General features: G+C 40.6%; 4 protein-coding genes and 3 long non-coding RNA genes across 28 annotated transcripts; 4 read left to right on the top strand and 3 right to left on the bottom strand.

Annotated features, from left to right (window-relative positions):
• Positions 1 to 89076: 89076 nt before the first annotated feature.
• BMS1 (BMS1 ribosome biogenesis factor) lies at positions 89077 to 127353 on the bottom strand. 3 transcript variants are annotated; one of them, XM_005670994.4, is made up of 23 exons: positions 127294 to 127353; positions 125513 to 125721; positions 124580 to 124770; positions 123182 to 123261; positions 120440 to 120628; positions 119383 to 119525; positions 118531 to 118652; positions 118033 to 118226; positions 116857 to 116996; positions 113856 to 114610; positions 113547 to 113648; positions 112512 to 112669; positions 106969 to 107050; positions 100083 to 100156; positions 99049 to 99225; positions 96297 to 96485; positions 96028 to 96208; positions 95529 to 95587; positions 94657 to 94779; positions 93608 to 93755; positions 92824 to 92999; positions 90126 to 90287; positions 89077 to 89604 (listed from the first exon to the last, which is right to left on the bottom strand). In XM_005670994.4, exons 2-23 carry the CDS (start codon positions 125686 to 125688, stop codon positions 89374 to 89376), a joined length of 3852 nt encoding a protein of 1283 aa, XP_005671051.3. In that variant the 5' UTR covers positions 125689 to 125721; positions 127294 to 127353; the 3' UTR covers positions 89077 to 89373. The 3 variants fall into 3 exon arrangements, 1 of the variants encoding a protein (XP_005671051.3); XR_014827933.1 differs by lacking the exons at positions 89077 to 89604; positions 90126 to 90287; positions 92824 to 92999; ... (6 more) ...; positions 100083 to 100156; positions 106969 to 107050 and adding an exon at positions 108547 to 109463 and having other exon boundaries at positions 110186 to 112669; XR_014827934.1 differs by lacking the exons at positions 89077 to 89604; positions 90126 to 90287; positions 92824 to 92999; ... (6 more) ...; positions 100083 to 100156; positions 106969 to 107050 and adding an exon at positions 108547 to 109463 and having other exon boundaries at positions 110230 to 112669.
• Positions 127294 to 167226, bottom strand: ZNF248 (zinc finger protein 248). 9 transcript variants are annotated; one of them, XM_005670987.4, is made up of 7 exons: positions 167140 to 167226; positions 166231 to 166294; positions 165398 to 165499; positions 165260 to 165301; positions 159276 to 159402; positions 158905 to 159000; positions 149674 to 152658 (listed from the first exon to the last, which is right to left on the bottom strand). In XM_005670987.4, the coding sequence occupies exons 4-7, from the start codon at positions 165272 to 165274 to the stop codon at positions 151154 to 151156; spliced, it is 1743 nt and encodes a 580-aa protein (XP_005671044.3). In that variant the 5' UTR covers positions 165275 to 165301; positions 165398 to 165499; positions 166231 to 166294; positions 167140 to 167226; the 3' UTR covers positions 149674 to 151153. The 9 variants fall into 9 exon arrangements, with proteins under 9 accessions (XP_084853114.1, XP_005671044.3, XP_084853110.1 ...); XM_084996984.1 differs by having other exon boundaries at positions 149674 to 152655; XM_084996988.1 differs by lacking the exons at positions 149674 to 152658; positions 167140 to 167226 and adding an exon at positions 127294 to 127369 and having other exon boundaries at positions 166231 to 166654.
• Positions 127471 to 144922, top strand: LOC146396822 (uncharacterized). Of its 2 annotated transcripts, none has more exons than XR_014827954.1 (3): positions 127471 to 127757; positions 128183 to 128339; positions 141837 to 144922. It is a non-coding gene; the product is annotated as an uncharacterized LOC146396822 (long non-coding RNA). The 2 variants fall into 2 exon arrangements; XR_014827953.1 differs by lacking the exon at positions 141837 to 144922 and adding an exon at positions 128499 to 128803.
• A 17776-nt stretch (positions 167227 to 185002) lies between the features above and the next one.
• LOC100738050 (uncharacterized) lies at positions 185003 to 214519 on the top strand. Its single transcript, XM_005671004.4, is given in 8 exon segments — positions 185003 to 185104; positions 186489 to 186660; positions 188000 to 188110; positions 188213 to 188271; positions 199000 to 199126; positions 199387 to 199482; positions 212315 to 214428; positions 214431 to 214519. Coding segments are annotated over 6 exon segments (2502 nt in total). The 5' UTR covers positions 185003 to 185104; positions 186489 to 186660; positions 188000 to 188031; the 3' UTR covers positions 214458 to 214519.
• Positions 214520 to 217027: 2508 nt separating this feature from the next.
• On the top strand, positions 217028 to 258248 carry LOC146396820 (uncharacterized). Its single transcript, XR_014827960.1, has 2 exons — positions 217028 to 217106; positions 253348 to 258248. It is a non-coding gene; the product is annotated as an uncharacterized LOC146396820 (long non-coding RNA).
• LOC146396821 (uncharacterized) lies at positions 229316 to 248932 on the top strand. The gene is made up of 2 exons (XR_014827961.1): positions 229316 to 229370; positions 243812 to 248932. It is a non-coding gene; the product is annotated as an uncharacterized LOC146396821 (long non-coding RNA).
• On the bottom strand, positions 244859 to 274903 carry ZNF25 (zinc finger protein 25). Of its 11 annotated transcripts, none has more exons than XM_084997009.1 (7): positions 274760 to 274903; positions 272338 to 272450; positions 268961 to 269033; positions 250987 to 251113; positions 250588 to 250683; positions 248166 to 248229; positions 244859 to 247692 (listed from the first exon to the last, which is right to left on the bottom strand). In XM_084997009.1, the coding sequence occupies exons 4-7, from the start codon at positions 251018 to 251020 to the stop codon at positions 246645 to 246647; spliced, it is 1242 nt and encodes a 413-aa protein (XP_084853135.1). In that variant the 5' UTR covers positions 251021 to 251113; positions 268961 to 269033; positions 272338 to 272450; positions 274760 to 274903; the 3' UTR covers positions 244859 to 246644. The 11 variants fall into 11 exon arrangements, with proteins under 11 accessions (XP_084853135.1, XP_020928036.1, XP_020928037.1 ...); XM_021072377.2 differs by having other exon boundaries at positions 268968 to 269033; XM_021072378.2 differs by having other exon boundaries at positions 268968 to 269033; positions 274198 to 274876.
• Positions 274904 to 288358: the final 13455 nt, after the last annotated feature.

The following is a 288358-nucleotide window of genomic DNA, read 5'->3' as shown; positions in this document are numbered from 1 at the left end:
ACGCTCAGCTCCAGGGCACAGATGTCAGGAAATCTCAGGGGGCTTTTCAAATCACTCAGGCTCAGCCCAGGGCAGCTTGGAGGGAGGCTGGCACCCCTGCAGGAGAAGCAGCCCTCCCTTCCCTTCCAACGGCCCCTCAGACCTGGATCCACCCTGTGGGGAGATCCAGCAGCCATTGCAGGCTGCCCAGGGGGGTGTGCCTGGGGCCCAGCCCCCTCTGCCTGGGGTGTCCACACCACCCCCAGGCACTCAGAACCCAGAGAAGATGGGGGGTTGGGCCCTCCGTGGATCAGCTCTCTCTCTCTCCATTGCTTGTTCAGGAGAGGGGCTGAGACTTGGGCAGCGTTTCAGGAAAGCCCTGAGGGAGGCCGATGAGAGGGCTATGGATTTTGGAAACCAGAGATGACAGAGCCTGAAGGCAGAGTCACAGTGAGGTTGCTTCCCCTGAACCTGGGGATAGGACCTGCCCTGGAGGGACAATTCCAAACAGCCGAGACCCTCAGAACAGACTGCCTGGAGAGCCAGTCCCTCCTTGACAACATGCCCTAAGCCTCTCCACAGGGCTCTGAGGGCATTTCTGGGGCCCCAGCAGGCCCACCAGAGCTGCAGGCCCTCATTTGCTCCCCACTGCTGGCCCCACCCTTTGCCTTGGCTACTGCCTGCTGAGGGGCTACCTGTGGAAGCTCCTTAGCTGTCTGGGCCTGGGGTGGAGGAAGGCCCTCACTGGTGGGCTCCAAAGTGGAGTCCCTCTGAACAGTCCACCGGTCACTGCCTCTAGCCTCCTCTCTCCAGGGGCCCCAGCAGGCCTCTCTCCCTCTCCCACCTGCTCTGCCATGAGCCAAGAACTGTCACCCCACACTTCTTGATGCTGAAAGTCCCCATGAACATAAATGTATTCTGTGTGTGTGTGTGTGTGTGTGTATGAGTGTGAGAGAGACAGAGACAGACAGAGAGTCACGGTCTTGGTGGCCAACTCCCACTCTTAGAGGGGCAGGGGAGAGTGTGGGGGTGAGAACAAGAAAGAGGAGTCCCCATGCAAACTGCAGACTCCCCCCACCTCCCTGCCGCTCCCAGCCAGCCCACCCGCTGTTCATCCTGCCCTGGTCTGTGTGCATCCGTGCAGGAGACTCCGAGAAATCAGGGGGTGATCTGGAATGGTAGTGAATCCTGACTCCCTGCTGCCTGCCCCTCTGCTCCATCCCAGAAGAAGGCACCCACCTTTCAAGCAGATACTCAAGGTGGTAGTGAGTCCACCGGATGGTGTAAGAGGCTTGTCTAGTGGGGTGTAGGGACTCAGGACACCCCACGGTGTCAGAACCAGTGGTACCACCCACAGTTGACAGGACATTCCATCCCATTCTGGCCCTACCTGGACCAAGCCAGCCTTGAACCCGGCACCAGCTTGGAGATTGTCACACGGCTGGGTTTCAGCCTCTACTTGTCCCTGCTGGGGTATCTTTGGGCAGTTGTCACACAGAGCCCTGACCCTCTGGTCCTGTCAGGCATGCTGGGATCCTAAGTTGGAAGCTCCTGCTGGGCCCCAGCTCTCTTAATACAAGAGACAGGACAAGAGTTCCTGTTGTGGTGCAGCATAAATGAATCCGACTAGGAACCATGAGGTTGCAGGTTTGATCCCTGGCCTTGCTCAGTGGGTTAAGGATCCAGCATTGCCGCCAGCTGTGGTGTTGGTTGCAGACATGGCTCAGATCTGGTTTTGCTGTGGCTGTGGTGTAGGCTGGCAGCTGTAGCTCCGATTAGACCCCTAGCCTGGGAACATCCATATGCCACGGGTGCAGCCCTAAAAAGACAGAAAGACCAAAAAAAAAAAAAAAAAGAGGGAGAGACAGGACAGGACAAACATTTCCCTTCAAGGAAACTGACCCCTTACAATGAGGAGACCCAGCTGTCAGCAACTCAGCATGACATGGGACTGTGGTGGGCAACCTCCTGAGGGCCTCCAGGTCAGCACCAAGGGAGCCCTGCCCATGGGTTAGTCTCCCCCAGATGGGCTAAGAAGTATCTAATCAAGTCGCCAGGCCTACCTTCAAGTTTATAGGCAATACAGGGGCCAGAGGAACAAGTTCAATGACATTGTAAGGAAACACAGGCAGATCCTGGACGTGGACCTTCCATGAGACAACGGGCCTGGATTCTTCAACAGGCAACATTGTGAAAACAGCTGCTCTCACCTAAAAAAAACCACAGGGGTGTAATTAAATGGCAATGTGGTCCCAGAATTGGACATTTTTTCTTTTCTCTCTTTTTAGGGCTATACATGCAGCATATGGAAATTCCCAGGCTAGAGGTCGAATTGAAGCTGCAGCTGCTGGCCTATGCCACAGCCACAGCAACAATGTATCTGAGCTGCAACCTATGCCACAGGCTGCAGCAACATTGGATCCTTAACCTACTGAGTGAGGCCAGGGAATCAAACCTGCATCCTCACGGACACTATGTTGGGTTCTTAACCTGCTGAGCCACAATGGGAACTTCCAATTTGGACTTAGTGTGTGTGTGTGTGTGTGTGTGTGTGTGTGTGTGTGTGTGTTTAAGGCCATACTGGAGGCATACGGAGGTTCTCAGGCTAGGGGTAGAATCGGAGCTACAGCTGCTGGCCTACACTCCAGCACAGCTACGCCAGATCTGGGGCTGCATCTGTAACCTACATCATAGCTCACAGCAATGCTGGATCCTTAACCCACTGAGCAAGGCCAGGGATTGAACCTGCATCCTCATGGATGCTAGTCAGATTTGATTCCACTGAGCCATGATGGGAACTCCCCCAATTCGGACTTTTTAAAGAAAATAAAATCTTGGGTCGATTTGGGAAATCTGAATATGGAATGGAGATTGCAGGATATTTTTGAGTCATTCTTAATTTTCTAAGGTATCATATTGGAATATAGGGAAATGTTCTCACTTTTGTGTGATGCAGGGTGAGATGTTTAGGGGTGAAGGGTCATGATATTTGCAACTTAATTTCAATTCATTTACTAAAATTATCTGTGCATCTGTGTCTAGGTGTGTGCGTATGTGTGCAGGGAGAGAAAGGGAGGGAAGGGGAGAGGAAAAGCCAACATGGCAAAACGTTAGCAATTTTAACAATTGCTAAGTCTAGGCATGCCTGTACTAGCCTTTCAACTCTCCCAATTTCTGTGTTTGAAATTTTTCCTAATAAAACGTGAGGTACAAAAGTGTCCGTGTGGGCCAGCCCCACCCGTCACAAAGCTCTCCAAGGACACATGCCTCTGGCCACTGTTCCTGAGAGGGCCTTCTCTTTCCAGCTAGAGCCACATGGCCCTGCTTGTTTGCTCTTTTCTCACTTCCCCACCTGCCACAGTGGGCCTGCCAGGCCTGCTCTGGGCAGCAGGTGACTTTGGCCTCAAAGTCCCATGCTGCTGTTCCCTGCCTGGAGCCCTCCTACCCAACCCTCACTCTACCCTTGTAAGCATCACTGCACCAGGGAGCCTTTCTTGGCTGCCAGGCAGTAGACCTATGGCAGGGTCTTGTCCCTTATCATTTGATGTCCCCTTTGTCAACCCAGAGTGACTGGGTTGATCTCTTTCAGACTAGGACCTGATGATGAGAGACCATTGATGGCAGCTACCAAGTCCGCTAGAGACTAGAGGTGCTGTGGGGGGTGGGGTGGGGGGCGGCAGGGGCCAACACCAGCCATGGAGCCATTCCTTCTCGATAGCTTCTGTCGTTTCCCCAGACCAGTGTGACTGCACTGACCTGGGTCAGGCTTGGCCTGGACATGACAGTGTTCCTTGGGCATCACTTGTTTCCCATCCTGGGACATGTCCTTTCCTTGCTGCTCTTAAGACCAGGCCTAGCCCATTTGGGTCACACTGTAGTGAAGCTGCCTGGGTGTTCCTGCAACCAGCAAAGCCCAGTTCCTCTAGTGTCTGGACACACCCACCTAGATCGGCCCCTCCTTCCTTCCTTGCCAGGCGGGTCTCCCTGGCTCTGCGGAGGTGAAAGCTGGGCCTGGGGCCCCTGGCCCTTTCCCTGCAAAGAACCTGGGAGGGCCCAAGAGCGGCTCCATGTGACAGAGCATCCTATTGAAGGATATTTTTCATTTGGCACAAATTAAATATGTTCTGAAAAGAAGTCAATAGAACTGAATTTGATAATGTCCAGTCCTACCTAATGGGGAATGTAGCAATTTTCTGATAAAAGAATGAACGTTCCAGAGCCTGACACCAGGTCCCCAGCCTGTGTGTGGTCTGCTGCAGGGCCCATGAACCCCAGCCCACCCCTCCCCAGGTCCATCCAGCCTGAGCCCTGAGAGTGCTGAGCCCCTGGGTCCTCCCAGCTCTTCAGGGTCAGCGTTCACCCAGGCTCAAGGCACATTTGCAGTGCGTCAGCTTTCCTGGTCTTCCCTTTGGCCAAGGGGAAAGTGTGGCTTCCAGACGGCACAGAAGGTGAGAGGTGCAGCACTGGGGCAGCAGGAGGCAGGCAGCCAGGACCCAGACCTCTGAGCACAAGCTTCCTGGTTTCCTGGTGAGCCAGAAAGGTGCCCTCGAACCCTGTCTTCCTTGAGGGCAAGGTGAGGGAACCCCAGCTTATAATCACCCCAAGAGACCTCCCTGAGCCCCTGTCTCCCCTTTACTGCTTCTCTGGGTTTTTCAGGAGGGTTGGCTGAGGTGAGCTGTCCCCTAGATGAGAGTTTCCACCAGGGGTAAGGTTGGACCACAGCAAGTTCTTATTGCAGGATCCCCCAAAGGGCCCAACCAGAACTGTGGGCCCTGCAGAGAGCAGGGTGAGAGCTACTGGGGGCATGGAGAGCCCACCTCACCATCCATATCACAGCAGAGCAGACAAGAGTGTGCAGCCTATGATCCAAAGCCCCATGACCACCCACCCAGCTGCCCCTGGAAGGGACCCCAGGCCTGAGTCACCCTGGGCCACCTCTTCCCTTGGGACACACTTGGAGCTGAGCCCAACCTTGGGCCTGCAGAAACAGAGAAAGACTGCCATATGACCGGCTCTGACCCTGAGTCTAGAGCTCTCTCTGCACAGGTTGCTGACAGGTCCAGAAGTGACCATGGGGTCAAGGAAAGGCTGACCCTTGGCTCCAGGCCCTGACAGAAGGGAAGAGGCCATACTATGCTGGGCCTCGCATTGGGGCCAGTCTTCCTTTCTGGAGGAGAGAAGCACTGGGTTGAAGGCTGGGTGGCAAGGGCCACACTAACAGTAGGGGCCCAGGTTGCCAAGGAAGGAGAAGTGGGCTCCCTGGGTGACCCAGCAGTTGTTGAAGGAGGAGAATCTACAAGACAGGTGGTAGGAAAGCAGGACCCCACACCGAGAAAGGTACCTGGTGAGGACCCACTGAACCAGCAGAGAGACTGCTTACCACCACCCCCAAGAGGCAGCACCCCAAGTGTCCCTGGGGTACAGCCCCAGAAGCAGCTTCCCCAGCTTGGGCATCTGTGACTGGCAGGTTGGCCCTGAAAAAACCAGGACTGTGCTAGTGACTGTGTGGGAGAGGTGGCGGGGTCGGCAGGAGCCTAAGCCAGTCCCCTTCCCACCCTGACTCTAGCTCCCCCAAGAGCACAAGTGACAATGCCAGGGAATCAGTATCTTGTCCTTATCACCATCACCAACTTGCCCAAGAGAGAGACCCTTGCTCAAGCTATTAGTTTTGCCCTTGGAATGTGCCCAGAGAGAGAAGACTTTTCTTCCTGGAGATCCTTCTAGCAGGCAGACATGGGGTTCATGTGAGAAATGGGAATTGCTCTGAGGGCTCCATGCCCCTCTATGCTGCCTGTGTGTTCCCCTACTGGACGTCGATCCCCATAGGCATGAGCCTGCATCGGGCAGAGTCAAGGGGACTTTCCCTGCTGCTTTGATTCATGGTCAAGGGCCAGCAAACTGCAACCCACAGGCCTTGTCCAGGGGGCTATCAGATAAAGATATTTAGTTAAACAGGTAACTGAATTCTCAATTGTTTGTACATTGTGGCTTCTTTGATTTGAGTAACTTGTGACAGAGACCTCATGGCCCACAAAGCTGAAAATATTTATCACCTGCCCTTCAAGGAAAAGGGCCCCATGGATTAGAAGCACACACTATGACAGGCTTAAAAGCCTTATGGCATCTGGTCCAACTGCCAATTTGCAGAAAATACCTAGGGCAGAGGAAGATGTCATACACCAACATGGGGGTGCAACTAGCCAAACGCAGATGGAGGGCTCTCTAGGCAAACATTTCTTCAATGAATATTACTAGAGAATAAAAATGGGGTGACATAACAACGATAGATTAAAAGAGTAGGCCTTCTTTTTGCATCTGGTTTAAATAAACTGCAAAAAGAACTGTGGGGGACAACTGGAAATTTGAACACTGATTAGACATCTGATGAAAATAAGAAATGATGGTTAATTGCTCAGATGTGATAACAGCACTGTGGTTTTGTTTAAAAAGTACCTATCTTTTGAGAGAAGATACCTACTGCAATGTCTAGAGATGAAATGATATGTTGGATTGGCTTTCAAAATAACAAAAAGGGGAAATAGTTGAGGTGCAGAAAGGGCAGGGAGGACCATGTTGGCGGTTTGGGGGCCAGATGTAGGGGTACGTGATACAATTCTGTTTTTGTTTATACATATTTGGGATCCTCCATAATAAAGAGTTAAAATAAAGTGAAACAAGACAGACCCCAAAAGGATGGTGAGATGTTCCTCAGCATCCTCTGGCAGCAGTTTCTCCAACCTATTCACGATCCTGGGGCAGTCTTCTCATCCACACTCCAAGGCATGGGGAATTGACTAGCACCAAACATGGTCCAGGGGCCACCCTTTCTCAGCAGGGAAACTGCACATCAGCCTAGACCACAGAGGGCTGGAGTCTGACCTCCAGGTAGGAACAGAGCACAAGCCCGACAGCCTTCCTGGAGTCAGAGGCCAGCCAGTCAGCAGCTGTTGTTTCCTGACAAAGAGGAGGAGGAAAAGTGGGTGGTTGAGGCACAAGAAAGAAATTAGACATGAATAAAGAGAAATAGCCACAGAGGCTAAAAGAGCCTATTTCCCTATAGGCTCATGAAAAGATGCTCAACATCGCTAATTATTAGAGAAATGCAAATCAAAACGACAATGAGGGACCACCTCACACCAGTCAGGATGGCCATCATTAAAAAGTACAAATAACAGATGCTGGAGAGCTGGAGAGGATGTGGAGAAAAAGGAACCCTCCTATACTGTTGGTAGGGAATGTAAGTTGGTGTAGCCACTATGAAGAATAGCCTGGAGGTTCCTCAAAAAACTAAAAATAGAGTGGCCATATGACCCAGAAATCCCACTGCTGGGTGTATATCCAGACAAAACTATAATTTGAAAAGATAGGAACCCTATGTTCACTGCAGCACTATTCACAAGAGCCAAGACATGGAAACAACCTAAATGTCCACTGACAGAGGAATTGGATTAAGAATATATATATATATATGACTTTTTCTCAGCCATAAAAAAGAATGAAATAATGCCATTTATAGCAACATGAATGGACTTAGAGATTATCATCAAGTGAAGTAAGTCAGAAAGAGAAAGGCAAAAACCATATGATGTCACTTATATGTGGAATCTAAAATATGACACAAATGAACTTATTCACAAAACAGAAGCAGACTCACAGACATAAATAACAGACTTGCAGGAGCTCCCACTATGGCACAGTGTGTTAATGATCTGGTGTTGTAATGATCTGTGGCGTAGGTTGCTGCTCTGGCTTGAATTTGATCCCTGGACCAAGAACTTTAATATGCCATGAGGGTGGCCAAAAAAGAAAAAAAAAAGGAACAGATTTGTGGTTGCCAGGGGGAGCTTATGGGGGAAAGATGGACTGAGAGTTTAGGGTTAACAGATACAAGCTGCTACATATAGAATAGATAAACAACAAGGCCCTACTGTATGGCATAGGGAACTATATTCAAGACTTGAGATAAGCCATAATGGAAAAGAATATACTACATATACACACACACACACACATATATAACAATCGCTTTGCTATATAGCAGTAATTAACACAATGAACAATACTTCAATAAAAACAAATAAATGAGCCAGCTTTAAAAATTGCTATGCAAATAAATTTAAATACCTAGATGAAAGGAATGATTTTTTAGGAGTATATAAATGATCAAAATTAATTCTTTTTTTTTTTTTTTTTTTTTTTTGTCTTTTTGCCATTTCTTGGGCCGCTCCCGTGGCATATGGAGGTTCCCAGGCTAGGGGTCAAATCAGAGCTGTAGCCACCGGCCCACGCCACAGCCACAGCAATGCGAGATCCAAGCCACGTCTGCAACCTACACCACAGCTCACGGCAATGCTGGATCCTTAACCCACTGAGCAAGGCCAGGGATCGAACCCGCAACCTCATGGTTCCTAGTTGGATTCCTTAACCACTGAGCCACGATGGGAACTCCCAAAATTAATTCTTGAAGACTGGAAAACATAAGCCCTAATAAATGCTACAAAGGCGTTGAACACAATTCAACAGCCATCAAGCTTAGAAGACCGGCATGGGGATACATGCAAACAGGCACCAACCTAAAAGCCAACAGAATCAGAGATTTATGACCACTGAAGAGGGTGAGGCCAGGACAAAGCCAGTCAAGAGAGAGAAATAGGACACAGGAGAAGGAAGGGGGCAGAATGATCGTGAATGCAGATATATGGTTGGCTCTCAATAAACCCAAAAGAATTGGTCAAAAGTAGAATTCTATAAAGTTGCTAATAACTAATAATATACATATATCAGGGGCTTTCCAGCAAGAAAATAAAGACATAATGGAATAAAACATTCCATACACAAAAGCAATTCTTAGAGAAAAATATCTAGAAATAATCTTAACCGTAAATGTATGGGACCTACATGAAGAAAGCTTTGAACTGCTACTGAAAGACAGAAAAAGGCTTGTACTAGAACAGTAAAATCCTTGCTACAATGACAGTAATTAGGAGAGATTGATCTGGTACAAGAAATTTACAGAATAAGGTCCAAAATTAGGTTAAAATGTACAGAAATTTAGTAGCTGAGAGGATGGCATTATAGCAATGGGGGCAACAATGGACCATTCAATAAATAATAATGTGACAACAGATTAGCCATTTGGGAAAAATAAAGCTATGTTTTAGATAGAATAAAGTTATTTTACTCTAACTGAATATTAGGTATAAAAGAAAGTTAAAAATAAAACATAAAACCATAAAATTGCTAGAAGTAAATGTAATTTTTTTTAAAAAAATTAAAGACCTTTTTAAGCAATGCCCAAGAAAATTGATTTTAAAGTGATTGATACATTGGTTTTAAATAAAAAATTTTAAATGTTGATATGATAAACAAACAAATGGGGGAAAATATTTGCAACACATTGGACAGCCAAGGGGTCCAATCTAAGTTGGCCAAGGGCACTCACACACCACCTGGGAAAAGACAGCTTAATAGAAACATGGGCAAAAAGATTAAAAAGCATCCAACTTCACTCGTAACTAAGTGAATGTAAAATAGAATGAGATTCTCTTTTCATTCAAAAGCATTGATTATCTGTGTTGTTGAAAGAGAGATAAATTGATATAGTCTTTTTCAAGAGCAATTTGGCAAAGATTCCTTTAAAAACTTATTTCCACATATACTTTGGCCCAGATGGATTTTGGGGAGGGAGCACGTGGTGTGCTACCAGAATATTATCCTAAGAACACACTTGCAAAATTTGCCGAGTGAAATTTGTATGATTGAAATGTCCTGAAGTGTTGTCTGCAGGGGCCAACCACTGAAACAGCCTGGATGTCCACCAGTGGGAAACTGCTTAGCTGTAGTCCACGGATCTGAGCGTGATTGATCTACTACAAGGCTTTTAGAAAGGAGTTACTTTTGCATCGTGATTCAGAAGCTTATATAGTGGGATGCTGACTGTGTAGATGCTGGCTGTGCATAAATTTTTTTCTGAAAATTTGCACAATAAATGGTTAACAGCAATTCCTCTGGGAGGGAGGGATGGTTAGGAATGGACTTTTAATTTTAATTCCCCAATTCAGTATTGTTTAAAATTGATCATGTGCAGGTACTACTTTTAATACAAACTAAACTGAAACAACAATGAAAACATACGGACAAAGCAAAACAAAGCAATAAAAAATCCATTAATTCACCAGAGGATGCCAAAGGTATGGACTTATTTATCCTCAAAAGTCTATGAGTAAGAAATCATTTCAAGAGCTTCCAGGCAGTGGTGCTGGTCCAGAGATGAGTGAGTGCACTCTAGCAGTGAGCCCCGGCCCCAAAGGTGCTTGGGGTGCCCTGAGGGTGCTGGATCTTGACCCTGTGAGTGGGAAGGATGGTTTGGTCCGCTCACTGGCCTGTCTCCTAAGAGGGTTACATCACACGTTTCCCTACAGAAAATGCCTCAGAAGTTCAGTGAGATTGAATGAGACCCAGGAAAACATGATTACAACTCAAATGATTGATAAAACACACATTAAGAAGTTAACATGCATTCCAATGCCTCATCCTTAACAGGTCATAAATGTCTCGCATCTTTGAACCTCTGCTGGACTTCATACTCCTGGTGCCCTTGGTAGGACAGTTGTTGATACTCAGCCTCTGTTCACTGGTGCCAAACAGGAATGCAGAGACAGGGTTTTGGATGAAGGAGAAAAAAAATAGTTTTCATTGCTTGGCCAGGCAAAGGAGGCCACAGCAGGCTAATGCCTTAAAGACTGTGCCCTACTTTGGGGAAGAATTGTTGGGGGGAAGAGGCAGGTTATAGTCTAAACGAGAGAAAAAGGGTTTCAGTAAGAATCAGGGTTGGGGCAGACCGTGCTTTCTCTTGGGGAATCTTAGTCATCAAAGCTGGTGTCAGGAGATCTCGGCATGATCCTGGTGGTGGTCTTCTGGGTTACTGCCTAGAATAACAGTATTTGCAAAAAGGGCATGTTGATCAGAGATTAGAACAAACTAGGAAAACTCCTGAAAAACATCATGTGCTAATAATCTTTAATCCACAGGCAATTGTGCTCAGGGTGCCTGGTCTTTAGCTTAGAGGTGATAGTATTTAGGGTGCAATCAAATGAGGGAGAAGCACAAAGAAGGGCTCCAAGCTCTTTGACTTAAAGTATTCATTTCTAAAAGAAGCATAAGGAATATCACTTCTCTCTTAGGTGTAGAAGACGCCTACATCATTACGTGTATCCCTTGAGAGAGAACCAGGACCCTACCCAAGGCTGTACTATTGCTCCTTGACTGTTCCTCCCTGGTCTCCGCATCCCGTCCCCCTCCCTTCCCTGATCAGCAACCATCTGAACTTGCCTCTTGGAACTCAGGGAAGGTCCTGGAGGCTGAATGAGACCCATTTCCTCAAAACAAGAAATGGGAGACACAGAAAGGCTTTTGTGCCCCAGAGCCCCTCAGGGCCCTGCTCAGTTACAGACCCTTGCTCTTCATGGCCTCCAGGCTGGGTAGGCAGGAGTCTGACTTGATGGTCTCCATAACGGCCTCCAGCTCTGAGATGCCAGGGTCTCTGGGTCCAAGATTTGAGCTCAGTGAAGGAGCCTATCCAGGTTGGGTGTTGAGAGACACAGGGGGGTTGGGATGCGGCCGTTTGGGATGCAGCCTTGGGCTTGAACCCCACAGGGGAAGCCAGAAGCCCTCTCGCCCAGGCCTTCCCTTCTCAGGACTGACTAGAGCCCGAGCCTTCCCATCCCCCTCCCCAGCCCAGCAGCACCCACCCCCTTAGTTATTTCCACCAACCCCTCCAACTGGCCTGGAGCAGCGCTGCTCAGAGCACAGCACCTTGCTGAGATGAGGACAAGAGCTGTGGACAGGACTGTGTGGGGGCAGTGTGCTTCCTGTGCCCGCAGATGGCATGACAAATCCCCTTTCCTCCCCAGGCACACAAGCCTGAGCCTGAGCCCGCGCCTGACAGAAGGGTACTTGTGGGGAGGAGGCCAGGCTGGTGGCAGCGTGGCCCTGGAAACTGCTGAGGCGGGGGTGGCCCCAGCCTGACTCCTGGGCGATGCTGGGGCTAAGCGGAAGCTGACATGTTAATGCGGGCGTGCTGGGCTGCAGAAGCGAGGCCTTCATTCGATTTGGAAGCGCCTCTCTGGGCCCAGGCCTCTGGTTTGGCTCCTATTGAATTAGTCGGCTCAACAGAGCAGGAAGGAGCTGTTCACCTAATTGCACTTGATGGATCTCTTCGTCTTGTTCAGATGCCAGACGCAAGATAGATGCCCCCTCTCTGCATCTGAGCCCCAAGCTGGTGCTTTGGGGTCAGCAAGTGCCTGCTGCGCACACCACCTCCCCCAGCTTCAGCGGAGGGGCTACCCCCACCCCCGGGAGGAGCGCCCTGGGCAGGGACTACCAAGGACGGGAGGGAAGCTTGGTCCCAGCAGCGTCTGGGGGAGGTGACAACAAAGGCAGACCCGCGGGCGTGCCATTGACTCCAACTCCGAGGGGTTAAGGGCTCCTTGTCTGGGTAATTGTCTCCCCTTTAATTACAGCGACTGAAAGTGCCTCCTAATTTACTTTAGGACCCTCAGATGACATCTTAAGAAGGATCACATCCGCTCCCCAGCATGGGCCCTGGGAAGACAGCGCTGGCCTCCGTGACCATTCAAAGACCACAGCTTCTGCTCCCGGCTTCCTTCTGGGCTGCATCTGCTCCCTGCTCATCCCCTCCACCCACCCCGCCCACTGTAGCTTTGGTGCCGCTGTAAGTGGGAAACAGAACAGATAACAGGAGGGGAGACTGGTTCCCTCCCTTAAGAGACCTCAGCCCCTGACACGGCCAGGAGCTAAGGGGCCCGATCCCCAGAGGCACGGCCCAGATTGCTATGGGGCCATCACCTAGCAGCTCTGTAATGCCCTACGTGACAAGTTCTCTTTGTTTGGAACAAATTCTGTTGAGCACTGGGAATATCTGCCAGGCCTGGGAGAAGAAAGGAAACCATGTCTGAGGGCCTTACTCAGCCAGCAGAGGTCAGCCACTCAGCTTCTCTGTCTCTCAGGAAGGAGCAAATGAGGGGCCTAATCACAGCTTGGGGGTCCGCAAGTGCCAGGCCTCGGCCACTGCAGGGCCTGCGGGGTGTCCCCTGGGCGTTTCTCGGCTTTACTGTCTCCCTTCTCCACAGGAGACCCAGGGCGTTGCACTCAGCCTGGCAAATGCCAACTGTGGACAGAAGGAGTTTTCATAGCAAGCACTGGTACATCCAATACCTAGTGAGAAAATGGGGGTGCTTCCCAACCCATAGTACCCTGAAACGCATCCCAGAGCAATTTTAAGTTCTAAAGGTAACAAAGAAACCATAAAAAGCCAAATGGTGAGCATGGGGAAGACCCTTCCAGTTATAAAAACACAGCCAAAATTACTACAAAAATGAAATACTCATTGCACATCAAAATTTAAAAGTAAAAAAACCCTAATATCCAAAGCTCCCAGCAGATTTCAAAAGCAATAAACACTGCTCTTGAGGCGGGGGGGCAGGGAGGGGAGTTGTCACATGAACGATAACCAAAGGATTGTTTGTTGTCTTATTGTATAAAGATCTCTTAGAATTTAATAAGAAGATGGTGAACATGAGCTGGGAAAAAAAGCTCCTAAGGAGACGGGACGGCCAGCAACCCACAGAGCCTGGCTCACACAGCAAGGTGATTTTTCTTTTCCTTTTTTTTTTTTTTTTTTTGCAAGCTGCTAATTTGTACTTTGTCTTCTGTTTTGCCTTCTCAGCAACTGGGAAGATCCCAGTGGGCAGCCACTCTGGTAAGAGCCTAATACCCAGAATGGATGATACTGAGTGTCGTGGGAGGGGTAGGCAGAGAGAGCATGTGAGAAGCAGAAAGAGGTCAGGGGCTTCTCAGAGGCTGGAAGGAGTGCAAGAGTCTGGCTGCTGCACCAGCAGAAGGATCCAGAGCTCTGCTCCTGCTTGAAGGAGATGGGCCCTGAAGCTGGGGTGAGGGGGTCTATGGCCAAGGTGGGGAAGGAGTAGCAAAGATTGCAAACCTGAAGGATCCGTACACACTAGGACGCTGGGCATTTCAGTGCTAACCAGTGCAGAAGGGCCAATGAGAGGAGCAGTAGTCAAGGATGGTAGAAGGGGCAAAGTTTTTAAATACATTGTTTCCTCTGCAGTCTTTGATATTTTGTAAATTTTCTCCAATGAGAATGTAATTATTTCATAATGTAAAATCAATGTTATTTTTAAGTTAATCATAGAATCAAACTGTAGGAGCAGAAAGGTTTGTTGAGGATCTGCTCAGGGCAGGACACATGCTCTGAGATGAGATGCCTCAGTCTTCCCAGTCCATTACAATGGGTGTATAATCTCTACTTTCAGAAGAGGAAAGTCTGAGAGCTGAAATGACCAAACCAAGGACCAGGCTGAGGGGCCACAGAGCTGTCTTTCCTATCCCTGGCGCCTCAGTTATCTTTGATTTGCAAACAAAAATACCTGAAGGTCACAAAAGTATAGAACTGAATGCTTACAATAGCAAAGGGGGAAAGTCAAAAGAAAGAAGGAAAGAAAGAAAGAGAAAGAAAGGAAGAAAGAAAGCAAAAGAACAGAGGAAATCTCAGGCTGACAATCCAAATAACTGCCAAGAAACACACAAAAAAGAGCAAAACAACCCAGGGCAAGCAGAATGAAGGAAACAATAAAGATAAGGGCAGAACTCAATGAAACGGATGACAGGAAAACAATAAAGAAAAACAATGAAAACTCTGGCTCTTAGAAAAAAATAAATCTCTGGCAAGACTGAAAAGATAAAATAGAAAAGACACAAATCATTAATATCAGGAATGAAACAGATACCATTACAGACACTGCAGCCATTGGAAGGATAAGAAGGAAATACTGTAATTTACACCCATAAACTTGATAACACAGAAGAAATGGACCAATTCCTCAAAAAACACAAACTATCAAAACTCAACCAATATGAGATACATATGCTGAATAGTCCTATAGTAGTTTTTGTTGTTTGTCCTTTTTCAGGCTGCACCTGCGGCATATGTAAGTTCCGTTGCTGGGGTTGAATCGAAGCTACAGCTGCCAGCTTACATCACAGCCTCAGCAAAACGGGATCTAAGCCACATCTGCCTACGCCACAGCTCATGGCAATGCCAGATCCTTAACCCACTGAGTGAGGCCAGGGGTCCAACCCGCAGCATCATGGACACTAGTCAGGTTCGTTACCACTGAGCCACAATGGGAACTTCCTCCTATAGTGGTTTTTAAAAATGAATTTGAAATTTAATGGAGTTCACTTTGTAGCTCAGCAGATTAAGGACCTAACATTGTCTCTGTGAGGATGCAGGTTTGATCCCTGGTCTCGCTCAATGGGTTAAGGATCCAGTGTTGCCACAAGCTTCAGGTAGGTCCCAGAAGTGGCTCAGATCTGGTGTTGCTGTGGTTGTGGTGTAGGCCAGTAGCTGCAGCTCCGATTCGACCCCAAGTCTGGGAACCTCCATATGCTGCAGGTGCAGCCATAAAATGAAAAAAAAAAAAAAAGTCTTTGAGCAGATGTATATTTTAACAAGGTCCAGATGGGTGATTAGTATTTGGGGAAGTGGGGGGTAGCAGGGAGATGGCCAGAGGTGGCAGGTCAGCTTTACTGTAGAGGTGACCACAGGATTAGATGTGGGGTGCGAGGGAAGGGTTCCTGCATCTAAGGGAAGGTGGCGTCAGGCAGGTTTGGGGAGACCTGGATGGAGGTCAGGGTTCACAAGCCCTAGATGCCTATCTGACCTTGAGGTGGAGGGATGGGAGGCTATTGGGCCAGGCAGCGTGTAGAGTGTTTAGAGTCAAGGGACAGGAGTGAGTGTGGAGTGAGATGAGGAGAGGGCTGGGGAGCGTGGGGGCCAGGGGCGGGGGGCCTGGAATGCAGCCCAGGACAGTGTCCGGCCATGGGACTGAAGTGCTGAGTTACTGCAAGGTGAGGCCAAGTGCTGACTCCAGCTTAGCAACCTGATGGGCAGCACGAAGCAAGTCTTTTTTTCTTCTTCTTCTTCTTCTTTCTGGTCTTTTTAGGGCCCTGCCAGCAGCATATGGAAGTTCCCAGGCTAGGCGTCAAATTGGAGCTGCAGCTGCTGGCCTACACTACAGCCACAGCAACTCCAGATCTGAGTCACATCTGTGACCTACACCACAGTTCAGGGCAATGCCAGATCCTTAACCCACTGAGTGAGGCCAGGGATGCAACCTGCATCCTCATGGATACTAGTTGAGTTCTTAACCCCCTGAGCCACAATGGGAACTCGGAGGGATGTCTTAAAGATGGGGAAATAGCAGTATATTCGGACCTGATGGGAACAGCCAAGGTAGAGTGGAAAACAACCAGGACACAGCCATGAGGGAGGTGACTGGAATCAGCCTCGAATGAGGGAGAGGGAAACGTCCTCGGAGCCGGTCGGGAAATCAGAGTATCTGGTCCTCAAGAAGTTCTGGAGGATGCAAGTGTCCCTGCAGCACCTGCCCTTTTTACAGGTGCAGCTCCAATAAGAAAAAAGAAAAAGAAAATTTAAAGGAAATCTCCAGGCCTTCATGGTTTCACTGGAAAATTCTTCCACACATTTATGAATAACTAATGCCAATTTTATGCAGTTTTTTCCAGAAAATAGAAGAGGAGAGTATATTTTACAATTCATTTTATGAAGCCAGTATTAGCCTGATACCAAAGCCAGACAAAGATAGTACATAAAAGGAAAACTAAAGACCAATATCTCTCACGAATTTCAACACAAAAACCCTCAAGAAAATATCAGCAAATCAAATTAAGCAATCTATCAAAGGAATTTTACACCATGACTAGCTGGGATTTATTCCAAGTATGTGAAGCTGGTTCAAAGAAAGTTGTGGTATAATATACAACATCAACACTCGAAAAATTGATCTCATTTCTATGGACTAATGATGAACCAGTGAAAAACGAGACCATTTAGGAGTTCCTGCTGTGGCAGAGCAGGTTAAGGATCTGGTGCTGTCTCCGTGACGGTACGGGTTCAATCCTCGGGCTGTGCAGTAGGTTAAGGATCTGGCATTGCTGCAGTTGTGGCATAGGTTGCAGCTGCAGCTCATATTCAATCCCGGGCCCAGGAACTTCCATAAGGCACAGATGTGGGAAAATAAAACAAAATTTAAAGAATTATACAGGACTCAGCATAACAAGGCCAGTTCTTCTCAAATTGATGTACAGGCTGATCAAAATGCTAGCAAGATGTTTTTGTAGACACAGACAAGCATATTCTAAAAAGGCACAGACCCCAGAATAGCAAAAAGCAACCTTAAAAAGGAAGAATCAAGAGGAACCACTCTGCCTGATATTAAAGCTTATTAATCAAGATAGTGTGGTATCAGCAGAGAGGTAGACACATCGTAGATCAGAAGTACCCAGAAATAGATCCAAATATGCCTAAGTGATCTTTGACAAAAGATACAATAGCAATTCAGTGGAGGAAGGATGGACTTTCCACAAGTGGTTCTGGAGCAGTTGTAAAGACAAACTTAAGGAATCTTGATCTAAATCTTACACCTCATACAAAAATTAACTCAAAATGGGCCATGGGTATAGATGTAAAACTATGAAACTTGTAGAAAAAAATAGGATAAAAATTTTAGAATCTAAGACTAGCCAGAGTTCTTAGGTTTGACAACAAATAATTGCATTTCCTTAAAATTAAAATCCTTTGCTCTGTGAGAGATCCTGTTAAGTGGATGAAAAGACAAACTATAGACTGGGAGAAGATTTTTGTAAACTGCATATGCGATGAAGCCTTTTAGTATCTAGAATAAATAAAGAACTCTCAAGACTCAATAGCAAAAAAACCAAAAACAAAATCAAAACAAAACCCTAGAATAATCCAATTATAAAAAGGGCAAAAGAGCAGACATTTCACATAAAAGTCTATACAGATGGCAAACAAATGCATGAAAACAGGCTTACCATTATTAGCCATTAGGGAAATGCAAATTAAAACCGCAATGAGATAATCACTAGATACCTATCAAAATGGCTAAATAAAAAATAGTGACAACATCAAATGCTAGTGACTATGCAGAGAAACTAGATCATGTGTATATTGCTGGTGGGAATAGAAAGTGGAAAAGCCATTCTGGAAAAGAGTTTGTCAATTTCTTATAAATAAACAATAAATATGCAATTACCCTATAATCCAGCAATTGCACTCCTAGGCATTTATCTCAGAGAAATTAATACTTATATTCAGATACAAATCTGTACATAAAAGTTTATAGCAGCTTTTTCATAATAACCTAAATTTGGGAACAGCTCAGATGTTCCTCAGTAGGTGAATAGTTGAACAAACTGCATTACAATGGAGTATTATCAAGTACTTTCAATTTATATTTAAAAGAAATCAACTATTGATACCCACAATAACTTGGATGGCTCTCCAGGGAAAGAGTGGGGAAAAAAAATGCCAAAAGTTTCATAATGTAATGATTCCATTCATGTAGCACTTGTGAAAGGACAAACTTGTAAAAATGGAGACCTGATTAGTGGTTGCCAGGGGTTAAGGAAGAATGGGGATGGGAGGGAAGTAGGGTGGTTGTAAAAGACAGGAGGAGGGATCCTGATGGAGATGGAAATGTTCTGTCTCAATGTCAGTATCCTGGTTTGATATTGTGTTAGAGTTTTGCAGGATGTCAGGGAACAGGGGATTTCTCTGTAGCATTTCTTTTTTTCTTTTCTTTTCTTTTTTTTTTTTTTTTTTTTTTTTTTTGGCTTTTATAGGGCTGCACCCGCAGCATATGGAGGTTCCCAGGCTAGGGGTCTAATTGGAGCTGTAGCTGCCAGCCTACACCAGAGCCACAGCAACGCGGAATCCGAGCCGCATCTGTGACCTACACCACAGCTCACGGCAACGCCAGATCCTTAACCCACTGAGCAAGGCCAGGGATCAAACCAGTGACCTCATGGTTCCTAGTCAGATTCGTTAACCACTGAGCCATGACAGGAACTCCTATAATAATATTTTTAAATGCAGAAAATAAAAATATATGATTACACAGAAAACCAAATAAATAGACAGTCATCGAAATAGTTAAAAGCAGATCTGTATCATAGTAATCCGTGGGCTTTCTTATTGATTGAAATAATGAGATCTGTGGCTAGGTCTAATAGTAACTGCCACCTTTTTGAAGCACTTTGAGGCATAAACGACACTTTAAACATCTGTAACTTTATTGAAAAACATGATGTCCTTTGGTGCCAACCCATCACTTCTGCTTCTACTGTTGCAGTTTGTTGTCTAAATGCAAAATTCCCATTAGATAGATACACCCAAAGAGGTGATGTTTTTCCCATTAAAGTTCAAGGGACTCCTGAATTCCAAAGCTTGAGCAGAAGGGTAGCAGGGAGTGGCCATGTCACTCCCTGCTTATGTGGCTGGAGTCTGGGAGAAGGGTGGGCTGGAGAAGCCCCTCCTTGAGGACACATGAGGGCCAACTCCCTCTGGAGCCCTGGACACTCACTGGAAGCTGTGAAGGCCAGGCACCTGGCCTCTGATTGGGCACCACCTCTTGCCCTAATGAGTAGCTTAGCACCTCTATTTCCTCAACCCTAAAATGAGGATGAAGGCCAGGGTCTAATTGCCATGGTTTGGTTGTGGGGGTCAAAGGAGCTAAAAGTCAGCAGGCCCATACTAAACACTCAGCATATCAGTGCTCTTATTTTCAGTACAACGTCTCTTCGAATCTTCCAGACTGAGGAGGTCCGTGGTCTCTTCTGCAGCTAGGGAAACCAGAAAGCAGATGTCCTGTTACAGGCAGAGAGGCCACCTGGGCTCAGAGCCTTGAGCTTCTTCCCTGTGGTCAATGGCTTGGCATTCCCAGGGTGAAAGCTCACAGAAAAGCTGCTGCTGAAACCATGGCCTGGCCGGGTGGGTGGCCTCTGAGTTGGCTGTGGCAATGGACAGCCCTCCTGTGAGCTCAGTATGACCTGGGACCATTTTCTTCTACATCCACCTGTGGCTAGCGCATCACCAAAACCTGAGGACCCCACCCAAAGGTGTCCTGAGCCCCTCTATCCTTCTGGCTGGACAACTGCCCCAGCTGGGAGGTGCTGCTCCAGACCTGGTTGACTGACCCCTCTGGGTCTCATGGCTTCCACTTCAGTCCACTATCCAGGCTAATCTTTAACCCACCCTGCTCCTGGGTGTGCAGAGGCTCTTCAAGGGGACAGATGGGAGCCAGTGTGGGCTGAGGCTTCCTCCAGGTCTTCTGGGCCTGGCCCCAGTGTCTCAGGAGAGCTGCACTGGGGTCCAGGTGGCTGGGGCTGCGGCTGTCTTGCCAGCCTCATAGGCCATGTGAGAATCTGACTGCTACTCTGAAGGGGGAGCCATGCAGGGACAGAGGAAGGCTGGCTCTCATCCTACAGCTCACTCTGGCTGTGAGGCATGAAGAGTCATGGGAACTGAAGACCTTTGCTCTGGCAGGCAGTGAGTGCTCAGAAATGTTTGCCACGGTGGTCATGGCCGCTTTGTGTGAGAAGGCTGAGGCATGTCCTGGCACCCTGGGCCGAGGGACAGCAGGCAGGGTGCCCTGAGGGAGAAGAGCCCTTTCCTGCCAGGGGGTCTGTGCTAAGAGAGGGATGCCCATTAATGGAGCCCGAGCAGGCACCTCACCAGGAGGATCTCCAGGCAGGAGGCTGCAGCCCCAAGATGTCACTGCTCTCTAGGTCTCTGAGCCTGAGAGTCAGCACACTCAGCACACCCGGCCACCTGCTGTCCTCAGGAAACCCCTGCCCGAGGATGATGCATTGGCCTAGCACACCCTCGGCACTCCTCCCCATCTCTCGGGGACTCTGGTCCCCTTCCTGATGAAGCAGCTGGAGCTACCGCCCCCTCACCCACACCCTTCCCACTCGCTCAGTCCCAGCCCCCTCAGGAGAAGAGACACAGAGGTCCTGACAGTGAGCCCAGAGTGAGGAGCAAGGAAGGGAGGGCAGATAAGGCAGGGAACCCAGCTGTGAGCAGGGATATTGAGCACGGGATGAGGGCTCACAGGGAGACACTGAGCCTCCGCGGGGCCACTGCCCATGAATGGGCACCATGTCGGACTGGGAGCACAGGAGGCCAGGCTGGGGGAGGCCCTTGCTCAGGCCTGGGCACACCCACTCGGGTTGGTGGGGTGGCAGCCAGGCTTTCCGTCCCAGTGTGAAGCAGGGTCTGGTTGCAGGCTCCTGGGCTGATCCAGTGCTGAACAATAAATCAGGCCAACAGATACTGGGTTCAGGCATAAAGATATGATGTGAACTGGCCTCCTCCCCCAGCTCCAGTGGAGCCCATGGCCAAGCTGACACTGGAGGCTGAGCCAAGGTGGGGCCTAGGTGGTAGGCACAGGGGGTGAGAGTCACAGGTGCCTGAGCTGCCGAGGGAGCTGGAGAACACCTCCCCCAGCCTTTTGTTCCCCAAGGTCACGCGGGCAGCAAGAACAGGGCAGGACATGCTTAGGGCTCTCTGAGACTCCAGACTCAGTGCTCTGAGCTGGTCTGTCTTCCTTTGAGAGGGGCATGGCTCTGTTGGGGGAGGGGGCTGAGTCAGGGTCTGCTCTGAGGCACCCAGGCAGCAGCTCTGGAAATGTCACCCTTGGAGCACAGACCACCTCTGAGAGTCTAAATTGGGAAAACAATATGTGGTTTCAATAGATCATCAGGACGATCTTTGTAAACAATCACAAAGCTAATACTGCATAAACAGAAAGACATTCTAAAAAGAGGCTTGGGAGGCCCCTGGGATGGGAGCCTTAGTTGTGTGGCTGAGTCTTTGCCTCTGTGGGTCTTGTCTCTTCCGTGTGTAGGGCTGGCTGAGCCCCAAGGACAGCTGAGTGTACTTTGGAGACAGCCAACAGCTATTAGCCCTGAGAAAATTCTAACAGTTGCTTCTTGGAGTATCTTCTGCAGGAGGGGCCAGTGGGCAGGTGGTCAAGAGTGGCTGTTTTCCCAGTAAGTGAGGTGCAGAGGGGGCAGGGGTGAAGGGGCTATGGATGCCTCACTGGCCATTTCTGGGCTGGTTCTGCAAGGCCTTCACCATCACCTGAGCTCATCTGCTCCTCTGATGCCTGTGGGTGAAGTAAGTGTGTCTGCTTCTGCTCCTGGCTCCCTGTCCTGGATCCTTAGAACTAGAAGGCAGCACCCTGCTAGTGTGATTTCATCAAGGCTTATATAAAGTGCTGCCCTAGGGAAGGAAGGAGGCTCCCACTCTGACAGCTGGATAGAAGCCTCTAGCAGGGTGCTTGGTGCCAGGCACAAGCTGCCTACATAGGTGAGGAAGGTCCTGGCCTGAGAAGCTCCCATCCTGACAACAAACCAATGTGAGCTCAGAAGGATCCAGTCGCTGACCTGACCATCTTGCCCCTGCCATGAACAGTAATCTGGATGGCTCACAAGCCCAGATGTCTGCTGGAAACCTCATTCCTTGGCCAGTGTAGTACTGAGGCTCAGAGGAGCCCAGGAGGATCTGGGCCACCTCTGATTCTGTGTTAGCAGCCCTTAATCATGGTCTTGGCATATGACACAGGCACAGCTGGTTCAGAGTGGAACACTCACAGCTGAGCCCTGCTGCCCTCTGTCATTCCAGCAGCAACCCCACAGATGTGCTGCAGAGGAGTGGGGGCACAGTGGATCCCATTGCATAGGATCCACAAGCCTCCTAAAATTGTATCCAACAGAAACTGTCCATTATGTTTGGATATATATGTCTTTATCTAGCTTTCATCAATCCTTTTTTTCCCCCTGCTTTTTATGGCTGCTCTAGTAGCATATGGAAATTCCCAGGCTAGGGGTCAAATCTGAGCTACAGCTGCCAGCCTATACCACATCCACAGCAACATGGGATCCTAGCCATGTCTGCGACCTACACCACAGCTCACAGCAACACTGCATCCCTACCTCACTGAGCAAAGCCAGGGATCAAACCTGCATCCTCAGATTTGTTTCTGCTGTACCGCAAGAGAAACTCCCTAACTTTCATCAATTCTCAAAGAAGCTCATGACTCAAACAAGGTCAGAACTGGAGTCTAGGACACAGAGGGCTCCAGAAATCCTGGCCCTGCACAGGCTGTAAGCACATGTTACAGGTGGAGTTGAGTAGAGGGCATGGGGGCAGGAAGGAAGAGATGTCACTTTCCTCTGTGGATAAGACAGATCTCTCAATCTTTCAAAATCTTAGAGATAAAATCTTTTATTGTATAATTTTGAAATTACACAACTTGGAAACTTAAGAATTTGTCAATTTAGAAACGTTTTGATAATATGGTTGGCTGGGTACCTAGATCAGGTCTTCCACTGAAAACAACTCAAAACCTGGACAAAATATAAAAATAATCATCTAAACTGTGTGAAAGAGTTTAGCCCACAAAACAAAAATCTCAAGTCAAAACATTTAGGCAATATGGAAATCTAGAAAGACAAGCCAAGATCCACTGCCATTATTTGGGCCAAGGGAATTTGCCAAACAAGGTTAACTTGAACTTTGAGTTTTACAACTTCCTGGTCAGCAGTGGATGGAAGTCAAAGCCCACAACTAGCTCGGATTTCTACAGGAGGTCTCCATAAAGATGAGATCCTAATGAGCTATATACTCCCAAGTCAGGAATGTTAGACTGTTAAAGCAAACTGACTCATCTAGGAAGAACTTTTCTCCAAATAGAGTCAATTGCCTAGTTTAATACAACCATCTGCATGCTCAGATATCTCTTTTTTAAAAAAAATTAAACAGCTTTATTGAGATAAAATTGATGTACAGTAAACTGCATATACTTAATGTGTACAATTTGATGTTTTGATAGATGTGTACATTCATGACACTATCATCACAGTCAAGATAATGGACTCATCCATTGGTGCTTCCCTCCCTCCAGCCCCTGCCTCATATTGCATCTAAGAAACCACTGCCTAATCCAAGAACACGAAAAATCATGATCAGATTTCTAAGATCTTAATAGTTATCTTTTACATTTAGATCTTTGATCCCCTTTGAATTCACTTTTACACATGGTGTGAAGTAGGGTTCCATCTTCATTTGCCTGCATGTGGATATCCTTTTCTACCAGTGTCATTGTTGAACACTAATCTTGCCCTATTGAATTGACTTAGCACCTCTGTCAAGATATCTATCAATCATCAGTACAATAAAAGGATATTGCACTTGTCAACATATATTCACTCAATATATAAGCACCTAAATACATAAAACAAATACTAACATACATAAAGGGAGAAACTGATGGGGATACAATAACAATAGACTTTAATACCCCACTCACATCCATGGACATAAAATCAATAAGGCAACAGAGATATTAAATGATGCAATTGAACAATTAGACTTATTTATAGTTTCAGGTCATTACATCCAAAAAAAACCCAGAATATACCTTCTTTTCAAGGGCATGTGGAACATTCTCTAGGACTGACCACATACTAGGGCACAAAACAAATTTTAACAAATTTAAGAGGATAGAAATTATTTCAAGCATCTTTTCTGATCATGATGGCATGAAACTAGAAATCAACCACAGAAATAGAAATGACAAAAAACTGACTACATGGAAACTAAACAGCATCCTACTAAAAAGCCAATGAGCCAATGATGAAATCAAAGAGGAAATTTAAAAATATCTTGAGACAAATGACAATGAAAACACAACCATAAATGTCCCTCAACAGATGATTGGATTAGGAAGATGTGGTATATATACACAATGGAATACTACTCAGCCATAAAAAAGAACAAAATAATGCCATTTGCAGCAACATGGATGGAACTAGAGAATCTCATACTGAGTGCAATAAGCCAGAAAGACAAAGACAATACCATATGATATCACTTATAACTGGAATCTAATATCCAGCACAAATGAACATCTCCTCAGAAAAGAAAATCATGGACTTGGAGAAGAGACTTGTGGCTGCCTGATGGGAGGGGGAGGTTGTGGGAGGGATCAGGAGCTTGGGCTTATCAGACACAACTTAGAATAGATTTACAAGGAGATCCTGCTGAATAGCATTGAGAACTTTGTCTAGATACTCATGTTGCAACAGAACAAAGGGTGGGGAAAAAAATGTAATTGTAATGTATACATGTAAGGAAACTTGATCCCCTTGCTGTACAGTGGGAAAATAAAACATAAAAAAATAAATAATAAAAAAAAACACAACCATACAGGAGTTCCCATCATGGCACAGTGGATAATGAATCTGACTAGGAACCATGAGGTTGTGGGTTTGATCCCCAGCCTTGCTCAGTGGGTTAAGGATCTGGCGTTGCCATGAGCTGTGGTGTAGGTCAAAGATGCGGCTTGGATCCTGTGTTGTTGTGGCTCTCGTGTAGGCCAGTGGCTGCAGCTCCAATTAGACCCCTAGCCTGGGAATCCCCAAATGCCGCAGGAGCAGCCCTAGAAAAGGCAAAAAGACAAAAAACAAAACAAAACAAAACAAAACACAAAGTCTATGGGATGCAGCAAAATCAGTTCTTAGAGGAAAGTTCATAGTGATACAGGCCTTCCTCAAAAAAAAAAAAAAAAAAAAAAAGAAAGAAAGAAAGAAAGAAAAAAAGAAAGAAAGAAAAATCTCAAATAAACAGCCTAACCTGCTACCTCAATGAATTAGAAAAAGAAGAAAAAAAAAAACCTAAAGTCAGCAGAAGGAAGGAAATAATAAGATCAGAGAGGTTTTAAATACAACAGAGATTAAAAAACAGTAGAAAAAAAATCACCAAAGCCAAGAGTTAGTTCCTTGAAAGAATAAACAAAATTGAAAACTCTCTGGTCAGGCTCACCCACAAGAAAAGAGAGAGGACCCAAATAAACAAAATAAGATATGAAAAAGGAGAAATAACAACTGATACCACAGAGATATATTTAAAAAAAACCATAACAGAATACTATAAACAATTATATGCCAACAAATTTGACAACCTAGAAGAAATGGACAAATTTCTAGAAACATACAGCCATCAAAACTGAATCAAGAGGAAAAAGTTTTTTGTTTGTTTTTTCGTCTTTTTAGGGCTGCACCAATGGCATATGGAAGCTTCTGGGCTAGGGGTTGAATTGGAGATGCAGCTGCCAGCCTATGCCACAGCCACAGCAATGCCAGATCTGAGCTGCGTCTGTTACCGATACCACAGCTCACGGCAATGTCATATCCTTAACCCACTGAGCGAGGCCAGGGATTGAACCTGCATCCTCATGGATACTAATTGGGTTTGTTTACACTGTGTCACCATGGGAACTCTTGAAATAGATAATTTGAACAAATTGATCACTATAAGTGAAATAGAATCTGTAATTAAAAAAAAAAAAAACTCCTGGAGTTCCTGTTATAGCTCAATGGTAATGAACCCGACTAGTATCCATGAGGACAAGGGTTTGATCCTTGGCCTCACTCAGTAGGTTAAGGATCCTGCATTGCTGTGAGCTGTGGTGTAGGTCACAGACATGGCTCAGATCCTGCATTGCTGTGGCTGTGGTGTAGGCTGGCAGATATAGCTCTGACTCAACCCCTAGCCTGGGAACTTCCATATGCCACAGGTGCAGCCCTAAAAAAATAAAATAAAATAAAATAAAATACTTAGGAAGAAACCTGACCAAGGAAGTAAAACACTTATATCCTAAAAAATATAAAACATCACCAAAAGAAATTGAAGATGACTCAAAGAAATGGAAATATATCCCAGGCTCTTAGGCTGGAAGAATTAATATTGTTAAATGGCCATACTGCCCAAAGCAATCTACAAATTTAATGTGATACCTATCAAATTATCTGTGATGTTTTTCACAGAACTAGAAGAAACAATCCTAAAATTCATATGGAACCATAAAAGACTCAGGATTGCTAAAGTAATATTGAAGAAAAAGAACAAAGTAAGAAGCATAACTCTCCCAGACTTCAGACAATACTGCAAAGCCACAGTAATCAAAAAAACATGGTACAGGCACAAAAACAGATATATGGATCAATGGAAGAGAATAGAAAGCCCAGAAATAAACTCGCACACTTACAGTTAATTTATCTTCATCAAAGGAGGCAAGAACATACAATGGAGAAAAGACTGAATCTTCAGGAAGAGGTGTTGGAAAGTTGGATAGCTGCATGTAAATAAATGAAGTTACAACACACTCTCATACCATACAGAAAAATTCACCCAAAATGGCTTAAATCTTAAATATAAGACATGACACTATAAAACTCCCAGAAGAGAACACAGGTAAAACATTCTCTAAAGTAAATTGTACCAATGTTTTTTAGATCAGTCTCCCAAGGCAATAAAAATAAAAACAAAAGTAAACAAATGGTACCTAATCAAGATTATAAGCTTTGATAAAGCAAAGGAGGAGTTCCTGTTGTGCTGTAGCAGAAACTAATCCAACTAAGAACCATGAGGTTGCAGGTTCAATCCCTGGACTCGCTCAGTGGGTTAAGGATCTGGCATTGCCATGAGCTTTTAATTTTGCTGCCATAAACGAAATGAAAAGACAAACTACAGAAAATATTTGCAAATGATGTGACCAACAAAGACTTAATTTTGAAAATAACACAAACAGTTCATACAACTCAACAGCAAAATAAATAAATGAATAAATAAATAAATAAATAAATAAGGCAGAAAACCTAAACAGATATTTCTCCAAAGAAGACATACATAAGGTCAACAGACATATGAAAAGATGCTCAACATCACTAATTATTAGAGAAATGCAAATCACTACAATGCAAAAAAAGTACAATGAGGTATCACCTCACATCTGTCAGAATGCCTATCATTAAAATGTCTATAAATAACAAATGCTGAAGACAGGTGTGGAGAAAAGGGAATATTCTTACACTGTTGGTGGGACTGTAACTTGGTGCAACCACTATGGAAAACAGTATGGAGGGTCCTCAGAAAACTAAAAATAGAATTGCCATATGATCCAGCAATCCCACTCCTGCATATATATCCAGATGAAACCATAATTCAAAAAGATATATGCACCCGTCTGTTCATAGCAGCACTATACACAGCAGCCAAGACATGGAAACAACCTAAATGCCCATCGACAGAAGAAAGGATACAGAAGATATGGTACATCCATACAATGGAATACAAGTCATCCATAAAAAAGAATGAAATAATTCTATTTGCAGTAATATGGATGCAACTAGAGATCATCATACTAAGTGAAGTTAAGTCAGAAAGAGAAAGACAAATACCCTATGATATCACTTATATGTGGAATCTAAAATATGGCACAAATGGGAGTTCCCGTCGTGGCGCAGTGGTTAACGAATCCGACTAGGAACCATGAGGTTGCAGGTTCGATCCCTGCCCTTGCTCAGTGGGTTAATGATCCGGCGTTGCCGTGAGCTGTGGTGTAGGTTGCAGACGCAGCTTGGATCCTGCATTGCTGTGGCTCTGGCGTAGGCCGGTGGCTACAGCTCCGATTTGACCCCTAGCCTGGGAACCTCCATATGCCGCGGGAGCGGCCCAAGAAATAGCAAAAAAAAAAAAAAAAAAAAAAAAAAAGACAAAAAAAAATAAAATAAAATATGGCACAAATGAGCCTATCTAAAAAACGGAAACAGACTCACAGTCATAGAGAACAGATGTGGATGCCAAGGAGGAAAGAGGAAGGCGTGGGATGGCCTGGGAGTTTGAGGTTAGCAGATGCAAACTGTTATATTTAGAATGGATAAGCAATGGGGACCTACTGTATAGCACAGGGAACTATATCCAATCTCTTGGGATAGACCATGATGGAAAATAATATTACAAAGAATATATATATTGGAGTTCCTGTTGTGGAGCAGCGGAAACAAATCTGACCAGGAGCTATGAGGTTGCGGGTTCAATTCCTGGCCTCGCTTAGTGTGTTCAGGATCTGGCATTGCTGTGAGCTGCAGTATAGGTTGCAGACACGGCTTGGATCTGACGTTGCTGTGGCTGTGGTGTAGGCTGGCAGCTACTGCTGTGATTAGACCCCTAGCCTGGGAACCTCCATATGCCGTGGGTGTGGCCCTCAAAAACACAAAAGACAAACAAAACAAAACAAAACCACATATATATATATATATATATATATATATATATATATATATATATATATGGGTCACTTTGCTGTACAATAGAAATTGGTAAAACATTATAAACTAAAATTTTATTTTATTTATTATTATTTTTATTATTCAATGAATTTATCACATCTGTAGTTGTATAATGATCACCACAATCCAATTTCACAGGATTTCCATCCCACAACCCAAGCACATTCCCCCCGCCCCAAAACTGTCTCCTTCGGAGACCATAAGTTTTTCAATGTCTGTGAGTCAGTATCTGTTCTGCAAAGAAATTCAATCTGTCCTTTTTTCAGATTCCACATGTCAGTGAAAGCATTTGATGTTGGTGTCTTATTGTGTGGCTGACTTCACTTAGCATGATAGTTTCTAGGTCCATCCATGTTGGTCCATTTCGTTCCTTTTAATGGCAGAGTAATACTCCATTGTGTATATGTACCACATCTTCTGGATCCACTCCTCTGTCGATGGACATTTAGGTTGTTTCCATGTCTTGGCTATTGCAAAGAGTGCGTCAATGAACATCGGAGTACATGTGTCTTTTCGAGTCGTGGTTTTCTCTGGGTAGATGTCCAGGAGTGGGATTGCTGGATCAAATGGTAGTTCTATGTTTAGTTTTCTGAGGAATCTCCGTACTGCTTTCCACAGTGGTTGCACCAATTTACAATCCCACTAACAGTGTCATAGGGTTCCTTTTTATCCACATCCTATCCAGCACTTCTTGTTTGTAGACTTTTGGATGATGGCCATTCTGGCTGGTGTAAGGTGGTACGTCAGAGTGGTTTAGATTTGCATCTCTCTAATAATGAGTGATGTTGAACATCTTTTCATGTGTTTCTCGGCCATCTGTATGTCTTCTTTGGAGAACTGCCTGTTTAGACCTTCTGCCCATTTTTTGATGGGGTTGTTTTTTTGTTTTGTTTTTGTTTTTTTGTTTTTTTTTTGGTATGGAGCTGCAGAAGTTGTTTATAAATTCTGGAGATTAATCCCTTGTCAGTCGATTCACTTGCAAAGATTTTCTCCCATTCTGTGGGTTGTCTTTTTGTGTTGTTTGGGGTTTCCTTTGCTGTGCAGAAACTTTTAAGTTTGATTAGGTCCCATTTGTTTATTTTTGTTTTTATTGTCATTACTCTAAGAGGTGGATCTGAGAAGATGTTGCTGTCATTTATGTCAGAGAGTGTTTGGCCTATGTTTCCCTCTAAGAGTTTTATAGTATCTGGTCTTATATCTAGGTCTTTAATCCATTTGGAGTTTATTTTTGTGTATGGTGTTAGGGAGTGTTCTAATTTCATTCTTTTCCATGTGGCTGTCCAGTTTTCCCAGCACCACTTATTGAACAAGCTGTCCTTTCTCCATTGTATAGTCTTGCCTCCATTGTCATAGATGAGTTGGCTGTAGGTGCATGGGTTGAATTCTGGGCTTTCTATCCTGTTCCACAGATCTATATGTCTGTCTTTGTGCCAGTACCATGCAGTTTTGATGACTGTTACTTTGTAGTATAGTCTGAAGTCAGGGCGCCTGATTCTTCCAGCTCCATTTTTCTTTTTCAAGACATCTTTGACTATTCTGGGCCTTTTGTGCTTCCAAAGAAACTTTAAAATATTTTGTTCGAGATCTGTGAAAAATGTCCTTGGTCATTTGATAGGGATTGCATTGAATCTGTAGATTGCCTTAGGTAGTATAGTCATTTTGATATTAACTCTTCCAATCCACGAGCATGGTATATCTTTCCATCTATTTGTGTCATCTTTGATTTCTTTCATCAGTGGCTTGTAGTTTTCAGAGTACAGGTCTTTTGTTTCTTTAGGTAGATTTACTCCCAGGTATTTTATTCTTTTGGATGTGATGGTAAACGGGATTGTTTCCCTAATTTCTCTTTCTGATCTTTCATTGTTCGTGTATAGACATGCTGTCGATTTCTGTGTATTAACTTTGTATCCTGTGACTTCGCCAAATTCATGGATGAGCTCTAACAGTTTTCTGGTAAAGTCTTTAGGATTCTCTAGGTATAGTATCATGTCATCTGCAAATAGGGATAGTTTTACTTCTTCCTTTCCAGTTTGGATTCCTTTTATTTCTTTTACTTCTCTGATTGCTGTGGCTAGGACTTCCAGAAATATGTTGAAGACTAGTGACGAGAGCGGACATCCTTGTCTTGTTCCTGATCTCAGCGGGAATTCTTTCAGCTTTTCACCATTGAGAATGCTGTTTGCTGTGGGTTTGTCATATATGGCCTTTATTATGTTGAGATAGGTTCCCGCTATTAAAGTATAATTTTTTAAAAAAGGAGTATTCAATAGGGAAATTCAGGGAGAAAGTCAAGGGAATGGGAGAGAAAAAGATACTGAGAAAAAAAATGTATGAAAGCTAAATTCTCTATTTTATACACTTATAAAGGTTGAGAAAATCTCAAACCAATAATAAATTGAAATAACATGATGTATGGTAAATTGCAATCTAAGATGGACACCAACAAGAGATAGACAAATATAAAGAGGGACAAAAGAGATGACAAGCCCTCCAGAGAGGAACTAGAATGTCAAATCTAGAATGTCATGGCCTGAGGTACCACTCAGTATGTAAAAGTAACTCCAGCCCACATAGTTAGAAAAGCTATTCTTAAAAAAAAAAAAAAGAATTCATTCACAAAAAAAGTATTGTTCAGCCATGCCCTTGGCCTTCCCTCCATGGCATGCTTCCTAACAGTGAAACTCCTAATTTTAACATCATTCGCAAACTGGGTAGGCTGATAATTTTCCAACTCATTGAGCCCTCATTCTTTTTTGCCTATCAGTTCTTTCCTCAATTTCTCTCTCTCTGCTTTCACATTTTACTATAAGCAGCAATAAAAGAAAAAAAAAAAAGCTACGCTCTTCACACTTTGCTTGGAAATCTCCTCAGCTAAACATTCAAGATCATTGCTTACAAGTTCAGCTTTCCATATACTATGAAACAAAATTCAGCTAAATTTCCTGACCCTAAATAACAAGGATTGCTTTTCTTCCAGTTTCCAAATGTTCCTCATTTCCTTCCAAGCTTTTACCAGAAATTCCTTTAATGTTCATCTTTCTACCAATGTTCTTTTTATGATAATATATGGATTCTTTAAGATAATGCAGGCTTTCTGTACATGAATGGGCAGAACCTTTAACATCCACAATTTTACCAACTGTATGTTCAAAGCAATCTTGGATTTTTTAAAATCATGCTTCTCACAATTCTTCCAGCCCTACCTATTACCAATTCCAAAGCCATTTGCACACATTTAGGTATTTTTTACAGCAGCCCCCCACTTCCCAGTGCCAAAATATGTATTAGCTTATTGCAGCTGCTATAACAAAACACCACAAATTCAGTGGCTTAAAACAACAGAAATTTACTTTTCATGAACGTCCTTATGGTGCTATTCTGGAAGTGGAGCCCTATACGTTTTTGTTCCCCTTTTCCTTTTTTCCTGTTTTCCTTTTGCATAAATCGAGTATTTGTTATGATTTCCATTTTATTTCCTTTTTAGCCTCATTAGCCATAATTCTGTTTTGTTATCTTACTGCCTGTTGTAATGTTTACAGTATATATCTTGATCGGGTCACAGTCTAGCCCTTCAAGTGCTAACGGCCCAACCATCTGTATTTAACAAATCCTCCAAAGGTGTTATGATTTCATTCACTGCCCTAGAGACAGTGGAGTCTCCAGCTGCATCACTGAAGAGCTGATTTACTCAAGTAATGACTAGACAGCCATTATTTACAAAAACCTACCAAACCCAGATGTTGTACATATACTGCCTGTTTTTTTTTTTTGGGGGGGGGGGTTATTTTTTAATGGCTGCACTTGTACCATATGGAAGTTCCCAGGCTAGGTATTCAATCCAGGCTGCAGCTGTGGCAACATAAGGTCTTTTAACCCACTGCACGGGGCCAGGGATTGAACACTTGCCTCCACAGTGACTAGAGCTGCTGTGGTCAGATTCTTAAGTCACTGCACCACAGCAGGAACTCCTCACTGCCTTTTTTTATCTACAAACACCCTGAGCAGTGGGCAATGACACCCCTTTTCACAGATGAAGAAACCAAGGCTCAGTGGCTATAATCCACCTCCTTGAAGTCCCTCACTGCCCAAAGGCAGCACCTACATCCAAGCCCAGGCGGATGTGACTCCTGGGAAGGCCAAGTTCTGCTTCCATTTTACCCTATCACCCCGGACTTAAGAGAGACTAAGGGCTGGCGGGGCACGTACGAGGAGCCCCCACCTGTTCTGTTCATGCAGGAACCCCCATAGCACCCACAGACTGGCTCGGGAGAAGGCAGTACCCACACTGGCTATGCCTTCACCTCTCTGTGTGATCTGTAGGGGCCTGGCGTGTGCTCAGTTGCTCCACTCAGCCAAAGGAGGAAGTGGAGACACAAACGGCTGGCCGCCTATCCAGGGGTCACACAGAGGGCACACAGGGCTCAGCAGGCCCCGGCAGCTGGAGGCCCACATTCAAGGAGACTATAAGGGAGGAAGAGTCAGTTCCTGACCACCCCTCCCACCAAGGGAGACACGCGTGCGTACCATAGGAGTGTGGGTTTGTGCACTGAAGCCTGGAAAACACACAAGGTCAGAGTGTCCCTGCTTTTGCTTGTCCCCACCAACCACTAGACCTGCAGCCAACTGTCCGAGTTCCAGGTACCTGGGGACCTGGGTTTAGGGGATCTTGGGATAAGCCCAGTCCTCCGGTACCAGCCACGCCCTCCCTCCTGTCAGGCTTGATCCTCTGCACAGGTCAGCAGGGACTTCTGCCCCTTTCACCTGTCCTGCTGCCCACACTTGTGTCTCTGACCTATGAAATCACACCCAGTTCAGCTTGGGTCCTTTTCGGGTCTCCTCGGATGGCTCACACAGGGTGAGGAAGCCCTTTCACATGGTCCCACATCATGCAGGCTGTGTCTCCTCATGGGGCCATCATGGCTTCCCTGGAGTCAGGCTGTCTGTGAGTCCCGTCTGCAAGTGAGATGTGGGGCTCAGTGGGCCCTGGAGGTGCAGGGACAGACTGGATGATCCCAGCTCACCTGCCCCAGAGGAAAACAGTGCCTGGCCAGCTTGCCACCTCTGGATTCTACACTCCCCAGAAAACTGAGTCACGGCTTGGGGCGGCCCAAACAGGAGGTGTCCCTGGGCAACGGCAGAGGGGCTATTTTTAGGTTCTGTTGTGTTTTTCATAAGAAAATATTTTTAGACCAAATTCATCCTGAGTGGCAACATGTAGCTTCAAGCTAATTATGCAATTAATCAGCAGGAGTGGGATAGTGTGGGTGAGCAAGTGGGAAGCGTGCAATGCCATTCCACCCACCGGGACACAGGCAGGAAGGCCACGGCCACTGAGAGCAGGGACCACACTGAGTCCAAGGCCTCTGCCATCTCCTTCCCTGAGTCCAACCCAGCCCTAACTGACTGAGCATTCCTATCCAGGGCCTGGAGCTGCTTCTCCACCACTGCAGCTTCCCTGAAAGACAGAGAAAGGTACCCTTGGGATGGAGAGGGCTGCCCTTCTCCTGGGAGGTAAGATACCAGCCAAGACAGCTCTTCAAGAGTCACATGTCTGGGAGCAAACTTGCTCAGGGAACCCCATGGGGCTGTGGGGGCAGGGGTACAGCATACAGCCATGTAGGTCATGCCCCAAGCCAGGGTGCTCACAGGGAGATGGGGGCGGAAAGCCCACCAGGCCCACAGCCCACCCAGATTCAGGGCTGCCTCCTCTTCTTAATTCACACAAAGCCTCCGTAAGAGTCAGGACAGTTCAAAGCTGTTCCCTGTCAGTCCCGCTGAGTGAATGTGTGGGTGACTGAGCTGCGGGTAGCGAGCCTTTCCTCTGCTGGATTCCAGGGGGAGCCAAGCCACAGGCAGACATGTCTCTGCTCTGAGGGACAGCAGCAGGTTCTGTCCCAGTGACCACAGCAAGGGTGAGCCCTCTGACCAGCTTTGGATGTCACACTGAGAGATGCCTGCTGCTGTCCCTCTGCTGTGACTGCCACATGGCCTCTGCACTCAGACCCCGAAGTTTCTGCCATGAGGCCAGAGATTGCAGTGGGTAATTGCATCATTTCTATCTTCTCCTTTTGCTCCCTTTTCAAAAGGTCTGCATTAAGAGTGCCTCACTCAGCCATCAGGGCATTGGTGTCTGGGACAGAGATGGTGAAACTGGCTAGGAGACATATCCTGTCTCCCCAGATGGGGCGGAAGGCCCCCCCTCCCCAGGTGCTCTGATTGTTTCGTGGAGCTGAGGAAAGCAGCTTCTTCCACTGTGCTGGGTCGGGCTGCACCACATGGCCACAGTCTCCCAGATAGTCCCAGAGCCTCCTCCCTTGCCTTTTGCCCCTTGCTGGTGCCACTCAGGCCGACAAACCCCCCAGCTTTTGCCCTGATCAACTGCTAGCTTGTACTGAAGCCTGTCCCAGACCCCAGCCCACCCCGGAGACACTGCCTAAGGCCTGAGCCGTGTGGTGCACCCTTCATCCAAGCTACCATGTGTCTGCAGAGACACCTGTCCCCTCCCCAGACTGAGCACCTAAGAAGCCTGTGTGGACAGGGAACTGATTTCCCCTGGTGCCACTGTCGCTGGCTCCAAGGGCTCCTCCCGGCTCCCCTCCAGGGTTGCTAACCCCTCGCCCAGCCTGAGCTGGGTTCTGCTCCCCACATGCTGCAGGAGGTAGGCAAGCCTGCCACTCACCACCCACGGTGCTATAGCAGCAGGGCCCCCAGCCTGACCCGAAATAGCTTGCCTGGGAAACCAGAGCGTGACAAGGACAACGCAGCCCAGCTGTTGGGAAAGCAGCAGCCTCACCTCCTCCCCACCTGCTCCACTTCAGCTCGAGCTCCATTTCCCTGGAGGCAGCTCTGCCAACTGCCTCAGCCCACCAGGTGGGCTCACGAGTATCTGCCGCCCTCACCCCTCCCTCAGGCGTGAAGCTTATACCCCTGGGAGATGAGCAGCAGGAGAAGGGTGACAAATCTCTTTGGGGAGAAGACAGGACAGCAGATGAGAGGTGTCAAGGAATTTTGGAAGATGGAAAATCTGGAGGATGAGTGGTACCTGACTTCACAGAGTGGAAAAAGCTGAACCTTAGCTACTGCCAAGGGGTGGGGGTGGGGGAGGCATTACTAAGTGAGAGGCCAGTGAGCCTGGCTACCCAGGAGGTGGGGGCCCTGGGTGGCAAGGGGGGACGTGAACTGGCTGTCATCTCCTCCAGTTTTCCTCTCCCTTGTACCCCTCCATATCGGCCTGGGAACACACCATGCAGAGGCCCACCTAGGGTCTTGGTGCTTTCTGTTCCTTCTGCCTGGATAAGCTCTCCCTCTGGAAACCTGCTGAGCTCACCCACACCTCTCAGGCCTCGAGTGTCTCTTCCTCAGCCAGCCCTGAGAAGACAGGAGCCCTCCCTGGAGCTGGCCCCCGTCAGTGGTCAGCAAGGCTCTGTGGAGAGTCCAGGGAGGGTATAAAAGTTGCTGGGATGAATAAGACCCAGGGTCAGCAGCATTTGTCTAAACTCTTACTTCATTCCTGGCACTGATTTACTTCTGTATCTCAGCTTTTAATATTACCTAAAAGAAATAACCGTGCAGATATTAAATTCTACTTCAATTTTTAAATACTGTGTTCTTTATCCTTATGTTTGTTTAAAGGCTAAGTGCAAACACTGTTCCCTTTTTAGCACCTATACCATTTTATATTTCACCATCTGTTTCACACACACATACACAAACACTGCGCTGATCTGAGGGTTGGCAATTCTCAGTAGTCCTGTTTCCTAAACTCTTTGAGAAGGACTGTTACACAGTGAACTTTGTGTCTTCAACACTTGATCAAAGCAACTTCTAAAGAGCCAAATATTTGAGCGCTGATCTTGGGGTTGACCCAGTTAAAAAAAAAAAAAAAGAAAGAAAGAAAAGAAAAGAAAAGAAAAAAGAAAACAAACAAGTAAACAAAAATACTAGTAAACTGAATCCAACAGTACCTTAAAATGATCATCCACCATGATCAGGTTGGGATTTATCCCAGGGATGCAAGGATTTTTCAATTTCTGCAAATCAATATGTGTGATATACCACATTAATAAATTGAAGAATAAAAACCATATGATCAGCTCAATAGATGCAGGAAAAGCTTTTGATAAAATTCAACATCCATATACGATAAAAAAAAAAAACTCTCCAGAAATGGGCTTAGAGGGGTCCTACCTCAACCTAATAAAGACCATACATGACCAACCACAGTGAAAAGCTGAAAGCATTTCCTCTGAGATCAGGAACAAGATAAGGATGTCCAATCTTGCCACTATTTTTTTTTTTTTTTTGGCTGCACCCACAGCATACCGAAGTTCCCCGGGCCAGGGATCAAACCTGTGCCACAGTAGTGACTTGAGTCACGGCAGTGACAATGCCAGGTCTAAACCCGCTGGGGAACTCCTGCCACTTTTATTCAACACAGTTTTGGAAGTCCTAGCCACAGCAATCAGAGAAGAAAAAGAAATAAAAGGAACCCAAATTGTAAAAGAAGTAAAATTATTTACATATGACACAATGCTATACCTATAAAATCCTAAAGATGCTCCCAGTAAACCACTAGAGCACAACAATGAATTTGATAAAGTTGGAGGATACAAAATTAATTCACAGGAATCCATTACGTTTCTATGTGCTAAGAATAAAAGATCAGAAAGAGAAATTAAGGAAACAATCCCATTTACCATCACATCAAAAAGAATAAAATACATAGGATAAACCCATCTAAGGAGGCAAAAGACCTGTACTCTGTAAACAAATAAGATGCTGATTAAAGAAATTGAAGATGACACAAACAGGTAGAAAGATATACTATGTTCTTTCATTAAAAGAATCAATATTGTTAAAATGACAATACTACTCAAGGCAATCTACAGATTCAATGCAATCCCTATTAAATTACCAATGACATTTTTTACAGAACTAGAATAGAAATATTTAAAATTTGTATGGAAACTCAGAATCAGATTGACTAGGAAGAGAAGGAGCTGACATCAATGTAGGCTGCTTCCCCACAAGGCTTTGTACCAAGAATGTTTCTTTCCATTTTTCCTTCCCTCTCGGACCATTTTTTTTTCTTAATTCTTACACCAGAAAGGGCTTTATCATTCTTTTGCTCACCCTTTGCTTTCCCCTGGCCTGGAAAGATAATGTTATTATTCACATAACTCAGGCCACTATAACGAAAGGTAGTCCAACTTCAGCCAGCCGTTGGATTTGCTACGATGCTGAGGACCCTATAGTTTTGCCCATCACAAACTTCTAGTTGATTTCTGATACCTCTGTTTCTCCCAAACAAGAGGTAAACACTTCACGGAGTTCCCATTGTGGCTCAGTGGTTAACCAATCTGACCAGGAACCATGAGGTTGCGTGTTCAATCCCTTGCCTTGCTCAGTTGGGTAAGGATCCGATCCAGCATTGCCATGAGCTGTGGTGTAGGTTGCAGACGTGGCTCAGATCCTGCATTGCTGTGGCTGTGGTATAGGCTGGCAGCTACAGCTCTGATTAGACCCCTAGCCTGGAAACCTCCATATGCTGCAGGTGTGGCCCTAGAAAAGACAAAAAGACACCCCCCCCCCAAAAAAAAGAGGGAGAGAGAGATAAGCACTTCTGGGGAAGTGGAGACACAGTTACATGAAATACATAGGTCAGCTAGCTTAACGGTATCACTCAAGGTCAGCAGTTTATGTATGTAGGAGACTTAGCTTCCTCCACTGCCTTTTAAAAAAACTTGAGATGCCTCCTATGTACATTTTTTTTTTTTTTTGGCTGTACCTGTGGCACGTGGGATTTCCCAGGCCAGCGATTGAACTCAAATCACAGTTCGCTGTAGTAACATTAAATCCTTAACCCACTGTGCCACAGGTGGAAGTCCTATTCATTATTCTTGATATTTTAGGAAAGCTACAATGTAAACTGGAAAATAAAATATGCATCTATGCCATAATATCCAAGAAGCATTTTAATCCAAGCTCCACTAAAAATCCTGACAAGAAGAGACATTGCATGATTTTAGAAAAATAAAAAAAAAATGAAAGTCAATAGGAAAAAAATCCTGAATGTCAAATTATCACCAAAAGGTGGTGATGCTAGTGAAACTGCTTCTTGACCTAAACATGGAAGTTACAACAGGATTGACAGTACTCAACACTCAAGGAAATATCTGACACAGAGAACTACTTTTGTATTGTGGGCTTCGGTGGGCAAGGACTAGTACGCATTTTGAATACAGAGATGCTAACATAGTACTTGGAATAACAGTAGCTGCTCAAAAAGTATTTGTTATATTGGCATGGTCCTTTTATAATTAATGTAGTAAATTCTTGGCAGTTCATCTCTTACACAATATTTTGTACTTAGGTTATTATCTATGAGCATTTTGCACCCCATCCCCTAATCCTCAGTAGCACTTAAAACTAGAAAAATATTCAACTCTCCCACCTTCAATGCAAAGGATTGCATTTGTTTTGTTCAGTGCTGTGTCCTCAGTACCTAGGACAGTGCCTGGCACATAGGAGGTACCAATAAACATTCTTTTCATGACTGGATAAATGAATAGAAAACTATTTGATTCAGCTGTAAAAAAATATTTACTTTGCCTTATGTTAAAAAGAAAATATTAGTTTAAGAAGACATGAGATAATGCTATTGGAAGTGGAGGTGAAGGTGGGGGAGGGGATGTAAACAGAACCACACTCTCAGTTTCCTTGGAAGTCCATCATTTAGTTAACACCTAAATGGAAAAGTCAAGAAATGGCAATGTAAGCATTTTTCTTACATGACAGTAAATGCCAGATGGAAGCCAAAAGATCTGAATGAGATGCTGCTGGGGGTGGGGAGTATTAGGGCAAGGGGTGCCATTTTTCTTTATAAACCTTGTATTAGGTTTAAATGTTTTGAACAATGTATACAGATTGGTTGGATGATGTTTAAAAGTTAATGAATCAAAGATGACCTTGTTAGGATGCTTTATAAGATGTCATTAAATTCACAGATTGGTTTAATATTGTTAAATCTAGGCAACTTTATTTCGGTACTTTCTTTTTATTATTAAACTCTTTATTTTGAAATAGAGATTCACATGCAGTTCTAATAAATAATACAGAGAGATTTTGTGTACTTTTTACCTAGTTTCTTCTGATGATAACATCTTGCAAAACTATATTATGATGTCACAACCAGCATATTGACAGATAGAGTGGGGACACAGAACATTTCCATCACCGCAAGGATCCCTCATGTTGCCCTTTTATTGCTGCATTCTTCCCCCCCAAGGAGAAGAATTCTCTGGCCCCTAACCCCACCCCATCCTTAACCCCTAGGAAACACAAATCTATTCTTCATGTAGGTAATTTTGTCATTTTAAGAATGTTATATATATAGAATCATAAATTATTTGACTTTGGCTTTGGGTCTTTTTCCCTTATCATAATTCTCTGGAGATTCATTCAGGTTAATGCATGGATCAGTAGTTTGTTTCTTGTTAATGCTGAATAATATTCTATGGTATGAATCTGCCATAGTTTGTTTAACCAGTCACTCACTGAATATCTTTCAGCTACTACAAAAAAGCTATTATGTATCTTCTTATATGGATTTTTGTGTAAACATAAGCTTTCATTTCTCAGATATAAATGCCCAGGAATGAGGTTTCTGGGTCACTGGTAGTTGCATGTTTAGTTTTTATAGAAACTGCCAAACAGTTTCTCAGAATGGTATTACCATTTAACATTCTCTTTTTTTTTTTTTTTTTTTTTTTTTTTTTGGTCTTTTGTCTTTTTTTTTGTGATTGTTGTTGTTGTTGTTGCTATTTCTTGGGCCGCTCCCGCGGCATATGGAGGTTCCCAGGCTAGGGGTTGAATCAGAGCTGTAGCCACCGGCCTACGCCAGAGGCACAGCAACGCAGGATCCGAGCCGCGTCTGCAACCTACACCACAGCTCACGGCAACGCCGGATCCTTAACCCACTGAGCAAGGGCAGGGACCGAACCCGCAACCTCATGGTTCCTAGTCGGATTCGTTAACCACTGCGCCACGACGGGAACTCCCCATTTAACATTCTCACTAGCAGTGTACGAGTGATCCAGTTTCCCTGCATCCTTACCAGTCTTTGGTATTGTCACTATTTTTATTTTAGGCATTCTGATAGATGTGTAGTGGTTTTAATTTACATTTCTCTGATGGCCAAAGATGTGGAACATCTTTTCATGTGCTTATTTGCCATCTCTTTGGTGAGATCTCTCATGCCTTTTGTCCATTTTCTAATCAGGTTATTTTTGCTTTGTTGCCTTTTGATTTTTCTTTGTATATTTTAGACTTTTCCTTTGTCAGATATGTGGTTTACAAATATATTCTCCAGTCTATAGCTTGCCTTTTCATCCTCTTAATAGATTCTTCTGCACAGCAAAAGTTCTTAATTTTGAAAAGTCCAATTTTATCAACTTTTTAAAAATGGATTATATTTTTGGTGTTAAGTCTAAGAACACTGCCTAATCCTAGATCCTGCAAATTTTTTATTTTTTTTCCAAAAGCTTTATAGTGCTAAGTTTTACATTTAAGTCTATCATCTTTTTTAAGTTAATTTCTTTTTCAGCTGTGAGGTTGACGGTGGGGTTTGTGAGGGTTTTGCCAATGAACATCTGATTTCTCCAGCACTATTTGTTGAACAATCTATCTACTTCCACTGAATTTCTTTTGTACCTTTGTCAAAATCAGTTAGCTTTTTTGTGGGGGTTTACCTCTGGGTTCTGCACTCTGTTCCATTCACCTAAGTAACCAGCCAATAACACAGTCCTGATTACTGGGCAGTATTTTAAGTATCTGTATCTTGAATCTTGAAATCACATGGACTAATTCTTCCTTCTCTATTCTTCTTTCTCAAAATTGCTTTGGTTATTCTAGTTCCTTTGCATGTCCAGTTTCAGAATGATCTCAATTGGAGAAGAATTGATAGCTTTACCATGTTGAGTCTTCCAACCCACAAACGTAGTATGTATCTCCCTTTATTTAGATCTTCTTTGATTTCTTTCATCAGTGTTTGGTAGTTTTCAGCATTCAAATAGAGTAGATGTTTTGTTTGATTTATAACTATTTATTTTAGTGATTGTAAGTAATGTATTTTTTCCAGTTTTATAGAGGCATAATTGACAAGATTTATTTAAAGTATACAATATGATTATTTGATATAGGTATACACTGTGAAATAATTACCACAATTAACACATCTGTTGCCACACAGTTACCTTTTTTTGTGTGTATGTGGTAAGAAAGCTTAAAAATCTACTCTCAGCAAATTTAAAGTATATAATGCAGTGTTGTTAACTATAGTTAACTCACCCCAAAACTTATTCATCTTATAACTGGAAGTTTGTATCCTTTGACCACTTCCTCCTGTTGCCTAAACCCAAGCCCTTGGAAATCACTATTCCACTCTTTACTTCTCTGAGTGTGATTCTTTTTTAATTCCACAAATTGGTGAGATCATACAGTATTTGTCTTTGTCTGGCTTATTTCACTTAGCATAATATCCTCCAGATTTATCGATGTTGTTGCAAGTGGAGGATTTCCTTCTTTTTTATGGATAATTATATATAACATTTTCTTTGTCTATCCACAACACTTAGGTTGCTTCCTTATCTTGGCTATTGTGAGTAATGCTGCCACAACATGGGAGTAGAGATATCTCTTTAAGATACTGATTTCATTCCCTTCAGATATATACCCAGAAGTGGGACTGCTGAATCATACAGTAGGTCTGTCATAAATTTAATTTCAGTATTCTTGTGCCTTTGCTGGTGTATAGAAATACATTGATTTTTGTATTTATCTTTTATCCTGTTAACTTATTAAACTCACTCATTAGTATTAAGAGGGTTTGGGGCATTTCTGCATATTTTTTAGTATTGTCTGTATAGACAATCATGTCACCTGCAAACAGGGACAGTGCTATTTCTCCTTTCTCAGGCTGAGTGACTTTTATTTCCTTTTCTTACCTTATTGTACTATCTAGAACCTTCAGTACAATGTTCTGGCAAGAGTAGGCAATCTTGCCTTTTCCCTAATCTCAGGGGGATAAAGTATATAGTCTTTCCTCATTAAATATAATGTTAACTGTGCTTAAATTTTGGATCTTCCAGAAACAAAATATATTTTAAATTACCTAAGAGGGTAATTCCTTTCTCCTAAACCCTTGGGAAGGCACATTCTCAAGATTAAAATGTACTTGTTAGTGAAATTAATGGTATGCAACTATTTAATTATTAGTAAACAATATATATAAAATGAATATTTATTCAATTGATGTGTTAATACAAAAATCCCAGAGAGAGAGAGACAAAAGGAATAAGAATAATGGAAACAATGTACAAGATTATTGCTACTATTAATTAGCATATTACTTTGAGAACTTAATGCAGTTTGTGCTGACTGTGGATCTGGATGAGGTCTCTCTTTGCAGCTAGGAACAGTCCTCATAAGTGAGAAGAAACGCCTAGTAAGTAAAGCATAGCACCAAAAAAAGTATAATGTTCATTGTAGGTTTTCTCTAGATGTTCTTTAATGAGTTGAGGAAGTTCCCTTTTTTATAGCCATACCCATGACATATGGAAGTCCCCAGGCCGGGGGTTGAATCCAAGTTGCAGCTGAGACCCACATAGCTGCAGCAATGCCAGATCCTTTAGCCCACTGCACAGTGTCAGGGATTGAACCTACACCTCCATAGCGACCCGAACTGCACCATAGTGGGAACTCTGAGGAAGTTCCTTTACGTTGTTCTTTTTTCTGAGAATTTTATCATGAATGAGTGTCGAATTTTTATAAAATTTTTGTCGTCAAATACATACAATCTAAAATTTACCATTTCAAGCTTTTTAAAGTGTACCTTCCGTGTCGTACAGTGTACATTCACGATACCATTTTGCAGAGAGGGAAACAGAGGACTAGGGAGGGAGACCTTGTCCAAGGCCTCCTGGCGGGGGGGCAGAGGGGGAGAGTGGAGCTCTGCCCTCCACTACACCAGCACTCACACAGGTATATGAGCTCCCCCAGGAGGGGCCAGTCCCCAAGTCTGCCAGGGGTGAGGCTGGCAAGGATTTGCCCTGGGGCAGGCCAAGGGGCAAAAGAGAAGCAGAAACAACCTTCCAGTCCCCTATTTAAAAGCCTCTTCTAGCTTCCTGTCTCCAGGAGAAAGTCTTACCTCCTCAGGCTGCATCTAGGGTCCTTCAGCTTGACTCTTTTAAAAACATCAGCCAGGTCAACCCTTGCTCCAAACCCTAAAGTCCTGCACTTAGAATGGAACCCAAGCTCCACCTGCATCCTCGGTAATGAACAGTGCCCAAATGAGGCATGCTGTAGATACATTGACCTATCACATGTCATGGATAGATGGAGGGACAGATAGGTAAAGAAAGACACTCTGGTGAAGGGCTTATGGTTAAAGGTTTATTGATTATTATTTCGAAGCTTATGGTTAGTATTTGAAATTTCATATCTGTTACTATCTTGCCATCTATCAAACACACTTAAAAAGGGTAGATCCAACATGAAACCTTCCACACTGTGAAGGGGGAAGAGATATGCTGTTGTGTATGTGTGTGTGAGAGCGAGGGAGACAGAGATAGAGACAGAGAGACAGAAGGAGAGAGACAGAGGCTGAGAGAGTACTGATCAGGGGCTGGGGGCACAGTCTGCCAGGGCCAGACTACTGGTCCCCTAGGACCTGCCCCTGGATGCACTCAGCCTGGTGCTGCCCACATCCAACACTTTCAACTCAGCCAAGGGGAAGGTGGGGGTGGGAAAGTGTCACTTCTCATTTCCTTTGACCAGCTCAAGAAGAAACAGAGCTCGGTATTCTGAGAGCCTCATAATTAAATGAATTAAAATGTTTTCCTTCACGGTGACTTTGCCAACTCCCGTCCACCTCTCCCTGGCCCTGTTCCCAGCAAGGGGATAGAGCTTGGGAGGACGCAGAATGACATGCTGTATGCTTCCAGAGCAATTAACTTGTGCATCGTCATTTTGGGGAGAGATTTATGGCTGGCTCTTGGAGCATTCCAGCCTAGACCTCTGTAGCCCAGATTTGTCTGCTGGGGAAGTTCCTGGAAGCAGAGCCTTAATATTAATTCCAATTACAGTCAGATGAGAGCCCATTCATAAGGATTGCCTTCGATAGGCTCCTCTCCTGCCACTCTGGCCTGACCTTGAGCTACCATTGCTGTCACTAGCCTTTGAGAGGGAGGAAACCACCCTGGGCACTGCTCAGGGTTCCCGGCAAGCTGAGAAGGCAGGCTATGGGGGTGCTGGGCTTTAAGGGGGAGAGCTGAGGATGCATGAGGAGGAAGAGTGTGAAGGACATCACATATCAGCATCTTTAGTTTGGGGACAGTCCCCAGTGCCCTCCCTAGATTCTTCTGGAAGGTTGGCAGTGCAGAGGCACTGCCTGGGCTCTGAGCTTTCTCAGGCCCTGGGACCACCTTTTGACCAGGTTTCTGAAGTAGACCCTCTAGTCCCAGAGCAGGGACCCAAGTCCTTGGTGGACCTAGGATTCACTGCAGCCACAATAAAGGGTCCCAGGTTGGGCAATGGGGACAGCCTACTGTCTGACTTCCAGTGCCTGCTTGCTGAGCTGCCCCTGAGGGGTCCTGGGTGAGTAGGGCTGTTGGTGACTGACACACACTCATTATCACATCTGAAGATGGATGTTCCTCATGGCATCAAGACCCCAAGGACTAAATATAAACTCAAGGAAGCAATTACCCGAGTATTGATTATGGATTAGGCTAATGACATTACTAATTACATCTAAAGATGTGTATCCATTGCACCAGACTGTTAATGGCTTGCATGAGGTATTAAGGTTGCTAACTGGGAAAAACAGCAGGTTTATCACCAGCTATAATTACAGGGTCCCTGGAGAAAGAACATGGCCAAGGCATGCAGCCATCCTTTCTATGAACCCATCTTTCCAAGGACCCCCTTGGTGGAGGCCTCAAGAGCCACGTCCGCCATCCAAGACTGGAGTGAGTGCCCTGGGCAGCCAGTGAGTTGTGAACTGTGGCATGGGGCCCTCCTCCCTTGCAACTGTGGTGGCTCATAAGAGCAGGGTCTCAGCCCCTTCCTCTAGGACAGGAAAGTGGAGGATGCTTTGGGCTCCTCCAGCTATGGGATTTTCTAATGCTTTCTTTCTCTCTCTGCTGGGAGCACTTGTTCCCTTTCCCATCTCCACGCCTACCTATGCCTTACTTGCCTTTGGTTTCTACTTAGAGTCCTGGAAGCCTCCCCTGTGTTCCCCTGACTGGACCAAGCCCCTCTCTCAGCTCTCAGAGGGGCCCTCCTGAGTCCATCTTCTTCTCCCCTGAGCATCTGCTCAGTCTGAACAAATCTGATTGGATAAGAGTTAGGGGACCAGGTATAGTTCTAGTTATTTATGTGTTTAGGTTTTTAACAATGTCTGGGCATTCTATATACTTTGAGTATTATAGGATCCTACTTTTGAATAAAATCTTTTCCTCATTATATTTTCTTTTAAGTTATTTGTTTTAATTACTCAAAGACTACATGAATACATTTTTCATTAAAAATTCAGACCTTGTAGTCAGTCTCCCAAACCAATAGAAAGAAAGGCAAAAATAAACAAATTGGACCTAATCAAACTTATAAGCTTTTGCACAGCAAAGGAAACCATAAACGAAATGAAAGGACAACCTATGGACTGGGAGAAAATATTTGCAAATGATGCAGCTGATGAGGGCTGAATTTTTAAAATATCAAAACATATCATGCAACTCAATAACAAAAAAACACAAACAACCCAATCAAAAAAATGGGCAGAAGACCTAAATAGACATTTCCCCAAAGACAACACACAGATAGCCGACAGGCACATAAAAAGATGCTCATCATCACTAATTATTAGAGAAATGCAAATCAAAACTAAAACGAAGTACCATCTCACACCAGGCATTAAAAAGTCTACAAATAAAAAATGCTGGAGAGGGTGTGGGGAAAAGGGAACCCTCCTGCCCTGTTGGTGGGAATGTAAACTGGTACAGCCACTGTGGAAAACAGTATGGAGGTTCCTCAAAAAACCAAATATAGAACTACCATATGATCCAGCAATCCCACTCCTGGGCATATATCCAGATAAAACTATAATTGAAAAAGATACATGCCCTCCCATGTTTATAGTAGCACTATTCACAATAGCCAAGACATGAAAACAACCTAAATGTCCATCAATAGATGAACAGATAGACACACACACACACACACACACAATGGAATACTACTAAGCCATAAAATGAAATAATATCATTTGCAGCAACATGGGTGGACCTAGAGATTATCATACTAAGTAAGTCAGAAAGAAATTTACTTATATTACATATAATATCACTTACCTCTAAAATATGACACAAATGAACAGAAACAGACTTATAGACATAGAAAAGAAACTTATGGTTACCAAAAGGGAATGGGATAGAGGAGGGATAAATTAGGAGTTTGGGGTAAGCAGATAAAAACTACTACATATAAAACAGAGGAACAGAGTTCTCGTTATGGCACAGGGGAAATGAGTCCAACTAGGAACCATGAGGTTGCAGGTTCGATCCCTGGCCTTGCTCAGTGGGTTAAGGATCCAGCATTGCTGTGAGCTGTGGTGTATGCTGGCAGCTGTAGCTCTGATTCAACCCCTAGCCTGAGAACCTCCATATGCCGTGGGTGTGGCCCTAACAAGCAAATAAATAAATTAATTAATTAAATAAAATAGAGGAAAAACAAGGTCCTACTGTATAGCACAGGGAAATATATTCAACAACCTGTAATAAACTATTAAACCATGATGGAGAAGAATATGAAATGTATATTGCTGTACACTAGAAACTAACACAACACTATACATTAACTATACTTTAATGTAAAAAAAAAATACAGGAACCTGTATGGATACACACACACACACACACACACACGCACAAAACCAAACCCTCAGATCTTATAGGTAAAGTTAGATCCCCTCTTTGCCACTATTTACAACTCCAGAGGGGGCACAGGTGTAGGTTGGTATGGATGTTTCCAGATCATTTGTGTGTCTGTGGACACACATTTGTACCTACAGAAATAAATGATGTTTTGCATGGTGGGTGGGTGTGCCTGTTGCATGGGTTTCTTGTCCCACATGCAGAACCAGACCAGAACAAAAAAGATGTGAGGACAATCTATCCTCACCACAGATTTTTTTTTTCACCGTGTTGATAAAGAACGAGAAATGATAGCACTGGACTATCATTAAAAATATTGTGGGACTTCCCCTTTTAGCTCACCAAGTTATAAACCCAACTAGTATCCATGAGGATGTGAGTTTGATCCCTGGCCTCACTCAGTGGGTTAAGGATCCGGCATTGCCATGAGTTGTGGTGTAAGTCGCAGACACAGTTCAGATCTGGCGTTGCTGTGGCTGTGGTTTAGGCCAGTAGGTGCAGCTCTGATTTAAGCCCTAGCCTGGGAACTTCCATACGGCACAGGGCAGCCCTAAAAAGCAAAAATAATAATAATAATAATAATAGTGTGGATGGTGACATAGTCCCAATTGATGAAACTAATTCAGGGATCACTACACAGCACTGCCAATAGTTAGCATTTCCCCCCTGCTGGAACACACACTGGAGTATTGGGGTACTGAGATCACAGGCTCCTGATTCTCCCTCCTTCTTCCCCCACTGCGGTTCTGCCCACTATAGGCCAGGACCCAAATCTTACTCTTCCCCGCAGTGGCGCCTAAATCGGCCTGATGTATGCAGTAGATGCTCAATGAATGCCTGTCAAGGACATGGAATGACTCCAAGGAGAGCCATGGGAGAACAAGCAGGCCCCAGCCAGTGGCACCAGTCAAGACGCTGGCACAGCCGAACAGGGACATCTGATAGAGGAGAGTCTATTTATAAAGGTGGAGGAGGGCAGAGAGCAGTAACCTCTTGAGGTGTGAAGGGATAAGGACAAGGTGTGGCCATCACCTTGGAGATGGGGTTTGATAGAAGCCAGACACTTGGTAGAGGGTGCCACTACCTGCGGCAACCTGATGGTGGAGGAATTGGGAGAAGAAATGCTCCCAGGTCACTCTCTGCTACCTGCTGGTGCCTCCTGATGTCTAAGTCCAGCAGGAGCCAGAGGCCAAGGAGCCTCAGGGGGACAGAGGTACAGGGGCAACATGTGTCACTTCTTTCCTTAGAGCCACCCATGGTGTGAGAGGAGGAGGGGGAAGGCTCTGTCCTTGACCACCCAACTGGCCTACAGCCCAAGTCTGAATGACATCAGGATCTCCAGGGTTCTCTACCTTTTCCCTCAAGGCTGCCCAGCAGCAGTGGGGGATGGAAGCATACCTGGGCATTTGGCCAAGTGCAAGAGGGTGGGGAAACTGAAGCATACTCCTGTCCCTCTATAGCTAGTGACATTAGTCGGTGACATCCCAGGCTTGTCCTGCAGGTGGAGGGCGCCAAAAGTTCAAATAACTCACTGGGGAGGTGGGGTGAGGGATGGCGTCAACAGTAGAGGCTCTGCCAGGAACCCTCCTGCTGGTTTTGAAGGGGCCTCAGCAGAGGACAAGGCCTCATGCAGCTGTCTGAGGTTGTGACCCCAGCACTGAGCTCAGGGTCTGTGAACAGCTGGGCTGCTTCTGAGTGTGTGTGGAGTGACTGTGCCGAGGGGAGAGGCCAGGCCCCTGCATGTGGGGCTGCTTGGAAACTGCAGGTAAAGGGCATCCAGCTTTCAAGAGGTGCATCCTTTCAGCAGAAAGGCTGTGGAGACACTTCCCTTTCTCAGAGGAGGAGGACCCCACCCCACCTCCTGTCCTGTTTGGGCTGGAGATCAGCCCCCTCCTGTCTCCTGTAGCCCTGGCACCTCCCCTCCACCTGCAGGCCATTCTCCTCCTCTGCTGTCTCCAGCCTCTCCCCTCCACGCCACCTTCCACACAGGAGTCTCCAGAACAAAAGTCCAGACTCCACTCTGGAGCTATCCTTGCTCCCTCTGCCTCAGAATAAAGCACAGAGCTGGCCTAAGGGAGGGGAGGAGACTGCTGGCATACCAGGGGGCTTGAGTATGCAGTGTGTCCTGTCATGTTGAGACGGTGGGGCTGAGGCCGGGGAAGCTGAGGTGGTGGCCTCATAGCCCTGAGTGTCCCACCAGCCTTCGCACCTTGCCTCACTGCACTCCCTTCACTGTTTCTTCTTGTCCTTTCTGTCCCCTCCAGCTGCCAACCGCATCCTGCTATTTAGTAAAGTATGGTCCTATGGCCCTATCTCCCTTCACAGTCAAGGCATCCCCCACTTTCTCAAGGCCCCTCCTGAGATGTCACCATGGCCCCTACTTCCCTCTGACTGGCCACCTCTCTGCTTCCTGCAGAAAGAGGCCAGTGACCAGAGTGGCACTGATCCCTGAGGAAGGTTCCCGCAGGAACTGACTGCAGATGGTGCCCAGCTGTGCTCAAGCCCTGCATGTGGTTCTGAGCAGAAACTTTCATCTACAACCAACAGCTCTGGATGAGCAAGCAGAGGAGGCATTGCTAGGCTGGGTGGGGACTGAGTGCCAACATCTCTCTACACAGGGACACAAAGGCCCCAGGACAGCTTGTGGACATGGACTGCAACTATGCCCAGTATATTGTGAACAGTAACAAGGGCAGGACGAGTGCAAAGACCAGGAGGGAGGGCGCTTGTGTGAGTGGTTACAGGCTTCATTATGATGGTGCAAGCGCTCTCCTCTCAGCTGCCCCTGTAGGACCCGCCCCTCCCTTAAAGGACCCGCCCCACTGGCCTGGTCCTCTCACCCCCACAAGCCCCGCACTCCCCACCTCACTAACCTAGCTCTTGCCTGGGTGATGAAGAATTGGCAGGCTATGGAGGGGGTTAGAAAGACCAAAATCCTGGATGCTGAGAAGCAGTGAGGAAAGGACGAGGGGTGTAGGGCCAGGGGTGAGTTTGGGGCTAGAAGGGAGGACAGGAGATCAGAGAATGAAAGCAGGGCCTATGCCAGGAGCCCTTTTATCCATTTCGAGAGAAATTATCAAGATTAGGATATAGCTGGCCACTATTTGCCAAGGTGAAGGGGCCTGAGGACTGCGGGGAGCTGTTTCTCCCTTTTGCGAAAGGCGAGCCATGACTAGAAAGAAAGGAAACAGCAGGGATGGGGCCTCAGCCAGGACTGCCCAGCCGGTACTCAACAGGAAGGAGCTTCCAGGCCTTCTGTATCCCATTACCTTACTCTGAAATACTCTGGTCCACCAATGGAGAGGAACCACAGTGGCCAGCTGTCACCCCAGGGAGGACCCCACCCTGCCCACTAGCCATCCACCTCCACAGCATCCCCAGGAACAGGCTCTGAGCTCTTCCCCATGTCACACCCTCCCACCCTCTAGTAGCCCTGGAATGACCACCCCTGGGAGCAGCAGTTCACAGGATTATGTTCTATGAATGAGTGACTCACAAAGTCCTTCCATCATGTACATGGGAAAAGGCTGCACCCCGCCTCCCCTTTGCTCACTGTCCACATTTCTTCTTGATTTTTAATGCAGACTCACCAGATAAAAGGCTGAGAGGTTCTGCAGCAAATGAACATTTAACTGGAGGTCATGAAGTATTTCCTACATTTATTTGATCACTAAGTCCTTTCTCATCTAACACATTTTTGAAGAGCACTAACTAAAGTGCAGATCTGATCATGTCTTCAACACTCGAGTGTCTCCTTGGACCTGACCTTTCAGCCCCAGACGGGTACCCTGTTGGCCTTCGTCCTTCCTGCCTTGCCTCCACGACACAGGTCCTTTGCCTCACTTGTTCCCCAGGCCATCCCGAGCCCGGGCCTGACCTCTCAGCCCTGGTTCATCTCCCTCTACACCCTTCACACAGGCCCATGGCCTGGCGTCCATGCACTCTTTAAGCAGCACATGTTTCATGCCTCCTTTGCCCTTGTTCCAGCCCTTCTCCAGCCCAGAGTGCCCGCTCCCATCTCTTCCTCATTCCATTCAATTCTAACTCATCAACGAAGTTGCAAATGCTGGCCTCCATGAAGCCTTCCTTGATCTCAGTCAGGATCACTCGCTCTAGATGGGTAATGTTTTTTTTTTTTTTTTTTTTATCCTCTTCTAGCCTTCAGCTGAGTGTTTGCCACATCCCTTGGAGAATCATCCTTGAGGGAGAATTCCAGAATTGGTTCGACTCTATAACCCCAATTCCATCCCCAGGATCTTGCCCAAGACTATTCTTAGTAATATTTCTGTCAGTCCATCAGTGTTGTTGGCATCATTTCTCCATTTCTCCCTTTTGCCTCTGGGAAGAGCCCCAAGAGGCCACGGGTTCCTTTCACAGGAGCACCAGGATTATGGTGTACTCATGTGCAAGCAGAGAGGAGTCATGTATATAAGAATAATGAATGTTGCTGATTAAGCCCAGGGGCTCCTTAGAACCATGCATTTAATAAAGTTTGGAGTCAGCTCTAGATGAGCCATCACTTAAGGCACCCATGAGACTGTACCAGTGTCAGTAGAGGGCTTGAGGGTCAGCACAGTGTGCTCCGTGACAGGTGGTGAGAAATGCAGATGGGAAGGAGATAAAAGACAATAAAATAAAGGAGTCTGAAAAGGACAGAGGAATCCTGATGTGTCCTCTGGTATTCAGACATTTTGGGGACATACAGGAGAGTGCTGGGACAATACAGCATGCCCTTTCCCAATGTCTTTCTGATGGTGCTACTCTGGCCAAGGTCAGTGGGGTGAACTGCGCTGCCTTGAGAAAGACTTTAGGGCAGGGCCAGGTCCCTACAGTGAGTGGCAAGGACAAGCAGGGCTAGTGCTGAAAGTGGTGCAGATCCCTTACAGCCCCATGGGCTAATGTGGGCTACATGGGAGCATCTGCCAACTGCAGGGAAGAAGTGCATTCGAGAAGTGTTGGAGGAGGTGAGGGCAGAGGAGGGTGGGCAGGGCTCTGCCTCCACCCACTCCCCACTCTAAGCACTGGTCACAGACCCCCAATGGTCCTGCAAGTAGAGCTGTGTGTGTGGAGGTGCACCTTTCTGAAAATGAGCTTCTGAGCCCAGAGATCATCCCAGGCCTTGCTCCTCAGTGTGTGTCTTTAAAGCAGCCACATCATCGGTACCATGAACTCACCCAGCTCAGCCCTTCCAGACCAGGATCTGCATTTCCCCAGGAGCTCTGGGGGATTTGGGGCAAAGGTGTGAGAAGGGCCCACCTCAGGTGCTGTTTGGCCAATGTGACCTCCACATTCATCTGACGGGCTCCTTGAGATGCAAACCCATCTTAAGTATTTGGTTCTCTGCATTCCACCCAAACCACCATATATGTTGGCTTGAAACCTAGAGAAGTCGGTGCTCAACAAGGAAAAAAACAAAGTGAATGAAATATGGTAACAGAGATCAGGACTCTCTTAGGGTCTTAAAAACTGTGGTCACACCGATGGTGAGAAACCATGATCAGCTATTTGCACTGGCATCTCTACCGTAGGTCACTTGCCATTAGAACCAGAGCTGGACAGGAACCCAGGGCCCTCTTCTCTCAACTGGAGGAGACAGCAAGGCTTGGTTTACCCCTCCACCAGTGAGTGAAAATCTTGCTTGTTTCAGAGGCTTTGGAGAACATCGCCTGCCCATGTGACTGCATGCTCAGAGCTGCCAGCTACTGTCATGGTCCCATTATGCATGTTGGGATTCTGACCGGAAGAGTCACACTCCAGAGAGGCAGCTGTTCTCATCCGCAGGTGGAGTATCTGCCTGACGTCACTGGAGCTGGAGGCTGACAGTCCCCTGGACAGCCAGGGATGAGGGCGGTGGCCTTCCAACAGAGCCACCTGCCACAGCCTGACAGATTGACGCAAGGAAGGTGGAAACGGTCTGTTCCTGGCCTTGTCCGACCAGTGGAGGAGAATTGAGAAATGTGTCTGGCATTGGTGCCGCAGAAGAATACATAAACAGCCAACTCGCTTACTGGAAAAGAAATGAGCTAATATGCCAAGCCAGCCTGAATCTTAATGGGCAGGCCATGCAGTGGAGTGGGAAGGCCAGCAAAGGCCTGGTCTGTGCCCAGGATTGGGGGTGCTGAGTGCCTTCTACCTCAAGCCCTGCCCCAGGAACAGCAGAGCCCCTTAGAAAGGAGCAATGGTTCTGAACATGACTGTCTTTAGGCCAGGAGTCAACCTGGAAGGGTGAAACGTACCCAAGAAAAAATGAGGCTTAAAATGAGAGTGGTCAGCAGGAGCCCAGGCCGTGGTGACCCAGCCCACCTGCTACCCTTTGGGCAGGAATGAGCCAAGAAAGTTCTGATGACAATGAAGCCCACCTATGTACTTTGTGAAGAAGGCCTATCACTCTTTTTTCCTCTTTATACCAATAATATACATTATTCAAAAATAAATAAGCAAAAAAGAGATGGAAACCCACACGCAGACACAGAGGATGAGTGAACACTTCACCGTGGCCACTTAGACCTCTGTGTTTCTGACGAGCTCCTAGGTGATGCAGAGGCTGCTGGGCCAGGGACACACTTCAAGCAGCAAGGTTCTGCAGGAAGTTTTGAAAAATGCCTGAACATACATTTTTGTTCTAAAAATTTTCCATAGAGTACATACTATTTGTAACAAGACTCAATTACAACTTATTGTGACTCCTTTTCCATATCGAAAATATACTTCAATAATACATTTTAACGGCTATACAGAATTCCATCGTACATAAGTTCCAGAATTTATTTAACCAATCTCTTACTGTTGGAGGCATGGGTTGCTTCAACCTTTTTTTCCTATTATAAATAGCACTTGTGACTAAACCTTATTATGCATCCTAAATGATTTCTTTAGAATTTCAATAAGTAAAGACATGCATACACTTGAGGTCTTACATGAAGGTTACTAAACCACCTTCGAAAAAAGTTTACCAACAAGCATAGCCTTCAGCAGTATACTAATCACTCCCATTCAAAACAATTCTCAGAGTTCCCATCATGGTGCAGGGGAAACAAATCCAACTAGGAACCATGAGGTTGTGGGTTCGATCCCTGGCCTCACTCAGTGGGTTAAGGATCTGGTGTTGCTGTGAGCTGTGGTGTAGGTCACAGACGCAGCTCAGATCTTGCATTGCTGTGGCTGTGGTGTAGGCCAGCAGCTACATCTCCAATTGGACCCTAGCTTGGGAACCTCCATATGCCGTGGGTGTGGACCTAAAAAGACAAAAAATAAATTAATTAATTAAATAAAATCAAAGAATTATCCAGTGAAGTAGAAATCAAATGATATTCCCAGGTTCCTGTCTCTGCTTTTGTTATGTCAGGAAAGTCATATCATTTCCTAATGGGAAAACACAGGCTCTCACTCCCTCATTTAATCCACATTTACTCACCACCTCCTATGAGGTGAGGCATTGTGATAGGCACCAGAAAGGCACAAACCAATGCAGTCACCATCCAGAAAAGAACAGAGACCCCATAAAAAATGGTCTGTTTTTAAAAAAAAAATTTTTTTTGCTCTTTTTAGGGCCATGTCCATGGCATATGGAAGTTCCCAGGCTAGGGATAGAATCAGAGCTGCAGCTGCTGGCCTAAACCACAGTCACAGCAATGCCAGAGCAATGTCTACCACAGCAGCATCTTCAACCTTCACTGCAGCTCACGGCAACACCAGATCCTTAACTTACTGAGCAAGGCCAGGGATCGAAACTACATCCCCATGGACCCTAGTTGGTTTCATTGCTACAAGGCCATAACGGGAACTCCTGTTTTCCTACTTTTTTTCCAAATACTCTAAGATCTCAAGAAGTTTACTTCCTCCGAAGGACCTACTGAGACTCTCTATTTGTTGCCTTAGATTTGCTGACAAGCAGGGCAGTGACCCACACACAGTCTCCATCCCAAGAAACCAGCCCAGTGGCTCGCCTATCCATTTTCTGCTCCTGCCGAACCTAGTTAGTGCCCCTCCCAAGAGTCCATCTCAGTCCTCTCCTGTCTCCACCATGCAGACCTTCTGCTCCTCTGATATCCTACATGCTCAGTTGGTGCATGTCACTGAGGTACCAGGCTGTGCTGGGACTGAGGGAGGAAGCTGTGCAAGGTGATAGGAGGCTGCTAGGGAGAGGGCTGGAGTGCCCAGAGCCATGTCCATCAGTTCTAGGGGACCTGGTGTGCATGGTGCTGATCCCAAATGCCTCAGGACCCAAAATGCACTTAGCATGCATGGGCTGAGTCATCCTGTGCCACCTTGGATGCTGCACCAGTTCCCCTACCTGAGCGCCCTCAGGGCTGTGTAAGCTGGGGAGGGCTCTTGCTGAGCTCTCTGAAAAGGAAAAACTGTACTGCCAAGGGAGGTGGCAATCCAGGTAAAGGCCATGAATTTAGGCCTGGAGTATGACAGGCACAAAGGGACACCCAGAAGTGGTCAGCCTTAGAAATGCCCTTAGATAAGGTCCCACCAAGAGGACTTGTCCCTGACATAGAGGGGAAAGGAGAGCAAGATGTCTAAGGTGAGGGACATTTCCCCTTGGGTATTAAAGGGGATAGAAAAAGCCAGTTTGGGGAGTTCCCATTATGGCTCTGTGGTAATGAACCTGACTAGTATCCTTGAGGACATGGATTTGATCCCTGGCCTCACTCAGTGGGTTAAAGATCTGGCATTGCTGTGGCTGTGGTGTAGGCTGGTAGCTCTAGCTCCAATTCAACCCCTAGCCTGAGAACTTCTGTATGCCACAGGTATAGCCCTAAAAAGAAAAAAAAAAAAAAAAGTAGAAAGACATTCTCAGATAAAGGAAAACAGATAATTTGTCACCTCCAGATATACCATTAAAAACTGGCTAGGAATTCCCATCATGGCTCAGTGGTTAATGAACCCGACTAGTATCCATGAGGACACAGGTTCGATCCCTGGCCTTGCTCAGTGGGTTAAGGATCCAACATTGCCCATGAGCTGTGGTGTAGATCGAAGACACAGCTCAGATCCCAAGTTGCTGTGGCTGTGGTGTAGACCAGCAACTGTAGCTCTGATTTGACCCCTATCCTGGGAAGCTCCATATGCTATGGGTGAGGCCCTAAAAAGACAAAAGACAAAAAAATATTGGCTAAAAGATGATGTTAAAATATGAAAGAAATTATTGAAAAAAGGAATCATGGAACATCAGGAAGGAAGAAAAACAGAAAAAAAAAAAAAAAAAAAAAAAAAAAAGAAAAAAAAAAAAGGAGTTCCCGTCGTGGCGCAGTGGTTAACGAATCCGACTAGGAACCATGAGGTTGCGGGTTCGGTCCCTGCCCTTGCTCAGTGGGTTAACGATCCGGCGTTGCCGTGAGCTGTGGTGTAGGTTGCAGACACGGCTCGGATCCCACGTTGCTGTGGCTCTGGCGTAGGCCAGTAGCTACAGCTCCGATTAGACCCCTAGCCTGGGAACCTCCATATGCCGCGGGAGCGGTCCAAGAAATAGCAAAAAAGACAAAAAAAAAAAAAAAAAAAAAAAAAAAGAAAAAAAAACAGAATAATCAGAAATATACAAAAAACAGACTATGCTTTTTCTCATGAGTTTTATAAATCATATTTAATGACTGAAATAAAAATTATAGCATTATCTGATGCTCAACTACAGTATATAAAATTAGAGAAGGTAAATGGACCTAAATGGAAGAAAGGTTTCCATATTTCACTTTAAGTGGTAAAACACTGATACCAGTACTCTGTAATAAGTCACACGTGTATATTGTGATATATAGAGCAACCAAAACCATTTCTTTTCACTATACAAAGAAATACATTCAAAAGCACTATAAATAGATGAAAATGAAATACTAAAAATTACACAAGTAACCAACAGGAAGACAATAAAGTAGAGACAGGAATGAGAACCAGAGAAAACAAACAGAAAACAAATAATAAAATGGCAAGCTTAAGCTTTAACATATCTATGATTACCTTAAATGTAAATGGTCTAAATACGCAAACACAGAGAGAGATAGAAGGAGTAGATACAAAAATAAAAACCCACAGTTCAACTATCTACTATTTAAAACACATACACACCTCACTTCAAATTCAATGACATAGGTAGACTGAAAATAAAGTGATAGAAAAAAATGTACCATATGAACATTAGTTTTAAAAAGCAAGAATAACTATGTTATCCAATTAAGTAAACTTCAGAGCAAAGATAATTACTAGAAAGAAAAGAGATGTCACATAATGAAAAAAGAATCAATCCACAAGGAAGTCATAAAAATTCTAAATATATATGCACCAAAGTCAATGCCTCAAAATACATGAAGTGAAAACTGATAGAGCTGAAAGGAAAAACAAAATATCAACAATTATAGGTGAGGATTTCAATACCTCCCTCTCAGCAACTGTTAGAACTACTAGACAGAAATCATTAAGGATACAGATATGAATAACAGAGTCAACCAATAGTATCTAACTGATAGTAATAGAATGCTCTATCCAACAACAGCAGAATATACCTGTTTTCAAACACCCATGGAGTAGTCACCAAACATACCATGTCCAGGGCCTCAAAACAAACCACAACAAATCTAAAACAACAGATATCATACAGATTATTTTCTCTGACCATAATATAATCAAACTAGAAATCAATAACATAAAAACAATAAGGGGGGAGGGGGAGGGAGTGGGATGGATTGGGAGCTTGGGGTTAATGGATGAAAACTATTGCTTTTGGAATGGATTAGCGATGAGATCCTGCTGTGTAGAGCTGAGAACTATGTCTAGTCACTTATGACGGAGCATGATAATGGGAGAAAAAATAATGTATACATGTATGTGTAACTGAGTCACCATGATGTACAGCAGAAAAAAAATTGTATTGGGGAAATAACAATAAATAAATAAATAAATAAAGTTAAGGGGAAAAAAAAACAATAAGGAAATCTCTAAACATATGCAAGTTAACCAACCCAATTCTAAATAACCCATGGTCAAAGTTGAAATCCCAAAGGAAATTTTTAAAAATGTATGAATGTGAATGAAAGTAAAAATACAATATGTCAAAAATGTGAGATGCCACTAAAGCAGTCTAGAAGGGAAACTAATAGAGAAATGGCCTCAAAATCAATAATCTTAGAATCTAGTAAAGGAAGAGCAAGATAAACCTAAAGCAAAGCAGAAAATATAAGAGCAGAAATCAAAGAAATTTAAAACAGAAAAGCAATGAATAAATTGATAAAATAAAAATCTGATACTTCAAAAACATCAAAAAAAAAAAAACTCTAGTAAGACTGACATGGATAAAAAGAGAGAATACACAGATCACCAATATCAGAAAGAAAACAGGGAATTCACAGAAGATACTTCAGCCATTAAAAGGTATTATGTAAGTCCACAAATAACAAGTGCTGGAGGGGTTGTGGAGAAAAGGGAACCCTCCTGCACTGCTGGTGGGAATGTAAACTGGTACAGCCACTATGGAGAACAGTTTGGCAATACCTTAGAAATCTATACATAGAACTTCCATATGGCCCCGCAATCCCACTCTTGGGCATATATCCGGACAAAACTCTACTTAAAAGAGACACATGCACCCTCATGTTCATTGCAGCAATATTCACGATATCTAGGACATGGAAACAACCCAAATGTCCATCAACAGATTGGATTAGGATGATGTGGTACATACACACAATGGAATACTACCCAGCCATAAAAAAGAACAAAATAATGCCATTTGCAGCAACATGGATGGAACTAGAGACACTCATACTGACTGAAATGAGTCAGAAAGACAAAGACAAATACCATATTATACCACTTATAACTGGAATCTAAAATACAGCACAAATGAACATCTCCTCAGAAAAGAAAATCATGGACTTGGAGAATAGACTTGTGGCTGCCTGATGGGAGAGGGAGGGAGTGGGAGGGATTGGGAGCTTGGGGTTATCAGATATAACTTAGAATAGATTTACAAGGAGATCCTGCTGACAACTTAGAATAGATTTGCAAGGAGATCCTGCTGAGTAGTGTTGAGAACTATGTCTAGATACTCATATTGCAACAGAACAAAGGATGGGAGGAAAAAATGTATACATGTAAGGATAACTTGATCCCCTTGCTGTACAGTGGGGAAAAAAAAAAGGTATTATGGAGTTCCCTGATGGCTCATTGGGTTAAGGATTGGCATGGTCAGGGCTGTGGCTTGGGTTTGATCCCTGGCCTGGGAACTTCAGCATGCTACAGGTGTGACCAAAAAAAAAAAAAAAAAAAAATACTATGACCAACTTTAGGCTCATAAATTCAACAATTTAGAAAAAATGAGTCAAAGAAGAAGTTTTGATGTAAAATTTTAAAAATACATAGAATTGCGTGAAGAAAAAATATTCCATATCAAAATATGTGAGATGAACCTAAGCAGTACTAAAGGGAAACTTATAGCACTAAATGCTTATATTAAAGTGGAGAAAAGCCTCATTTTGCAAATGAATGAAAACAAAAACTGCCAAAACCCAAAAAAGATGAAACGTGTAATTTGTATCCTACAACAAATAACAAAATTGAGCTTTAAATTTGTAATTTTAAATATCCTGAATAAGAAATCTCCAGGCCCTGACAGTCTCACTGAAGAATTCTCCTAAATATTTAAAATAGGAATAACACAATTTTATACAATATCGTCAAAAAAATACAAGAACCAGTTTTCAAATCATTTTATGAGGCCAGTACTACCATATAAAACCAGATAAAACCAGTATACAGAAAGAAAACTGTAGACTAATAGCTATCATAAATTTAGACACAAAATTCCTCAACTGATTTTTAGCAGATCAAGTCTAGCAACATTAGCAAGTGGGATTTATTCCAAGTATGCAACGTCATCAATTACACCGACAAATTAAAGAAGGAAAATAACATGATCTTATCAGGTGATGCAGGAAAAGCATTTGATAAAACCCAACATCCATCCATTAAAAACAAAATCCCCAAACTCTCATCACATTAGGAATGGAGAGGAATTACTTCAACTTGATAAAGAACATCTTTATCATACACAACTAAAATCACACTTAATGGTGAAAGATTCTTTTCCTTAATATATCCACTCTCACCACTCTTATTTAACACTAGAAGCACTAGCTATTGCAATGAGGAAAGAAAAAGAAATAAAGGCATACCAATTGGAAAAAGAGATAAACTGTCCCTATCTGCAGATCATATGATTGTCTACATCGAAAATCCCAAGAAACCTACCAAAAAAAAAAAAAAAATCAAGAACTAAGGAATGAGTTTAGCAATAACTAATATCCTTTATCTCAGGATATAAGATCAATGCACAAAAAGTAATTGTACTTCTATATACTAACAATGAACAAGTGGAAAATGAATTTCAAAATGCAATACCATTTATAATTGCTCCAAAGAAATACTTAAGCAGAAGTTCCCGTCGTGGCTCAGTGGTTAACGAATCCGACTAGGAACCATGAGGTTGCGGGTTCAGTCCCTGCCCTTGCTCAGTGGGTCAACGATCCGGCGTTGCCGTGAGCTGTGGTGTAGGTTGCAGACGCGGCTCGGATCCCGCGTTGCTGTGGCTCTGGTATAGGCCAGCGGCTACAGCTCCGATTAGACCCCTAGCCTGGGAACCTCCATATGCCACAGAAGCGACCCAAAGAAATAGCAAAAAAAAAAAAAAAAAAGAAAAGAAAAAGAAAAAAAAAAAGAAAGAAAAAAAAGAAATACTTAAGCATAGACTTAACAAAATATGTACAGGATCTATACGCTAAAAATTACAAAATATTGATGGAAAAATCAAAGAACACCTAAATAAATGTGAAGACATTACTGTGTTCATGGACTGAAAGACTCACCATTGTAAAGATGTCATTTCTCCCCAGATTGATTTATAGGTTTAATGCAATTCCTATCAAATTCTCAGCAAGATTTTTTATAGGCATAAACAAGCTTATTCTAAAATTTACATGGAAAGACATAGGTCTCAGAACATCTAAAATAATCTTGACGAACAAAAATAAAGTAGGAAGAATCACTTTACCTGATACTAAAATTTTACTCTATATGCAGTAATTACAGCTGTGTGGTATTGGTGGATGGACAGCCACATAAATCAATGGCACAGAATTGGGAACCCAGAAGCAGACTGACAAATATAATCAACTTACTCTTTGACAAAGGTACAAGAGCAATTCAAGAAGGAAGAATCACTTTTTCAACAAATGGTGCTGGTGTAACTGGATATCCATAGTAAAAATTAATCTCCATTGAAAAATGAAGTTTTACAAAAATTAACTCAAAATGGATCCTGGACTCAAAAGTAAAATGAACACCTATAAAAATTTTAGGAAAAAATAAAGGAGAAAATCTCCATGGTCTATGGTGAGGCAAAGATTTTAGACTTTGCACAAAAACACAATTGATAAATTGGACCTTATCAAAATAGAAAAATTCTTGCTCCGTGAAACAAGTTAGAACTAAAACATTAGAGAAAGGTTCCCTGGTGGCTCGGCAGGTTAAGGATCTGCCACTGTCACTGCTGTGGCTCCAGTTGCTGCTGTGGCTTGGGTTCAAGCCCTGACCCCAGAACTCCTGCATGCTGTGGGCATGGCCAATAAATAAAATAAAATAAAATTTAAATTAAATTAAATATTAGAGAAGAATAATAGTAAAATGGTGTGCAAGACAGTGATCTGAGATACTTCTTGAGAAGAGGTTCTTAATATTCATTAACTTTAGCCTTTTAATTAGAAAAACAAGTTAAAATACAAAGAAAAAGAAATAAAATTGCTTTTATTTGTAAATGCTATAATGGTGTACACAGAAAGCCCAAAAGAACCCACAGATAAATTGTTAAATGAATAAATGATTTTAGCAAAGTTGCTAGTTAAAAGATCAATATAGAAGTGACAGTTGCATTGTTATATATCTGTAACAAACATCACATACAAAATTTTAAAAAAATCAAATACATAGGAATAGGGAATTCCATGGTAGCCTAATGGTTAAGGACTGGGCTCTGTCATTGCTGTAGTGTAGGTTCAACCCCTGGCCTAGGAATTTACACATGCTGCTAGTGCAGAGCGAAAAAAAAAAATACACACACACACACACACACACACACACACACACAAAAGGAATAAATCTAACTGAATGTGTGCTGAAGCCCTATACAGAAACACAGCACTTACGTAACTGGAGGGATATAGTATTTCCTTAGATTGGAGGATTTAATACAGCAACGATGTTAATCACCCCCACACTGATCTACAGATTCAATGCAATCAATTGCATCCAAAATCCCACTAGGGTTTTTAGAGGGATTTGACAAACTAATTCTAAAAATATTTAGAATGGAAATGAAATGGCCCCCAGATAGCTAAAATGTGCTTTCAGAAGACAAAAAAAGATGAGGCGACTTGTTTACCAAATATCAGTGAAAATCATACGGTCTTGGTACAAGGATAGACAAAAAGATTAGAGGAACAGAAGAGAGAGGCCAGAGACAGACCCATGCACCCACAGGCACTTGATTTATTTGCCTTTGTAGCCAGAGAACAAAGGATGGGGTTTCCAATAAATGACCCTGGGACAGCTAGATATACAGATGGGAAAAAAAAACAATGCTTTACTCCTACTTCATATCATACATAAAAATCAATTTTAGGTGTATTGAAGATAATATAGGAGAATGACTTGGGAGGTGGGGAAAAACCTCTTAAACAGGATACTAAAAGCACTAACCATAAAGAAATATTGCTAAGTGTTGGACTATATTAAAATTAAAAATGTCTGTTCATCAAAAGATACCACTAAGAGAGTGAAAAAGTAACCCATGAACTGGGAGAATATATTTACAATACATATAAACAAACAAATTACTTTTATTCTCTCTATATAACCTACTGATCAATAAAGAAAAGAAAGGCAAATCAAAAGAAAAACAGCCTAGAAAATCGAACACAGAATTCATAAAAAGGATATGCCAGCATTTAGTATACACATGCATAACTGCTCAATCTTATCAGTAGTCAGGGATATGCAAATTCACACCTTTCAAGCCACCATTACACATTCAAGGAAATGGTTAAAATTTAAAAGACTGACAATATCAAGTGTTGGCAAGACTGTGGAGAACACAGCAGGTACTCACACACTACTATTTTTGTACAATATTTTGGAAAACAGATGGCATCATTGACTAAAGTTTAATATAAACACATCCTATAATCCAGAAATGTCACTCTTAGATATATTCCCAAAATAAATATGTGGTCATGTTTTTCAAGAATCTTGTACTAGAATGGTCACAGCAGCGTTATTCATAATAACCAAAGATTGAAGACAAGCCAAAGGTTTACCAACATTAGAATGGCTTGATCATGATAGACTCATTCCATAAATTATTACACAACAGTGAAAATAAATAAATTACAGCCTCAGGCAATAATGTGAATGAATCTCACAGGCAAAATTCCGAGTGTAAAAAGTGAGGTATATGATAGTTCATACTGTATGACATTTTTAACACGACATTGATGAAAATAATACATATCAAATCCTGAGGAATGCCCCTGAAGAGTACTTCCAACCCTAGATTTATAATCTTTAATGTTATCTATCTCTAAAAAAATAGAGTCCAAATGAGGAGGTTAATAAAAATAAAAAATAATAAGAGAGTTCTCTTGTGGTGGAGCAGGTTAAGGATCTGTCTCTGCTCACTGCTGTGGCATGGGTTTGATCCCTGACATGAGAATTTCCACCTGCCATGAGTATGGCCAAAACAAAGAATAAATCTCTAGATGAGAAGAAGGAAATAATCAAGATGAGAATGAGCATTAATGAAATAGAAACTAAAGATAAAAAGAAAGGATCAACCAAATGGCAAAGGTAGTACTTTGAATTTACTAATAAAAATAAACAAACCGCTAGAACAAATTACCTAAAGAATGAAAAGAGAAAATATTAGCCTATAGGAACTCAAGGGAATATAATTTTATTTTTATTTTTTTGGCCACACCCAAAGCATGTGGAAGTTCCTGGGCCAGGAATCAAACCTGAGCCACAGAAGCAACCCAAGCCATTGCAGGGACAATGCCAGATCCATAACCCATTGTGCCACAAGGGAACTCCCAAGAGGATATAATTTTAAATATAACAGAAAAATATTTAAAGATAACTATAGGGAGTTCCCTGGTGACTCAGCTGGTTAAGGATCCAGCTTGTCACATCACTGCTGTGGCTCGGGTCACTGTTGTGGCACAGGTTTGATCCCTGGCCCAGGAACCCCCACATGCTGTGGGAAAGGCCAAGAAAAGAAAGATAACTATAATCATTATTATGCCAATGCATTTGAAAACATTTACAAAATGGACAAAAACTTGAAGAAACAAAAATTTTTAGTCTCACGAAAAGATAGAAAATAGGAATATACCTCAAACATTGAGGATTCAAAAATCTACTCAGGGGAGTTCCTGTCATGGCACAGTGGTTAACAAATCTGACTAGGAACCATGAGGTTGCGGGTTTGATCCCTGGCCTCACTCGGTGGGTTAAGGATCCAGCGTTGCTTTGAGCTGTGGTGTAGATCGCAGGTGCGGCTCAGATCTGGTGTTGCTGTGGCTGTGGCGTAGGCCGGCGGCTACAGCTCTGATTCAACCCCTAGCCTGGGAACCTCCATATGCCCTGGGTTTGGCCCTAGAAAAGGCAAAAAAAAAAATCTAGTCAGGACCAACAAAAACAAAATCAGATCCAGAGAGCCACACAGCTGTATTCATCCGATGCTTTCTGACATAATCTCCTCTCAGTTTGTGGACAAGGGGACTGTGCCTCCACTTGCACTAGAAGACAGACCTAACCATAATGCCCAGGGTCTCCCTGGGCAGAGGCCCCCAGCTGGACCTCCTCCTCCAGCACTCTTGGCTTTGTTTCTCATATTGCAAACTCATATTCCTGCCACCAAGGGAGGTAGTGAGGCAACCATTCACCCACTTGGGGAACCACCAGCCACACCCAATATCTCCACTGTCTCATACTGCTCTCCCTATGAAGCGGCAAATTAGCAAATCTGAAGGACATCCTTTCATCCGTTGTCCTCTCGTTGGCTCTGATGGCCACCTCATTCAGCCCCTTCTCCCCTCTTGCTGTCCATGTCCCCTGACTCCATCCACCGGGACACCTGGCTCTCCCCTCCACTGCCCCCCAGCTGCCCTCAGCCTCAGCCCTTCTCGCTCTGGGCACTCCCAGGGTCTCTGGACCTTCAGTGTCCAACTCACTAGGAACCTTCCAATCACAGTGACCCCAGCCTAGGCTCCTGCACTTCTGTCTCAACTAATCAAGAACACCTTCTGTTCCATGGATCCAGCACAGAGCTGGTCAGGGCCCCTGAAGGAGCAGATGCCATTTATCTACCTCTGGACACCCAAGCTTAAGTGGTGACCTTGGGCAGGCCTTTGCCTCTTCCCAACACCTGTTGGGTCCCCAAGTCCTTGATCTCACCTGCTCCATGCCTCCCCGTCCCCCACTGCAGCCATCTTAAGGGACTTTGATGCCTGGCCTTGATCACCAGAAGCCTCCTGGCTGACCTCTGCCTCCCCCACCCATTGTCCTTGGGTACAGCCTCAGGACTTTTCAGAAGTCCAATCTGACCCAATGGGCCCCCTGGATCAAACTTATCCATGGCTCCACACTATGCAAGAGTCCAGTTTAAGCTCCTGGGCAAGTCTGTCACCCTCTGAGCCTGGCCTGCTTTCCTGGCCTCTCCTCTTACACCCACACCCTGCCTTCTGGCAGGAGGACCAACCATCCCAGTTAGGTACCGGATGGAGTGCATTTCTGGCCCATGGAACTTTTGTTGCTAAAACCAGGGAAGTCTCAGTCAGAGTGACAAGCTGTTCACCCTGTGCCTGTCATTGTCCCTGCCTCCTGGTCTTGTGCTGGCTGTTTCCCCCACCTGGATCACCCTCTTCCCCTCAAGACCAGCTCATCCCACTCCAGGACGCACTCAGGGGAGCCTGCTGTCCCCCACCCCATCCCCTTCCCTGTGGGGCGGGGCTCCTGTGTGCTCCCACTGTCCTGAGAACTTGATGCCTTATCCTGTAGGCTCTGGCTCCCAGGAGAAGGGACCATAGTTTATAACACTGCATCCCCCATCCAGTTAGTGCCTGCGGGCATGGGGAGGCATTTGCTTACGGCTTAATAAGCATGAAAGATGGATTTGGTGTGTCTTTGACCTCAGCCCTTGGCCTCTCATGAGGGAAGCAGAAGCATGGAGAACCTGGTAAAGCTCAGGGCCTGATTCTCATGACTCACATCCACCTACGGAGAGGGGGACGTGGCAAGAGGGGCTCCACAGATGCCCCCTGGAGGCAGTTCTTAGGCTGGGCTGTGAATGCAACTGCCGCCCCCCAGAACCCGGGAAAGAGTGAGGCTCAGGGAGGGGCCCTGATGCCTTAAGGGTCAGCCCTGAGTCCCTGGGTGTGGAACAGATGCACAGAGCCTTTGGAAACTCAGCTCTAGGAGGGAGGTGTAGGTGGCATAGGAGGGACCAGGGTGACCCCAGATTCCGCTGTCCTCTGACATGAGGCTGCCTCCAGAATCCTGAAGGATTCGGGGCTTCTGTTCCTGCCATGGCCCCAGTCACCACTGTTTCTGGCTGCTCCAGGGTCACTTCCAGCTGTTACCACTTAAGCAGGGACAAGGGCGGAGAAAGCAGGTGAAAGAGCTGCCCCATGAACTTCTGAGGGGTGATTGTGGGCCAGGATCAGACCAGTTCCCAGGCGATGGCCACCAAAGTGGCTGAAGGGGCCACCACGCTGGCAGTGGGGACTCTCAGACTCACATTGGCTAGGGCCACAGATGGCTTACCAGGCCCTTGGGGCTTGCCTGGGGCTAGGCAGGCTGCAGGTAACACTGTGGGAGGACCAGTTGAAGGAGCATGGGTGGGCCCTAGGAGGCTGGCCATGAAGCATGATGCTATCATGTGGAGAGGAAGATAGAAGGGGATCCAGGGAGGACAAGCTGGAGCAGGATGCTTCAGGCCCTCAGAGTCCTGCAAACTTGCCCTGCCCTGGGCAGTCTGCCTCAGTGCCTCCAAAAACGAATACAGGGAACTACTGGCTCCTGGGTGGGGCTGGCAGCTCTATAAGCCCCCTGCTGCTCCACAGGCCTCCTGGGCTTCTTTGGCCTTTCCTCCTGGCCCCTCACCCTGGGAGGCAGGCGGTGTCCCCAGTGGGCCCTCCTTGTACCCTGAGCAGGGGCATGCCCTTCCCCCCACACTCCCATCCCCATCGTAGCCCTTCTGCTACCTGCACAGTCCCCAACCTCTGCACCTCTCCTTTGCCAGTTCACAACCCTTCTCCCCCAAGAACCCCAGCCCCACGAGGACAGAGAGGTAGCTGACCAACACCTGGATCCCTAGACCAGGATCCAGCACAGAGGGTGCTCAGTAGGTGTTCGTTGGATGAACAAATATATTTTCCTACTTAATTCCAATAGGGCTATCCCATCTGTTTTGTTTGTTTTTCATAACTGGCTGGGGGGTTCTGATCACCTTCCTATCTGTAGTACTCAGGGTTCTCCTGAGGAGTAGAACCAATGGGAGGTATGTATAATAGGAGCCTGATTATGAGGAGCTGGCTCCTATGACTACAAAGACTAAGAAGCCCTGGGATCTGCAAGCTGGAGATGCAGGAAAGCCAGTGGTGATTCCAGTCTGTATCCAAGGCCTAAGACACGGAGAGCTGATGGTGTAAGCCCTAGTCCAAGGACAGAAGAAAACCAATGTCCCAGCTCAATCTGCAGGCAGGAAAGGAACAAAGCCTCCCTCCACTTTTTGCTCTATGCAGGCTTCAACTGATTATACAAGGCCCACCCATGTGGGAAGAGCAATCTGCTTTACTCGGTCTACCAGTTAAAATCTTAATCTCTTCCATAAACACACTCATAGGCCTACCCAGGAATGATGTTTAATTTGAGTGCCCCACGGCCCAGTCCAGTTGACACATAAAATAGGCCTCCACAATATCTTACTTCTCCATATCTCATACTCCTGCCTGGTCAAGTGTCCCAGTGAACTGTCTGTCCTGTTGAGAGAGGCTGTCAGAACTTCAGGCACATTGTCAACCAAAAGGACCCCCCTCCACCAACTAAATGCCAGTCACAGATTATACAGGCTCATGTGGCCCTAGGAGGACAGTGCTGAGAGGGTAGGTTGCACAACTCACTAGCACAGAGCTGCAATTTGAACCCTGGTCCAGCCCGCTTAAGGCCAAAGCTCCCAACCACTGGTCCACTGACTCTCAAGGGGCATGCCAGCCTGGGGCTTCCCTGGTCACCTGATGACACCAGGGTAGGTGCTTCAGAGCCCTGCATGTGACAGAAGTGATATACATCCAAGGGACTCTAACCCACCTCTTGAAATCCAGTAGCTAGTGGCTTTTATATACATATAAATATTTATATATATATGTATATATATACACACACACATATATATACACACACACACACACACCTTTATTTATTAATGAATTTGTGGCAACTTACAAATAACACAAACATAGGAAAACTGAACATCACAGCTAGACAATGGCTGTGTTTGTGTGTGTGAGTGTTTATATAACCATATCACACAAACGTCGATTTGTTCGCACATGTAGGCACATGTGTGTGTTTCATCCACACACCCACACAGGTCTGCCTAGTCTTCTAGAAATGGAGCAGGCACAGCCTTCTGACCATCAGCCTCTGACTCGCCTTGCATTTGGAAAATGTATTTGATGGGAAGGTCCAGGAAAAGAAAATGGCAGTACGAGGCTTCAATGATTTCTTAAGGACATGTTGCTAAATGATTTAATCCCTTCCTGAGACACTGCCCATGAATTGATGACCTCTGCTTTTCCTTTCTCCAGTCTGATGAGCAATGGCTTTTCTGACAGGCCAGTAAATTTCCCCCATTGCTTCTGTTAAGGAAATTTTTTTAAAAGATGATGAGGGGGAAGTGCTTTACTGCCAAGCACTCTGCACCCTGCCCCCTTTCTTCTCAGAGCATAAAGCTACAGTGGAAGGAAGGACAAGCCGGTGGCCGTGCTCCCAGGATGAGCCAAGTCCCGTTAAATTGAAACAAATGAAGGCGACTTCCAGATGGTGACTCACACACAAAGGAGGCAGGAGACAAGGGGACGGCTGGCTGCCTTCCGGAACTGCACCCAGGCTCGGCAGTGAGGCCAGAAAGGAGCACCTCCCAGCCTCTCATCCACCCAGAGCACCCTGAACCCCACATTCACATCTGAAGGGGTGGAGGAGGTCCCAGGGGGACCAGAAGGGAACCTCACTCTCCTGCCAGAGCCTGTCATTCCAACAATCACATTAATCTGACAACCATCTACCATGTCTCAATGTGGGCCAGCCTGTGCCAGGGACACCTCTACCAGGAAGTCCTCCAAGATGCAAGCCAAGGAAGTCTGTGCCAAGGCCTGGAGATCAGCAGTCCATGAGGGAAGGCTTGTGGGGAGGGGACAGGGCATGATCCGTGAGACTGACCTTGGCCAACGCACCCCAAGGGGAGGGTGCAATGGGCAGGAGGCTGAGATGGTGGGTGCCAGGGTCTAGGGAAGGGACGAGCTAGGAGGGGTCTTGCTCAGAGCCTGTGACTCAGCCCCTCCCTCCCTGTCTCTGTACAAAACCCTTCAAGGGAGTAGTGCTCCCACCCCATCTGTAGGGAATCCTCCAGGGCTCACCCAGTGCAAATCAGGGTAGAGGGCCACGCCGGACTGCAGTGGGACCTCCCTTCTCAGGTGTGGGTGAGTTCTACTGTAGCTGCCCTCCCAGAGCTGTCAGGAGCTAACCCACCTGGTCCTTCAGATCCTAGGATGACGCTCTGTGTCCCCAACCCTTGGCCAGGGGCTGACTTGCCCTCTGGGGCCTGAGAGGGAATAAAGCATGATGCAGTGTCCAGGCCTCCATTCCACAAGACTTGGCCCCTGAGACCAGACAGGCTCAACTGGCCTCCCAATCCAGGGTGGGAAACTGAAATAGGACAGGGACAATCCCCTTTCACAGGCAAAATCAGGGCCATGATTCAAGGAGCAAACAATCTGAATCTCTAAGAAAAAAAGTACAATTAGAAGGAAAACAAACTGAAAATATTTCTATCAAATATAACTAGTTTTGTAATACATAAAAAATTCCCTCAAATTTTAATGAATTCAGCAAGTCCTTGATGGATAAAGGCACGATGGGTCTGAAACAGATAGTTTACAAGAATGAAACACAAATAGCAAAAGAAAAGATGAGAACAGAAACTAGAGCAGATGTCCAACCACAGAGCAAAGAAATTCTGATCGAGAGCGATACCAAGTTAATGTCTTGGAGTTCCCACTGTGGTGCAACAGGATCAGTGGTGTCTCTGCAGTGCCAGAATACAAGTTCAATCCCTGGCCCAGCACACTGGGTTAAGGAGCCAGTGTTGCCACAGCTGTGGTATAGATCGCAGCTGAGGCTCGGATATGATCCCTGACCCAGGAACTCTACATGCCATGGGGTGGCCAATAAAGGAAAAAAAAAAATGATGTCTTAATGCCAAACCCAGCAGTGACACGTCTGAGGTTCAGGGGCAAGCATCTGGGGTGATGGGCCAGTTACTGGACTGGCTGACCCGACATATTACATACATTCAAATGCTTCTCCTCTAGTGCTCTAATTCTACTTTACATTCAAAACCTTCAGGCTGACCCGACATATTACATACATTCAAATGCTCCTCCTCTAGTGCTCTAATTCTACTTTAGGGTGATTACCCTGTGGAAATGATTTAAGAGAAGGGAAAAACTCTGTGCACTAACAGTCTCACTGTCTTCATCAGGGGAAAAGAAAATAGGGACAATCTACCTCCAGCAAGCGGTAGGAAGGCCACTGCCAGGCATGAGCTCATGTCAAGCCCAAGGCTTCTCTTTCTGGCACAAGGTTAGTGAGCAAAGCACAACACAGACGTGCCTCCTGTCACCTCCGGTACAGCCAAGAACTAAAAGCAGTGACAACTGATAAGGGGCAGAGTGAGGGTTATTCACGCTCACTTGCAACGCTCTGTGGATGTCTAGTGTCCATGTCATATGACATGCCATAAAGGTGTGTGCTTCTTGACACCTGCTCCCTGGTAGCCAATCCTAAGGCCATCTGTCCCACTCCTTCCCAGTCCACAAGCTACACCCATCCTGCGCAGAGAATCCTTCAAGGACACAATCACTGCCAATCACTATTTATGACCGACCTCCTTCCAAAAAAGATGTCCCACAATCAGCAATAATGGGAGAAAATGTACAAAAGTTGAGCCAACAGGCTGATTCAATAAAGAGAGAGACCAGGTGCTCTATCAGAAAACCAGGCCAGGGAAAGTATGTCTGGAGTAAAGCATAAAACTCGGCATTGAGGAGTTCCTGTTGTGGCTCAGTGGTTAACGAATCCGACTAGGAACCATGAGGTTGCGGGTTCAGTCCCTGCCCTTGCTCAGTGGGTTAAGGATCCGGCATTGCCGTGAGCTGTGGTGTAGGTTGCAGACTCGGCTCGGATCCTGTGTTGCGGTGGCTCTGGTGTAGGCCGGCGGCCACAGCTCTGATTGGACCCCTAGCCTGGGAACCTCCATATGCCACAGGAGCGGCCCAAGAAATGGCAAAAAGATAAACAAACAAACAAAACTTGGCATTGAGCTTCCTGGAAGCCAAGGTAAAAAGGGAAACAGGATATATTATAATCCTCATTATCCAGAACAAGCATCCATAATCACTTATTGGGAAAAGTCAGTGTTTCCCCAGCCCACTCCATAAGACCCATTACTGTGGGTTTGCTCATTTAAAGGGCCTAAAAATACCCATGGGTCTCCAGTGGTTTCCTGGCTAACATAGGGATGTTCTCCATGTGACCTGTCCTTACCCCAGTCTCATCAAAATGCCTTGTTAAGGTCTGGTTCTCTGACATATTTCTTTCTTTCTTTCTTTCTTTTTTTTTTTTTTTTTTTTTTTTTTTTGTCTTTTTAGGGCTGCACCTATGGAGGTTCCCAAACTAGGGGTCAAATTGGAGCTGTGGCCACTGGCCACAGCCACAGCCACAGCAACGCCAGATCTGAGCCACATCTGCAACCTACACCTCAGCTCCCTGCAATGCTGGATCCTTAACCCACTGAGCAAGGCCAGGGATCAAACCCACAACCTCATGGTTCCTAGTCAAATTCATTTCCTCAGCACCATGACAGGAACTCCCTGACACATTTCTGTGGGAACACCGTCATGTAATCAGGATAGGTCCCTTACTTTCTGGATTAATCCAAAAGTGAATAGTGACAGAAATGAGGGGCAGTCTTGGCCACCAACCCTAGTTCCCTGACACAGCCTTGTTTTTCCTTCTGTGATAGGTAGTAAATGACAGACCAGAAAGTAGTGCTTGGGCTCCTGGGCCAGGAGGTGAGGGGATACCTGCCTCTCAGGGTAACTGGTCCCTTCTGGGGCACAGAAAATCTTGCTGCCATGTGGCCCAGAGGACTCAGGCAGCAACAGGAAGGAGGGGCTGCCAGCCCTCCAAGCTTTCCCCCAAGGTCTCAGCAAGCAATGGCTGGTAGGTCATAGGGATCCAGCTCTTCTAAGGAAGTCGACCCCGCCCCACACTGATACCCCTTTCCTCTCACAGCACAGCCTTACAGAGGGAGGGGCAGGGGCCTGAACAGACTTGGCTTCAATCCCAGCCCCACTTCTGGGTCAGCACTGTCATCAGGGGCGGGTCACCTGGATGGGTCACGGAACCTCCTGGAGCCCTGTTTCCTCCTGTGCCACCAGGGGCGTGATGGAGCATAACCTGCGAGATTGTTTTAGGGAATCAATGCTCTGTAAAGCTCCTGGCACTTCGTTGGCTCTCAACACGTGGTAAGGGTATTTCTTCTAAGTGCCTAGGTTCCATTCTGAGCCACAGAGTGAGCAATCACCCCATTGCTTGTTTCAGGCCCTGGGCTCACAGAAGCATTAAGCAGGAAAGGGAGAGAAGACACAAGAGGACCGGAATGGAACTTGGGAGGTGGACAGGTTCATGGAGGGAATTAATGACAATGTGGCCGAGTCATCACCCACCTCACCACAATCACCTCCATGTCCAAGGCCCCACCACTTCTCTGTCCAACTGGCAGCTACTCTGTATGATCGGATAGCAGGGCTGTGGAATAGCCTGAAGCCAGTGTGATTCGTCTGGGGACCTTCAGCCCATATGCAGATCCAGGCTCTAAGGAAGCCCCAGGGGATGGCTAACATCGCTCAGCAGCTCCTTCCCAACAGCTCCACTGGCAAAAGCCACAGAGTGCTGCCAGAGAGTGCAAGGAGCGAGGCAGCCAGGCCAGAGGGAATTCCACTCGCTCACAGAGAGGATCATGTAGGACGGGCCCTGGAGCCGTGCCCTGGCCGCTGTGATGCTCCCAGTGAAGTGGTTCTTCACTCCCCACAGAACCCCCTCCCGCACAATCCTCACCTTCAATCTCTAGGCCCTGCCTGGCTGGGAAAACTCAGCCCCTCAACTCAGCCCCGGACCCTGAGCACCACCCCACCCCTGTCCTGCCCCACACCCTCCCTGCTCCCCCAGCTGCAACTCATACTCATCCCCAGAGGCCTGTCCCCACATCCTCAGATGGCATGATACCAAGGTGCCTGAGGTCAGTCCTGGGTGCAGAAGTTGGGGGTGCAGGGAAACCAAGGAGCAAGGTCACCCCAGCACCCCCATATCTACTTCCTGGAACATTTCACCCCATCTCCCCTCTCATCCAGACTCCCAATATCTGTGAGGACACACTCTGGACAATCCTGGGGAGAGAACCCAGGGGAATTAACACAACACTTTGATTCTGATTACAGCTTATTACCATAATGGAGAGAATTTTTGGCCTCTCCCCAACTTCCCTCTCTTCTTAAAATCTTCAATTACAAGCCTAACCTTGATGGAAAATGGCCATTGTCTGGAATCTTCTCCAAAGTACTGATTCCTCATTGCTGAGTGCTTTTTTTTTTTTTCTAAACAGATAAAGACTCTCAGTGATTCTGAATAAAATCAGAGCCAAGGACCTCAAAGCACTGAAGGAGAGCGGCCACAAGACACTCTGGCGAGGCCTCCCCCATGGCTGCCCCACCCCCTGCAATGGGCACTGATGTGGGTGGTGGAGGGTCTCTGGGGCCCGTCCAGCCTGGAGAGAAGCCGTGAGCCCAGGAGCAGCGCGGTCATCCAGGGAGCCAGGCCCGGCTGCCAGCAAAACAGCTGAAGTCTTGAGGAAACTTCCTGATTGCATTAACTAGGTGGCACCACCAGGATATAATCAAATCTCCCTGGAGGATGTGGCTTCCAGAAGGGCTACTGCACACACGTGGCAGATTTGAGGCAACCAGGGCCCGACAGTGCAGGAGGGAAGTCCGGTGCTGGGGACCCAGGGCCACCCCACCTGGGATCAAGGAGAGTACGGAGCCAGCAAGCAGTGCCGGTTGCCAAGTCCCACGAAGCAGCCTTTCCCAGTGGTCATGTGTGTAGACACTTGGGATGCAAAAGCCCAGTTACCTGTTCAGCGGCCCAACATCATAGGCCCTCCAAGTTTTATAGGTAAGGAGGGCTGCCTAGAAAACCTGTGTGCTGCAGAGGGTATGCATCTGAGTCACCCCTTCTATCAGGGCCTCCTGCTCAGGGCAATGAGCTCTGGACTCTCTTTGCAGCTCTTCCAGCTCCCCCATCCCAGCTCCAGCCTGCCGGCACCTCAGTGGGACAGGACCAATCACACCTGCTTCTCAGGACTATTGTGAAAACCTGGCACAAAGATTGTATGATGTAGGGCTGTGGGTGTAAGCCTCGGAGCTCCGGGGCTGAGGCCAACTGTGGTGCTGCCACCTAGTGGTTAAGAGACCTTGGCCGATCTACTTAACCTCCCTGGGGTCAGAATCCTCATCCGTGAAATGGGGATAGGATTGTCTTGAGGTCTGAAATAACAGAATGCATGTAAAGACCTAAACACAGAGCCCAGAGAAAGCACCCAGTATATGACAGTGGCTGTTGCTGACTGTTATTAAAAAGAGAAAACAAGACCATTTCCACTGGAGTTAGTGGCTGGGGCTGGGATGAAAAGGGATGGGGAGATGATCTCAAGTCTACTTCTTCATTTTGCAGTTTCAGCACCACAGTAGGACACAATTCCTACTAACCCAATCCCAGAAGATAAAGGCATACACCCAAGGCCAACATCCTATAACGATGCTTCCTATTTTCTTCTCTAAGAACACTTATTATAAAAGTTCCCAGGGCAAAGCCTCCTCCACTGTTGGTGGGAATGTAAGTTGGTATGGCCAATATGGAAAACAGTTATAAAGGTTCCTCAGAAAACTAAATATAGAACTACCATATGATCCAGCAATCCCATCCTGGGCATAAACCCAGACAAACTCTCAAAAAGATACATGTACCCATGAGTTAATGCAGCACTATTCACAATAGGCAAGATATGGAAACAACCTAAAAGTCCCTCGACAGAGGAATGGATTAAGAAGATGTGATACATACATGCAGTGGAATACTACTCAGCCATAAAAAGGAACAAAAATGCCATTTGTAGCAACATGAATGCAACTAGAGAGTCTCATAGTAAGTGAAGTAAGCCAAAAGGAGAAAGACAAAAGCCATAGGACATCACTTATATGTGGAATCTAAAATATGGCACAAATGAACCTATCTACAAAACAGAAACAGACACAGATATAGAGAACAGACTTATGGATGCCAGGGGGGAATGGGGAGGGAGTGGGATGGACTGGAGTTTGGGGTTAGTAGATGCAAACTATTACATTTAGCATGGATAAGCAATAAAGTCCTACTGTATAACACAGGGAACTATACCTGATCTCTTGGGACAGAGATGGAAGATAATATAAGAAAGTGAATGTATATATGGGTCACTTTGCTGTACAGCAGAAATCAGCAGAACATTATGAATCAAATATATTTTCATTAAAAAAAAAGAGAAAAAAAAACCAAAGTTCCCAGGGAAGGTAACTCCACATTCCTATGTCCTGACTATGGGGAGAAAGTACATATGAGAATTTCTGGACATAGATTTGTTGGACAAATGCACAAATGCAGGGAGGAAGGAACACACCTAGAGATCAGGACACAGACCTACCGATGTGCACAGGGGCAGCACATCGTGGGCCTCCGTACCCAGCAGGACTCCTAGCTCCCGTCCTGGGCCAGCCTCGTCCCGCCCTCTGTCCCCCTTCACCCCTCCTGTGGCCTCCTGCCCTGGGGCTCCCGCCCTTCCCTGACACCCACAGCTTCCTGTGTCTGCTCCCAAGATCCTGGAGCCTCATCCTGAATGCATGTCCACCTCAGCAGTTCTGGGAGAGGGCACATGTCCTGCTTGCCTGTGCACAGCAGCGAGGGCTCAGCTCTTGAGCCTGAGTGCAGATCCAGCTCCGCCATGTGGCCTCTCTGTGCCGCTGTCTCCTTGTCCTTCTGTGAGTCCTGGACTCACTGAGGAGCCTGGGCTTGGCACACACACACTGGCTGGGTAGCTGCACTTGACACGAGAGGCCTGGCATTCACTCAGCACCCAGGGAATGTGTGGTGACTAAGGAGCACCTTGTTTCTTCAAAGAGGAAAGGAAGAAAAGAGGACCAGAGATGGCTGAGATGGGGACTTGAGTGTGGCCCTGAAGGATGGACAAGCAGGCAGGGGAGGGTACAATTCAAGGTTTGGAGACAAGAGGGCATAGGGGTGTGTGTATACATACGTGTGTGTGCATGTGTGCCCACACGCATGCATGCAATTGTGCGGGAAGAGGGCTCAGAGTGCACTGTGAGTCTCATAGAACAAGATCTCTCCAGGACGCCATGCCAGGCCCTGGGGAGACCTCGACAGCAAAATGCACACAGCGGTCCACCTTCCCAGAGCTGAGAAGCCTAGTCAGCTCTGTACCTCAGGGGAGCCCAGGGTGCTGAGGGGCTTATGGGGCCCCCCTGGATGGACCCAAGGAGACTCCTGGTAGTGTCTCTGTTAAATGGGAAGGTAAGTGGGCACAGGGAAAAGGGCTGGGCTGGGGGAAAACCAGATGGAAACAGGGATGCCCTTGATCTGGTTACTAAACCTCTGTACACTCCAGAGCCTCACCAGTAAATGGGGTGACCAACTCTGCTTCTAGAACGAGGGCTGAGAGGAATTCCAGCAGAGCACCTGAAACTGGGCTCAGTGCATGGAAAGTTCTCCATTAATTCTGGCTGTGATAATGAGGATGGAGATAGCAATGCAGGGCAGAGCATGGTCCATCCTAGAAGGTCCACACCAGGAAGCCACAGGGAAGCCCAGAGGCAGAACCCTTACACCATGAAGAGCTGAATGCTGATGACAATCAGAATGTCGAGCCACGGGGGCAGGTCTCAGCAACACCAATATCAGGACTAAGAAGCATTGTAAGAGAGAGATCTAAGTATTAAAATTAAGTGGTTAGGAGTTCCTGTTGTGGCTCAGTGGTTAATGAACCTGCCTCGTATCCATGAGGACGTGGGTTCGATCCCTGTCCTCGCTCATTGGGTTGAGGATCTGGCATTGCTGTGGCTGTGGTGTAGGCCGGCGGCTACAGCTCCAATTCAACCCCTAGCCTGGGAATCTTCATATGCTGTGGGCACAGCCCTAAAAAGACAAAAAACTAACAAATAAATAAATTTTTAAAATGAAGTGGATAAGTCAAGATTACTTAGAGGTGTACCCTTCCATGATTATAACCACAGAAAAATATTCAGGCTTGGGGAAAAAAAAAAAGCATAGAAGAGTCTAAGAAATTTCAGGACATGGCCTCGGGAGTTGAGAATTTTCTTTTTCCCAAACCTGCAGCAGCAGGTGCTGCTTGTACCCAGGATGGTCTTGGAGGTCCCTTGATTTCAAATGCTGTGTCTCACCTAGCATTTCTCTTACCTGACTCAGAGAGCCTGCAGGTATGAGGCATCCAGACCTCAGAGAATATCTGGGTGGGGACAGTGGCAGGAGAAGCCCCCAACCAGCTGTCTGCGTGTTCTGAGGGGTCCTCAGAGGCCTGAAGGCAGCATTTCACCCAGCCCTGCCCCTCTCCACTCCCTCACCCCTGCTTCCTGGGACCATCCCCAAATTAACCACCTGCTCACAAGCCTTTTAAGTTTTCCCTCTTTTTCTACGTTTAAAGATTTCATCTATCTGGAATTTATTTTACATCATAGTGTAAGGAGTGGCTTTATGCTTTTTCAGTGGACCAACTAGTTGTCCCAACCATGCTTGTTGAATAACCCATCTCTCTCCAACTTCAGTGGTCCCTTGAAATGGCAACGTCATTGCCTTAAGCCCGCTCATCCACACTCCATGGCCTCATTCTAGGGTTTCTCTTCTGACTCTTGAGCACAGTCCACTAAGTAGCCTCCTTCTCAAAGGTCAGCCTCAGCCCAGGTGCCAAGATTCCCTCCCGGCAGCCTGTGCATTTCTCAGTGCCTCTTATTTTCATTCCCTCCTCCAACTGCTCCCTCTATCTTCTCAGTCACACTCTCTCCGCCTCCCCTGAAGCCTGGGACTGCCTTGCTCCAGCCCGCAGCACTGCTCTTTTCTTACTATAAGTCTTTCTTCCCCAAACACAACCCCCATGATGCATCTGAAACATGGCTTCTCTCCTGGGCACCAAATGCCTGGTGCCAACTGCCTTCTTGGCATCTCCTCTTGACTTCTCAAACTCCAACCCACGTGCAAGCACATACACTCACAGACACATCCATGAAAACACACACATGTGTGCACATTCATGCGCGCGCACACACACACACACACACACACACACACACACACACACGGTTATGCTAAAAAATCTATTTTATGTAGAAGAACCTCTGGCTCAAAGATATGTCCAAAGTCACACAACTACTGAGTGGCAGAACTCAGGTCTCTATACTTTGAGCTCAACTCTAGGTGTTTTTTAACAGCAGATTTACAAAAATACAGAGTTCCAAATATTGGCGAAATAAAATGAGACACGCTTTGCAGTCAGCCCAGTGCCTGGACGTTAAATAAGCTCTAAATAAGCTCAAACCGTCGTGATTAATAAGGATTATTCTCACTGTCAGCGGTAGACAGGATCACCCTTCCCTCGCAGTCAGGCGGAGGCCCGCCTGCCGTCCCTCTACATTTGCTTGTCTATGGCGCCCCCTCCTGGCCTCTGCGTGTAGCTCCCCGGGATGAAGGCGGCGAGCGGAGCCCAAGGACAGCCTGAGCTCTCTTACCCCTAAGACGTCGAAACCTGTCCACGTCGGAAACGGTCCTCCTCCTCCTCTCCCCAAGTCGTGAGAGGAAGAAAGTCGCCCGCTCTTCTGGGAGCTGGGGGCGTCCTCCATCTGAACACAAAAACGCGCACTTTCACTTACGGACACGCGGCGCACTCTGACCTTCTCGCACGCACGCACGCACGCTCACACGCACGCACACCTGTGCACTCAAACTCTTTCACCTGTGTGGCCCCATTCACTAACAGGAAGGCACACAGTATCAAGGCTATGATGACCGCGTGGGTTTATATTACAAACGGGAAAAGCGAGGCCTCAGAAGACAATACACTGTGTTCAGTCCAGTTCCATAGGGTTTGTTGCCCCGGCAGCAGGGCCAAATGTTAGGGCGGCAGGAAACATGACACTCTGGTCCATTCCTGAGCCCCACAGGCTGGCTGCAGTCGTGGAGGACCCTGGAGAACCCTGCGGCCTCCGTCAGTCACAGTTGAGCACCTTGTCCAGCACCTTCACATCCAGGGGAGGAAGCAGGTGTCTCCATAAACATGCAGTGAAGTGTTAGGACAGATCAGATGGGCAGTAAAGTGCTAGAAGAGATCTGGATGGACGCCTGTGTGGAGCCCACGGGGAACCAGAATGCCAGTGGTCAGGGGCTGGTAGAGGTCACTCTAGACCTGAGCTCGAACAACAAATGCCATTGGTAGTCGAGGAACAATAGGACACAGTGCGTGCACACGCAGGGGTGCTGAGGCTTGGGTGGGAGGAAAAGTACTGGGATAAACAAGATGGTAAACTAAGCTCCTTTCTGGCAATCCCCATCCCTATGGAGGCACCCAGGGAGGGTAGCAGCTACAGTCACTGACACTGGGCCAGGCCCCTCTTAACAGCTCTGTCAGTTGTTATGCCCCCCACCCCAGCCAAGCTTTAAATACTAGGATTCCCATTTTACAGTTAAGGACTGAGGCACAAGAAAGTTTAGTAACCTGCTTAAGGCCATGTGACTTAATGGCCGAGGCAGGATTTGAAACAGGCAGAGTAGCTCCAAAATCCATGACTTTTTTTTCAATTGGAATAAAATATACATAACATAAAACATACCATTTGAACCATTTTTAAGTGTCCTGTTTAGTGGTATTAAGTACAGTCACAGTGTTGTGCAAATATCACCACCATCCATCTCCAGAACTTTTTCACCTTCCCAGACTGAAACTCTAAAAGCATGAAACAATTCCCCATTCTCATTCCCCAAGGCCCTGGCAACCACTGTCCTATTTTCTGTCCCTTTGAATTTGCTTTTTTTCTAGGTGCCTCATATAAGTGGAATCAAACAGTATTTGCCCTTTTGTGTCTGGCTTATTTTACTAAATGTAATCTCGTCAAGGTTCATCCATTTTATAGCATATGTTGGAATTTTCTTCCTTTTTTAAGGCTAAATAATATTCTGTTACATGGATACACCACATTCGTTTAATCCATTTATCCACTGTTGGACAATTAGGTTGCTTCTAATTTGGGGCTATTGGGAATAAAGCTGCTGTGACTACGAGTTTGCAGATATCTGCTCAAGTCCCTGCTTTCAGAAAGTCCACATTATCCCTGCTAGAACCACCATGCTGGAGTTGGCTCTCATAAGCCTCAGAGAGATGTGAATCAGTTTGGGAGAGCAGAGGAGGAACCCCACCAGAGAAGAGATGGGGCTTTCTAGACACCTTGGTGTCAGAGCAGCAGCACCCCCAGGAGGCCTCCTGGAACTATCACAGGAGCCTGTGTTCCTCTCCCTCCCTGCTAGGACCACCTCCACACTGTGAGGAGCTCAGGCCAGGTGGGAGAGCAATAAGATCCATCACAAAGAAAGGACGTAGACAGTGTTTCAGTTGCAATAGCAGAGGTAGGACCCCCCCCCCAACCCAGGTGAAATGCACCCCACCCTGCAACTCCCACAGACAATGCTCACTGGGCTCTGAGACAAGGGAGTGCTTAACCGGCAAGACACAACGAGAGCAAATGAAAAGGTGCCAGTCCTGGACCACAGGCACCTGTCCTCTCCCCACTCCACCCCTTCAGCCTAAGCAGAGAAACATCTTGATGCATTAAAAAATGCACTAGCTCCAGAGCTTTCAGCAGACAAAGCAAATGAGGCTATTACAAAACAGAAGAACAGATCAGAATCTAACTCACTTTTCCAGAAAGATTTGCACCCAACAGAGAACATATGTTCTTGTCAAGCTCCTGCAGAGCATTTGGAAAGGTTGATGGGTGAGCAAGGGGACCTCAGCACCTTTCACAGATCACATTCTTTCACCAGGACAACTAGAAGCAGTGAGAAGGTAATGTTAAAATGCATGTTGGAAACAAAATTAATTTCCGGGTGGGAACTCTAAAATGTTAGGATCTGAATAGCAATAAGGTATTCATATAAAAATTATGGAATTCAACAAAATTGGGGTTTAGGGGGAAATCTATATCCTCAAACAAATTTGTAATAAATAGGACAAAACAGGAAAAAAGAGAAAGGCAACTTGGGTTTAGGAGAAAATAAAAGATAAAATAAAAAACTCTTTAGAAACAGACTACAGACTGTCTCTGACTTACAATCGTTCAACTGAATGATTTTTTAACTTTATGACAGTGTGAAAATGATATGCATCTTGTAGAAAAGTACTTTAGATTTTGAATTTTGCTCTTTTCCTGGGCTGGTGAAACGCAGTATGACACTCTCTGTCGTGCTGGGCAACAGCACCCAGTCAGCCATGTGAGCACAAGGGTAAACAATTGATAACTTACAACCTAGACAACCATTCTGTTTTTACTTTCAGTACAGAACTCATTATATGAGTAATTTATTCATCTCTTTATTATAAAATAGCCTTTGTGTTAGATGATTATGCCCTACTGTAGACTAAATGTTCTGAGCATGTTTAAGGTAGGCTAGGCTAAGCTATGATGTTTGGGAGGTTAGATGTATTAAATGCACTGTTGACTTATGATATTTTCAACTTAGAATGAGTTTTTCAGGATGTGACACCATCGTAAGTTGAGTAAGACCTGTACAATAAGACCATGACCTATCAAAACCTGTGCATATGGCCAAAGAAGGGGCTTTTTTATAGCCTTAAATAGATATATGCCCATATGCTTAGGGAGTTCCCATCATGGCTCAGTGGAAACAAATCCGACTAGTATTCATGAGGACTCGGATTTGATACCTGGCCTCACTCAGTGGGTTAAGGATCCGGTGTTGCCATGAGCTATGGTGTAGTTCACAAACGTGGCTCAGGTTCCGAGTTACTGTGGCTGTGGTGGAGGCCCGGCAGCTACAGCTCAGATTCAACCCCTAGCCTGGGAACCTCCATATGCTGCAGGTACAGCCCTAGAAAGAAAAAAAAAAAAAAGATATATGTACATATACTTAAATATAAGAAAGATGTAACTGAGCTTTTTTGAAAAAAAGGAATAAGAATAAACTTGTTTAATTTTAACACAATAATAAAAGTAGACTTTATAAATATAACCCCAAATGAGTTCTTTGAAAAGACCATTAAAATAACAAAACTTTGGAAAATCAAGGAAAAGTAAAGTGGGAAAAAGTACAAAGTTAAAAACGTGAGATTAAAAAAAAAGTGATATGGGGAGTTTCTGTTGTGCCTCAGTGGAAATGAGCCTGAATAGTATCCATGAGGATGCAGGTTTGATCTCTGGCCCTGTGGGTTAAGTATCCGGTGTTGCCATGAGCTGTGGTGTAGGTCACAGATGCAGCTCGGATCCTGTGTTGCTGTGGCTGTGGCATAGGCCCGCAGCCACAGCTCTGATTTGATCCCTAGCCTGGGAACTTCCAGATTTTTAGGGGATGTGGCCCTTAAAAGAAAATGTGTCATATTAGGGAAAAAATTTATAATATTTATAAACAACCACAGAAATTATACCCAGAATATATAAGGAGGTTTTACAAAATCAGTATGGCGAAAAACCTAACAGAAATATGAAAAAAGAATATGCACAAATTATAGAAGATATGAAAATGGCCAATAAACACTTGAAAAGATGGTAAAGCCCTCAGTTATTTAATAAAAATGCAAATTTAAACAATAATGACATAGTCCTCGTACCCACCAGACTGGCCAAAATTAAAAGCATTGAACACATGCATCACTGGCAGGAATCGGAAATGGGAAAATTCTGGGGTGTTTTTTTTTTTTTTTTCAGATATTTCCTCTTATCTGTTGATCTTTTCCTCTCCTTCTGGCACTCAGATAAATATGAGCGCTTTCCCTTCTCACCTCCATCCCCCCTTAATTCCCCATCTCCTTAGACCCCTCCTCATCTTCTAAAAGTGCCCCCGACCAGATCCTCATTCACTCTTTTGTTCTTCTGCCCTTTATCTTCCCTATCGAGTTCATCATTTTGGCACTTACATTGTTCATACCCATTATCCCCAGCTGGTTCTTCTTCATAACCGCCTCATCTAGCCTCATCTTTCCAATATCCTCCTGAGGCTATTTATTATGCACATGTAAAATGCCTTTCCTGCCTTGTCTATTTATCTGCTCCCTCTGGTGTTCAGTTTGTGGTCTTCTCCTCTCGGAGTTTACCCTTCTCACGTGTCTCATCTGGGCCACTCACTTTCCCTGACGAAGGTCAGCCACCTTAGCTGGTCAGGTACCCTGGGTGGGTGGGGGAAGGAGCAGGGAGCCTTAGCCCCAGGCAGCGCCTTCCTGGTAAGTTAAGGGAAAGTGGGCAGGGCGCTTCTCCAGGCAAAGTGTAGGGTGAGGTTACCTGGCTCAGTGTCCCTTTTGGCTCATCCTCATAGGTCTACTCTGGCCTCAAGGAACTTCCCTGTCCTTTCAGCACTGGCGCTCTCTCCAGGGGCTGTCAACCTGCATTGTAATTGACTGTCCCCTGGGACAGGGAGGTGCTAAACCACTGTGGCATTGCCAGGATGCCTGTGTCTGTTACTGGATCTGTTCCTCATGAGAGCAGTGTGGGTGCCAGGGCGGTGTGTGTAGGAGAGGAGCTGGTCCAGCCTGGCCCTGGGTAGGCTAAGCGGCCACTTCCACTCTGGAATGTGCTTCCCCTCCCCTCCCCACCCCACCCCACTGGGCTCTGCTTCCCTGGGGATTTCTCGTGGGTTTTCAACTTCACTGAGCTCTATCTGTAATTATTCCTTTTGTGGCACCTCCAAGGTTTGGGTTCATAGACTAGAGCCAGGAGCCCATATTAATTAAGCACCTTATTAGGAACAAAAAGCGAAATTTCAAAACAAAAATCACACCAGATATTTCCATGGATGAAGAAAATAGATACATGCAGACATTGCCTGCATGAATATTACACCCTTCCCAGGGGCGTTGTGGCAACATCTTCTAAACACCTGAGAGACTGAGCATGAAATGTCATGGGGGCATCCCATGACAAGACAGTGTAGACTCACCTGTTTCTGCTCCTTCCCCCTACATGTGACTAAATGTGCTGGAAATAATCTGACAGACAATTGTCAAAGGAATATGTAAGGTGGAAAGAGGAAGGCAGAGTGGCTGGGAAGAAGGGGACTTGAGGAATGACACTGCACTGAGTTTTATTTCATCTTCCATTGTCTTAATTCCTTTGGGCTGCTGTAACAAAAATACCATACACTGAGTGGCTTAGACAACAGAAATTTCTTTCGTACTGTTCTGGAGGCTAAGTCCAAGTTCAAGGCACTGGCAGAAGGTACGGGGAGAGAAGAAGAGAGACTAGGCAAAGAGATCTTAGACTTGACACCAAAAGTATAGTACATAAAAGGAAAAAAGGATAAATTGCACCATATTCCATCAAAATTAAATTTTTTTCATTTTGCAAAAGATCCTGTTAAGATAATGAAAAGACAAAAAAAAAAAAAAAAGGAAAGAAAGAAAAGACAAATAACGGATAGGATAAAATGTTGTCAAATCACATACCTAACAAAGAATTTATGAAGAGCTCTCTGAAGTCAACATTAAGTAAACAAAATTGAAAATGTGCAAGAGATTTGAATAGATATTTGACCAAAGAGAATATATAGATGGCAAATAAACACCTGAAAGGATGGGCAATATCATTAATCATTAGGGAAGTGAGAATCAGAAACACAATGAATTATAACTACACACCTACTAGAATGGCTTAAAAAAAAAAAAGTGTTACCAAATGTTCATGTTCATACATTGCTGGAGAGAATGTAAAATGATACAGCCTCTGGAAAAGTTTGGCAGTTCCTTTTAGAACTAAAAATAGGCTTACAATTTGACCCAGAAAATGCAATCTTGGGCATTTACACTGGAGAAATGAAAGTTATTTTTACACAGAATCTTACACATGTATGTTCATAGCAGCTTTGTTTTAGCCCCAAACTTGAAACTACTTAAATGTCCTTCAATGGTGAATGCTCAACAAACTAGATATTATGGAATACTACCTAGCATGAAAAAGGAAGAGACTATTGTCACTTGCAACAGTTTGGATGAACTCAAGGAAACTATGCTGAATGAAATAAGCTGATTTTAAAAGGACACGTACTATATGATTCCATAAAGTTGTGAAATAACACAATCATAGAGATGGAAAACAAATAATTGGGAGGGGATGGGGCAGGGTGAGGGGAACGAGGCTCTGAAGCGGTAGCATGAGGAAGCTGTGTAGAGGTGGTGCTGTGATGTATCCTAATTGTGTTGGAAGGTACAATAAACTACACATGATAATATTGCACAGAGTAACACACACAAACACACACACAAATGAATACATGACTAACTCATGAAATCTGAATAGGTTATGTGGGTTTTACTAAGGTCAATTTCCTGATTTTGGTTTTCTATTACAGTTCTGCCAGATGTTCACATTGGCGGAAGCTGGGTAAATGGCACAAGAAACCTCCCTGTACATGTTTTGGCAATTTCCTGTGAATCTATAATTATTTCAAAATGAAGCTTTTTTTTTTTTTCCCCCCTTTAGGGCCTCACCTGTGGCATATGGAAGTTCCCAGGCTAGGGGTCAAATTGGAGCTACAGCTGCCAGCCTACACCACAGCCATAGCAATGCATGATCCAAGCTGCATCTGCAACCTACACCACAGCTTACAGCAATGCCAAATCCTCAAACCCACATCCTCATGGATACTACTTGCGTTCATAACCTGCTAAGCCACAACGGGAACTCCCTCCTAACTTGTAATTCTAATTCACTTCTGCTGTAACCACCTGCCTTTTTTTCTAAATCCTACCCCTTGTAACCCCAATGCTACTGGTTGCCACATCAATTATTCATTCCTAAACTCATCCCAGCCTGTTTCTTCAATCTTGCCTTCTCCATTGACTCTTTACAAATAGTCATGGGCAGCCTATTCCATTGAAAACAAAACAAAACAAAAACCCCATAACTTGATATACAGCTGCCAGCCTACACCACAGCCGCAGCAACTGGGGATCTGAGCCATATATGTGACCTACGTGGCAATGCTGGATCCTTAACCCACTGAGTGAGGTCAGGGATCAAAACCGTATCCTCAGAGACACAGTGTTGTCCCTAATCTGTTGAGCCACAATGGGAACTCCCTACTTGAGGCCTTTAAAATCAAATAACAGCAGGAGATTTGGAACAGGACACCATGATTCAAAGTAACACTGAGCTGGTGATGAGTTTCACCATTTTCATTTCCCAGTATCTCACTGTTATCCTTACTCTAGGCAGCCTGAACTTGGAGGCGGGTGGAAGTTCAGAGAGCACCCAGGTTCTGACTGAGAAGTAAAGTGTCTCCTAACACCCAGAGAGGGTGCAAGAAATTCCCCTCTTCTCTAGTTCATTTTCTCCTGCCTCAGCCCCCTGCAGCCCACAAGCATACCCTTTTCTGCTAGATGGAGCATGATCCGAGTAGGGTGGATTTGGGTTTTTTTTAAATGATTGTTTTCTTACTCTTGACTCTTCTACCCCGTAATGGTAAGGAAAATGCAGCATCTTGTCTAAAAAAGGAGAGCCCAGGGGACTGAAAAGTACCAGGAAACTATGGAGTGGAAGGAGTTCTGAATCGAGACCTCCAAAAGTTGTTAATGTGCTCTAAGACACGGGGAAAGACAGGCTACCCTCTTTGTTTACGTCAGTCACGTGACTGGCTTCTGTGCACTGGACCTGCTCAGCTTTCGGTCAAGTGACCATGTCAGCAGGATCATTCGGGTTATCTTGGGTGCTGGTCTGCGCATGTGGGTTGGATGAGGTGATGTTGTGTGAGGTGTATGAAAATACTGAACTAATGGAAAGAATGCTGGACCTGGCTGTGTTTCATCTTGATCCCTTCTCCTAGATGATTCTACCCACTGCGAGGGAGGTGTTGATGTCTTTCAGGAGTGTATTTAAGGCCCAGAAAGTTTTATCAATTCAAGCTTCAGAGAGTATTCCTAACCACCTCCCTGGTCTAAAGCATAAAAACAGTATCTAGTGTTAACTAGCTATTATACTAACAGGCAAAACATGTGAAATAAGATATAAAATGTCCATTAGGGTCAATGATCAAAGAACATAACATATAATAGACAAAACCCCAAAAATAACTATATACATTTCTCCAAAATTTTACCTTAAAGCCAAGGATTCAAGTTAATATTTTTCCCCCTTTTGGAAGGCTCATCATGAAGGTGGTAGAATAAGTAATTATCAAACAATCAACACTAATGAAAACTACTAAGCCAAAATTAACAAGAAAATATTTTAATGATATTTTTGTAGCACAAAATTAAACTGAGAGAGGAATGTGAGAGAATCTAGAAAACCATAAATTATATTGCTTTATTTGACATAACCTAGATGCTGAGGAGGAACAGGTGTCCTATCAACAGTCTCCATTTCTCTCCTCAAAGGCACAGTCTGGGTTCTACAGTCAACAAAGAGGTCATATTTGGGCTCCAGTTCCGTCCTGTTATTTACAAGTACTACAATATATGAAACCATTCATCACTGCAGACTCAAATGACAGTCTATCTGTCTGGAGCTCACATCGACTGCTCCCCAGACCCCTTCAGACTGGACTTCTGATTTCTTTTTTCCTTCTGACCCTGAATTCGGAAGAGTTTCTTCCTGAGATCCTTCTGTCGCTTCAGTTTCTCTTCTTCCTCCTTCTGCTTCACTTTGAAGTGTTCTTTGTTGTGTAGATGCCGTTGCTCCTTGGCCTTCTTCATCTTCTGACTATGCACTGTACTCAGAGCATCCAGCAGCGCAAGGATCTGACAAGGGTAAAACCCAGTGAGCATCAGAATATTCTCACAGTTATAGCATGCTTTCCATCTAAGTTTCAGGAGGCCTAAACACCACAGCTGACTGCATCAAAACTAGGACCAATTCATGATCCAAATGAATATCAACCTAGTGAAAATTTATTCCGAACTAGGAAGTTATAATTTGCATGGAAATACAAATAGGAGCATATTTACTTGGCAAAATACTTAAATAATGGCCTTGACCACAAAACCATCTTTGTTACTCTGGGTACTATGTACAGCTAAGAGTGATTTGCCAGCTGTGTGCCTATTATTCCCCATTAAAACGTATAAGGCAGAACATGACTAAACAAAAGGGAAATGGACTCTGGCCTTTCTTCTAACTTCAGATCTAGTGCCTTGAATAAGTCTGGCCTTTATCTTTTCCTGATGAAAAATGAGAATGCAGTAGAAATGCCAAGTGTATTACTGAAAACATTATTTTCACTTCTAAAAGCAATGTGCTGGAAGCCATCCCTTGACAGTACCTTCCTTTCATGAGGCTCCCGTATGACGGCTGGTCTCAGTCTGTCCTTTGGAGTCTTGCCTGCCTTTGCTTGGGTCTTGGGCTTGCTCTTAAATGGCAGGGCCTTCTGCAAAGCTTTTGGAATATGCAGTGAATTAAAATGTTTCTTTTGCCTTATAATTGGCTGGAAAAGAAAAAGAAAAAGAAAACAAAGACTGTGAAATATCTAAATTATCATCTAGTGCATTAAAACTCACATAAAATCTTCTCAATGGATTGATTTTTCCACAAGATTAGTAACATCAGAGTTTCCAATAGATCATCATCAGAAATGAGGACTCAGTCATTCATCAAATATAAATTGCCTTGATGAGCATGCATAGATAGCCACAGCCAAAACAAAGGAATATAAAGAATATACATATTTACAATTCTTCCAAGAAATCAACTGTGCACATTTCTGTAGTATGGACAATGGGGTCTCAACAGAGCAGATGAAAAGATCCAAAATTTCTACTAATGGAAAATGAAGGCCTTATGTTGGGGGACTGAAATGGTTTTTTTCTAGCCTAATCTAGCTTTTCATCTTGACTATCAACCTCTCTGGATTTAAGGACATGGTTCTTTCTCCAGGCAGCAACCAAAGTGTCCCCATCCCTGATTCTCATTAAGAAGTTTAACTTCATTCTATTTTTAGTAGAAGGCTAGCTGAGAAAAAGATTTAAATGACAAATGAATGCAAAACTCCTCTACATTCAGTTTTCAAGCTAACCAAATTCTATGCTTAATTGAGATGACCAAAATTTTTAACTGTCTCAGAAGCAGTTCAAAGTTTTGCCCTAAACCTTTTCCAAGGTTGACAACTATATAAATATTTCTTCTATACCCTTAAATTTATTGTTAAAGACATCACCCTCTCAATATTCTCTGTTTAAGAAACTTTTGAAAGAACTCAGAGAAATCTCTTTTTCAAAAAAAGAGTAAGCACCACATACTAGACAATAGGTACTCTGTCCTGAAGTATACAGTGTGTGTGTGTGTGTGTGTGTGTGTATTTTGGTGTTCTTGTCTTTTTAGGGCTGTACCTACGGCATGTGCAGGTTCCCAGGCTAGAGGTCAACTCAGAGCTATAGCCACTGGCCTACACCACAGCTCACGCAATGCCAGATCCTTAACCCACAGAGCGAGGCCAGGAATCGAACCCATGTCATCATGGATGCTAGTTGGGTTCACTAACCGTTGAGCCATGATGGGAACTCCAAAGTATATTTTAAGAGAAATTCATGGCAATATGATCCAAATTTTATTAACTGCTTTACAGAAAAACTAATTCGTGGAAAACTTCCATTTCTAGCAGAATGGAAGACTGAAACCCTGAACTACCCTCTTATTACAAAACAATTAAATCTTCTGCATTAACAAATCTTTTCAAATGCATTGTTAAGCTGTGAATGAAATAATGGAAGTTCTCAGAGGCCAAAATCTGAATGAAAATGATATTTGAGACAGGAACAGAGAACTTAAAAAAGACTAGGAGTTCCTGCTGTGGCACAGTGAGTTAAGGATCTGGTGTTGCTGCAGCTGTGGTGAGGAACTCTGTCACTCAGTCACTCAGAGTTGGTCTCTGGCCCAGGAAATCTCCACATGTCACAGATGGGCCCGAAAAAAAGGAGAAAAAAATACTAGGAGTGCCTGGCGGTTCAGCAGGTTAAGGATCACAGCAGTGGTGTCACTGCTGTGGTTCTGGTTACTGCAATGGGGCGGATACAATCCCTGGCCCAGGAACTTGTACATGCTGCAGATGCAGCCAAAAAAAAACCCCCCACCGATGAGGCCAACTACTGGAAACGATGTGGAACAGCTAGAAAACTAATAAGCTGTTGGAGCCTAACCTGGTATGAGCTCTGAATACTACAACCATCACACACTGCTGTTGAACACATGTACCCTGGCAATCCCACCCACAAGGATCTACATAACAGAAGTGTGTGCACATGTATGCCAAACAAGTTGCATATAACTGTTCAGGGCAGCTCTCATGATAGCCTAAACCTGGAAATACTGTCCCTTGATGGATAAACTGACACTGTCATACAATGAAATTCTACTCAACAATAACAAAAAATAAATGTCTGCTATATACTAGAACATGAATGAATCTCATAATACTGAAGGAAAGAAATCAGGCAAAATACTATATATTTTATAAAACTCAAAAAAAGGTGGAAGGAATTTACACGTCAGGAACTAAGATGATGGCTGGTTTGAAATGGAGGTGGGATAGTGAGTGACTGACTGGGAGAGGTCACAAGAGGGCTTCTTTTGTGCTAGTAATTCTCTTGCTTGATCCAGGTGATGGCAACTTTTATGTACTAAAATTCATTGAGTTGTATATACTTTTGATTTGTGTGTGAATTTCTGTATGTTAACATTTCAATAAAAAGCTTATTAAAACTTTCAAGAAAACACATACTTCCACATTGTTTCAATAAGAATTAGCACATTAATGTTTTTAAAAGTAATATGTGTATATGGTACAAAAAAAATAGTCTGAGGTGAAGACCACCACTTTTCCTGTGTTCCTTCCAAAATAGTCTACGAATATACGACATGTTTATTCAAATTTAATGTTAGACTTTCTACTTGAAAATTCAAACCATGAGAATATTACAGCATATCTTCTGGATGACACTATCTATAGAGCACATGTGTGACTATACCTTATACAGAGAATCTTTGTTGGGTTTTAGTTTGATGCCATGGACAAGCCGGAGTTGACCAGTTGTCCGCATTCCTGACCAGGTGTCTTTCTCACCAACTGGTTTCAACAAAGATGTTACAGGGTTATAGAAGGCTGGAACGGAGACAGGATACCAAGTTCTCATGAAGACAATATCTGGAAAGAGAAGAAATTTACATTAACACTTTCTTCCCTCCCACCCCTTTTAAGGCCACATCTGCAGCATATGGAAGTTCCCAGGCTAGGGGTTGAATTGGAGCTGTAGCTGCCGGCCTATGCCACAGCCCTAGCAACTCGGGTGCAGTTTTCGGCAACGCCGTATCCTTAACCCACTGAGCAAGGCCAGGCGTCAAACCCACATCCCTATGGATACTAATTGGGTTCTTAACCCACTCAGCCACAATGGGAGCTCCATATTAACATTTTCAAAAGATTCATATTCATCTCAGTAAATAAGAGAACAAAATACTGACCCCAAACTTCTCCAGCTAGATGCAAAGTATTTGAAGAGAGACTTTGCCCAGTGAACTACTCTTTCATTGGGTGTGTCAATCATATCCACACCCATAAAACTTTCACTGGGTGAATCACATGGCTCTAGACACAGCATGACTTGGCATAATACCCAAGATGCTCCAACTAGGGAGAGCTATAGCTGACTCCTGTTTCTAAAGACTTAAAACTGCCACCTGTACTTCATACTGGCTAGAAGCCAATAGTGAATGGTAACACAACGTTAAAAACACACCACAAAGGATATTTACCACTCATCAGCAATTTATCCTCAAAGGTGGCCCGGAAAGCTCCTTCTGGAGCCCTGAGTGCCTTCTTGATCTGTCCCCTTATTCCACTGACAGTTCGAATCACAGCACCTTCAAATTTGGCCACTTCCAAGGCAGAATTAAACATTCCCTATAAGTATATATATAAAAGAAAACAAATATACATACAAAGTTAGATATTTTACCTCTCAGTTCATAAATATATCCTTGGTTAAAAAACAAAAAAAATAATTCATTGGAATTACTAGGTCAAAAGGAATACAATTCTATTTTCCCTCAAATAAAATATTAATCAAGATTCTATTGTAGGCACTAACATGCTCATCACTACCTTTGTAGAAAAGAAGATCAAAAAGATATTTATTGGACTGAAGTGGCCCCGATGGCCTTTGCCATCATCTCACAAAGCTGGACTACAGCTCTTATCCTATTACTTAGGTGTACACACTCAGAAAATAAAGAGAGCTGGATAAATGCTGATGGTAGTATTCCCTTATAAGAACATTTCGTGATCGATCATCTTAACTCTGTGTTTTTAATGGAAACATCCCCTGCTAAAGAAATTTTCAGTAGGTGTTGCCCAAACTACCCTTCTATGATATACTGCATTAACAGAGTGTCCATTTCTCTGTACCCTTGCCAACAAGTACTTCTGCAAATTGCTTTGTCTATTTTTCTAATGATCTGTTTGAAAATGCTATGATTTTCCCCTCTCTTAATACAAACCGAAAAGGTAGGAAACAAAACCCAGTGAATAGGATTACATATTTTCAATATTAGCTCTGCAACAGCCTCATATGGGAGTAAAAAGTAATAGCCTCAATCACCAAATATCTCTATTTTACTTCACCTAAAGATTTCTGAACATATTAAGTAACACAGAGACTAATATATAGAAGTAAACTAAAAATATCAAAGACTAAGATTATGAAAGATTTCAAGCACTTTTCAGACTTATCTCTTAGACCTATATTAGAATTCATTACTCCTTTAACAACATATTAAATACGTGAATACACAGATATACAGACCTTAATGAATGAAGTGTTCTTGAAAATTTTATATGGAAAGCCAGTTAGCTTTAATTTCTTCACAATTTTTATAGATTTATCCAGATCAAGGACAACTCCTGTGGCAGCTATCCGGAAATCAGGCTAAAAAGGAATCCCCAAAATCTGATACAGGAATACTATCAGCAGGAGAAAAACTTATTTCTCTCTAATGCAATAAATTACCAAAGTGCATTTCACTTACAATCACATAAGAAAAATGAGAATATCTGAACATGCAAAACAGTATTTTAACAAAATCTATTTGATAGTATAATACTGTAATACTATTATACTATACTACTGTCTGAGGGTGATTTCATAGTAACACAGTTTCACAATGATGCATGAATGAAAAGGAATATGAAAATCTGGTTACAATGTTTGAGAAATTAAATTTTAGACATTCAGGGTGGATTCCAATTGCTCATTATTCAGTTTTCTGTTAAATGGAGCCAATAAAACCTGCTCTGATTGGTCAAATGAAGACTGTGTGAACATACTTTGCTAAACCAGCATTACTGGTGGTAGTCTTATGTCTAGTAGTACCTGATGTATATACCACAACTTAGCAGAGTGCTAAGCTCATAGTGAGCACTGCTAAAATATTTTTAGCATGTCCATAAAAACATAAAAATACAGAAATGTCATCAGTACCATTAAAATTCTTTTACTTCCTTCTTCTCCACTCCCATACTTTACTTAAAAAGACGTACGAATATTGAAAGCAAAGAGAAGTTTACTACAAATACTAAAAATGAGTAATTTTCAACTTAAAGTTTCAGGTACATATTCCATATTCAAGACATATTTCTGAAACTCAGTCTATAAAATAAAACATCCAAGATAGTTACCATTATGCCACTGACAGACTGTATTGCCAAGAACCCAGTACCCTGTGGAGTGATAGGACCTTAAAGAAAAAAAAAAAAAAAAAAAAGAAAGAAATACATTGAACCATACATTCTGGATTCCATTTTATATATAGACTCCAATCCAAAAAAGAAAAATCTTATGAACTGGGATTTCATAAAAGGAAAAAAGCAAAACTATAATGATAAAAGCTTAAAAGGTTTAGGAGTTCCTGTCGTGGCTCAGCGGTAAGGAACCCGACTAGTATCCATAAGATGCAGTTTTGACCCCTGGCCCTGCTCAGTGGGTTAGGGATCTGGTTGCCGTGAGCTGCAGTGTAGGTTGACTGTTACAGCTCTGATTTGACCCCTAACCTGGGAACTTCCGTATGCCACAGGTATAGCTCTAAAAAGACCAAAAAAAAAAGAAAGAAAGAAAGAAAGAAAGAAAAGAAGAGCCTTAAATTAACCTACGAGCAAGTTTATTCTAATTCCTTTTTACCCCAAAAGGTTGCTCCACAATGCATGTGCTGTGGGGTGTATTTCAGAAGCCTCTGTCTTCCATTGTGGTCTTCAATATAATAAAGCGGGATAGTCTGGAACCGCCTCCACCCAACAGAAAAAATGATTGGATCTCGGGACTTGAGGATTTTTTTATACCAACGATGTTTCTTCAGACGCATCTGAGGGGAAAGGGATCTCAGTAAGATTACTGGTGCCAAGTACGTCCAAAGAACCTCAATTATTAAGCACGCAGCAAAGGGCACCTACCTGTACATATCCAACATTGCCTTCACTATTGCCCAAACCACCCAAAATAATTGGGTAATGGGGGTCAAAGTTAAGCACGAATTCACAGGGTACATTTTCTATCTCAATTCGAACATACATCCCAGGTCGAAAACCCTCATACTGAACTCTGGCTTCATCATCTTGATCTTCAAATTCCGCCCGATTAATCTATATATAAAAGGGGGAAAAATTAAAAACCCATAATGCTGTTGTCATCAATAAATATAAGATTACCATTTTCAAAAAAGAGCAATTTCTAAACAGAGGAACCATGTATAGAACCCATATTCAGTCTTTTATCACAGCTCTGCACTGTTTAATATGGTAGGCCAACATGGCTATTTAAATTGAAATTTATTAAAATTAAATGTAATTGTAACAATTCAGCCTCTCAGTCACATCAGCCACACTTCAGGTGGTCAGTATCAACATGCTGGCTAGTGGACAAGGTATAGGACAGCAGAGATACATACTTCCACTATCACAGGAAGTTCAACTGGGCAGCTGTTATAGATTATCCATGCCTCTATTTAATGCCAAACTTTACTTGCATACTAGATCATCCACTCTTGTTGGCCTTTATACCAACAAATCTTGCCTGTTATTTCTCTCATCTTAAAATCTTTTGATTCTACTTCCTCTCACTATTGCCTCATTCCTCTGCTTATCTTTGAAGCAAAATGCCAGAGAAGTCTTCTATCATCTGGCTCCAGTTACTCTGCTCCTATTCTCTTAAATACCCTAAAATTGGACCTTAACCAACGCTCCACTGAGATGCTTGCCAAAGTCACTACAGGCCTCCACATTCCTAATCCAGTGGTCCATTCTGTCTTCACTGCAATTATCAGCAGGATTTGAAACTATCACTTCCTTCTACAGTGGTTTCCAGCAGAGCTAGTGTTTTCTTGGATTTCCTCTATCTCATGAGCACTGCTCAGTCCCTACTCCTTCTTCCTCCTCTCTGCCCAGCCTGTTGGAGCATCCAGTGTCAGTCCTGGTCCTCTCCTCTCCTGTCTCTACACTCACTCTCCAGGTCATTCCATTCACCTCATAGCTGTAAATAGCATCCAGATGTTGAGGACTCCATATTTAGGTCCCTGGCCCCAACAGCTCTCCAGAACTCCTCACTGACCACTTGACACGTCTCTTGTCTGAAAGATACCTCAAACCTAAAAGATCCAGGAGTTCCAGTTGTGGCTCAGTGGTAATGAACCAGACTAGTATCCATGAGGACATGGCCCCGCTCATTGGGTTAAGGATCCAGTGTTGCCATGAGCGGTGGTATAGGTTGCAAACACGGCTCAGATCCAGCATTGCTGTGGCTGTGCTCTGCAGCTCTGGCAGCTGCAGCTCTGATCAGATCCCTAGCCTAGGAACTTTTGTATGCTGTGTGTTCGGCCCTAAAAAAAAAAAACACCAAAAAAAGCAAAAAAAAAAAAAAAAACCACCAAAAAACCCCTAACAGATCCAAACTTCATCTTTCCAGATAGACTGACATCAATGAAAGGCTTTCCCATCTCATTTATAACAACCCAATCCTTCCAGTAAGCCATCCTTAGTTCCCCTCTCACATTCAATTCACCAAGTAATCCTATTTATCTTCTTTTTAAATGCAGTATATCCAGAATTTGACTCTTTCTTCTCACCACTACAACACCCCCACCCCCTCCTCAGTGTAAGTCACCTTTATCTTACTGAACTCTTACCAGGGTAACCCTTTCAAAGGTAAGCAGATCATGCATGTCTCTCCTCAACTCAACATGACCCCCCTCCTCCTCCCCACTCATTCAGAGTAAAAAATTCAAAGTTCTGTACAATGCCCACAAGGTTCTAGGTGAGTTTAAACTGCAAATGGCCCAAAGCAAAGACTTCAGAACCAAACTTACATTTCCTAGTTGCTTCTATCAAAGGTCAGTACACACCTGGAGTCACTAAGTTAATGATTGACCAGCAGATACTTCTTAGATTAGATGAAGGCCTAGGGTGAGCAAACCCTGTCAACTGCATTTCCACAAATCATACACTTAATTTGCATAAGACATATTAAGATATGCTCCAGCTTACAGGGCTTCTTGGTGGACCCATTTGTCAAAGCACAACTCAAACACTCGCCATCAAACTGTGTACACATCTTTGTGTTTCCTTCAGAGTGAGTTCATCAACACATACAGATGCTCAGCATCCCCAGACAGCAGGGCCAGACATCTCCCTTTCAGCATTCAACAGGCTCCCTCTACCTCTGCATCTGACCTCACCTTCAAAGTATCCTCTGAACTCTGACCAAAGTGAGTTTTCAGAAAACCTTCTCCAGAGCACTGGTATGTGCATAAGCCACATAGGCCAAGAATCACATGTCCATTCAAATTATTCAGTGAGGGTTTCAGGAAGCAATAATAAGAATACTAAGGCAATGCATGCATGCATGGAAAACACACTTTCTCAGATCACTACACTGTTAGACCCTCAAAAATGGTGGCTGCGTCTCAGCCATTTCTGCTTCCTTAATATTTAATGCTTGGTACAAAATAGACACTAGTATTTTTCTGGTGAATGTCTGACTGAAGAAACAACTGGATGAGTGCATGAATAAACACACCCATCTGCATCTCGCTCTAGGAAACCAAACAAGAGGCCCAGAAGCAGATCAGGGAGCAGAGATATAAACAGTTATGTATTCACACCACATTACAGCTTGGAGATGAGGCTGACGACAAGAACTGAGTTTCCTCACCTGTGCTTGTTTCTGCATTTCTCCTTTAAGATCATCAAAGTATGTGCTTTCTCCTTCATCATACTCTGCATCAAACATCTCCTTCAATTTTCTCTTTTTATCTAAATGCTTTTTTTTGGCACTTTCCTCTGCGCTGGGGTCAACTTCTTCTTTAACTTCTTCCTCTACATCTTCAACCTTAGATTTTCCGAAGAGAAAATTTTGTAAAAATTTGTGGATACCTTTTTTTAAACATTAAGGCAGGTTTTAAAAGTTCTATTTGGATTGAGCTGCAATAATCTTAGTTATGATCATCATGAAAGCAAAACAGCCCTTAGCTCTAAATTATATGTATTGCAACAAGAGACATTTATTTAGACATCTGCATTACAATTAACTGCCATTCCTTAATATGGCTGGGAATACCAAACATGAATAAAGATAACAGCAAGTGTCCCCAACCCAGATAATGTTCTAAAGAAATATTAGGGTGAACAGAGAATTCTTTTTTTTTTTTTTTTAAATGGCACTTAAATTTAAGAAGAGGAGAATGACAGCAAAACTAAATGACTAGAAACCACTGTGGCACAATGGGTTAAGAATCAACTGTAGCAGCTTGGGTTACTGTGGAGGCACATGTTTGATCCTTGGCCCAGGCTCAGTGGGTTAAAGGATCCAGCACTCCTGCAGCTGTGCCATAGGTCATAGCTGTGGCTCAGATTCAATGCCTGGCCCAAAAACTTCCATATGCCATGGGCGTGGCCATAAAAAAATAAAAATTTAAAAAATTAAACTAAATGACCAAAATTCCCAGTGTCTGAAGAATCATAACAAGTAGAGGTAGAAGGTATTACCCCCAAAATCAAGAACAACAAATAAACCAATAGCTTTTGATCTGTCCTCACCCTCTTTATTTTTAGGAAGGAATTCATCTAGTCTGTAATCTCCATAGATAACCAGTAAGATTTGCATTTCTCAATATGGGGCCTTTTGCAAAACATACTGACCACAGATCAAAGACAAGTGGCTGAGAGCCAGCCACAGTCACGTCATACCTCAGCATCCGGGTCTGATTTTCCCTTGTGCACGTCCCCTGTTTCCAGGTCTTCAAAGTCACCATAGAGCTCCTCTGGGAAAAGAATATCCAAACGACGCCTCTGTAAGTAGGGCCTGCCTGTGACACTCCAGTACCACCCAGAACCAGGTAGACTGTGTGCTCTGCATCTCAAACTCATTTTTACTGTTCTTAATGCAATGCACCCCTGAAGAATCTTCCAATACACAGGCTTCTTTTTCTTGTTACATTGTCAGTATTTCATCACCTGTTTATTAGGTTTTAAGTAAATGAAGCCAATCCACTTTTCTACACTTCAAAATTCCACTTAGCCAAGAGCTATATATATAGGTGATGCACATTCTGTAGCAGAGATGCCCACAGAGGTGGCATGCATAGCGCTTTAGATGAGTCATCAAACTAACGGTTCAAAGAATGACTTGAGAAGCCGTGGCATGATAACAGCACATGTGAAAAAGAATCTCAATAGTAAGATTAACACAGCACAACCATGTGACATACCTGAGTAAAATCTTAGATTACCAAAAATACAGCATTTAAAGTAATACTGGTGTCCAAAACAATGCCAAGCCCATAAGAAGGGATCATTTATTTGTTTTTAGAGCTCTAAGTTTTGTATCCTATCCTTAAAAGACACAGACAAGATAAAACTCCTTTGGGAAGCAACATTTAGAAGGGTATCAAAAGGTATGCTGTGGTGCAGTTTCTGCTGTGGTGCTGTGGATTAAGAATCCAAGCAAAAGAGATGCCCCCAGAATAAGCAAACTACCCCATAAGCCAAGATAACTTTCCCTGACCTAGGCACACCAGGTGGCACAGCCGAGAGAAGCTCCTCTGTTTCCTGACACAGTACCAGCAGGGGCCAACAGCACCAGATAAACCAAGCAGACCAGAACAGTGCCACAAAGGCTCTGAAATTGTCATTGGAACCACAGCCCTTGAAGTGGACCAGTACCTGTACACTAAACCTAAATAGGAAGAGTGCATGTTAAAATTCTAAAATTACATAGGACCCAGGGTCTCCAAACAAAATATGTGGATACAACAGAAAAGCACCTGTCATGCCTAGAACCAGGAAAATCACTGTTTGAATGTGTAAAGACTGAAAACAACACTGAAATCCATCAGATGTTGGAACTACCTGACTAGTACCTTAAAGTAACCATTATAAATAAAATTACAAAAGGAAAAAAAAATTCTTCAACAAGCAACTACAAATCTTACAGCAACAACCAAAAAAATTGAAAACCTCAGGAAACTTGAGGCCACATAAAGAATTCATTCAGTCTGAACTGAATGAAAAAACAAAACAAAACAGCCTAAAAAGAAATGAACAGAGCCTCAAGGACCCATAGGATAGACACAAAAAAACAAATATCTGTTTTGTTTCTGAGACTCTGTCATCAGTCTCACAAGTTTGTGGTTAAAAGAAATAATGACTAAAGATTCTCAAATTTGGTGAAAAACATTAATTTGCAGGTTCAAGAAGCTGAGAAAATCTCACAATAAACCCCCCAAAATTCACACCAATTAAACTTCTGAAAACTACAAACAAAAAATACCTTGAAAGTAGCCATAAAGAGATGGCAGAATACCTATAGAGGCACACAAATTACAATGACAGCCTATGAAATCACAGACGCCAGCAGGAAATGGCATATTTTTCATTTTAAAATTTTTTGGGAGTTCCTGTCATGGCTCAGTGGTTAACGAACTCGACTAGTATCCATGAAGATGCGGGTTTGATCCCTGACCTTGCTCAGTGAGTTAAGGATCTGGCACTGCTGTGAGCTGTGGTGTAGATTGCAGATCCAGCTCGGATCCTGTGTTGCTGTGGCTGTGGCGTAGGCCAGCAGCTGTAGCTATGATTCGACCCCTAGCCTGAGAACCTCCATATGCCACATGTGCGGCCCTTAAAAAAAAAAAGACAAAAAAAAAAAAAAAAAAGGCATTTTAATCAGTTGTGAAAAGAACAAATAGTATTGGAAAGAACTTGGCAGCCATGTAGAAAAAAATATCTATGCCTCCCACTCCCACTAAAATAAGTAGTAGAAGGGAGTTCCCGTTGCGGCTCAGTGGTTAATGACCAGTATCCATGAGGATGCAGGTTTGATCCCTGCCCTCACTCAGTGGGTGAAGAATCCAGTACTGCTGTGAGCTGTGGTGTAGGTCACAGACGTGGCTCAAATCTGGCATTGCTGTGGCTGTGCTGTAGGCCAGCAGCTGCAGCTCCGGTCCGACCGCTAGCCTGGGAAATTCCATATGCCATAGGTGCAGCCCTAAAAAGAAAAAAGAAAAAAGAAATAAAATAAGTAGTAGATACATCAGTGATTAGAATGTAAAAGAAAAATGGGAATCAGGCAGTACAAAAAAAAAACAAAAGTTTTTTTTCTCTCTCTTTTTTTTTTTCACAAAAGACCTTTTTAAGACAAATCCCAAAAGGCATTTAAGGCAAAACTAATAAATCTAACCTCATTAAAAAAATTCACAGAAAACAAAAAGACAACTTACAGAATGGGAGAAAATAGTTTCAAACGATGAAACAGACAAGGGCTTAATCTCTAGAATATATAAACAACTTATACAACCCAACAGCAAAAAAGCCAATCAACCAATGGAAAAATGGGCAAAAGACCTGAATAGACATTTCTCCAAAGAAGATATACAGATGGCCAACAAACACATGAAAAAATGCTCAACATCGCTGATTATAAGAGAAATGCAAATCAAAACTACCATGAGATACCACCTCACACCAGTCAGAATGGCCATCATTAATAAGTCCACAAATAACAAGTGCTGGAGGGGTTGTGGAGAAAAGGGAACCCTCCTGCACTGCTGGTGGGAATGTAAACTGGTACAGCCACTATGGAGAACAGTTTGGAGATACCTTAGAAATCTATACATAGAACTTCCATTTGACCTCGCAATCCCACTCTTGGGCATATATCCGGACAAAACTCTACTTAAAAGAGACACATGCACCTGCATGTTCATTGCAGCTCTATTCACAATAGCCAAGACATGGAAACAACCCAAATGTCCATCAACAGAATGGATTCGGAAGATGTGGTATATATACACAATGGAATACTACTCAGCCATAAAAAAGGAATGACATAATGCCATTTGCAGCAACATGGATGGAACTAGAGACTCTCATACTGACTGAAATGAGTCAGAAAGACAAAGACAAATACCATATGATAACTTATAACTGGAATCTAAAATACAGCACAAATGAACATCTCCACAGAAAAGAAAATCATGGACTTGGGGAATAGACTTGTGGCTGCCTGATGGGAGGGGGAGGGAGTGGGAGGGATGGGGAGCTTGGGGTTATCAGATACAACTTGGAACAGATTTACAAGGAGATCCTGCTGAGTAGCATTGAGAACTATGTCTAGATACTCATATTGCAACAGAACAAAGGGTGGGAAAAAAATGTATACATGTAAGAGTAACTTGATCCCCATGCTGTACAGCAGGGAAAAAAAAAGACGTCAAAAAAAATTCACATAAAAGAATCATAAAGTTAAAATACAAGTATTAAAATAAGTGAGTAAATGTGGCTGGCACCTCATATCACAAATGGCTAATTTCTCTAATATATCAAAAATGAAAAAAATATCAACAATAACCCAATAGAAAAACAGGTAAAGCATATGCAAAGACAGGATGGAAGGAAATACAAATGGCCCCTTAACACACAGAAAGGTGCTCAAATTGACAGAGATCCAAGATTTTGTTAGCAATTTGTTCATTAATTGTGACCAATGTACTGTCTGTATGTAACATGATCATAACAGGGCAAACTGAGTGTGAAGTTTATGGGAACTCTGCACTATATTTGCAACTTCCCTCTAAATCTAAATGATTATAACCTTCTTTTAAAAAATTAGGCAAAAGACTTAAATGTATACCTCACAAAGGAAGATACTAAATTGGCCAACATGCACATGAAAAGATAACAATGTCATCATCAACAATGTCATCAATTAAAGCCATAATGATACTATTTCATACCCACTAGAGCATGAGCTGAAATTGTCCTCCCCTGCTGGAGAGACAGGATGATCCTCCCACCCAAAACTGGGTTTAGATATTGAGCCAGACAACACACACATGAATCAAAAGTATATGGAATGATTCATAATTCACACTGTGAGATTTTTAAGGGAGAGTAGGGCAGACTTCCAAGCTAATTGAAACACAGTTTGGGAGAGAAGGGAGGGAAGGGAGAATAGCATGGGTTGTTAAGGCTGGTTAGGAGGTGGGGCTTCGATGAAGGCATGAGGGTATGTGATTTGAACTTTCTTCTGGTGCCAAAAGAGGAGCACTTGTTTTTTTTTTTTTTTTATCAGCTTGCTCAGATGTAGGATATAAAGGTGGACAGGAATGGGGCTTAAGAGCTGTCATCAGTCAAATATTAAAAATGAAGTGAGACTATATAAGTTTCTTACAAAGTTGGGTGTCCATCTACCCACCCCATAGCTCTTATCATTCTACTCCAAGGTGTTACCAAGGAGAAATGGAAACCAAATTCCACAAAAAAGACCTATACATGAATGTTCAGAGCAGCCTTAATTGTAATAGTCAAAAACTGGAAACGACCTAAATGGCCATCAAGAGAGAAAAATGGATAAACAACTGTGGCATATCTGTGCAACAGACTACTCAGCAATAAGAAGAAACAAACTATTATACAAATTAATCTCAAAAACAGTATGTTAAGTAAAAGAATCTACAGATAGAAGACAGGGTGTTTTATCATGCAATTCTAATCTACATTGAGAGAAAGCAGATCATTGGTTGTGCTGGGCTGCTGTGATGGTAGGAGTAGGAACTTACTGCAAAGGACCATGAGGGTGCATTCTATGGTGACAGAGATACTTTATGTCCTGATTGTAATGGCAGTACATGAGCATATATAATTGTCCAAACTAGCCAAACTATATTCTCAAAACAAGTATATTTAATTGTATGTAAAATATATCTCAACAAGGTTTATTAAAAAGTGAAAATATTATATTGAGAAAAAGAACACAGACACTAAAGAATATATACTGTCAGACTACTTTTCTATGAAGTCCAAGGCCAGGCAAAATAAATCTAGTGATAGAAATCCAAAAGTGGCTGCCTGGGGTAGGGCTTGGAGCTGACTGCAAAGGGCACAAACATTTTGGGGGTGATGGAAATGTTCTTATTCTTATTTTGGATAACAGATATAGTTGCATATAATTGTCAAAATATATCAAGTTGATGGAATTCCCACTGTGGCACAGTGGAAAACTGTGGAGGCCCAGTGCAGTGGGTTAAAGAATTGGCACTGCTGCGGCTGTGGTATAGGTCTCAGCTGCAGCTTGGATTCAGTCCCTGGCCCAGCCATAAAATTAAAGAAAAATATGTATGTATGTATGTGTGTATACATGTGTGTATGTGTGTGCATAAAGTTGAACATTAAACTATACTTTAATTTCTTTAAATGCTTTCCTTAAAAACAAACCCCCAAAATTTCCTTTTCTAATCCTACAACCGACAAACAGAAGTAAAAGGAAAAATCAAACCTCATTAATTTTTTGTTGTTGTTGTTGGCACCTGAGGCACATGGAAGTTCCTATGCCAGGGATTGAATCCAAACCACAGATGCGACCTATGCCACAGCCGCAGCAATGACAGACTTAACCCACTACATCAGGCCTGAGATTGGAATCTGGGCCTCAGCAGCAACCCAAGCTGCTCTAGAGACATAACCCACTGTACCAGAGAGAGAACTCCCAAAGCTTCATTAATTTTTTTAACCAGTAGAATGAAAAATAAATTCAGGAGTTCCCGTCATGGCTCAGTGGAAACGAATCAGGCCTGAGATTGGAATCTGGGCCTCAGCAGCAACCCAAGCTGCTCTAGAGACTTAACCCACTGTACCAGAGAGAGAACTCCCAAAGCTTCATTAATTTTTTTAACCAGTAGAATGAAAAATAAATTCAGGAGTTCCCGTCATGGCTCAGTGGAAACGAATCTGACTAGTATCCATGAGGAGGCAGGTTTGAACTCTGGCCTCACTCAGTGAGTTAAGGATCCAGCATTGCCACGAGCTGTGGTGTAGATCACAGATGCAGCTTGGATCTGGAGTTGCAGTGGCTGTGGCGTAGGCCAGAGGCTGCAGCTCCAATTTGACCCCTAGCCTGGGAAACTCCATATGCCACAGGTGCGGCCCAAAAAAACCCCAAAAAATTAAAAATGAAAAATAAATAAATAAATAAATAAATTCAAAAGTTATGGATCTAACAAAATAGGTAACTTGCAAATCTATCTAAAAAAGAAAAAGAAAAAAAGGGACAATGCTAGAAATGAGAAAGTGCAAATAACAGATGAGAGCTTTATTCTATTATAAATTCAAAATTTCAGTGAAAAAGTCAAAAATATTATGAAGAATGGCCACGAAAATGTTAAAACATAAACACAAAAACTATAACCACCACTGTAAGAAAACCAAAGTTCTGACCAATGATCATAGTAGAGACTGAAAAAGTTTCTTAGGAAGCCTTTACATATACATGCGTATCTGCCAAAAAGGCTTAACTAAATCTAATCATGGCACCTAAACAAGAATTACTTTCTATTTTTAATAAATGCATACATTTTATGGAAAGCTTCCCAATCTTCTTCAACACCCATATCTAATAAGTCAATTAATCTGAAGGAGAAAACAAGATCGTTATGAAAGGAGGAACTATAATTTAATTCCTAAGAGAGTTCCCGAAAGCATTTCACAACTGAACTAATATTTTTGGCTTGACCATTAAAGATATGGAAGAAAATAAGATAGAAATAAAACAGTCTGAAAAATACAGCTCTTTACTTACCATCTTCTGCTAAGATCTTGGCTGCATCTTTATCCTCTTCCCACTTCCCAGTCACAAAGCAATCTCTGATACTGTTCATAACCTTATACAGAAAAGTCAGTGCTTAGTTGACAGGCTCCCATCATTCAACAAATAACTGCTTTTAGAAGTAGTAGGTAACAACTGGTCTTCAAATACTTTTCAAAACAGTTCTGTGGATAGTTTCATTCCAAGTGAGCCTATGAAATAACTTTATCTTTGATGTAGACAATATAACAACAGAGATAAAAACATAAGTATCACAACATTAACCATGGATAGGGAAAATACTGTTAGCCCACTGATTTTTACTTATAAACAGGTATTTACTAATTCGTTAAACCAGATGTATCTTGGCTGTCTGAAAACTTAATTTCTCTAGCCAATGATAATACTCTGACAAAGATAAAATGTCTTGTATAAGCACAATAGTGCAGAGGCCTGATGAGGCTCCCAGTCCTAGATCTGTCAGATCATCCAGTGTATACATGCAGTGGGTGTTCTCAAATACACACTAAAACTTGTACAAGACTTTGTTTCAGAATGTTTTCCAGGGAACCTGACCTAAAACAGCACACATCACTCACTGCTAAAGCCTCAAAAACACATATAAAAATCTTCACATAGGTCCTGGCTTTCAATTACATTTTGATCATGATTCATATTTTTCATACATGATTTCACTCTCAAAAGTAGCCTTGAAGCTAGCATGATTACACTGGATACAAAAGTAAATTTGCTCATTTACTCACTCCTTCATGCCTATAATCCTTCACTAAATATTTACTGTACATCTACTCTATGCCAAGAAGCTTCACAGCACTGAATGGCAAATTGTTTCAAGAAGATCCTTGTTTTCATGAAGTTTAACAATTGACTTAAGGGAACTAGGGACCAGATAAGTTTTTAAAAATAGACCCTCTGTGACAGAAACACTCAAATTTAGAAGGGAACTAATAAAGGGCATCCATTAAAAACCCAAAGCTAACATCATACCTCATGGTGAAAGACTGAGAGCTTTCCCCCTAAGATCAGGAATAAGACAAGGATGTCTTCTCTCACCATTTCTATTCAACATTGTAATGAACACTCTAGTCAGTTATTAGGTAAGAAACTGAAATAAAAGGCATCCAATTTAGTAAGAAAAACCATTTCTTTTTTTTTTTTTTTTTTGTCTTTTGTCTTTTTGTTGTTGTTGTTGTTGCTATTTCTTGGGCCGCTCCCGCGGCATATGGGAGGTTCCCAGGCTAGGGGTCGAATCGGAGCTGTAGCCACTAGCCTACGCCAGAGCCACAGCAACGCGGGATCCGAGCCGCGTCTGCAACCTACACCACAGCTCACGGCAACGCCGGATCGTTAACCCACTAAGCAAGGGCAGGGACCGAACCCGCAACCTCATGGTTCCTAGTCGGATTCGTTAACCACTGCGCCACGACGGGAACTCCAGAAAAACCATTTCTATTCACAGGTGATATGATCTTGTACATAGAAAATCCTAAGAAATCTACTGAAAAAGTATCAGGATAAATGAGTTCAGCAAGGTTGCAAGATACTAGATCAACAGACAACAATAAATTTATTTCTATACACTAGCAATGAACAATCCAAAAATTAAGTTCAGAAAACAACTCCTTTTAATAGCATCAAAAAGGATACAATACTAGGAATAAATCCAACAAAAGAAGTGCAAAGCTTATGCTCTTATAACTACAAAACATTCTTGAAAGAGAGGTCCTAAGTAAATGCAAACAGATTAGAAGACTTGGTATCATTAAGATATCAATCAATACTACCCAAAATTCAGATACAATGCAATTTCTATCAGAATCCCAGTTGGTTTCTTTGTAGAAATGGAAAAGTAGATTTTAAAATAAAGAAAATCCAAGGGATCCAGAAAAGACAAATCTTTAAAAAGAACAAAGTTAGGGGATACACACTTCTTGATTTCAAAACTTACTACAAAGCAGTCATAATCAAAATATTATGGTACTAGCATAAAGATAAATGGAATCAATGGAATATAATTTAAGAGTCCATAAATAAACTCATATATCTATGGTCAAGTGATTTTCACCCAGGGTGCCAAGACAAGACACTGGGGGAAAGAACAGACTTTTCAACAAATGGTGCTAGAACAACAACTGGATATCCACATGCAAAAGAATGAAGTTTATCTCATCTCACATTAAATACAAAAATTTAACTCAAAATGTTTCAAAAATCTAAATATAAGAGCTAAACTATAAAACTCTCACACAAAACCATAAATCTTCGTGATTTTAGATTTGGCAATGGTTTCTTGGATTTGATACTAAATACACAAATGACAACAAAAATATAGAGAAATTGGACTTAATCAAAATAATTTATTTATTCATTCATTTATTTATTTTGCCTTTTAGGGCCACACCCATGGCATATGGAGGTTCCCAGGCTAGGGGTCTAATTGGAGCTGTAGCTGCTAGCCTACACCACAGCTCACGGCAACGCCAGATCCTTAACCCACTGAGCAAGGCCAGGGTTTGAACACGCAACCTCATGGTTCCTAGTCAGATTTGTTTCCACTATACCATGATGGGAACTCCAAGGACCTAATCAAAATTTAAAACTTTGTGCTTCAAAGGGCACAGAAAAGATAGCCTAAAGAATGGGAAAAAAAATACCTGCAAACCATATGTCTGATAACAGATTTGGATTCAAATATAAAAACAACTTACGCTCAATGACAAAAAGACAAATAACCCAATTTTTTAAATAAGCAAACAATATGAATAGGGATTTCTTCAAATAATGTATACAAATGGCCAAAAGGCATATGAAACGATGGCTAACATCATTAGCCATCAAGGAAAAAGGCAAGTCAAAATTACAATGAGATTATTATTTCACACATCCTAGAATGGTTGTAACAATAAAAAAAACAACAACAAAAATAGGCAATAACAAGTTTTGGTGATGTTACTCCAATGTAGAGAAATCAGACACTATATACACTGCTGGTTGGAATGCAAAATGGTGTATTCACTTTTGAAAGTGAAAAAGGAGAACACATAAAGAAAAAAATAGGAGTTCCCGTCGTGGCGCAGTGGTCAACCAATCCGACTAGGAACCATGAGGTTGCGGGTTCGGTCCCTGCCCTTGCTCAGTGGGTTAACGATCCAGTGTTGCCGTGAGCTGTGGTGTAGGTTGCAGACGCGGCTCCGATCCCGTGTTGCTGTGGCTCTGGTGTAGGCTAGTGGCTACAGCTCCGATTCGACTCCTAGCCTGGGAACCTCCCGTATGCCACGGGAGCGGCCCAAGAAATAGCAAAAAGACAAAAAAAAAAAAGAAAAAAAGAAAAAGAAAAAAACAACTGTTTTCAGCAATCATACTAACAGAAGCATGTAATGCTATTCTGACACCTCTGTGTATAACTAGTATAAAATAAATGAGTACTTAGACACTTCTAATTTAATCATCTTCTGGTTCAAATAAGGATTAACTCTTCAGTGGAAAAACAGATATATAAACTGTAAGACAAAAAGGTTAAGGAAAAACTCCATAGTCCTGAATCTAAATTGAAAATGTATATATGAATTCCTCCAGCTCTGGTCAATGAAAAGACTTTAAAAAAGTGACCAACCCATAGCGATGAGTATTCCTAGGCCTAGACTGTGATTCTGAAATACCATTTTGTACTAAGAAAAATCAGGACTACGGCTCCTTCTACATCTGGCATCAGAAATGTACAAGATGATGCTGGAACATCCTATCATATCAGATAGCAACAAAGCAATCAAGGACCACCAGAATCATGTCAAAAGAACTCAATAGCCAATCTGAAGAGACTCCCACTAGCCACAGATGAGATACATATGATCATCAGTAAGGATAACAAGTACAGTGGAAGGAAACACATCAACTATATTTAAATCCATCAGTTAAAAAAAAAAAAAAAAAAAGTCACCTTTGAGAATCATTCACAAAACTGATAAAAAGAATCAAGCATTTATACTGCTTCTATGGAACTGAGCAACTAAACAGTAGGTGAGAAGTTGTTTCTCTTGATAGAATGAACTATTCCAGCTAATAAGTACAGAGAAATTTGAAATACCACAATTTTACATCCTTACTAAATTAATTAATTGAGGCATTGAGCATCAATAGCTAACATCACAGGTGATTTTATGTGTCTCCTAATGAAAAAAACACTGCTACCTAGCAAGCAGTCTTGCCAAAAATTAAAAAAACAACCCCCCCCCCCAAAAAACCTAAATCTAATCAAACTTCTATATATGTGCTGTCCAAAGGGGAGCTACAAGCACATGGCTATTTAAATTCTAATTAATTAAAGTTAAATAAAACAAAATCAAAATTTTAGTTCTGTCTCGCAACATTTAAAGTGCTCGATAGCCATAAAAGACTGTTTATTATGAATCATCTCCATCATCACAGGCAACTCTATTGGTATTGCTCTGTACCAATTTATAGGAAATATAGAGAGGAGTGGAGTCTGACAAACTGCACATGGGGATGCAACACAACCCAGGAAATCCAGAATGTGAGAAGCTCAATACATCAAGTACTTGGTTTCTTCAACAAGTGAAAAGATAAGGGAGAAAAAAAAGAAAGAGATGGGTGGAGGTGAATACTATAGATTAAGAGATTTGAAAGGCATAGAGAAAAACAACAACAGCCTGGTAAAGCTAAACTTTGGTGTTTATTGACGCATACTTAGAAGATGAAATTATAAGGAAAAGAAGGAAATGATGGTGGTTCCTTCTGCAGGGAGAAGACTCTCACCGGGGTGGACACATGGTGGTCACAGAGACACTCACCATTAATCTATTAAGTTAAACAAAATATTTCTATGTGGGTTTCTCTAACCTGTATTAAATTTGACCCCAAAAATGGTTACATAAAATCTCACTATGTGCTACCCAGTGAATTAAAATAGATAATATGACAGTGATTGGGCCTCCCTGAGGATGACATTTCAGGTAAACTGAATGATCAAAAGAAGCCAGCCTTGGGAAGATCAGAAGAACATTCCAGAAGAAAAAACATAAGGTAAGAGATTAAACCTGGCAAATTTGAAAACTGAATGAATCCTCCAGTGTGACTAGAAAATGATGAGCAGAGGAAGAAAATTTACCAGTGTCATGGATTTCTGTTTGCTTAACAATAGTAGAAATTATATATGTTAACTCAGGGACACAAGGTATCTCCCAATTATAAAACATCGAATATCTCAAATGTATGAAAACTTATGTGCAATGCTTCAAAATAAAGATTAACAATACCATTTACACTAAGAGTTGAACATTCTCCTTTTCTCCACATCATATGTACATGGTCTGACTAAGCTCATAACATATCACTGCTTAGGATGCATTAAACATTCACTCCAATATGTGGAGAATTGTCCTGTTATGTTATAAAAATAAGAAGCTAATAACCAGTAGGCAATATTGAAATCACATAATCTCCTTTTAGAACAATTACCTCTCTCATAAGTCAAATATACTATTCATATTCAGCCTTACCTCCTCTAAATCCCAATCATGGGGTGCCTCCACATGAAATCTGGAGCAGTCCAAAGAGTCAGCCTTGTGCTTACACTCTCTGGCAGGCTGGCTGACATGAAACAACCCTCCAAGCTCTTCTCCGGTATCACCATCTTCTTCTTCATTATCCTCTGTCACTAGAGACCACCATGATGGAAAAGTGAGATCAAATCTACCCACTCTAGGACTGAGGAACTGTTTGCAGTAGGAATGGTTGTGCATGAGCACATCAGCCACAGACACAGACAGGTCAGGGAACTACTACTCAACATGACTGGTGGACTTGTGCCCTCCTGCAAGGCAGCAGCCAAGTGTCCATTGAGAAGGGAGAATACTGGGGGCTGGGGCAGAGCACAGACATTGAAACAGATCTTCCAATGATCATAAAGAGCTTCTCTTGAAGAGTGCTGAGTCTAATCACTAAGAGTACTTAGACAAAACCTGAATGGAAATCAGTAAACACCAATGCCCGACTGAATACTCCTAGCTCATATATACTCCTTGGCCTTGTTCTAATCATATAGTAAATACGGGCCAGTATATTAGGTTCAGCACTTTATTTTTTGCATTAATCATTCAAGCTCTCTCCAAAAAGAACACATAGACACACTTAACAAAATATAAAATCAGAGACGGACAAAAGGAAAAAACAGAATGAGTTATAAGGAGCACTCATTCTCAGAAAGGAAAAAACACTCCTACAAGCAGAATTATTTTTCTGGTACAAAATTCTACAAAAAAATTCTCATGAAGGACTTTCTATAGGGGGTACAAAATGACATAATGGAGAGTATTCACATCAAAAGTTTTATGACAAAGCCATAAATCTACTTCATATGACTGATTTAAGTCCTCATGAACTGATGATTAAAAACATCTGCCAAATATAAACTGTGATAGCAGGGACTGTCTTATGGATGTCGGAAGTACCACCCAAATCCTCCAACCAATTTCCTCATCCCCTTTTCAGAAAATAGTCTAAGTGTTTCTAGATCTAAACCAGAGCTCTTTTACCTGTCCCATAAATGAGCTTTCGAAGGTTTGGAGTTGCCTGTTGCTGCCTCAGAAAGGCCTCAGCTGCCTTCCTGGAAAGGTCTTCCTTCCACTTGAGGGCACCTGAAGGACCAACAACACCACCAGTTAAGTCTGTTCATCTGTCCTCTCTGCTTCAGGCTTATTCATCCTAAAATCCTTTTATGAGGTGTAATATTTGAACAGTTTATAAAATCGCCAAAACAGCAGGATCCCAAATGTAAACATTCTACTTGTAGAACATTTTCAATGCCACATTTATAATGGCAGTTAAATTAAATTTAAGCGTACCTGAAGTTTCTGTGGAATAATTATTTTCTTCCTTGTAATCTTCTTCCTCTTTGAGTAAGTCTTCTATATCACTGGTCTCATCAACTAGGTTCTCTGACCCTAATTTCTGACCACTGACCACTTGAGAAGGCTTTGGAAACTTTTTCCTAATAACCTCTTCATTTTCTGAATCCTCCTCTCTACTGAGAGAGGAGTTTTCTTCAGATTCGTCTTCAGATGCAAATGCCTCTTCAGCTGTGCAATGACCCGAATCTGATGTAGTAAGGGTTGCCTTTTTCACTGTCAAAGACTTCTCCAAATTCAGCCTATTGCTCAAATCATTAGTTTCTAAGAGTCCTGGCTTACTACCTTTTCTAACAGCCTTAGATTCTAAAATATCCTCCTCTTCTTCTGCAGTGGAATCCTCTTCTTCACTGCTTTCATCAGCTTCCTCTGCTTCTTCTTCCACTGAGCTCCTCTCAAGGTCATCATCACTATCGGCAAATGCTGGCAAATCTACCTCAATATCTTCCTCCATCTCAAGTTTTTGCCGTTTGATACCTTTACCAGGCACATATTGTTTATCAGTCATTTCAGCATCTTCCTCTTCTTCTTCATCATCACTAGAGCTATTTTCCAATTTGTCACTTTCAGACATTTCTTCATCATCATCATCACTATCTCCAGATTCATCCTCTTCATCCCCAAAAATGGCTTTCCGACGCACTCGACCAGTTTTCAAATCCATTTGCTTTTCCTCTTTTGGCATCCACACCCTATATTACCAAGAAAATGCAAAGTAATTTGATTTGTACAATAATTGGCTAATCCAGAAATGGCAAGTCAATAAATGTGAAAAGTAATAGAGAATAATGTCAAGGAAAGATTTTAAATAACATAGCATTGAAAGGAACAATTTAATAAATACTGATTCCCTAATACCACTATTCAGAAAAAACTTACAAAGAGAATAAAGAAATAATCTTTTTAAAAAATCTAATTTTAGAAAGAAACTGCTTAAATGGAAGTGAAGGTTTAATAGATATTTTAGAAGACCCATCATTTCCAAGCTTGAAACAGATAACCCTCAGAAAAATGGTTGACTCCAGGTCCAAGACAGTGAAAGTAGGCATTGAAAAGAATAATGACAAGAATGGGATAATAACAAATGAAATTTTTTAAAAAAAAAGTCCATCAGTCAACAGTGACACTAAAATAGAGGGGTGGAAGTGAAAACTCTTTGTTAAAGAATGCCAGCTAACAAATTGTGAAGGAATATCAGATTAAGAATATTGCCATTTTGAAATCACAAAGGCAATACTTGAGTTCCTGTTGTGGCTCAGCAGTAACAAACCTGACCAGTATCCATGAGGATGCGGGTTCGATCCCTGGCCTGGCACAGTGGGTTAAGGATCTGGCACTGCCATGAGCTGTGGTATAGGTCACAGACACAGCTTGAATTCTGAGTTGCTGTGGCTGAAGGCCAGCAGCTGTAACTCCGATTCGACCCCTAGCCTAGAAACTTCCATATGCCACAGGTGTGGCCCTAAAAAGAAAAAAAAGAAAAAAAAATATTTTAAAGGCAAAACTTGATAAAGAAGAATCACCAATATGCCAAAACTAAGGGGAAAAAAAAAAAAAACAAACTATCAAGGTATTTAATGCAGTAGTATTATAATAAAACTGAAAAAAATACAATTAGAAAAATACTGAAAACAGTACTAAAAGAGAATGGAAATTGTGAGCATTTCCTTTTTCTACACAGAAAAAGGAAATGCAAGAAATAGAAAATGCTCACAATATAGATATAAAAATTTTGGAGTTCCCGTCGTGGCGCAGTGGTTAACGAATCCGACTAGGAACCATGAGGTCGCGGGTTCGGTCCCTGCCCTTGCTCAGTGGGTTAACGATCCGGCGTTGCCGTGAGCTGTGGTGTAGGTTGCAGACGCGGCTCGGATCACGCGTTGCTGTGGCTCTGGCGTAGGCCAGTGGCTACAGCTCCGATTCGACCCCTAGCCTGGGAACCTCCATATGCCGCGGAAGTGGCCCAAGAGATAGCAACAACAACAACAACAACAAAAAGACAAAAGACAAAAAAAAAAAAAAAAAAAAAAATTTTACATGTATTATGACTGTAACTAGGTTAGAGTATCCATGTACAAGGATGATTAGAGGAATATTCAAAAATGAAAAGTTATTAACACTGATCATAATAACAGGGATCTTTTAGTGACATTTCTTATCTGCCAGGCATCATGCTAAATACTTTATATGCAGTATTGTATTTAATCATCAGAACTCCTGTCTTAGGAAATTAAGGCCTAGAGAGAGTGATTTCCCTGAGCTATTAGGTCTATTACACTTAATTACCATGCTATACCATCTGCTAGTTAAAGGGCAGCAGATAAATTTTTCCAAAAATTTTTCCTTGTGTTTGTATAGACTTATAATAAATTACAAACTAGATAACGCAATCATTTTCAAAATAATTTTTACTGGAAGTTGTAAATAACTACAATAAAACCAAAACACCCACTATGTATAGGTATACAACCTCCAAACTCAGACTGAAGATAATTCACACAAGCCAGAGATTAGTAGACATCACAGGAAATATTACAACACACTCTAAGTAAAAACTATAGAGACAAAATATGTGGCTTCCAGACAGCCACCTAAACAAGTTCCCTGACTCTGCTTGTTATTTTGGCTGTTAAAATAAAGCCAAGCGGCCTCAGGACTCCTAAGAAACAAAAGAAACCTATAGAAGGTTTCATGATATTTATGGGATATTCTAAGTCTGTTAAAAACTGAATCCTGTATATTATTTCAAGAAAATACTTCCATGTAATATCACATAAGTGAAGAGCCCTCAGACACACATGCAAGTACAAAGCAAAGCAAAAAACTCAAAACCTGGACTGAATCCCACCAAAATGTTTTATGACAGCAGAATGATTTACGATATAATCTTACATAATATAGTATTTTTTAATAAAAAATAGAAAAGTAGCAAACTTACCCTTGATTATCTATATCCTCTGACCCCAGTGGTTTGGAATCAGAAAAAAGTGTCACTCTACTGGAAGCCATCTTGGCATCAATAGTGGAATGGGTGGAAATGAGACTCTGGACCAGTTCATGAGTGGGCCTCACCTCCTCCTGTCAAGGCCAACAAAAAAGGGGAAGTGAGGAACACACAAGGGTTCTGAAGAAAAACACTAATTTCAGTCAGTTTCTCAAAATTACCCTAAACACAGTTACTGAGAACATTTCTTACTACCTCAAAAAAAAAACTAAAAAGAATTCTTAAAACAAAACCTAAAATTGACCTGTTTTCATTAAACTTTTCCTAAATTCACAAGAATATATAATCTGATAACCTAAATACTGAGTTGCCAATGCTACAGAAAGCATTTACAGAAAAGTCTCATTTTAGAATAAAGAAATAAAAATCTGGAATTATTTTTTTTAAATGTTAACTTTTGATAAAAAAATTGTACTTCAAGGAGTGTATGCATAAAAAGATCCCTCCCATCCCAGTGAGTGAAACTGCACGTGTAAGGGCTGGCTCTAGCACTGCTCAAAATCAGAGGAAACTGGGAGTGAGCCCTATAGCCCTCCAAGGACTGGTTCAGTAAGGAAAGTTTATCTATACAATGAAATTATCATACAGCCATAAAAACTGAAACAGCTCTACAAATACTAACAGGGAAAAACGGAATCACATACTCTTTAGCGTCTCCCCAAAAGTGCAAAAGCATTTATAGTTGGATTCTATGTAACAAATACTACTTCTATCACTTTCTCTCACACACAAATACCATATACATGGTATTTACATATAATATATAATAATCTAAATATATAATATAATCTAGATAAATAAGTACATATCTTTAGAGAGAAGCAGAAAAAAAGGCAGTGACCCAGAAAGCTTGAAAACATATCAATTTTATACAACGAGAAATGGGAAAAGAGGCACCAAACTGCTTCCAAAGCTCACACAGGAAGATATGGGATTCCCTGTGTGTCTTGGCAGCAGGGAGGTATGCAGGACATGACTTTTCTTTCTGTTTGGTGCAATTAAGTATTCCTGTACATTTATGATATGCATTGCGGCCTTTATCATACAAATGAATAAAAAGCTTCAGTAAATAAAAGCTGACTACACCAATTCCCATGACCTCTCTCTCACCGATTCCTGGAAGCCATGGCTGCCCCCAAGGTCGACATAAACAGCGTCTTTGTCATACAGCACACCACCAACTCCAGAGAGAGGTGCATACACCAACTTCTCCTTCTCATTTAAACAGCGCTTCTTTTGTTGTTCAGGAAGTGCACAGGGGTCGGGGAGGAAACTGACATCACTTACAGCAAAATCTCCTACACCTGGAAAACAGACATAGGGAGATGGCTTTAGCTAACAAGTGACTGTTAGCAGAAATGGTCCACAGTTGGAAGACTTCGACCACTACAAGGGCACTGTGTGACACTAGCACTGTGCCTCTCTGGCCAAACGCCACCATCAAAGCAGAGGTTGATCAACTCAATACTTTTGCCAGCCAACACAGAGCTGAGTTAAGTCTTAAAACCTCCAGCAAGGTGGCTCTATCTCACTCGCCCCAATTTTCCTGAGAAATCAAGTCATCCCAAGAGTTCTACAAATATAGTAAATTTTACAACCAAAATATACCTGGTATATGGATTTGGCTTTTATTTTTCAAGTGTGCTCCTCTTAAATAACCATACAGAGACACCTTTCGGTCACACTTGATATTTGTTCGAATATCTTCAGGGTTTGTCAAATCTTCCATCCTAGAAAAATAAAACTGAATTATATCACAGAAATGAATGTCAAAGTTCTTATTATTTCTCTTCACATTTCAATGATTCTTCACATTCAGTAGTTCACTAAACATATTCTTGAGAAAATATAGAAATACGGAAGCACAGTCCACTATCTACCACAGGGAAAGGAGCAAACATATGATCCTCCCTTAGGCTCTACAAGATATACATTCCATAATAAGCGAGACACCAGAAATGAGAAATGGCATGCACCTGGGGCTGAGAAAAAAATAGAGAACATATCCAGAAAAACCCTGTATGGAAGAAGATTAAGCTTTGATCTGAGTTTTTCAGTGTGGCTTGGATTCTGGCAGGTGGAGAAAGGGTTTTCCAGGCTGAGAAAAAAATATGAAAAAAGCATAAAGTAAGGAAAGCACAGGACACATCTGAGTGACTAAAGCACCATGCGCCAAAGACAGCATCATTGAAAATTAAGGATAAAAAAGCAGGATGGAGGCACATTCCGTAGCCTTAAATATTTCAAAATCCTCACATTTTTCTACACATTTCACACTTAATTTACTCCTGAAGCATCTGTAAGTAATGATGCAAAAAAAGGAGATATTTTCCATCAACTACATCTGTCTCTCCAACATTCAAAAACAAGACAAAATAAGCTTTATTACTGTTCTTTTTCTAATTTTTTTAGCTTTGAAACATATGGGTCAGGAAGAAAAAGTTTACATTCACTTTTTACCTGTCTGCCAGGATATAAGGGTGAGAAGTTTGCCATGTAAGAGGCCTAAACTTCATAACTGTAATAAAACGGCCCAGATTGTGAATTTCTTGGTTTTGATATTCTCCGTGTACCATTCCAGAAAGGTAAAACAGCTTGGCACCCTAAATATTAAGAATAAAAAAATTAAATTTTCAATTAAATCCTTATCGATACTGCATCAAAATAAAAGCCTCTAAATAAAAAGTAATCCTGGAGTTCCCCTCATGGCTCAGTGGTTAATGAACCCGACTAGCATCCATGAGGATGTGGGTTCAATACATGGCCTTGCTCAGTGGGTTAAAGATCTGGCGTTGCCAAGAGCTGCAATGTAGGCTACAGGTGCAGCTTAGATCTGATGTTGCTGTGGCTGTGGTGTAGGTGGCAGCTACAGCTCCGATTGGCCCCCTACCCTGGGAACTCCATATGCCGTGGGTGAGGCCCTAAAAAGACAAGGAAAATAAATAAACAAACAAGCAAACAAATAAATAAAAATAAAAAGTAATCCTAAGAAAGGGAGACTTCTAGCAACCCACTGCACCAATGTTTCCAAAACTTCTCAGGCTTCTTTCAGGACTCATCTTATTAGGGCTTTGGAGGGACAGAATTGCAAATATATTCAGTTTCAAGTCAAGCAGCGGTATCTGTCTGGAGTATGGCACAGAAGGAACAGTGAAGCTCCTGGGCATAGAAAAAATTCTATGCCCGATGGGACATGGCAGCATGGGGAAGAGGAAGAAGTGGCAGTATGAGTGCACTGGTCCTGTAACAAGGAACAACTTTGGACAAATTCTGTTAAACCACAAATCCAAAATACTTAGAACCAGACACTGTCTAGTGCTAGGGGATGCAGAGACCAATGAGACACACTAAGAAGCCCAGAATAAACACCATTTCAAGGAGATACTCCAGGGACTAGGAACAGATATATTAAGAAAACGAAGGAGGTGATCCTGTAGAGATATTTGTTAATCTCTCCTACTCATTTCATTTTTAAAGGATTATAGTGTTAGTACTCAATAATTAATTCTCTTCCTACCGGGTAGACTTCTGTCCAGAACCTGTGTTTCAGTCGCTTCTTTGTCTTCTTCAGTTGCTTATTATACTTGAAGGAATCTAGGTGAGTGAGAACGCCCATAATTTTAGGAAAGCCATGTACTTGACAGATGTTTAGAAACTCAAATGTTTCCATTTCAAACCCAAAGCTGGCATCTATAAGCATCAGAACCTAAAAACAGAAGACACAATTTCTCAAGGAAGCTACTCAAAATAGACCATTACCAAACTCTGGCTCATTAGCCAAATCTGGCCTATCACTTGTTTTATAACTCAAGTTCAGCTGGAATGCAGCCACACTGACCTGTTTAAACATTGCCTACAGCTGCTCTTATGCTTCCACGGAAAAATTACACAACTGTAACAGAATCTGGGACCCACAAAGCCTAAAAATATCTACTATCTGGCCCTTTACAGAAAAAGTTTTCTAACTCCTGCTCTAGACTAAAGAAAATGCTACCCTTTGACTTGCTCCAAAAGGCAACCTTGAGACAATATCAACCACAATTCAAATGTGAATATAGGAGTTCCCATTGTGTCTCAGCAGAAACGAATGTGACTAGCATCCATGAGGACACAGGTTTGATCCTTGGCCTTGCTCAGTGGGTTAAGGATCCGGCGTTACCGTGAGCTGTGGTGTGGGTTGCAGATGTGGCTCGGATTCCACGTTGCTGTGGCTACAGCTCCAATTCAACCTCTAGACTGGGAACCTCCATATGCAGCCGCAAGTGCTGCCTTAAAAAGACAAAAGAAAAAAAGAAAAAAGAATGTGAATATGTAAAAAGTAAGACAGGAAAGGATGAGTTACCTAATTTAGCCCTTACCTGAAAAGTTTCTCCCTTCAGGAAATAAAGCTTTTTGTAAGGTATTTTTAAGCCAAATAAAAGATCTCTAACAAGGAAACAAAATAACAGATCTCTGACATCCAAAAAACAGGACATGGTATTCCATGAAAAACATCAAAAACATAAAGAAAACCAAACATTTTTGTTTCACTCTCCTCAGGAAAAAAAAAAACATTTTCCACTGGGAAGTATGAAGAAGGAAAGCTCAACCTTACAAGTCAATTTGTTACCTGCAATTATTCAAAAACTAAAAAATGGCTACCAGTTTAGAATTGAGTCAAAGGATAGTTATGGACAGCAATCTATAAGAAAATACAAGTTTTTTTTTTTTAATTTATACTCTCCAAACATATAAAACAATTTCATACTTGCAACAATTTCATACTTGACTCCTGGAGACATAAGATATCTCTGTCTTCATCTTTTTGCAGCTAACTAAAAAAAAATATTTTTAATTAAAAAAAAAAAGTTAGGAGTTTCCATTGTGGTACAGCAGAAACAACTGGCTAGGAACCATGAGGTTGCGGGTTCGATCCCTGGCCTCGCTCAATGGTTTAAGGATCCAGCGTTGCCATGAGCTGTGGTGTAGGCGGCTAGCTATAGCTCTGACTGGACCCCTAGCCTGGGAACCTCCATATGGTGTGGCCCTAAAAAGACCAAAAAAAAAAAAAGTGATTAACAGATGTACAATTTCCATATGCTGAGTACTATCCAGATTTTCTATTATAAACTCTGACAACTTCTCAAGGGTAATCCATGTACTTATTTTATCATAATCATTAAGAACAGAGTTTCTTTCATTGCAGCACTATTTATAATAGACAAGATATGGAAACAACCTAAATGTCCATATACAGATAAATGGAGTAAGATGACGTGGTAATATATGGAAACTATGCAGCCATAAAAAAGAATGAAATCATGTCATTCACAGCAACATGGATGCAACTAGAGATTCTCATACTAAGTGAAATAAATCAGAAAGAGAAGGACAAATTCCGCTTATACATGGAATCTAAAATATGGCACAAATGAACCTATCTATAAGACAGAAACAGACTCACAGACATGGAAAACAGACTTGTGGCTGTCAAGGGGGAGAGGGGAGGGAGTGGGATTTGGAGGTTAAAAGATGTAAACTACCACACTTGGAATGGACAGACAATAAGGTCCTACTAGATAGCACAGGGAACTATACACAATCACCTGAGACAGACCATGGTGAAAAATAATATTTAAAAAAAAATGTATATATGACCTAGACCCTTAACTAAACAGCAGAAACTGGCACAACACTGTAAATCAACTATGCTTTAATAAATTTTTTATTTTAAAAAAAAGGAAAAAAAAGAACAGAGTTTCTGGCACTATCAAGAGCATAATTCCCTTGCTATACAGCAGAAATTGACTGAACATTGTCAATCAACTATAATAGAAAAAATAAAAATCTTAAAAAATAAAAAAGAGAGCATAGTTCCCACATTCAGACAAACTGCTTAACTTCTGGGAGCCTCAATTTCATCACATATAAACTGGAGATAAATTGTAGAAAACCTGTTAGCAAAGTGTCTAGTGAGAGTCCAAGAAATAGTACTATTATATATTTGTATGTATGTATGCATTATCTTAGGAGCTTTTGTTAACTACATTTATTACAAGTATTCTCTGTCCAGTAGTTTGCTTTTAGATTTCAGAATACATTTCATTATGCACATTCTATTTTTATTATAACAATTATTATCCATCATCAATTCAAAAATCCTGATGAAACCATTCTTTTTAATAATCTTAAACCTTTCTTCCCTCCAACATGGGATAAAAATAACCTACCACACTGCTGTAATTCCCCATCAGAAACACATGCTGCCCCAATGACTTACCAAATCTGCTACTTTAGCAAGATCAATCATCATGTTAATGTCACACCCACATTCAATAATGGTGAGTCTACGTTTTTTACCTAGAAGTGAAAAGATGAAAATCTTATTTAAAAAAAACTTTGGGAGTTCCTGTCATGCCTCAGTAATAACAAATCCAACTAGTATCCATGAGGATATAGGTGTGATCCCTGGCCTCGCTCAGTGGGTTAAGGAGCTGGTATTGCCATGAGCTGTGGTATAGGTCACAGAGGCTGTGCAGATCCCATATTGTTGTGGCACAGGCCAGCAGCTGCAGCTCCGATTCAACCCCTAGCCTGGAAATTCCCACACATTGCAGGTGCAGCCCTAAAAAGCAAAAAAATTAAAATAAAAAAAATTTAAACCTTGGAAAAATCCATTAACTCCAATTATTATTTTTAATTGCATCCAGTAAAGCACCTTAAATACAAGAATATACCAGAAGTTCATTTTTATAGAAGAAAACTGATCAAATAAATAAATTCCACTTTAGTTTTCTTGCCATGTTCTCTAATTTAAAAATAATACCAAAAGTCTACCCATATGGGAGTTCTCTTGTGGTACAGTGGGTTAAGGATCCGGCATTGTCACTGAATCAGCTTAGGTCACTGTTGTGGCAAAGGTTCAATCCCTGGCCTGGGAACTTCCACATGTCAGGGGTGCAGCCGGGTAAAATTCAAGTGGAATGATATCTGTGATCCTGCTATTCAGTGGGCCAACACTTTTATCTCTATCAAAGTTTTCCTTATTCTCACTACAGCTAAGAAACCCTCAAACCTAGTGGAACAGAATGTTCATAGAACAAACATTATTCTAAATTAAGCTAAAAGAAATCAGTCAAAATGGTGAGAATGCCTTAAAGAAAAAGCCTCACTCCACCTATATTATTGGTAATAAGAGATTCTACCATTGTCATTTGGGAATCTGTTTCATCTTCCCTGAGACTTTAGAAAGGTCACCATTTCCAGAGCAGTCAACTTCTCACAGGAAAAAGAGAGGAAAAACCCCCTCACTTCCACAAGAAGGTAGCTTCATGAGGAAAGCAGGTGCGCCTGCTGCACAGCAGGTACTCACTCTCTGTTAAATGAAGTCGCTCACCATGACCAAGCCGGCCTGCCCAGGCCTGCCAAGCCTTTCAAGGGAGCACAGCTGGCAAATCCATGTAGCAGTCAGAATAAGGTATACATCTACACCATTATTATCTCTGGGAATCTGTCCTTTTCTGAAGCTACAGCCACCTTAGTAAAAGTACAAGATTGGTAACATGAAGTGACAATACGACTTCAACATTTACCAGTCAAGAAAATGTTCCACCAAGTCATACATGTGCCTCAGACAACAACACCTGCCATGTCAGTCTATGACAGCACCTCCTCCTACCTGACACAATTGTTACAGGGCCTCTGATCTCTGTCAGCTTCTGCCTGGTAAAGTTCCGAATGAGGCACTGGATCAAAGTGCTCTTTCCAACTTTTGGAGGCCCCATCACCACTACCACTATTGGTGGTGGCTCTAGTGGAGTTCGATCAACCACTGGAATGTGATGTTTTTTTGTTTTCAAATCCTGAGTCCTATTCGTTTAAAAAAAAAAAAAAAAAAAAAAAAGTAAATTCACTTTCAAAATATTTTAAAAGGTATCACCCCTAGAAGCCAAGACTTTAAAGAGAGTAGAACTGACAATATGTTAATATAATTAACTTGTTAACTTCTGACCCCAATCCAAATAATCACTTCAGTAAATACACATAACTGACTTTAACAGTACAGTGCTGAAAACTATACACACCTTAAATCTGATTGCTTTATTAGTTGATATTAGTCATTTAAAAGAAAACAAAAGGCAAACATGGAGGCGGTGTATCATAATAAATAAGAACAGAGGCTTTGGAGTTAAATTTGGCTCTCCTACTAAGAGAATTTAATTCAATAATGTTTAAAGTACACTGCCTTTAAAGTATATATAATAAGAACTCATCAAATAAAGCTATTTAATACTACATATTACAATTATATGAAACATTTCCAGAAAATAACATAAGTACACCTGTTCCCTTAAGTGTTTACAAACAAACAAATTCTATAAAGAAACATTCATAAGCTTTACTCTTGGGCAAAAACAGTGAATCAATGTGTATATGCTGGAGGCAGAGTAGCTTCCTTAGGAAAGACTGCTCATGTGTTAGAAAAAGAAATATGGCATGCATCTCCACATCCTTCAGAAATGGAACAGACTGATGAAGCCAAATATTTGGAGAGGCCCATACTATTAAAAAGGGATAAATGGAAGAGCCACTAGACTCCAGCTAAATATACCTGTGAAAGGATCTTGCCATCCGCACAGCAGACTGGACAGCAAAAGCTTTGGGGTTTCGTTTCCGGGCATCTTCCTCATCTCCAAGTTGAAGATCCTGCAGATGCCGTTTCTTCTTCTTTTCAGCTTTGGGCCCACTGTTTTTCTTTCTGTGTTTCTTCTGGTCCTTAGTCTCCATAGTGGCTTTTACCAATTCACAAGTAACTCTAACCTATATTGAATGGAGTGAGGGCCCGGGAAGCACTTTACAATCCAGAAAATACTGAGAAAAACAGTAAATTTCACTTACTTCTTTATGAAGAGTTATGTATTTGTTTACCCCACAGAAGTGGAAACTACTTAATATTATCTCCAATTTCACTTCTCTCCATTATGTTGTAAACTAGTTACCTCTGCTTGGGTTACTTTTTATTTGTCTTAAATGTCTACATCAGCACTGTCCATTTCTACAATGATGGAAATATTCTGTATCTTTCAACATAGTAGCCACCAGCCACATGTAGGTACTGAGAACTTAAAATGTACCTAGTGAAACTGAAAATTTTAATTTCTAATTTTACTTAATTTTAATTATTTCAATTCTAAACATAAATTGCCATGACTAGTGGTTACTAACTCCACCCTAAATATCAGTTGGACTAATGAAGTGGCTTCCAAATTTACGCTATTTATAATATGTATAAATACTGAATTGTTGAATATGTAAAAATTGTAAGTTATAGTAATCAACTATATACATTTAAAAAACAATGATAGCTACATGTGTGAGACATGACTGACTCTGGGTGATGCCTGGATACTACATGGATTTGCAGAAACCTGTACAATGATTTCTGAGAGTCCCAGAACTCATGACGCGTAAACTGGGAACAAGCAGATTAGAGAGTTTTTTAGTAAATCAGGTAGCATACAATCTAAGCACTTGCTTTAAAAAGGGGGGTGGGGCCACTTCATTCGTTTAAGGTAATGAATTAATTTCAATTCAATAAATATTTGTATCTGGAGTTCCGGCTGTGGCACAGTAGGATCCAACACTGCCGCAACTGCAGCTCAGATTCAACCCCTGTCCCGGAAACTTCCATATGTCGAGGGTGCGGTCATTAAACAAATAAATAAATATTTGTATCTGCCTATAATGCAGACACTGTGCACTAGAGAAGGCTACCGCTATGATCTGAACTAGTGGAGCAAATCCAAACTAATGTCTTCTGTGCCAAGCTGTAAAGGGCCAAATCAAAAGGCTCACAACTATTGGAGGTCAGTCACAGATTTCCCAGGGACGCACACTAGCGGAAGTAGAAAGTTCACATATACCAGCATAATGTCAAAAAACACTAGCCTGGAGTTAGGAGAGCTGGGTTCTAGGAACGCTTTGACTAAAGAGTTGTATGATTAATAGCAGTATGAGACATTATTTTTTCTTCTCTACTCTATTTTGGTCCTGAAATTGTACTGATATTTTTCTCCTATTTTTCGGAGGAGTTGGTGAGGAAAGTACAACTTGGAGTCAGCCTATCTGCTCAGTGTGACACCTGCTAAGACTACCCCGCCAAGAAACGACCTCTCACCTCTCCCTGCCACCTCCCCTCCCGGTCCCGAAATTCATCCACTACTTCTCTGACAGGTACGAAATATGTGTGTCTGGGGCATGAGGCGCTCCTCGGGAGCAGAGACTTTCCAGGAGAGCCGAGAGAGGACCTTACCACGCGGGGAACTCGCAACGCCCCCGGAACCCCAGCCCCCAGGACCCCTTCGCCGCCCCACCCCAGCCCGCGGCCGTTACCTGGCTCACAACTGCTCCTGTTCCTCACGCCCGCATGGACAGCACCGGAAACGGAAATGCACCCTACCAGGCGACTCTACACGCCGACGGGAAACAAGGAGGCAAAAAGAAAGACAACAGCGGAGGGACGATTTTTCAGAGGAAAGCCGAAAAGGAGGCTCGTGATTGGCTGAGGGCAACGCAGGAAACGCCTCCACGCAGCTCTCCCCCCAGGAGTCCCGCGTCTCTCTCCTCGCTGCCGCGGGGCGCTGCGGCGCTGGGTCTCGGAGTCCCTAGCTCCTCACAAGTCCGAGTTCACTTGGAGGTGGTGCTGACGGTGCGGTCCGGCTCTCGTTCTTTGGTTTGGTACAAAAGCCAGAAATAATATTCTGGTCACCCTGAGGTCACTGCGCCTGTCTACTGAAAGCCCCAGGCGCCACGTCCGACTGGCCTAATAGAAGAGCACTCGGTTGTGGGTCGCACAGGTTGGTCAGCCTGCTCATCCTTAGAGATGACAAAGCTGGAGATTTCTCGGACGTCTTTAGTGCTAGGACTCTCTTGCTGGGACAAACAGACTCTGAGGGCAGGGATAGACCCTGACCCAGTATGAAATGCTTTGGCCTTTCTCTGTTACTGGAAAAAGAGATTTCGCTGGGGGATGCACTTCTCGCAGTTTTCTTGGAGCACAACTTTGCCTTCCCAGGGCTCTGCCCATTCCTACCTCTCAGGGGAGCTGGGGTGCCCTACTACCTAGACAGCTAGGTACATTTTAAGAAATTGAATCTCCCTCTTGGAGGTTTTCTTTTCAGTATCCCACCATGATCATACCCGAGGATCAGTTCGTCTACCTCACAAAACTAGGGTCACCCGTACTTCATGCCTTTTCACAGCAGACTTGTATTTTTCTCAGCATCCCACAGGTATTCCCTTTGTGTACACTCTACGCTCTGGGCCGTGCTTGGGAGGCTGCTGTACAGGACACACACTTCCCTCATCTGTGAAGAGCTTGAATTTTGTGCCACCCTCCAGCACTATTCCTCTCACTTCCTGGAGATTTCACTATTCAGGTACATAATCCAAACCTCTTGGCTCCATGAATTCCACTCTTATCCTCTGCCTTATTTCAGACTCTCACATTCTCTGTGATCATATCCTTGACTTTATCCAGTCCATGGAGTGGAACTCCAGAAACATCTCACTCTAACCACCACCTGCTTTCTTTACAGGTTACTCCCTCTTAATGGTTGAAATTAAGACTTCATAACCCTGGAGTTCCCCTTGTGGCTCAGTGGATTAAGGTTGCAGATGGTGCTCAGATCTGGCATTGCCCTGGCTGTGGTGTAGCTTGCAGCTACAGCTCTGATTGGACCCCTAGCCTGGGAACTTCCATATGTTGCAGGTGTGCCATTTAAAAAAAAAAAAAAAAAAAAAAAGACTTTTTAACCCTACCCACCCCTCCAATCTGAATCATACCACCTTCTTCCTTTGATAACTTCTCCCTCCATAGTAAACTAGCTAAACTTCACAGTCAGTCATCATCACAGTGTCTTGCATGCGTCCTCAACTCCCTCACCTTCCTGTCACGTCATCATACATGCTTGGTAAAATGAGAACCCTGAATAAACCCAGTTGCCTATCTACTCCATGCTACAGCAATGCAGCTAAACATGGCTGGAGGAAAACCCAGAACCATGCTGATCGCCCTCATTTCTGAAATAGTTCTGACTTTGCCTCGTGTGTGCCATTCTTCCAAATGAGTATTCATACCTCCTCTTCTCTCTTCAATCCTGCCCATCACCTCTCCTTTCCTTGCTTCCTACCTCACTAATGGAAATAGAGACACTCACCCCCAAAGATTTCCACCCACCACATCCATCCTAGTCCCTCTCTGCTGCCTGCCTCTTACTGGGGATGAACTACCACTGTGCCTACCTAAAGGAATTCTGTAATTCAGTGCTTGATCCCATCATACCTTACTACTATAGCCAGTCTATTCTCTCCCCATCATCACCACTTTTTACTGGACTAGTCCCATCATACAGCATGCAGTTATTTCCCCATCTTCAAAACAAACTACTCTTGGGAGTTCCCATTGTGGCTCAGTGAGTTAAGAACCTGACTAGTCTCCGTGAGGATCCAGGTTAAATTCCTGGCTTCACTCAGGGGGTTCAGGATCCAGCGGTGCGCAAGCTGTGGTTTAGGTCACAGATGAGGTTCAGATCCCGCATTGCTGTGGCTGTGGTGTAGGCCAGCAGCTGCAGCTCCAATTCAATACCTAGCCTGGTAACTTCCATATACCACAGGTGCAGCGGTAAAAAAGTTTTAAAAAAAGACCTCTTGATCCCATTTCCTATACCTTTCCTCTGCTCCCCTCCTATTCTCCCTTTGATCCACTTTACTCCCAGAATACCACCTACCACCCTGGCTGCTCCTTCTCTGTGGCCTTTGCTGGTTCTTCCACTCCTGCCTGACCCCATAAAGTGAAAGCCCACAGGGCTCACCCTTTGATCTTTTTCTCTTCTGTGTCCATACTTATTACTTTGGTGATTTCATTCTGCCTTTTAATTTCATATGTCATCTGTATCAGTTATCAATTCATTGTAACTGCTGCAAAGCCATCTAGCATTGCCTACTGTGCAAAAATGGAGTTAGGCCCTTTAAATATTTTTCCATTGACACTGGTGTGATGTTAGGTTTTGTCAATAGTGGGTGATGGAGAGACTTTGCAGGAGGAAGCAGTCTTTCTTCCTGGTTCTGTTTGGCTTCCTGGACAGGCATCTGCACATGAGTAACCTTCTCCAGGACCAGCTCCTCTGGTATGTGGTGGCCAGCAGAGTCCAGTGGCCAGTAGTGCCCACTCCCAGCACTTTTGTCATGGAGTGACTCTCCTGAGACACCACACCTTTCCCCAGCAACTAGAGAGGGATTTCCCACAAATTCCAGTGGTGCAGCACAAGTGAGACACCTCCCTGACACTGGTGGGCCATGGCCATACCCCTTCAATGAGGTTGGGATCTCAGCTGGTGGGGATGGGAGGGTGGAGGGTGAGGGGAGAATTTCTTCCTGGGCTCTCCCTCTCCACCCTGGATAGTGGCTGCTTCTCACATCTGCTATTCTTAGACTCTTTAGAGTTCTGTCTACTTCTCACTAAGTCCATGGCTCATTGCTCCACTTCCCTTTGAGTTAATAATTCTTGGTTGTTGTTTTTTTTTTCTCACACATGTAAGTCAATAATCTTATACTCCCCTTTTATCATTTGTTGTAACTTTCTTAAAACAGGAGAATTTCATAGGCCATGATATGTCACCAATGACATTGTACAAAATACATTATAGAAAGAGATTGTTTACACATTAGCAATAGTGATGTGGATGATTTATTTTGGAACCCACTACTACAAATTCACTAATGGGGAATTAAAGGCCAAAAATATGCCGATTTGTAACAAAACACTGCAGAATAAACCAAATATTTCTCACCATTCGAAACAAAACAATAACAGTATTTGCTAAGCAGTAAAAAATAGCTTTCACATTTTGCATATGAAAGACACTTTACATTTCATCTCATTTATTTCTCACAAACCACTACCAGTAAGCTGTATTTTTATTTACCAGTTTATTACTAAGGAAAATAAGGCAAAGAGAGCTTTAGTAGCTGGTGATTACGTAACAACGTCAGAATCAAGATTTAAACCAGACAGTGTGACACTAAGGCTAACACAGGAGAAATGAGAAACTAAGATTTCTCAAGAAAATATTGCAAGTACACTGAAAACTAAGCATCTGTGTTACAACTATTTCTGTAGTAAGTATCAGAAAATAGAATCCAAACTGGATTAGGCAAAAGGAAAATGGATTAGTTAACAGATCTGATAGGCCCAAGAATATAAATAACTTCAAGAATAGCTTGATTGGAGTGGGGGATAAATTAGGAGTTCAGGATTAACATATTACACACTACTATATATAAAATAGATAAGCAACAAGGACTTACTATATAGCACAGCAAACTATACCCAATATTTTGTAACAACCTATAAGGGAAAAGAATCTGGAAAAATATATTCATATTATATATAATATATGTAATATATATCCATATTTTTTTTCAGGTACACATGAAACCAACACAACATTGTAAATCAACTATACTTCAATTTAAAAAATTTAAAATTATAGCTTGATTTAAGGGCAAACATAATGGCACCTCTCTCTATTTGCAGTTATGTTTTTCTTTATCATGGATTCTGTATTTAGGCTTCATTTGGTATCAGGATGGCTCTCGGCAACATTTTACAAGGTAAAATTCCAAAGAGGAAAGGGAAAGAGAGAGAAGATGGCAGGAGAGAGAAGAGGGGAAAGAGATACTTCCACATAAGTCCTAGCATGTAACTGCTGAATTGTTGTAAAAAACCATCCTGTGGTTGGAGTTCCTGTTGTGGCACAGCAGAAATGAATCCAACTAGTATCCATGAGGATGCAAGTGTGATCCCAGGCCTTGCTCAGTGGGTTGGGGGTCTGGCATTGCCATGATCTGTGGTATAGGTCGCAGATGAGGCTTAGATCCCAAGTGTGGGCTGTGTCTGCAGTGTGGGCTGGCAGCTGTAGCTCCGATTAGACCCCTAGCCTGGGAACTTCCATATCCCACACAAGCAGCCCTAAAAAAGCAAAAAACAACAACAGCGAAAACAAACAAACAAAAAACATACTGTCGTAATTCTTAGTTTTGTTTGTTTGTTTGTTTTGGGGGGACTTCTGGCTTATTTGTTTGGCCACATCTGTGGCAGGCAGAAGTTCTCAAGCCAGCAAGCCAGGGACTGAAGCAAACCCCAACCACAGCAGTGGCCTGAACCACAGCACTGACAATACCATATCCTTAACCAACTGAGCCACAGGGAACTCCAATAATTCTTAATATAAACCTTTTCTGTTCAAATCACTGTGTGGTTTCTCTTTCCCTATGGGGCCCTGGTCAATACAGTATCATTTGCCAACAACAACTAAATTTGTATCAATGACTCAGACCTTCTCTCCTGAACTCCAGCCACCTCCCTGACATTTGGACATCTAATAAACATCTCTTATGTAACATGCCCTAATGGTCTCTCTCAAACCTGCTACCCAGATTTTATCTCAATTGATGACATTTTGTCCATAACACTGATTAGGCCAAATGTCTTGGACACAATCTTGTCTCCTCTCTTTTTCTTATTGAAGTATAGTTAATTTACAATGTTGATTAGTTTCAAGTGTACAGAAAAGTGATTGTAATATATAAATATATTACATATAATATATTACTGCATATAATACATACAGTACTATACAGTAGACTCCTCATTGTTTCTCTATTTTATATTCAGGAGTGTGTATATGTTAATCCAAAACTCCTAATTTATCCCTCTCCCTCCTTTCTCCTTTGGTAACCATAAGTTTTCTTCAATGTCTATGAGTCTGTTTCTGTTTTGTAAATAAGTTCATTTGTATCATATTTTAGATTCCATATATAAATGACATCATATAATATCTGTCTTTCTCTTACTTACTTAACTTAATGTGATCATCTCTAAATCCATGCATGTTGTGGCAAATGGCATTATTTCATTCTTTTTGTAGCTGAGTAATATTCCATGATATTGCCACATCTTTATCCACTTATCTATCAATGGACATTTAGGTTGCTTCCATGTCTTGGCTATTATAAACGGTGCTGCAGTGAACACTGGGGTGCACATATCTTTGCAATTATAGTTTTGTCCAGGAGTGGGACTGCAGAATCATATGGTAACTCTATTTTTATTTTTTCAAGGAACCTCCATACTGCTCTCCATGGTGGCTGCATCAATTTACATTCCCACCAACAGCAGAGGAGGGTTCCTTTTTCTTTTTTTTTTTTTTTTTTTTTCTTTTGTCTTTTTGTTGTTGTTGTTGTTGTTGTTATTGTTGCTATTTCTTGGGCCGCTCCCGCGGCATATGGAGGTTCCCAGGCTAGGGGTTGAATTGGAGCTGTAGCCACCGGCCTACGCCAGAGCCACAGCAACGCGGGATCCGAGCCGCGTCTGCAACCTACACCACAGCTCACGGCAACGCCGGATCGTTAACCCACTGAGCAAGGGCAGGGACCGAACCCGCAACCTCATGGTTCTTAGTCGGATTCGTTAACCACTGCGCCACAACGGGAACTCCTGGGGTTCCTTTTTCTCCACACCCTCTCCAGCATTTACTACTTATAGACTTTTTGATGATGGCCATTCTTACTGGTGTGAGATGGTACCTCATTTGTAGTTTTGATTTTCATTTCTCTAATAATTAGTAATATTGAGCATCTTTTCATGTGTCTATTGGCCATCTGTATGTCTTCTTTGGAGAAATGTCAAAAGGTGTTCTGTATATTTTTTTTATTGGATTGTTATCTCCTCTCTTTTTCTATCCTCCATACCCAACCTATCAGGAAATTCCTGTTTATCCTACCTTTTAAATATAACCAGAATCCAATCACTTATCACCATCTCCAATACTCCCACTCTGGGATGAGCCCCATCTACCACATATGGGTTACTGCATAACCTCTTAGTCTTCCTGCACCCACCCTTATGCTTGCACAATCACTTCACAAGGCAGCAGCCAGAGTGATCCTGTTAAAACATAAGACACTGTTGGCGATTTAAATTGGTATAAACACTTTGGAAAATGGTTTGACATAGATATTACTCCTGAGTATACACCTACTCTATAAGCCAGTGACAGAAATATATACTGAAAGACATATACAAGAATGTTCATAGCATTGTCCTAAAGTCCATCAATAAAAGCATGAATGAACTGTAATATATTCAGACAATGGAATAATATATAACAATGTAAATAAGCTACCATGAGCAACATAGATGATTATTAGCCAAAGAAGCCAGATAAAAAGAACATGTTGTATGATTATATTTATATAAAGTTTGAAACTAGGCAAAATTAACATATGGCAATAGAAGCCAAAATAATTTTTAGAGGAGATGTATAATTGGTAGGGGCCATGGGGACAGCCTCTGGAATGCAAGTGATGTTCTATTTCCCCATCTGGTGCTAATTGATGTGTGTGTTTATAAATATTTATTGGGCAATACATGTGTACTTTGAGCGCTTTCTGAATGTATATTTAATTTTTAAGTTTATAAAACAACGTGTAATATCATGTCATTCCTCTGCTCAAAACTTTTTAATGACATCCATTTCATTGCAATCCATTGCATCCATTTCATTGCAATCCATTTTTTTCCCTCATTGCAGGGAAAAAAACCCAAATCTTTGCAGTAACCTCCCAGTTTTGCAGACTTTGGTTTGGTGCCCCCTTCTCAGACCTCACTGAGATGCGGGCATGTTCCTGCCTTTGAATCTTTGCATTACTTTGTCCCTCTTCCTCCAGATATTCATGTAGCTAATTCCTTCAACTCTTTTAAGTTTTTGCTCAACTGTCCCCTCTGTGAAGGCTTTTGTGACTCCCCACCTTCACTCCCCAGCTCTCCCAGTGCTATTCACCTGATCTATTTTTCATGGCATTTATCACTTTTTAAACATACATTCATGTACTTAACTATCTCTCTCTGCTGAAAGCAAAAATTTGTCTGTTTTATTCACTGACACATCCCAAGTGGCTAGAACAGTGTCTGGAATATATAATACCTATTTGTCAAATAATGAATGGATTTGAAAAGAAAATGTGGAGGCATCTTCTGACATTGTTGCAGTGATCCCCACCCACTGATATTTACACCTTTGAATTTGTCCTTGAATGTGAAGCCAGACCTACCGACTTGCTTCTAATGAATGGAATCTAGCAAAAGTGATGAGATGTCACTTCCATGGTTAAGTTATAAATGACTAACTTCTTTCCTTTGGGTATACCTTCTACTGCCATCTCAGCTTGCACACTTTCAAGAAGCAAGCTACATGTGGGTTGGCTCAAATGATAAGGAACTGAAGGCAGCTTCTAGGGGTTCCTCTCAGTGAGGGACTGAGGCCCTCAGGCTAACAGCCTGCACAGACGTGACTCCTGCCAACAACCACAGTGATTGAGCCTGGAAGCTGATCTTTCCCTAGGAGAGCTTTGAGATGGTTGTAGCCAGGACGGCAATCTGTGAGAGACCCTGGGCCAGAGGCACCCAAATAAGCTGTGCCCAGATCCTGACCTACAGAAACTATGAGTGTTGTGAGCCACTAAGTTTGGGGGTGATTTGTTACATAGCAATAAACAACTAATATAGAAAAAGAAAAGATGAAACAAACAATATTGATAGAAAGAAGTCAGAGAAAAACAATGAATGTTTATTAAACACCTACAGTTTAACAGGCACTTGCAGGTGCTTTTAATATGTTATTTTAAAAATGGGCATGGAGGCAGGGGCAAGATGGTGGAGGAGTAAGATGTGGTGCTCACCTTCTACAACAAAAACATCAAAAAAGCTCATCTACATGTAGAAAGATTCACACAGAACATATACTGAACACTGGCAGAAGACCTCAGACCTCCAAAAAGGGAAAGAAATCCTCCACATAGTTGGGTAGAAAAAAAAAAAAAAGAGGGCGAGAAAGAGAAGATTTAAAAAAAAGAAAAAAAAAAAAAAAAAGGAAATCAGGATGGGACCAGCACTCCTGAGCTGAGAGGGAGCCATGAAAGAGAAAGGAATCTGCATCCTGGGAGGCCACCTAACTGACCCAGAGACTAGCTGGGACAGAGAGGGAACCTCAAAGCCTCCAAGAAAAAGCACAACAGCTGAACTGAGGAAGACAAAGCAGAAAGAGAGCTGCACAGACCATCGGTACCACTGCCTGGGACACCATACCTGAGACACTCAGGAGAGGGCTGGGCACTGAGACTCAGGCTTTGAAAGTCAGTTCCAGGGAGAGGACTGGGGTTGGCTGTGTGGAGACAGCCTGAGGGGGCTAGGGAGCAGTGCGCCACAGGTTGGGGAGCTAAGCACCACAGCTGAGAGAGTGCATGAGGAGTCCCGGGCCGCAGGAGAAACAAGGTGCCATTGTTGGGGCACTCAAGAGATGGAATGGCAGGCCCACGGTAGGAACATCTTTCTCTGCAGACACAAGGGCTCTTGGGTGGCAGGGTGCCTCTTGCATGGGCTGTGGGGGTGGATGTAAACCATCACAGCCATCTTGAACTCCTGAGGTGGGCATGGCTGGCCACCAGAAGGCATCCCACAAACAGGCACCACCTTTGGCTCCAGTCACCTCAGGGGTCGCCAACGAGGAGGGCCCTGCAATCAAGAGCCACCTGTTGCCGTCACTCCCCTGGGAATGCAAATGCCCCTCCACTGCTGCTGCCAAAGGCTCTGGGCACCACCTCCACTTCCATGAGGGTCACTGACACTGCAACCAGGAGCAGCCTGTGCCCCCACCTCCCTGTGAATCCTTGTCATTGTCAAGGGCCTGGCAACTAGGCAGAGGCTACAGGCCCTGCCATTGCCTCCATCTCCTTGGAAGCACGTGCAGGCAGTACACCAGCATACCCCCATCAAGGCGATAACAGCTTGCATCCAAAACAAAAGCAGGCTTCACACCAAAAAATAAAAAATAAAAATAAAAAATAGTGAGCCTTCACAAGCTACCCAGGGATGCTCCAGCATATAGCACATAAACAGCACTCCAAGACTACAGTAGATAATTGTTTTAAAAAATATATAAGCATAGATGAGGAAGTATAGGAACCATTTGCAGTTAAAATAATAGAATTCCCCTGAAGGAGCAATGAAACTGACCTTTGCAGTCTAACGGACAAAAAGGAGGTAATAAAAAACTGAAGGAACTAAAAATGAATATCAATATAATGCAGATTACTTTTGACCTAAACCACAGCTCACGGCAACACCAGATCCTTAAGCCACTGAGCAAGGCCAGGGATTGAAACTGCATCCTTATAGATGCTAGTTGGGTTCCTTACTGCTGAGCCATGATGGGAACTCCTGTTAACTTTTTTTTTTTTTTTTTCGTCTTTTTGTCTTTTTCTAGGGCTGCAGACTCTGCATATGGTGGTTCCCAGGCTAGGGATCTAATAGGAACTGTAGCCACTGGCCTATGCCAGAGCCACAGCAATGTGGGATCTGAGCTGCGTCTGAGACCTACACCACAGCTCACAGCAATGCCAGATCCTTAACCCACTGAGAGAGGCCAGGGCTTGAACCTGCAATCTCATGGTTCCTAGTCGGATTCGTTAACCACTAAGCCACGACAGGAACTCCTCCTGTTAACTTTTTTATAAAAGTCATTCTAACAGGTGTGAGGTGATACACCATTGTGGTTTTGATTTGATTTTCCTTGATGATTGGTAATGTTGACCACCTTTTTATGTACTTGGCCATTTGTATGTATTTGTTGGAGAAATGTCTATTCAGTTCCTCTGCCCATTTTAAAATTGGTTTGGGGATTTTTTTTTTTTTTTTTTTTTTTTTTTGCCATTGTGTTAAATGAGTTCCTGACATACTTTGGATATCAACCCTTTACCAGATATGTGATTTGTAAATATTTTCCCCCTTTTCACAGGTTGCCATTTCATTTTCTTTTGTCGTGCAGAAGCTTTTTAGCTTGATGTAGTCCTATTTGTTGATTTTTGCTTTTGTTGCTTGTACTTCAGGTGTTATATCAAAAAAAAAAAATCATTGCCAATGTTAAGGAGCTCTTTCTCTATATATCCTGGGAGTTTTATAGTTTCATGTCTTACATTTAGACTTTAATCCATTTTAATTTTTGTAAGTGGTGTAAGATAGTGGTCCAATTCCGTTGTATAAAGTATACTTTGATTCCTTTCTCTTTGTGTCTATTATAGTTTTTGTTTTGTGATTACCAGGAGGCTTACTTGAAACATCTGACTGACATAAATTTAAGCTAAAAACAACTTACTTCCATTACATACAGATGCTATACTTTTTAAGCCCCCCATTTTATGATGTTGATGTCAATTTACATATTTTAATATTGTATATCCACTTTATTATTTTAGCTATAGCTATTTTCAATGCTTTTGTCCTTTAAGCTTTTTACTGGAGTTAAGTGGTTATAGTGTTAGAATATTCTAAGTCTGACTTACAATGCTTACATTTACCACTGTGTTGTATATTTCCACATTACTAGTTAGCAACCTTTTGATTCTGCTTGATAACTCCTTTCAGCATTTCTTGTAGAAGAGGTCAAATGGTGATGAATACCCTCAGCTTTTGTTTGGAAAATTATCCTACACCACAGCAATGTAGGATCCTAGCTGCATCTGCAACCACAGCTCATGGCAATGCCGGATACTTAACCCAGTGAGCAAGGCCAGGGATTGAACCCGCATTCTCATGAATACTAGTTGGGTTCATTATCACTGAGCCACAACAGGAACTCCCCTGCCTTCATTTCTGAAGGACAATTTTGCTGGATAAATTATTCTTTTTTTTTTTTTTTTTCTTTTGGCTGTGGCATGTGTAAGTTCCCAAGCCAGGGAGCAAATCCTTGCTACATCAGCAACACAAGCTGCTACAGTGACAATGCTGGATCCCACTGCACCACAAGAAAACTCCCACGGCTGAAGTATTCTTGACTGGCAGTTTTTCTTTCAGCACTTTGAATATATCATCCTACTCACTCTCGGCCTGCAAGGTTTCTGTTGAAAAATCCACTGATAACTTTATTAGGGTTCCCTTGTATGAGAGAAAACTTTTTCTCTTGCTTTTTAAATTCTTTGTCTTTAACTTTTGCCAGTTTTATTATACTGTGTCTTGGAAAAGACTATTTTAGATAGAAATTATGGGGTGGACCTAATGGCTTCATGTATTTGGACGTCCAATTCTCTTTATTGGTTTGGGAAGTTAGCCATTATTTCTTTAAATAAGCTTTCAGTCCCTTTCTCTTCCTTCTCCTGGGACTCCAGTGATGCATACATTGTTTTACTTAATGGTGTCTCATTAGTCCCACAGTCTTTCATTCCTTTTCACTCATTTTTCATTTTGCTTCTCTGATAAATTTCAAGTGACAATTTTTTGAACTCACCCTTTCTTTCTTTATGGCCCCATCTACTGGTGAAGCTATTATTCTTCAGACACAATGTTACTTAGCTAAAATTTTGTGGGGTTTTTTATGTTTTCTCTTTGTTGAGCTTCTTATTTTGATTCTGTACCATTTTTCTGATTTCATTAAATTCTTTTTTTTTTTTTTTTTTTTGTTGTTGTTATTTCTTGGGCCGCTCCCGCGGCATATGGAGGTTCCCAGGCTAGGGGTTGAATCGGAGCTGTAGCCTCCGGCCTACGCCAGAGCCACAGCAACGCGGGATCCGAGCCGCGTCTGCAACCTACACCACAGCTCACGGCAACACCAGATCCTTAACCCACTGAGCAAGGGCAGGGACCGAACCCGCAACCTCATGGTTCTTAGTCGGATTCGTTAACCACTGCGCCACGACGGGAACTCCTGATTTCATTAAATTCTTAATATATGTTCTCTCGCATACTTTGAACAGTTATGTTGAATCCTTTAACAGGCATCAGGCAATTGATGAATCTATTTCTTTGGGATCAGTTGCTGTAAGTTTATTGTGTTCCTTTGGTGTTGTCACATTTTCCTAATTTTTCATGGTCCCTATATCCATGCATAGGTGTCTGTGCATATGAACATGAAGTCACCTCTTCCAGACATTATGGACTGAATTTAGGAAGGAAAGACCATCACACACCTCTAGCCAGAGCCTGTGCATCAGCCAATGCGCCTACAGTTGGCCCAGGCCCTTGCCAGAATGTTCTGTGATGCAGGTCTAGCAGTGCAGGGTGCCAAGTGCTGGAGTGTGTGGCAGCTCTGTTGTGTGTGTGTAGGGGGGTGATGTCTCACTGGCTCAGGCCTTGCAGTCCAGGGCCTTGACAACTATGTAGTCCTTGATGAGTGCTGTTGGGGTCTACAGTGGCTGTAAGGACTGATATGATTCTCAGCAGCACCTCCAGGACTAGCAGCTGGGCACCAAGGCAGGCAGCAGGGGTGACCAGAGGCAGTGTTATGCATACACTCAGCTCCGGGAGACAGCTGTAGTTGCTTGTGAAGTGGCAGGAGTTGGCTGCAGATACACACATAGTAGTGAGGACCAGGGCCAGCAAGGGCCTGGGCCAACTGTAGGCACATGGGCTGATGCACAGGCTCTGGCTAGAGGTGTGTATTCCTCTGGCTGTAGGATCCTCCTGCAGGCACATGCATGGCAGTGAGGCCAATGAAGGGAGTCAAGCCAGGAACACGTAGGTGCACAGCTGGAGGGGTAGCTGTAGGTGAGCCCAGTGGTGCAGACCAGTGATGAGAGAGGGCTAAATCTGGGCTTAGCAGCAGTTAAGGAAGCCCTGTTGCTGTGCACACCCGTGGCTGCAGGTTATTGCCACAGGAACATAGCAGTGGATGTTGGTGACAGAGTTCAGGCCAGCGGAGTACAGGTGCAGAGCTGATAGCGGGGCTAGCTGCTGCTGAGCCCAGTGATCCAGGCCAGTGACATGAGCTATGGCTGCATCCAGGTCCACAAGTGTTTTGGGGACCTTTGCCATCTTGGTGCTGTAACTTGAGAGTTTTGTCTGTTTCATTTTCAAATAACTCCTAATCAACTGTAAGACTAACTTATATCTATTGATTGAATGAATATATTTAGAATTTACTTGCTTGGAGTTCCCATCGTGGCACAGTGGTTAACGAATCTGACTAGGAACCATGAGGTTGCAGGTTCGATCCCTGGCCTTGCTCAGTGGGTTAAGGATCTGGTGTTGCCGTGAGCTGTGGTGTAGGTTGCAGATGCAGCTCGGATCCCAAGTTGCTGTGGCTGTGGTGTAGGCCGGCGGCTACAGCTCCGATTAGACCCCTAGCCTGGGAACCTCCATATGCCGCGGGAGCAGCCCTAGAAAAGGCAAATAAATAAATAAATAGAATTTACTTGCTTATCTTATCTAAGCCCTACAACTCTATAAAGTAGATACTGCTAAACTAAGGTTTTCAGTGGTTAAATTGCCCTATCTACACTCACAAAAATATTAAGAAGTAGAATCTGGACATGTACTAAAGACATAACTCCAAAGTCCACGCTTGAACAGTGTGCTTTACTACAGACTACCAACACCCCATAGACCCAGCTCTTACCAGACAGCCTTTAACCCTTCTCAATCACATTCAAGGATGTTACTTCCTGCCATATATAGGTGCAGAAAGATCTGGAATTGAGGCCTATATATTTTACTGCACATGTCTGGGTATTTACACAGGGAGCTTTCCTCAAAGAAAGTGACAAATGCAACCACAGCTTATCCCTTGCTCCATTCTAGTCCTTATCCCCTCTCCTCTGCACTCTCCACTTTACCCTGAAACACAGACCCTAGCCTATCCTCAAAGGCCTTTATTTGAAGGTAGGTCTAGGGCAGGCACTATTATGGACATGAATTAAAACATTAATGGACCCAATTGAGAGGCATTTGGAGAAATTTTGGATCCTACCTACTGTAAGCCTATTTCAACTCTTTCTCTCTGACTGCCAAATTCTACAGAATCCAAAAGTGCAAACTTCCTTTCCAGTTCTCTGTCCCAAACCAGGTCTCCAAAAGACAAAGGCTAGAGCTTCAGGAGGCTGGAGACAACATTGAACTGCACAAGAGCCAAGAAGAGGGCTGCACCTTCCCTTCCCAGTGTCATCAGAAGCCCAGTTCATCACACTTCTGGATTCAGTACCCATTAGCCTCTATGATCCCTCCTTTAGGGCTCCCCCCAATAATCTCTTCTAAGGACATGGTTTAGAAATGGGCTGTAATTACACTCTGAGTCTATACTACCATAAACAAATATATATCACAAATATAAATTTCCTTTACAAATATAGGTAAAATAGTTAAAGCTGAAAACAGAGGCCAACAATTAAAGAGTGTCATATCTATGATTACCAGGGTTTCTCCTGGGTTGCAAAATACGTTAAACTGGAAAAATTACACAAATATTAAACAAAAATAGAAAAAATCCAAAAAAGAAATACAATCCAAAGAAGACCTCTCCTCTCAGAGTTAACATTAAGTGCCAACTTACTTTTTTACAAAGGGTATGAGGCTGTGTGACTATCATTTTCAATGAGTATATAGTGAAGATCTTTATTTGGTAAATATATTTTAATAATATAAAGTGTCTCCCTTATGCCCGTGATGATAATATAGTCAAGAGGTTCACAAATTCAAAAACATCTAGACATAAATAAGAAATATATGGAGTCCATTCAAAAGAAAATATTCAACTTTACTGAACAATAGTTTAAAAGATTTGAGTAATAAGAGGTACAAATCATTTTCCTGAATAAGAAGATGGATTATTTATGGCACAACATTCCAAATAAAATTTCAACAAAGTTACAAATTTTCACATTTTTTTGTTCTGTTGCTAGAACAAATTAAATTTTATGTGGAATAATGGGAAGAGCCAAATATTTTGTGAAAATGCAGACTAATGCTTACCTGAAGATATGTCTTTTAATAGCTGTAATAATCTAAATATTTTAGTTCTGAGTCAGGAAGAAAACATGCAAAGTCCTAAGATTGTGTTAGAATTTAGTATGTGATAATGGTAGTGTTTCAAAGTGGAGAGAAATGGGCCTATTTAATAAATGGTGCTGGGATAACTGGCTATCATAACTGGCTATCTCTCTAGACAGCATTCTAAGAATAGAGGTTTACCTCCCATACTACAATGAGTACATTTTTGTGTGGATTCTTTTTTCTTCTTTTGTCTTTTTAGGGCTGCACTCACAGCATATGGAAGTTCTCAGGCTGGGGTCCAATCAGAGCTTCAGCTGCCAGCCTATACCACAGCAATGTGGGATCCAAGCCACATTTGCAACCTACACCACAGCTCACAGCAATGCCGGATTCTTAACCCACTGAACAAGGCCAGGGATCAAACCCATGTCTTCATGGATACTAGTCAGGTTCTCAACCCGCTGACACAACAGAAACTCCTGTGTGGATTCTTAATCGAAATAAAAATTTAAACTATCAAAGTATTCAAAAATTATGAGAACTTCATAATTTTAATGTTGCGAATGCATGTACAGACAAAATATGATTGTTTGAATTTATGAAATCTGAACTTCAAAAAAAATCCTTCCATAGGCACATTTTAGAGTACACTCCAAAAGAATGAGAAAGTATATTATGTTGATATGCTAATATAAAGTGGAAAAAAGCAATTATGTATATCTTTCATTGTTGCTGTAAAAAGAGGTAAAATATGTATATTTAGACTCATATTACAAAGAGCACATAAGCCAAGAAAGTACTGTAATAATCTTTTATGACCAGTATTATAAAATGATAAGCACATCAATTAAAATGAGGCTAAAGGCATGAACCAATATTAAGAAACTGAAGAACAATCAATAAATAGCATTAAATTGCTCAACATGTCTAGAAAATCAACCTAAGAAATATTTCATTATGGCATATAAATAAGGCTGGAAAAAACTGTAGATTAGGATCCAATGTGGGAATGGGTAGAACTCACAATTCTAACCTTCGGATGGGAGTAACATTCGTACAGACTTTCTGGGGTCAATTTCACCAGAACTAAAAATGAACTCACCTTATAATTCAGAAAATACACTTTTAGAAAGATTCTAAGAAGAAAACTCAGACCAGTGGAGAAAGACATATGTTCAAAAGCATTCCTCTGAAATGTTACTTATGATAGTAAAAATAATGGAAGCCACCTAAGTGAGCATTGATGGGGTATAGGTAAAATAGTATTGATCCATAAGATGGATTTCTATGTAGTCATTAAAAATGATCATGCAACAGCAGAAAAAGTGGAAAAATCTTAACCACACATTGTAAAGTAAAATATAGAGTTTATAATACATATATTATCCTAATACTGTGTATCCAAAAAGAATGTTGAAATATAAGAAGCCAAACCAAACCAACCTAAACACCACAGATAAAACTATAACCCACAACAGTATTTTTTTCCACTAATTTTCTCATATATGTAAAACTGAAGAATACATCTGAGAGTAAATCTATAATTCCTGTGGTATATTATATAAACATACTTTATTTGTATTTTCTGAGCATTATTTTTCATCATTACCTAATATACTAACTGCACAATGTTTCATGGTTAAAGTTCTTCAGTTTTCCACAGTGTTTGACTGCTCTTCAAAAGCTACTGATGAAATGTTTTTCATCACTATCACTAACATTACCAATTTTAAAACTCTTGGATATACTTTTATAGGAATTTTTGTAACACTTTTAATATAGTAACATAGACTATGCGAACCACCAAATCAAGTGAAAAAAACTGCAAAACCATAAATAGTATAGTTGTTTATCCATAGCCTATTAAAAATAAGATTTCTCTTCAGTAGCAACTATAAATACAGCCTGCCAATCACTGGGCATGCCTGCTTTAAAATTATCTATTTCCAGGCCAAAGAATATGGAAAGCTCCATGTGGTGCAGTGGATTAAGGATCTGGCATTGCTGTGGTTGTGGTGCAAGTCATAGCTGTGGTACGAGTTTGATCCCTTGCCTGGGAACTTCCACATGCTGCAGGTGTGGCCAAAAAAATAAATATCTGGAAATGGCATGTACGATTTTGCATGTAATACAGGACTTTATTGATATTTTGATAGTATTCCCTTTTTTTTGGGGGGGGGGGCTATATCCATGGCATGAGGAAGTTCCTAGACCATAGATCAAACCCACACCACAGCAGTGACAATGCCAGATATTTAATTTGCTGAGCCACCAGGGAACTCCCTGAGAATATTCTGGATGGGTAAATTCAAATGCACCCAAACTAAACTTCCAGCATATTATAAATTCTCTATGTAAGTAAGTATATAAGGATTAAAATACATGGCAAAATTGGAGTTCTTGTGGCTGAGTGGAAATGAATCTGACTGGTATCCATGAGGACGCAGGTTCAATCCCTGGCCTTGCTCAGTGGGTTAAGGATCCGCACTGCCGTGAGCTGTGGTATAGATCACAGATATAGCTTGGATCTGGCATTGCTGTGGCTGTGGCATTGGCCAGCGGCCACAGCTCTGATTCCACCCCTAGCCTGGGATCTTCCATATGCTGCAGGTATGGTCCTAAAAAGACAAAAAAAAAAAGAAAAGAAAGAAAAAAGAAATAAAATTCATGGCAAAAGCCCAGGATACATGCTAAATAAAAAGCTATTTCAGGGGAGGTAACTACTTGGGGGAGAGACTGAAGAACAGTCATCTTTTATACTCCAAAGAGTATGCTCTCTTTTCCCAATATGGACTCTGATATAATCAATCCAGTCCTAGGAAAACTTGGAAGTTAAATTACCCCAATGGGCAGCAGTCATGGCTGCCACACTTCTCCAAGTTCCTTTTCTATTTTAAGGAACATAATCAAAGACTATCAAGAGCAAAGCATGTTTTCATTTGGGACTTCGAGGAGTTCTGAACCACTCTTCTTATCCTTTATGAACTTGATCTTCATTTGGGGCATTAGACAACAGAGAACAACTCTGTGTCTACTCTTTCAGGTGGGGATAACCAGCCCTATTTTGTAGATGAGGATATTGAGCCCAGAAAGTATCAACCATTCCATACTATGAACTCCAGACATGCTAGGAAGGAGCATGCAAGATACTAAGCATCCCTTCTCTACCTCCCCAAGAATCTGAGGGGAATGAGCTCTCAAACAGTGGTGTCTAAGAATAGATATCAGCTCCTCATTGTCTGAAAGAGGAGCCTGAGTATGAGAGGAGGGGCAGGCTGGGAAAAGGGCAGCTTAGTTCCTCAGATAAAAGGAAGGGATGTGAGATCATGCAGTTGTTAGTCACTGAGGGGCTATGAAGATTCAGTAAAAACAACTGCTCCCCCATTAGAGCAGTTCTCACTGGGCTCTAGTAACACTTGCTTCCATCCTTTGCCCCTTAAGGAGTTAGAATGGTAATGGCTTCCTGGTGATTAGTCTCCAGATGCTTCAATATCCCTCGGAACAGTAGTTTCTGGCCCAAACCACTAAAATAAGTTTGCCATTAAAATCTTTTTAGGAGTTCCTGTCATGGCTCAGTAGTTAACGAATCCCACTAGGAACCATGAGGTTTCGCATTCGATCCCTGGCCTTGCTCAGTGGGTTAACAATCTGGCGTTGCTATGAGCTGTGGTGTAAGTCGCAGACGTGGCTTGGATCCCGCATTGCTGTGGTTCTGGCGCAAGCCGGTGGCTATAGCTCCGATTAGACCCCTAGCCTGGGAACCTCCATATGCCCCAGGAGTGGCCCTAGAAAAAGCAAAAAGACAAAAGAAAACCCAAGAAACAAAAAACACAACTGAAACTCAATGAAAATAAGAGGAATTCAACAAGATAAGCCTTTCCAGAAAAAAAAGAAAAGAAAAAAAAAAAAAAAAACCCCAAACAGATGAAGTAGGTTCAGGGCAATTACAGCCGCAGCCTCCAGTTGGGGGCAATAAATAGGGGCAGCGGCCGAGGACATCTAAGACACCCATGGGGTGAAACCTCCCAGAGGCTATGGTTCTACCTTTCCCTGACAAATACGGGAGAGCTATGAAGTAATAGGGCATAGGCAAGGAGAGGCCAAATTCAAGTCAGAAAATGGGCCCAATTCCCAAAAAACATGTTACACACATATATAAACTGCACACACACACAATATCCAAATGGCTAATTCCCTTCACTCTTGGCCTCCCCAGTGAGGTCTTTCCCTCTCCACACTACATAAATTCAAGCCATCTTTCTGACAACATTTCCTCTTTTACTTACATTTTAAATAACACATCACCATGTGTTCTCTTGATATGGCTGCTAGTAGTAACAAGGACGTCATGGTGACTTCTCAATAAAAAAAAAATCTAGCATGGGTTCTCACTGACCTATCTGGTAACAAAGGGTCATTCCTAGATGAATACAAATGTGGGACCAGGAAGAAATATTATCAACTAGAGTAAATGACAATTCTGTGCTCACAAGAATAGGTTATACCACTACAAAAATGTAGAAAAGTTGCAACAGCCACTATAATTTTTAATTGGGGGGGGCACCCATGGCACATGGAATTCCCAGGGCAGGGATCAAACTCATGCCATAGCAGCAATATGAGCAGTGGCAATGCCAGATTCTTAACCTGTTAGCCAGCAGGGATCTCCTTATATAATTTTAAAGTATATAATAAAAGTTATGTCATATCAAGCCAACAAGAAAAACGATGAATTAATTAAACAATGCAGGGAGAAGTGGAAGAACAGAGAGCTGCAAACCTCACACAACATATAACAAGAAACACCAGGGAACCATTGTGGCTCAGTGGAAACGAATCTAACTAGTATCCATGAGGACACAGGTTCAATTCCTGGCCTTGCTCAGTGGGTTAAGGATCCAGCGTTGCTGTGAGCTGTGGTGTAGGCCAGTGGCTACAGCTCTGATTTGCCCCCTCATTTGGGATCCTCCATATGCCATGAGTGCAGCCCTAAAAAAAAGAAAAAGAAACACCAGTATGGTTATATAAATAATTTAACATTTAACGTATCTGTTTCATACATGTCAAAGGAGTCAGGCCTGCCACAGTGCTCAGTTCTAAAAGGAACTTACTTATGACAACACAAAGCAGAATGAAGCGGAAACACTTAACTTTCAACTAGTACAGTAACTTTATTTCTAATATTGAGCCTTTACATAGGAACTTACAGAAATAAAAAAAAACACTGTGCTGCTCATTCTCTAATAGTTCCACCCAGACCTTTTCCTCTACCTCCTTGGTGCCCACTTGGGCTCACCTGCAGATGGTATCTGGTTGCGTTCCAACAACTTGGTGCCATAATTTTGGTAGTGACAATACCTCCTCTATGATGTGGCCCCTCCCCCATTAGAGCAGTTCTCACTGGGCTCTAGTAACACTTGCTTCCATCCTTTGCCCCTTAAGGAGTTAGAATGGTAATGGCTTCCTGGTGATTAGTCTCCAGATGCTTCAATATCCCCCGGAACAGTAGTTTCTGGCCCAAACCACTAAAATAAGTTTGCCATTAAAATCTTTTTAGGAGTTCCCGTCATGGCTCAGTGGTTAACGAATCCGACTAGGAACCATGAGGTTGCAGGTTCGATCCCTGGCCTTGCTCAGTGGGTTAAGGATCTGGCATTGCCATGAGTTGTGGTGTAGGTTGCAGATGCGGCTCGAATCCTACGTTGCTGTGGCTCTGGTGTAGGCCAGTGGCTATAGCTCCGATTAGACCCCTAGCCTGGGAATCTCCATATGCTGCAGGAGTGGCCCAAGAAATGGCAAAAAGACAAAAAAAAAAAAAAAAAAAAAAATTCTTTTTAGTTGGAGTAGAATCCTGTTTTTTACCAGAATCATGGCTATGGTTCAGCCATCCCTATATTAACGTGTCAGAAGAAATAATCCTTCCCTAAAATTTCTGTATAGGAAAGAATTAGTCTCTATTATGGGGGAATGCCTTCAGCTCTAAATAACAGACATCTCTAAGAATAAATAAAAAGCCACTAGTGCCACAGTATTACAAAGTCCTAATAGACAGTAGGTCCAGATACAGTTGTACACCTCAGTGATGTCACCTCTGAGCCAGATTTTTCCCCATCTTGTGTACTGTTATCTTTAGGCTACTGCCCTTTAGGGCCATATACTATAATCTAGTATAACATACAAACATGGAAAAGGCCAGCAGAAGATAATCTCTTATGTCATAACAGTATTTTACCACTGAGATCTTTCCCCAAAGCACTCCAGAATATTTTCCAAATATGTCATTGCTCACATGTACATCCCAACAAAATCATTCAAATAGAATTTTCTTTTTTTTTTTTTTAAGGGCTGCACCTACAGCATATGGAAGTTCTCAGGCTAGGGGCTGAATCAGAGCTGCAGCTGCCAGTCTACACCACAGCCACAGCAATGTGGGATCCGGGCTGCATCTGTGACCTACACCATAGCTCATGGCAACACCAGAGCCTTAACCCACTTGAGTGAGGCTAGGGATCAAACCTGCATCCTCATTGATACTACTCAGGTTCATAACCCATGGAGCCACAACTGGAACTCCCTAAAATAGTATCTTCATAATTAACTTGGACTAACCTGGATTTATTCCTAAGTCATCTGGAGGAAGGATGCACAAAGAGGCAAAACAGGGTCCAGCAAGTAAGAAGCAGGGAATGGCTATTTAGTGGGCACCGTCTCTTGGAACTGCCTATCAACGTGTTCCAAGGAGGTAAAGGAAACAGCAGGACAAAGGAGAGACAGTATATTATGGTCTATCAAATTAAATACAAATACACAATTCCCGGGTTATATACAACTTGGGTTTCACACATGACTAAACAGATACAGCAATGAAGCATCAAAAGTATGACAGAGGCATTTCATTACATACCACTACTTTTTATTTGTAGAATACAGTGAGTATTGATGCTCATAACTGATGTTAACCTTTGCAAAATTGATATAAATATCATTGTTATTTATATTACTGACTGACCCAAGGCAGCTGAATAACCTCATAAAAATTGTTTGGCTTTTTTATGGAAGTAGAAGCTCAGTAATGATAGCCATACTAACTCATGTATGCCAACAAAGTCAGAGAAAATGTGTGATGTGATATGCTCATAAAATAGCACATACTGGCCACAATAGAGACTCCAGTAGTGTTTAGAATAGGAGTTATACAGAGGTAGTGAAACCTCACAAAAACATTGTTTGGCTTCTTTAATGAACAGACCATTCAGTAATAATGGCCAGAGTCATTTATGTCAGGAAATGAGAGAAAGGGTATGTAGCTTCTACTTTAAATTTTCCAAATGTATTGTCATATATACACAGTGGTGTGCTACTGTAAATATTTGACAACAGGTTCTCTGAGAAGAAAAAAACACTAATTTACAGAATCTGACAATTTCCATGGTGCAAATATTCCTACTAAAGCCAAGGTACTGGCAGTGATAGCAGTTAATGTAGAGTTGGGAAGTAACATATTATTATACAGTATTCACCATGCACATTCAACAAGACAAAAAACCTAAAAAAACAAAGATAATAGCAAAATACTGTAAAATAATTAGGTAGTGATGAGGGTTGAGTACTTATTACCTTTGTTTTTAATATAATGGTAAGTTTAATTTTTAACTGGAGACTGTTTTAACAACTGGCTCACAAAATTCCTGAAAGTTTAACAATCAGCAGTACTTGCAAGTCACTATGAGCTTATTGTAGCATACTACTGTGTGTTGATATGTGTATATAAATATATATACATATATATACATATATAATTACAGCAACCTATAAAGACAGTGGTGGTATCTAGAGTGAGAAATAATAACATAAACCATAAAAGTTACCTAAGGGTTCAGATTTTTTTCTTCACAAGCATGTTGGGCTCTAATATACAAATTAAGCATAACTCAAATTTCTGTTATATTAGCATACTCACATAAGGCTGGCAAACATCAAGGACTCTTCACATAAATGTTTAATGCTGTTGTCATTTAACTTTTTTAAACTTCAGATTCCACTGTGAATATAAGTGACTCTCATTCATTATATTTACAATAAAATTTTGGTATGACATCCAGAATATGACAGGACACAACATAAATTCTAGACAAAGACTTTTACCACATTACTTAAGTGAATTTCCCCTCAATATAAATTTTCTGATGAAAACGTTTAATTTTCCTTAAAAGCTTTCACATATTCAAAGCATTAATAAGGTTTTATTCTAGTACTAGTTATCTAAAGTACAAACCCTCACTTTTTAGTAATTTGTGGCATTCCTTGGGTTTCATTAATCTCATTTTAAAAATCTGTATAATGAATTTGGAAGAGTAGATGAAGGCTTCTGAACATTCAGGATGCTGAAAGAGCTTTAACCCTTGTGTGAATTCTCTGATGTTTAGTGAGTACTGACCTCTGACTAAAGGTTTTCCCACATCCATTACACTCATAGGGTTTCTCCCCTGTGTGAGTTCTCTGATGTTTGGTGAGAGCTGATTTCTCACAGAAGGTTTTCCCACACTCATTACATTTATAAGGTTTCTCTCCAGTGTGAGTTCTTTGATGTACAATGAGATTTGACTTCACACAGAAGGATTTCCCACATTCGTTACATATAAAGGGTTTCTCTCCTGTGTGTGTTCTCTGATGTACAGTTAGGGCTGACCTGTGGCAGAAGGATTTTCCACATGCATTACATTCATAGGGTTTCTCCCCTGTGTGTGTTCTCTGATGTTCAGTGAGGTTTGACTTCACACAGAATGTTTTTCCACACTGCTTACATTCATAGGGTTTTTCTCCTGTATGTGTTCGCTGATGGTTGGTAAGATGTGGTTTCTGACAAAAGGATTTCCCACATTCAGTACATTCATAGGGTTTCTCTCCTGTGTGTGTTCTCTGATGTTGAGTGAGGTTTGACTTCTCCCAGAATGTTTTCCCACATTCACCACATTCGAAGGTTTTTTCTCCTGAGTGAGCTCTTCGAAGTTGGGTGAGATGTGACTTCTTGTTGAAAGTATTTCCATTTTCATTGTGCTCATAAGGTTTTACCCCCATGTGTACTATCTGATGTTTAAACAGGGCTGACTTTTCCCAAGGTTTGTGACTTACTTTATATTCATGGGGAATCTTTCTTGGGTAAGTTCCCTGATGGATAACGAAAGTTGAATTCTCACAGAAAATTTGCCCATATTCATTATATTCATAAGGACAGTCCCTTGTAAGAGCTCTCTGATGTCCCATTCTTAAATCCATATAGAAGGACTTCCCACAAATACTGCATTCATATGGCTCCATTTCCAAATGTGTTCTCTGAGATAAATTGAGCTTTAAACTTTGGATGAAGGTTCTTCCACATTCATTATATTTACAGAGTGTCTCTCCTATCTGAGCTTTCTTATTTGTGAAAAATGCTGCCTCTGCCTCCCCATGGAAGCCTTGTCCATTTTCATTATACTCAAAAGGCTGGTCAAAAATTGGCTGAGTGAGATCCTGGCTGTGATTGAGGACATTTCTTTTTTGATTATATTTATAAGATTTCCCTCCAGTAGGAGTTTTCTCATGCCTAATATCAAGGAGCAATTTCTCATATACATTAAACTCATCAGGCTTCTTTCCAGAATAGTTCTTTTTACTACTAATTAAGCCTGAAATATTTTTCAAACTCATTTCACATGAGTCACATATCTTGTATAGAACATTTCTTGAAGGAACAAAGTCTGTACCTAGATTGAAAGTTTTCCTTACTCTATCACCACTCTCTGTACTTAATGTTTTGTTGGTGGTGAAAGCAAGTTGCCAAAAATGTTCATCTTGATTTTCCTGGCTGCTCTCTATCAGGTCATCAACTTTCCAGTCTTCTAGAAATGAGAAGAATAACCACATCTTATAAGCCAAGTACATTTTTAATCATTGGACTTTTACACAAACACCCTATTACATAGGCAATTCTTGTGCAAGCCCAGTTTCCTGGTATTAAACTACACCCAAGTATACATTTTCCTGATCCTCTGGTTTGAGTGGAAAATAAACCCATGCTGCAGTGGAAACAGGGAAAGGAAACTGGCAATGACATTTAATATCTTATAAACATAACCTTCAAAACTGGACAGAAAAGGGTGAAATAAAATTCAAAGCACAAGGAACTGGAGCGTGGCTGATTCAGAAACTGGGAAATTGAAAGAATGGGGTTGGCCCAACAGAGACATTAAACACTGAATAAACTGACACTGAGGATTAGTAGAAAAGGGCTTTCAGAGGATGAACTGTTTGGTGGAGACAGAACAGAGTGTAGTCCTAATCCCGTCACACACTGATTACCAGAGTAGGAAGTAATCCTACTCTATTAGGAATCTATCCTACTAGATTACTTGCTTCCACTCTACGCATCAACACCAAACCAAAGTTTTGAAAATACCAACTTCCTCAGATTCAGAAGAACAGTCTAATATCCCAGGATCTAGCTTTTCCTTTAATTCACAAGGAATAATTATTTTTTAAAAAATGCTGTAAAAGAAGCAGGCTAGAGCAGGTGAAATGAACTCAAGACATGGTGAGCAAGGGATGGTTATTTTCTGAAAGTTGTTCATTTATGGAGCAACTCCAAGAACTAGATGAGTTCAACAAGGGTTTTTTTTTTGGGGGGGGGGGGAGGAGGTTGTTTGTTTGTTTTTTAAGGAAAACAGACTGTATGAGAAAAATATTAGAAGAAGAATTCAGTCTGACAGAAGCAGACCATGCTTTCTTGTCCTTATCTTCCCACAGCTTGATTACAGTGGTAAGACACTAATATGCATACCGCCACTCCTCTTTTTCCCATTTGATATATTGACATTAAAACAAATTTCTGAAAGCAATGATTTCCTCATATTTTAAGGGATAATGCTTTACCCCACACCCTAACCCTCTATCTAGCTATGATTCACAACAACATAAATGCCCAACAGGAAATACAAAACAGATGAGGGACAGACCATCTCTACAAAATGACCAGGTTCATTTTATTTTCTCACTGCTGTTAATAAAGTTGTCTCAACCATCAAGTCACACATTTCTTTACTTCAATCTGCTGGCTTGCTTCTCCCAAAACAATTTCATTTATGAAGCAACAGACCTTTAAATCTGCTTTTCTACCTAGGTTTATCTTTTACTCCAAGTTTTCTGCTTTCGTATTAGCCTTGTCTGTGGATTTTACTTACTTGTGAGACACATACAATCACATTTCTCTACATTACTCTGAGACCTTCAACAAACTTCACTGTAAAAAAATTTGGGAGTTCCCATCATGGCTCAGTGACTAACGAACCTGACTAGTGTCCATGAGAACGCAGGTTTGATCCCTGTCCTTGCTCAGTGGGTTGAGGATCTGACATCGCCATGAGCTGTGGTGTAGGTCACAGACATGGCTCAGATCCCATGTTGCTGTGGCTATGGTGCAGGCCGGTGGCTACAGCTCTGATTTGACCCCTAGCCTGGGAACTTCCATATGTTGCTAGTGTGACACAAAAAAGAAATATAAAACAAAAAAATCTAAAACAGTCCTGAGCCCACTGCTCCAAAGACTAAGTGATAATAGTTATTATTTTTGCAAACACAAATCAAAACAAAAACTGGATTCACATGAAGAGTTCAAATCATAATACCACAAGTCTACTAAAAAATATCTGTGCAACTCTAGCTGGATTTCTCATAAATGGCTTACTTCCAATAACATATTTTTCACTAAATTAGCTACACTTCAGCCTTGGCTCTCCTGGGACATGGACATCCTTCACGAAATGCTACTTACCTTAATTTAAAACAACAAACTACAAAAATGATAGTAAAAGAACAAAAGCCAACAAACTACAACATCCCTACCATTTTCAGCCTTCACTTGCTGCCTTTAGAAGTTACTATCTGTATAACTGCCTGCAATATGAAACAAATTCACTGCTCAATGCTCTATCCTTTGTCATGACCACAGTCTAACTCTTGGCAGATGCTGCCAAAATCCCATTTCCATTGACCCTGTTGAGAAGACAGTACATTAATGATTCTTAAAAAGCAATGTGGAAGTTCCTGTTGTGGCTCTGACTAGCCTCGTTCAGTGGGTTACAGGTTCAGTCCCTGGCCTCGCTCAGTGGGTTAAGGATCTGGCATTGCCATGAACTGTGGTGTAGGTAGCAGAGGTGGCTCGGATCTGGCACTGCTGTGGCTGTGGTATAGGCCAGCAGCTGCAGCTACAATTCCACCCCTATCCTGGGAACTTCCATATGCAGAGGGTGCCACCCTAACAGAAAAGAAAAAATAAGAAAAAAGCGATGTGCATATGAATTATTTCCAACATGACATGATAAGGACAAAATATAGAAATGTACATTCAGGAAAAGTACTATAGAATGCTTTCTGAATGGATAAAAAAAGAGTGCTCTCTTGGAGTTCCCATCGTGGCTCAGTGGTTAACAAATCCGACTAGGAACCATGAGGTTGCAAGTTCGATCCCTGGCCTTGCTCAGTGGGTTAAGGATCCAGCGTTGCCATGAGCTGTGGTGTAGGTTGCAGACGCAGCTTGGATCCCGCATTGCTGTGGCTCTGGCATCAGCAGGTGGCTACAGCTCCGACTGGACCCCTAGCCTGGGAACCTCCATATGCCACAGGAAGCAGCCCTAGAAAAGGCAAAAAGACAAAAAAAAAAAAAAAAAAAAAAAAGAGTGCTCTCTTCTAAACTTGGCTCCACGGTTTCTCAACAGAGTAATTATTAAAATATCAGAATTAGGAGAAGTATGAAAGGGCCTTCTCCTTGGGAAAACAAAATCTCAATAAGGAAAGAAACCCTAAGCCACAGTCATATGATCAGGTTTAAGTTTTGAGGACATAGCCTCTAGTGGGTTAGGGTTACAAAACATGGACTATTTAAGTTACAGCAAAAAAAACCTGAGCTCTAACTTAAAATAAGTGAAAAAATAACAATAAGCCATTATTATACACCATAAAATGTTTAAACACTTCACATGTACAATTTTAATTACATGTAACAAAAGTAAGTTATAAAAAAAAGAGGAAACATTTATAAGTGAAATATAAGATATAGGGTGTATGAGGTTTAGTATAAACTCTGAAGAGCAGAAACAATGACACTGAGATATGCAAAATAGGACCACCATTGTGAAAGTCAATGAAAAGAGACTTTAGTTTCATTTATGAATAAAGAACAACTAAACAACAAGGTCCTACTGTATAGCACATGGAACAATATTCAATATTCTGTAATAAACTATAATGGAAAAGAAAATGAAAAAGAATGTACATATATGTGTAACTAAATCACTTTGGTATACAGCAGAAATTAACACACTGTAAATCAACTAAGCTTCAATTAAATAAATAAATAAGGAAAAACTTTGTCAGGCTAGTGTAAGATAAAATGGTTAAAAAATAAATAAAAACCAATTAGGGGAGTTCCCGTCATGGCGCAGTGGTTAACGAATCCGACTAGGAACCATGAGGTCGGGGGTTCGGTCCCTGCCCTTGCTCAGTGGGTTAACGATCCGGCGTTGCCGTGAGCTGTGGTGTAGGTTGCAGACGCGGCTCGGATCCCGCGTTGCTGTGGCTCTGGCGTAGGCCGGTGGCTACAGCTCCGATTCAACCCCTACCCTGGGAACCTCCATATGCCGCAGAAGCGGCCCAAGAGATAGCAGCAACAATAACAACAACAACAACAAAAAGACAAAAAGACAAAAAAAAAAAAAAAAAAAAAATTAGGAATTAGACAAAGTCAGAAATCACAGAACACAGACCCAGTTACTGTTTTGAAAGATATCAGTGAAAAGTGAGAGAATGAAGAGATGTGGAAAGTGGTTTAAGAAAGGAAAACAAGGAGTTCCTGTCGTGGCTCAGTGGTTAACGAATCCGACTAGGAACCATGAGGTTGCGGCTTCAACCCCTGGCCTTGCTCAGTGGGTTGGGGATCCAGTGTTGCCATGAGCTGTGGTGTAGGCTGCACACTCGGCTCAGGTCCCCAAGTTGCAGTGGCTGTGGCATAGGCCGGTGGCTACAGCTCCGACTGGATCCCTAGCCTGGGAACCTCCATGTGCCGAGGGAGCGGCCCAAGAAATGGCAAAAAGACAAAAAAAAAAAAAAAAAAAAAAAAAAGAAAGGAAAACAAGACACATATGAAGAGACTTGTAACAGGTGATAACAGGTTCAGTACACTGACCCCAAGGTTGCCATTTAAAGTATTAATGGATGGTTAAAAGTTACTAAAATATCTTATTTGACCCCTGGGAAATCAGGCTCTCTAATTTTCACGTGGCTCAGACTGTTCCTCCCAACTTCCTCTAATGATGAGATTTAATGGATTTACATGCCCTGTAAAAGTGGTGTTGTCCCAGGACTACCTCTCTCAGTTACACAAAACCACTCTCTAGAAAAGACCTCAGCAAACTATAGCTGCAAGGCAGTGGTCCTAGAACTAAGAATTTTTTTTATGTTTTTAGAGGGAAAAAAGATGGAAGAGGCAGTAGAGAGGAGTGAGGGAGAAGAAACAGGAGGAACAGGTGAGAGGAGGAGAAGAGTAGCAGCAGCAATGGAGAGCCCATGTAGCCCACTAAGCCTAAAATATTTATTATCTGGTCTTTTATAAAAAGTCTGCCAATCTCTAATCTAGGAGACTTCATCTATCCCAATCGTTAACCCAACCTAAAGCCGATGCCTTTCAAATGAATACTTCTTCTGGCCTCAACCATGTACTTCATACAATGTATATCAAACTTCCTATTCAATCCCAGATTCTTCTTTTCTGAGATTCAATCCCAGTAATCTCAATCTCGTGTCCAAACGTAAAACTTACAGTAACTTCCCTAGACTCTTTCTTCCAAACTTTCCCTGTCTCTGTAAATGGTACCCTAAGTTATCAGGCGCTTGAGACAAATCACTGGAATGATATTTGACTCTTCTCTTTCTCTCATACTCTATATTCAACCCAAGAGCAAATCCTCGTGGCCTCATCCTCAAGATATACGTACAAATCTACTATCTCAGTACTTACAACATAGCTTTAGCCACCACCTTCTCCTCGAGTACATGATAGTGTCCTAACCAGTATTCCTTCCTTGCTCATGCCTAAGCACCATCTACCTACCACATGTTCACTACATAGAAGTCAGAGACATCATTTTAAACTGTAAATCAGATCTGACCGCCCAACCTGATTTATATTTACTCAAAAAAGCCTGAGGATTTCCCACACCACTCAAAATAAAAGTAATGTATTTACCATGGTCCATGCCACTTCCAATGACCATCATGTCCTGTAAATCTCCCCCATGCCCACTCACCTCCAGCCACACTGACATCTTTGCCACTCTTCAAACACTCTGAAGTACACCTTCCTGAGTTCAGTACCTGATGTTCCCTCTGCATGGAATACTCAGAATCCAGAGAGCTCACACTTTAATTCATTAGAGACTCATCTCTACTGTGGAATTCCTCAAAAAGGTTTTCTCTTGACCTCTGTACCAAACAGCACATGCCATCATTCATCAGCCCCCTTTCCACTGCTTTATCTCTTCACAGTACTTACCACCATGCAACACCATGTGTATATATACATGCACCTGTATCTACATATACACACACATGTATGCTTTTTGTCCCTCACTATGATACACAGTCTGTGATAACAGGACACTCTTTTAGCTACCTACAAACATAACTGGATCATAGTGGGTGTTCAGCACATTTTGCTAAATGAATATATACAAGTATTGCATGAATACATATCATTTAACAAAAGATGTCCAAAATAACAAAGGGAAAGTGAAAAATTTTTAAAGGATAAACAAAGAAAAATTATCTAAGATGAAGCCAAATGAGTTTAGATTATGGTTGTAGATAAATCACTCTAAAATATCAAAGAACAAAGAAAAGCATTTATGAGTGAAAGTGACATATGGAGTAATGTGATTAAGGTAATAAATGGATGTGGGCCAACTTAATCCTCCAAAGGTCTGGGATTAATAAAGGAAATCTCAGGAAAAAAAAATGTCAAAGTTGATAAACTGTAAATTGATAGCCTAACATCTCATTTTTCTGGCTTCCATCTGCCTGTGAACTCACTAACTCACCTGAGCGGCATTGTTTTGGGAATTTCTCCGCTAATATCCAGGGCTCTTCTCCTTGCTCGATCTTAAAGATCACTTCTGGCTTAGTAATGCAATTCCCTGCAGAGAAAATAACACAGGACTATGGCTTTACAGCCTGGCTTCAGGGATTCTGAAAAAATGTTGGGGAAGAAAGGTACAACTTCAGGAGCTACCTAAAGAAGGTGTCTGAATGAACCAACCTCTGAGGAGGTAAGAACACAGCATTCTTTATAATGGCCAAAAGGGAAAGGTCATCTTAGTGTCTTGAACCTCTATCAGAAATTCCACAGGGAGTTCTTAGGTTTCATCAACTAAGGCATGCTACTAGTAATCAAATGGAAAAACATTCTTACCTACTGAGACGAGGTGGCTGTAATTTTCCAGGATCACATCTCTGTATAGTATCTTCTGAGCAGGATCCAGCAGGTACCACTCTTCCTGGGTGAAGTCCACACACACATCTTTGAATGACACCTGTTCCTGTAAGAGTATATTCCTTTCTATATGAGGTTGTCAGAGCTATATGAGTAGAAAATATTTAAAAGAATTAATCTCTTTAGAGTTTACTAGTAAAAACTGATATAAAGAATTGTCTTCTCTTATGCTATACTAGTAGGATAAAAGTACTAACACTTGGGCAAAGTGAGTTTCTACTAAGGGCCTGGAACTGTCCTAGTTGCTACAAATATTAATCTTAATAAAGAGACATACATTGATACTTAGATACTGTATGAGCTAGCAGTATGTACAAAGCAGATTGGAGTTATTCTTTCATATTATCTTTTATTATAAAGTTAACTCTCACTAAGGAAGTAAAACTTTCAGTTATTAAAATGGATAGAGGGACTGAAATTAATATGGTACAGGTCCTAATGAAGCTCAACACATGACTGAAGTGACCAGTACGGCATTCTCTCTGACCAAAGAGAAAAGGATGAATCCTCTCTGCTAAAAGAGATAATTTTTTTGGAGCCCCCACCAATTTTTGTGTTGTTTAATAGAATGTTCAGCACCCAATAAAAAAAAGTTCATGTTATATGAATAGACACAAACCAAGGAGGAAAAAAGACAATAAAAGGAGACTCAGATATTGGAATAAACAAGCACTTCAAAATGAATTATGGTTAATATGTTCTATTCTAGCTCACGTGAAACATTGGCCTGGATAGACCACAGCCCAGGCCACAAAACACACCTTAACAAACTTAAAACAACAGCTATCATACAAAATATATTCTCAGACCACAATGGGATAAATAGAAATCAATAAGCAAGAGACAGCTGAAAAATCCCCCAAATACTTGAAAATTAAACAACCTAACTTACAAATACGCTATAGGTCAAAGAAGTCATTTCAAAAGAAATCTGAAAATATTTTAAATGAAATGGAGTAAAATGAAAATACCATGTATCAAAATTTGTAGAAAGCAATGAAAGCAGTGCATAGAGGGAAATTTATAGCATCAAATGTACATATCAGGTAAGATTTTAAATCAATAACCTAAGCTTCCATCTTAGTAAACTAAATAAAAAAGGCAAATTAAGCCTAAAGCAAGGAAGATAGGGGAAATAATGAAAATAAGAAGCTGAAAATGTGAAACAGAGAAAGTCAATGAAACAGAAATTTGCTTCTTTGAAAAGATCAATAAAATTAATAAAGAGAAAAAGAAAAAAGAAGCAAATTGCAAATCTCAGAAATGAAATATAGGTTGATACTGCTAATCCTAATGACATTTTAAAAATAATACAAACAATTCTATTCCTGAAAAATTGATAACATAGATGAAATAGACATATTACTTAAAAAACATAGCTACCAAATTCACATAAAGAGAAAGAGATAACAAAAAAACCACAGCCATAGTTAAAACAGGAGTTCCAGTCATGGCGCAGCAGAAACAAATCCAACTAGGAACCATGTTGTGGGTTCGATCCCTGGCCTCGCTCAGTGGGTTAAGAATCTGGCATTGCTGTGAGCTGTGGTGTAGGCTGCAGACACAGCTTAGATCTGGCATTGCTGTAGCCCTGGCACAGGCCAGCAGCTACAGCTGTGATTAGACCCCCTAGCCTGGGAACCTGCATATGCCGCAGGTGAGGCCCTAAAAAAGACAAAAGACCCAAAAAAAAAAAAAAAATAGTTAAAACACTTCCAAAATAGAAAACACCAAGCCCAGACTGTGTCACTGGTTATTATTTCAAACATTTAAAGAAAAAATAATAACAATTGTCCATAATCTTCTCTGAGAAATAACACTTCCAAACTCATTATATGAGGCCAACATTAATACCAAAGCTAGATAAAGACATTATGAGAAAAATAAAGTCCAATATCTCTCAATAACATACATAGATACAAAAATCCTCAAATACTTGCAAATCGTATCTGACAATGCATAAAAAGAAATATAAACCACAACCAAGTGGAATTTATTGCAGCTGTGGAAGGCTGGGTCAACAATTAAAAAAAAAAAGCATCAATATACTCCAACACATCAATAAGCCAAAGAAGAAAAGCCATATGATCGTATCAATTAATGAGGAAAAAGCAATGAACAAAATCCAACTGTCATTCATGATACAAACTCTCAGCACACTAGACATAGTGGGGAACTTTCTCAACTTGATGAAGAAGCTGACATCATACTTAACGCTAAGAGATTGGACACTTTTCCCCTAAGTGCAAGAACAGGGCAAAGATGTGCTATCTCAATACTCTTATTCAAGTCTTAGCTAGTGTAAAAAAAAACCTAAAACAAGACAATGAAAGTAAACAAACAGAAAACTGAAATAAAAGGTATATGATTAGGAAAAAAAATAAAACTGTCTTTATTTGAAATTAACATGACTGTCTATGTAGAAAATACCAGGAATTCCCATTTTGGCTCAGTGGTTTAAGACCTCAACATGGTGTCTGTGAGGATATTGTGGGTTTAATCCTTCAACATAGTGTCTGTGAGGATACTGTGGGTTCAATCCCTGACCTCACTCAGTGGGTTAAGGATCCAGAACTGCTGCAAGTTGCTGTAGCAGTATATAGGTCACAGATGCAGCTCGGACCTGATGTTGCTGTGGCCGTGGCATAGGCCAGCAGCTGCAGCTCCGATTTGACCTCTAGCCTGGGAAATTCCATATGCTGCATGTGTGACCCTAAGAAGAAAAAAAAAAAAAAAAAAAAATCTTCAAAAAGAAAAAAAAAACTCCTGAAGTAATAAGCAAAATATAGCAACATCAAAGGATACAAAGTCAATATCAAAAAGTCAACTGTTGGGAGTTCCCATCATGGCTCAGTGGTTAATGAACCCAACTAGTACCCACGAAGACGTGGGTTTGATCCCTGGCCTGGCTCAGTGGGTTAAGGATCCGGAGTTGCCGTGAGCTGTGGTGTAGGTAGCAGACAAAGCTTGGATCCTGCATTGCTGTGGCTGTGGTGTAGGCCAGCGGCTACAGCTCCAATTTAGACCCCTAGCCTGGGAACACATATGCCACAGGTGCAGCCCTAAAAATTGGAAGAAAAAAAAAAAATCAGGGAGTTCCCGTCGTGGCGCAGTGGTTAACGAATCCGACTAGGAACCATGAGGTTACGGGTTCGGTCCCTGCCCTTGCTCAGTGGGTTAACGATCCGGCGTTGCCGTGAGCTGTGGTGTAGGTTGCAGATGCGGCTCGGATCCCGCGTTGCTGTGGCTCTGGCGTAGGCCGGTGGCTACAGCTCTGTTTCGACCCCTGGCCTGGGAACCTCCATATGCCTCGGGAGTGGCCCAAGAAATAGCAACAACAACAACAAAAAATAAATAAATAAATAATCATTAAAAAAAAAAAATCAACACTTTTCCCATATCAGAATAAACAACTGGGATTTCATTTTTTTGAATAAAAAAAAACTATTTACTACACCACCACCACCAAAAAAAAAAAAAAAAAAAAAAAAAAACTCAAGTATAAATCCAACACACTCTATTATAAGGATATGCAGTAAAGCAAAAACGATGGAATAAACCAAATATCTAAGTAAATGGAGAGATATTCCATAGTTCAATCAGAAGACTCAGTATTGTTAACATGTCAATTCCTTCCAACTTAACCTATAAATTCAATGCAATTCAAGTAAAAATCCAAACTGTTTTGAAGATATTGACAAAATGATTCTAAAGGTTATATACAAAGGTGAAGGACCAATGTAGCATGGAAGAAGGAAAAACAGGATTCATATTACCTGATTTTAAGACTTATACAAAGCTACAAATAACCAAGACAATACATTACTGGTGAAAGAGACACACAGAACAATGGAAGAACAGAGGGTCCAAGAGCAGAACCACTGAAATACAGTCAACTAATTTTTTTTGTAATTGAGGTATAGTTGATGTACCATACTATTTAAGTTTCAGGTGTACAACACAGTGATATATACTTGTTAAAGATTCCATTTATAGTTGTATAAGATTGGCTATATTCCTGTTTTGTACAATGTATCTTTGTAGCTTATTTATTTTACACATAGCAGTTTGTGCCTCTTAATCCCCTTCCCCTACCTTGCCCCTCTCCCTCCCCTCTCTCCATGGTAATTACTAGTTTGTTCTCTGTATCTGTGAATTTGTATTCACTGTTTCATTTAGTCAACTGATTTTTGACAAAGGTACAATGGCATTTAAATGGAGAGAAATAGTCTTTTAACAAATGATGCTTGAACGACTGTGCATCTATGCAAAAAAAAGGAACCAGAACTGCTGCAAGTTGCTGTAGCAGTATATAGGTCACAGATGCAGCTCGGACCTGATGTTGCTGTGGGTGTGGCCCTAAAGAGAAAAAAAAAAAAGGCCAGAAACCTAAGAGTATAATGGACAGAAGATATGAACAAATAGTTCAAAGAAATATAAATACAAGAGACTTTTTAGATACATGGAAAAATATTCAGCCTCACTCATAGTTGAGAAAATTACAGATGTAAACTATATGAAATACCACTTTTAACCTATTAGTTGCCAAAATCCAAAAGCAAACCACATACTTCTATGGAAGAAGCTGTAGAGAAATAAAGTACTCTCACGCAGAGCTAAGAAATGATACTACAATCCCATCAAACAGATCAAGTTTATCAACTGCATTCAACCCTTTGACATGGCAATCTCACTTGTGGGAATTCATCTGATAAAATAATGTGGACAAGGTTAGGTTATTCATTAAAACATGGTTTGGAGTAGCAAAACAATGGAAATAGTTAATAACAGTTTAATATATGGAACGTTCACAATTGAATGATAATGTGATTATAACAAAGAAAGAAGCAATCCATGTTCTATTACAAAAAGATCCCTGGGACAGAATGGAAAAGAAAAGGAAAAAAATGGAAAATTGTGTATACACTGATTTAGTATGGTTCCCTGAGCAGCAGAATTACCTTCACCTGGAAGCTGATTAGAAATGCAGACTCCAGGGCTCCACCCAGCTCTACTATATCAAAATCTAAATTTTAACACGTTGCCAGGGATGTACAAATGCATTTATGTTTAAAAAGCCTTAAGAATATACATTCTCTTTTAAATAAAGGCTAGGGGCACATATATTTTAAGTGAATAATGAAACACTAGGACAAACAAGAAGTAGATACCTATAGTAGGGTGACAATACACTTCAGTTTGTCTGGAATTGTTCCATTACATGCCAGTTGTCCCAGCATAACTGTTAATAAAACTCTTCCACTGTCAGAGAGAGTGGCACAGTTTAGACATGAAACAAATGTCAGTCTACCTGGAGGAAGCACCAAGTATGGAGAGGATGGGGTATGAATTTTTACTTACATTTTTTTGTATCACTTTCTAAAAATTATATTAATATATTAACAATTTAAAAAATACACATATTTTAAAAAGACAAAACTAGTCTGGAAAAATAGGTATGCTGAGAAGGGCAGTGGGCTAAGCAATGGATGAGCAATAAACCCAGGGATAAGCACTGTTGGGGCAAAAGGCAAAGACTTCACAAGGGATAGATGTTAGGAAAAGGAGACCTAGGAGGGTAGTGTCACAGACAATAGGGGAAACTTTCAAACAAAGAGACTATGGATAATAGTATCAAATGCTGCAAAAGGGTCAAGACAAAGACAAAGACAAAAACTGGATGTGACTACAATTTGGTGGCCTTTTCCAGAATAGATTGAGGTGAGTGGTGGTAAAGGAGCAAGAATGCATGTATTAGGTTGAAATTTAAATGGAAATGCAGAACAAAAGCCAAGACTATCTGCTACTCAAGCTAGAAATACAAATGAGCTGATACAAGGTTTTATAAACCTTTAGAAACTTGAGAAAACCAATTTTAAGACAGAGTGGAAATAAAAACTCACCTGGGATTTGCTCATTTTTCACTCTTAATGGAGGAGGGAGAGCTGAGGGAGAAGGAAGGAAGAAGAAAGTAAGAACTTGGCTTGCTTTGTAGTTCCTGGATTTACCTGCCTACACAGCTTCACATACAAGATACTTACGTGTCCATGTGTAGCTCCGATATATGTTGAACTTATACATGATACTTTTCACTGAGTGAATGTATACATTTGTTTCTTATTGATTTATTACCAATTTAGGTTCTGTGGCACAGAAAAATTAAAAACATGAAAAGATGAGTTTAACATATAACAGTAATCTAAAGAAGGGAACACTATGGATTTGTCAAAACTGGTACTGTGGGGGGGGGGGGTAAATACCTCAAACCATATTGCTTATCTTTTTTACCTACTAACACCATTAATCCTATGAGGTCAGATAATCCAAGAAATATCTGAAAAAGGGGAAGGGGGTGTTTAAGGCAAGATAAATTTTTTTTAAAAAACTTTGCTCTTACAAGTTTCAAGAGGGTCTTTTTTAAAAAAAACTTTGACCTAACTGTGACAAAATGGGCAGTAGCCCAGGAATCTGCAGACCTGATTTTCAACCTTGGTTTTGCCACTAACGAATGCATGATCTTAGCCAGTCACCTTCTCGGCCTCAATTACTTCTTTTCATTTTTCAAATAAGAAGCAGATAACCCAAAAAGATCCTTCCTGCACTACCATCCTGTGCGTCTGCCAGGTCTACAAGGAGAGGAGGAATCTCAGCATGTCTCTAGACACCATCAACAATAGGACACTGAGGGCAGCTCACTTCAGGAAATGAGCGAATGGAGAAGGAGGGGAGCAGGAGGAGGTAGGGACAGATAATGACAGAATTTCCTTAGCTATGGCTGGTGAGCCTTTCAACCTGACCATGACTTCACAAATTCTCCAAAGAGGTGACATTTCCTCTGTAGCCTGCGTGCCCACCCCTCTCAGCTCCAGCTCACCTCTCTCTTCTTAAATCTGTCCCAGACCTTCCACCGCCACACAGCCTTCGATGGCTTCAGGATACTGTGTCATGATTATACATAACAAATAACAAATGAATACATAATAAATAACTTGGGATTTGGGTGATGTTAGAGCCAGGAAAAGGCCTTGGTGGCTAGCCGGTCCAGCTCTTTCCAATTCCATTTCACAAACGTGTTAACTAAAGAATGGAGGCCCTTAGAGACTGGTCCAAGCTCCAACCGCATGTGTTAAATACACCACAAATAAATACAACAAGCGCTCAAAGCTACACAATGCGGCAAACATTCGTGATATCCACCTTTTAAGGGTAAGCAAACCAAGTCTCCCATCAGCTACTAGTGCTGAGGAACTCATTTACCCCCCTGCCTGGCGCACTCCTTCTCCCCCAACTTGCGTTCTACCCCCGTAAGCCCAGCGCACCAGAAACGCATATGCTCACGTCACTACGTGACGCGCACGCATCCACGTTGCGCACGCGCACTCGCTCTTACGCGCACCCCTCACCCTTCCCCGTGGGCCCAGTGCACACGTCACGCAGGCGCTCTCCCCTAGGCAACCCCGCTCCCTCCCCACGGGTACAGCGCACACGTCACGCACGCGCACTCCCCATCCCGCGGCCACACCACGGCGCCGCCTGCTCTACTTAGGGGCTGGGCACCTGCAGACCGAACGAGACCGAGCGCCTGCTTGTGGCGCAAGACTCCGGCCCTTCTAAGGCAGAGAGCCCCCGCCCTCTGTCCCTTCAGTTCTGGGGGCGCCGCAGACTCCTTGGGTCCCGCCTGTGTTCGCGGTGCTCCAACCCCTCACCCGGCACCGCCGCCTCCGCCGGCTCGTTGAGCCGCGCGGGGTCCTCTTGGCCCTCGTCCCCACCCTCTGGGGCTCACCCGCAGCTCCCTCGCCGCGTGAACGTGGAGGCCAGGGATTGTTTCCCACGAGGGGATGGAGGCCGGGGAAGGACGAGCCGGGAGAAGGAGGCGGGGATGCACATGCGCAGAGGGAGGGAGCGGTGCGGCTCGAGGGAGCGCTAGCTGCGAGCTGGAGTTTGGCTCCTGGCAGCTTGGGTTGGAAAAGTGGATTTACCTTTAGAAGTCGATGCCTCACTCATAAATTGCAAAAGTAATCTGATAGTAGTACAGTACCTAGCTAACGGTTTTTATGAGGATTAAAGGCGTTTACATTGTAAAAGCGCCTAAAAGATTATCTTTTCCCAGTATACACCATGCCCACTCCTTTAGAAATCAGCTGCAAGAGTCTAAGTACTGCCTTGTTGACTGAATTGAGACACAGATATACTCACTCCTGCTGTCTGGACCCTGGATTCTGGACCCTAGATTCAGAGATGTACATCAAATATACTGTGTGTTTTAGTATAGACGACAAATCAATGAAAGTAAAGTTGTGCTTGAACTTCACTTATGAACGTAGACAGATGTTACTTTAGTTTTGATAAATTTATCGCCTAGCAGTTTAGGCAATAAATTTATGTAAACTATATGTCTGTGACCAGCGTAGTTATTCTCTGGGATGACGAAAACAAGCTGGCAATTCGGTATTAATAGTAAAAACTGTCCATATGTCAGAAACTGTTAATACACCAAACTTAAAGAAGAAAGCGCATTCTCATCTCTCGAAACTAACCATGCTTTTTCTTGAACCAAAAATACATTTTTTAATGTGGGCATCCTCATGACACGTTTAGCGCAGTATAATCATATGGACATTATTTTATAATGAATTCTTTTTTCTTTTGGGGGGCATATGGAAGTCCAGGGCCAGGGATCAGATCCCAGCCACAGATGCAACCTACGCTGCAGCTGTGGAAACGACAGATCATTTAATCCACTGTGCGCGGCAAGGGATCCAGCCTGCGTTCTGGCTCTGCAGAGACTCCACCAATCCCCTGATGCCACAACAGAAATTCCTATGGTGAACTTTTTATAAAAGAATATGTAATTAACTCTTCTAGTCAATGTCATTTAAATTGTTTTAATAAATTCAAATTTTCCAAAGAGTTGCAAAAAATAGTTCCCATATATTATACACCCAGCTTTCCCAAATGTTAACATTTTACATAACCATAGTACATTTGCCAAAGATAAGAAAGTGACATGGGTACAATTTTGTTAACTACAGAGTTTATTCAGAGTTCATCAGTACTTCCACTAATGCCCTTTTACTAGTCCACAGGATACCACAGTACATTTAGTAATCATGTGTTTGTTCTCCAATCTCGATCTTCCCTTGTCTTTCATTACCTTCACATGTTTGAAGAATAGTGGTCGGATATTTTGAAGAATGTCCTTGAGTTTGAGTTTGATGTTTTCTCCTGATTGGACTGAGGTTTTCATTTGGAGGAAGATTACTACAGATAGTATGAGTCCTACCTGTATATGAGGGACACGTTATCAACTTACATTAATCTTGGTTACTTGGTTAAGATGGTGTCTGACAGGTTTCTCTGCTATAGTTAGGATTTTCCTTTTCCAGTCTACACTTAAAAGTGGGTTCCTAAGGCAGGAGACCTAAATAGGCATTTCACCTAAGAGGATATACAGATAGCCAGCAGGCACATTAAAAAGTGCACAACATCGCTAATTATTAGAGAAATGCAAATCAAAACTACAATGAGGTACCACCTCACACCAGTTAGTGTAGCCATCATTAACAAGTCAACAAATAACAAATGCTGGAGAGGGTGTGGAGAAAAGGGAACCCTCCTACACTGTTGGTGGGAATGTAAATTGGTACAACCACTATGGAAAACAGTATGGAAATACTGCAGAAAACTAAATATAGAACTACCATATGACCCAGCAATCCCACTCCTGGGCATGTATCCAGACAAAACTTTCCTTGAAAAAGATACATCCACACATATGTTTACTGCAACACTATTCAGAATAGCCAAGACATGGAAATAACCTAAATGCCCATTGACAGAAGAAGGGATTAGGAAGATGTGGTACATACATACGATGGAATACAACTCAGCTATAAAAAAAAAAAAATTATGCCATTTGCAGCAATGTGGATGCAACAAGAGATTCTTATACTAAATGAAGTAAGTCAGAAAGAGAAAGGTGCAGCCCTAAAAATTGGAAGAAAAAAAAAAATCAGGGAGTTCCCGTCGTGGCTCAGTGGTTAACGAATCTGACTAGGAACCATGAGGTTGCGGGTTCGGTCCCTGCCCTTGCTCAGTGGGTTAACGATCCGGCGTTGCCGTGAGCTGTCGTGTAGGTTGCAGACGCGGCTCGGATCCCGCGTTGCTGTGGCTCTGGTGTAGGCCGGTGGCTACAGCTCCGATTCAACCCCTAGCCTGGGAACCTCCATATGCCGCGGGAGCGGCCCAAGAAATAGCAACAACAACAACAACAAAAAGACAAAAGACAAAAAAAAAAAAAAAAAAAAAAAAAAGAAAGAAAGAGAAAGACAAACACTGTGTGATATCACTTACACGTGGAATCTAAAATATGGCACAGATGAACCTATCTACAAAACAGAGACAGACTCATGGACATAGAGAACAGACTTGTAGTTGCCAAGGCAAAGGGAGGAGGAAGTAGTATGACTGGGAGTTTGGGGTTGGTAGATGCAAGCTATTACACTTAGAATGGGTAATTAATGAGGTCCTACTATACAGCATAGGGAACTATATCCAATCTCTTGGGGTAGAACATGATGGAAGATAGCATGAGAAAAAGAATGTGTTTATATATATGACTGGATCGCTACACTGTACAGCAGAAACACAACACATAAATCAACTATACTCTAATAAAAATATAATTTTAAAATGTTGTATTTTCCTATAAGGAAAAGTTTTCATTTCCCATGTTTATTACATCATTTATTTATATAAGTGTGCATTCATGGATATTTATTTTATTCAAAACCATGGTTATTCAACTCATCTTTCTCACCCAGCTGCCTCTGATCTGTTGTCTGTTCTATAATTTTATCCTTTTTAGAATGTCTAATGGACTTATATGTATCTCTTGGGTTTGGCTTTTTTCACTGAGCAAAATTCACTTAAGAATTTGTTCATTTTCTTGCTTTTTCCTTTTTTTTGTCAGGTTTTCATTCAATACTATTATGTAATTATGTTGCTCAAATTATTCTAACTTTGGGCATTGAGAGCTGTAATAGGTTAGCTTTTGGATCTTCTTAACATATCCTAATCATTAAAAAAAAAAACAAAAAAACACTTCCTCTTGGACGCTGTAAGATGCTCCTAGCTCATCTTACATATTCTTGGCCCCAGACCTAGAATCAGCCATTTTTCTAAGAAGACTCGTTCCTTTTATTAGGAAAATCAAGCTCTAGGTGTGCTTACTAGATACTGGCTGTAACTGTTTCTAGAGCTGAGAAATATATGTATGCTTACTAATCCATGTTAGTCATCTATATCATAATATCTACATTTATATATGTCTGTGTATATATATACACACATATATGTACATACACATTAATATATATTTAAATGAATATGAGTTCATGGGAGTTTCCTTGTGGCTCAGTAGGTTGGGAAACCAGCATTTCACTGCAGCAGCTCAGGCTGCTGCTCTGACTCAGGGTCCATCCCTGGCTCAGCAATTTTTACATGCCCTCGGAGTGGCCAAAAAAAAAAAAAAAGAAAGAATATGAGTTCACATGGGTATCTCCTCCTCCATCAAGTGTTCATTCTAGCCTTCCCACCTAACCTTTCCTTATTTTTAACTTCATACTTAGACTTTGAGATACCTAGCTACAATATATTTACTTATTCTTTTAGCCCTAATATACATGCAGTTTCAGGATTGCTAACCCCTGTGAGAACTATAGTGTTTACATAGAATTCTTTTCGTTTGCAATGTTATAGTAGCATAGCAGCCAGTCAAAAAGTTGATTCACAAAGTTATTTAGGGCAGCTCCTTCCCTCTCCCCCTTTTTTCATTCAGATTACATGGTACATACATTTGTAAAAACAGAGTGGCTTGTCACAGTCTGCATTCCATCCATACCCTGTTTGATTTTACTTTTTTGAATAGAGTTAGGTTCTCTCCTGGTGGTATACAGCTCTGTGGGTTTTGATAAATGCATCATCACTCTACCATGCACAACTGTTAGTTACAGCCCATGGCACCCACTGATCTATTCTCTGACCTATAATTTAGTCTTTTTCACAATGTCAAATACATGGAATGGTATAAAGGTTCCGGCTGTGGCTGTGATGTAAGTCGGCAGCTGCAGCTCTGATTTGAGCCCTAGTCTGGAAGCTTCCATCTGTTGCAGGTGCAAAGAAGAAGAAGAAAAACAAGAAGAACAAGAAGAAAAACACTGAAAATACAAAGTACTGCTATGGATATTGAGAAACAGGAGTTTTCATTCATTGCTGGTGGGAATACAAAATAATGCAGGCACTTTAGATAACAGTTTTAAAATTTCTTATAAATTGAACATACATTTACCACGCAATCAGCAATCCAACTCCTATGTGAATTGAAAATTTATGTCAACATTAAAGGCTCAACACAAATGTTTATACTATCTTCAATCATAAACACCCCAACTGGAAACAACTCAGATAACCTTCAACAGGGAAATGGACAAACTATGGAACATCTAGAAGGATCTGGCTTTAGACTGTGCCTCCCATTTGATCCCTGGCCCAGGAACTCCTTATGCTGTGGGGTGGCCAAAAAAAAAGAAAAGAGGCCAAACCCAAAGCTGCATATTGTGCCATTAAGTATGGTATTAGCTGTATGTTTTCATAGGTGCCCTTTATCAGGCTGAGGAAGTTTCCTTTTATTCCTAGCTCATTGAGAACTTTGTGAAAGGGTGTTGAATTTTGTCATTGCTTTTTCTGAGATGACTTGCATCATCTGTTGAGATGATCGTGTGGTTTTTGATATTTATATTTTTGATATGATATATGATATCATTTGATTATTAAATGTTAAACCAACCTTGAATTCCTGAGGAAAATTTTATCATGATATATATTTTTTGTATGTTGTGTAAGATTTAGTTTGCTATCGTTTTGTTGGGAATTATTGTGCATATATTCATAAGAGATACTTTTCTTTTGTCTTAGTTTTTTTTGTCATGCCTTTGGTTTTGTTAGCATAATACAGACCACATGAAATGAGTTGGGAGATGTACCAATCCTCTTCTATTTTTTTTTGGAAGTGTTTGTGAAGAATTGTTATTAATTCTTCTATAAATGTTTGGTAGAATTCATAGTGAAACATCTGGGCCTAGGCTTTTCTTCCTGACAGTTATTGATTAGTGGCTTGAACTCTTTACATATTGCAAGTCTATTCAGAGTGTCCATTTATTCCTCTGTCAATCTGGGTCCATTGTGTTTTTCCAGGAATTTTCACATTTATATGAAGATACCTAATTTATTGGTGTACTATTGTTTATACCATTTTATAGCACTTATCATCTTTTTAAAATTTGTTTCTATAAGATAGATAGTAAATTTTATACTCTTTTCTTTATTTCTTGTGGCATGTGGAAGTTCCAGGGTCTGGGATCCAAATATACTCTTTTATGTCTCATTCCAGTAATTTGAGTCTCCCCTCTCTCCCTCCTTGCCCCCTGCCAGTCTATCTAGCTAAAGGTTTGTCAGTTTTGTTGATCTTTTCAAAGAACCAGATTTTTGTTTCATTGATCTTCTCTAATATTTTTTCTGTCTTTATTAATTTGTACTCATGTTTTATTATCAATTCTTTCTGTATGCTTCAAATTTATTTTGCTCTTGCTTCTTAAATGTCTTAATTTGAAAGGTTGAGTTATTGATTTTATATCCATTGAGGAGCCTACCCAGAGTTGCCTCATCAGAACAAAAGAAAATATCACCAAGGAAATTCCCAGGGTTTCAGAAGCACCGTGTCAGAAACCAGTGTCAAAGACCAAATAGAACAAAAATGTTTCTAGTGTTCTTATTACTTAAGAATGTCTAATTATTTTAGGATCCCTGTACTAGCAACTGGGCAGAGACCAATATTTATTTTCCATTATCTTACAGGCCCAAATAAACTGGTCTCATGATGCAGCCCAAGCGATCTTGATAAATTAGTCTAATTGACTTTCTTCTTGCCTTTAACTAGCACTTTATTTAGTTACTCCTAGATTTATGAGCATTTTTTCTGTGTGGAGGAGTTGTTATATAATAATTTCGTATGTATATATTTTCGAATTTTTCAAATATATTGAGTCTAGAATAGGGGTAAAGAGAGAAAGGATAAAGTCCTAGATTGTTCTTGAAACCCAAGTTGTTGTTTTGTGCCCAAGAAGTTCAACCTGATGACATTTAGGATGAATTCTTAGGGCCAAAGTAACCTGCTATCCTATGGTACAGGCTCAAAGATATATGCCTGTCTCCTTGCCTGGTGGCCAAGATTAGTACAGGATAACAAGGCATTCTCCTCTCAACAAGGATGGAAGCTCTTCTCTGAACTGAAGTAAATGAGTCTCTTAGTTATCTATTACTATGTAACAAATAACCAAAACATTTTTGTATTAAAACAACAATAAGGAGTTCTTGCTGTGGCTCTGAGTTACGAACCTGATGTAATAATAATGTAGGATATTGTCTTCTAATTGGCAACGTAATTGAGTCTCTAGTAAGCCATTCCACCTTTCAAATTAGGCCAGCTGTTTCTGGGTAACAAAGTATGTTGTCAGACCAGTTAATTCCGTGGCCCTGAGACTTTGCTGTGAAATGAGTTTCTTGACCGGATGCAATGCTATGGGATGATAAGGCATTCTTTGAGACCACAAGGGGTGGTGCTGACAGAAGCATTACAAATAGGGAAGGAAAATCCGTATCCAGAATATGTGTCCATTCCAGTAAGAATGAATCTCTGCCCCTTGCATGATGAAAAAAGTCAGATATAATCAATGTGCTGGGAGGAGGCTTGCTGGTCTTTGGGAATGATGGTGCCATATCAAGACTTAGTGTTGATGTCTGTTGTTGCTGACTGATTAGCATTACCTAATTAGCAAGTCAGACTTGGTAAGGAAGGTCCATATTGCTGAGCCCATGTATAGTGTCTCTCCCTGCTACCATAGCCACTTTATTCATGGGCTTATTGAGGCCATGATTACTATGGTAGATGGAGAAACAGACTTGCCAACATCCCAGAGCATACAATTTTTTCCACCTGATAAAGAGTGTCTTTTATAGCAGGTGGCCTTTGGTGGTCACTATAAATCCACGAATTGTGAAAGATCTGAGACTTTCATCTTACTTTCAAGCTAAGAAGTTAGTCTGCTATATAAATATAACACTGTGACAGGATAACTCAGCTGAAAGAAGAGTAAAATCACAGATTTACATTCTCTCTCTCTCTCTCTCTCTCTCTCTCTCTCACACACACACACACACACACACACACACACACAGAAAACTCAAGGTCTCTGGGCAGAGATAAAGACATTTTATTACCCCTTGCTTTTTCTGGAAGCCAGAGTAGCTTCATAGCATTGATTCCCTGAACTCCAGTTCCCACGGGGCAACACAGTAAAGGCCAGCTGGTGCCTATACATGCAGTACAGTGCATTATAAAGGAGAAATCCTGAAATTAGAAACTGATGTTATATAGGATGACCAGTGTCTTTCAGGGGTGCAGGGAAGTGTCTTTTCCCAGGAATGTAAGGAAATCTTCTCTGGGAGGGCAAGGAGAAGTCTTTTTCTTTATTACCATGGATTGTCCCCAGGGAAGGAGATGCTGCTAAGCTTTATCATCTTGAAATTTCTCCTTATACAGACATTTAAAATTGGTTGTAAATGCCTTTGCTCAGAGGATGCAGACTATGAAAAATGTGATATTTGTGGAGAACTGCCTCCCACCCAAATCTACCCAGACTTTTGGACTCTGATGAATTTTCCCATGTGAATTTCAGTCTTTATTTTTATTTATTTTTTATTATTTTTTGTCTTTTGTCCTTTTAGGGCCACACCTGCAGCATATGGAGATTTCCAGGCTAGGGGTCTAATCAGAGCTATAGCCACCGGCCTATGTCAGAGCCATAGCAACGTCAGATCCAAGCTGCGTCTGAGACCTACACCACAGCTCATGGCAATGCTGGATCCTTAACCCACTGAGCAAGGCCAGGGACCGAACCTGCAACCTCATGGTTCCTAGTCGGATTTGTTAACCACTGAGCCATGATGGGAACTCCCCAAATTTCACTCTTATTAATCTGGCCAGTACTAGCTGGCACCAAATCTGTTCAGTGTTTCTCATGCACAACATAATTAAGATTATTGTCAACAGGACTCTAAGCAGCAGGATGAGGACGACCTAAAGTACTGACCCCAGCCATGATCCTAAGGGTCATGATTCTAGCCAGCTTCACAAATCTCATGAATCCCTGGGGTCTACTTTCAAACCAAGTTTGAAGGAAAATTCTGTATTGAACTTTATACTGGCTCAAGGCAGTAATCCAGGATATATTAGCAATCACACAGACACCACCTTGGTATGCAAGGAGAAGGTCAACAACGATTCTGCCATTCATAATAACCCTGATCAGTGATGAGGCTGACTGGCTGGCCTTCCAAGTCTGAAGTGGTATCATTATTTCACATTTTCTAGTGGAATTATTCCCATTAGATAATACTACCCATATCAGTTAACCCTCTGATCTCACCCAAATAACCAAAGGTAGTTTGGTTCTCCATAGTCATCTGAGACCTACATGATCTACTAAAGGTGTTTTCTTAAACACTTGATGTTGTAACTACCTCCAAGTCTCAAATTACCATGTTTGGGGAGGGAGGTATTTCCACAGAAGTAAAACCCAGAGGGCTTACATGGTGCCTTGGAAGCAACTGTTGTTTACAACTGTTGTTTACAACTGTTGGGACCTCCCCAGGTGGGACCCACATCAGTCAGATTGCATTGATTGACAGTGCCTCCAGTGTGGCCTTAAGATCAGAGTAATTGAGTTCAGGCCTTGTTTTTAGAAGGATAACCTAAGAGAAGTCGTTTCAATCCATCTATCTTTTTTTTTTAGCTGCCGCACTTGCGGCATATGGAGGTTCCAAGGCTAGGGACTGAATCGGAGTTGTAGTTGCTGGCCTACACCGAAGCCACAACAACATGGGATCAGAGCCGAGTCTGTGACCTATACCAGAGGTCATGGAAATGCTGAATCCTTAACCCACTGATCGAGGCCAGGGATTGAAACTGCATCCTCATGGATACTAGTCAACTTTGTTTCCTCTGAGCCATGACAGGAACTCCTCAATATGATGACATTTTTTCAGGTTGCTGATCAACTGACTCCAGCCACACAAATCCATTTTATGAATTTGGCTTTCTGGGCTATTTCCAGTTTAACAATCTGCACTTTTTCATGGCAAAAGGTACCCAACACAGACCCATAATCTCTTATCTCCCTCACCTCTTTTTTTTTTTTTTTTTGGTCCTTTGTCTTTTTAGGATCCTTAACCCACTGAGCGAGGCCAGGGCAATGTGCCAGGAGTGGGCAGGGAGGCCATTCTCCTTGTGATGTGGGCTTGCCACCGAGAACAAATAAATCATCTTTTGGCAGAAATCACAAGTGTGGCATGAAGCAGTAGCTTCTTCATTAGTAATAGTCTTTTCCTTTATGCCCAGGCTGTGGAGGTGGACATGTCATCATACTCAACGATTGTGGCAACCTGGCTGGTGCAGGCTGATTCTGGCTGATCTCATCAGAGAACAAACTGTTCTTGTGGGCATATTCATTAATGAGTCAAACAGTTTCATCATTACTCATAATTTGTTTCCATTCTCTTCATGGCCCTCAAGAGCATTTCTTTATAATAGTAAAAAAAAAAAAAAAAGTCGACATCTTGCACACATTTCGAGCCACCGTAAGCACTTTCAATCTGTATTGCTGGTTAAGTTTGTTTTGAGGCTTCCAGTGGACACTGTTGAGTTTCAGTCTAGCCAGAGCATTAGCAAACGAGGCCCAAGCAGTCAAAGAACCATCTGTGAGATGAGACCCCCAAAGGGCTAGTGACTCTGGTTTTATTTTAGGCAGCACAGTAGATGATAAAATTTCCTGCACATGGATAGCTACCAATTTCTCACATAAATGCTGCTGCTGCATTTTCTAATATACATATATATATTTGACAAGTGAAGGTTTCTTTTTTTTTTTTTTTTTTGGTTGCTTTGTACCATATCAGTCATGGGCTTCAAGTTGTCTCATCCCCAAAATGGACATATGAGGCTGGAGAATCACCAGGCCCCTAAGGGTTAGGCATTCAGTTTTGATAACAGCTCAGTAACTGTGGTAGCCATGCCAATACCCCAAGTCCAAGACCATAAAGAATATTAATACCTTTATCAGAGGCTCTAGTGGGCAAATTCATTTGTCTCAGAGACTTGTTCTGTCTCCAATTTCCAAAGAATGCAACAAGGGAAGGTGAACTCATGCTAAGCCATGATCCAAACACTGGTGGCTAATGTTAGGTGACCCGATCCCACTAACAGTCTTCTCTACCTGCTGCTCTTCACCTGTGAGATAACACCCTCTGGTATTTACCAGACAGGGAATTTCTGCTTTCAAGTTTATTCCTTTGTGATCAAAGAAGACACTGTACAATTTCAGTCACTTAAAAGTTGATGAGGCTTGTTTTATGACTCATTATGGTCTCCCACAGTTCACTGTTTCTTTGGTACTTGAAAAAAAATTATATTCTGTTGATCTGGGGTGAAGTGCTCTGTATATGTCACTTTGGTTCTGTTGATTGTGTTGTTCAGCTCTTCTATATTCTTACTGATATACTGTTTAATAGTCCTAAGAGTATGGTGTTAGAGTCTTGACCTATAATTGCAGATTTGTCTATTTTTTCTTTCATCTCTATCAGTTTGTACTTCATGTGTTTTGAGGCTCTGAGGTTTGTTGTGAACACATTTAGGATGTCTTCCTGGTGGAATGATCCCTTTATCATTGTTATTGTGTCGTTATGTCTTTGTCTTTAATAATTTTCTGTGCTCTGAAGTTTACTTTATATGATAATTAATAAAGGCACTCCTGCTTTATTTGATTAACATTTACATGATATATATTTTCATTTTTTAACATTTTTTTTTCTTTTTTGGCTGCTCCGCAGCATGTGGAGCTCCCAGCCAGGGATTAAATCTGAGCCACACCTGTGGCCTACACTGAAGCTGTGGCAAGGCCAGATCCTTTAACCCACTGTGCCAGGCTGGGATCAAACCCACGTCCTGGCACTGCCGATCCCATTGGGCCACATCAGGAACTTCTAGTTGGACATTTTATTTTATTTATTTATTTATTTTTTTTTTTTTTTCAGGGCCGCACACGCGGCATATGGAGGCTCCCAGGCTAGGGGTCTAATTGGAGCTGTAGCTGCCAGCCTACGCCACACCCACAGTAACCCCAGATCCAAGCCACATCTGCAACCTACACCACAGCTCACGGCAACGCTGGATGCTTAACCCACTGAGCAAGGCCAGGGATCAAACCTGCCACCTCATGGGTCCTAGTCGGATTCGTTTCTGCTGCACCACGACAGGAACTCATTGTTGGACATTTTAAAATACACTCTGCTGATCTGTTGTGTTTACACTATTTACATTTAACTTAATCAATAATATGTTAGGGCTTAAGTATTTTTATAATTTTTGCTTTGATTTTAAAATTTAAGAAATACATTAGTACAAGGATAATTATATTTACGTGTCTTTTTACCTAATTCTGATGTTTTTCGGTCCTCTCTGCAGTTTCAGGCCTTTTGCTATAATTCTTTTCTGCTTATGTATCTTCCTTTAGTCATTGTTTTGGAGTAGGTTTGCTATTGACACATTCTACTAATTACACTTCATCTAACAATGTTTCAATTATCTCCCCTTACTTTATGAAATGTACATATTTCCTTCTGGCCTGCATAGTTTCAGATGGAACATTTCCTGTCATTTAAATTGCTATTTCCTTCAAATAATGTCTTCTCCCTGTCTGCCTTCAAGATTTTTTTCCTTTTTCTTCAGTTTTTAGAAGTTTTATTATGCTGTATCTTGTGTGGATTTATTTGGGCTTATTTTGTTTGGGATTTGCTCAGCTTCTTGTGTGTTTATGGTTTAAACTTTTTTTTTGGCCAAATTGAATTTGTGAAAGTTGCAGCCATTATTTTTCTTTTCTTTTCTTTTCTTTTCCTTTCTTTCCTTCTTTCTTTAATTCTTTCTTTGCCACACCTGAGGCAAATAGAGATTCCCAGGCTAGGGGTCGAATAGGATCTGTAGCATCCGACCTACACCACAGCCACAGCAATGTCAGATCTGAGCCGCATCTGCAAACTACACCACAGCTCGAGGCAATGCTGGATCCTTAACCCACTGAGCGAGGCCAGGGATGGAACCTGCATCTTCATGGATACTAGTCAGATTGGTTTCTGCTGTGCCACGATGGGAACTCCCATTATTCCTTCAAATACTTTTTCAGTTCCATTTTCTCCTCTCCTTCAGGGATATTAGCTCCTTTTTTTTTTTTTTTTTTTCTTTTGCTTTTTGCTTTTTTGCTTGCCGCCCCTGCAGCATATGGATGTTCTCAGGCTAGGGGTCCAATCGGAGCTGCAGCTGCAGGCCTGCATCACAGCCACAGGCATGCCAGAGCCAAGCCATGTCTGTGACCTACACCACTGTTCACAGCTCACTGCAATGCCAGATCCTTTAACCCACTGAGTGAAGCCAGGGATTGAACCCACATCCTCATGGATACTTTAATGGGAACTCCGATATTAGCCCTTTTATTGTTATCTCACAGGTCCCCAAGTTTCTATTCATTTTTTTAAAGTCAATTTTCTCTCTGTTCTTTGCATTGAGTGAGTTCTATTGATCTGCCCTCAAATTCATTGATCCTCTCCTCTTTCATTTCTACTCTACTATTGATCCCATCTAGCCATCAAAAAAAAAAAAAAAAAAAATCAGTTATCGTGGGAGTTCCTGTCCTGGCTCATCTGAAACAAATCTGACTAGTGTCCACGAGAACGCAGGTTTGATCCCCGACCTCACTCAGTGGGTTAAGGTTCCAGTGTTGCCGTGAACTGTGGTGTAGTTCGCAGACTCAGCTCGGATCTGGCATTGCTGTGGCCCCTAGCCTGGGAACTTCCATATGCCGCAAGCTTCCATATGTCTAAAAAGACAAAAACAAACAAACAAACAAACGAAATTCAGTTATTGGGTTTTTTTCAGTTCTCTGATTTCTGTTTTGTTTTCCTTCCTTCCTCGCTAACTTCTGCTTGCTTAGATTTTTCTATTTTTTCATTTGTTTCAGGCATATTTGTAAATTTGATGGTAGTTGTTTTAAAATCTCAGCCAGACTATTCCAACTCTAATTCATTTCAGTATTGGTATCTGTCTTTTTTACTCAAGTTGTTATTGTCCTAGATTTTGGTATGGTTAGTGATTTACCATTATATCTTGGAAATTTTGTATATTATATTTTAGGACTCTAGAACCTTGCTTAATTTTCTTATTTATTCATCTATTTTCTATTTTTCAGCTGCCCTCGTGGCATATGGAAGTTTCTGGGCCAGAGATCAAATCCAGGCCAGAGCTGCAATCTATTGCTGCAGCAATACCAGATCCTTAAGGCAGCCCTGGAATGAACTGTTGCCTCCAGAGAGACAAGCCACAGCAATGCCAGATTCAAGCTGCATCTACAACCTAAGCCACAGCTTATGACAATGCCCAATCCTTAACTCACTGAGCGAGGCCAGGGATCAAACACTCATCCTCACAGACACTGTATCAGGTTTTTAATGCACTGAGCCACAACGGGAACCCCTAATTTTCTTTTTTAAAAGGCAGTCCCCTTGTTTAGTTGTAGCATGAAAGGTGGTTGAGAGTATATGTTGGGCTTCTTGCTAGGCCTTACTGATACTACCCTGGAAAAAGTGGAGTTGCCTTGTTGTAGATGGGTGGGATACATGGTCAGCCCCTGCCTCAGTCTCATTGACATCTCCCTTGTAAAAGTGAGACATTGTTTCACACCATCTCATTGTCTCCAGTTGGGTATGTAAGTGTGGCTCTCTGGAGGACCTTGCTGACACCAGGGGAGCAAGGAATCTTGGTACTTGCCTTCTACTTGTAATTCTGCTTCTCTCATGTAGAGTTGTAGAGGCTCAGCTTCTGCTGTGCCACCTGACACTAAAGAGGGGGAGCTGAGTGTTGACTAGCTCTCCCTTGCACAACCTTGCTCTGCCTCATCATTGCCAGTGAGGGTAGAAGCTTAGCTGCTCGCTGGGCTCCCCTGACATTAGGTGGTTAAAGTAATCAAAATGTTGACCAGCTCAACCATATATTGCCTTATTTAATCTCATTGCTGCCGGGTAGCTAAGTAGGTTCAGCTACCCACTGGGCCTCATCTGCACCAAAGATGGCAAGTAGACTGCTGAGTTGTACTCTCATTGATGGCAGGTAGGGGTGGAGGCTTAGCTCACCACTGGACTCTTCTTCCACCATTACCTTGGTAGAGGAATCAAAACACCAGGTGAGAGATGAAAAAGAAGCTCTTGGCTCAGCCCCACTGACACTAATGTGGTAGGTTATAGGTTAATCAAAGCACCTTCTGCTTCTTGTTGATTGGGAATGGAAGATCAACTCCCTTCTTGTGTTGTCAACATCACCCAGCAGGGGAATTTGAAACACCGCCTTCTTCCACCAGGAAGGGAATGGGGGGTTACTGGTGGAATCAGAGCACCACCATCTGCTACAACACAGCAGGGGGTGGAAAATGGGTTCTGTTGGGCCACTCTTTCCTTTTTCTTTTGGAGAGGGAAAAGGCTTGTTTGTTGTTTGTTTTGTTTTTGGTCTGTTGTGGGCTTCTGCAGTACTCTGTCTGAGATATATAGGAGGTAATAAGAAAACCAAAAAAAATCACCACTATCGTTCTAGTGGTACTAGATGCCTTGGTAGGCCCATAGGCAGTCTGCCTTCTCTCCACCTTCCAGAATTTATCTGTGGTTGCTTTTTGTTATATGTCCAGGATATTTTTGTCACCAGAGAGAATAGTTATTAGGACTGGGATTACTCCACCTTGGCCAGAAGTCCTGCATGATTAAATTTTATATTGAATTTCAGCAATGTCAGCCTTAACAGCAACAAAGATAAGAACTTTTTTTGGGCTGCCATGAAAGTTGTCTGGTTTTCATACCATAATTTTTGCTGAGAAATGACAGGCTTGAGCTTGCCATTTTCTCTCTCTAAATGCTCACGGGCACTCAGAAGAATTTCTCCCCGTATAATCCTTATAGTCATCCTGACTACCATAATAGTCAAGTGCAGTAGCCTCCTGGGCCTGCAAGGCACGTTTCAGTTGGTGCTTCATAAATGATAACTTGTTCAGTTGTGATATCTCTGTATGTCATAGATTATAAACATCTCATTTACCACTGGCAAGGAGATCAGTATTGTACTCAAACTGAAAGGCACAGCCAAACCAATCCTAAAATTCCATCTTTACCTGGGTATCTACAGAGATCATTTCTGGTACCAATTCTGCATTGACCACAGCCAAATAATAGTAGTTAGCAATTTGAGCTTGGAAATTTTAATATAAAGAATTATTAATTATAACAGCTGATTGTGGTATTGAAGGATTGACTAGTAAGAAATTAGGTTACTTATTGAAGGATTGACTAGTTAGAAATTGTGTTAGTATATCCACATTACTACTTTTAATCACTATCTACTGTTCCATCTTATGCATTATCATAGTTTATTGTTAAGTTACTTTCAATTATTTGTTATCATGAACTAATTTGCTAAGTATTTGTGTTGGTAGCTCTTTCCCTCCCTCTAAATCAACATTGCCCTCCTGGAATAAATCCCACCAGGTCAGGGTGAATGATCCTATTATTATTATTTGTTTAATATGCTATTGCCTTGAGTTTGCTGGTATTTTATTGAGGATTTTTATATCTATAGTGATAAGGAATTTTCACCTGTAGTTTTTCTTTGTGATTCTTTTTTTTTTTTCTTTTAACAAGGGTAATGCTATCATTATAGAATGATATAAGAAGTGATCTTTCCTCTACTATTGTAGGGAAGAGTTTGGGAAATTCTTTGAATATTTTTAGAATTTACCAATTCTAGACCTTTCTTTGTTGGGGATAGGGGTTTGATTACTGATTCAATCTCATTACAGATATGTTCAGATTTTCTATTTCTTCTTGAGTCAGTTTTGGTAATTTGTGTGATTCTTGGAATTAACCTTGTTTTACAATTACCATTGGTGCATCTGTTTTCTAAATGACATGAGAAACAAAAAGAGGAGTTACTAACAAAAAACAATAATACTAGTTTTTATATTTACCTACATAGTTATCTTTACTGATATTTTTTATCTGTTACTGTCTAGTATCTTTCCTTTTCAGGCTAATGGACTCAGTTTAGAATTTCTTGTAGGTCAGGTCTACACTGACTTTGCTTGACCCAACTTTAATTAGGTTTCTCTACCCCTCACAAATCCCTGAACTTTGGCTGTCCCATGTCTGACCAAACACGCAAATACTAAATATCCACCTCCCCTTAACAGCTCATTCCAAAAAGTGTGAATCAGAGCCATACAAGTTTCCTGTCAGGCTACCCAATCACAGTGTTTGTTTACCTCCTGCACTCACCAGGCCAATTTCCTCTCAAGAGTTCCTGCTAACCCTTCTTACTCCTCCTTAGGCAAAAAAAGCCTTCTTCTATTTAATTTTGAGATGCTTTTATTTTTTAAAATTTTAAAATCTTTTTAGGGCCACACCCTAGCCTATGGAAGTACCCAGGCTAGGGGTCCAATTAGAGCTGCAGCAGCCAGTCTGCTCAGCAGCCACAGTAGCTAGGGATCCAAGCTGTGTCTGTCACCTGCACCACAGCTCAGGGCAATGCCAGATCCTTAATGCCCTGAGCAAGGCTAGGGATTGAACCTGCGTCCTCATGGATACTAGCCTTGTGTTCATTACCCCGAGCCACAACAGGAACTCCTTAAGATGCTTTTAGATTCTGAAATCAAGGCATTCTTTCTATTGCAATAGCCTTTTTTAAAGTATTTCTCATTATCTGAGGCTGGATTTATTTTTACTTGTTACCTGAAGCCCCAACTTGCTTGTATTTTTCACTTCTGAAATTAATGTTATTATTTATCACTTATGTTTCAATAGTACTTTATTGTTGGTATTTCCTACTATTTAATTCACTTAATTACTTAGTATTTAAAGTAACTTTCCTACTTATATTAATAACTCATATTGATTTTCAACTTTGCCTCCTTGAGTTTTAAAAGGCACACTGGGGGAGTTCCCTTTGTGGCACAGCGGAAATGAATGCGACTGGGAACCATGATGTTGCCGGTTCAATCCCTGGCCTTGCTCAGCGGTTAAGGATCCGGCGTTGCAGTGAGCTGTGGTGTAGGTCGCAGACGTGGCTTGGATCCTGCTTTGCTGCGGCTCTGGCATAGGCGGGCGGCTACAGCTCCGATTAGACCCCTAGCCTGGGACCCTCCATGAGCCGCTAAAAAGACAAAAACAAAACAAAAAAAGGCACCCTGCCCCTGAGACTATTTGTCTGAGGTACTAAAAAAAAAAAAAAAAAAAAAAAACCTCCGGACAGCGTACAGTAGAAGCGATACCCTTAGGCCACAATCTCTGAATTGCTAAAAAACGCTAACGTTTCCCAAATTTCCTCAAGGTCCTGGCGAGCAGGCTTCTGGGAAATGGAGTCTGGATGTTTGGGAGTCGCCGCGCGTGGTTATGGGAAATGATCTTCCGCTACTTCAGCGCCTGGGCGATATCGCTCAGGCTCTCCCTCTAGAAAGTCTTGGACCTGTTGTGGGAAGTTGTTCCAGAGCTACCAGGTCTGTACGCCGCTCAGGGAGCTGGTGCGGCCAGAGGGCGAGTGGTGGACGAGGCAGAACGGTTGAACGAGGGCTAAGGCGGCCCTGTGTGGCTTCAAGGAGCGGGTGGCGGGGGGGGGGGGGGGTGGCAGCGGCAGGGGTAACGGTGGTACCCGAAGGTGGGGAGGCAGTACCCGGGAACCTAAGAGGGCCGGTGGGGGTGGCCTCGGAGGAGTCTCTTGTCAGGGAAAGTCCCCGGCTTTGGGCGTGGGGACTCCGGACCTCCGGACCTCGGGGAGCATGCATTTTTCTCGTGTGTCCGCCCCCTCCACCACGAGGACGGCGTGGTCCTCGCGGCCAGCGGGAGTGGGGCACGTGCACACCCGTGATGGATGCTCCCTGCCCAGGAGAGGGGGTGGGGTTCCTGTGGTCTTTGATACAGGGCAGAACTGGGTATAAGAATTATCTGATAAAGGTTACCTGCTTGAAACCTCATCTCTTCATCTGTAAAACTCAGGTTTTTAACAACATATACCCTGTGAGGTTGTTCAAAGAATTAAATACTGTAGCACAGCGCCTGGCAGTAAATATTAGCAACTGTTGTTCATAGAAATACTCATTCTTTTTTTTTTTTTTTCGTCTTTTTGCTATTTTTGGGGGCCGCTCCCGCGGCATATGGAGGTTCCCAGGCTATAGGTCGAATCGGAGCTGTAGCCCCCGGTCTACGCCAGAGCCACAACAACTCGGGTTCCGAGCCGCGTCTGCAACCCACACCACAGCTCACGGCAACGTCGAATCCTTAACCCACTGAGCAAGGGCAGGGATCGAACCCTCATCTCATGGTTCCTAGTCGGATTCGTTAACCACTGCGCCAGGATGGGAACTCTGAAATACTCATTCTTCTTACTCGTTGGTTTGTGCTCATGAACTCTCACTTAGGTCATTATAACCCCCCACCCCCGCCCCCTTAACAAATAAGAAAATAGACTGAGAGGGCAGTTATATGTCTAGAGTCACAAAACTATTGGATGACAAACTGGAAGACAAATTCAGATTTTCTCCAGATGTCATGGTCCTTCTCATTTACTATCTTGGTTATAAAAGTCAGCGTCGCATCCTCTGGAGCACTTAGCAGAAATAATTTGACCTGTGAAGGAATAATGTGACCGATTGTATGTTACCATGTAGCAGCTCTGTTTCTGGGATTTCTAGATGTCTTCGGAATCCTTAGGCAGACAGCATAGTTGTTTCTGAGTTCTGTAACAGTCTAGCTTTATCTGTGTTCTTAGCATCCTTGGTTTGAGTTTGTTGAAGGTCTGACCTGAGATTTTGTGAAATAATGGGTACTCAGAATTGAACTGTGGGCCTGGGTGAAGGTTCCAATTAAAATGAATTTGTCCCGTAGGCTCATTTCTCACCTACCTTGGAATAAAACACCTCTTGTGAAGTAAGAAGGAGGATTTTCTAGGAACAGAATCCCACGTGTAAGAGAACCACTCCACCACTTGAATGAGTTTTTCAGCAGAAACAGTAGTTCCAGAGAGGAGCCGATCCCAGGTTACTGACACCTGCCCAGCGTGAGTGAGATTTGGATGATGTTGTCACATTCAGAAGCCATCACAGGCTACCTAGTGGAGGAAAGTCTAGACCAGATTTCAGGAGTGGGGAACTGGGCTGAGAGGAATGAAGGAAGCTTAGGCTAGCCAGGAGATATAATTTCATTGGAATGGTTTTGAGGACATGGTGTAGAGAAGGAACTTTATAACTAGGTTGGAATAAATTCTGTTTTACCAATCCTAGTTTAATCCTCTCTCTGTTTTTCACTCTCTTCTCAGATTCTGAGCTTCTCACACAGTGAATCTGGCATCTAAATATAGTGCTGATGATTTTTTCTCCCTCCCTCCCTTTCTTCCTCCCTCCTTCCTTCCCCTCTCTCCCTCCTTTCTCCCTCCCTCCCTTCCTCCCTTTCTTTCTTTCTTTTCTGCCACACCTGAGGCTTATGGAGGTTCCCTAGGCAGGGACCAAACCCAAGCCACAGCAGTGACACCGCCACTTCCTTAACCCTCTGACCACTGGGGAACTACTGATGATTTTCTTATATAGACAATAGGACAAGAGGTGTTTTCTATTTGTTAAAAGTTGGGAACAGTTGGCATTCCCTGGTGGTCTAATGGTTAAGGATCTGTCATTACTTCTGTGGCTATACCTCAGGTTCCATCCCTGGCCCTGGAACTTGAGCATGCCAAGGGCTCAGCAAAAAAAAAAAAAAAAAAAAAAAAAAAAGTTGGGAAAAATTGGTCCGGAGGGTATAAGTGAATTTCTGTGGTTTTGTGTTCTTCGCAGAGCCAAGAGTATGTGTTGTTTCCCAATACCCAGGCCAGTGGCTGACTGCATCATCATTGATAAAACACATTTCTTAAAGGGCAGTCTTTTGAGAATTTACATATACTATTTTTAAAAAAATTTTATCCATATTTAAAAATTTTTAAAGTTGAAGTATAGTTGATTTACAATGTTGCAGGTGTACTGCAGAGTGATGGATATATAGCTATATCTTTTTCAGCTTCTTTTCCATTATAGGTTGCTACAAGATATTGAATAGAGTTCCTTGTGCTATACAGTAGGTCTTTGTTGTTTGTCTATGCATATACTTAGAAAACACTTAAAAAGTAACTTCACCTTAAAGTGCCTCCTTCCCTTTTTTCATAGTTTTAGGTGAATTCTCTACCTCAAATAGTAAACAAGAAAATATACATGTACAACATTTGTTGTATAACTTTTGATGAAGGCTGACTGTTTTCATTTAGTGTATCATAATTTGACCATTTTTTGTAATTTTTTAATTTCTTTGAAATAGAGGTGCATATATTGTTAAAAAAAAGAAAATAATTACATTCACCCAATTAAAAATTGCAGATCCAAACTCTCCATGACTATATCACAGTTGCATGAAGACATGTGGGTATTTTTATCGTATATCTTTCCTGCCCCTTCTCCTGGAGGAAAAAGATATTCTTCCACAGAGAGGTGTGTTACTCAGATGAATTTGGTAGTTTTTTAAATAGGCAATTCCAAGAGTTGCAGGTAATCTGTATCTCTAATGACCTTACTCCTCTGTTTCTATCTCAGCTATACCTTCAGAGATTTCAGCATTTTTCCAAGACCAGCAAAATATGAAGAAATTCTATGTGAGTTGTTGAAGTCATTCTATACTTTGTTTTACAATGTCTTTTATTGAGGTTGATGACTCCTGTATTTCAGATGGAAAGTAGAAGTAGATAAAATGAACCTGAGGGAAACAGCATAACATAGTGGTTCTCAAACTTTAATGTGCATTAAAATCACCTGGAAAGCTTGTTCAACTTGGAATGGGGCTTGAGAATTTCAAACTCAAACAAGATTGCAGATGATGCTGATATTGAGGTTTATAGGTACTACAGGAATAGTAGATCTCTAGGGCAGAGTTGGCAGAGAGACACACAGATCATAAGAAGTTATGTGATTATCAGATTTGAGCTGAAAATACTTCTACCATTGTAGTCATGGCCAAAAAAAGGACTCTGTGTTACATAGCTTTCATTGATCATGTGATATGTGACTAAAGCTACCTTTTGGAACCTAAAGACTTTCTGGCATTGAAAGCTGAAAAAAACCCTTTTGTTTCTTTTCATGTAAATGATGAACAGCTTTCTGGTGGCAGTGATGAAATAAATGACTGCAGTTATTCTTCAGTGGAAGCAAAGGACAGTACCAAACAGAATCCAGTTAATGAGGTTTTCAGGAGACCATATTACTGATGCTCATGTAGACAGCTTTCCGATGGTCTTCTTGTATTTTTCCCCCAGATAAAACTAGCGTATCTACAGAGTAAATTGACCTCGTGTCCTTAAAATTCCAAAATTCTTATTCTTGCTCAATATGTAGAATGGTCAGTTAAGAGATGATTTTATGGCAGATGTTTCTGTACTTAAATTTCTTTCTTTCTTTTTTTTTTTTTTTTAAGTTTTAATTCTAGGGCCGCATCTGTGGCACATGGAGGTTCTCCCGCTAGTGGTCTAATCAGAACTATAGCCACTAGCCTACGCCAGAGCCACAGCAACGTGGCTTCCAAGCCGCATCTGCGACCCACACCACAGCCTACGGCAATGCCAGATCCCCAACCCATTGAGCCAGGCCAGAGATCAAACCCACAACCCCATGGTTCCTAGTCAGATTCGTTAAGCACTGAGCCACGATGGGAACTCCTGTACTTAAATTGCAATCTGCTTTATGCAGAATGGTTTCTTTCTCATCATTTGCTGGAATTTGGTCAATAAAAGTCATCAATAATATATATTTGTTCATTGTGGTTAAATACAGAGAAACATTAGACATTTTAAAGTGTACAATTTAGTGGCATTTAGTACATTCACAGTGTTGTGCAGCCATCATCACTATCTAGTTCCAGAACATTTCCATCATCCCAAAACCTAATACCCTTTAAAAATCATTCTCCATTCCCCTTTTACCCCAGTCCCTCATCTACTTTCTGACTTTTATGCCTCTTCTGGATATTTTATATAAATGTCATCATAAGATATGTGTTTTTTTGCATTTTTCAGTTAATACTGTTTTCAGGGTCTGCCCATATTGTAGCATGTATCAGACATCATTTCTTCCCCCACTCCACCTTTATTAATGTATAATTAACAAAATTGTAAGATATTTAAAGTATTTATCATGACAATTTGATATACATGTACATTGTAAAAGGATTCTTCCCATGTAGTAAATTAACATGTCAATCACCTCAGTTATTTAGCTTTATTGGGGGGTGGCAAGAACATTTACATTATCTTAGCAAATTTCAGTTATACATTATGGTGTTATCAATGTTAGTTATCATGTTATACATTAGATCCTCAGACCTTATTCATTTTATAGTGAAAGTTTGTACCCTTTTACCAAGATTTCATTTGTTTTTTACGGCTGAATCATATCCCATTGTATGGATGTGTACCGCATTTTATTTATACGTTTATCGATTGATGTTTGTGTTGTTTCCATGCTAACACTACTGTGCTGCTGTCAACATTTGTGGACATTTTTGTTTAAATATTTGTTTTCAGTGCTGGGTATTTACCTACAGGTTGAAATGCTGGGCCCTGTATTAATTATATTTAACTTAATGAGGACCCATCAAACTTTTTCACAATGGCTGCACATTCACCAGCGGTGTATCAGAGTTCCATTTTTTTCTCATTCTTCAGCAGTGTTTTTGTCTATTTTTTTTTATTATAGCCATCCTGGTGGGTGTGAAGTTGTATTTCATTGTGGTTTTGATTTGCTTTTCTCTAATGACAAATGAGCACCTTTTTGTGTGCTTGTTGAACATTTCTATATCTACTTTGCAGACATGTCTATTCATCTCCTTTGTCCATTTTAAAATTGGGTTATTTTAAGAGTATTTTGGGTACTAGGCTTTTATTAGATAGGTGATTTTCAAATATTTCCTCCCATCTTTGAATTGTATTTTCATTCTCTTGATAGTATATTCTTTGAATCAAAAACGATTTTAATTCTAATAAAATTTGATAAAAATTTGGCTTACCTGTTTTTCTTTTATTGTATATGCTTTCGATGTCTTATCTAAGAACTCATTGCCAGATCAAGATCATGAAGATTTACCATGTTTTCCTCTAAAATGCTTCAGTTTTAGCTCCTACATTTAGGTCTTTGATCTATTTTGAGTTAATTTTTTGCACGTATAACAGGAGGATAAGATCCAGTTTCATTTATTAGTATGTGGCTATCCAGTTATCCCAACACTATTTGTTGAAGGGACTTTTTTTTTCTTCTATTGAATATGCTTGGTACCCTTGTTGAGAATTAGTTGACCGGAGATGTATAGGTTTATTTCTAGACTCTCAGTTCTGTTCAGTCGACGTATATGTGTATCCTTACACCAGTTCCATACCATTTTGGTTCTCCAGTTTTGTGGCAAATTTTAAAGTCAGGACATGTGAGTCCTCCGATTTGTTATTTTTTGTCAAGATTGTTTTGACTATTTGAGGTTCCTTGCAATTCCGTATTAATTTAAAAATCATGTCCATGTCTGTAAAAAAGGCTTTTGGATTTTTCATCAAATCTGTGAAACGGGTAGGGGGAGGTATTCCGATCTTAACTACATTAAATATTCTATTCCATGAACAAGGAATGTCCTTCCATTTATTTAGATGTTAATCTCTTTCAGGAAAGTTTTATAGTTTTTAGTGTACAAGTCTTAGACCTCCTTGGTTAATTCTCTTCCTGACTATTCTTTTTGATGCTATTTTAAATAAAGCTGTTTTCTTAATTTACTTTTGGATTGTTCATTGTTAATGTATGGTAAAACAACTGAGTTTTTGCATGTTAATCTTGTATGCTACAATTTTATTGAATTTGTTTATTAGCTCTAATAGTTTTTTGGCAGATTCTTTATTTTTTTAATTACTTAATGAATTTTATTACATTTATAGATGTACAACAATCATCACAACCAAATTTTATAGCATTTCCATCCCAAACCCTCAGTGCCTCCCTCACCCCCCCAACATGTCTTGTTTGGAAACCGTAAGTTTTTCAAAGGCTGTGAGTCAGTGTCTGTTTTGCAAAGAAGTTCCCATTGTATCCTTTTTTTAGATTGCACATGTAAGTGTTAGTATTTGATGTTGGTGTCTCATTGACTGACTGACTTCACTTAGCATGATAATTTCTAGGTCCATCCATGTTGCTAAAAATGCTGTCATTTCCTTTTAATGGCTGAGCAATATTCCATTGTATATATGTACCACATTTTCTTTATCCACTCCTCTGTCAATTGACATTTAGGTTGTTTCCATGTCTTGCTATTGTATATAGTGCTGCAGTGAACATTGGAGTACATGTGTCTTTTGAGTCATGGTTTTCTCTGGATAGACACCCAGGAATGGGATTGCTGGATCAAATGGTAGTTCTATTTTTAGTTCTTTGAGGAATCTCCATACTGTTTTCCACAATGGTTGTACCAGTTTACATTCCCACTAACAGTGTCATAGGGTTCCTTTTTCTCCACATCCTCTCCAGCCCTTATTGTTTGTAGACTTTTGGATGATGGCCATTCTGGCTGGTGTAAGGTGTTTTTGATTTGCATTTCTCTAATAATGAGTGATGTTGAACATCTTTTCATGTGTTTCTCAGCCATCTGTATGTCTTCTTTGGAGAACTGTCTGTTTAGATCTTCTGCCCATTTTTTGATGGGGTTGTTCATTTTTTTGGTATTGAGCAGTAGCAGGTATTTATAAATTTTGGAGATTAATGGCTTGTCAGTTGCTTCATTTGCAAATATTTTCTCCCATTCTTTGGATTGTCTGGCAGATTCTTTAGAATTTTTGGTTTGTAAGATCCTTTCATCTGTAGATAGAATTTTATTTCACTCTACTTTGGATGCCTGATTGCTCTGGCTGGAACTTCTTTTACAGTGTTGAATAGAAGTGACCAAGGTGGATATTTGTCTTGTTCCTCCTCTTAGGGGGAAAGCTTTCAGTCTTTTACCATTAAATATGTTAGCTGTGGGTTTTTCATAAATGCCTTTTATTTTTCCTCTGTGGTTTCTTTACCTCTTTAAACTTATTTGAGGCAATCAATTTATAATCTTTGTCTAATATTTCCAAAGACTAGGCCTCCACAGGGAAAGTGTCTGAATTTTTTTTCTCTTGTGAATGGGCTCTACTTTCTCATTAAAATGCCTTATAATTTTTTGTGAAAACTGGCCATTTTGACTATTAATATGTAAGTCCAGAAATCAGACCTCCTCTCCAACCCCCACAATTGGTACTGTTGTGTGAGGAGTCGTTTTTTGCTTGTTTAGTGAATTTTAGTAAAGACTGTATTCTTTGTTGCATGTCATTACTGAAATCTCTATCCTTTTTTTTTTTTTTTTTTTTTTTTGTCTTTTTGCCTTTTCTTAGTCCACTCCCATGGCATATGGAGGTTCCCAGGCTAGGGGTCTAATCAGAGCTGTAACCACAGGCCAGAGCCAGAGCCACTGTAACACAGGATCCAAGCCGCGTCTGCAGCCTAGACCACAGCTCATGGCAACGCCGGATCCTTAACCCACTGGCAAGGCCAGGGCTTGAACCTGCAACCTCATGGTTCCTAGTCGGATTCGTTAACCACTGCGCCACGATGGGAACTCCTCTATCCCATTTGTGTAGTGCTCAACTAGTGATTTAAGAGTGACTTCCGGGAGTTCCCGTTGTGGCTCAGTGGTTAACAAATCTGACCAGGAGCCATGAGGTTTTGGGTTCCATCCCTGGCCTTGCTCAGTGGGTTAAGGATCCGGCATTGCTGTGAGCTGTGGTGTAGGTTGCAGATGTGGCTCGGATCTGGTGTTGCTGTGGCTGTGGTGTCGGCCAGCGGCTACAGCTCCAATTAGACCCCTAGCCTGGGAACCTCCGCATGCCATGGGTGTGGCCCTAGAAAAAGACAAAAAAAAAAAAAAAAAAGGAGTGGTTTCCTTAAATGCCTGGAGCCAACAAAACCAAAAATCTCCCCATCCTTTCTATGGGATGTGTGTGTATTAGGGAGCACTTTCAGCACCACACAAGGAAGTTCACAACTCTTCCCTCGCCCTCACTTTCTATTTGTGCAGAGCTTGATGGTCATCTAGAGGTGAGAACTTAGGACCTTGTCAGAATTTTTTTGAATATGTGCCTCATCCTAGATATGTATGTGTCTTCTAGATTTCCAGGAATATATGGAAACTTTTCAAAGCCCCAAAGCATTTCATGTGCCAGCTTTTCTTCACAGGCTTTTTTGAGTTATCTGTTGTTTGCTCCAGCAGACCTCTTTTGCCCTAGTGGCAGCAGCTGGTTCATTTGCCTGTAAATGTTTTCAGTAGATGTCTTTCACATAAGTCATTTCTCTACCGTGAGAGTTATGAGCATTTTGCTGTAGTCTTTTCAGGTCTCTACCAGACAGGTCAAAACAACCCCAGTTGTTTAAGAAACAGCTCCGTTTTGTTCTCTCTGGCACTAGGAATCTATACCGAGAATGTTGGATTACATCTTCAAGACCACCACTGAGCCATTATTAAGGGTTGTACTATCTCCTGAAAATTTATACATTGAAGTTTAAACCACGCCCCCATAACTCAGAATATGACTTTATTTGGAGAAAAGGTTTTTGTAGGCCTTTACAGAATTAATCAAGTTAAAGTGTGGTCATTAGAGTGGGCTCTGATCCAGTACTGGTTTCCTTATCAAAGGGAAATTTGGGAGTTCCCATCGTGGCATAGTGGTTAACGAATCCAACTAGGAACCATGAGGTTGAGGGTCCGATCCCTGGCCTTGCTCAGTGGGTTAAGGATCCGGCATTGCCGTGAGCTGTGGTGTGGGTCGTAGATGTGGCTCTGATCCTGCGTTGCTGTGGCTCTGGGTCTGGCCAGTGGCTATAGCTCCCATTAGACCCCTAGCCTGGGAACCTCCATGTGCTGTGGGAAGTGGCTCAAGAAAAGGCAAAAAGACCAAAAAAAAAAATATATAAATAAATAAATAAGTAAATAAATAAAAGGGAAATTTGGACACAGAGCTGCATACAGCCGGAAGACATTATGGAGACATGGGGAGAAGACCACCATCTGAAAGCCAAAGAGGAAGGCCTTGAATAGATTCTTATCTCACAGCTCTCAGAAGGAACTAACCTGCTAATACCTTAATCTTGGACTTCTAGCCTCTAGAACTGTGAGATGATAAATTTATGTTGTTCAAGCCACTCAGTCTGTATACTTCGTTATGGCAGCCATAGCAAATTAATGCAACCTGAGAAGGTGAAATGGACCAAGGGTAAGTTAAAACAACATAAGAGCTCTCCTACCAGGTTTTGGTTGCATTTTTCTTGATTAGTCATTTCTTGTAACTTTTGTCTATTTTCCAGAGTTCTGCTAAAGTTGATTCTTACAGTTTTTGCCAGGTTTTTGGGTGTTCCTATGGGTTGATGCAGCCCTAGCAGTTCCCTGCTCTGCTGTTTTTTCTAATTAAAGTCTTAACAATGATATTTTGCAGTTTTTGAGTTACTTGATCTCTCTGCAGCATATTACCCCACTGCCTGTGCTCTTCTGCAAAGCCTCTACTAGTGACTCCTGTGGTTCCATACAGCTCTCTTCCTACCCTTCTAGTGATGTTGCCTTCGTGGATTCTTTTTGACTCTTGGCAAATAGTATGTCTTGTATATTAGTTTCCTATTAAAGCTGTAACAAATTACCACAAATTGTGGTTTAAACTGACACAAATTTATCCTCTGTAATTTTGGAAGTCAGAAGTCTGAATTTAGTCTTACAAGGCTAAAATCAAGGTGATGACAGGACTGGTACCTTCTGGGCTCTGAGGAGAGAATCCATTTCCTTGCTTTTTTCAGCTCTTGTGGCACCTTCCTATATTTTCAAGGCATATCGCTTCAGTCTCTGCTCTGTCTCTACATTGCTTTCTCCTCTTCTGTAGTCAGATCTCTTTCTCTCACTCTGGCTTCTTATTTATTAGGGTGCTTGTCATTGTGGTTAGGGTTACCTGGATAATCCAGGATACCCTCTTTTCAGAATTCTTAGCTTAAAGTCTCTTTTGCCATATACAGTAATATTCACATGTTCCAGCGATTAGGACATGAATATATTTAGCCTGTCACACCTCGGTTTTCATTCTCGACTCATTGTTCATATACACATCCAATACATATGTTTGGACTTCTAATTCTCTTTGTATAAGTAGACAGAAATATGTGTATGTATCATGGAAGAGTTTATATTTTGTGTACTTCTTAAAATCATGTCAGTTATCTCATTTGATATATAGGTTACTGCAGTGCCTTTTAAAAAATTCAATATTGCACTTGAGATTGGTCCGAGTTGATTAATAGTTTATTCTTTTTAATGCCGTATATTTTATTATGAGACCACATTTTTGTTTTCTATTTCTTTACTGAAAGACGTGTTATTTTCCATTTTTCATTATAGTATATTAATACAAGCATACCTTGCTTTATTGTGCTTTGCTTTATTACACTTCACAGATGCTGCATTTTTTACATGTTGAAGGTTTGTGGCAATCCTGCATTGAGTCTATTGCCACTATTTTTCCCAAAGCGTTTGCTCCCTTCATGTCTCTGTGTCATATTTTGGTAATTTTAGCAATATTTCAGACTTTTCATTATTATTCTACTTGGGTGTTTTGTTTTTGTTTTTTAGGGCCTCCATACAAGCATATGGAGGTTCCCAGGCTAGTGGTTGAATCAGAACTTCAGCTTCGGCCCACATCGCAGCCACTGCAGTATGGGATCCAAGCTGCATCTGTGACCTACACCACAGCTCATGGCAATGCCAGATCCTTAACCCACTGAGCCGAGGCCAAGGATCGAACCCGCATCCTCATGGATACTAGTCAGATTTGTTTCTGCTGCTCCACAACAGGAACTCTCTATTTTTCTATTTGTTATGGTGATATGTGACCAGTGGTCTTTGATGTTACTATTGTAATTGTTTTGGGGGCATCACAAACCACACCCACATAAGACAGTGAACTTAAATGTCATGTGTGTTCTGACTGCTCCACTGACCAACTGTTCCCAGTCTTTTTCTCTCTCCTTGGGCCTCCATATTCCTTGAGACACAACAGTATTGAAATTAGACCAATTAATAACCCTGGAGTGGCCTCTAAGTGTTCAACTGAGAGTCTCATGTCTGTCACTTTAATCAAAAGCTAGAAATTATTAAACTTAGTGAGGAAAGCATGTTGAAAGCCTAGGCAGACCAAAAGCTAGGCCTCTCTCACCAGTCAAGTTGTGAATGCAAAGAAAAAGTTCTTGAAAGAAATTAAAAGTGCTATTCCAGTAAATGAACAAATGATAGGACACTGAAACAGCCTTGTCTCCAAACAACAGATTTGGAGAAAGTTTAGTGGTTTGGATAGAAGATGAAAGCAGATGTAACATTCCCTTAAACCAAAGCCTGATCCAAAGCAAGGCCCTCATTATCTTTTCTTCAATTCTATGAAGACTGAACAAGATGAGAAAAGCTGCAGAAGAAATGTTTGAAGTTAGCAGAGGATGATTCATGAGGTTTAAGGAAAGAAGCTATCTCTATAATGTCGCAGTGCACAGAGAAGCAGCAAGTACTGGTGTAGAAGCTGCAGCAAGTACTGGTGTAGAAGCTGCAGCAAGTTGTGCAGAAGATCTAGCTAACGTAATTAATGAAGGTGGCTACACTAAACCACAGATTTTTCAATGTAGACAAATAGCCTTAAATTGGAGAAAGATGCTATCTAGTAGGACTTGCATGGCTAAAGAGACGTCAACCCCTGGTTTCAGAGCTTCAAAGGACAGGCTGACTCACTTGTTAGGGACTGATGGAGCTGTTGACTGCATTAATTAGTCAACTCATTGTTAAAAAATTGAAGCTGAAACCCATTTATCATCCTTAAAGCCCCAGGACCCTTAAAAATTATGCTAAATCTATTCTGCCTGTGCTTTATAAATGGACCAACAAAGCCTGGTTAATGACACATCTGTTAGCAACATGGCTAAGCCCACTGTTGAGACCTACTGCTTAGGAAAAAGGTGCCTTTCAAAATATTACTGCTCATTGACAGTGCACCTGGTCACCCAAGTGTTCTGATGGAGATGTATATCAAGATTACTGTTGTTTTCATGCCTGCTAACACAACATCCATTCTGTATCACATGGATCAAGGAGTAATTTGAAGTCTTATTACCTAAGGCTATAGCTTCCGTAGATAGTGATTTCTCTGATAGATTTGGGCAAAGTAAATTAAAACCTGGAAAGGATTCACCATTCTAGAAGCCATTAGGAGTGTTTGTGTCATGGGAAGAAGTTGGCATGTGAATATTAACAGGAATTTGGAAGAAGTTATTTCAGTCCTCATGGATGAATTTCAGGAGTTTAAGATTTCAGTGGAGGAAGTAACTGCAGATGTGGTAGAAATAGCAAGAGAACTACAATAAAGTGGAGCCTGAGGATGTCACGGAATTATTCCAATTTCTTGATAAAACTTTAATGAATTAAGACTTGCTTCTTATAGATGAACGAAACAAGTGGTTTCTTGGCAATGGATTCTACTCTTGGTGAAGACTGAACGGGCTGTTCAGTTATGGGAAGAAAATATTCAGATGCTTTCCTACATTCTTTTTAATCTAAAAAAATAATGAAATTTTACATGTACATTGGCAATGTAAGTTCACAGTTTGTAAATTTAAAAAAATGTTTCCCAGATGGAAGAGTAACCCAATATTTTGGACACCCCTTTTCTACAGGAGTTATGTCCAAAATTATTCAAGACTTGTTTCCCCAAATACCTCTATTGTTCCTTATATTATCATAGTCCTAAATGGTACTCTCTTATGTGCTAATTTTTTTTCCTTTAACTACATATTTTAGGTGTATCCATGGTTATGCTGTTGCCCCAGGATCATCAATGTTGTTCTAACAACTCAGAATTTTACCTCAATAAATCCTACCCTAATAAGCAGGAATAGAACTTTTGTCCCCTTTGTGACACAAATTAGTTTTGTACATCTTTTCACTATAGTAACATTTTATTGTATTTATATGCTTGTTTGTTTTACAGATTAAGTGCTCCTTGATAACAGTAACATTACTTTATCTTCACATTCCTCCAGAGTAGGGGAGTTCTTTATGGCATACAGGCACATGGTAGGATTCCAATAATTTATCAGTAGTAGGGAATGTCTATTATGATTTCTCCCTCTCAAACCCAGTATAGTACAGAAGTGGATGCCCCCAAATGTATTTTGATGAACTCTGAATAGTGAACACAAAACTAGTCTAATGCAGCTTTTCCATGTCTTCCAATTCTGATTACTTAAATTTGAGCTCAAATGTGCTATTTCAGGGATCCTTATCATTTGAGGATGTGACTGTGGGCTTCACCCAGGAGGAGTGGCAGCAACTGGACCCTGTTCAGAGGACCCTGTATAGGGACGTGATGCTGGAGAACTATAGTCACCTCATCTCAGTGGGTAGGGATTGTTTTCTATGTAGACTCATGGTATGCACGTCCTTTCTTGGTGCTCATAGTTGTGGAAGCTCTTTTGAGTTTAATGATATTTAGGCCTGAGATTCAGGGTGATTAGCAGAAGGATTGTTGAGACACCAGGAAGAATAGATTTTTTTCCAATAAAAGATTGAAATTGGTCTCTGATGATTGATTTTCTGTTTTATTCAGAAGCTCTAAATCTCATGAGCCCAGCCCAATTCCCATGTCATTTCCCTTTCACAGGGTATTGCATCCCTAAACCAGAACTGATCTTCAGGTTGGAACAGGGAGAGCAACCATGGATATTAGAGGAAGAGTCCCCAAGCCAGAGCTACCCAGGTGAGTTAGGGTGTATTAATCAGAGGGACTTCTGTTTGATGATGACAGATATGAATACTTCTTATTCTTAAGTGTCGCTCATACGTTCATTTTTTCATTCAACAAATGTCAAGTACCTATGTGCATCACTCAGGTTTTAGGTGCTGGAAATACATCAGCAAACTCAATTATGTCCCTGACCTTATGGAGCTTACATTCTAATAGGGAGAGAAAGGTAAGAAATGAACAAAACCACATATATACACACGTAATATGCCAATAAATAGCAAGGAAATTAAAGAAGGTTAAGAGTGATGAAGTGTTATACCTTAGAAAGGAGGTCTGGAAGGCCTTTCTGATGATATCAGCTAGAGTAAAATGAGGGTGAGAACCATGAGAAGTCTGGATCGCAGAGGTAACATATGTCAGTTCAGGCAGGGATGTACTTGGTGTTTTGGAGGACACACAAACATGAGTGTGGATTGAGGGAAATGAGTGAGCAAAGAGTAGTAAGAGCTGGCATTGTAGAGGTAATGGGGACTCCAGTTATGTAGGGCCATTTAGGTCATGATAAGGACTTTGATTTTTTTTATCTTATTTTGAGTGTAGTTGACTTAAAATTGTATTAGTTTAAAGTGTACAGCAAAATGGTTCAATTATACATATATTTATTCTTTTTTCCCATATAGGTTATTACAAATTTTGGGGATTTCCCTGTGCTGTACAGTAGGCCCTTGTTAGTTATTTTATGTACAATACTGTATGAGGACTTCAGTTTTATTCTGAGTGAGATGAGAAGCCATTGGTGTGATTTTACCCAGTAAACAACAATGCCGATAGGTCTTTTAAATTGACCTCTCTGAGAGTTCCCGTCGTGGCACAGTGGTTAACGAATCTGACTAGGAACCATGAGGTTTTGGGTTCGATCCCCGGCCTTGCTCAGTGGGTTAAGGATCCGGCGTTGCCATGAGCAGTGGTGTAGGTCACAGACGTGGCTCAGATCCCATGTTTCTGTGGCTGTGGTGTGGGCCAGCAGCTGCAACTCTGATTTGACCCCTAGCCTGGGAACCTCCATATGCCGCAGGTGCAGCCCTAAAAAGACAAAATAAATAAATAAATAAATGTAGTAATTTAAAGCTGAAGGATTAGATAAGATCTCTCCTTAGGAGTAGGAATGCACAGATTCGAGAGGTCTGAAGTCTCTACCTTTCAGAAGCCATGAAAATGAGATGACTCAACAACAACAGCAGAAGAGAAGCAGTAGTTTGGAGATTGGGGGAAACAATGTAGTATCCTGTGTTAAGTGAAGACAGTGTTTAAAGGACAGCGTGAACTTCTTTGAAGAAGGGTATGTGAAGTAAATCATTTTCTTTATCCAAGCCTGCAGATCATCCAGAACATTGAGGTAAATGAGCAATACAAACTAGTTTGTAAAATTAGAGAATATCTAAAATTCCAAATCAGTACAAGTTTAAAAGCTGCAAAATCACTGAAAAAGTCAAGCAGGAATGTATGTATCATCAGATGGATAGAAAATAAAAGCATCTCTGATGCTCAGAGGAATTGACAAAGTATATCTCAGGGACAAAGTAAAGTATATATGCTGAGTTGTGAAACGTAAATCTTTAGATTAACCAGAATGCTGGGCACAGAATAGCTGCAGCTTCTTTGGCAAAAATTTGGTTCTGTAAAGTAGATATAGTAGGTTAAGTGTGAAAACAGACAAGCCATATTTTCCAGTAGCACTCTGTTTTTCTGACAATGTAAGAAAAGAGAGACTTTCCATTGTGAAAAACAAAAACCCTCACGGACCCCTACATGTGGGGAAACAAACTTACATGTTATTTTAGTGAATAATCCTAGAACAGAATTAAAAGCAGAAACTTACATGATAACATTAGGAGATATAGACCTCCTCCAAAAACGAGAAAATGGGGAGCAAGGCTGGTTGGGAGGAATGGAAAGTTCAAAGGAGCCATTACATGGTTAGCTACTGCTCTGTACCTCTGATTTCTCAGTCAGCAAGATATTTTCGTAGTCTTCATGTGAACCACTGTGTCCCCAAATAGCCTATCTGAAAGGTGGGAGGGAAATTGATGTATCTGCTGTCTTCTTGTTCTGCTCTCTCACTAGATAAGACTGGTCTGTAGAGTTTTAATTCCTTCTCGTTTCTGGATTGCATTAGATAGCCTCTATAGGTAGCTCTGGGGAAGCAAAGCCTTCATGGCTCTGGCTCAGCTCCTTGGGCATTGTAGTCTTTGTGAAATCAGCACAACACTTGGTGTTCTTCAGTTGGTAGCTGCAGTGGTGCAACCTCAGCTACCTGACTCCAGGCCATTGCTGAGGCCACTGTCGAGAAAGGAAGGCAGAAATGGTTTTATCTATAAACTGAGTCTGGTGCCTGTGCAAAACACGTGTCAGAAGGAATTATCCTATTAGCCTAAGACATGATTCTGTTCCTTCTCCCAAGTAAACCTCATGCAGTGAACTGTTTCTTTAAAGGCTCATGTTCTTTGTTTTTGTTTGTTTGGTTTTTGTTTTTGTCTTTTTGCCTTTTTTTTTTCTTAAGCTGCTCCCGCAGCATATGGAGGTTTCCAGGCTAGGGGTCTAATTGGAGCTACAGCTGCCAGCCTATGCCAGAGCCACAGCAACATGGGATCCGAGCCGTGTCTGTGACCCACACCACAACTCACAGCAACGCCTGATCCTTAACCCACTGAGCAAGGCCAGGGATCGGACCCTCAACCTCATGGTTCCTAGTCGGATTCCTTAACCACTGTGCCACAACAGGAACTCCAAGGCTCATGTTCTTTGAAGCTGACCAATCAAAATGCAGTCAGCACAAATGTATACAAAACAATCGCAAGAAAAAAAGGGATGAAAAAGATCAGAAAAAATGTAGGTGATTGAGTTGTTATCTGATCAGAATAAAGTTCATAAGTAATGGGACCAAATATTAAACCATGAATTTTGAAAAAGAGAATTGAATCAATTACTTCTGTGATAGAAGAATTCAAGGAAGATGTTAATAAAGTAGAAAATGAATTGTCAGTTGTCAAACTCAGAAAATGTTTGGAACAGAAAATAAAATCATAGTAAAGTAAACAAATTGAGGAAATCTTAAGGAAGAATAGGTACTGCTGAAATTATATTCAGAAAGAAATGGGAAAAATGAGCAAGAAGAAACTGAAATAAATAAAATTTGAAATAAATAAGACTTCATATACATTCCATAAAAATAATTCATTCCCCAAAATAGAAAATCAAAGGAATAGAACAAGTATTTAAAATATTCCAACAACATTTTTTGGGGAAAAAATACAGTTGAATCTGCATAAAAGAGCAAACCCTCTATCTGGGATATGGACCTAAAATAGTCAACATTATGGTATATCGTAATAAGGTAATAGATTTCAAAGACTGTCAGTTTGACAGCCAGTCAATACAAGGAAGAGGCCAGCTAGCTTCAGGATTTTCCATAGCAAAATTTGCTGCTAAAAGTCAGTGGAGCAATTTCTACAAAATCCTTATGGAATCAAATTAAGAATTTTCTACCCAGTTAAAAAGATACTCCTTAACAAAAAAAAAGCAAATCTTTTTTGAATAGGCAGGAATTCTGGGACCTTTGATGCCAGAAACCTCTATTGGAGGATGAAATTTAGGTAACCAGTAAGTGTCATTAAAAAGATTGTTGGAAAAAAAAAAAAAATAGGAGTTCCCGTCGTGGCGCAGTGGTTAACGAATCCGACTAGGAACCATGAGGTTGCGGGTTCGGTCCCTGCCCTTGCTCAGTGGGTTAAGGATCCGGCGTTGCCGTGAGCTGTGGTGTAGGTTGCAGACGCGGCTCGGATCCTGCGTTGCTGTGGCTCTGGTGTAGGCCGGTGGCTACAGCTCCGATTCAACCCCTAGCCTGGGAACCTCCATATGCCGCGGGAGCGGCCCAAGAAATAGCAACAACAACAGCAACAACAACAAAAGACAAAAAGACAAAAAAAAAAAAAAAAAAAAAAAAAAAAAGATTGTTGGTTTTCTCTGAATGTAATTGAAGAACTAATTTTAAAGAAATACAGGAATTAGGTGACAGAAGAGAGTAACAGTTACAAATCTGAGCAACACAGAAAGGCCATCTCTCTCTCTCTCTCTCTTTTTAAAGATTTTTGGTTTTTCTATTATAGTTGATTTACAATGTTGTGTCAATTTCTGCTGTACAGCAAGGCAACCCAGTCTCATACACACACACACACACACACACACACACACACACACACACACACATACACATTCTTTTTCTCACATTATCCTCCATCATGTTCTATCACAAGTGACTAGATATAGTTCCCTGTGCTATACAGCAAGATCTAATTGCTTATCCACTCTGAATGGAGTAGTTTGCATCTACTAACCCCAAACTCCCAGTGCATCCCACTCCCTCCCCCTCCCCTTCCTCCTCAGCAACCGCAACTCTGTTTTCCAAGTCCATCAGTCTGTTTCTTTTCTGTAGATAGGTTCATTTGTAAGGCCATATCTCTTAGTAAGTGGAAGCTAAAAACGTGGAAAGGAATATACTAATACAGTGAATTCTGTTAAGACAGAACATATGCATTCCTTAAAAAAAATCACTGCTTTATACAAAATAGTATAGTAAAAATCACGTGGCTAATGCACAAAATGGGATTGGGGTTATATTATTCAAAAAAATATATATATATATATTTTTTTTTTGCTTTTTCAACTCAATGATCCAGCTATAGTTTTGCATTTGTGTATTTCTTCTTTCAGTTCTGTTGGGTTCTGCTTTATGAATTTTGAAGAATTATTAAGTGCATACATATTAGGATCTTTTTGTACTCTTGATGGATTGATCCCTTTATGATTTTGTAATGTCTCTCTATCCCTGATAGTACTCTGTTCTGAAGTTTACTTTGATATTATTAATAGCTACTCCAGCTTTCTTTTTTATTTTATTTTATTTTATTTTATTTTTTATGGCAACACCCACAGCATATAGAAGTTCCCAGGCCAGAGACTGAATCTGAGGCACAGCAGTGCTGGATCCTTTAACCTACTGTTTTGATTAGGATCAAATCCACACCTCCACAGTGACCTGAGCCACTGCAGTCAGATTTTTAACTGACTGTATTATGGCAGGAACTTCCAGCTTTCTTTTAATGAATCTTTCCATGGCTTATCTTTTCCCATCCTTTTATGTTTACAGATTTCTTACAGATGGCATCTGGTTGGGTCTTTTTTTTTTTTTTTTTTTGTCTTTTTGCTATTTCTTGGGCCGCTCCCATGGCATATGGAGGTTCCCAGGCCGGGGGTCAAATCGGAGCTATAGTGACCGGCCTACGCCAGAGCCATAGCAACATGGAATCTGAGCGGCGTCTGCAACCTATACTACAGCTCACGGCAATGCAGGATCCTTAATCCACTGAGCAAGGCCAGGGATTGAACCTGCAACCTCATGGTTCTTAGTCAGATTTGTTAACCGCTGCACCACCATGGGAACTCCAGGTTGGGTCTTTTTTTATCTAATGTGAAAACCTCTACTTTTTAAAAATAATCAATTTATTTCCTTCTTTTGGCTGTAATCATGGCATATGGAAGTTCCTCAGCCAGGGATTGAATCTGACCTACACCACAGCGTCACCAAAGCTGGAAGTTCCTGCCATAGTGCAGATCCTTAACCTACTGTGCCAGACTGGGGATCAAACTGGCAACACCATAGGGATGAGCCAGATCTTTAACCCACTGTGCCACAGGGGGAACTACAAAACCTCTTTTAATTGGAATATTTTGGCCACCTAAATTTAATGTAATTTTTATGTGTTTGGATTCAAATTTATTATTTTGCTGCTTGTTTCATATTTGTCTCATCTGTTCTCCCCTCCCCCCTTGAGATTTTTTATCTCTACTATTATTAGTAATACCTCTGTCTTAATTTATGTATCAAGTACATTGTGTGTACCCCATGGCACACAGTTACATCTTCAATTTATCATAGTCTAATTGTCCTATTTTACATGTAGTCTTACAGTCTTATAACAATATAGTTCTATCATATCCTCCCACACTATGTGATGTAGGCATACATTCCTGCTTAGAAACCACACAATGAATAATTAATATTTTTGCTTTAGATAGTCATCTTTTAAAGTGATTAAAATCTTTTATTTACCTTTTTTAAAAACCATGTTCAGCACTCTTTTTTTTTTCATGGCTTAATCTCTCTAATACTTCCTTTAATATTTCTTGTAACACAGGTCTCTTGGCAGTTAATTTTTTCAGATTTTATTTGTCTAAAAAAGTCTTTTATTTCATCTTCATTTGTGAAGTTTAGAATTTCTCTCAAGTATAGAATTCTGGATTGGCACTGTTTTCGGTCCTTATTTTTTTTTAATTAAAAAAAATTTTTTTAATGGCTGCACCTGCAGTATTTGGAAGTTCCCAGGCCACAGGTCGAATCAGAGCTGCAGCTGCCAGTCTACACCAGAGCCACAGCAATGCCAGATCCAAGCCACTTCTGTGACTTGTGCCACAGCTTTCAGCAATGCTGGATCCTTAACCCACTGAGCGAGGCCAGAGATTGAACCTCCATCCTCATGGATACTAGTCAGATTCTTAACCTGCTGAACCACAACAGGAACTCCTCTTCTTATTTTAAAGAGTCATTCCATTGTCTTCTGGCTTACACACTTCCTTCTTTATTCCTCTATATTTAATGTTCTATTTTTTCTAGCTACCTTCAAGATTTTTTTTTGATCTTTGTTTTTCAGCTGCTTCGCTGTCGTGTTTCTAGGCTTAGCTTTTTTTTTGTTTTGTTTGTATTTTTGTTGTTTTCTCAGCTTCTCAAATATGTGACTTGATGCCTTTCATCTTCTGGAACTCCATTTACTTGTATGTGGTCATGTTTGATATTATTCCACAGTTCTTGGATCTTTTGTTTTGGGAGAATTTTCTTAGTGTTTGTGCTCCATTTTCAGCTTTTAACTGTCCTCATAAACTTTATTACAAAGGTTTATCTTCCTGCTCTTGCCCCCCTCCAGCAGTAGGCTGCTGCTACTTATTACTCCATGCTACACTTGTGGTGGAAGCAGCGGTATTCTTTGTCCTTCTGATACACCTTCAATCTTAGGTATGAGCCTGGGCCTCAGCAGTGGGACTTCCTTAGCGTACCCCTCTTTTATTCAATAGTAAGAGACTTCTATTTGTATAAGTTAAGGATTTGGGGCCCAAGATGGTTTTCTGCTCCTCCTCTAGGAAGAGTGTTTATCTTCTACTCCTATTCCCCTATATTCCCCTACTTGGGGATCTAGATTGTTGGCTAAATTCATCTCTAATTGGTAGTTTTCTCTAACCAAGAGAAAACAAGTCCTCCCTTAAGGAAAAGTACCCACAATTCAGGACATTGGGATTCTCACTAAGTTCAACAAAATATAAGCTTAAAAAAAAACTAAAGGAAATAAATTATTCATGAGATTAAGCACGAATCTATTTCCCAGCACCTGTTAGTTAAAATAATGCCTCTTTTAGATAGCTAAGTGTTAAACAACCATTCAAAGAAAAGAAAAGATGAAATAAAATCAGTAAGGAAGACAGGTATCTAAATTGCTAAGCAGATTGTTGAAACCCATTAGAATTTTTAGAATTAAATGGTTTAAAAATTTTAAAACTAAGTTATTAAAACTCTAAAAAATGGATTAAGTAGCAACTTAAATGCAGCTGAAGAGACTTTACTAGAAAATGTCGCTAAGTAAATGGTACTGCTGAAGTACAAGGTGATCAGAGGAGGGAAATAGGTAAAAATTCAGAGATGTATAGGATAGGAATGGGAAGACAGAACATGAATAATTGAACACAAGAAGGGGAAAGAAGAATAGATAATCTATATTTGAAGCAATAATAGCTTAGAATTTCCCAAAAGTTATACAGTAAGACCACGTATGTGGAACAAAAAACACATACCAAACAGGGTAAGTACAAATAAATATATTCTTAAATACTATTAGTATAAATGGATAACACTGAATCTTAATAGTAGCTAGAGAAAAAAACAGGTTACCTCCTAAGGAATGAGATACTGATAGAGGTTTTTATTTTTTATTTATTTTTTTAAAAAACTCAATGAATTTTATTATATTTATAGTTGTAAAACCACCATTACAATTTAATTTTACATTTCCATCCCAAACCCCCAGCCCATCCCTCCCCCTACCTACCTCTCTCCTTTGGTAACCGTAAGTTTTTCAAAGTCTGTGAGTTCAGTTTCTGTTCTGCAAATAAGTTCATTGTATCCTTTTTTTGGATTCCACATGTAAGTGGTAGCGTATGATAGTCATGTCTCCCTGTCTGACTAACTTAGCATAATTTCTAGGTCCATCCATGTTGCTGCAAATGCTATTGTTTCATTCCTTTTTATGGCTGAGTAATATTCCATTGTGTATATGTACCACATCTTTATCCACTCCTCTATCAATGGACATTTAGGTTGTTTCCATGTCTTGGCTATTGTATATAGTGCTGCAATGAACATTGGGGTACATATATCTTTTCAAGTCATGGTTTTCTCTGGATAGACACCCAGGAGTGGGATTGCTGGATCATATGGTAATTCTATTTTTAGTTTTTTGAGGAATCTCCATACTGTTTTTCATAGGGATTGCACTAATTTACATTCCCACCAACAGTGTAAGAGTGTTCCCTTTTCTCAACACCCTCTCCAGCATTTATTATTTTTGATGATGGCCATTTCTGGCTGGGGTAAGGTGGTACCTCATAGTAGTTTTGATTTGTATTTCTTTAATAACTAGTGATGTTGAGCATCTTTTCAAGTGTTTTTTGAACATCTGTATGTCTTTGGAGAATTGTCTGTTTTGATCTTCTGCCCATTTTTTTGATCATGTTGTTCTTTTTTTGTTGTTGTTATTGAACTGTAGTTGGTGTGTTACTATTTTGGGGATTAATCCCTTGTCAGTCGCCTCATTTGCAGATATTTTCTCCCATTCTGTGGGTTGTCTTTTTGTTTTGTTTAGGGTTTCCTTTGCTGTGCCAAAACTAAAGTTTAATTAGGTCCCATTTGCTTATTTTTGTTTTTATTGTCATTACTGTAGGAGGTGAGTCTGAGAAGATAGTGCTGTGGTTTATATTGAGAGTCTTTAGCCTGTATTTTCCTCAAAGAGTTTTAGGGTATCCAGTCTTATATTTAGGTCTTTAATCCATTTTGAGTTTATTTTTGTGTATAGTGTTAGGGAGTGTTCAAATTCCATTCTTTTACATGTAGTTGTCCAGTGTTCCCAGCCTCACTTGTTGAAGGGTCTGTCTTTTCTCCATTTATATTCTTGCCTCCTTTGTCATAGATTAGTCAATTATAGGTGGAGTTCCTGTCATGGCTCAGTGGTTAATGAATCCAACTAGGAACCATGAGGTTGTGGTTTTGATCCCTGGCCTTGCTCAGTGGGTTAAGGATCCGGCATCACCATGAGCTGTGGTGTAGGTCACAGACACAGCTCCGATATGGCATTGCTGTGACTCTGGCATAGGCCATGACTCTGGCATAGGCCAGCAGCTACAGCTCTAATTCAACCCCTAGCCTGGGAACCTCCATATGCTGTAGGAGCAGCTCTAGAAAGGGCAAAAAGACAAAAGACCAAAAAAAAAAAAAAAAAAGGATTAGTTGTGTATAGGTGCATGGGTTTAATTCTGAGCATTCCTGTTCCATTGATCTATATTTCTGTTTTTGTGCTGGTACCATACTGTTTTGATGACTGTAGCTTTGTTGTATAGTCTGAAGTCAGGGAGCCTGATTCCTCCAGGTCCGTTTTTCTTTCTCAGGATGCCTTTGGATATTCTGGATCTTTTGTGCTTCCACACAAACTTTAAAATATTTTGTTCTAGTTCTGTGAAAAATGCCATTGGCAATATAATAGGTAGGTTTATTCCCAGGTATTGTATTATTTTATTATTTTTGATGCAATGGTAAATGGTTTAACATTGTTCCAGAGTTCTGGTCTTCATTTCTTTCCAAGCCTTTTCTCTTTTGTTTTCTGTGTCAGTGATTTCCACCAGTCTGTCTTCTACCTCCTTTATTTGTTCTTCTACCTCTGATATTCTGCTGTTGGATCCTTCTAGTGAATTTTTTATTTCAATTATTGTATTTTACATTTCTGCTTGCTTAATGTTTAAATCTTCTTTTTTTTGTTGTTCATGGTCTCTTATAATTTATCACTCTTTGCCTCCAGTTTATTTCCAAGATCTTGAATCATCTTTACTCTCATTAGTCTAAAGTCTTTCTCATGGAGGTTGGTAATCTTCAGATCACTTGGCTGTTTTTCTGTTTTTTTTTTTTTTTCCTCTTCCTTTATCTGAATCATAGTTCTCTGACTTTTCATTTTGGTGTGGTCTCCTTTTTGCAGACAATAGGGTTGTAGCCTCTCTTGCTCTCTTGATTTTACCCAGTAACTACTGTGATTCGTGGATAAGATTTTGTTAAGCCTGAGCTCATCTCCAAAGATAGCTGGAGATTTGTTGTCAACAAACAGAGTGAAAGGGTAGGTGAATAGAAGATTACTAAGAGAAAACATCAAGGGTAGAGAAATTCTTTCTAAACTGGCTTAACAAAATTCTTGCTAAATACAGGCCAAAGGTTTATGCATCAAGGTTGGGGCATGAGGAACTTGATCGGGTATCAAAGGGGAGGAAATTCTTGCTTGACTGACAAGGATTCTTGCTAAAACTGTCCAGCAAGGTTGAACATGGAAGGCCAAGGCCGAGGCCTTGTCAAGAGAGAGTCTTTGTCAGGCTGTGTCATTAAAAATCAATTTAGAAATTCCTCTGCAACAGAATCAGCAGCGTCTCTGGAGCACAGGGACACAGGTTTGATGTCCAGCACAGTGGGTTAAGGATTAGGTATTGCCACAGCTGCAGCATAGGTCACAAGTGCAGTGTAGGTTGCAACTGTGGCTTGGATCTAATCCCTGGCTTGGGAACTCCACATGCTGCAAGTGGCCAAAAAGAAAAATAAAAATCAATTTAGAATTTATAAAAGAGAAAGCTTTAAAGTCTCTGTATTTGCTTTTAAAAAGTGGCTTAAAATAACTTGTTTAGATATTGGTAAGATACCCATCAATGAAATATTCGTTCATCATTTTTATAATAAAAATTACAGATTTAATGAGCAGTTATTAAAGAGATAGTCTCAACAAGTCTTGGTATGCCCATTAGCTTATATATGTGTATACATGTTGCAACACGTATCCATTTTATTTTATTTTTATTTTTAATTTTTATCTTTTGAAGTAAAACTATTTTAGATATATTTTAAAATTCAGGCTCAAGTTGCACAAATTTTATGAAATTTTCTTGCCTGTTTTGATTTACATTATCCGCTGTAGATTCTGATTATTTTATAGTGTATACATATTGAATGACACTATTTTCTTATTTGTATTATGCTTTCTCCAAAGAGAGTGCATCTTAATTCCTTATGTAACTCGTAACGGATATTGGATCATTACTTAACTATGATTCTTGATGAGTGAGATGGCCTTTATATTGATTTATTCAGAAAACACTACAAGGAATTAACTTCTAAATGAACATATTGAGTTATAAACGTCTAGATGCTTGTTCAGAAATTACAGGTTTGAATAAAACTTGAGAGTTGTGTTTTGAAAAGCACACCATTCGTTAAAGACTATTAATTAAACTTCCACTCAGGGTATTCAAATGCAGTCAGAGGTAAACACTTGTAGACCATAGAAAGATGAAAAAAAAAATCACTATTTTATTTTATTTGTCATTTCTAGGGCCACTCCCATGGCATATGGAGGTTCCCAGGCTAGGGGTCTAATCAGAGCTGTAGCCGCTGGCCTACGCCAGAGCTACAGCAATGTGGGATTCGAGCCGCATCTGCAATCTACACCACAGCTCATGGCAATGCCGGATCCTTAACCCACTGAGCAAGGCTAGGGATTGAACCTGCAACCTCATGGTTCCTAATTGGATTCACCAACCACCGAGACACATCAGGAACTCCTCACTAAGTATTTTAAATTTTATTTTAAATTTTAGCAGTTAATAGAGGATGTTTGTGTTACAAAGTTGTATTGTCCAGTGTAGTAATGGAATGAGATGTAGAGAATGTAATTAATTTTGTTTTTTATTTTTATTTTTTGTAATTAATTTTAAATTTCAATGTAATTAGAACTTGAAATTGTAGAGATGCTTGTAAAGACCTAGTTGGAAATATATGAGACAGTGTCATTTCCCTGATGTTTAATGTTTTAAGTTCTGAGCAAAATCAAAATAAAGAATATAAGCCAGCTTAGTGAGCGTCTTGGTTGAACTTGAACATTCCTGGCAAATTAATAGTCTGGCATTTCTAGAGAGAAGACATTAATTATGGACTTGTGGAGTGATAGGGTGGATACCTAATCTTCAAAAGATCAAGTCATTCCTCTGATATGTTTCCAGGGAACTCTTAGCTACTAATCTTCATTGCCTCTCTGGTTCTCTGCATTTCCCTGGATCAGTCATTTTTCCCAAAGTCTATTTCCTTTATTCACTGTGCTTGGTGTTTATTTCTGACCTCTTTGTTAAGTCTTGAAGTACATATTTATAAATTGCCAGATAAAGATGTGCACATTATAAGTTTCTATCCTTCATTTCCACTCTTTTAGGTTTTGTTTGTTTTTTCTAAGCCAAAAAGATAGGGGACACAAGCATCTTGTATTACTCTTATTTCAGGAAACCCTGAGTCAGTCATATAGAAGGGCATTTTTATGTAAGTTCATCATAATTGCAATAATTCTTATAAGTTACAGGTTTGTTTTTTTTTTTTTTTCCTCATTTCTAGGCGTCTGCAGAGTTGATAACCAACTAGAACAGAGTCAGGAAATCCAGAACAGACAATTCTGGCAAGCTCCACTTATCAACAACAACACATTGACTATAGAGAGAGGTAATGTATTAGGAAAAATGTTTAATTTCAGCACAGGTCCAGTTCCTTCCATAAAAATACCCTGTGACACAAATGGTATGACTTTGAAATATATTTCAGAATTAATTAATGAGAAAAACTATTTAAGAAAGAGGTCTGATGATCTCAGTGCATACGGAAAATTGTTCCTTCATATTAACCATGAAAAAACTCATTTGGGAGAGGAACCTTATGAATTTATTCAAAATGGAAAATACCTCAGATATAATGAACACTTGATTCCATATCAGAAAATTCAAAATATAGAGCAGTCTTTTGAGTACAAAGAATGTGGGGAAGATTTCCATGAGAAGACAGTTTTCATCACATACAAACAAACTCACATAGGACAGAGACCTTGTGAACATAATGAATGTGATAAAATATTCTGTAATTATTCATCACTCATGGTCCATAAGATGGCACAAAGACGAGAAAATCTTAATGAATGTAGTAAATATGGTAAAACTTTTGGGAAATCATCTCTCTTGAAACATAGAGTTCATCTGAAGGTGAAATATTATAAAAATGTTGAAAAAGTGGATAATTTCAGCAGATCAAACTTTCCTGACATAGGAGAGAGATCATTTGAATCTAGAAATTTGGGGGAACTTTTCCGTGAGAGGTCAGTTCTGAATGTAACTAAGAGAGCATGCATACAAGATGAAGCTTATGAATGTAATGAATGTGGAAGAGTATCCTGTAAAAAATCTAAACTTACCAAACATCAGAGAGTACATACAGGAGACAAACTCTATGAATGTAAAGAATGTGGAAAATGTTTCTCTAGGAAATCCCTTCTCACTTTACATCAGAGAATCCACACAGGTGAGAAACCTTATAAATGCAATGAATGTGGGAAATCTTTCTCTAGGAATTCACATCTCATAATTCATCAGAGAACTCACACAGGAGAGAAACCCTATGAATGTAAAGAATGTAGAAAAAACTTCTACCATAAGTCATATCTCACAGTACATCAGAGAATTCATACAGGAGAGAAACCCTATGAATGTAATCAATGTGGAAAAACCTTCATAAGCAACTCAGTTCTCACAGTACATCAGAAAACATACACAGGTGAGAAACCCTATGGGTGTAATCAATGTGGGAAATTCTTCTCCAGAAATTCATACCTTAAAATACATCAGAGAACTCACACAGGTGAAAAACCTTATGATTGTAAGGTATGTGGGAAAACCTTCTGTCATAAGTCAGATGTGACTAAACATCAGAAAACTCACATAGGGGGGAAACCCTATAAATGTAATCAGTGTGGGAAAGCTTTCAGTCGCAACTCAGGCTTAAAAGTACATCAGAGAACACACACAAAGGAGAAACCCTATGAATGTGATGAGTGTGGAAAATCCTTCTCTGAGAAATCAGTCCTCATTGTACATCAGAGAATACACACGGGGGAAAAACCTTATAAATGTAATGAATGTGGAAAAACCTTCTATAATAAGTCAGATCTCACTAAACACCAGAGAACTCACACAGGAGAGAAACCCTATGAATGTAAGGAATGTGGGAAATTCTTTTCTAGAAATTCATACCTTACTATTCACCAGAGAACTCACACAGGGGAGAAAGCTTTCATGTGTAAAAAGTGTGAGAACACTTTCTACCATAAGTCAGACTATACAATACATAAGAGAACACACAGAGGGGAGAAGTCTTATCACTGTGATCAGTGTGGGAAAACTTGCACTTGCAGTTCAGTCCTCAGATCACATCAGAGAACTCACACAGGGGAGAAGCCCTATGAATGTAATGAGTGTGGGAAGTCTTTCTCTGAGAAGTCCGTCCTCACTGTACATCAGAGAATACACACAGGGGAGAAACCTTATAAGTGTAATGAGTGTGGGAAGCCCTTCTATCATAAGTCAGATCTCACTAAACATCAGAGAACACACACAGGGGAGAAACCCTATGAATGTAGTCATTGTGGGAAAACCTTTAGTTGCAACTCAGGTCTCAAAGTACATCAGAGAAGACACATAAGGGAGAAACCCTATGAATGTAGTAATTGTAGGAAAACCTCTAAGAAATCAGTTCTCACAGTACATTCAAAATTACACACAGGAGAAAAAATCTTATAAATAGAGCAATGAGAGAAATCTTTAGCGATTCATACCTTGAAATACTGTGGAGAATTCATACAGGACATGAACCCTGTGAATGAAAAGTGGCAATTTTTTTTTACCCTACTCACATTCCAAGGTAAATAAGAGAGTACACATAGGAGAAATTACTATGAATGTGATGACTGTTTGAAAATCTATTATTTGAATGAATACATACAGAAGAAACCTTGCTAACAACACAATTGGAAATGTGGGGGAAATGTGATAAACTAGAGCTTATTAAACAATGACTTATATTGGTGATAATCCTGTGAATCAAATGGATGTAGGAAAATGTTCTTCCAGAATTTGGCCATTACTGACAACCAGATGAACCAAAGCTGGGAAAAACTGTCAACATCTTGAGTTTTTTGAGACTTTCATACACAGGTTGTACTCATTGTATGTCAGAGAAATAATAGGGAAGATAGTCAATACAGCAAATGTAGTTCAGCCTATATCAGGAAATGCCATTTTATTGAACAAGATATTGATATTGCGATGAAGTCTTAAAGATGTTTTGAATGTGAAGGTTTTAACAGAATTCAGACTATTATAACTGAAGATTGTATTGAAGGAAATCTGTCAATTTAGGAATTATGGACAGAAATTTTCCTTTAGATATGATGTTATTCTAAAAGTTGTGTTTTGTACTGATTTCAAATTTTTAAATAGAAATGAAACAAAATAGACATTTATAAAAATATTAACTGTGGAATATGAAGCTTTTGGAAAGCACAAATAAATTAAATAATCTTCTCAGTCTCTGATTCCAATTTTGGAGAAACATGTACCAGCCCATGGCTTTCCCCATTCTGTGTCATCACATATTTTTGATGAGTCTGCACTCCAACTTTTGCAAACAAATACAGTCCTTCGTTTCTGTGTTTTCCTGTCTACTGTTCTGTGGTTGGTTGAATCTGTGGATGCAGAACTTGAGAATAGCGAGGGCATACTAGAAGGGACTTAGTATCATATTGGTCGCTGGCCAGGGTGGGGTTGGGGGAGTATCATCAATCTCCAGGATACTGAGGGATGACTGTGGTGCCTTATGGTATGGTTCATTCTGGGGCCTAACTTTGGGGGATCTCAGGGTGAACTAGATCCACATTAGAACAAATGCCGTAATCAGCCAGGGTCAGCCAGGATCAGCTTTGAGGCTGCATCTGCCTCCTCTTCTTAGGTTCCATAACCAGAAACATTGAGTATGTGAATGAAGCTAGAGCACTGGCTAGAATACTCTTAAGACATATGACCTCAGTACTCCAGTTAAAATTTACAGGAAATTTCTCATAGCTTTCTGTCTTGAAGCTAAGGCTATTGACCCCAATATAGCAACTTGATCTAGTTTTAATAAAATAGTATATATGTGTCAAATTTTGAGGAAAACAACTTTTAGCATACGTATTGCAAATTGGTATTACAAGATTTGTAGAAGTATCTGCCTACTCTTAACTTCAAGCTCATTTCATGTCCTATAACTTTTACCATCTTTAGTAGTATTCTAAATTTGGTTAATGTTGGAGTTCCAATTGTGGCGCAGTGAAAATGAATCTGACTAGGAACCATGAGGTTGCAGGTTTGATCCCTGGCCTTGTTCAGTGGGTTAAGGATCCTGCATTGCTGTGGCTGTGGTGCTGGCTGGCAGCTGTAGCTCCGATTCCACCCCTAGCCTTGGAATATCCACATGCCATGGGTGCGGCTCTAAAAAGATCGAAAAAAATTTTTTTTGGTTAATATTGATCCCACGTGTTTCATTACTTTTACAGTAATGCACATACAATATTGTGTTTATGTATTTCTAAGAACATTGTTTTACAAGTACGTCATTGGGAACATGATTTCTGCAACTTGATTTGGTCTTCAGATGTATGGTTTTGATATTTATACATGTGAATATATTTCGCTTTAGCTGATTCATTTTTTTTATTTTTATTTTTTATTATTTATTTATTTATTTATTTATTTTTTGTCTTTTTGCCATTTCTTGGGCCGCTCCCGCAGCATGTGGAGGAGCTAGGGGTTGAATCAGAGCCATAGCCGCTGGCCTACACCAGAGCCACAGCAACATGGGATCCGAGCCATGTCTGTAACCTACACCACAGCTCACGGCAACGCCGGATCCTTAACCCACTGAGCAAGGCCAGGGATCAAACCCGCAATTTCATGGTTCCTAGTTGGATTCGTTAACCACCGTGCCACGATGGGAACTCCGCCTATTCATTTTAATAAAGCATAATATATGACTGTTTACCTGTAATAATATTGTTTATTTTTCTGTTTATTATTTTTTAAAATTTCAGAGTTTCAATATTAAAACAATAAGGTTTGAATATTTTTTAAAACTTAGCTTTTAGGTATTATTTGAACATGGTAATATATATACCCTATTTAAGTAGCAAGCATAATGAATTTTAGTAAGTATAACCACTTGTAATCACTCCTGCAATTAAGAAAGACAACTGGAGTTCCTGTTGTGGCACAGTGGAAATGAATCCTACTAGGAACCATGAGGTTGCGGGTTTGATTCCTGTCCTCGCTCAGTGGGTTAAGGAACTGGAGTTGCCATGACCTGTGGTGTAGGTCGCAAATGCTGCTCATATCTGGCATTGCTGTGGCTCTGGTGTAGGCCGGTGGCTATATCTCTGATTAGACCCCTAGCCTGGGAACCTCCACATGCCGCGGGTGCAGCCCTAAAAAGATAAAAAGACAAAACAAAACAAAAAAACAAAGACAACATACTCATTACACAGAAGGATTTCTTATTCCCTTTCCCAGTCCCTCCTGAAACGTCCTTCCGTCTCCTGGCACCTACAAACGAATGATCTGCTTTCTAGCAGTAAGTTAGATTGAATGTTTTTATTGCATTTCATATAAATGGAGTTATACAAGGTGTCCTCTTGTTTGTCTTCTTTCATTCAACATGATTTTGGGATTCATCCATATTTTAGCATGTATCAGTAAACACCTTCATTTTTAATTGCTGAGTGGTTATTCCGTTCTATGCATATATTACAATTTGTTTATTCAGTCACCTGTTGTTTAGAGTTTTTGATTGTTAAGGACATAGCTATTATGAACTTAATGTGTATTTTTGTGTAGTCATATGTTTTTATCTCTCTCTCTTTTTTTTTTTTTTTTTTTTTGGGCCATGCCTGTGGCATGTGGAAGTTCCCAGACCAGGGATAGAACCTGCTTTATAGCAGTGACCTTGGGGTCATAAACTAGTTTGCCTTTTTCTTAACACTTTTCACAGTTCTCTCCTGATTGTCTCATGTTATTTCAGAGGAAGAGTTTTGCAGGGAAGAGCAGGGAGAAATGGCTCTACACCAGTGGTTTGCTTTTGTTTTTTTTTTTTTTTTGTCTTTTTTGTTGTTGTTGTTGTTGTTATTGTTGCTATTTCTTGGGCCGCTCCCGCGGCATATGGAGGTTCCCAGGCTAGGGGTTGAATCGGAGCTGTAGCCACCGGCCTACACCAGAGCCACAGCAATGCGGGATCCGAGCCGCGTCTGCAACCTACACCACAGCTCACGGCAATGCCGGATCCTTAACCCACTGAGCAAGGGCAGGGATCGAACCCGCAACCTCATGGTTCCTAGTCGGATTCGTTAACCACTGCGCCATGATGGGAACTCCTGCTTTTGTTTTTTATCTCATTTATTTTGTCTTCTACCTGCCACCTTAGTGAATTTGAAGTGTTTATTTTCCATTTTATCAGCATTATTAATTAACTATACCTTTTTTTAAACTATGTAGATTTTCTTTTAAATTTGTAATATGCTTTAATTTGTCATCTACTTTTAAGTAGTAGTAGATCATTTAGCATTTAAAGTACACAAACGTTTACTCAAATTTCTCCTATTACAGACTGTTTTGTCACACTTTCCATTTCTTTTTTTTCTTTTTTCTTTTTTCTTTTTTTTTTTTTTTATGGCCGCATCACGGCATATGGAAGTTCCCGGGCTAGGGGTTGAATCAGAGCTGTACCCGCCAGCCTACACCACAGCCACAGCAACTTATGATCCAAGCCTTGTCTACGACATACACCACAGCTCACAACAACGCTGGAGACTTAACTCACTGAGCGAGGCCAGGGATGGAACCTGCATCCTTATGGATGCTAGTCAGATTCATTTCCGCTGAGCCATGCCGGGAACTCCTCCATTTCTTTCTTCATTATCAATCTGTCGTGTTTACTTTAAACTTTGTAAAGAAATTTAAAAATGAAAAGTATTTTGTCTTCTCATTTTACTGTTTTTGATATTCTTTATTACTTTGTATGTATTCAGATTTTCATCTGGTATCATTTTCCTCTAGTCTAAGAGAATGTCACTTAGAATTTCTTGAAATGTTGTACCTCTGTTGATGAATTTTTCACAGATTTTTGTTTGTTCTTTTGGGGAGGAGTTATTTTGTCTCTTTGTGAAGGTTATTTTATCTGGATGGGAATTATATGTTAGTTTTCTTCTAAGAATGTAAAGATGTCATTCTATTGCCTTTTGTATTGGATAGTTTGTGATGAGAAGTCTGAGGAAATTTTTATCTTTAGTCCTCTTCACGTTATGTTCTTTTCCTCAGACTCCTTTAAACATTTTTTTGTTCATAACTTTTTCAGGAAATTGATTATGATGTGCCTTGGTGTGTCTTTTCTTTGCATTCATCATGCTTGGGGGGGGTCTTTAAACTTTTTTTTTTTTTTGCTATTTCTTTGGGCCGCTCCTGCAGCATATGGAGGTCCCAGACTAGGGGTTGAATCGGAGCTGCAGCTACCAGCCTACACCAGAGCCACAGCAACGCAGGACCCGAGCCGCGTCTGCAACCTACACCACAGCTCACGGCAACGCCAGATCCTTAACCCACTGAGCAAGGCCAGGGTCCGAACCCACAACCTCATGGTTCCTAGTCAGATTCGTTAACCACTGTACCACGATGGGAACTCCTAAAATTTTTTGAATGTACATTTTGTCAATATAGGAACCCACTGGCTGATTATTTTACTTTATTTTAACTTATTTTATTTTTATTTTTTTGTATTTGTCCTTTTTTAGTTCCCAGGCTAGGGGTCTGGACAGGGAACTCCAGCTGATTTTTTTTTTTTAATTTTTTAATTTTCCCACTGTACAGCAAGGGGGTCAGGTTATCCTTACATGTATACATTACAATTACATTTTTTCCCCCCACCCTTTGTTCCCCATGTTGCAACATGAGTATCTAGACAAAGTTCTCAATGCTACTCAGCAGGATCTCCTTGTAAATCTATTCTGAGTTGTGTCTGATAAGCCCAAGCTCCTGATCCCTCCCACTCCCTCCCCCTCCCATCAGGCAGCCACAAGTCTCTTCTCCAAGTCCATGATTTTCTTTTCTGAGGAGATGTTCATTTGTGCTGGATATTAGATTCCAGTTATAAGTGATATCGTATGGTATTTGTCTTTGTATTTCTGGCTCATTTCACTCAGGATGAGATTCTCTAGTTCCATCCATGTTGCTGCAAATGGCATTATTTTGTTCTTTTTTATGGCTGAGTAGTATTCCATTGTGAATATATACCACATCTTCCGAATCCAATCATCTGTCGATGGACATTTGGGTTGTTTCCATGCCCTGGCTATTGTGAATAGTGCTGCAATGAACATGCGGGTGCACGTGCCTCTTTTAAGTAGAGTTTTGTCCGGATAGATGCCCAAGAGTGGGATTGTGGGTTCATATGGAAGTTCTATGTATAGATTTCTAAGGTATCTCCAAACTGTTCTCCATAGTGGCTGTACCAGTTTACATTCCCACCAGCAGTGCAGGAGGGTTCCCTTTTCTCCACACCCCCCTCCAGCACTTGTTATTTGTGGATTTATTAATGATGGCCATTCTGACTGGTGTGAGGTGGTATCTCATGGTAGTTTTGATTTGCATTTCTCTTATAATCAGCGATGTTGAGCATTTTTTCATGTGTTTGTTGGCCATCTGTATATCTTCTTTGGAGAACAGTCTATTCAGGTCTTTTGCCCATTTCTCCATTGATTGATTGGCTTTTTTGCTGTTGAGTTGTATAAGTTGCTTATATATTCTAGAGATTAAGCCCTTGTCGGTTGCATCATTTGAAACTATTTTCTCCCATTCTGTAAGTTGTCTTTTTGTTTTGGTTTCCTTTGCTGTGCGAAAGCTTTTCAGTTTGATGAGGTCCCATGGGTTTATTTTTGCTCTAATTTCTATTGCTTTGGGAGACTGACCTGAGAAAATATTCATGATGTTGATGTCAGAGAGTGTTTTGCCTATGTTTTCTTCTAGGAGTTTGATGGTGTCCTGTCGTATATTTAAGTCTTTCAGCCATTTGGAGTTTATTTTTGTGCCTGGTGTGAGGGTGTGTTCTAGTTTCATTGCTTTGCATGCAGCTGTCCAGGTTTCCCAGCAATGCTTGCTGAATAGACTTTCTTTTTCCCATTTTGAGTTCTTGTCTCCCTTGTCAAAGATTAATTGACCATAGGTGTCAGGGTTTATTTCCGGGTTCTCTATTCTGTTCCATTGGTCTGTCTGTCTGTTTTGATACCAGTACCACACTGTTTTGATGACTGTGGCTTTGTAGTATTTCTTGAAGTCTGGGAGAGTTATGCCTCCTGCTTGGTTTTTGTTTCTCAGGATTGCTTTGGCGATTCTGGGTCTTTTGTGGTTCCATATAAATGTTTGGATTGTTTGTTCTAGTTCTGTGAACAATGTCATGGGTAATTTGATAGGGATTGCATTGAATCTGTAGATTGCTTTGGGTAGGATGGCCATTTTCACAATATTGATTTTCCCAATCCAGGAACATGGAATATCTTTCCATTTCTTTACATCTTCTTTGATTTCTTTGATTAAGGTTTTATAGTTCTCGGCATATAGGTCCTTTGCCTCCTTGGTCAGGTGTATTCCGAGGTATTTGATTTTGTGAGGTGCAATTTTAAAAGGTATCGTATTTTTGTATTCCTTTTCTAATGTTTCATTGCTGGTATACAGAAATGCAACTGACTTCTGAATGTTAATCTTATATCCTGCCACTTTGCTGAATTTATTAATCAGTTCAAGTAGTTTTGGGGTTGAGTCCTTAGGGTTTTCTATGTATAGTATCATGTCACCTGCATACAGTGACAGTTTTATCTCTTCTCTTCCTATATGGATGCCTTTTATTTCTTTTGTTTGTCTAATTGCTGTGGCTAGGACTTCCAAAACGATGTTGAAGAGCAGTGGTGAGAGTGGGCATCCCTGTCTTGTTCCAGATTTGAGTGAGAAGGCTTTCAGTTTTTCCCCATTGAGTATTATATTTGCTGTGGGTTTGTCATGAATGGCTTTAATTATATTCAGGAATGTTCCCTCTATACCCACTTTGGCGAGGATATTGATCATGAATGGATGTTGGACTTTGTCAAATGCTTTTTCTGCGTCTATTGAGATGATCATATGATTTTTGACTTTTTTTTTTTGTTAATGTGGTGTATGATGCTGATTGATTTGCGTATGTTGAACCATCCTTGTGAACCTGGGATGAACCCAACCTGGTCATGGTGTATAATTTTTTTGATATGTTGTTGGATTCGGTTGGCTAAGATTTTGTTGAGAATTTTTGCATCTATATTCATCAATGATATTGGCCGATAGTTTTCTTTTTTGGTGGTATCTCTGCCTGGTTTTGGAATGAGGGTGATGGTGGCACCATAGAATGTCTTTGGGAGTATTCCTTCTTCTTCAACCTTTTGAAAGAGTTTAAGGAGGATGGGCACCAATTCCTCTTTATATGTTTGATAAAATTCACCTGTGAAGCCATCTGGTCCTGGACTTTTATTTGTAGGGAGTGATTTTATGACCTCTTCAATTTCATTTCTAGTGATCGGTTTGTTCAGTTGGTCTGTTTCTTTTTGATTCAGTTTTGGCAGGCTGTAAGATTCTAGAAAATTGTCCATTTCTTCCAGATTGTCAAACTTGTTGCCGTATAGTTGTTCATAGTATTCTCTTATGGTTTTTTGTATTTCTGCTGTATCCGTTGTGATTTCTCCTTTTTCATTTATAATTTTGGTGATTTGGGTTCTTTCTCTCCTCTTTTTAGTGAGTCTGGCCAGGGGTTTGTCAATTTTGTTCACCTTTTCAAAGAACCAGCTCTTGGTTTTATTAATTTTCTCTGTTGTTTTTTGAGTCTCTATTTTATTGATTTCTTCTTTGATCTTTATAATTTCCTTCCTTCTGCTGACTTTAGGACTTTTTTGTTCTTCTTTTTCTAATTCATGTAGGTGGGTTAAGTTGTCAATTTGGGATCTTTCTTCTTTTTTGAGAAAGGCCTGTATTGCTATAAATTTCCCTCTGAGCACTGCTTTCGCAGCATCCCATAGATTTTGAGAGGTTGTGTCTTCATTATCATTTGTTTCAAGGTAGTTTTTAATTTCCTTCTTGATTTCCTCATTGACCCATTGGTTTTTTAGTAGCATGTTGTTTAGTCTCCATGGAGTAGGTTTTTTCTCTTTCCTTTTCCCATGGTTGATTTCTAATTTCATGGCATTGTGGTCAGAGAAGATACTTGAGATAATTTCTATGCTCCTAAATTTATTGAGATTCGCTTTGTGTCCCAATATGTGGTCGATTCTTGAGAATATTCCATGAGCATTTGAGAAGAATGTGTATTCTGCTTTTTTTGGATGTAGTGTCCTGAAGATATCAATTAAGTCTAACTTTTCTATTGTTTCCTTTAGGATCTCTGTTGCTTTATTGGTTTTCTGTCTAGAGGATCTGTCCATTGATGTGAGGGGGGTATTTAGGTCTCCTACTATGATTGTATTCTCATCAATATCTCCCTTTATGTCTGTTAATATTTGTTGTATGTATCTGGGTGCTCCTATATTTGGGGCATATATGTTGATGACAGTAACATCCTCTCCTTGGATGGATCCCTTAATCATTAAGTAGTGTCCTTCTTTGTCTTTCTTTATGTCTTTTGTTTTAAAGTCTATTTTGTCTGATATGAGCGTTGGGACTCCTGCATTTCTATAATGTCTATTGGCATAAAATATTTTTCCCCACCCTTTCACTTTCAATCTATATGTATCTTTTGTCCTAAGGTGAGTTTCTTGTAGGCAGCATGTTGAAGGTTTTTGGCTTTTTATCCACTCAGTCATTCTGTGTCTTTTGATTGGGGCATTCAGTCCATTGACATTTAAGGTGATAATTGATAGATGATTATTTATTGCCATTTTGAACCTCGTGTTCCAGTTGATTCTGTGGTTCTCCATTCTTCCTTTCTTTCTTTTTTTTTTTTTTTTTTTTTTTTTTTTTTTGGTTGGATGGTCTCCTATTATTATCTGCTTGAGTGTATTTTTTTTTTCATTTTTTGCAAATGCAATATTTGGTTTTGGCTTGTGGTTGCCCTGTTTTTTAAGTATGCTAACCCCTTCCCATAATTGTGTGTTTTAGCCTGATGGTCCTGTAAGTTCAAACACTTCAGTACTATATTAAAATTAAGAAGAGAAACATACAGACAAACAGACAATAAGGGTTATTTATTTCCTAACATCCCATGCCCACATTTTATGGTTTTGATGACTCTTTTTTATTTTTTTATTTTTTTATTTTTAATTTCATTTTGTTTGAAGCATGTTCATGATTAAATCTGTATGCTGGCTTATTTGAGTGACTGCTCTCTGATTGCGGTTTCCTCAGTCCTAGTTCTTCCTCTTCTTCTTTTTTTTTTTTCTTTTCTTTTTTCTTCCCTTTCCTTCCTTTCTTTTTGGTTTAGAGAAGCCCTTTCAATATTTCCTTTAACCTGGGTTTTGTGTTGCTGTATTCTTTAAGTTTTTGTTTGTTGGAAAAAATTTTTATTTCTCCTTCTATTTTAAATGATATTCTTGCTGGATAGAGTATTCTAGGTTGCATATTTTTTCCTTTTCAGCTCATTATTTTAAAAAAATGTTTTCCTGTTTCTCTTTTTATTTCTTCTGATGCTTCAGTTACATATGTTTTAGACCAGTTAAGTATTGTGCCATGGACACTGAGCCTTTATTTTATTTTACAAGTTTTTAATGTGGAGTTCCCGTCATGGCTCAGTGGTTAACGAATCCGACTAGGAACCATGAGGTTGCGGGTTCAATCCCTGGCCTCGCTCAGTGGGTTAAGGATCTGGAGTTGTGGTGAACTGTGGTGTAGGTCGGATCCTGTGTTGCTGTGGCTCTGGTGTAGGCTGGCAGCTACAGCTCTGATTCGACCCCTGGCCTGGGAACCTGCATATGCCATGGGTGTGGCCCTAGAAAAGATAAAAAGACAAAAAAAAAAGTTTTTAATCTATTGCCGTATATCTTATAGCTGTTTCCCATTATTAATATCTTATATTGATGTAATACATTTGTCATAAAAAGTGAACAGTATTGACACATTATTGTTTACTGAGGTCCATGCTTTAACATTTAGATTTCCTTAAGTTTTTGCTAATGTCCTTTTTCATTTCCAGGATCCCATCTTTAATAGCACTAAATTCCAAATATCCCCTCAATTTGATCCCTAACAATCACTAAATCTACTTTTCTTTCTCTGTGGAATTGCCTACTCTGAAGTTTTTATATAGAAATTGAGTCATATTGTCTGTGGCCTTTTTTATCTGGTTTCTTTCACTTAGCATGCATGATGTTTTCAAGGGTCATCCTTGTTGTAGCATGTAAGAATACTTCATCCCTTTTTATGACTGGGTAATATTCAATCATATGGTTATTTTATTTTGTTTACCCATCCCTCATTCATGGACATTTCGATAGATCCTACTTTTTGACTATTAGAAATGATTATAAATAATCTTGCTATAAACATACATACTACTTGTTTTTGTGTGAACATTTGTTTATAAATAAGGAGTGGAATTGCTAGGAACTGCCAAGCTTTTCCAGAGCAGCTGGACCATGTTACATTCACACCAGCAATGTATAACGTCTCCAATTTTCTAATACTTGATATTGGGTATTTAAAAAGTTTTAGCCATCCTAATGGGTGTGAATGGTATCTTATTGTGGTTTTGATTTGTAATCCCCTGACAATTAATGATATTGAGCATCTTTTCACAAATTTGTTGGCCACTAACATATCTTGTTTGTTGAAATGTCTATTCAATAGATTACTTTCCCATTTTTTTAACTGATTGTTTTTGTTTTTGTTTTTTGAGGTATAAGAGTTCTGTATGTATTCTGGCTTGTATACTTTTATTGGATATGTGATATGCAAATGTTTTCTCTCATACTGTAATCTGTCTTTTTATTCTTTCTAGTGTCCTTCCTTTGATAGAGAAATGGTTTTAATTTTAATGATCTCCATGTTATCTTTTGTTCTTTGATTTTTTTGTCTGGTTTCATATATAACAAATCATTGTCTAATTCAAGATCATAATTATTTTTCACATGCTTCCTTCTAATATTTTCATATTTTTTAGCTTTCTTACATAGGCTTTTGACCATTTTGAGTTAATTTTTGTATGTACTCTGAGGTAAATGTCCAACTTCATTCTTTTGCTTGTGAATGACAGTTGTCCCAGGACCATTAGCTAAAGAGACCATCGTTTTTCTGTTGAAGTATTTGGCACCACTCTCTGCCCCCATTGAAAATGAATTGAGCATAGATATGTGGGTTTGTTTCTGGCTCCTCAGTTTTGTTTTATTGGTCTTAATCTCTGTCCTTCTGTTAGTACCTCACTGTTTTGATTACTGTAGCTTTGTGGTAAGTTTTAAAATCAGAATATGTGGGAATTCCTGTTGTGGCTCAGTGGTAATGAACCCAACTAGGATCCGTGAGGATGCAGGTTCAATCCCTGGCCTCACTCAGTGGGTTAAGGATCTGGTGTTGCCATGAGCTGTCTTGTATGCCACAGACACAGCTTGGATCCTGAGTTGCTGTGGCTGTGGTGTGGGCTGGCAGCTGCAGCTCTGATTCTTTTCCTAGCCTGGGAACTTCCGTATGCCACAGCTGTGATCCTAAAAAGCAAAAATAAAATGAGAATGTGTGAATTTTGCAACTGTGTTCTTTTTTATTATTGTTTTGGCTATTTGGGGTCCCTTGCAGTTCCTTGTGAATTTTAGGATCACTTCTTCCATTTCTGCAAAAAAAAAAAAATATGTTTGGATTTTGATAGGGATTACGTTAAATCTGTAGATTGCCTTGGGTAATACTGTCACCTGAACAATAATATGTCTTCCAGTCTAGGACCATGAGATGTCATTTCATTTATTTAGGTCTTCCTTTATAGGTCTTGTATTTCCTTGGGTAAATTAATTGTCAGTATTTATTGTCTTTGATGCTATTGTAAATGTGATTGTTTTCATTTCCTCCTTAGAATTCCATTGCTTGTGTGTAGAAACAACTGATTTTTGTGGGTTTATCTTTTATTATGCCACTTTCGGAACTGTGTTTTTGTTTGTTTTTTGTCTTTTTGCCTTTTCTAGGGCTGCCCCTGTGGCATATGGAGGTTCCCAGGCGAGGGGTCTAATCAGAGCTATAGCCGCCAGCCTGTGCCAGAGCCACAGCAACACTAGATCCACGCTGCATCTGCGACCTACACCACAGCTCAGGGCAACGCCAGATCCTTAATCCACTGAGCAAGGCCAGGGATTGAACTTGCAACCTCATGTTTCCTAGTTGGATTCGTTAACCACTGAGCCACGATGGGAACTCCTAAACTGTGTTTTAGATATAATCCTTTCTTGTGTGGATTTATTGTGATTTTCTATATGTAGCTTCACCTCAAATACCATCCATCACCTTAGGCAATACTAGCCTGTAATTTTTTTTTTTTTTAAAGAGCCTCACCCTTGGCATATGGAGGTTCCCAGGCTAGGGGTAGAATTGGAGCTGTAGCCACCAGCCTATACCACAGCCACAGCAGTGTGGGATCCGAGCCGCATCTGTGACCTATACCATAGCTCATGGCAATGCTGGTCCTTAACCCACTGAGCAAGGCCAGGGATTGAACCTGAGTCCTCATGGATGTTAGTTGGGTTTGTTAACTGCTGAGCAATGACGGGAACTCCATGTAAACATTTTTGACAGATGCCCCCTAGGAAGCAACTTTAGCACTGGGCCAGTTTTGAATTAGCTGAAATGAACACAAGACATTTGAGTTGTGCTATCTCACAGATCAAATAAATTATCAGTGTTTGTGAGTAGAAGTCTATTGTGATTCTTCTAACATTGGAAGTGTGAGTTGTATTTTGACATTTTATTCCTGAGCTGGAAAGTGGGGACTGTGATGGGGGTAAGTTAGAACGTCCCAAAGTTTCACTGTTATTACAAAAATCAGTCTTTTCTCTTGAAGTAGCACTCCCTGACTTGTTCAAAGGCTTTAATTAAATTCCATATTTCATAAAGTTGATTCTGACAGTTCTTGCCCATATTTATTATGTTGCTTTTTGAGTTCCTTACTTAACCATTTTTGCTGATACAACTATGATCTATTTTGAGTTAATTTTTGTTAAACATATAGGTCTGAGTCTGAGTTTTTTTTTTTTTTTCCTACCCACTTCTTGAAAAGATTGTCCTTTCTTCATTGAATTCTGATTAAGAATGACCTAGGTTCCTAGAGAAGACTAGGTAGAACATGCACATCTTTGAAGGCTCAGAGAAAGAATGTAAGTTTCAGGAAGAAGGACTTTTGTTCCCTATGTCCATATCTTTTTACAATATCTATAAGACTTTGAGGTAAATAAGGAGGGTTTGGGGATGGGTAAAAGGATAGGTGGGCTTTGAATTGCTTCTACAGCTGCATTTTTGTTCTTGACAAAGACTAAATTTGTAAGACAAGGATAGTTTTAAATTACTCAAAGAATTGGATTGCAGCCTGAATGACATCAAGAGGCTAATCCACCTATCAAACTATATTATCTCCAGTTTGCTCCTTTTTATTAGAAGATCCTCAACCAAGATGGAAAATCAAAAGATTCAATTAGTCTAGATTTAGAGCTGTTTGCCTTTGGAATGTTTTTCTTTACCTCTGGGTACACAGTTTCATTTTAGTTTAGGGGAGAAGGTCTTTTAAAAGTTCGTACAAAGCTCTGAATATCAGCTTCCAGTTTGGCCAAATTCTGACCATAGAGCTACTTAAAAACTTTTTTTTCAAATATCTAATCAGATTTCAGCTGACACAAACAGTAAATATTTTTGGCAATATTGAACAATCTCTTGTACACCAGAGGCCTCCTCAAAGAGGGTGCAAAAAATATTACCTCCCCCCCAAGACCCAGAACACTCCCAAAAATATCCAAAAGAGAGTAAGACAATTCCTCTGAGAGCTAGCAACTGGTTGATAGGATCCTAGTGACTAATGGAGTGCCACCTACCTTTTCTATCAGGCCATGTTTTTTGGCCCCAGCCTGACAGTTGAGCGGCCTGCATATGCAAGAACCAACAATTTGAATGTCCTAGGCAGACAGAAATGCAAGCCAAATTCTCAGGACACAAAACAAGACAAACAAGAAGGCAGTAGTTGTTCCTGGAAGAAAAAGGATGACAACCCATGGGTATCTCAAAACCAAATTCACAAAAGTCTGAATTTGGAAAGGAAGAGACACTGAAATTTTACTTTCCTTTCCTGACAGGGCACTACATAGGTCCAGGAGAGCTGACTCTGGTAGGAATTCTCACCCTTTGCTGTCTTCTACCAATTTTCCTAGGATCCCATCTGCAGACTCTGGAGGGAATAAGGGTTAAAATAGTGTTCCACCAGAATCTACCATATTTTGGCAGAGTTTCCCACCAATTTTTAGTTTTGTTGCAGGAGAGAAAATTGTCGCATTCCAGGATGTGCACGAGTCCCTGAGATGGACTGTCAGGTGAGGATCTTTGGCTTCAAGTAGTAAAGAATTCAAGAGTGAGCCAAAGTAAAGTGAAAACAAATTTATTTAGAGAGATACACATTCCATAGATGGAATGCAGACCATCTTAGAAAGTTCAGTGGTGTCGAGTTAGGGGTTGTTACTTTTTATGGGCTATATAATTTAATATGCTGAGTAGGAGAAATGCTTTAACTTTTTGGGGGAAGGGGTGGCAATTTCCAGAAATTAGTCCACCACCCACTTTTTGGCCTTTTATGGTCAGCCTCGGAATTGTCATGGTGCCCGTCCTGATACTGGTGGGTGTGTCATTAGCCTACTAATGTATAATGAGTGTGTAATGAGGCTTAAGTTATACTGAAAGTCAAACCTTATACCATCTTGGGCCTAGTTGTTTCTAACCAGTTTTTATCAAATACTGTTTTTCTTAAAGTCCTTGTCCCCCTCCTCATTCTATTAATAGTTGTACCCTACCCTCTTCCTTCCTATCTCAGTTTCTTGGCTTTTGAAGGGAATAATTGCTAGCGGTTTAATGGAGAACTCCTTGGGGTCCTGTCAACCCTGGCAGGGGCCCATATAGGTATTCTTCCTTGAGGGTAGAAATGAAAGCATTTGAGCTGTTGTGGAAGGATTTGACAGAGCCTTCAAGGACAAACTTTTTTCTGCTATCTAATTTTATTACAAGTGAGACACCAATTTCTGGGCCAGTGTTTTGGTGATGAACCCCTAGAAGAGGACATCAGAGGAGCTTCCAGTGTTCTAGGTTTCTGGCCTTGGAGCTATTGCAGCTATAAGGCCACTAACTTGGTGGTGATTTGTTTATGGTTTTATAGTATCTTCAGAGTGGAAAGACAATTCAGATAGAGAGTTAGACTGAGTACTCAGAGGAGGATAGAAGGGGGAGTGATAAGAGTCACATCAGTCATTTAGTCTTCTTTTAGGTACTTCTTGTCTCTTTAATTTTTCATCAGCTGTTTCTGATTGAGATTCCTGTTAACAATAGATCTGTTATTCCTTTACCTTATGTGTACATTAACAGAAACCTACAATAATTGAAGAAACAGAACTGTGGACACCTGCAGTAACCAAAGAAATGGGCCTGTGGACTGGCCAAGAGAAGGCCTTAGGCGTGCACTAGTGAAACCATCAGTTCTCCAAGTGAAACTATGGGCTGAACCACTAGAACCCAAAGTAAGACTGTGGACTAACCAAGGCTAGGGACTTGGGTTCCAGATGGAACTGTTTTCCAGCTCAGGTTGATGTGCTAAGCTCTGTACTGGGACCACAAACTTAAGGGGTAAGAATTAGTGCTCTGTTAGAGCTTCCTGTCAGTATGGATGACCTATTAACCCTGACTGTTAGATCAGTAGCTCAACACAAAGAGCAGATCTCAAATCTTAGAGGAAATTACCCACAGCCCTCAGAAATGATAAGAAAGAAACCTCAAAGTGTTCATGGGTGCCAGCATCTGTGTTTCAAATCATCCCCAAAGCAATCAGAAATTAGAGCCCATAACTATCACCAAAACCATTTAAAAATTTTTAACTGAGTAAATTTAAAAAATCTTGGGTTTAGCAATTCATGGATTAACCATCATCCAATCTAGAAGACAGAAAGGAGCTCTGAGAAGCTATATAAAGTGAAAGATTTTTATAGGCAAACAGAAGAAGGAACAAGAGAGTTATACTAGGCAAGAAAATGTGGATTGGATATTAAATTACAAGGTTATTTTCCCTCTGGGTATGGCAGGGGTCTATCAGATAAATTCCTTAACTAGTTCTGATTAGGCAATTCCTGATGGCCTTGATTAAGATTCCATTTCTGGGAGAACCAAAGCTATTTAAAGTTAAGTCTTAGTAATAGAGAATCCTGTTGTTTACAGTTACATTTCTTACTTTTCCATTCTGTGTACTTTTTATTTCCTTTCTGTGTTGCACTTGCTAGGACTCCAATATGATGTTGATTAGTGGTAAGAGAATACATACTTGCCTTGTTCTGATTATTAGGGGGAGAGCCTCAAGTTTCTCACTATTAGGATGTTAGCTATAGGGGTTTTATACATATTCTTTGTCAAATTGTGGAAGTTCCCTTCCAAGCCTATTTTATAATGAATAGGTACTGGATTTTGTTGAATGCTTTTTCTTCAGCAATTAATAGAAACATATAATATTTCTTTTTATTTATTTATTTATTTATTTATTTTGTCTTTTTGCTATTTCTTTGGGCCGCTTCCACGGCATATGGAGGTTCCCAGGCTAGGGGTTGAATCGGAGCTGTAGCCACCGGCCTACACCAGAGCCACAGCAACACAGGATCCGAGCCGCGTCTGCAACCTACACCACAGCTCACGGCAACGCCGGATCGTTAACCCACTGAGCAAGGGCAGGGACCGAACCCGCAACCTCGTGGTTCCTAGTCGGATTCATTAACCACTGCGCCACGACGGGAACTCCTAATATTTCTTTTTAAACTCACTGATGTAGTGGATTTTCTTGATTGATTTTCCTTGCGTATTTGGGTCAAATCCTGCTTCATCACGGAGTATAATTATTTTTGTACATGATTGGATTGGATTTGTAAAGGAGTTAAATTTTTGAGGGTTTGTGCATCTATGTTCATGTGTAGTTTTCCCTTCTAATACCTTTATCAGGTTTCAGTAGCAAGGTAATGCTGGCCTCTACAATGTGTTAGGAAATTTTTTTCCACTTTAGTTTTCTGAAAGAGATTCTGTAGAATTGTTATGTCTTCATACAGAAAAAAATGGTAGAATTTACCATCTGTGGCTGAAGCTTTCTTTTTTGAAAGGTTATTAATTATTGATTTAATTTCTTTAATAGAGGATATTCAGATTACTTGTTTATTCTAATTAAAGACAAAGAGAGTTTAGCCCCACTACTAAGCTTGAGTCTTGCTTGAGTCTCTTGTTGAGTGCCCTGGGTGTACAATAGGACTCTTCTCTGTGGATTGGGCAGAGCTTGAATGTCTCTGTGCCCCTTGTGATCAGTGGGAACTGTTGTGCTTGAGCTACCCTGTTTTTCTTTGCCTGGAATGTGAAGTTACATTCCACTTCTGTGCAGTTTATTAGACTTTCGCAGAGACTCAATTTACACATTTGCCAAGTATAACTTTCTTGTTCCTGCTTCCTTCTGCCTATAAAAGCCTTTCTTTCTTTTCTTCTTTTTTGTCTTTTGTCCTTTTAGGGCCACACCAGCCGCATATGGAGGTTCCCAGGCTAGGGGTCGAATCGGAGCTGTTGCTGCCGGCTTATGCTCGAGCCACAGCAATGCCAGATCTGAGCCATGTCTGCAACCTACACCACAGCTCACGGCAATGCCAGATCCTTAACCCACTGAGTCAGGCCAGGGATCAAACCCACAACCTCATGGTTCCTAATCGGATTCATTTCCGATGCGCCACAACGGAACTCCAATTCCTTCGATTTGTATAGCTCCTCAGAGCTCCTTTCTATCGTCTAGATTGAATGATGGCCGATCCATGAATTGTAGATTTTGGAGCCTCTTTATAACTCCTACTTTTCTGGAGCCCTGCCCCACAAATCCCTGTGGGCCCAGTCTTTATGGTCTTTGATTCTCTACCTCTTCAGCTAAACAAAATCTCTGTGTTCTTGTGTTCAGCTTGAGGTTCCCTTACCTCCTTATGTTCTGGAATATGGCTCCAGGCAGGAAGCCAGAGTGATCAAGGTTTACCTCACTTTTTTCCTGCTTCTCTATCTGGTGTTTGAAATTAGTTATTTCATATATTTTATCTAGTTTTCTCCTTGCTTACCACAGTATGGTGAGTTTGGAATCTTTAACTTCATCATAACTAGAAGTAGAAATCTCTTCTTTAGACATTTCTGTGCATGTTTCATGTAGACATGTGAGTAGTTCTGTAGAGCAAGCCCAGGTTTTCAAGCTTTTTTATCCTGAATATACTGTAGGAAATACTTTTCACTCTCAACAAAATAAATATTCACAAGCTTTCATTTATTAGATACATTTTATTGAGTACCTGTGTTCTGCCTGGTAGAATTCTAGAGCCAAAGAATGTAGAATAAAACAAATGAAAGTTCTACCTTTATGGTGCTTTGATTCCTGTGGAGGGTAAAGGCAACTGACAGTAGGAAGATAAGCTATATATGGTAGGTTAGATGGTAATAAGTACTGTCAAGAAGAAAAAACAAGTACAGGGAATTGCTTGGGTAGAGACTTATTTTTAAATAGGGTGCTCACATGATTTTGGAGACTGACAAGTCCTAATTTCTGCAGGTTGAATGAGCAAGCTGGAGACCCAGTTCAAGTCTGCAGGCAGGAAAAAGCCAGTGTCCCAGTTTGAAGATGGCTAGGCAGGAGGAATTCTCTCTTCCTCAAAGGTCAGTCTTTTTGTCCTATTCAGGCCTTCAACTGATTGGATGAAGGTCATCCAGGTTAGGGAAGGCAATCTGCTTTACTCAATATTTTGATTTAAATATTAGTATCATCTAAAAACACCCTTACAGAAACGCCCAGAATAATGTTTGTCCAAATATCTGGGCACCCCATGACACTTAAAATTAACTATCACAAAGACTTAATGTACTGAGTTGATTTCACAGCTCGGTAATGATATGCACTTTTTAAACTAGTTTTATAATTTGTAAACTGGTTAGTGGGATTGTATCATTATAACGTGTCTGTATTTGAATATGGTTTTGCCATTTATACTCTCAGTTCATGGTAAAGATTAGTTTAATAGAAAATTCCCGTGTCCTTTTCTCCGTGCTCCAGCTAAGTACATTTTCTAACATGAACTTACTTCTCCTTTCCTGGCATGTCTATCTCCTTTTACATATATCCTGATTACTCCTTTCCTGGTGTGTCTGTCTCCTTTTATGTGTATCTTAATTACTTTATCTTGGGCCTGTTAAGGAAAGGAAGTGCTATCACCTTTGAAGGACATTATCTCAAGTATCATCATGATCTCCCCCTCAATGAAAGCCTTGTTACAGATGTGGCTACAGGGTAATTTATGCTTAAAATATTAAAAATTAATATTTAATATTAAATATTAAAAACATCTCACAAATAACACAGTGCATGGTTTAACAGCAAATTAGATAAAACTGTAAATTGGACTAGAAGAGAATATTTAGAATAAAGATTGGATAAATGAAATGATAAAAAATAATGAAGAGAGACCAAAAGAAATAAACTTTGCAAGGTAAAGTTTATTTGTACTTACTTAAAATTTTAGATGAATGGGACTGGGGAAATGGGGCTGAGAAAATATTCCGAAAGATAATAGCTTAGAAGACCTCTGAACTGCAAACGAGAAAAATAAAAAACTGTCTAGCTACATCATAGGAGAATTGTTGAGAAGTAAAATATATAGAGAGAGGTAGATAAACAATAAAATGTATAATCTTGGAGTTCCTAGTGTGGCTCAGCGGGTTACGACCTGACCAGTATCCATAAAGATGCTGTTTTGATCCCTGGCCTTGCTAAAAGGGTTAAGGATCCACTGTTGCTGTGAGCTGTGGTATAGGTCAGAGATGGGGCTCATCTGGTGTTGCTGTGGCTGTGGCATAGGCCGGCAGTTGCAGCTCTGATTTGACTCCTATCCTGGGAACTTCCATAGGCCTGGAGTGTGGCCCTCAAAAGCAAAAGCAAACAAACAAAAGATACACCTTAACCTTTTAAAAAACTGATAATGAAGAAAAAGCTGCTGAAAGAGGTTAGAAAACCCTGTATATTATTGATAGGAAACAGCAATACAAATGACAAAAGATTTCTCACCTGAAATCTTGGAGGCTAGGAGTATATGGCAAGAAATTGTTCAAGTGATTAAAATACATAATTGTCAACAGCAAATTCTATATAGATTGAAAACATGCTTTGGGAATGAAGGGGAAATATTTTCTGTGATAAAGGAAAACTGAGAATTTATTGCAGATGACCTTCTTCAAACAATTGCTGGAATTGCTGTGGTGGCTCAGTGGGTTAAGGACCCATTGTTGTCTTTGTGAGCATATAAGTTCAATCCTTGGTCTCATTCAGTGGGTTAAGGATCTGGCATTGCCAAAACCTGCTTCGTGGGTTGCAGATGTAGCCCATATCCGGTGTTGTCATGGCTGTGTCATAGACACCAGCTGCAGCTCTGATTCGACCCCTGGCCTGGGACTTTCATATGCCACAGGTGCAGCTGTAAAAAGAAAACAAACAAACAAATAAATAAAACAGTAAAAGAGCAAACCTGGCGGTTTAAAAAACAAAAACAGTTTCCTTTGTGGCACAGCAGAAACAAGCTGACTAGTATCCTTGAGGATGCCCCTGGCCTCACGCAGTGGGTCAGTGATCTAGTGTTGCCGTGAGCTATGGTGTAGGTCGAAGACATGGCTCAGATCCCGAGTTGCTGCGGCTCTGGCGTAGTCTGGCAGCTGTAGCTCTGATTTGACCCATAGCCTGGGAACTTCCACATGCCATGGGTGCAGCCCTAAAAAGAAATGAATGAATAAATTAAATAAATAAATAAATAAATAAACCAAAACTAATTGCTATAGGAGAGTTTTCAAGGAAATGATAACAGAAGGAGTCTTGGAAATTCAGGAAAGAAAGAAGGAAATGGTTTAAAAAAGTATAATAGACTGTTGTAAATTTCTTAAATTGTATTTCAGGAGTTCCCTGGTGGCCTACAAGTTAAAGGATCTGGCATTGTCACTGCTGTAACACAGCTCTGATCCCGGGCTCAGGAATTTTTGTATGCCATGGGCACAGACAAAAAAAAAAAAAAATCATAGTAGAAGAAAAAAATACACTTAATATGGTACTAAATATATATAGAAAAAATTCTAAGAGATATACTATTTCAAAAGTGGAGCCTTCAAGGAATTTATACTGTACTGTCCTCCATTGGTGTCCACAGGGGATTGGATCCAAGAGCCCTGAATATTGGTTGAATCCATGGATATGAAACCCATGGATATGGAGGGCCAGCTATAATTTTCTACACTTGATTTGAAGGGAAAACAACATTACCAATAGAATATGAACAAACACTAAGAAAATATGACAAAAAAAATATACTGAGTGTTAATTTTGCCAAGGTTAATTTCAACAAGATCTATTCTATTCTGAAATGCACCCTTTAGAATTATTCTGTGAGTCCTTAGGGGTATTATACAGTATTATCCCCAGTGGCACTTTATTAACTTTCCCTCCTTTCCTGTCAAATTCTTTCCATTCCCCTCTTTCTGTTTTCCCAAGATGACCTCCAAAATAAACTGCACCTAATCCCTTATCTCAGCCTCTGCTTTTATGGGAATCCAAAATAGAACTTTTGGTTTCAAAAGTGGCTCTAGAATTGAGAACTTCAGTTTTGGAATCTAGAACTAGATCACTTACTAATCAGGTAACAGTGAAGGCCACATTGTTAATGGTAGGGGGATGATCCCTGTTATGCTGTAATATCACATTAAAAACCATCCTTTTTTATTTTTTATTTTTCACACACCCAAGACATATGGAGGCTCCCAGGTTAGGAGTCAAATCGGAGCTGTAGCTGCCAGCGTACACCCCAGCCACAGCAACACAGGATCCAATCCTCGTCTGAGACCTACATCACAGCTCACAGCAACACCAGATCTTTAACCCACTGAGTGAGGCTAGGGATTGAACCTGTGTCCTAATGGATACTAGTCAGATTTGTTTCCGCTGAACCATGATGGGAACTCCTAAAACCATTCTTAAATGTGGTAGATTAGGACGGATTTGGCTTCTGCAATAGCTCTATCTCTTGAGCAGGATAGGGCAGTGGTAAGTTTATGAGTGGTTAAGTTACTGACTTCTCTTCTGCCTTAGAAGTCTTGAAAATAGGCTGAAGTTGGCTAACAATACACGACACACAATGAAGGATAACAGACGTCTGTAAAAGTATTCAGAATTTCTTATATCCTGAGATATAGTCAACTCCTGTAAATCATGCCCAACTGAACTGGATAGCAGTACTGTAAAGACAATTGTGATGGTGCAGTGTTTACAAATTTTTTGTTAAAAATACAGGAGTCTCATAAAGGAGTGGAAAATTGAGACCTAGAATCAGGAAATTTGCAGCAGTTCACTTGAGTCTCTTGAACCCAGAGGTTCTTCATTTAAACTCTTCAGACTTGCAAAAGCTGTTTCTCTTTTTCCTTTTTTTTTTTTTTTTGGGCTGCTCCCACAGCGTTTGGAAGTTCCTGGGCTAGAGATTGAATTTGAGCCACAGCTGAAACTTAGAACCACAGCTGTGGCAATGCTGGGCCAGGAATCAAACTGGCAATGCCATAGAAACAAGTCAGATCATTAACCCACAGTGCCACAGTGGAACTCCAGAAGCCATGCTCTCTGATAGGGAGAAACACTGTATCATTTCCTAGAGACCATGAGAATACCAAACATGAGTCGAAAGCCTTTCAGGATCATGCAAGGCCTTCATAAAATCTACCTTACTCATTGCCTCTATTAATACTTAATGTAATTATTGATGTAATGGATTTAGCCTACAATTTTATTTGTTTCTGTTTGACCTCTCTTTTTTTGTTCTTGATTTCTTGCCATTTTTCCCCTATTGAATTTGAGTATTTTAAAATTCCACTTTTTCTATTAGCTTTTAAAACTGTATCTTTTTGCATTATGTATCCTCTATCAATTACAATATACATCTTCAACTTTTTACCATGTATTTTTAGTAATGTACCACTTCACAAAAAATGTAGAAAACTTTCAAACATAAAAGTCCATTTTCACTTCCCTGGCACTGTTCTTTTTGTTATAGTTACATTATAAACTCAAGACAAGAGGTAATTTTTATTTCTGATTGTTACGGACTGACTGTATTCTCCCCAAAATTCATTTGTTGAAACCCTACCCCAAATGTGATGGTATTAGCAGGTGGGCCTTTGGGAATTAATCAGGATTAGATGAGGTCATGAGGGTAGAGCCCCCTTGAATGGGATTAGTGCCCTTTTAAGAGTCACCAGAGAGCTTGCTTCCTCTCTTCTCTGCTCTCTGCTACATAGAATAACAAGTCAGCAGTTTGCAACCTAGAAGAGGGTTTTCACCAGAACTCCAACAATGCAGGCACCCCGATCTCAAACTTCCAGCCTCCAAAACTGCAAGAAATAAATTTCTTTTGTTTATAAGCTACATATTATATGACACATAACCACCATATTATACCCAGTATATGGTACATTTTTGGTACCACCCTGAAATGACTAGGACACTGGTCCAAAATGATGAGATCTTGGAAGATGAGCTTGAAGTCTCATCTTCACAAGAAAAAAGCTGAACAGTCTGAAAAATCAACAACTCTCTCTCTCTCTCTCTATATATATATATATATATATATGTATGTGTGTGTATATATATTGCTTATTTAGGGCTGCACCACTAGTTCCCAGTCTAGTTTACGGCCCCACCCTAGTTCCGTCTAGGGGTTGAATCAGAGCTATAGCTGCCTGCCTACACCACAGCCAGAGCAATGCCAGATCTGAGCCGCATCTACATCCTACACCAAAGCTCATGGCAATGCCGGATCCTTAACCTGCTAAGCAAGGCTAGGGATTGAACCTGCATCGTCATGGATCTTAGTTGGGTTTGTTAACCACTGAGCCATGACGAGAACTCTCTTAACTCTTTTTAGATCAGAGTATTTAAGTCACAGGCCAGAAGCCCACAGGAGGAGCCAGTACTTACAACACTCCTGTAATTAATGAATTGTTGGAGGTTCACTGTAGGCCAAGTGAAATGTTTAAAATTCCAGAGGGGCCCCAATCTTTGATGAGATTTTCATCCACGAACCCAACCAAATTTTCACTGTGAAGATCATAAAAAAATCCCCATTCTGAGTTCCACTTGTGGCTCAGTAGTAATGAATCTGACTAGTATCCATGAGGATGCAGGTTTGATACCTGGCTTTGCCCAGTGGTTAAGATCTGGCATTGCCATGAGCTGTGGTGTAGGTCGAAGATGTGGCTTGGATTCCATGTTGCTGTAGAATAGGGCAGGAGCTGTTCCTCCAATTCGACCCCTAGCCTGGAAGCATCCATATGCAGTGGTGCACCCCTCAAAAAAGAAGGGAAGGAAGGAAAAAGAAAGAAGGAAGGAAGGAAAGAAAGAGAAAGAAAGAAAAGAAAGGAAGAAAGGAAAGAGAAAGAAAGAAAGAAAGAAAGAAAGAAAGAAAGAAAAAGAGAAAGAAAGAAAAAGAAAGAAAGAAAGAAAAAGGAAAGAAAGAAAGGCCCTCTTGTGCTTCTGGCAAGGAGAAAAGTAACCACTGAAATATGCCCTTAACAAGGGCATACTGTTTTCTCTTTAATAAGGCCTGATCTCAAGAGAAACTTAAACCAGAGCTTAACTCATCTGGGGGATAGGAAATATTCATTCCAGACCCCTTTACCTTTACTATCTCAACTAAGCGGGGCAGAAATTGAGAAACACCTATTAAAATAACACCACAGAGGAGTTCCCATCGTGGCTTAGTGGTTAGCAAATCCGACTAGGAACCATGAGGTTGCGGGTTCAATCCCTGGCCTCGCTCAGTGGGTTAGGGATCCGGTGTTGCCGTGAGCTGTGGTGTGGGTCACAGACACGGCTCGGATCTGGTATTGCTGTGGCTCTGGCGTAGGCCGGTGGCTATAGCTCCGATTCGACCCCTACCCTGGGAATCTCCACAAGCTGCAGGAGGGGCCCAAGAAATGGCAAAAAGACAAAAAAAAAAAAAAAGATAACATCACTAAAAGACTGAGACTTAATCATAGAACTATACAATGCAGCAACAGCTCTGATTTGACCCCTAGCCTGGGAACCTCTGTATGCCACAGGTACGGCCCTAAAAAGACAAAAGAGAAAAAAAGAAGAAGTCTAAGGAAACACAAGGACAATAGGGGAGAAAGACAAAAAGAAGGACATGAGAGGAAATTTTAGTTTCTGATGCACAGCTACAACATATAGTAAATACAGTCTACCTCCTGGCCATAAAATTAAACCTCACACTGAACGATTATTGCATCAGTTCCTTTTACTCAAGACCTCATTTCTGGATTTCAAAAAAATAACAAAGCATGCTAAAAAGAAACAAAGGGAGTTCCTGTTTTGACTCAGCAGTTAAAGAACCTGACTAGGATCCATAAGGATGTGGGTTTGATCCCTGGCCTCGCTCAGTGGGTTAAGGATCCGGCATTGCTCTGGGCTGTGGTGTAGGTCACAGACATGGCTCAGATCCTGCATTGCTGTGGCTGTGGCATAGACCGGCATCTGTAGCTCAGATTCAACCCCTAGCCTGGGAACTTCCATATGCTGAGGATGCAGCCCTAAAAAGCAACCAAAAAAAAAAAAAAATCTATGCATAGGTTTTTCATAATCAAACTAAAAAAGTTTAAAATGAAGAGAAAATCTTGAACAAAGAGGAAATATATACTTACTTATAGAAGACTAAGGTTAAAAATTACACTCCACTTCTCTTCAAAAACCATGCAAGTAAGAGAGTAAATTATTTACAGGATTGAGAAATTAAAAACTACCAATCTAGATCTCTGAATCCAGTGAAACTGTCCTTCAAAAGTGAAAGAGGAGTTCCCATCTTGGCTCAGCAGAAATGAATCTGACTAGCATCCATCAGGACACAGGTTTGATCCCTGGCCTCACTCAGTGGGTTAAGGATCCGGCGTTGCCATGAGCTATGGTACAGGTTGCAGACATGGCTCAGATCTGGCAGGTGGCTACAGCTCCAATTCAACCCCTAGCCTGGGAACTTCCCTATGCCACAGGTGTGACCCTAAAAAGACAAAAAAAAAAAAAAAAAAGTGAAAAATACTTTCTCAAGTAAACAAAATTGAAGGAATTTGTCATCAGTAAACCATGCAAAACATGTTATTAGGAATTATTCATTGAGAAGGAAAATGATATGTCAGAAATTTGGATCTATATAAGGAAAGGATGATTGTTTGAGAAGGAATAAAGGGCAAATAGTATCTTCCGTGTTTCTCATTCTTAATTGATCTAACATAACAGTTTGTACAACTTAATGCTAGCACCCAGATTCTTAATCCTCCCAACTCTGAGCAGACTTCTTTTAATTGCCTTTGGATGATTAAGGTAAGTTCTCAGTGTAGATTAATGTGGAGATTACAGTCTGCTATAAAGATGATTAACTCATCAGGAGAGTTTTTAGATATGGCTAATAAGTACTAATTAGCACCAGGGAAATCTGAGTAGGAGGGAATCTTGAGGGTATTTGGGCAAGAGTATAAGATAAGAGTTCAAGATCTAATACTGGATATAAGGAATATATTTACATGGGCATACAATTCTTTAACTTAAAATTAACTTTTTTTTTAACTTGGACATCTGAAACTCATCTTTATTTACTACTGTTTGGCTTCTTGACACTTGAATTATACTCTATAATGAGGTAGAAATTATGGAGGTGCATTAGGTGGAAGAGGTCATGAGGCTCAGGAAATTGGGCATGGTGGAATAGATTGATTAAGACTGGAGAGCTGACTATTTGACCATGTTACCCTAGAAATCTCTATTTGGTAAGGCAACAAGAAATGCAATAATGGAACACAACCATTGCTCAAAGGCTCAGTAGTGCTTGTTTTCTGTAGTCATAGATCAGCAATAAAATATCAAGCTGAGAATCTGGCTTCATAATCTATGGGAGATAAAATTTTAGATGTGAGAGGTTAGATTGTATCACTTAAGCAGGATGGATGTAATTACTGTAATGGGAAGGAGTGATGTCATAGTGTTTTGATGTTCAGGGATATGTAGCAATATAGAGCATGGTGTTAGTGTTTCTAGGGGTGGGATAGATTGATAATCAACTAGAAACTAAGTCAAAAGCTGAAAGGACTGATGTCAGACTCTAATGGAGAATTGTTATCCTCATCCAGTTTCTATTTATGAGCCAATTTTCAGTCCCTAATCCCATTGATTGACAGTGTGGCCAGAACCAAGTGAGGAAGGATACCACCAATGGCACCCCAAGTGTTTTCTACATCTGTTCTTTCTCCTAATCCTTCCTCAAAGGATTTACAGTTATTTACAAGAGCAAATGAGCAATATCCACACTCATAGGACTTTGGATTTAGTCTTGTCCAACACTATCAGGACTCCCAATGAGAATGCGGTTTTATGGAGACCAGCTGATACATGGAGTCTTGTTACAGATCATTTTCACATTTAGTTCAGTGGATTCACAAATCTACTATGTTAGTCATTTCCCCACTTCCCATGTACATACTTTGGATGAATACATTTGGAAGAACTCTCTTATTTGCATTCTTTCCTGGGAGTAAGAGTCATTATGATAAGAAAAATCAAATAGAAGCCTCTGGATCTATTCCCTGGTCAAGATTGGTAGAACTCTTTTAAATGTAAAAGATTTGGGATTGGCAGTCCCCGTTGTATCATAAATCATTTTACCTGTTTGACCTCTACCAAAAAAAAAAAAAAAAAAAAAAAAAAAGGATGATGGCAAGTGGTGGTGGACTACCATAAACTTAACAATTCTGCTGGTTGTCATATCTCTAAACAGCCTCTAACTTATAAATGTGGAAAATGTGTTCTTTTAAAACTAATAGGAGTTCCCATCATGGCTCAGTGATTAACAAACCTGACTAGGAACCATAAGGTTGTGGATTCCATCCCTGGCCTCGCTCAGTGGGTAAAGGATCTGGTGTTGCTGTGAGCTGTGGTGTAGGTCACAGATGCGGCTCAGATCCAGCGTGGCTGTGGCTGTGACATAGGCTGGCAGCTACAGCTCCGATTCGACACCTAGCCTGGGAACCTCCATATGCCATGAGTATGGCCCTAAAAATACAAAAGACAAAAATAAATAAATAAATAAATAAAATAAAAAATAAAACCTATTAATTAAAAGAGTCAAGGAGTTCCTGCTGTGGCTCAATGAGATTGACGGTGTCTCTGCAGCAGCAGGGAGGCAGATTCGGTCCCCGGCAGGGTGGGTTAAGGATCCAGTGTTGCTGAAGCTGTGGCATAGGTTACAACTCCAGCTCAGATTTGATCCCTGGCCTGGGAACTCCATATATAGTGGGGCGGCCAAAAAAGAAAAAGAAAATTACAAAAAGCATTTTTATTTTACATGGGGTGGGTACCAGTATACACTTACTGTCTTGCTTCAAGGCTGTGGTTACATACTTTCTCCATGTCACAGTATAATCTGTTGGACCCTTGATCATAATAGTAAGCTAGTCCATCATCTTTATGTCATCATGCTAATCAGAACTGGTTAACAGGAACTAGGAAATATTTTGCATGCCTCAGAAATATACATGTCAAAGGATGAGAGAGTACAAAATTTTAGATCCCTGCCACATTTTAAATTCTTTTTCAGAAGTCTAATGGTCTGGGCAAGGCCAGATGTAACTTTACATGAAAAATTGTGTTTATCCCTCCTACTAGAGTTCAAGGTACTTGGTGGACTCCTTTGGAATTAAGAAGCAAAATATACTGCACTTGGGAAAACTGTTCTGACCCATTTATTACTGATAGTTTTGTCTTATCACAAGACAGACTCTCTAGCAGGTACAGTGTGCAATGCAAGCTCTCCTGACACGCAGGTGAGATTCAACAGTAATGGAGTTTGCTATGGTAGATGACCATTCTTTGTGGATTTGTTAATCAAGGAACTGGAGCTTATATCCCTAGGACTTTGGGGAAAGATACCTTCTGTTTTAGAAAACTTCTTGATATTTAAAAATCATTTATTGGAGTGCTATTAGGCAGTGTTTATTTCATATGTTTACTGCTACCTCCCATCAGGGAATTTGTTTTGATGTTATGATAATCTAGCAGGTAAAGCATATTTTTTTGAAAAAAATTCTAATGCTTAGGTTTATATAAATAAATACAGAGTTCCCTGCTGGCTTAACAGGTTAAGGATCTGGTGTTGTCACTGCTGTGGCTTTGGTTACTACTGTGGTGCAGATTTGACCCCTGGCCCAAGAACTTCTGCATGCCATGGGTGTGGCCAAAAAAATGCACATAATAAATATGCTGCAGAAAACCCCCACCTACCCACAAATTGTTGTATCGTTTCTGAAACATAATACATATAAAAGTATAACTCCACATTGGTTGTGTTATTTTTAGCTCTAAGAAAACTTAAATTTGTAAAGCACCAGATAGTAACTATCTTAGTCTCTGTGGGGCGTATGTTCTTTTGTCAGGATACTCAACTCTGCTACTATAATATGAAGGGAGCCACAGGCAAAAGAGAAACAAATGGTTGTTTTTTTTCTATTAGTGTTCTGATAAAACTTGTATTTATAGACACAAGTTTAAATATATAATTTTCACATGTCATAAGATATTCTTTATTTTTTTTAACCATTTAGGAATGTAAAACCATTCTTAGCTTGTAGACAGTGGGCCAGATCTGAATCATTTGTGGAAAAATGCAAAACTAAAACAAACAAGGCACTACAGCAATAAAGTCAGGGATAAATATTGGTAGCAAAGCTTTTAATTTTTTTTGCAGCATAATTCAAGAAATACAAATTATGATAGTATCTAACATATAGCTCTTCCTGTGTCTCAAATACTATTCTAAGTGCTTTAAAAATAATAACTCATTTACACCTCACAGCAATCCTAACATATTGTTATTGTCACTTCCCTTTTATAGAAAAGGAAACTGAGGCACAGAGGTTAAATGCATGCCCTATGCTAGAAACTTAGCCTGGGCAGTAGCGGTCCAGAGTCCACACTAACTTCTATGTCATGTTGTTTCTACTAGGAAGAAAAAGGTAGTGGATAACATTTAGGACTCTCATACAAAATACAAATGCAGATAGCGCTGAAACCTGCTAAAACATCAACAGTAAGATATTTCCTTACACAGCATTATGTTTTTTATTGTGTAGGGTGTGTTCAAAAATGAACTTAGGTTTTTCCTATACATAAATGTATCCTTAATGTAAAATTTGGCTAACCATGAGAGTCGAAAATTTTACAAAAACACTTTTAGCTTCTTCTGAAGGATTAGGGAATTAATGTCAGGGAATAAGAGAAAAAGATACATTATAATTTTTAAAGAATATTACACTTAAATTAACATTCTGTTAATAACAGGAGTCATTGCTGAAACTTAATGTGTGATATCTTCACATACATAAATGTTACTGAACTAAGGCTACATATTTCCCTATGTACAACTATGGATGAGTTCACATGCACATCAAACATCCAAAATCTGGTCTGTAGCACAATGACAATCATACATAAGTCCTACACACTAAAGGACTCTTCACGTGTTAAATGATGTCACCTAGTTATTCAGTTTATTTATGCTTTTTCAAAAGCTTCATATATCTAGACATTTGCAGGTTTCTTTAAAAGAAAAACCTTGTAATCAGATCTCTGCAATGTGACTGTTTGTTTCCCTTGGTACAGAATCTCTTTAAATTTTTGTAAAAAAGCTTTCACATATTTAAAATAGCTATAAAGGTTTTATACCTTAAAACAATGATTTGACATTCATTATGATGACTGAAACATCACATCTTGATAAAGCCTTCCATATGTTGCAATCTTTCATTACCCCTTCAAGTGTGTGTGTGTGTGTGTGTTTTTTTTTTTTTTTTTTTTGGTCTTTTTGCTATTTCTTGGGCTACTCCTGCGGCACATGGAGGTTCCCAGGCTAGGGGTCTAATTGGAGCTGTAGCCACCAGCCTACACCAGAGCCACAGCAAAGAGGGATCCGAGCCACGTCTGCGACCTACACCACAGCTCATGGCAACACCAGATTGCTAACCCAGTGAGCAAGGGCAGGGATCAAACCCGCAACCTCATGGTTCCTAGTCGGATTCGTTAACCACTGTGCCACGATGGGAACTCTCCCTTCAAGTGTTCTAATGAGCCCAACTAGTATTGAAAAGGTTTCTGAATGCTCAGGATACTGATAGGAATTTCTCACTCACGTGGGCTATCTAAATGATCGCTACCCTGACAAATCTTTCCTATAGGAGTCCTATGTTGTACAATAAAGTATGCCTTTTGTTAAGAAAGGGTTACCTCATGTTTTATAATTTGTAGTGTTTCTGCCATCTATGTTATTTCATATTTAGTAAAGTATGACATATGGTAAAAATTTCTCCCTAATTTTTTCTATGTGAAGAAAGATTGTGCCTGAAATTTTCCCATGCTATTGACATTTCATAAGGTTTTTGTTTTGTGTAAATTATCTGATTATTATTAAGGATGAATTCAGACAGAATTTCCCAATTTATACTATTTATAAGCTTTTCCCTTCTGTGTGTGTCTTCTGATGTGCAGTGAGTTTTGATTTCTGGAAAAAAGTTTTCTTACACTCCTGACATTCAAAGGGTTTTTCTCCTGTGTGTTTTCTCTGATGTATGACAAAATGTGATTTCTGAGAGAAGGATTTCCCACATTCCTTACATTCATAAGGTTTCTCTCCCGTGTGAGTCCTTTGATGTAATCTGAGGACTGAATTCACAGAGAAAGATTTCCCACACTCATTACATTCATAGGGCTTCTCCCCTGTGTGTTTTCTCTGATGTTTGGTGAGGTCTGATTTATAGTAAAAGTTTTTCCCACATTTATTACATTCAAAGGGCTTCTCCCCTGTGTGAGTTCGCTGATGTACTGTTAGGGCTGACTTCTGGTAGAAGCATTTCCCACATTCCTTACATTCATAGGGTTTCTCTCCCGTGTGAGTTCTCTGATGAGTTTTGAGGTGTGAATTTCTAGAGAAGAATTTCCCACATTCCTTACATTTATAGGGTTTCTCCCCTGTATGTGTTCTCTGATGTACTGTGAGGTGTGATTTCTGGGAAAAGGATTTCCTACATTCCTTACATTCATATGGCTTCTCCCCTGTGTGTGTTTTCTGATGTACCATGAGGTATGCCTTAACATAGAAGAACTTCCCACATTCAGTACATTCATAGGGTTTCTCTCCTGTGTGTGTTTTCTGATGTTCCATGAGGTGTGGCTTCTGGTAGAAGGATTTCTCACACTGATTACATTCGTAGGGTTTCTCTCCTGCATGAGTTCTCAAATGTCTACTGAGAGATGACAGGTGGTAGAAAGTTTTCTTACATTCTTTACATTCATAGGTTTTCTCTCTGGTATTAGTTTTCTGTTGTCTTGTGAGGTCTTCATTCCGAGATTTCCCACATTCGCTGGGTTTGTCCTTTGAATGAGTATGCTGATGTATTGTGAGGATAGATTTTTGGCAGAAGGACTTTCCACATTCATTACATTTATAGGTTTTCTCTCTGGTAAGAGTTTCCTGAGGTTTTGTGAGTTCTCCATTCCTAGAAAAAAATGTCCCCAATTCATTAATGTATAAGGTTTTACTTTTTTTTTTTTTTTTTGGTCTGTTGTGTATATTTTCCAATAAACTCTGAGAGAACTGGTTTCTACAGATTTTTCCAATATTCATTAGATTCATAGGGTTTCTCCACTGTGGGTATTCTATGTTGACGTACATTGTGGTGTAACATCTGGTAGAAGGAACTTGAATTATATTCACTGGGCCTCTTAACTGCCTGAACTCCACACTTAGTGCAATAAAGCCTCTGTTATTGTATAAATAAAAGAATTAAAAGACACTTTCAAAGTTTGAATCTCCTGATCCTGAATTTTTAAAAAGGGCTTTCCCATTTGGATTATGTTCTTTGAATTTGCTTCAGTGTTAGTTTTCTCACATTTAGTATTAACTGGTGCTCTCCCATTTAGACCCTTTCTTACAAAACTTCTAATCTCAAAATTGAATTCTGGAACTTGCCTTGAATTTTCAGCTTGACTTTTCTTATGTTTTGCTCCTTGGTCATGAATATTCCATAGGTCTTCTACAAAGGAACACAAATTTTAATACCATATAAATCTTAACACATTTTATTATGGCAATTGGTTGGATTCTCAGGCTTCAAGCCAATGTCCACAAATGAAAGACTCTCAAATTTAAACTTCCTCTATCCCATTGGTTTAGAAAAAACATTACAAACAATAAAAACTGCTGTAGCAAAGGGGAAGGGGCCTGAGTAAAAAGCCAAGTAGGTCTGACACTACAGATATAACCATAAAAGCTTGGAGGAGAAGGTTAAGATCAAAACAAACAAACCAAAACAAAGAATAAGGAGCAGAGAACAAAGGTATTCAAAGTGCTGCTGAACAGAACTCAATAACGAATGCTGTGAGCCCATTAAAGACAATGAACAGTAAGTAGGGTGATAAGAAAAATTAGTAGACAACTGTGTCCACTGGAAATGCCAGAGGAAAGATTAAACTAGATGATTGAGCTAAAGTATAGGTCTTTACTCACTCAAACCTAGTTTACTGTGTAGGATTCCTAGTAGTTTGTAGACTGCAACCTTCCACTTTATTCTTCTTTACTCATACACAACAATCTAGATAATACTAAAGTGACTTTTTCAGAACATCCATTTCCTCATGTTTAGAGAGACAGTCCTGCAGCTGGGGCTTTTACTCTATCTAGTTGGCTTAATTTTCACTGGTTTAGAGGACCCAGAAACATATACATCCAAAAGAAAAGATTTTTTTAAAAAGCAGAGCACAAACCATCCTTACAACAAATTCCCACTATAATACCAGAGATTTTCACTGCTGACCACCAAACACTGCATTTCCCACACAGTGTTACCTATAACTCAACATTAGTCTCATCCTGCTTTCATATCTTAGCTTCCACATCTCTGCTTCAACTTGCTACATGATATTCAATACCATTCTAGAACTTTTACTGACCTTCATATTTATTCATCTTTAAATGTATGAAAAATTATGAGCAGAAGCTTGCGGCTAGAATTTTATGGCATTTGTGAGGAAAACATTACAAATTTTGATGGAGATGCATGCAAAGTTAACTTGGATACTCATAAAATAGGATCTTATATATGAAAGGCATTTAAGAAAGCAGATGAGGAGTTCCCATTGTGGTGCAGGGAAATTAATCTGACTAGTTATCCATGAGGATGCAGGTTCGTTCCCTGGTTTCACTCAGTGGGTCAGGGATCTGGCATTACCATGAGCTGTGGTGTAGGTCACAGATGCGTGCAGTTCAGATGCCATGTTGCTATGGCTGTGGCATAGGCTGGCAGCTATAGCACCGACTTGACCCCTAGCCTGGGACCTTCCATATGCTGCTAGTGTGGCCCTAAAAAGCAAAAAGAAAAAAGAATGAGAAAGCAGATGAAGCAAAGATTGGCACATGTTTTGGAGCCACAAATAAAAATAAGATGCAGTAGTTAATAAAAGGCCAGACTAGTTCTTGACAGAAAACTAAGTGTATTTTGTATCAAATCTGAAATAACATAATTGAGGAAAGGCATAATAATTTGTAATCTGATTTCTGAGTTTTAAAGAGAGAACAAGATATTAAAACCGATGCTGAGAAAACTAAGGCATTTTGTTATTAATGAAAGAAGGAAAATGGCATTTGAAAAAATTTATATGGCAGATTTATAAGCACTTAAAGATTATAGCTGCATACTTCAAGAGCAAGAAATAACTGGGAATTCTAGGAAAAAAAAAGTTTAAGTCAAGGTTAAAATATAGGAAAGAGAAGTAAATCTACTTTTAAAATGTCAAGCAAAAAAGGGAATCTGAATGGAGAGAATGAAAACAGGAGATGTGATTTATGTTGCTTACATATGCAGATGAGGTATCCTCAATCATTTTTGAAAGTACACGGCATTTAAAAAAGAGATTACTCATACTAAGTGAAATAAGTCAGTGAAAGACAAATATCGTATGAGATCACTAATATGTGGAATCTAATAGAAATGCAACAATAGAACTTATAAAACAGAAACAGACTCAATTCAAAACCAAATTTGTGTTTTCCAAAAGGGAAACATGGGGGGGGGGGATAAATTAGGCAGTTAGGATTGATATATACACACTACTATATATAAATTAGACAGGTACCAAGAACCTATTGTATAGCACAGAGACATTTACTCAATACTATGTAATAACCTATATGGGAAAAGACTGAAAAGGAATGTATGTATGTATGTATGTATAGAAATGATTTACTTTGCTGTATGCTTGAAATTAACACTTTGTAAATCAACTAAATTCCAATAAAAATTTAAAAAATAAAAAATAACAGAGATTACTGAAAAAAATATTTCAAAAGACACCAACCACCTCACTAATAACATGAACTATAATTTCTCACTTACCAGGGTTGTTTCGACGTGGAAATTCTACTTCTAATATCCATGGCTCTTTTCCTTGCTTTAACTTGAAGACTGCATTTGGTTTATTCACACAATAACCTTATTAATAGAAAAGACAAAGAAAATAATACAGATTGCTTGGCATACAGCAACTCTGAAGGATAAGAAAGTGCAGTTTTAGGAGGAGAACAATGAGGGTCCCACATAGGCTTGGCAAATTTAGATTCTACCAGTGCAGTGGATGGGGACACAAATATTTTTCTGGTACCCAAAATGGATTCATCAACTTTGATCCCTAAAAGAAAACTATAATATTCAACCCCACAGGGGCTTTACAAGTCCCAGTAACTGGAAAAGGAAATGTAAACTATTGGGAGTTAAAACTGGGGAAGATTTCCTCACCCACTGAGATGAGGTGATGATAGTTCTCTTGCATCACTTCCCTATACAGGGTCCTTTGAGCATTGTCCAGCAATTGCCATTCCTCTTGGGTGAATTCCACAGTAATATCCTTAAATGTTACTGGTCCCTGAAACAACATATTTCAGTTCAAACTGAAATGATCAGAATAGAGTACCATCAAAAAGACTTAATGTGCTAACTACAGGATTTACTCTAAAGAGTCAGGATACTCTGCTACACTGTGCCCTGATTTACACATATATAAAATATTTGCTCAGTATATATTCACTGAGAAATCATTCCATGCCTGAACTCTCCTGGATTTATCTTTGTGGTCACAGAATACGCTTGATAAGATTTCAGTTGTCTTTAAATTACTGTGATATCTTTTGCAGCACAGCATGTGATCTATCCTGAAGAATGTTCCATGTTCACTTGAAAATAAAGTGTATTCTGCGGGTTTCAGATGGAATGTTCTATTTATCTATTAAGGCAGTTTGGTTTAATGTGTCATTTAAGGCCACTGTTTCCTTATTGATTTTGTCTGGATAATCTGTCCATTAATATAAGCAGGGGGTTAAGTCCTCTGCTGTTACTGTGTTACTATCATTTCTCCCTTTATGTTTGTTAATGTCTGCATTATGTATTTAGATGCTCCTATGTTGGGTACATATATAATTGTTCACCTTCTTGTATTGACCCCTTTATCATTGTGTAATGTCTTTGTCTCTTGTTACAGTCTTTGGTTTTTTTTAAATTACTTAGTGAATTTATTACATTTATAGTTGTACAATGGTCATCACAATCCAATTTTATAGGATTTCCATCCCACCAGTCTTTGTTTTAAAGTCTGGTCTGTGTGATTTAAGTATTGCTAACGAGCCAGCTTCACAGGTAAACTCTACCAAACATTCAGAGAATAGTTAACATCTGTTCTTCCCAGATTATTCCAAAAAAACTGGAGAGGAAGGAATGCTTCTGAACTCATTCTACAAGGCCAGCATCACCCTGATACCAAAACCAAAGACACCACAAAAAAAAAATTACAAGCCAATATCACTGAGGAACACAGATGTAAAAATCCTCAGTAAAATGTTAGCAAACTGAAATCAATAATACATTAAAAGAATTATATATCCTAAAAAAAGAATTATATACTCTAATCAAGTGGGATTTATTACAGGTATCTGCAAATCAATCAATGTGATATATATACCACAGTAACAAACTGAAGAATGAAAATCATACAGTCATCTCAACAGATACAAAAAATTCAACATCTATTTTTGATAAAGACTCCAGCAGAATGGGTTTAGAAGGAACATATCTCAACATAATAAAGGCCATATATGGCAAGCCCACAGCTAACATCATATTCAGCAGTGAAAAGCTGAAAGCACTTCCTCTAAGAACAGACAAGACAAAGATATGATTTCTAGCCACTTTTTTTCTTTTTTAAATAAAGTTTTATTGACGTATAGTTGATTTACAAGGTTGTGATAATTTCTCTAGACACCTGCATTCAAAACAGTATTCAAAGTCCTAGCCATAGCAATAGACAAAAAAAAAAAGAGAGAAAAGAAATCCAAATTGAAAAGAAGTAAAACTGTCACTGTTTGTAGATGACATAATACTATATATAAAAAATTCTAAAAACACGACCAAAAATCTAGTAGAATAAGTGAATTTGATAAAGCTGCAGGATAGAAAATTAATGTCTACATAAATCTGTTGCATTTCTGCACACTAACAATGAACTATCAGAAAGAGAATTTAAGGAAACAATTTCAGGGAGTTCCCATTGTGGCTCAGTAGGTTACAAACTTGAATAGTATCCAAGAGGATGCTGGTTCAATCCCTGGCTTCACTCAGTGGGTTAAGGATCCTGTGTTGCTGTGAGCTGTGGTGTAGACCACAGATGCAGCTCGGAGCCTGTGTGGCTGTGGCTGTAGCATAGGCCAGCAGTTGCTGCTCTGATTCAACCCCTAGCCTGAGAACTTCCATATGCTACAAGTGCAGCCCTAAAAAACAAAAACAAAACCAAAAAAAATTTTTCACTTACTATTCCATAAAAAAAAAAAAAAAAAAAAAAAAGCCTAGGAATAAATCCAACAAAGGAGGTGAAACATTTGTACTCAAAAAACTTAAGGCACTGACAAAAGAAATTAAAGACAACACAAACAAATGGAGCAATATTCTGCACTAATGGATTGTTAAAATGATAACACTACTCAAGGCAATCTACAGATTCAGTTCTATCCCTATCAAAATATCAATGGAGGAGTTCCTGTCGTGGCGCAGTGGTTAACGAATCTGACTAGGAACCATGAGGTTGCGGGTTCGGTCCCTGCCCTTGCTCAGTGGGTTAACGATCCGGCGTTGCCGTGAGCTGTGGTGTAGGTTGCAGACGTGGCTCGGATCCCGCGTTGCTGTGGCTCTGGCGTAGGCCGGTGGCTCCAGCTCCGATTCAACCCCTAGCCTGGGAACCTCCATATGCCGCGGGAGCGGCCCAAGAAATAGCAACAACAACAAAAAGACAAAAAAAAAAAAAAAAAAATCAATGGCATTTTCCACAGGACTAAAACAAGTAATTCTAAAATCTGTATGGAAATAGAAAATCACCAAAACAATCTTGAGGAAGAAGAACAAAGATGAAGGTATCATGCTCCCTATATATGGTACTAGCTCAGAAACAGACACATGGATCAATGGAACAGAATAGAGAGCTCAGAAATAAAGCTACCTTTATATGGTCATTCATCTATGACAGAGGCAAGAATATGCAATGAAGAAAAGACAGCCTCTTCAGTAAATGGTGTTGGAAAAATTGGACAGCTATGTGCAACACAATCATACTGCACTTTTTCATACCACATACAAAAATAAAACTCAAAATGGATTAAAGATTTAAATGTAAGACTTAAAACCATAAAACTCCTGGAAGAAAAAACATAGGTATTAAATACTCTTTGTCATCCATCTTAGCAATATTTCTTGGATGTTTTCTCAGGTAAGAGAAACAAAAACAAAAACAAACAAATGTGATGACATCAAACTCAGAAGCTTTTGCATAACAAATGAAACTATTAAGAAAATGAAAAGGCAGCCTACTGAATAGGAGAAGATATTTGCAAACTATATCTGCTGAGGTTAATATCCAAAATATACAAAGAACTCACACCACTCCATATCAAATAACCAACCCGATTTAAAGAATGGGCAGAGCACATGAACAGACATTTTTCTAAAGAAGACATATATAGAGATGGCTAACAGACACACAAAAAGGTGCTCAACATCATAATCATTAGGGAAATGCAAATCAAAACCACAATGAGGTACCTACCACCTCTCACCTATCAGAACAGCTATCATCACAAAGAAAATAACAAATGTAGGCCATGAGTGGATAAAAGGGAACCCTATGCACAGTTGGTAGACTTGTGTACCCTCTATGGATAACATTATGGAAGTTTCTCAAGAAGTTAAAAATGGAACTGCCATATGATCCAGCAGTTTCACTTCTGGATTGCTGCCCAAAGAAAGTAAAAATGCTAATTTGAAAACATGTATGCACTCCAGTATTCATTCCACCATTATTTATAATGGCAAAGATTTGGAAGCAACCTGAATGTCCATGGGCAGATGAATGGATAGAAGAGATACAGAATTTGTCTTCTGGACTATTAAGACATATTTGCATACCCACTCTTCTGATGTCTGCTTATTAGTATATATTTTTAGTCTATTTAAAATTGAAAAGTTTTTATTTTTTTCTATTTATATGAAAGAAAATATGAATAGATAGTCTGTTATTTCACACCATGTGGACCTGTCTTATACATCTTTGGGACGTTCATCCCTTCCTTTACTTTGTAGAGGCAAATACAGCTAATGGGGAGCCAATGAAGAGAGAAATGTAAGCAGTTTAGATGAAACTCTACAGTAAAAGAGGCAAATGGCATATCAGAAAGATATAGGGTCTCAGAAAATTAAAGAGACATGTAAATAACTTACATTGAAGTAGCTGCAGTGTGGGAAAGAAACATAATACAACTTTGTAATTAATTGGAAATTCATTAATAACTACTGGGAGAAAGTGGGAGGCTAACTCACAGTGTCTATGTGGTTTGGTAATGGCTGGAACCACAATGCTAATTGTTTTCATTATTTCATTTTTATTGATAGAACTATTTAAAGCTATGAAATTTCCTCCAATCATAGCTTTATTTATATTCATAGAATCTGAAATGTAATGTTTTTGCTTGAAGAACATCTTGGCTACATATAAATTCTTGCTTCACACATTTTTCTCTTCCACCATTTAGTTTTTGTTATTTAGGATTCGACTCTTTCTTCTGTTTCTATTACTGTCTTCTTCATCCTTATCAATTATTATTTCCGCCGCCCACCCCACTATGGTCTCTTCCCTCCTCTCCTATATGGCATTTATTGTACGTTCATTCATTTCTCTTCTCCCTTTAGGTGCACTGTAATTTAATCTTCTTATCTGGGATGATTTTTCTGTTCTATTTCTTTCCTGAGTTAAGTCATATTTTACATTTACATTTTTTCCCATTTCTATTGTAAGTCTTCAATCTCTGGTTTTTAAGGTTCCCTATCTGAAATGATTTAATATTGGAGAGTTGTATTTTCCTCTACTTTGTGTTTGTATGGGAGAAAAGTATTTACATCAATTGAAAAGCTGTTAATTCACATTTTCTGCTTTCTTCTTATGTTAGTATAATATGCATGTTGAGTACTTTTTAAATTTGTGAATCAAATGTAGATAAAAGTTATATTATAGGGGGAAGAGATGAAATGGTTATTCTACTCAGAAAAGTAAATACAGAACTACCATATGACCCAGCAATCCCACTCTTGGGCATATATCCAGATAAAACTTTCCTTGAAATAGGCACATGCACCCATATGTTCACTGAAGCACTATTCACAACAGCAAAGACATGGAAACAACCTAAATGTCCACTGACAGAGGAATGGATTAAGAAGATGTAGTATATATATACACAATGGAATACTACTCAGCCATAAAAAAGAACAAAATAATGCCATTTGCAGGAACATGAATGCAACTAGAGACTCTCATACTAAGTGAAGTAAGTAAGAAAGAGAAAGACAAATACCATACAATATCACTTATATCTGGAATCTAATATATGCACAAATGAACCTTTCCACAGAAAAGAAAATCATGGACATGGAGAATAGACTTGTGGTTGCCAAATGGGAGGGGGAGGGAGTGGGATGGATTGGGGATTTGGGGTTAATAGATGCAAACCATTGCCTTTGGAATGAATAAGCAATAAGATCCTGCTGTATAGCACTGGGAACTATATCTAGTCACTTTTTTTGCTTTTTTGGGGGCCGCACCCATGGCATATGGATGTTCCCAAGCTAGGGGTCGAATCAGATCCTCATGGATCCTAGTCAGGTTCATTAACTACTGAGCTATGAAGGGATCTCCCCAAAGCAACACTTCTAATTAAGTAATTACAAGTACCATTTTCTTATGATATAGCCATTCCACCTCAGCAATTAAGAGAATATGAATAAAACTGACAAGTGACTTCTTGTATACAGAACCAACTGTTAAAAGACACAGAAGGAATACCCACAAAGTTTTTATGGAAAGGGTTTTGAACCTAAAATTCCATGCTCTGACAAATTTTAATTCAAGAATAAGAAAAGATGTTTTCATAAAATAAGAATTTTAAAAGATATAAACTATGCAACTTTGCAGAATGCAAAGCCCTGAACTATACACCTCAAAGAAACCAAGAAAACCCCATGGCAAACCAGAAATAACAGCTTAGAGATAATAGGAAAATAGTAAGAACTTATTTCTGGCATAGCCATATATGGAAACTGTGGAAGTTAAAATGGATTGCTTATAGAGACAGTGAAAAGGAAAAGACTGTATGTCTCTTCATGAAATACTGAGAGATGACTTTCTAGCAAGAAAACAAATCTGAAACTTAAATAACACTGTTCAAAATAAATTGTACATAGGCAATTTAAACTAGAAATCAGTAACAGAAAGTTATATGAGAAAGTTATTTGGAAATAAATAATGGTTGAGCACTGGGTTTATGTTATTAGAAAATAAGAACAAATATTGTTTCTCTTGAAGACCAAGAAAATTGATAAAGCTGTATCTAAAATCACCAAGAAAATAGAAACAAAAGTGAACAATATCAGAAGTGAAAATGCAGACAATTACTCTTGATCTTATAAACATTAAAAGGAGTAACATCGAGTAGTTATGCTGCAAGCCACACAGGGCTCTTGGAATGGATTTACAATAAGATCCTGCTGTGTAGCATTGAGAACTATGTCTAGATACTTACATAGCAACACAACAATGGGAGGAAATAGTATGTATACATGTATGTGTAACTTGGTCCCCATGCTGTACAGCGGAAAAATAAATAAATAAAAATTTTTTAAAATAATAAACATTAAAAGGAGAATAAGGGCATACTATGAACAATTCTATGCCTATAGATTTGACAACTTAATGAAATGGACCAACTCGAATGAAACAAACTACCAAAACTCACTCAGGAGAAATACCTAAGCTAAAGAGTCTATATCTATTAAAGAAACTGAATTTGTAGTTAAAAACCTTTCAACATGAGTGATTTCATAAGAAATGGTGAAATGGAGAGATTCAAGAATTGGTCCCTCCACTGAGGCAACTATTAAGCTAGAAAAAACTGACAGAATCAACTTTTTCAGAACTCCAGAATCTAAGAAAAAACTTACAGCAACCAGTAAGGTAAGTTTATAAAGCAGCTCTCTCAACAGAAACCATGATGACATATTTACAAGTCAACTAAGAATTCTATATTCAGCAAAACTAGCCTTCAATAATGTAGGACAAATTAAAGGCATTCCAATGTAAAAGCTGAGAGCTTGCTGCTAGTAGTAGACTTGCCCTACAAAAAATGCTAAAGGGAGTCCTTCAGCCAGAAATGAAAGGAAACTAGGAGTTCCCATTGTGGCTCAGCAGGTTAAGGGCCTGACATTGTCTCTGTGAGGATGCAAGTTTGATTCCTGGCCTTGCTAAGCGTGTTAAGGATCCAGTGTTGCTGCAAGCTGTGACACAGGTCGCAGATATGGCTCAGATCCCATGTTGCCATGGCTATGGCGTAGGCCTCATCTATAGCTCTGATTCTACCCCTGGCCTGGGAACTGCCATATACTGCAGGTGCTGCCATAAAAAGAAAGAAAAGAAAGGAAACTAGACAGTTATTGGAGGCTATATGAAGTACACAAGTAAAGGTAATGGCATAGTTAAATATAGAAGCCTGTACCATTGTATTTTTAGGTTACAACTCCTTTTTAAAAATTTCCTATATGATTTAAAAGACGAAAGATTAAAACAGTAACTATAAACATATGTTAATGGGCATATAACATATAAAGGTATATTTTGTGATATATGAAGGGGGAAATGGAGCTATATATCAGCAGTTTCTGTATGATGTTGAAACTAATTTGATATTAATTCAAACTAAATTGTTATACATATATATTTTTAAAATTGCGGTGACAGTGATTTATAATATTATAGAAGTTTCACGTGTACATATTTCTACTTCTGTACACTCTACAGCATGCTCACCACCAAAAATTTAGTTTCCATCCATCACCATAGAGTTGATTCCTTTTATCCATTTTGCCCTGCTCTCCACACTTCCCCTCTGATAATCACTACTTTGTTCTTTGTATTATGTGTATGCTTTGGTTTGGTTTGCTTTGTTCATTTATTTTGGTTTTTTGGTTGTCAGTTTTTCTATATTCCACATATGAGTGAAATCATACAGTATTTGTCTTTCTTCATCTCATTTTTTAATTTACCATAATATCCTCAAGGTCTAGCTATGTTGTCACAAATGGCAAGATTTAATCTTTTTATGGTAGAATACTATTTATGCAATAGTATTCCATTGCACCTAGACTGTTTCATAATATTGGCTATTGTAAATTATGCTGCAGTGAACATAGGGTTTGTATACATCTTTTTGAATTAGTCAAAATAAATTGTTTTAAATTAGGGGTGTTAATTTTAATCACCAGGTAACCACTAAAAATAACATTAAAATACAGAAAAGGAAATGAAGAATAAAACAAAATAGTACACTAGAAAAAATTAATCAAACACAAAAAGAAGGCGGTCTGAGGAGAATTAAGGTAAAATATCATGGCATACAGAAAATAAATGCCAAGTTACAGAAGTAAGTTTTTCTTCACCAGAAGTCACTTTAAATATAAATGGATAAAGGCAGATATTCACAGGATGGATAATAAAAACATGAATATATGCTAAAAATTACTTTAGATCCAAAGACATACATAGCTTAAAAGTGTAGGATGGAAAGATGGAAAAATATATTTCACATATTTTATATAGTAATCATATAGTCAGCTAGGCTGACTATATTAATTCAGACAAAATAGACCTTAAGTAAAAAGAAAATAAATTGATACACGAGGCAAAGAAGGGTCAATGCATCAAGGAGATATAACATTTATAAACATATGCTGACCAAACAGAGCCCCAAAATATGTAAAGTAAAAAATGACAGAATCGAAAGGAGAAATAGGTAGTTCTAAAATAATAGTTGGAGGAGTTCCCCTCATGGCTCAGTGGAGATGAGTATGACTAGTATCCATGAGGACACAGGTTCGGTCCCTGGCCTCACTCACTGAGTTAAGGATCCAGTGTTGCCATGAGCTGTGGTGTAGGTAGCAGATGCAGCTTGGATCTGGCATTGCTGTGGCTGTGGTGTAAGGCTAGCAGCTGTAGCTCCAATTCGACCCCTATCCTGGGAACCTCCATATGCCACGAATGTAGCCATAAGAAAAAAAATAGTTGGAGACTTCAATAGCTGACTTTCAATAATGCTTAAAAAACCCAGACAGAAGATCAAAAAGGAAATAATGGTCTTAAATAACACTATAAACCCACTAGATATAGCAGACATATATAGAACACTCTACCCAATAGTAACAGAATATACAGTCTTCTCAAGAACAGATGGAATATTCAGATAGGCCAAAATATATTTTTCCTATATATTTATTTTTCAGTTTTTTATTAGAGTTGATTTACAATGTTCTGTCAATTTATTCTGTACAGCAAAGTGACCCAGTCATATATATATATTCCTTTTTCTCACATTATCCTCCATCGTGTTCCATAACAAATGGCTAGATAGAGTTCCCTGTGTTATACAGTAGGATCTCATTGCTTATCCTTTCCAGAGGCAATGGTTTGCATCTATTAACCCCAAACTCCCAGTCCATCCCACTCCACCCCCCCCTCCCTCTTGGCAACCACAAGTCTGTTCTCCATGTCCATGAGGTTTTCTTTCCTTTCTGTAGATAGGTTCATTTGTGCCATATATTAGATTCTAGATATAAGTGATATCATATGGTATTTGGCTTTCTCTTTCTGACCTACTTCACTTAGTATGAGTGTCTCTAGTTCCATCCACGTTGCTGCAAATGGCATTCTTTTGTTCTTTTTTATGGCTGAGTAGTATTCCATCGTGTATATATACCATATCTTCTTAATTCACTCCTCTGTCGATGGACATTTAGGTTGTTTCCGTGTCTTCGCTGTTGTGAATAGTGCTGCAATGAACATACGGGTGCATGTGTCTATTTCAGTGCAAGTTTTGTCCAGAAATATGCCCAAGAGTGGGACTGCTGGGTCATATGGTAGTTCTATATTTAATTTTGAGGTACCTCCATACTATTTTGGTACTGCGTAGTGGTTGTACCAGTTTACATTCCCACCATCAGTGAAGAAGGATATGCTTTTTCTCCACACCCTCTCTGGCATTTGTTATTTGTTGGCTTGTTAATGATGGCCATTATGATGGATGTGGGGTGGTATCTAGTTGTATTTTTGATTTGCATTTCTCTGATAATTAGTGATGTTGAGCGTTTTTTTCTTGTGCCTCTTGGCCACCTGTATATCTTCTTTGGAGAAATGTCTATTCAGGTCTTTTGCCCATTTTTCAACTGGGTTGTTGGTTTTTTTTGCTGTTGAGTTGTATACGTTGATTGTATATTTTAGAGATTAAGCCCTTGTCACTTGCATCATTTTAAGCTATTTTCTACCATTCTGTAGATTGTCTTTTTGTTTTTTTATGGTTTCCTTTTTATAAGTCTGATTAAGTTCCATTCGTTTATTTTTGTTTTTATTTCTGTTGCCTTGGGAGGATGACCTAAGAAAACATTTGTACAGCTGATGTCAGAGAATGTTTTCCCTAGGCATTTTATGGTGTCTTGTCTTACGTTTAAGTCTTTAAGCCTTTTTTTTTTTTAATTTTTTTTTTTTTTTTTTGCTTTTTTTAGGGCCACACCCTCGGCATATGTTAGTTCCAGGCTAGGGTTCAAATTGGAGCTACAGCTGCTGGCCTATACCACAGCTACAGCAATGAAGGATCTGAGCCGTGTCTGCGATATGCACCATAGCTCACGGCAACACCGGATCCCAACCCACTGAACAAGGCAAGGGACTGAACCTGCATCTTCATGGATACTAGTTGATTCATTTCTGCCACACCACAAAAGGAACTCCTTTAAGCCATTTTGAGTTTATTTTTGTGCATTGTGTGAGGGTCAAAATAAATAAAAAGAAAAAGGAAGCAAATAATTAAAGTGAGAAAGAGGGAATTTTGCTACCAAATAAATAAATTTAGAAATAAATTTATAGGAGAATCTTGTGGATAATTGTACACCAACAAATTAGATAAACTAGATGAAATGGACAAATTCCTAGAAACACACAAACTAACAAAACTGACTAAAGAAACAGTAAATCTGAACAGATCTATAGCAATTAAAGAGATTGAGGCATTCCTGTCATGGCTCAGTGGAAATGAATCTGATGAGCATCCATGAGGACACAGGTTCAATCCTTGGTCAGTGAATTAAGGATCCGGCATTGCCGTGAACTGTAGTGTAGGTCACAGGTGTGGCTTGGATCCTGTGTTGCTGTGGCTGTGGCATAGGCCAGCAGCTACAGCTCCGATTGGACCCCTAGCCTGGGAACCTCCATATGCTGTGGGTGTGGCCCTAAAAGACCAAAAAAACAAAAAACAAAATTTAACTCAAATTAGATTACTAACCTAAATATTAAGAGCTAAAACTGTAAAAGTCAGACAAAAATGTAGAAGCTGCCTTACCCTGAATTTGGCAGTGGATTCCAGATATGACATCCAAAAGTACAAGTAACAAAAATAAAATAAACTGACTTTATCGAAATTTAAAACTTCTATGCATCATAGGACATTACCAAAATAGGAAAAAGATAACTCTCAGAATGGAGTATATTTACAAATCATATATCTGATACAAGTGTATTCCAATTCAATAACAAAAATACAATTCAGGAGTTCCCGTCGTGGTGCAGTGGTTAACGAATCCGACTAGGAACCATGAGGTTGCGGGTTCGGTCCCTGCCCTTGCTCAGTGGGTTGACGATCCGTCCGGCGTTGCCGTGAGCTGTGGTGTAGGTTGCAGACGCGGCTCGGATCCTGCGTTGCTGTGGCTCTGGCGTAGGCCAGTGGCTACAGCTCCGATTTGACCCCTAGCCTGGGAACCTCCATATGCCGCGGGAGCGGCCCAAAGAAATAGTAAAAAGACAAAAAAAAAAAAAAAATACAATTCAGCTAGAAAATGGGTAAAGAAAATGAATAGACACTTCTCTAAATTATACAAATGAGCACATGAAAAAATGCTCAATTTCATTACTCTTTAGGGAAATTCAAATCAAAATTAAAAAATACCACCTCACATTCACTATGATGGGAATTTAAAAAACAAAACCAGAAAGTAACAATTGATGGGGAGAATGTAGACAAATTGTAATCCTTGTATATCTCATGCGGGAATCCAAAATGGTACAGTTGCTGAGGAAAAGTATGGCAGTTCCTCAAAAAGTTAGACATAACAATTACCATTTAACCCAGCAAGTCCACTTCTAGATATAAACCCAAAAGAACTGAAAACAGGTACTCAAATACTTGTACACAAAAATTCATAATGGCATTATTCACAACAGCCTGAAAGTGAAAACCATCTAAATGTCTTTCAACGGATGACTAGATAAACAAATTGTAGTATAAACATACAATGAAATTATTTTTGGCATAAAAATGAAATACTGATACATGCTATAGAATGAATGAACTTGGAAAACATTATTTTAAGTGAGAAGCCAATTGGAAAAGGTAGATGTTATATGATTCCACTAAGAAATATCCAGAATAGCTTAATGGCCAGAGATACAGAGGGGACTGGTAATTGCCAGAGGCTAGAGGGAGAAGGAATAGACAGTGACTGCTCAGTGGGTATGAGGTTTCTTTTAGGATGGTGAAAATGCTTTGGAACTTAATGTTGTAATTATCCTCCAATATGTGGATGTACTAAATGTCACATAGTTTTATACTTTTAAATGTCAGTATTATATTATGTGTATTTCGGAGCTCAGCAGGTTAAGAACCTAACATAGTGTCTGTGAGGATATGGGTTTGATCCCTGGCCTCACTCAGTGGGTTAAGTATCCAGCATTGCTGTGGCTGTGGCATAGACTGGCAGCTGCAGCTGATTCAACTCCTAGCTTAGGAACTTCATATGCCACAGGTATGGCTCTAAAAAGAAAAATAAAATTGTGTATTTCATTTCAATAAAAACAAAACTTTCTCACAAAAAAAAATCTTCATGCCCAGATGGTTTCAGTGGTTTAAATGTTCCACCATTTAAGGCAGTTATATGTAATCTCTTCCATAAAATAAAGAGGAAAGAACCATTCTCAACTCATTTTATGAGGTCCACATTACCCTGATATCCAAACCTAACAAAAGTATTACCAGAAAAGAAAACTACAGTGGTAGCTGGCACCTGTTTGTACCAGATCAGGAGTGCTGATTGTTAAACTGTTGACAATTGATTAACATCATGTAGCTAGAAATTAGCCACAGCAGGGGAATTTATACCATAGAAATTAGTAAACAATACAAACCACATTTCTCTCCCAATCCCCAAAATCTGATCATTAATCATATACCAGCATGGGAGTTCCTGTCATGTCTCAGAGGTTAACTAATCTGACTAGCATCTATGAGGATGTAGGTTCAATCCCTGGCCTTGCTCAGTGGGTTAAAGATATGGAGTTGCTGTGAGCTGTGGTGAAGGTTGCAGATGTGGCTTGGATCCCGCATTGCTGTGGCGTAGATTGGCAGCTGCAGCTCCAATTTGACCTCTAGTCTGGAAACCTCCATATGCCACGGGTGTGGCCCTAAAAAGTGAATAAATAAATAAATAAACAAACCATAAAACCATATACTAGCATATTGTCTACCAACCAAAATCTCACATGGTTATTGGTGTAAAAATCCTCAATAAAATACCAGCAGATCCACTGCCTGATTTGAAGACTTATTGCAAAGCTATATTCATTAAGAGTGTGTGTTATTAGCAAAAGGATAAACACACAGATCAATGGAACAAAAATGTGTGTCTGGTAATAGAACCACACATATAATATTTATAAAGGTTCAAAAGAAATTCAGTGGATAAAGAATAGTCTTTTTAGTAGTTTGCATTGTGGCTCAGCAGGTTACAAACCCAGCTAGTATTCATGAGGATGCGTGTTTGATCTCTGGCCTCACTCAGTGGGTTAAGGATCTGGAGTTGCCTCAAACTGCAGCATAGGTTGCAGATGTGGCTCAGATCTGGCATTGCTGTGGCTGTGGTGTAGGCCAGCAGCTGCAGCTCTGATTTGACCCCTAGCCTGGGAACTTCTACATGCCACAAGTGCAGCCCTAAAAAAGATTAAAAAAAGAAGAATCTTTATTGAAGTATGTTTAATTTACAATGTTGTCTTAATTTCTGCTATACAGCTAAGTGACTCAGCTATATATATACACACTTCTTCATATTCTTTTCCATTATGGATTATCACAAGATATTGAATGTAGTTCCTTGTGCTATATAGTAGGACCTTGTTTATATCATACATAGATAGATAGATAGATAGATAGATAGATAAATTAGCATCTGCTAATTCCAAACTCCCAATTGGAAGCCACGAGTGTGTTCTCTACATCTGTGAGTCTGTTTTTGTAGATATGTTCATTTGTGTCATATTTTAGATTCCACATATAAGTGTGGTATTTGTCTTTCTCTTTCCAACTAGTTGGTATGATAATCTCTAGGTACATCCATGTTGCTGCAAATGACATTATTTCATTCTTTTTATGGCTAAGTAATATTCCATTGCATATATGTACAACATCTTCTTTATCCATTCCTCCATCCACTGATGGACATTTAGGTTGTTTTCATGTCTTGGCTATTATAAATAGCGCTGCTAATGAACACAGAGGTACATGTATCTTTTCGAATTATACTTTTGTCTGGGTATATACCCAGGAGTGGGATTGCTGGATCCTATGCAACTCTAGTTTTCTGAGGAACCTCGATAGTTTTCCATAATGGCTGTACCATTATGGAAAATGCACCAATTTACATTCCCACCAACAGTATAAGAAGGTTCCCTTTTCTCCACACCTGTTCCAACATTATTTATAGACTTTGTAATAATGGCCATTCTGACTGGCATGAGATGGTACTTCATTTTAGGTCTGATTTGCATTTCTCTAATAATTAATAATGGTTAGCATCTTTTCATGTATCTGATGGTCATCTGTATGTCTTCTTTGGAGAAAGGTTTTTTTAGAATAGGCTTTTCCAAAGAAATAGTGCCGGAACAAATGGACTATTAACTAAACTCCAGACTTTCACCAGTCTTTCCTTTAATGTCTCTTTTTCTATTCCATGAGGTAATTCAGGGTACTACATTGCATTTAGTTGTCATGTCACCTTAGTCTCTTCTGGTCTGTGACAGTCTTTCCTTGTTTTTTATGACCTTAACAATTTTGAGGAATAGTAATCAGGTACTTCTTAGCATGCCCTTTAATTTAGGTCTGTCTGGTTTTCTTCTTCTTGATTAGACTGAGATTATAGTTCTTGCAGGAAAATAACAAAGAGCCCTTCTTATCATAATATATCAAGAGGTACATAATATCATGGATGATATTAACCTGGATCACTTTGTTAAGGTAGCATTTGCCAGTTTTCTCAATTATAAAATAACTGTTTTCTTTTCATACTCTATTCTTTGAAAGTAAATCACTAAGTCCTCCAGCCCATTCTCAAGAAAGAAGAAAATAAGTCCCGCCTCCAAGAGGGGGCAGAATCTAGATGTAAGATTTGGAATATTTCAAGGGGAGTTCTCACTTCTCCCCATTTATTTATTTATTCAATAATTTACTTATATCTATATGTCTCAAATATTTGATCCTCTGAGTTATAATGCAATACTATGTCATTTATTTTGTTGCTCAAATTGTTCCAGTTTTGCCGTAAAACGCTCTTTCAGGTTGGCGCCTATGTCCATTTAACACCTCCTATCACTTTGAGCACTTTCTCATTTTCTGATACTACCAAAAGCTCTGGACTTATTTTGTATTACCCTTGCCTCAACTCTAGAATCAATTTATCCATAGAATTCCTGGTTCCTTTTATTGTAGAATTATATTTAGAAACCAAGATCTGTGTGCTAGGTTTGTTCATGGCTACTGAGGTGTCACTGCTTATAGGCCCTCTCAGCAGACACTTAGTAAATATATGTTTGTATATTAACTCATATATCTAAAATTAATATCTGTTTGTATATCACCTCATATATAAAATTATTTCTGTATCATATACATGCTAAATTAATATGAATTAAGATAACATATATAATTTGGTTTTCAATAAATGGCACTGGAAAAAATAGTCATCTGTATACAAAGTGAACCTCAGCCAATTATTTTATACAAAAATAAACTCAAAATTAATTATAGACCTAAATATAAAATGTAAAATTACAAAATTTTTTAGAAGATAGGAAAAGTCTTTGTGACTCTGAGATCAACAAAGACTCCTTAGACAAAAGACCAAAAGCAATTAAAAAGAAAAAATTTCAGTTCATCACCTTTTTGTGAAAGACACTGTTAGATGAGTGAAAAGAGTAGCCATAGATAGTAAGGAAAATATTGGAAAATCACAAATATAACAAAGTACTTATATCCAGAACATACAAAGAACTCTCAAAATTCATTTAAAAAAAACCCAATTTTAAAATGAACAGATTTGAATAGACACAAAGATATACAGATAAAAATAAGCATATCAAAAGATTTTTATTATTATTAGCCTTTAGAAAAATGTAAATTAAAACCATAATGGGATGCCAATATACACCTATCAGAATCACATAAAAAAAAAACTGAACAAGAATGGGAAGCAAGTAGAACTCTGATACATTGTGGTAAGAATTCAAGTTACTCATAAAAGAGTGAAATAATGCCATTTGCAGCAACATCGATGGACCTAGAAATTATCATACTAAGTGAAGTAAGTCACATGAAGACAAATATATGTGGAATCTAATAAAAAATGGCACAATATTTCTGTTTTGTAATTGCACTTATTTATAAAACAGAAACAGACACAGATTTCAAAAACAAACTTAAGGTTACCAAAGTAGGGGGAGGGATAAATTAGAAGTTTGGCATTAATATTTCACTACTTTATATAAAATAGATAACCAACAAGGATGTACTGTATAACAAAGGGAATTCTACTTACTATTCTATAATAACTATATGGGGAAAGAATCTGGAAAAGAATGAATGTATGTATATGTATAACTGAATCACTTTGCTATACACCTGAAACTAACACCAACATTGTAAAGCAACTACATACACCCCGATATCATTTTTTAAAAAAGAATACAGGCTACTCAGGAAAACATTTTGGCAGTTTCTTTTTTTCTTTTTAGGGCCATCCCTGTGGCATATGGAGGTTCCCAGGCTAGAGGTTGAATCGGAGATTTACGGAGATACAGCTGCCAGCCTACGTACAGCCACAGTCACAGCAATGCAGGATCCGAGCTGCAACTACGACCTACACCGCAGTTCATGGCAAGGTCGGATCCTTGACCCACTGAGCAAGGCCAAGGATCAAACCCGAGTACTCATGGATACTAGTCGGGTTCGTTAACCACTGAGCCACAACAGGAACTCCAGCAGTTTCTTATGAAATTAATTATAACACATACCATATGACCCAGTAAGCACACACCTAGGTATTTATCCAAGAGAAATTAAAATCTGTGTACACATAAACATCTGAAAGCAAATGTTTGTAACAGCTCTTTTCATAACTGCCAAAAAACCAGAACAACACAACTGGTGAACAGATTAAAAAGGGTACACACATATAACTTAATACTATTTAGCAATAAAAAAGAACTAACTTGATAGATGCAATAGCATGATCAAATATCAAACGCATCATGATAAAGTAGGTAGTCTCAAAAAACTACATACTATATGGTCATATTTGTATGACATTCAGAAAAAGGCAAAACTACAATAGGGATGAAGAATAAATTGGTGATTGCTAGGAATTAGTGATAGACTACAATAGAAGGAACTAAGGAGATATTGAGGTGATTAAACTGTTCTGTATCTTGACTGTGGGGATGATGTGTTACATGTCTTCATACATGTGTCAAAAGTCATTGAAATGTATATCCCAAAAGAGTGGATTGTACTGTAAATTAAAAAGTAAATAAAATCACTTCACATCCATTAGGATGGTTACTCTTTTTTTTTTTTTTTTCTATTTCTTGGGCTGCTCCTGCGGCACATGGAGGTATGGAGGTTCCCAGGCTAGGGGTCTAATCGGAGCTGTAGCTGCCAGCCTACGCCAGAGTCACAGCAACTCGGGATCCGAGCCGCGTCTGCAACCTACACCACAGCTCACGGCAACACTGGATCCTTAACCCACTGAGCAAGGCCAGGGATCGAACCTGTCACCTCATGGTTCCTAGTCGGATTCGTTAACCACTGCGCCACGACGGGAAACTTCTAGGATGGTTACTCCTTAAAAAAAAAAAAAAAAAAAAAAAAAGATCCTCAAAACAAAGAAAAACAGAAAATATTGTCGAATATCAGCAAGGACGTAAGAAACTAGAGCCTTTGCGCGTTGCTGGTGAAAATGTTAAATGGTCCAGTCACTATGGCATATTGTATGGCAGTTCCTCAAAAAAACAAAACAAAACAAATTACCATATGATCCATCAATTTCACTCCTAGTTATTTATCAAAAAGAATTCAAAACAGGGATTCAAACAGTAATTTGTATACTGGTGTTCACAATAGCAACATTATTCACAATAGCTACAAAGTTCAAGCAACCCAAGGCTCCATCAACAAGTGACTGCATGAACAAAATATAATACATACAAACAATGGAATATTATTCAGCCTCTAAAAAGAAGGGAATCCCATCACATGCTATAACATGAGTGAACCTTAAAGGCATCTTTTTGAGTGAAATAAGCCAAGATAAATACTCTACAATTCTATACATACGAGGTAGCTAGAGTAGTCAAATTCAAATTTATTATAAAGGTCTGACAAGTTAACAGGTGAGTTTTTAACAGCATTAGTAGTAGAAGGCAGTAAATGCTTTTCAATGTTTTATTTTTTTTTCAATGCTTTAAAAGGTAAGAACCGTCAACCAAGATTTCTATACACAATGAAAAATTACTTTGTGCATATTTCATATAAAGAATACTGAGAATTTTCTACTAGCAGACTCTTACTAAGACAACAAGCAAGGAGAATAAAAACAATAACTATAAAAGATTTTTACACACAGAAGAAATTTATGCCAATATAATTTGAGAGATACAAGAAGGAATTAAAGAGATCTAATCTGGCCAAAATGTCTAAGAACAAACAAAAGAAAATCCAATTATCTGCATAAAATAAACTTTTCCAAGAGTTGGTAGTGACAAATGCACTCAAAATTCCTCAAAAAACAAAAAAGCTCACTAGTTGTCCCAGACTGACCACTCAGTGATTAGTTACAGAGTATAAAGTAAAGAAAAACATCTTGTGCCACCTCTGAATGAATGCTAGACAAGGAAATTTTCACATATAAGATATAAATGGTAGCCTAGTGGTTATGTCTTGGTGCTTTCACCACTGCAGCCCAGAGTTCAGTCTCTAGTCTGGGAACTGAGATTCCACATCAAGATGCTACACGCCATGCCCACGCCCACCCCCCCACCCCCCCAGCCCCCCAGCCAAAAAAAAGTGTTCAAGAGTGACCAAAGAAAACCTGTAGAATAGGTTAAAATTTTTGAGCTTCCTCCTACTTTATTTCTCCCTCCTTCTAGAGTCTCCTTCTCTCCACTATCAGGCCTAAAGGCTATGGTTTCTAATTAATAACAGATGAGGTCCACGTCAAAAATTTATGGTATGGTAGTATTTACACATCAAACGTTGGCTATGAGTATTATGCAAGACAAACTATGTTAAGAACTTACCAAAGGGCATTTAATTAATTGCCAGATATACTGTTTTGTGTGTGGTTTTTTTTTTTAATTATGTTCAAAAAAGCAAAGAAATGGTTACCACAGAATTCAGGATTCCTTTTCTCTGGGTAATGGTGGGATAAGATTAAGGAAAGGCACACAGAGGCTTCAAAAGTACTAGTAATTTTCATTGCTTAAACCAGATAGGGGTTACAGTGGTATTTAATCAGTATTCCCTAAACTATACATATACATTATATGAATGTATAAAATTGAATTCATAAAGTATGATTTTAAAATATTTTAATGAACCAATAAATAAAATCAAAATTCATTGTTCTCTACAGCCTGCAAAGTTCTGCATATCCTATTCCGTCTACCTCTTAGATCTTAACATCTTACTGTCATTCCTCTCTAGTTTCAGTGTCCTATATACTGTTTCTGGAACATGCTGCATGGTGTATGCATTTTCTGTTCCTTCTATGTAGAATGTTTTTCCTCCAGATTTCTACCTGGCTCTCTCATTTAATTCAAGACATTCCTCAAATATTACCTTTTAGAGTGGCATTCCCTAACCAACTTATTCCCTGTTCCTCACTTCTATCACTCTGTCCTCTTAAACTGAGCACATATATCAGAAGTTTAAAAAAAAAAAAAGGAGTACCCGTTGTGGTGCAGCGGAAATGAATTCTAATAGGAACCATGAGGTTGTGGGTTCAATCCCTGGCCTTGCTCAGTGGGTTAAGGATCCAGCATTGCCGTGAGCTGTGGTATAGGTCACATATGAGTCTCGGATCTGGCGTTGCTGTGGCTGTGGCATAGGCCAGCAGCTATGGCTCGGATCAGACCCCTAGCCTGGGGACCTCCATATGCCGCAGGTGCAGTCCTAAAAATGACAAAAAAAAAAAAAAGATGTAAAAATGTTGACATATTATTTAATATAAAATCAAATTTGTTAATATCTTCACCAGTCTTTATTAGGAAAGTCTTTAAGTATTTGTCAGCTTCACATTCTAATTGTTTCTCAACTCTTTTTTTTGGGGGGGGGCGTATGCATGGCATATGGAAGTTACTGGGCCAGGAATGGAACATATACCACAGCATTGACAATGCCAGATGCTTACTTAACCCACTGAGGCACCAAGGAACTCGTCAAGTTTTACTATTAGCAACAAATACTAACAGTTATTTTCATTGGAATGACAAGCTCACTTCACTCATTTTTGAGAAAATGTTTGGATACTGTCTGAATAACCATAGTTTGCTGCCAGTTGCTCCTTCAGGTAAAAATGATATTCTATGAAAAGTGATTTGGGAGCTCACAAATAAATCACACAAATGCTTTTCCTCAAGACAACCAACCATCATACCTCAGTATACAAAAAAATACTTTATATGAACTTCCCATTTTACTCTGCTGATATTAAAAAAATGTACTCAAGGGCCAAAATTGAATAAATTAATAGTTTTACTGCTTCATCAAGGAGAGCCTTAGGTAAAAGTGGCAGTTTTTTATTATGAGTATATTGAGGAGGAATACAATGCCATTGGTGTCATTGTCTTGATTTATGCCAAACAGATAGCAATCTATTGCTTTTACACATAAAGTGCAATTTACAGTGTAAAAGGCAGTTTACATACTGGTATTATGTTTTGGCCTCACATGTGCCTTAAAAGGGTCTTGAAGTTCCCAGAGGTCTGCAGACCACAACTTGGACTGCTGTGGTATTCAAACAGTATTCTCCCCGAAGGTGATTTTTAACTATTTCCACTTTTCCAATTTAATATATGGGCTCTCTTTCATAAAACTCACTAAAAACACACATCTGTGAAGTAAAGTAAGAACTAAATAAATGACTCACCCGGAATTTGTTCATTTTCTGCTGCTATTAGGGAAGTAGAAAATATGAAGCCAGACAGAGAAAGTTGGAAGATAGAAGTCATAAGACACCTTATCTTGCAGCTCAGGAATCACCTGTGAAAAATTTACACACAATATTTTAGTAAAAAATAAACCTCTGGGAAAATATCCATTTAGCCATGAGAAGGAATAGGAAGGACCATGATAAAGAAGGATTCACCATTGGTGATGGTGATATAATCTTGATGAATCTGAGACCTTTTTTTTTTTTTTTTTTTTTGTCTTTTTAGGGCTGCACCCGTGGCATACGGAACTTCCCAGGCTAGGGGGTTAAATCAGAGCTGTAGCCACCGGCCTAAACCACAGCCATAGCAATGCCGGATCATTTAACCCACTGAGCGAGGCCAGGGATTGAACCCATGTCCTCATGGATATTGGTCGGGTTCATTGCTGATAAGCCATGACGGGAACTCCAGAATCTTGGACATTTTTGAGTGAATCTAAACATTTCTTTCCTATTGGCCATTTTGAAAATTATGTGTCCATTTACTTGTGTTATTTATAACACAAGAGAATTGAAAATTTAAACTCCAATAATAGCAGATTAGTTAAGCAAGTTATATAATGCATATCCCAAGCATGGAACCCTATGCTGGCACTACAAATGATATTGAAGAGAAGTATCTAGTGATGTGGAAAAGTTTTTAAATTACATGTCATAACAGTTTTTCCTATTAATATTATAAACCCCAGAAAGTTAGAAGGTCTTCAAAGCTCTCAAAAATAAGATGTTTCTTCCCCCTAGATTTCAGTTTCTCCAAGAACCTTGTTTTGACTAAAATATGGTATCCTGGACCAGACTTCAGTTCTATGTTAAGCTCTGCTATTAACAAACTTAGTGACTCTCTGTTTCAATGCTAATATCTTTAACATGAGAAGGAATTAGGTCATTTTGAACAATCATATACTATTCTGATTCTTTAAGTCTGCAATTCAGCACCACAAATCCAACAGTACCCCAGAATTCATTGTCCCTTCTAACCTTGGGTTGGGGCCTAGGGTAAAATTTAATTAGGCCTTGATGAATTCTGACATGGCCATCTAATCTGTGGACAGTGACACAAATCTAACTTCTAAAGTAACAATTTGGCATCATAATCCCAAAACAGGGACTTTATATATGGAGCAAAAGGTAACTAGTTGCCCTAATTCTGAGGTCCTTCTCATATGCAGAAGAAATCATTTCTGGCTGCTCTGGTCCTTACAAAATGCCTACTTAATAAGCCTAGATACACAACCAATCAGAGGCATTATGTCACTTTCATAATATGGAGCATGGATGAAATTGCAGTTTTCATCTTTTACAATCTGTCCTATTCCTCCTTTCTAGAAACTAGTCTCTGGCCTGGACAGAATTCTCAGCTTTTCCAGTAAAACTTAAAATTCAGAGTTTCAAATGTAGTTTAAATTTATAGGTTTAACAGTCATCTGAGAACAGAGACAGGTTAGAAAATGCAGGAAGGGCCTTAATTAACCTTTTACACAGGAGTTCTGAGGAAGACTCAAGGATTTTGAAAATACTACCTGGTAAGATTAGGTCCACTGCACTCCAGTAGTGCTCAGGGACAATCACTGTACTAAATACAACCCAAGACCGGATTTTAGGGTGGGAAACAGCATGAACTACGGAGTAAAACAAGTGAGAATTAAAATCCCACCTACTAAGGCTGGATAAGCTGTTTTATCTCCCTGAACCCTTAGGACTCGAATTCATTAAAATGGAGGTGGTTTATACAGATTCAAAGGAAGATCATGATGATTAAGATGATTAAATGAGCCAATAATGAAAAGAACAGCATACCTTGTAATGATAAAGCAGCTCACCTTTATTGAATCCTTATCATACTTTATATATTCTATCCTATTTAATACAAAAAATGACTCGAAATGTTACTATAATTTTACAGATGAGCATTCGAGTCGTATAGTACCCAGATTAGCCTGCCTATTTATTGGCGGGCGCTGGAGTTGAGCCCGGGTCCTTCGGGCTTTGCAGCGCCGCGTCTCCAGCGGCCTGCCCCGCCGCTGCGCCTGCCCGGACGTGACGGGCTTGGGATCCACGTCACAAACCGCTCTTCCCTCGCGCGTTCGTCCCCGCTACGCCCCGTGCCCCAGGCCTCCTGGAGCCGCCCTTCTCCCGGAGGTCAAGAAACACGGCTTCAGGGGAGGTACCAGACTGCGGACAACCAGCCTCCCCAGCGAGCCCCCATCCTGACTCCCTCCCCAGTCCTTCTCAGAGGGCAGTCTGGCGCTCAGAGGGGGACGGCGGCGGCGACGGCCAGGTTCTCCGATCCCGCGCAGCCGCGGAGGCCCGGCTTCCCCCCGCCCCCGGCCAGGCGCCAGCCGAGAGGCCTCCGACACACCTGCAGCAGCTCGGGCTAGGTTCCTGGCCCGCGCAGGTTCCAGGCCCCGCCCTCTGCGGCGCTGCTCAGACCTGAGGCTCCTGAGTCCTCTCCCCCCCTGCAGCGTGAGACTGAAAATGGCGTTTCCTGAAGGGCGATGGAATTACTCGAATTGCTCATGCGCAGAAGGCTCCCGGCGCCCCACTCTGGAACTACTCTGCCCCGGGGCTTCGCCGACCCTCCACTTTGGGTGACGTCACGAGGTTCGGCCTCGTCTGTTGAGTGAGCGTTTGCCGCCTTTCATTTCTCACCGGTAACTGATTAGAAAAGGCAGCCCATAGTGGGATGCTCTTGAAAACGGAAAACTACTGTGAGGTGGTTCGATGAATATTGATAGTAGTTTAAAGAAAGTACTTGGAACTAAGTAAAGTAGTGCATTCCAAGTAAAACACCCTGTAACAGCTGACTTTATTTTAGGAATTTAGCTTTCAAAGTAATGAAAATGACGCATGAAACGTGATGAAGAGACAATATGAATAAGCTAAAACAGAAGACGAGTCCCACGTATACGACTTTTCAAAAGACAAAAAAAAAAAAAAAAAAAACGCTTGATGAACACTCTTCTGAAATTTGTACTCAAATTTTACACTAATGGTATGTTTAACTATCGTTTCACTAAGGAATGTGTACAGAATATATGCTGATTTCCTGGTCGGTAACTTAATGACATCAGCTTACTCTGTGCCAACAGTAGAAATGAGTTTCCTCTCAAAGCAATTACAAAAATACTAAATTTTTATAAAATTAAATTTTAAAACATGTAGAATCTATATAGTGAAAAATACATATTGGACTATCTATCTATACCAGTTTGCTAGGTAAGAGGTGATGGGAAAATAACTACCCAAATAGTCTCTTGCCAACCCAGAAAATCTCCAAAAATGGAGAAACGAAGACAGTATTTTATTAAATAAGCATTAAACCAGACTGCATTGTGCATTCCAGGCAAACTGCTAATGAGCTTACAAAACCAAAGAAATATAACACTTTTATATAGCCAGGATTTCTATGTTCTAGATTTGTAGGAGGACTTGGCAATATTACTGGCTACACATACTTCATCCTAAATTCTCATGGTAATTGGAGGAGCCGACTGCATTAGTTAATAATTGTCTTTATCCAAACGAAAAGTAAACTTTCTTGTATCTATGACAAGCAAGTAGTTACAAGTTTAGCCAAGAGCTTAGTAGTTTATTACAGACACCAAGAGATAGGGTGCTATCTTCCTTGATGTTTACATTTCAAAGACATGGCTCCAAGGCATTTAAGGAAGGTATTCCTGGATTGTAAAATTTACAAGAGCCTTATTTACTTTTTAAAAAGAATTGCATGCATCTCAAAGGGACAAAAAAAAAAAAAAAAAAAAAAAAAGATTTACAAACACAGGTTTTCTCATGGAAATTGTCTAAGAAAAGAGAGAAGGGCGTTCCCATTGTGGCTCAAAGGTAACTAACCAGACTATTATCTATTAAGATTCGGGTTCAATCCCTGGCCTCGCTTAGTGGGTTAAAGCTCAGGCCTTGCTGTGAGCTGCGGTTTCAGTCTCAGACCACCTAGGATCCCACGTTGCTGTGGTGTAGGCTGGCATCTGTAACTCCAATTTGACTCCTAGACTGGGAACCTACATATGTTTTGAATGTGGCTCCAAAAATGTAGATAGATAGATAGATAGATAGATAGATAGATAGATAGATAGATAAAATAGATATAGCTCACTCCTCAATATGTATCTCTAAAACTAAGTACATTCATTATTATCTTATCCATAGTCAAACTTTAATAATTGTCTTCAAAGGTCTTTTAAAGAGATTTTTCTAACCTAAGCTACAATGCAGTTAAAAACCACAATTTACACTTAGTTGTTATTATAGATAGAGCCTGATCTCCCTGGGTGGGACCGGGTGGGCATTGACAACTCCAGAACTACGAGCCATCCGGAGCCATCTCCAAACCCTTTAATAAATAGGTACCTAGTTATGCTAAGGAGTAACTGCGAAGGATTACAGTAATGTAGATTTTGATTTGTTTGCCCAGCAGAACTCCAGCCAGGACGCTAAGTGTCCTATGCATGCACCACTCCGCCTTGGTCTTGGTCACCCTCCCAGATCTAGAAATTTCGTGAAGCCTGAAATCTCATTGTTTCTGGATTTGTCAACAACTCTTATGATCCTGGTTTCCCACCTTCCCACCTGACTCGAAAGCCGGGAAGTAGAGCCCGGGACCGAGAAGCTAGTCCCTGAAATGACAGACGGGGGTGTCTCAATCTGGAAGAAGTGCTGTTGGGTAGGAGTCCGCCTCAGCTCCTATGGGGTGGCGCGGTCCGTAAGTCTGCAGGAAGGGGGCGCTTGCGCACGCATGGGGTTGTGCTAAGGCCCGGGGGGGGCGGGGGGGCGCTGGTGGGGCGGGGCCGCCTGACTTTATAGACTGGCACAGTTGCTTTGATTCCTAGCTCTGTCATCCGGTGATCTAGGCATTGTCTAGTCTGTCTTTGTCCTTAGTGGCTCTAATTTCTAGGGATCAGTATTCCAAAGGACAAGAAGATGCAGACTTAGGGTTCTGGGTGAAGATTCCAAATATGAATTTGTCCTTTAGTCTTAAGTTCTCAACTCTAGGGAACAAATCAGTTTCTATGAGGTTAAAGAGCTGCAACTCTAGAAACAGAAATCTCACTCAAAAAGAGAACCCCTGGGGCATTTGATCTCTCTCCAAAGTTTCAGAATAGAGATACAGTCCCAGAAAGGGTTAGATCCTAGAACTTCTGGGCACACCAATTCTTTTTTTTTTTTTTTTTTAATTGAAGTATAGGTGATTTACAGTGTTGTCTTAATGTCCGCTGTACAGCAAAGTGATTCAGTTATACATATATACACTCTTTTAAATATTCTTTTCCATTAGGACATTGAATATAGTTCTCTGTGCTATACATAGGAGAGTGGTTTACCCCCTTCATGTATAATTGTTTGCATCTACTAACCCCAAACTCCCAGTCTGACCCACTGCTTCCCCCTTCCCCTCCCCTTGGCAACCACAAGTCTGTTCTCCATGCCTGTGAATCTGTTTCTGTTCTGTAGATATGTTCATTTGTGCCATATTTTAGATTCCACATATAGGTGGTATACAGTATTTGTCTTTCTCTCTGTGACTTCACTTAGTTTGAGAGTCTCTAGTTCCACCTGTGTTGCTGCAAATGGCATTGTTTTATTCTTTTTTATGGCGGAGTAGTATTCCATTGTGTATATGTATCATATCTTCTTAATCCATTCTTCTGTTGGGACATTTAGGTTGTTTCCATATCTTGGCTATTCTGAATAGTGCTGCTATGAACATAGGGATGCATATATCTTTTTGAATTTTAGTTGTGTCCAGATATATGCCCATATGTGGCATTGCTAGATCATATGGCAACTCTATTTTTAGTTTTTTGAAGAACCTCTGTACTGTTTTCCATAGTGACTGTACCTCTACTATGAGATTCTTATGAGAAACTGTAGTTTTGGAAAATAGTTTACAAATAAACCTTGCCTCAAAGCACTTCACTTTGTCTTTTTTGAGAGATTTCTGTAGATTATTTCCCTCAGTGTATAGACAATATTAGTGAGAACCTGGTAAAACAATACAACTTGAGTATTTTTCTGTTGCTAAAGACGTAGTGTTTTTAATTCTTTGGTCTAGTGTAAATTTTTTTTAACTTTTTTATTTTTAATGGCTTTTTGAGATAAAATTTATATACCATAAAATTCTCTTGTTTTACAATTAAATTTACAGAATTTTGCAGGTATTGCCACAGTCTAATTTTAGAACATTTTTATTAGCCCCCCCCAAACCCTCTTGTTGTCAGCAGTCACATTGCATTCCATCTCCATATCCCCCTCCCTCATCTCTAATCCAATTTACTATCTGTCTCTATAGATATGCCTATTCTGGACATTTCATATAAACTGGAGAACATGTAGACTTTTATAATTGGCTTCTTTCACTTAGCGTAATATTTCTGAGGCCCATCTGTATAGGAGCGTGTATCGTACTTTGTCACTTTTTATGACTAAATAGTATTCCATTAAATGTGGCTTGTGTTTGCCCTGAGTAGGGTGGAATTTTGGTTCAAATGTAAAGACACACCAAAAAATTATGAAATGATCCCACATCGTGGGACTTCCTGGGCAGAACAAGCGAGAACACAAAATAGTCTGAAAATGGCTTGAGCAGCTCAAGAAAGAGTAAGGACAAGAGACCCTGGTTTCAGCTGCAGGTAGGGGGCGAGACATCCTGGAAGAGTTCCTTTGTAAGCCTCCTGGGCCTTTTGTGGCATTGTCTAGATATGGAGTTGAATGGAAGGAGGAGTGGGGGTTAGAAAGCTGTTAGTGTCAGACATCAAAAATGGAGTCAGGGTCTTTATTACAATTCACTCCTGAGGTTTGAGAAATGTACTCTGTTTTATTTGATTTTGAAGTTGTTTAAATAAGTTATTATCACATTCTATGAAGCCTGCAGCTTGAAGCGGGTAAGCGAGATGGAGATTCTATTGAATACCTTGTTTAAGAGCTCAGGGTTGTACATTTTAAGAGGTGAAATGAGTGCTCTGGTTACTATCAACAATGTCTAGAACTTCAAAGGAGGTAAGAAGTGTCTTGGCAAGGCCTTATATTGTGGCTTTAGTATGTGCAAAGACATATATGACTTTATATTTTGAGTATCTGTGAGGCAAAATATTCTCAGTTATTCACCAAAGAGGGGCAACTTTGGATAAGGAATTGTTGTTACTGCCATTGAAAAGGCCTTTTTGTCTTTAAGAATATGTAGATAGAGCCGATGGTTGGCCAAAAATTCCAATGATAAGATGACAAGCTGAATTTACCTGTCAACTAAGTTGTAGTCAGCTACAAAGTTAGAGGGCGCAGTCTTCACACAAGACCATCATCTTTTTTTCTGAACCATCTTCAAGTTTTGAGGATCCCCAAAATCACCCTCGAGTTTGATAACTCACTCCCTGAAAACTGTTAAAGTCATGACTATGGCTTACTACAGGAAAGAATATAGATTAAGATCAGCCAAAGAAAGAGACACATAGGGCAAGGTCCAGGAAGATTTCAAATGTGAAGCTTCCATTTCTTCTTCAAGTGGGGAGGCAGTATGCATTATTCTCCAGGCATTGGCATGTGACAGTACGTACATATGGAGTATTGTCAACCAGGAAAGCTCATCCAAGCCTCATTATTCAGGGCTTTTATTGGGGTTCTGTTATATAGGCATGATTGATTGCCCACACAGTTGAGCGTGGTTTGGGGTTGACGATGCTGTGTGATCCAAAACCCTCACCATGAGTCACATTGTTGTTCTTTCTGGCATGGCCAGCCCCCACTCTAAGACTATACAGGTATGGCCAGACACCACCCTAAATCACATTAAGATTATCGCATGAGACCCAAGGCTCTGAGGGAAGCAAAGAAACTACAATCAGCCATAATACACTGAGAACCCAGAGATCACCTCCCAGAAGCCCCAGACCTTCTCTTTGGGGGAGGCCAAATTATTTGTGGCAATAAAGTTCAGCCAATTGTGTTGACCCCTCCTTGAGAGCCATCCTTGATGCTTTTAGGTGTGACTTTTAGGAGTGACGTGGTAATTGCTGTTTCTTCATATGAGTGACCCCAAAAGGCCCATGTATTGAACAGGATACGAGTCTTTCTCCTGAGTGCTCCGTACAATGTAAACCAATACCTGGTTGAGATACAATCAATAGCCACAAGGTAAAATCCGGGATGCTGGTGTCTCTTACAGTTTATGCAGGAATTGAGACACAGGATTCAATTTCAGGCACAAAAAGAGATCTGGGCCAAAACACATGACCCAAACACGGACCTTAGTTCCACACTCCTGTCCCTTAACACCAACTATGTAGAACGCAAACAGAGTGCAATTTTCAGTTTCAGTTAGTTAAATCTATGGCCGAGGCAAGGGCTCAGGATGCACCCCACAAGTGAAGCATAAAACAGCAGAGCTCAAAATACATGCTTCCCATCAGGCAACAAAACCAGTTAGCTAGCCAAAAACAAGAGAAGAAGACCCCCAGTTTGTGGTGGTCATTGCTCCCAGGATGTAAGTGGCCCCACAGAAGACAAATTAAAACAGGTCAGCCTGGCACAGCATTGTAAATCAACTATACTTTAATAATTAAAAAAAAAAAAGTCCACCCCAAATTTGGCTTGGGTGTCGAGATTTGCACTCATTAAGAGGATGTTAAAATATTTTTTAATGACCTCATGGGAATTTCTGGGTAGAGCAGGGTAAGCAACCAAGCTGATCTAGAACTTGCTTGAGTGGCTTGAGAATGAGTTGGAAGGAGTGGCCTGGTTTTTATTGCAGTTACAGTTTAGGGCTGGGAAAGAGAACATACATGTGGGCCAGAGGATGTAAGGATTTTCTTGTCAGTTTGCCTGGATGTGGGGCAGAAGAGAAAGGCAAAAGTGATTTTGAAGCCTATAGCAGTCAAAATTAAAAGCAGAGTCAGACTCTTTATTATAGTGTGAATATACCACCTTTTGTTGATCTGTTCTCCACTTGATGGACAGTTGATGGTTATTTCCATTTTTTTTGCTATAATGAATAATGCTGCTATGAAAGGTTGTATCCAACTTGCTGAATGTAAGGAAAATAGAGGCTAGGCCTGAAAATCCCTTGAGCAGATAAAACGAGATAGGCCACATAAACAAAGCTTAAGTTAGGTTACTTTTATAATATCTCTGATAATCATAAAACTTGAGTCATCTTCCTAAAGTCGCCTAAGATAATCACTTTTAACTAATCTCCTGCTATCTGTAAAACTCCATTGTAATAACTAATCATTGTAAAGGCTAGATTACTTCTCATTGTTCACTTTATAATTCATTCGGTAAGGTCGTGCCTCTGAGCTTCTTAACACTTTTGCTTTGGTCTCCCAGTTCAGTCTGTTCTTTTGTATGCACGATAAACATAAACTCTTATTAAAGTTTTAACTTGATCTGATTTTATTTTTGACAAACTTTTTGTGTGGCTTCCTTTCACTTGGGTAGATAACCTGGGGGTGGCACTGCTGAGTCATATATTAACTCTGTGTCTAACCTTTTGAGAAAAATAGCAGTTTTCCAGTGAGTGTGAACCATTTCACATTCCCAAAAGCACTGCAGGTTGTTTCCAGTTTTTATTCATTCTCATTGAATTGTCTTGGCACCTTTGTTGTAAATCAATAAATGTGAGGTTTGTTTTCTTTTCTGGACTTTCAGTTCTATTGCATTGACATATATGTCTATTATTATTCCAGTGCCACACTGTCATGATTTCTATAGCCTTATAGAAAGTATTGAAATTTCCTTGAAATTCTTTTTCACATCTGTTTGGGCATTCTGGGTGCTTTACATTTTTATGTAAATTTTAGAATTAGCTTGTAAATTTCTGCCCAAAAAAGCAAGTGGGATTTTGATAGGATCATATTGAATCTGTAAATAATTTGGAAAGTATGGAGAATATTGCCATCTTGTATCTTCTCATTCATGAGCATGGAATATCTTTCCACTTATTTTCTTTAATTTTTTAAAAAAAAATATTTTGTAGTTTTCAGTGTAATAAGTCTTGCATTTCTTTTGTTAACTCTATTCCTAAGTATTCTTTTTTAGGCTTTTGTGAATGGAATTGTTTTTCAGATTGTTCATTGCTGGTGTATGTATTGACCTTGTGTACTGAAACATCACTCAACTAGTTTGTTTTAGTAGTTTTCAAAATGATTTTCTTAGGTTTTTCTATGAGTAAGATCACAACGCCTACAGATAAAGATAGTGTTATTTCTTCTTTTCTGATCCAGATGCCTTTTGCTTCTTCTTACCTAATTGCCTTAGCTAATGTTCGGTGTTGGATAATGTTGAATAAATTCTAAATAGTACAGTACATTGTTGAGCAATAAAGTGCTGAATAAAAGTGGTGAGAATGGATGTTTTTCTCTTAATCATGATCTAAGGTGGGAATAAAGTGTTTAACTTTTCACCATTAAACATGATATTTGTTGTAGGTGTTTCATAGATGCCATATATTGAGTTAAGGACGTTTCCTTCTATTCGTACTTTGAGTACTTTTAACATGGAGTGTTGATCATGTGATTTTTTTGTCTTTCACTCTATTAATATGTTGTATTACATTAAGGATTTTTCCAGGTTAAAATTAGCCTTGCATTTCTGGTGTGAACCCCAGTTAGTGATGGTGTGTAATTCTTTTTATATGCTTCTGGATTCATTTTGCTACTATTTGTTGAAAATTTTTGCATCAGTCTGTAGTTTCTTTGCTTTTGATTGTGTGTGTGTGTGTGTGTGTGTGTGCACGCGTGCCTGCCTGCCTATGTGTATTCCAGTAACCCCATAGAATGAGTTAGAAAGTGTTCCATTTCTTCTATTTTAGGGGAAGAATTTGTGAAGAATTGATATAAATTCATCTTTATTTGATAGAATACATCAGTGAAACCATCTAATTCTGGACATTTCTTTTGTTTTTGCTTTGTTTTTGTTTTTTAGGACTGCACCTAGGAACCACCTATGGAGATTCCCAGGCTAGGGGTCTCATCAGAGCTACAGCTGCGGGCCTACATCACAGCCACAGCAATTCGAGCCCTGAGCCACGTCTTCGACCTACACCACAGCTCATCACAACACCAGATGCTTAACCTACTGAGAGAGGCCAGAGATGGAACCTGCATCCTTGTGGTTCCTAGTCAGATTTGTTACCGCTGTGCCACAACGGGAACTCCTGGACATTTCTTTGTTGGAAAGCGACCTACACCACAGCTCATGGCAATGCCAGATCTTTAACCCACTGCGAGAGGCCAGGGATTAAACCTGCCTATTCATGGATGCTAGTCAGATTTGTTTCCACTGAGCCATGATGGGAACTCTCCAATTTTGTTTTTATTTCTCTTGATTACTTAAATAAATAATAGGCTCCAACTTTATTATTTTTTGTCTATTTTTCTTTTTAGTTCTGTCAATTTTTAACCTCACATATTTTGAAACTCTTTTGTTAGGTGCATCCACATTTACTTTTGCCTTGGAGAATTTTCCTTTTATCATTATGTAATATGCATCTTTATTTTTGATAATAAAGGTGTTATCAGTCTATTTGTCTGATATTAATATAGCAGCTTCATCTTTCTTTGGGTTATTGTTTGTATGGTATTTCTTTCTTTTTTTTTAATTATTTTTTTGTCTTTTTGCCATTTCTTGGGCCGCTTCTGTGGCATATGGAGGTTCCCAGGCTAGGGGTCTAATCGGAGCTATAGCTGCCAGCCTACACCACAGCTCACAGCAACGCCGGATCGTTAACCCACTGAGCAAGGGCAGGGATCGAACCCGAAACCTCATGGTTCCTAGTCGGATTCATTAACCACTGCGCCACAACGGGAACTCCTGTATGGTATTTCTTTCTTTATCTTGTATCTTTAACTTTTTATGTTTTTGTAGTTAAGGTAAGTTTATTGTAGCCAGTCCTGTTTTTTCTTTTAAACCCAGTCTAACAATCTCTGTCTTTATCTAATTTGATAAGAACATTCACATTTAATTTGGTTATTGATATGGTGAATTAAAATTTTCCATTTCCTATTTTCTATTTTTTCAATTCTTTATTTTTTTCTTCTCTTGGATTAGTTGCATATTTTTTATTATTCTATTTTAGTCTTTGCTATTGACTTATTATGTATACCTCTCAAGTTTTTAAATAGTTGTCCTAGGGCTTATAATATACATTTTTAGTTCACTGGAGTCTCCTTTCAAATATTAAATTACTTGCTGTTTAGTGTAAGGACCTTACAGCAATATATTCCCAGTTCTCCCCTGTCTTTTGTACCATTATTGCATCATACAGCTTACTTTAACATATGCTATATACACAAAATACAATGCTACTCTATTTGCTTTAAACAGTCAGTTGTCCTTTAGAGCAAGGATCACAGTCTACAGCCATAGGCGAAATTCAGCTTGCTACCTGCTTTTGTAAATGGTTACTTTCACACCACAGTGGTAGAGTTGAGAAATTGCAATATCTATTTATTTATTGTATTTTTAAGGCTGCACCCACAGCATATGGTGTTCCCAGGCTAGGGGTCGAGTTGGAGCTATAGTTGCAGGCCTATACCACAGCCACAGCAACGCCAGATCTGAGCCACATCTGTGACCTACACCACAGCTCACAGCAATGCTGGATCCTTAACCCACTGAGCGAGGCCAGGGATGAAACCTGTGTCCTCATGGGTACTAGTCATTTGTTTGCAGTATTTAATGTATGACCCACAAAGCCTAAAATATTTACTTTCTGGGTCTTTAAAGAAAAAGTTTCCCAAACTTTGCTTTAGAGCAATTAAAAATCAGGGCAGGAAAAATTAATTTAATTTCCCTTTTATTTATTCCATTTCTATCCCTCTTCGCTTTTTTTGTGTGTGTGTGTAGATTCAAGTTTCGCTCTGATATTGAGTTTTCTTAACATTTCTTGTAGGGTAGTTCTGCTGGTGAAGAATTCCTCAAATTTTTTCTGGGAAAGTATTTGTTTTTTGAAGCTATTTTTGATAAATATAGAATTCTTGATTGTTAGCTATTTTCTTCCAGAACCTTAGGGATGTCACTCCATTGTGTTCTAGTTTGCATGGCTTCTGTATTAAAGTATGCTTTAATTGTGCTCTTTATTTCTCTTTTGTAATGTTTCTTTGTTCACTGGCTACCTTCCAGATTTTCTTACTTTCTTTTTTTTTAAAGCAGCTTTAATATGCTGTGCCTAACTGTGCTTTTAGGGGAAATTTATGTTTCTTGGTAGTCTTGAGCTTCTGGAATCTTTGGTTTGTTTTCTGTCATTACTTGAGTTTTTTTTTTTTTTTTTTTTAGGGCCACACCCACAGCATATGGAAGTTCCTGAGCTAGGGGTTGAATCAGAGCTGTAGCTGCCAGCCTACGCCAGTGCTACAGCAACACCAGATCTAAGACACGTCTGCAACTTATACCACAGCTCACAGCAATGCTGGATCCTTAACCCATTGAGAGAGGCCAGGAATCGAACCCATGTCCTAATGGATACTAGCTGGATTCATTACCACTGAGCCCAGAGGGAAATTAATTGAGATAAGTTTTAAGCCACTGTTTCTTAAAATATTTCTTCTATCTCATTCTTTCTTTTTTTTTTTCTGAGTCCCTGCTAATGCATATGTCAGAAAATCTGATTATATTTCACAGCTTTTCAATGTTCTGTCTTCTCTCTCTCCCTTTCTTCACTTCTTCTGCTCTTTGAGTTTCAGTTTGGGTCATTTCTGTTGACCCATCTTCAGGTTCATTTATTCTTTCCTTGACTGTTAACTGCTGCTGAGCCTGTTGAGGACGTTTTTAATGTCTGTGTTTTTTCTGTTACTGTTTTCATTTCTAGCATTTCCATTTAATCATCTCTTTTGAAATTACCCATCTGATTTTGCATGTTTTCCACCATTTCTGTTAGAGTCTTTAATATATTAGTTATAATTACTTAAAATTATGTTAGATGGTTTCAACATCTATGTCATATCTGAATCTGGTTCTGATGATTACTCTGTGTCTTGGTAGTATTTAGTTAGTCTCTTTTCATATGCTATGTAATTTTTGGTTGAAATCCACATATCTTGTGTTAGACTCTACTGAGGTAAATAGATTTTGTTCCCGGAAATGAGCATGACTTTCCTGCTAGGCTTTTAGACTAGGGGTTTGAGTTAATCTAGTTGGGAGTTGGCAGAATTTAAGATATGTTGTTTGTGTTATTACCCTTAGTGCACTACAGGCTTCAAATTTCTGTAAAAACACCTTGTGTTTTAGGATAGGGGTTAGTTTATCAAAGCCATGTCTTTTCCTTTCTGAGTTTTTAGGTTTTCCCTTTGTGCCTCAGAGTCTCTTTGCATGTTTTTATTTATCTCCAGTCCCTCTGTCAGCAGTATTCTATTGGTACTTCTAATTCTAACTTGTTAGCTTGGTGGTGGGAAGTGGTGGGATGATTGTCCTCTCTTGTTCTTGGGGAGGCTCTGTCTATGGGTCTTGGGGGTGTGGCCTTCTTGGTTTTCTTGCCCCTTCTCTAGATGTAGTTGTAAGCCAAGGGCATAATCCTTCCCTTCTCCCAAGAAAAGAGTAAGTGCTCAGTGGAGTTTGTGGAGAAGAAGCCTGTAAGAAAGTGTAAGCCCCCTCAATGTCTGTGGCCCACAGGGGTTTCACAGTCTATTGCAACAGCCCATACGCAGTCCTCATCAATTAATATGCCATGTATTCTGGTGGAATTCGTACCTGTAGTCCAACTGGCAGAGGCAAGAACATACATTTTCCCTCTCCCTACAGGTGTTATCTCTTCTGAATTTTGGGGCACTTGGGTGTTTTGTGTCCTTGGTTCTGATAAATTAGAAAAGAAAGTGAGTCTGAAGTTACCAGGCCCATTTTAAATGTAGGAATGAGAATGATTACTTTTTTTTTCTATATCCTGGGGCAGAAATTGAAATAAACTCATGAGTTTTTAATGCTGCTAATATTTTGTTTATGCTAATTTGCCTCATAATCATAAAGAACATACATCCATCATATTTAAGTCCATAAAGCTTTTCCTCTTCAATTAAGCACAAGCCGTTGACACAAAATAAACTTTTATTTTCTTTCCTAACTGAAGAATACATTTTACATTATTCTAATATTACAATAATGCCTTATTTTTGGAGTTTTTGAGTGTGTTGTGTTCGTGTAGTATTTAACCTTCTGGAGAACAAGAAGGTTTTATTCTTATAATTTACAACAGCTAGGACATTTCAAGGCATAGGGAATTAATAAATTAAAACAAAGGCAGAATTATCAGACACAACTTAGAATAGATTTACAAGGAGATCCTGCTGAGTAGCATTGAGAACTTTGTCTAGATACTCATGCTGCAACAGAACAAAAGGTGGGGAAAAAATGTAATTGTAATGTATACATGTAAGGATAACTTGATCCCCTTGCTGTACAGTGGGAAAATAAAATAAAAAAAATTTTAAAAAAGCATATTTAAAAAATTATTTTTCTTTTACAAAATCTGATGTGAAATAATGTACGTAGTAGGCATATCATAACATCTAAACTCTCAAGAGTGAACCTAGTAAGAATTCGTTTCCATACATCTTTTCCGTGCCAGTCCAGTTCTGAACTCTTCAGACTGAGCAGAAATGTGCTGTTCTAGGGGTCATTGTCATTTGGAGATGTGACTGTAGATTTCACCCAGGAGGAATGGAAGCACCTAGACCCTTCTCTGAGGATGCTGTATAGGGATGTGATGCTGGAGAACTACCACAATCTTGTCTCAGTGGGTAAGCAAAATTTTCATAATCAAACTGCAAATAGCATGCATTTTATTTCTTAGATACCAAAACTTGTGATCTTTTGTGGTTAATATTGTTGAGGCTTTTGATTCAGGAATCTAAGATTGTTAATTTCTTTTTTTTCAGCATAAATCATATTATCTTTAAAATTATAGTTGATTTACGATGTTGCATTAATTTTTTCTGTACAGCAAAGTGATTCAGTTACA

Source organism: Sus scrofa, chromosome 14 (genome assembly GCF_054392235.1).
Source record: "Sus scrofa isolate SSC_HxYL_T2T_F1_AM1 chromosome 14, Sscrofa_HxYL_maternal_Yorkshire_Landrace_v2.0, whole genome shotgun sequence".
In the NCBI taxonomy this organism is placed as follows: Eukaryota; Metazoa; Chordata; class Mammalia; order Artiodactyla; family Suidae; genus Sus; species Sus scrofa.
Note: the sequence above shows the minus strand (reverse complement) of the source record. Positions and strands in the feature narration are given on the sequence as shown.

Bases quoted from the DNA above. Each gene is read 5' to 3' on its own strand.
- BMS1 (XM_005670994.4), bottom strand. From the start codon at position 125,688: ATGGAGACTAAGGACCAGAAGAAACACAGAAAGAAAAACAGTGGGCCC. The intron at 93,756-94,656 runs GTCTGTATATCT...ATATACTTATAG, and splicing joins AGAACACTTCATTCATTAAG to GGAATGTTTAATTCTGCCTT. The intron at 89,605-90,125 runs GTACTGTCAAGG...TACCCTTGTCAG, and splicing joins GGGAGCCTCATGAAAGGAAG to ATCCTTGCGCTGCTGGATGC.
- ZNF248 (XM_005670987.4), bottom strand. The intron at 159,001-159,275 runs GTAAGAATGTTT...TTTTCTCTGCAG, and splicing joins CAGCCACCTCGTCTCAGTAG to GGAATTGCATTACTAAGCCA. The intron at 152,659-158,904 runs GTGAGTTAGTGA...TCTCATTTCTAG, and splicing joins CCCAAAACAATGCCGCTCAG to AAGACTGGAAAGTTGATGAC.
- ZNF25 (XM_013983246.3), bottom strand. The intron at 250,684-250,986 runs GTGAGGAAATCT...TCTATTAATAAG, and splicing joins TCATCACCTCATCTCAGTGG to GTTATTGTGTGAATAAACCA. The intron at 247,693-248,165 runs GCAAGTTCCAGA...ATTTTTTTCTAG, and splicing joins AGTCAAGCTGAAAATTCAAG to GAATGGAGAACTCACAAAAC.